Source organism: Gambusia affinis, linkage group LG10 (assembly GCF_019740435.1).
Source record: "Gambusia affinis linkage group LG10, SWU_Gaff_1.0, whole genome shotgun sequence".
Taxonomy (NCBI): Eukaryota; Metazoa; Chordata; class Actinopteri; order Cyprinodontiformes; family Poeciliidae; genus Gambusia; species Gambusia affinis.
In genome coordinates, this window is record NC_057877.1 from 20,048,716 (window position 1) to 20,323,805 (window position 275,090).

The following is a 275,090-nucleotide window of genomic DNA, read 5'->3' on the forward strand; positions in this document are numbered from 1 at the left end:
AAGATATAGACTTCCATATAAAATGACAACTAGAAAGGAAAGAGATGCACAGCTAAGGTAAAGGAGTCTGTTGATAGAACTGTTAGCCATTCACTCCTCTAATCTGTCAAAGAAAACCATTGTTTTTTTGTTGGGTTTTTTTTATCAAGTCATACACAGGTGATTTGGTCTGGACAATGAAAACCAAAGCTGTTGTACGGTGAAACAGATGTGAAATGAGAGAAAGTTCACCTTCCAGTAGGACACCAGCCCTTAACATAAGTCCAGATCTACACAGGAATCTGTAATGTTTTGCTTTGTAAACCATTCTACAAAGAAGAATATCACCTGCACATCCAGGCAGTTTCTGGATGTGCAAAGTTAATAATTGTATCTGCAGTAAAAGGTGGTTACACTCAGTATGATCCCTCGGGGTGGGGGGCTACTTCAGAGACAAAGTTCGGGCCGGTGGAGTCAGACTGAACTCACAACCAACTCAAAGATTTGTTTTTTCCCTTCAAAATGTTGTTAGTGCTGATTTCTTGCTCAGCCGTTTCCCTTGTTTCATAGCAGCCTCCTGTCTCTGCATAAACTCACGCTGAGAGCAAAATTGGCTCCACATTGAGTCTGAAGTCTAGTCTCCAATCAGGTGGGAAGGTTTTGCTGATTAAAAAACAAGTTGTCATGATGTTGTTTTGTATCTGAGTTTACTCTAGTAAGTGTTTCTATGAAAAAAGAAAAAAAAGGCATAAAAGGAGGGTTAGCACTTCTTCAATCATTTAGATTACCGCTAGGATGTAAAATATCTGCCACAATTATAGTACAACAAAATGCTGCTGTTTTGGCTTTGAAGTGTCAAATCTGCTACAACGTGACACGATTAGAATACAAAAAAAGCTTTTTCTCCCCCATTAAAGTGCAGAAGTCGGCTGGCTCCAGCTCCCTCTGCCTCATCTTTCTTTCAAACGCTGCCTGCCTGGATATTTGTCTTCGATCTGGATGCCTTTGATCCTGCTGTCTCCCTTTGTCTCGCTGTGATCAGGTCTCTGAGTGACCTCTAACACTAGCTTAAGGAGTGCTGAGCTGTGCTGTGCCGCCCTGATGAGTCGGGCTCTTTAATACACTCGAGGGCACGGACTGCAATGAAGGAAGCAGCCTTGAGTCGTGAAACGAAGCCCTGCAACTTTATAAAACAGCCGTCCTTTCATCCAACACCCTCAGCATATTCACCAATATGCAAAAAAATTCACTGACCCTGCATGTGTGTGTTTACATAAGGGGGGAGAGTTGTGTTTGTCAAAGCAGTAAAGTTGGTCTACTGCTGGGGTTGTTGAAAGAAGATAATGTTCCCTTTTTCTTTAAGAAACAAACAGCCTGATCCTTAACAAAGACTGTTAAAGATTATCCAGTGTTTAGGAATTTATCGCAGATTTTTATTCTAATAAAATTCTGACCTTCCGATCCTTCATCTTTAAAGGGACAGGAAGTATTGTTGTGATGACAATGGTGAATCATTCTCATCACAACAATGCCTCTCCATTATGCCGTTTACAACCGTTCTTAGGAGTATTGGACTGAGAAGTGGTTCATATGATGTGCTCAGCACACTCATAGTTTCACCAGGTATTTGCTAATTGCTGCTGCTGCTATTCTGAAGAAGCGTAGTGGGGAAGATGGGTGGTGGAGGCAGAAACTCGACTGGAGACTGTAGCTAAGGAATCCTCAAACATGCATGAAAGAATTAAAGCAACACTCCAGGTATACTTTTGATGAGGGAATGGCATTATAACATTACATAAGGCTAATAAAAGACGATTTTACATAATACCTCCCCTTTAAATGCAACATCATGGCAGAATGTTCATGTACAAAGTGAAAAATCTTTATTGTAATCTTTTGTGTTACAAGAAGCACTTGCCTTTTACAATCTTGTGTATCTTGCTCTGGATGTAATCTACAGAAATACACACAAATATGGTTAGATTATCATCTAATCCACCCACCCACTCTTTGATGACTGTGGAAGACATCAGGACACTAAAACAGGAGTAAAGTCGCACATTAAAAGTTTTTATAGCAGCCACGGCCCAGCAGCATTTTGAATTACAGTTTTAACATCATCACAATATCACCTTGAGGGTATTAAGGCTGGCTTTGTATTCTTTTCACTTTTTTATTATCTTTGTTATGAAAATGTTTCATTTTATAAGTTGTTCCTTTTTCAATTTCAAGGATACAATGCCAACGAGGATGATCAGCATTCTGAAGTGTACTGAGAGAGCTATCGCCTTCTCCTCAGTTAACATTCAAAGGAAAAATAAACATTTTTTTCTCCTTTGAAGTTAAATAGTAAAGATCTTTTAGAATAAATTCAACTCTGGCTGATTAGAAATTTTCTCTACTGGCTACAGTAGAGTAAATCCAAACAGCCTGCATTGATCACCAGTAAATAAACCCTGGCGGCCTATATACTATCTGTGTCATTTGATCTGAACACCTTGTTCCTCGCAGCGTTTCGTCACAAAGCTTCCAAGCAGGAAGGTCATCAAATATCATCAGCCTTCACCGACTGGAAGTCAGAGCGACGTCCTGCTGATGAGGCCTGTGGCGACAGATTCTGAGAAATGAGTGTGATCATTTCTGCCCTGTTTGACTTTTGATTTATATTGTGAGTATTTAAAGTCCTCCCTGATCATTTTTTTCAGAAATTCGTGAAGATGTTTTCTTTCTGCCTAGTCATAACTTTTCACAGTTTTTTAATGGTAAATTTATAAGCTTCAGTGTTTTTTTTCAAGGATGAAAATGCATGTTCTACATTTGTATTTTCTTTAACTTTGGTCTCTTCTCACCAGATTTTTCTCTTCCATGCGTTTGCTGTGTTCCCTATATAACCTGTGACAAACTTTAAGCAGGACTTCTTTCTGTAACGTCAGCTTTCTTCTTGACAAATTTTCATTAAAGGCTATATTTGTGGAGCACTGGATTACTAGTTGTCCTGTGGAAAGCATATAGTCCTACATTAACTGAGATTGTGCTAACCCTCTGCGGAGTTAGCACAATCCTTGAGGCTGCTGCTCTGATTAAAGTTTTCCTTCCCTGCCCTGTAAGGTCAGGTGAATGGCCATTTCTTAGCAGATTTGCAATTTTGGAATACTCTTGCCATGTTCAGAAGACAGTTTACAGATTTATGCAGGATGTTCAGAGCATTATTCTACTTTAATCCCTGACCTGTCAGTTGCATTCCTTTGTTTTCATGATTCTGTGACTTCTGACAGCAATCAATTGAGTTTTATTTAGGTATAACAATAAAAACTGAATAGGTACACACAGGCCAGCCCACTCAAGGTTTTTTTCTTTTATCTTTTTCAAAAAAGATGTGAAAGCAATGTACCAGGTTTCTTTTTTTTTCTTCATGGCATTCTTTGCATATAGATTCCCAGTAAAATAAATTTGTACAAGTCCGTAGTTCTAAAGTGACAACATCTGGAAATGTTCACAGGGTCTGAAGATTTTTGGAAAATGAAATGCAATAAAGTTTTTATGGGGATCGTTGTTAGTTTTGCTGCACTTTCCATCAAGCCAGTTTCACCAAAGCTTCCTCTTCTCCCATGAGAAGTAAAGTTTTTATTGCCCCTTCCTCTCCACAAGAGTTATGACTTTCCTCACCATATGGTCTTTCAGTTACTTAGCACCATTAGCAATCATAAATGTGTCATTAAAGCAGACATGTTGGCCTAATACAGCAGAGTTTAGGAGGGATTGCTATCGCTTATGTCCCCAGAACGGGACATTAATTTGCAGCAGTAGATGTGATCTTTAGATATTAGTACGTCAGCACATGAGGGATCATAACCCACATCCATCATCAGCATGCAAACACTATTAGTTGGGCAGTGCTACAGCTGCATAATTAAGTGCTGGAAAGGTTATCGTTTTGTCATTTGCAGTTTCAGAAATTCAGCTGGGGGGGTTTAAATGCCTCTGTTCGCCACACGTCAGACAGCACCCACGCCAGCAGGAACATGTGACGAGAGTGAAGCTGGCTCATAAATGGAAAAGTATCAGATGTGACAAAGTAAAGACGTAGCGAAGGAAGTGAAGCACAATGATAAGAGACAATAATAAAAGCTGGGAATCTGTTTGCACAGTGAGAAGCTGCTCAGAGACTCTGCCCCTGATTTATCCATTCCAATAACCAGAGAGATGAGTTTACTCTTAATGGGCCTGGAGTCGTGGCTATTAGTGACAAATAGCGGATCAATTCCCTGCAGGATGCAGGTTTTCAGTGCAGCTGGTGGAGTTCTCTTAATCTCCTACTTAATGTGTTGTATGGAGGCTGCACTCTGATTTGCAACCTTAATACAGAAACTTTGATGGACCTACAGCTTCCACAAAATATAATAAACTGATTAAACATTGTAATATTAACATTAAATAAACTTCTAATAAAAGTGAGCATACTGTGAATAATTATTTTATTCCACAGCCGCATTTCCAGTGAAGAATCATAGATGCAATAAACTTCTCTCCAAATTAACTGAAATAATAATGGCTCTCAGTTGTGACATCTTCCAATTGTTTAATTTTCACATTGTAACACAAACATTTCCAAAGAACTCAAACACTCTGGGTGGGTTTGGCATAGATTTCAGGAAACTAGTCCTCACTTCACTAATTTGGTTCTAATGACATAAACCAGAAGAACATTATTTCCTCTATCAGCATTAGGAAGTGTATGAATTTTTCATTAATGTCATCTGTACATTAGACCCTTTCTATTATTTTTGACTGCAATTTTAAATGTCACTTAACTGTGTTTTAATCAATTTTATTCCTCTTCATTTTATTCCACCACAGTCCGAACTGGAATTTAATTAAATTTCAAAGAGTTCAGTTTCATCCAATTATAAAATAATCAGTTTCAGTTGATTATAAAATGCCAATAAATAAATATGTTTATGGTATTGCTGGATAATCTGGATAAATAAACCACAAATTGTAACTTTCAAGTCTTTGGCCATAGGACTTTGTTTGCCTATGTTCAATATATCACCACAAAACAGCAGTGATTCAGTCATTTTTGAATGTAGGATGTTTGGTTTGACGAACAATGGAATTACCACTTTGAATTGCGATTCTGAGGTGTACCAGTTAGCAGATATCAAACAATTTCTCAAAACCACTGCATACTGTGTTGGCCGATTATAGAAGCTGTTTTCTTTTATTAAAAAGCTGATTTTTTTTTTTTTATTGTTATGCATCACTAGATTAGTCTTACCCAAAGCTAACAACATATAGCCTACCCCTCCTCTATGTGACAGCTCACACTGTATAATTATATCCTGTCCTTTTCTCTAATTGCTGAGGGAATGCATTTTGTTTCATTTACTTCTCAACTTGTTTACCTCTTGTGGAGCACTGAAGCAAATCATTTCATCCTTGGAATTAAAATTGTGTATCTGGATCTAAATCTGATCACTTCTTTAAACTCATCTGGTGCCTTAAAGTCCTGAATTGACTCCCATGGGAGTGGAAGAACAGCAGGTCTGCTTTGGGCTCATTACAACTTCCTGAAGTTCTTTTGCAGAAGCCAAGTGCAAATCCCTGTAGCCTCCTGTAGAGAAAATCTATTCAAGCCTCTTGGATTCATTCTTATTCTTTCAGTCATTATCCAAACTGCATGGATCTGCTCCATCTTTAATAGAAGTATAACTCAATGTAAGGCAGACCTCATCATCCAGTTCCCTTTCAATCTCCAAACATTACATTCCCCACTTCCCCTATGAATAAAGACAAGCAACTTTATATTTCATACTAGGACACCTTTGATGTTTGGATTGATATCTATTCCACAAGCATTACATTTGGATATAAACTGCTTATGAATAAGCTGGACATCCTTTTGTTACATTAATAAATAACAACATAATCAGCAAAGATCACTTTTCTAATCCCTGCACAATCTTCTTGGTTATACTTCCATAGTTCTAATTGTAAAAAATAACAAACTGACATAGACAAGAAGTGTTTTTGTTGTTTTTTATTTAAATTTTTTATGATGCAGCCACAAGCCTCAGTGTTTTATTATGAGTTTATACAATACAATGTAGTGGAAGGAAAATGTGTGATTTTCAAAGGATTTGTCTCCTCCAAGTCTAAGCAACTATATACTGAAACATTCAGCAGTTTTTCTTTGCAAATGAACGCGGGTCAGATTGGGTTGAAAGGGTATGTAGACATGAAAATACAGGCCACAAATTCTAACCTGGATTCACACACATTATAATTTTAGGGCCCTTGTCCTCCTGGGAGGTGAACATGTGCATCCAGGTTTTTTTTTGGTTTTTTGGGGGGGTTTTTTCAGGATTTCTCTGCATTCAGTACCTTCTCATCATCTCAGAGCAGTTTTCCTGTCTCTTCTTAAAAACATGGTTTCACCACCATATTGCATTGTGTGTATGGTGCGTTTAGTCATGTACCACTGTGTATGTGCGATGAAAGCTTGGTGTTGATCTCATATGGTCAGATTTCCTCTTTCTAAATGGCTTGTTACATTTAGGAAGGGACCAACAGAGAGGACTTCTTATTGATTTGTGTTAACAGTGGCTTTTATTTAATCACTTTACCATGAATGTCAGATGTGGCACTATTCATTTTCCAGTCAAGAAATACTCCTACCTGGAAGTTAATCTCTGCAGCTCATCCAGAGTTTCCATTAATATCTTAGCAACATCACTGAGATATTAATGGATGTTGCTCACTGCTTAATCAGTGATGTAGTTGTACCCCACTGTTTATATTTTGGATGATGGAGTACACATTTTCTCTATAAACATAAAAGTGATAAAAAATAGCAACTGATTATTCACTTTATATTACTTAAAACTTCAACAAGTTCAGTATACACAAAATTTAACAGATTTTGTTATTGAATGTGTTGTAATACTAATGCATTTCATTGTGTGGTGCTTTAAAAGGCCATGTAAAGTAAAAATATCCAGCAAGGTCAAACAATAAAGAGCTTTGTTCCATCTCATTGTCTAAGTATTCTCTCTAAATATCCACATTTGCTGAGAAATAATTGGAATCCTCAATAATTTCCTATTGGAAATCTGGGATAAAAAGTAAAGGAGTTATTGCCGTCCGTTGTAGCACTGACCCAGTTAAAATTTTTACATTAACATTTCTTAATGTTCTAGCTGCTACTGGGTCTGTTCTGGCACCTGGGACTCTCTACCTCCAGGCTGGCCTCTGGGCTCATCTACATTTTGGAATTAGTTATTCCTCAATCTCATCCTATTCTCCAAATTTAATATCTGACTCTGTCTTAATTCATGAACTTCTTCCTCTGCGTCATCATTAAGAGGCCTTTTCTATCGGGAAAATCAATTTCAAAGTCTTCTAGACAATCTTTAGTCTGTCTTGGGGAGGATGAACCAAAGTTTGTGGTCAAAATAAGACAAAAAGTGACATTTAGGTCATATGAACACTTTTGTAAAGCCTTTGGTCTGGTCTTGTTAAGGTAATGATGATAAATATGAGGCTTTTAGAGTTCAAGTAGAAGAACACCATTAGACAGAGAGGAAATGCAAAGCAATATCTTTGAACTATCCAATTAAATTAGCACTTCTGTAACCCTAGAAGTTGCTCACACTGTTGAAAAAACTCCATTCTTGCATGCAAACAAACAGATTATTGCAGCCTTTGTAAATGTAACAGTTTAGATCGCATATTTTCAAGTCTTCTACCCTTTTACTTGCATAGTTCTTGGGGCTCATGTTCTGCTTCATTTCATTGGATCGCAGTTTAAGAAAAGACAGAACTTAATGTTAACCAACATTAGGCATTCCACAATTCCACAAATTTGAAGTGAATTTTGTTTCCTGTTCTTGTAGGAACATCCAGCTGTTTCTATGTGTCTACAAAAAATGAAAGCAAGCGGGCAAAGGATGGAGGAATTCTAAGGTGGGATCCTCTGTTATGTTGAACATAATACAGATGTCCTACAGGAAACTACAGCAGATAAACATAACATGCTGTATAGACCCAGATCGTGATTATTGACTGTTGCTGCTACATGTTGGGTGAATACATCCTCAGACGGGTCTGCTCAGGCACAAATCTTGCTGCAAGTGGACCTGAACTCCCACAGACAGATGCAGCAGTTGATGGAAGCAGGTTGGAGCAGTAATTGCGACTGTTACCTTGGGATCAGTGCAGCTGTGAAGCATCGCTATATAATGTCTGAATGTGGATGTGGCTGTGCAGTGAAGCTACTTTGACTGTATTTGAGCTGCTACTAGACTGATATAATGCGCGAACCCTGGACAAAGGAAAGCATTTAAAGTCACATGGCCATAAAGAAAACGCAGTATAGGCCCTCACTGTGCTGCACCTGTTTTGCTTATAATAAGAGCAAAAAACACTAAGCATCAGACATTTGTAATGAAAACTTAAAATGATTGCCTCATTAAACATAAAAAAAAATTAAGACCACGTCAAAATCTCTATTTATAAAAGACTTTGAATGTGAGCACACAGCTTCCTAATTTATTTACTTTCTATGTTGAAAGTGTTTTTTTGATAATATGTAGTGGAATGCAGTGATTCGATTTAAAAATTATAGAAAGCATAAATTTAACTTATTTTATTTCTTCTGTAAAATAAAGAAAGTTGAACACATAAGGCCTGCTTTGACCTCAAAGAAAGTGTCTGCCTGTGTGCTTCTAATGAAAGTGCTTAGTTGCTTCTCACAGTTTATTTATCTTTTTAGTCAGAACCAGCTTATGGAGTCGGAAAACATTTTTCTCGATGTGACATCTGATGTCCAGACTCCTTTCATAATCATCATATGAACACATCTCCTCTGGATCATTTCCTGCAAATCTGCCTTTTGACCGGTTTACCAGCAGTACTGCCCACGACACCCATTAGTATCCAGATCAGATGAGAAAACATGAAAAGATAGACGCTAGACACTTCTCTCGGCAACACAATTAAATCTGACCTTCAGAGGACAGTGTCCAGAATACAGCGACTCACATTTAAGTTGACCATCTTCGTTCGGCTTAGGACGAGCGCTACAGAGACTGTTGCATGAATTCAGATGTAAAATGGATCTAAGAAGGTTGCCTCTGCTGTGAAAATGCCAAAGTTTGGTGATGCAATAAATGGTTCCATGATTAACAATTTCATACGTTTTCCACTATAGAAATGTCAAATCTGCTGTACTCTTCAAAAAACAAACTTTTTTGATATAGGAATCTGTCAGAATTGCATGTAAACTTGATAATAATTGTTCCTTCTACCTCATCTTCAGCTTCAATTCAAATCAACAACTAGAGGCTTAAAAAGGCAGTGCAAACAGTGTGTTACCACCTTGTAGCTGTGCTAAACAATGTTAGCTTTGGGATCCCATGCAAAGGCATAGTGAAGATGCTGAGATCTACAGAGAGGATGATTCAAGGAGCTTCAACAAAGCAGCCCCCAACTCAAATATACAACTGTTTACAATTTGCATATGAGAACATGTCAGGTGCATTTTCTTAAGCTAAAATGATCTATATTCAGTCACACAAAGGGAAAGAAAGGCACGTCCTGAAAAGGTTTTGAACTCCATCTGCATTCTGCTGCTCTGGTGAATGTATTATGATGAATGTTGTAATTTACTCTAGCTTTCCTGAGCTCATGAGTTGTTCAAAGGTGGTTCCAGACAAGTCTTCGTCTCTGCAGAAAAACATTTAAGAAACCGTGTTTGACCAAATGACACATCTGTCAGGCTCAAACTATGATTTCTACAATGGACTGAGCGTAATTTCGCTCTGTGATTGGTAATTTGGATTCAAATGTCATTGCTCTACTTCAAATTGTTTCATTTTTTGTTCATAAAGCTTCAAAATAGCCAAAAATTACTTCAAATAGTCCAGTCTTTGGAGTTCCAGACTATATATTTACTTTAGATAACCAGTTTTGAAAAAAGGGTTCTTTGTCATGTGGTGCTATAGTTGGAGATCTATGTGCTGAGATTATCAACTAGAAAGCATTATTGTTTTTCCTTTTTTATCTTGGGCAGAAACACAAAATATTCCTACGCAAACCGTTCCATGCTACAGCAATCACGGCCCAGTGATCCCTTTTTCCATTTTGTTCTGTTACAACTGCAAACTTCAATATATGGGTATTGGGAATTTGTTTTATGGACTAACACAAAATAGTACATAAATGTGAGTTCATGTAAAGTAGTAGAGACTTTTCAGCATTTTCTTTTTGGATGAATATCTGAAAAGTGTGTCAAGAGTTGTATTCAGCTGTTAATTTCTAAAGACTCACAATTCACTGCAGTTGCATCTCTGGTCTCATTTGTCATAAAATGGTGTACCTAACTGTGATGACTGGAAATGTCTATCTTTTACTGCTTTTTTATTTATAACTTTAGACATAATTTTTCAGAGGTAATTTTTTTTGCTTCATTCCACAGTAATGCTTTCAAGATATGTTAAAATGTATAGATTTAATGTGGTAAAACGCAAAAAAATTTAATAAATTCTTTATGCAGTAAAATTACAACCCACAAAATTATTCTTCCACTGAAATAAACATTGTGGGTGTGCATGTGAAAGAACCCTCTACTTGTTCAGTTTGACTTCCAGAAGGGAAAGTACAGTATGACAACATGAAATCCAAGCAAACAAACTACTCACTATAAAATAAAGAAAACAATTTGTTTCTGTTTTTGCAGAATACTGTGATGCCTCAGTATTTCAGATCCCACAAATTGTAAGACTGTGATTACCTGAGTAAACATAGCATTCACTTTCCAAATGATCATTTTATTTATTAAGGTGCTCTCCAAACCAACCAGACCCAAAGTAAAAAAAACAATATTTCACATTGTTAAATCCTGAATTAAGAAATCATAGATTAACTGCAACTTTTAGTTAAATTCTACAACTCATTACTTCCAGCTTTGTACAATCAACTAATTGCCAAAAATTAACCTGTTTGAAAACATGTAGTAGACTTGAAGATCCCTAAAAGCAAGATGCTACGTCTCAATGTATCACCTTCACCAAAGGCACAAATTGGCACATATACAGAAATAAGATAAAGTATCCAAATTCCAGTAGCTAAAATAGAAAATAATAATTACAAATAGTCATTTCAAATTTACTAAACGGCTAAAATGTCAGTGGTTCCACATTTTGAACTTTGCTTCTTGTATTTTTAACTTTTAACATCACTGCCAGTCTTTTTACTGACAAAGTCACAACAAGTAAATGATACGTGACAAATTGGCCTCAGACATTTCCTCTGCAGATTCAGATCATCTCTTGGAGCTGTGAGTGGATGTGCAGCTGCAAACAGCAGGTGTCCAAAAATGACAAAAAGCAAACACACAGAGTAAGCTGGAATGTTGTTCAAGGCTCAGATGGGCCAACCCAAAAAGAGCAAATCTGGATAAACAGAAAGGATATAAACTGTAGGTTAAAAGTTAAGAGACTCACAAAATTCTTTAAATCTGCAGACATAACATCATCACAAAGAGCATTTGGCTGATACAAGAGCTCTTGGGATAATTTTTTGACTTTGTATGTTGCAAATAATGCTAATAATAAAAATACATAAAACACGTTGTATCATACATACAATTGTTGCTATTAGAAGGAATTAATTTGTGGCCGATAAATTAGAATAAAGCATATTTATTTCAGTAAACTTTAAATAAATTAAATGCTAAATAATGATTAATTACAAACAAGCTGATACTTTCAAAGCTTTATCAATAGTTTATTATTGCACTAATTTTTTGAATTTTCCTGTTTACAGTGAAAGAAAACACAACATTTAGATTTTTTTAGAAGATTTAAATATTAGATCATACAAGGAAAAACAAAACATTTTTAATACAAATGTATGGGTTTCATGAGATGTATATTTACTACTTGCTTAAAGGTTAATTTTAAAAAGTACTTGTAATCAAATGAATGAAATGCATATTGGAACTTGTTGAACATGACTGTGTGTGCACCATATCTGTATTAGAATGCTTATTCTTTCACACAATAAAGTATCTTTCACTAAACACACACCTAGAAAAGATGTGTAAAAACAATTCACTTTCTTTACAGCAGAAGAAACTAAAAACTCTAAAAATGTAGAAAAATTTCCTATTTTGTTTGAGTTTATTTATTTTGTGTTGAAAAAAAAAAATCCTACATTAAGATATAATTGTCATGGATGCCACACCTTATATGGGCAGTTATGTAATGTGTGTATGTCAATCTTGATAAGTAATTGTTAACTACCAGAACTTGTGGATAGTTATAAATTAGAGTAATAATGAAAAAGCTGAATACTGAAGCCAACCAAGATGGACAAAGACCCGAGTCAATGTTTCACCATGCAGATTAAGCACTAAATGTCTATGTACCTATCAAACAACCTGCTGTTATGGAAATACCTACCAACCTAATGTGGGTCTCAAAGAATAAACTGCCTCCTACACTCCTGGAAAAAAAACTTATCTGCTGTCTTTAACAAAGTTATCCTGCAGCAACTTTTTTGTAATCATACTACCTTTATTGCTCTGATCATGGATAACGAACGTAAACATAACTTCAAACAAAAATGAATGCACAATTTTAAATCTTATTCTATCGGTGGGCTTCTGCAATGCAGTGTTCATGAATGCAAAAAAAAACTGTATAAAGTGCCTCCAAACCTCTTCTGCTTTCTACAGGTGCAGTTGTCTGCAAGATGTTCAGTGCCGTGGTCTGGTGAATCTGCCAGTAGTGCAGCAAATCATCAATCATGCCTCTAACACATGTACATGCACACACACGCACACCCACACACACACAGACAGTGTTGCTCTGTGGGCAGCTGTCCATTGTTTAGGTATATTCTGTTTATTTAAACTGTCCTGAGTAGTGGAGCAATTCTCCAGAAGAGTGTACCCAATAGCACAACATAGACACATCAGGCATCGTCTGCTTTGATAAAATATAATCTTGCGTCTAAGCAGTGAAAAACGTATTTAACATAACACATCTCTTTTTCTATCAAAGAAGGAATTTTTTTGACAGAAAAAGACTAAGAGCTACATTGTGGTTTTAGTTTTTAATATGTTTTGATTATGAGGTAGGGATAGTTTGTTTAAAATCAATTTCCCTGCCTAAAAATATACAATGAACTTATGATGGTTACTGCAGAGGCATTTCTAGTGATTTTTTCATTTCACAGTTTGGTGCATTCTGGATAAATGCCAGATATCAAACAAAACTATTTTCCAAAGTTCCTAATTTTCTGGATTTGATTTGGCAGTGTTTGGACTTTAAGTGTCCAAACTGTGAATCACTGTTAGAAAAAAAAAATCTAAGTTCATTTACTTATGAATTTATTTGAAAGGTTATGTATTCATATCATTATTTTGTGTGTTGTTTACTTGACTTTCTTTTGTGGTACATTATTAACTGTTCTTGATTAAACTGATTTGTAACGGTCAGCCTCGTGCCCTTGTAAGGGCATGTCCACAGAAGGTTCCAGAACATCCTGAAGTAGAGATCACTGATTAATTGTTTGTGGCACTGTGTGAAAAAGCCCAACCTCTTTCCTGGTAATCATAATAAAAGGCAGTTGGGGACTGAGAGCCGACAGAGTTGACCCCAGACAGCGTTTGATGGCAGTTCTCCACGTCTGGCTCGGCTCCCCTCTTCTGCAGAAAAGTAACTTGTGTTTTTGGTTGATTCCTTGCAGGTTAAGAACTAAAATAGACCCAAGACACTCCCTGACATTTGTCTGAAAGGTCCTTCAATGTTATTGGAAATTTGATAATTTCTTTCCTGATTATGTTCAGGGTGAAATGGTTTCCCAGTCTTCAATCCAGACTTCTCCATTGATCCTGTCTGAGTTTCTAGTCTGAACTCTAAAGTGTTGACATAACTTGTTTGTTTACCATTTTTTGTTTATTTTCCATCACTTCTATCCTCTAGCTTTTTCTTAAAGCACAGCTTTAGCAGCATTCATTGTATTTTTCTAAATATACTCCTCATTTATCATGATTTGCTTTATGTTATTTAATTAAGAATGTTCTTTAGGTATGCTTTCCAGCCTCTGCATTGGGAACATTGCATCTCGCATCACATTCTCATCCTCTGCAGTTAAGTTTAATAATGGTGCTCAAGTCTACTTAGATGAACTACCAAATGTCACTGAAAAGTAAAACTGGTAAATTAAGACATATACCCTTTGTTGTACCAAACATTTTCCATTTCAGGAAGATTTTAGTTTACTGCATATTTGTAAATTGTAGCAACACAAAATTATTCAGAGGGCTGAAGATGCCTATTTGGACACCCCATGTAGAGAACCTTGGGTTGTTACTTTATGACTAGAGATTTATTTAAAATTCTATTGTAAAAGTAACCAAAGTAAATATATATATATAACGGTATATATATATACCAGTATATATACTGGTTTCCACTGCAGAAGGAGACCTTCTTCAGGTCTGCAGTCTGAAGACAAAAAGTACTTTAAAAGCAAAATATAAGTACTTTGGGACTTTCGCACAGTATACTCAACAGCTAAGACGTAACTCTTTCAGCTGAGTATCCTCCCACCCTCCACCTCCTCCTCATTTGTTTCTGTCACCGCCTTTGAGGAGGAGAGCGGCGGAGCTCAGCTCATTGCAGCGCCGGCTCTCCTCCGCGCGTCATGCGGACATCCTCTTCCTCACCCCTCGGACATTGTAGCGCCACCCGGACCTCCCACACACCTCCCAGTGAACCGCTCACTTCTTGCTCGCCTCCAACACTTGCCAGGGAAACACATAAATGTGTTCCTTCTTGAAGAGTTATTTAATACAGATTTATTTATTAATTTGCTTCTTGAGACTACTTTGGGAAGCGTAATTCCTTTCCCGGGTCAGTTTGCTGGTTTCTGGACACTCAAGTATGGACAGCTTCCTTCAACTGGCTCTGCTTCTGCAGCTGGCACTCTGGGAAACGGTGAGTGAAGGCGATAGTTTCCGATTTACCGAACTTATAAATTAGTTTATACATATGCCGATGGATGTACCTACTGTTTTGAAAAAAAAAAAAAAAAAAAAAAAAAAAAAAAACTAGCTTAATTAAAGTTCATTTCCACTACCAAATAAAATAAAGCACTGAGCTTTACATGAAAATTGACAATTCAATATAGTAGACCCCAATGTATATTTGTAAAACAAGAAAGTAAAATTTTTAATGTTGGCCTTTGTAATATAAGCAGTTAATTATCTATATTTATTTCAACATTTTAGAGAACTCATGAATGAATTGCTGATTAAAATCAACGTGAACTGATAATGAGTTAATTCATAAAGTTTCTTGAACTCCTCAGACATTTATGTGAATTTATGACCTGACTTTACTCACCTGCTGTCCCTACTGTTTGTTGTGTCAACTGTGAATTAGTGTCATAATTCCCTCAATGGTCATCTCACTATATCTCTAGAGCTCTTACTTCCTCTGGGATATGAATGCCCAATAAAAAGTTTATGTTTTCAAACTATTTGACATATTTTTTACCATTTGCATTGTTTTTCCACAAACAAAAAGAATCAATCATTTCAAAAAGCCAGGCACTTTAAGAATATCTAATGTAATGGATTAAAGAAAAGAACGAACATCTCTTGTGACTCCATTAACGTCGGACTCTACAGACTGACAGCTATAAAGGAAAATCATGAATTTTTTCCTCCACTCGTGAAAGTACACATATTCTTGTTTGAATTTCCAACAATGCAGGTGATTTAAGGAGAAGATTATTCCGCTCTTATTCCATTTCATCTCAACTTCACAGCATTTCATCTCCACCAGCTGCGTCCACACTTGAGTGTTTTTGCATCTTGAAGGATTTCAGATGTTATATTTTATCACTTTTTTCATTCACCCACAAACCTGAAACACCTTATTTTGACATTTACGTATTTTTTGTGGTAGTATAATTTACAAAAGTAATCAGAACTGTTGGCATTTTGACAATACCTAAACAGTTTAACATTGAACTGGATTGGTGATAAGGAACAGAAATTAAGCAGAAATGAAAACAGCCAAAGTAAAAGTAACTCAAACAACAAATGAAACTGTGTTAACCTGTCACAGACTTAATGAGGTTCCTCTTCTTATATTCTGCAAGAAATTCTTACCTACTGCCTCAGGCACGTCTCTTCTTGCAGATCAAGTAGCAAAATCTTAAAATCAATTCTAAAGGCCATAAGTAGTTGGAGTATGGAGGCCAAAATGAGGAAACAAGCTGTCATCTTTTTTTCCTCTTCATCCTGTCAGTGCCCTGCCGGTTGACAGTGTGTTTTTCTTTCCCACATACAAGGAAATCAATAGATTTTTGTGGCCAGATAGTGAATGCCAGCTGCCCAATTCTAGGAAACAGATGCAGGAAAGAATTTGGAGTTGGAAAAGAATAAAAATGCTAGTTTTCTATTTGAAAGAAAAGAAAAACAAGTGCGGAGAGAGTTGGAGGGAAATGCAATGCATTACATCTTTCCCCAAGGACACTCCAACATGGTGTTGACCCCCAAGGTCAGACTGTGCAAAACCAAAGAGCTCCATCTATGGCTCCACCGGTCTAAGTTATCTTAAATGTTAAAGTACAACCAAAACACTTGGGAAAAAAAAGAAAAAAGGATGGTTTCTATGGAAAAGTTGAAAAAGAAAGTATCCGCTCTGCTGAAAATTTAGTTTAGGAAAGTGTCATTGTCAGGATCCTTTATCCCTCTGGAATAATCTGTTTTGGACATATGAGGGTGAAATACAGGTGTTTGACCAAAAATGCAAAACGAAATGTTTTGGAAAACAAACAGCATACCAACCCAAAGAACACATACCAAATGTTGAGCATGGCGGTGGAAATATGGTGATTTTGGCTTTTGTGCAGCCACCCCACTTCGGCACCTTGTGGTCGCTGATTGGATGCTGAACTCCTCTGTAAACTCCAGTTTTCTTGAGCCAAGGACAATGACACTCTCAGTCAGAGGGAGGCGCCAAATACACAGCAGGTGATGAAAATGATAAGCCAGAATCTAACAAGATGTAAATAACAAAGATGCTTTTCAAAAGAAGCGCAATGAAGAGAGATCTGCTATTTTTTCAGGGTATGTAATTTTTCTCTCAGGGACAAAAAGAATTGATGTTTTGGTAAGAAGTGACTTATTCTGTATTTTCTTCTTCTCCTCTTCTTCAGAGCATTAATTCCTGGTAAGAGCAATCTGTATTTGAGGGGAGCATGGCTTTTCAGATGAGTTAGGAATAGTATGAATGATAGTATAAATCAGATTCTTTACATGGACATGAAGAGGTTTACCAAGCCCTTAAGAAAACAGAAACCAATTTGAGCAACCCCAAATGAACTTCTGCCACATTGGGGAGCAAATTCCTTCATGAAATTCTGAGATAAAGAAAGAACTACTGAGAATAAGTACTGCTAAAGCTTTTTTTATTACTTTTTCCCCCAGACTTCAATTATAGGATATTATTTTCTTGGTTTTTCATGCTTCTGTGTTTGGTATTTAGTGGTTTGGAAGTTAAACATTTGAAAATTGCTGTTTTATTATTAGCAAAAATATAAAAAAGAAAGCAGTTCTCAGAGAGGGCAAATAAAAAAAAAATCACAAGGAAATAAAACATACAGCATTCTGTCTGAGAGCAATTCTCTTTTAGATCAAATTATTAACCGCCATATATAAAAATGTCAAAGATTTTCTAAAGAGCAAGAGAAAACTCAACTGCTTCAAAATCTCTTTATATTTATATTCACAAATATATCTCAAAAGCTGTTTAAAAATAGGCAAGTAAATATTGTTGTAAATAATTTATGGTATTAAAACCAGGTCAGACTGTATTGTTTATGTGCCCATGTGAGGGAACACCTGCCTCACACTTATTAAATACATAGTTAAAAGGATCAGATTCATTTGTGTTTAATCACACATCAGTGTTACTGATATTCTGTTGATACCTAATTTTGATTCAAATTTCATCTGTTTTATATAAACACATGTTGATATAAAACATGTTTATATAGGTTTTATATCAACATGTATCTACCCAGAGTCAGAAACTCTGAGCTTCCTTACAGAGGAAGGGCTGCATGATATCAGAAATGTTTTTAATTGTGATCTTATTGCTAAATATTACAATTATGATATTGATTGTGATTAACTTACAGTTTCCTGACCGCATAATTTACAATAATGATGCAGTCAAATGGTCTTTGAGAGTTTGAGCATCTTTTCCACTGTACATCCATTTTAGGCATCAAGGGCAGTGAAATTCTGTCCATCAGGCCAACACATTATTGGAGTGCAGAATGAGCACTTCTGCAATTATACTAAATATGATCCAAATTGAAGCATTCAGATAGGAATATAGAAATGACGTTAAACCCAGACTAAACAAAAACATTTACCAAAATTGGAAGTGATTTAACATGGTGGTTTAAATTCACGATACACATGCAACCAAAATTAAACTGAACATAACAGGGAACTTCCTCCGTCTTTAAATGTCAACTAAAATTATTCATGCCACAGTCAGGATGTCAAATACCGCACAATAATCTACCCTCTGCATTGCTGTGAAACTCTGACTGTAAATGATGGCGCCTTATTTAAGAATGGCCATCGGCATCGGGCGCCCTGCGATAATGACCTCATTACGACAATGATTGAATTTAAATGATGATGTTGGGAAAATAGCTGCCATTTAGGATGAAAGGTAACAATAATTAAAGTTCACTCTGAGGGCATCCTTTAGTCTCTCACACACAATTGGGTTTCTTTCACCTGCATCTGATGATTTCATGAAAACATCTGTCAGAGTCTATGCGAGGTGCTCCAGATCCTATTCATACTGATAAACTGTAAAATTACTCTTTGTGTGGCCTCAGGAGGAAAGGTCTTCTGCCACCATCATGTTTGTATAAAGTAGATTTGTTCCATAAACTTACAGGACAGATATGATAGGACTATGCCGTCACAATGAGACTCTACTTGTGGCTGTGACCTTTAAATAATCAGGGAGTTTTTTTAGACCACCGAAGTAAGTTAGATTGTGGAAATATTTTACTTTTTTACCCCATATTGAGTTTTATGTTTGAAGAAAAGACCAGTGGAACTAAAACAAAACCAGTTTCCTGAGATGCTGTGTTTATTCATTATCTCTCAGTCGTGTATTTTAAGTGCAACTGGATTTTTTCTTCTTGTCAGGCGGAGGCCATGCACCCAGACTGTGCTGTGGTGTTGCAGCACATGAAGGCTCAAGAAGAATGCTACAATATTCTTGAACAGGAGGAAAACAACTATTCATCCAAGACAAGTTAGTATGTTGTTATTCTGCTGTAGAGAAACTCAGAGTCTTTGCAAAAGTAATTAGAAAACTCTTTGAAACTTTTTTTTTATTTTGTCAAGTGGTATATAAGAAGTAAAGAAGTAATACCAGTTCTAAAATTGAAGAGAAAATGATACTAGTTTTTATTTTCATTTCATTCTCTGTAATATTTTTGAAAATAACCTGAAAGAGTAGCCCCCATTTGTATTCAACCTTTTTTTCATGTGTGTTATGAATTCAAATTTATGGCGAGGGAACATACTAGCCATACCTGCCTTCATTTTTGAGTGGCTCATGCTTTTAGTTCTTCACCTTTCAAAGCCAAACATGCCAATCTTCTTCACAAATGTGCTCACCCACGTAGCTACCACAGTATGAGTTACTTATCCTCAAGCTAAATATTGTTTGCAGAGAGAATGGAAAAACCAATATCTCAAGGTGAGAGGATGGGCTTCAGAAGATTTCAAGGATGACAAATTTAAACACTAATATAAAGATATGGTAAAAGAATTACAAAAAGAGGGGAAAGAGATTATCTATCTAATATGAGGGAAAGCATGGAGTAAATTCTCATCAGTCAGGACGAATGCATTGTAATTATGTTATTTGCTAATATTTATTACAGTATAAGCAGGTCTTGCTATTTTGATACTGTGTACGGAGATATTAAATCAATGCTAGATTTCATATTGTAAAGCCTCTATGCTAGAGTTTTAAATTAAATCATCAAAATGAATCTTCTTCATGATATCTGAAATTAAAACATTGTGTTTGTAACCTCTAGGTCTCTTTGTCTTTATAATAAAATGTATCCTTTTATTTGCTTTTTCAACTGAATCAAAAGGTCTTCATGTGTTGGAGCAGAATGAAACAGGTCAGAATGTGGGCGAGCATCTGCAGGTCTGTCATTGCTGTGGAAAGCTCCAATGAATGGGAATACAATGGGAATTAGCCAATCTGTAATTCTCCTATTGGCTGACAGGCCTCCCTTTTTAATAGTTCAGGCTTTCCAATTAAAAAATAAAGACAGTCTGTATTTATAGGGTTTTGATGCTTTTTTGAGTTCTCTAAAAGTGATTCAAAAGTGTCCTGATATGAGGAGGCCTCAGCTCACAGCTACAACTCCTAGAAGAAATTGTATGTCGAGTCTCGAGTGGAAATATCTCTGTTTTCCCCAAAGAACCAGAAAACAAATTTATACAAGTCTGTGATGAGTCCTTCAACTGTCTTTCAGCCTCATTTAACTTGTAAAAGAAAATATGTGTTGAGGGAATTAGTTGAAACTTTGGGTAACTTTATATACCAGTCAGTTTGTGTGGTAGGGTGTTTGTCCGACTTTCCTGTCTGACATTTGATGATAGATGTACAAAGTAGTCCAGCTGGATACCTTTCTGTAAATAATGACTGATTTTTTTTTTACCAAATGCAAAGTATGCTATCTTTATCTGGCTTGACAGATTACAATCAAAGTTAAAGAGAAATGCCTCTAACCTTTTCAAGGTTTGCTACCTACGTTTTTAGAAGGTGAACTATCTGAATCTGATAAGATTCTTCTTTCATTGGTTTTTCCACATCTCAAAACAAAACAAAACAAAACACTCGAACAGCTTGTGCACAAGGGGGTGGAGGGCTTCATTTTCCTTCTGTGATGTTGTCTGAAGGCAGATTTATTACACCTGAAATGCTCTGTTTTGAAGTGTTTTCAGTTATGTGACATGATCATTCCAAGCAGTTAAGCTTTGTTCTCGCTTGATGAGCGTCATCTGCTCACCAGTGGGGTTTCCAGTCTACACCGCAGCTGCTATTGCTCATAATTAATTGTATCATTTGCGTTCAAGCAAAGAGAAGATGTGACAATCAGATTCTGAGGCGGCAAAACAGAGGGTCTTTGTGTCTGAACAGATGAGCTACTGCAGTAATTTGAGAAATAGTTTTAACTCTTTACGTGTACGAAGATATTTATCTGAGTTTGGAAAGAAGTGTTTCACCGGAAATTTAACATGCTAAACTGTCGACTCAGATATAAACCACACAGCTCCTGAGGTTTACCTTTATCTCCTCTTGACATCAATAAACCCAGATGGATTTAAACATTCTCAACCCAACAAGAATTGGTTGGACAACTTAGAACTTACTGTCAATTTTCCCAGTTTTTACAGGACTTGACATAAAAAAAAAATATTCACCTACATACATTTAGCTAAATTTTTTTTTTAAAAAGTAGAGATTTACTGGAATGCTCTTTATACAGTTTGACATTGCAGAGGCAGGGTAAAGTCTGGACAAAGGCAACACAGAGATATACATGACAAACAGCCATGCACACACACACCCATACTTAAGAGCAAATTACAGACCAATAAACATAACAATTATATTTTTGGATAGTTTGAGGAAGCCAGAGAACTTCCTCAAACTAAACATGGAGTTTATGTTCTTCCATGAACAGGAAGAACATAAACTCCATGCAGAAAGACCCCAAATTAGGATTAAGTTCAATGCAGCAAGGCATCCCAGTTTGTAGGAAGGTTGAGTGTTTGCATTACTCCAGATGGAGCCCTCATCCACCCCCCCATTCATCCATCCATCCATCAATCAATCAATCCGTCACTGGATTAAGGTGTTACAATTATTTCCCACTCCACTTGTATCTAAATTTAAGGACTTAGGCAAACAGACTACAAAAAGTTGTGTAACAGTGACTCACTGTGGAAGTCTGCTCATGAAATTTCCTCATTACTAAAAGTTTCATAGTCAATTGTGATATTATAACAAAGTGGAAGCAACTAAGAACTATATTCAAGTTGGTCATGAAATGGCAAATCATACAAAATCACCAGAGCTAAGGGAGTTTCTATGGTTGCCAAAAATCTTCATTCAGTAGCTGCAGACCCCCATCTGGCCTTCAGATTAGCTCAAGAACAGCATAGATATTCATGGAATGGATTTTATCCCCAATCAGCTGCATCCAAGTCTTACATCTCCAAAACAAAGCTAAGAATCAGAAACAGTGGTGTAAAGGACACTGCAACTGGACCTGCTGGCTGGACAGATAAATCATGACTCTCAGTAGGACAATCCAAAGGGCAAGTTTTGATTTGACAGATACCAGAACGACACTCGTCTGATTTCATTAAGCATAGGGGTGTTTCTGAGGAGATGGGCATGGCTCCTTGGTTTGGACTTTTTGGATAATTTCATGGTGCCATCCTTCTGGAAACAGTTTGGAAATGCCCCATCATGTTCCAACGTAAAGAAAGTAAGAAAGTAATGTTTTTTATTATTATTATTATTATTATTATTATTATTATTATTATTATTATTATTATTATTATTATTATTATTATTATTATTATTATTATTATTATTATTATTATTATTATTATTATTATTATTTCTCCATCCTCATTATTACACTCACCCTGAACATCAGCCACCCATGTGAATGTTTGTGTGTTACTGCCAGGTTCCATGTGGCTGTCACTTTCTGCTGCTGACCTTTTCACAGATCATTACACAGCTCGGCTGCTCTGCCCTCTTTATATTCTTAGGGCAGTTGCAGCTGCCATATTGACAATTAATTAACAGTGGAAAGTGTCACTGTTTACTGCAGCAATAAAAGTAATGTGGATGTTGGTATTTTCAGTTTTCCTCCCTCTTCATGTTATGTTGGGTTTTATATAACATGTATCAACAAACTCAGAAAACAAACGTTTTGTTCCAATATGTCTTTGGTTTCTGATAAAGTCTGTTTTCCAAAAGACACAACCAAAGACCATAAAAACCAACATGATTTGTTAATATTTTCAAATCACCAGCACTTTCCATGACAGTCAATAACACTCACAGGATAAACAACATATATGAAACATCAATGGCATATGTAATTGCTGTTTACTCTGTGACTTTACATTGAATTTTTTTTTTTTTGCAGAACCTAATTTTTCCACAGCTCTCTTTAGGTCTTACCACAGCATTTCAATGAGGTCATGACCTGGACTGTATCATTGTAACACCTTAATTTATTTCTTTTTCAGCTATTCTGTTGTTGATTTACACTCAAGATCATTGATCTGTTGATTATCCACTCTAGACTGAGCTTCAGCAGAAAGACAAATGGTCTCACATATAACTCTAAAATAATTGACTATACAGAGGACTGAAAATAATTTCAAGGTTCCCAAGGCCTGTGGCAGCAAAAACAAAAAAAATCAGTTCATTACTCCTCCACAATTGTGCTGGGCAGTTGGTTTGATGTGTTTGTGTTGAAGTGGGACGATCGGCAGGTTGTTTTCCTTTTTGTGAAAAATATTTGTCAGTGTAGCATCCATCCATCCATCCCTCTGCCCGTCCATCCATCCATCCATCTTTGCGATTGTTCCCCACATGATGGGCAGCAACAATTGCTCTCCAAGGCCTTTTCTGTTTTTTTCACCTTTGCATTGGACCGAAGCCTACATGCTGAAAAAACTCACAAACATACACAACTCCTGCTCTTACAAAGGTAGTCACACTGGTAATGAGTAATTAATGATTTGCTTTTGTGGAATAAAATGTTAGCAACAAAGTTGGACTATTTTGACAGTCATGGAAACTTTCTTTTCTCCAGGACTGTGTATTGTACTGTATTTCTCAAGAAAAATGCTGTAATTTTTTGCCTTTAGCTTTTAAAGAGTAATCCACCAATAAATGTACTGTTGACATATTATTTTTATCTGATTAATGTTGTGTCCTGTGGAAGATTTTACTGCTTTGGTTTACTGCTTTGGTTTGCAAGGCAGGAAAATGATAGGAATTCAAGGGACAAAATTTAAAAACAGTTTTTTCAGAACAAAACCTTAGAAGCCTTGTATTAGGCACATGGTGTCCTTTTATAGCACAAAAAGGTAACTATGCTACCTTTAGTTGTTACAGAAATGCTTCATGCAGCAAAAATAACTTAAAAGAAATTTTACTTTGCAATTTGATGCTTTGAAATTGCCATCTGTTTCTTTAAGAAGTTATACTCTTTCTGATACTCTTTTGGATGTCACTACAACAATGTCCCTTTACCATTTCCAATTGTTCTTAGGGCTTTTGGACTGAGAAGTAGTTTATATGCTGAGGCGGAGTCTCCTGGCCCTAGGAGGAGCTTTGTGAAAGTAGGCAGCACCTTGTGAGAGCAAGAGCACAGAATAGCTGCCAGGGGAGATTCAAGGATTTCTCAAAAATGTGTGAGATAATCAAAGCAATTCTAATGATGTGTTTTTGATGAAGGGATAACATGATAACATGGAGTAAAGCTCAAAAAGTTGGTTTTATATAATACTCCCCTCATAAAAATATAACAGCTTGATTAAACAAGCGACAAGCTACAGGTTTTTTCTTCAATATCTTCAGATTATCTCTTGATATACAGTTCTTCTATCTGCATCTCATAACAAAGGTTATAAAGAGATTTCACAGTTTTATCCATCCCAGGGCGGTTTCACTACTCTAATATTTGAAACACTATTATAGCCGTTAGTGTACTTGTGCCTTATTGAATCCAGAATAGACTGAGAAATGAAGCATCGAGGGATAAAATGGCCAGACCTTGAGGAGGAAATAAAGGCCTTCCATTTAGGCTGACATTTGATCGATATAATACTCCTTCCCCCGTCATGTCTGTCCTCAAGAATGACAAATCTTTCTTCATAAGTTGTTGCAGATGTTTTTTTTTCCTTCCTTTTTTTAATCGGATACAGAAATGTCAGACAGGTGAATCCTTGAATGTCGCAGTAAAGAAGGTGAGACAGAGAAATTACTTTAATACTGTTCAGCCAGATTTGACCTTTCACAGCCCTCACCAAGAAAAACAAACCAGTAAGTCACTTTAGATGCCCTGTGGGCTTTAAATAGACGAGGATACATTTTGTTTTCTAAGACTACAAGTTGGTTGTTATGTGTTTGCACGATTGTAAATTTAAATTTTACTAATGTGTTTAGTTTTCTAATCTTACATATCAAAATATATTTGTGGTTTGTTGTGTTATTGGATAATTTATTAGATCCACTTCCTCAACTGCTTATGAATGCAAAATATCAAATCCGACATTTAGTGTATTTAAGAATATGCTGATGATGACTTGTTGTTTAAACAAAAAATCCAGATGAAGAATTTTAAATGGATTTAAACATGGCATGACAAACTAGTCTGTCTGTGCCAAACAGACTAGTTTGGGTAGTTCAGACACAATGAGAGCAACAGTTGTGTGGATGAAAATATCTTGTTTATCAGTGAAAAATTTAAAACCTTTTCTGAGATGATAGGAGGCAACAGTTGCTCATTACAACTAAAGTATGGGGAATACCATTTCTGATTGTAGTGCACACTGCGCCTTGAAGAAAAGGGGCCACTGAAACCGAAGGGTCAAGTCAGGCATTGTGCCTGTGAATTAAGTCGCGGTAAAATTTGACCATGATCGATCGGGAAATGTTTCTGGTTCATTGAATCTGAACTCGGGGTAGAAAATGTGGACTTCTTGGCAACAGTTGAAAAATGTCCATCCTTTTATGACCACAGTGTAAAGATCTTATATTTCCAAAAGGAAAATGCAGCATGTCACAAAACTCAGTTTGTCCCAAACTGGTTTCTTGAAAAAGAAAGAGAGTTCATTGTGCTCAAATGGCTCAAGTTCTTATGTTTCTAATTCTCATCCACAGACCACTGATCCTTCAGCATTTTGTCTCTGGCACTGATGTTTACTAGCATTTTACTCATGTTTATTCATTGTAAACAAGACCAAAAGACAACCATGACTATATAATAAGATGCACAAGTCCGTTTATCCATTGCTAAATCTCACTATAATGCTGTTTGCTTTGCTTTAGTGAGCATCTGAAGTAGGAACTGTTTCCCATCACCTCTTGAAACCATAATAAAGCCATAGCCACTATGTCCATTTAAATGAAGTCCAAGTTTAAAGGGGATATCTGTCAATATTACAGTATTTAACAATATAAAGGCCTTGAGTTATTGCAGAACATAATAAATGAAGATGTCATCTGTAGCTATGATGGAGTGGAAAATATAAATGAAAAACGAGTTCAAAGCCTCGTTTATCCTGCGAGATGTCTTCTTCTTCACAGCTTTGGCAGGAAAACCTGCAGCAGCAGCCAAACGCTGTGTTTCATTATGAATGAGTGCTGCTGCATCTCTCCGTGCGGCCGTTTTAATTGACGCAAGGCCGAGGAGCTTTGATGTATGAGACGATGAGATGGCGGATTGAGTCCGGCGCCTCATTACCACCGTCTCTTATCACAAACACACTCTCCTCCAGAGCGCTAGGGTCCGCAGGGAGAGACTTCGTCGGCCATGTGATATGAGCGGCATTGGAGAGGAAGCGTGGGCAGAGAGGAGGGCTGAGAACGTCACAAAATCAAACACCCTTCGCCTTTTCCAGACTGAGGGAAACCCCTTGAAAACTAACATCAGAGAACTAAGTTTCTGTTACAGAAAAATGATTAATTAGCTGGTTCTGCAGGATTTAGATGCATTCAAGGTCAAAAAAGTCTGCTGCTTATAGAATCTTAAGTGTGTTGTATAAGAAAAGTTGTTAAAATGACCAGGTGCTAGCTTTTTACGGGACTACAAAGAAGGTCAGAAAGTGTATTAATGAAACATCAAACAGCATTTTTTCAGTCAAACATGCTATACCTCAACATTTTATTAATGGGAGAGTAAGTTTAAAGGCTTCAGTGTGTCATCCAATAAAGAAACCTTTAGTATCAACAATATAATTAGACACATGCTGTTATTATGACCGTTGAAGGTATTAATATCTCTTTGTGCTATATGTTTAAGTTGTGCATGTGATGCTTCAGTTACTCTAAGCAAGTAAAGTAAAATGGTAAATTAATGAAATATATTAAGTGCAAGTAAGTTTAATATTTTAACAAGTAAGTGTAAGTAAGTGAAAGCAAAATAGGAGCGATGGTATGCAAAGTAAGTATGTAGAACTAAATTTAACTTAAGGGTAAGTGCTTAAGACTAGAGAAGTAAAAGGACTCTAGAAATTCAAGAAAAATAATTTCTAGTAGCAGATAGGTTTAACTAAATACTCCAAAGTAATGGTAATTATTTTTAAACAAACAATTAAAGTTTAAGTAGGTTAAAGTAAGTATAAAAGTGCAAGTTGGAAAGTATATAATGAAGTGTAAGCAAACATTTGAAAGTAAAAGCAAGCAACTGCAATTTAGTTTTGCTAAGTATAGGTATGTAAAGGTACCAAAAGTGTATGTTTAAAAGAACAAGTATAAGTAAGTAACTGTACGTAAGTAGATAAAAGTAATATAAGTGTAAACAGCAGAAGGTTAGTGAGTAGGTAAAAGTGTAAGTAAAATTGTTGACAATTGTGAGTTAAAACTAACCAAAGAAAGAACATTTCTGGTTGCGTTGCATCCATAGGTTGTTGTTTCATCACTTCCCCCAACAAGGACAATTTGAGAAATTAAGTAAAGAAGCTAAATCAGGACCTTAAAATGCTTCGGATATGTTTTAAGAATATAGTAGAAAATATATTAAAAAAATGAAGTGAAGTCCTGGTAAATACATTCCTCTTTAACATTATTAATACTTCAATAAAAATGCAGTCATGTGCAAAGTTTGATCTGGTCTCATGTTGCAGGTACATTACATGCTATTTTATCATTAAATATCTTTACATATTTCAGTACAACTATTTCGAAAACCTTTGTTTTTGATTATACATTTAAAATTCACACCCTATTCTTAATGACCATAAACGTCTTATTTTAAACCAGTACTATACAATTTTCTCCAATACAACATTCCACAAACTAATATTTCTTATTTATAATGAAGTTTTTTAATTTGAGTATTTACATATTTTGAGGCTTTTTGAAAAAAAGTTTTTAAAGATAAAGTAAGGGCTGTGGCACATAAAATTCCCTTTTCCCTTGTTTGGCCTTTTAATGACAGTACATAGCTGTGGATTGAGATCAAAATGTCCTGCTCTTAAGGTCCAGTTTATTTTGAGAAGAGAAACATTAACTCTTAGGTTAAGCAAACACATTCAAGAAAGTCAACTAACTATAGCTGTCTATTAATCTAATGTTTGATTAGTGCGTATAATTTTATTAAATGTGTTACATTGGTGCAGTAACATTGCTAAATGTTACATTCTGATTGTCTTCCCAGGTTGCCCAACACAATGGGATAATATTTACTGCTGGCACCGGGCCAGTGTGGGACAGGTGGTCAGGGTTTCATGTACGAATGTCTCTCAGCTGTTTGCCGACAACCAAGGTAAATACATTTTTCAAATCACTGTCAGTGACATAAATACCACAACTAAAATTCTGAGATGTGTGTGGGTGTGTCTGTGTTTTTTTACTTCTTTTATTTGTGCTGTTGCACGTTGCATTCTGAGCAACGTTACATTTTCACGTGCGGTGAGGTTCATGGTTGGTAAAGCACTGATCATCAAAATTATAAGACCCCCTACTTATACAGCTGGAACACTGACTTCCTTTGAATCTCGACTAAAAACTCACCTGTTTAGGATTGTATTTGAAACGTAGTCAATTACAAATTTATTGATGGTACTGGACTTAATGTGTTTGTGTTCTGTGTTTGTTATGATGTAAAGCACTTTGAAATGCCTTGCTGCTGAAATGGATGGACTGAGTTAAAAATAGGAGGACTCACAGGACATATTAGAAAAATAGGGTTTTCTTTTATTTTAACCCAAAAAATTACAAACACCAAGATAAACTGAGCTCATAAAAGAGGTCAAAAAAACAAAACTGAACTCAGGCAAAAATGTAAACAAACCAGTTGCACAAACAAACATAACAGACCTAACAAAGAAATGACACACAGGGGTTTAAATACTGGCTGATCAGACCAATTAAGACACAATAGGGGTAACTAAACAAAATACAATTACAAACAACACAAAACAAATAACAGTACAGCTAAGTTTGACTAAACTAAAGACCTAAATGAAAATCAAAATTAATAAACTTTAAATACAAATATTTACTTAAATACAAACTTATCTAAACAAAAGAAACTACAAATTCCCTCCGCCAGCAGGAACTAGTGGTTCAGTCCAATCAGTATTTCAGCCTGCTGAGCCCTGGCCCCCATCCTTTGTCTGGCACTCCAAGGCAGGTAAGTACCAATGGGAAAACAAACAGAGTTAATCTTAAGTAAACAAAATTAACTTTAAGTTGACATAAATACTAGTGATGGGCAAATGAAGCCTCATGAAGCAATGAAGCTTCCGGCCCATTGCTTTGCCCAAAAGTTCATTACTCGATGCTTCATTCATTTCTCACTAGTGACATCTGCTGGTGAAGCTGTGGCCTTGTTACTCAGACAGATATATTTAAAAACAATTAGTAAATGCAATATTGTCACAAAGTTTTTGTCAAACTCACATTTAGTAACAGGAGAGTCAATTAAATCCTATTTAACTAATCTTTTTTAGTTATTAAAATTATTTGTTGCCAATCCTAATGGCTGTTTTCTTCTGTCATTGACTGATTTAACAGTAGACATTTGTTTTGGTGTACTCGGAGTCCAGTGCTTGTTGGGGCAGACAGTTTTCTTTGAGTTTTGATTTGCCTCCTGAAAAACTTTCTATTGGCTCTCTGATCTGATCCCTTATATTTTTACTCATAAGCCAGAATTTTACTCGTCCAACAGCTTTAAGTCTGTTTCTGCTGTGCAAGACTGATATATTTTTGCTGAACAAAGAAATGGTGAAAATTTCAAGAAGGTGAAAATTTTAGAGGTGAAGGGTTTAATTATTGTTATTTAAGAATCTTGTGAGTGAATCATCTCAAAGTATTCCCTGATGTCAGATTTTTTCTTCTTGCTGGCTCCATTTCAATCAAGTTTATTTGTGTAGCACATTTCAGCAACGATGCAGTGTCAAAATGTTTTACTTAATAAAAACACATAAATATAAAGTCATAAAATATGCCACAATAAACCATTGAGAAAACTGGTAACAAACATTACATTTTGATGAGTGTCATCATCAAAATCATTAATACACATGAACTATAAAAGGTTCCTTTTATTTCGGCCACTTATGAAGACAAATGCTCCACTCATGCGATCAAGCAGCGGCTCATCACGCTTTTATTTTGAAAACCGACACGCAAAATGAAGCAGTCACGTGACCCATGCAATGCGAGGCCTCGTTTGTTGCCAGTCACGTGGTTTTCAGCAAGACGACACAAGCCTCGAAGCGGGGCTTCATCGGACACGCCCCCTTATTACTCGGTACAAGCCTCGAAGCCTGGCTTCAGATAGCCCATCACTAATAAATACATATGTTAACTAAATGTGCACGCTAACAAATAGAACAAATGTATCCAAATCAACTAATAAATGTTTTTATTGAAACTAAAGTGTTGTGTTTGTATGAAAAAAAATAAACTGTGCATAAAAAGAGTTACCGAAAGAGGGTGGCCATGGATTTGGCCATCACACTACACAAATAAAATTTGAGTTTGAATTTGCAAAGAATTTCCTGCTTATTCATTTCCGACAAACCGAATGCACTTAAAAATAGCTTTGAAAAGCTAAAATTGATATTGTCAAAGCATTTTCAACATGAAAGTTGTGCATTGCATAAGGGTGGCAAAACCGAATTTATGTTAAAACGCCTTGCCATATAGGTGCAGCTTCCCTTATTTACTGTATCACCTCGCTGTCTCTTACTCTGCAGACGCGGATTTAGATAAGCTAAATGATTGAAAATCAGTTCATATATTAAATGTTTTTTAACCATTTTATTAGCGATGTACAAACAGGCGGAGCATGCTCTCATAGAATGGCAGTGCAGTTAGCGAGAGGTTTCGCAATCCCAGGTGAGACTCAGCTCGCTGCTGCCTCACCGGTTTCGCTTCAGAGCATTAGAATACAAAAATGCGAAAATTCAGCGATTTTGAAGAAAAAAAAATATTCAAAATTGGTAAAGCTAAATGAAAAATAAATACTTCACAGTACAAACCACAGGCTGAAAATAGCAGTATAAATTATGTTATTATATTATCCTTCCATGGATAATATGGAAGGACATGTGTGCCTTCCCTGACTACATGTCACTGATTCTGAGAGTGTCCCTGCTCTAAAGAGACTAATCTACTCTGAAATATATGTATATAAATATATATTGTTTATGTTTATAATTTGAGTCCCACACAAATGCTCTGGTCAGCAAGAAATTAATGTTCCTGCCAGCAGCTGTGCTGACCTTTACATCCTCTTGCTTTTTTCTCTCCTTGATTATTTTCAGTTTCTAATTTGTCTTAAAGAAACAATGATTTAACATTCTGCAGCTGAATTTTTTTTTTTTTTTTTCTTAAACAAAATAAAGAATCCTGTTTAAATCTTTTAAATCTAATATTATGATCAGTTCTGATCATCCATCATAACACAGCCCAGAAAAAGTACCATGTTATTTTGGAGGTCCCCTGGGACGGTGTTGTGTTTTTGTTGGGTGGTTTATGAAGACTGTTTAGTTTTCAGTGTGCACTGCTGCCTGTCTGTGTGCACAGACTGTTTAGATTACTCCTCCTGTCTCTTCCAGAACCCTGTCAGAACCAGCTGGTCTTTTTGTTTTTTAATATCAAAACATTAAATGCAAAAAAGCAGAAAGGAAAGCTGGTCAAGATGAAGTTTAAAATTAATGCAGGCAGGAATAAACAGCAAAAATAGATGAAACGATGGAAAAATTAATGAAAGTCAGAGCAAATTAGAAAATGAATGCATTCAGAGCATTCATTTGCTCCAAATGAATGTCAGAGCAAATGAGGATTCAGCAAAGAAAGACAAATCCTAATTGACAAAAATACTGCAAACAATGAAGGAGAAATGTTCTTGTCAAATGAAACCATGTGTAACATTTTAGTCTACAAAGTGCAAGAAACAAGGAGAGTTGGTCAAAGCTGATAAAAAAATAGATGCATCTAAACACAGAAAGAAAACCTGTTAGAGGTTGGAAATGGTTTGAGACTAGTACGGAGTTCGGTCTTGACTATGAACCTACAACCAGAGCAACAATAGGATGATTTACAGCATATTCAAATGTAACAATAAATGTCTGTCAAAAACAGTTGTTGGATTTAGTAATAGTGCATTGTGTGCATAAAAACATAGAAAAGAGTGTAAAATATAGCAGAAAACAAAAACTTTCTTAAAGCCTGATGATACTTTGATTGAAATATTATGGGAAAGTCAGGCTGCTAGGATGAAAGATGCACAAGAATGTTGAATGACTCAAGACCTATGCAGATCAACAATGTGCTTGATTTTGCACCTTTTGATTGCACTGGAACAAACAAAGAAAATTCTGTCATGTCACATAATGGTTATCAGCAGATAACCAAACTAGTATCAGCAGAGTGGTTAAATAAATTGTGGATGCTGATAATACACTTGCATATTTCCTGTTGTGAAATTCTTAGTGCAAGAAAAAAAAAATGACTATGAGTGAAAGTTAACTGAAAGCTTTGCTTTTATGCATCAGGAGACAAAGGTTGTTATGAATGACTTCATAACTCAGTGTTAGTCATTCCCTGGACCTTGTGGATTTCCTCCTCCACAGGTTGGTCCAGAGTTTCCAATGAGACTCTGCAAAAATAAAAAAATAAAAAAAATGAATTGGAAAATCAAACAGTTCAGTCAAGAGCCAGGAGCATGAGTTTGGAGCTGACACTGCTTGTTAAAAGAGGCAATATGAGTTTTAGCATTGTCCCCAGAGCCGTAACCTTCAAACCTTAAATCGCATCCAACCATTTGCTGTAGCTGCAGGCTCTACATGCTATGGTGTTCTGCTGCTGGATATCGGTAAATCCACCCACGACTCAAACCCCCACACTCTGCTGTACCAAGAAGCAGGTTCGCATTTTCACTTCATGAAACCTAGCATTTCACTGTAAACCTTGTCACTTCTGCTGAAAGGGTGAATTCAGTTTTGGTATCGGAAAACCTCTTTATGCATCATAAAACTTCAGGAACTCACGATTTGAGCTCCTCCATTCTATCTCTAAACCATGGTAGAAGAACAGAGAACAAAATTCAGCTCATTTAAATTCAGTTGAGCTGGTGCAGATACAGTTTAAAATTCAAGAATTTCTGTGCATACATATATATGTATATATTGATCTCATATAGGAAGGCATTTTTTCAGAAGTATCAGTCTACACAAAAATAAAGAAGCAACCAATGAGCAGATAATTCATTCACTGAAACCTTGCTCGTTCTCATCACCAGACTTTCACTTACTGTCTGTCTTTTGCTTTGATATTCATCAGTTCTGCTTTGATTTTGTGAAACACAATGCAAAAGTGAATAAAGGGCACCATATAAATTAATGCAACTTTTTTTCAACATTGACACAGATGTCACTCATGTTGGAGTTCATAGATATGGATGGATTTTCTAGTCTGTTCCAGGTTTACTAATTGTCACACCTGCTTCTTGTTAATCATCCCACCTGTACCCTGTTGACTAATCACCACAAAGGTTTCTTGTTTACAAACAATAAACACTTGTTCCCTATTTACCTATTAATATACTTGCATCATTAATGTGAGTCTTCTTATTTATTTTGTAATTTAGTTTTAACTGTTGTAAATTGTTTTGTGACTGTATTTGAGAAAATCATCTTAGAAATAAACTTTGACAGTTAATTATCACATCTGCTTCTCATGCTTCTTTCAGATTTTCTTTATATACGCTTCACTAATTCTCAGAATTGTTTAGCATCCTCCACCAACTCACTTTGGTCACCAATCATTCCCTCTATACTTTATGAATGGATTATTAAAGCTGTACATTGTTTTTTGCAATTAGGGACACCTGGTTCTAATTGTGTCTCCAAGTGTAAAAATAAGGAAGACTGTGTACTGTAGACATTAACTTCTGCAGTAGTGCTATGATGGTTATCACTGTCCATGTGTTTTAGGGTATTTGATGTGTGAACTGCTACTACAGGCAGTCATTGGCATTTTTAGAAGGTGTCTAGAGTATTTGCTGATTTTAGCTATGAGTGGCTGTTCCCTTGTGAATATCACATGATCCACAACCACACATAGGCCCATTTCTTCCCTGTTTAAATGACTTTACATATGATACTGGTTTTCCAACTATTGTACATTGTTTGCCAAGGAGTGTTTACACACCATATTCTGAAGGTTTGCAGAGGTTACTTTTTTTAAATTGACTGCACTTAGGAGGTGATTCAGCTATTGGATTCAAATGTGTTTGATCAGGGAGATATCTAAGAGTTGCAGGACACTGGCCCTCGAGGACCAGGATTGCCCACCCCTGCTCTAGAAAGTCTATTCACCGTAGTCCATTTCCAAACTCTTCAATTGTCCTAGTTTATATCAGAGATCAGAGTTGGTTTTAAGTCCTTCCTTTGCTACACCTCCAGCACATTTCCACTCTTTTCTGTCTTTATCTTTTTTAGCTTATGTTTCAAGGAACTGCACAGAAAAGGGCTGGTCCGAACATCTGAACTACTATGAGGCCTGTGTGTTTAAAGATGTTGAAGAGCCAGAGCCAGAGGTAAGTGAGACTTTATTATTATGTTGGTGGAGTTATAATATTCATTCTGAACCTTTTTTGTTTTATTGATTGTGCTGGGCTTCTATTCTCTGGGTCATATTTTCTATAATTTCTGTTGGGCTAGGGTTTGTTTAAATATTGCCCATTTTTATTTTTACATTTATTTTCACCTTTGAGACAAAACTGTTGTGTTGCTGTGGTATAGTGAGAACTTTTGGTTGACAGCACTTTTAAAATAAGAACCTACTATTACAGATTTAATTACTAGCTATAGACTTCTGCTCTTATTATGCTCATAATTAGACAGAGTAGATGACAGATGTCTGCACCAATATGAACCCTTACAGAAAAAATAGAAAATGTTATTGTTTTTATTGCAATAAATCCCCTGCTGTCGACTTTGTTGCACTTGGACACACAGAAAAATACATTATAAGAGTTGAGAATATATTCATCTATACAGGTTAAGTTGTGTTTTAAAAGCACATGAATATTCAACTTAGGGATTTCAGATGTGCACTGTTTAAAAGCAAGATTTTGATCATGTTAGATAATTCAAAAATAACTTTCTTAGTGATATAAACCCTATAATTAACTGAATAACAAACAGATCAAGTAGGGAAAAAACAGGCTTGTGTGGAAGGGTCCACACTTTCTTTAGTGTGGACACTTCAACTGATAGTTGCTGAATCATCTGTTCATTCAACTTCATCTGTCAGCATGCATATATTCACTTGCTATCTGACCATCCTGTTTTACCAAGTTCTTCGGCTCAGTTGTAAAGGCTTCTCTTATTCACAGTCCCCACAGATTTTCTGTTCCAGCAGAGCTGAATCAAATGGCTGAATTTCCCAGGCAATTCAATTATTTGTTTCAAGTGTTTTAGAGCAGAGACACATTGCACTAACATGCAACCAGATTAGGGTTAATAGTAATGTTCTTTATTAACCCAAATATATTTGTGCTTCAAAATTGAAATCACATTAAAGATAAAAAAAATTATGTACTAAAGTTATTTTTCTTTTGCATACCCAGAACTTTTATTTGAACAGACTCTCACTCAATTTGCTTTCCTCAGAATTTCAAAAATCATTGTTGAATCTCACTAACATACCTAAGTTATTCATTCACTAGGTTTCAGCAAACTCAAAATGATTTGATGATTGAACAACTTGTTGGAAAACACTTTAATGAAATGTCCTAACTTTTTTTGTTTGTCTCTTTCAGACAACATATTTTTCCAACTTTAAACAGGTGTACACCGCTGGCTATGCTACCTCACTCATCTCACTTATATCAGCTATTTTTGTCTTCACTGTTTTTAGGTAACAATTTCAAATCTTCAGCTACCTTTATTTGTGTAGACACATACAGTGGGGAAACACAAGGTAATTCAAATATATTTGTTCTCTCTCTGCAGGAAATTTCACTGCACTAGAAACTACATCCATATTAACCTGTTCTTCTCCTTCATCCTGAGAGCCACTGCTGTCTTCATCAAAGACATGGTTCTTTTTTCTGATGCAGATCAGGATCACTGCTTCATGTCAACTGTGAGTGCCCCCGTTTTATCACCAACTCACCAGTAGAAAAAGCATAAATTGTTGTACATCTAACATCTGAAAATGCTTCTGAACCTCCTCTGAGCATCTTGGACAGGTTTACACAAATTGTTTTCTTGAAAAGAAAGAAATAGAAGGATAAAAATACAGGGAATGTCTCAGAGCATTAATGATGAGGTTTTCACTTCCTGCTTTACTGCTGATACAGCTGCTGTGAGAGGTGTGAGTGTCCCTATTATTTGTTTGTGAGGCCTCAGCATAAGCACATTCTGTGACTCATTTTGATATAAAGTCAGGCTGAAATAGGAAGGGTAAGAGTACTACAGTTTTCCTCTGCAGTACTAACAAAACGTGTACCACGATTGACATCTTTCCAAGTCTGAATATGAATGGAAATACAAATAAGATGTAAGTTAAACGCAGGTGTTTTTGGATTTTATACGCCAATGTATAGAAGATGATAATTTTACTTTCTTAAATTTAGTTAATCAAACTATTAAAATGGAATAACACATTTTCGACAATAACATTTGTATTTTTAAATTATATACTGAGAATTAATGGATTATAAACATAGATGGTGCTGTACAAATGCCAAGGATGGCTGCTGTCATTATCATACTCTTCTAAATTAGAAAGAAAAAAAAAAGTTTGAAGCTTACTGTTAGAGAACCATTCCAAAGACTGGCATATTGTTACCTCTAAATAACAACCATTAGATACTATTTACAAGCCAACTGATTGTATGGGAAGCCACCTAAATAACAGCATTTTTGTGTGACAATCACAAAGGTAGACATACAAAGTTGGACCAAAATTTTTGTTGTCAAAAATACATACATACATATATATGTATGGTAAATCAAATTCATGTGGGTTCGATGTGAATCAGCACTTATTATCACTCTAGTGCTTGTCTTCAGTTCAAATTCATAAAACAAAAATTACCTTATCCAATAATACTAATTGAATTTAGTCATTAGGACGGAATGTTTAGTTCAAAACTAACTTTATTAATAGTTGTAAAGAAAAAGCTGTTAAGAAATGTTAAAGTATGAGTTTTGATGGATCTGTTTTTCCCAAAGGCACCAATTCATCCAGGTGGTGGGCAGGATAGAGGGAGTCTGTCAGAATATTGTATGTTCTCTACAGGCAACATCAGTTGATGAATTGTCCAGAGTAGGTAGCTGTTGGTCGATGATGTTCCTGGCAGTATTTATAAATCACTGTAGAGAATTCTATTTTTCTACAGAGCCATACCACACCGAGATGCTGTGAGAGAAGGAGTTATAGAAGGATGTTCTGAGATGTTGTAACAGGTTTATTATCCTGAGTTTTCTAAGAAAATACAGCCACTGCTGTGCATTCTCAGCCAGGACTGTGGTATTTATTTGTCCATAACAAATCAGTAGCCACATGGCCTCCAGCTTAACATGGATGTTCTACTTCTCTGTACCCATCTTAAAGAACAAGCTGGATTTATTTATAATCTCAATTCAGACAGTGACCTCTGGGCACTTCTTAATATACAGGATCTACACCAAATAATTTATCATATACTTTATTGCCATATTCATTCACTAAGGAATCTTTCATGTCCACCTTGAGATTAAGTTTTTTATGACTGCTGCTTAGTTCTGACCCTTCAGCATCATGGGCCAGTGGCTGCAGCAGTTGTTGCCGTCAAGTAAACACAGTCTTTTAGATGCTGGCACAGTGGTCGTTTTAAATATAAAGCAGGAAAACAGGCAAGCTGTCGATAACACAACTGGAGCAAACCACAGAGAAATCATGCCATTACCATGACAACTACACTGCTGTGAAAAAGTGTTTTTCCTCTTACAGATTTCTTCAATTTTGGCCTTTTTTCACCCTGAAATGTTTTAGAACATAAAACTAAATTTTAATATTGGATACAATTGACTTGCGTAAATAAAATAAACAGTTTTCAAAGTTATTCAAACCAACCTGGCCCTCTGGAATAAAGTAAATGTCCCTTAAACGTAATAACTAGTTGCACGATCTGAACAGTAACAACTCTCATCAAAAGTTTGTAATAACGGTTAGGTCAACATCATCAATTATGGCAAGCTTCTCAGGTCTTGAGGAAGCGAAGCAGTTCCAAAGCGTCAAATTAGACTGTCAGTATGATGGTCTGATTTGGAAATGTGCTAATTTTGGAACAAATGTGACATCATGCACAATTTCCAAAATTGTTCCACTTTTGTCTCATCATTCCCAAAACTCTCATCATCATAAACTTTATGATGATGATAATTATAAAGAATGTCTTGTCAAATGTGAGATTGGTCTTTATGTGCTTTGGGGTTCCTTGGATCTCTGCCATAGATGCCAATTTACCCACGTTGGTATATATAAACCTCAAATCACAGAAAAAGGCAAAGGTCTGCAGTATATCAGAGCTGTCATCTAAACTCCAAGAACACATTGAAAAGATGGACCCAAGGGATGTAATGCTCAGTGAAAATCTCAGACAATAGAAGAGAAGGATCTGAAGGAATCATGATGGGAGGAAAAGAACATGCATTGGATGTACCACCAACAGTTAGCTGAAGTGGCTGATATGACCAAATCCTACCAATGGCTGGAGAGGACTGTACAGCACAGAAGGTAATGTCCTGGCAGCACATGAGCAGCCCTTGATCACCAGAGCATTAAAGGCACAGATGTACCACACGAGGCGAGGCCCCAGCTGCAACAGGGAGTAAGATACCAACAGGAAAGGAATACATGGAACACCATAACCAAGGGGATGATATACAGAAACATCTGTACAGATTAAAAGGTGGTAACCCTAGGATTATCTGTCTGTCTATTTATCTGCAAATAAAAAAAACTTTTAAATTTGCAAATGTTTCAGTTTCTCTTCAGTAAAAAATGTTAATGCCTCAAACTGAATAATTTCTGTCACTCAAAGTTTCAGGTATGTAAAGAAAATGAAAAATAAATAAATCATTTCCATTCTCAACAAGAACAAAAACTCCATGAACAACGTTGTTATAAACTTTGGTACTGTAACCTGCCAGGTTAAGTGGTCTTGACAATCTTGTCTGATGTTTGTCTTTGCCTTGTCCGGCAGACAGCCTGCAAGTCCGCTGTGGCCTTTTTCCAGTTTAGTATCCTGGCCAACTACTTCTGGCTACTGGTGGAGGGAATGTATCTACAGACGCTGCTAGCACTCACCTTCGTCTTTCAAAAGAAATACTTCTGGTGGTATATACTAATTGGTTGGGGTGGGTTTTTCTGGTACTTTCTCAAAGTTTCTTGTTAGAGCGGTAACAAGTTTCTTTTGCGTAATGATTTGGTTTCTGTGTTTTGTTTTGTTTTTTTCCCCCAGGTATACCAACGATAATCATTGCAACCTGGATTCTCAGTAGAAACTTCTACAATAATAAGGGGTGAGCAAATGCTGTGGCTGCTGGTGAAAATCAGATTTGTTTTTTCTTGTAAGAATAAGCAGACACATATTTTATTTAAACAACAATGCTCTCACCTATATGCTTCATGTTAAAAGGGACACAAACAGATTTAACTAAGTGGGGGCTGGAACAAATATTTTTTTTTTAATTTCAAATTTATTCCATTTTTCAAGACTTCCTGCTTAGAGTTGTAATCTAGCATGTCAAGCCAGTTTTCTAATTATGGTTTCAGTTTGAGAAGAAATAAAACTCCCTGTCCAGAATTTATGGAAAATGTATTTGTTGACGGGCTAGCAGTTAAAGAAGTTTAGATGCTTTATAAGGAAGCATTATTATTCTTTATTCTTTATTGCAGAATAAAAAGCAATGTGCTTGGATACAAGTGAAGATGGAGCTCATAAAAGCTGCTTGAACATAGAGTAATTTCTAAGTAAATGAAAACTAGTTTGGAGAGATGACAATCAGAAGTATTACCTTTATTTCTGATTTGCAGTGATTATAAAGCTTGGAGGTATTTATATCTATGTCATCCCTTTCAGATCACTCTTGAAAAGTAGCACCTGGTAGCAGTGTTAAAAATAGATATTTTAAATCGTATTCCAAGGGAGTGATTATTAGGTTCACCTATATTTTAAAACATAGTTGATATTTTAAGTAGCTTTATCATTTGTATGGTTAGCATGCCAAACAATATTCTGCATTGATCTGTCACCAAAAACTTATTTTTCCAGATGGACTCAGCCAATAAACAGGCAATTCTGCGAAGATGTTAAATCTAATATGATATGGTCCCTTTAGAAAATTGGTAAAATTACGATGGGAAGGTGTTTCAGAGAAAGATTTACAGTTTAATTACTAACATTCTGGCTCGAGAAAATGTTGCATATTTCATGATGAGACTTAAAAGTGTGTGGCCTCATATTGCTCAGTTTATTGCAAATCTGGCTTTTATGCCTCCCAGGTGCTGGGATGACACAGATGTGGCCTTCATCTGGTGGATCATTAAGGGTCCAATAACTGCCTCCCTACTGGTGAGTACACTGCAGATAAAGTGGGAGCTCTTGACGGATCAAAAGTATAGGATCTGTGCTGACGTTTGACTCTTATCTTGTTTTTATCTGATTGGCAATAATCCGTAGTTACAAGAAAGCAACTTATTGTTTGAGGCTTGATCATATGATAGACAAAAATAACTGAATATGTTTACACGTCTTTCTATTTGTTTTAAAAAGTGTTGGTTGTTGGTGGGATTTGACGTATAAGTAGATCCTAAAAACGATCAAATTGTTAAATTAATCACAATACAAACACACAACAAATTTCACATTTTCTTTAGTTGTTATAGATTATATTTGAATGGAACTGCTGTGTGTGTGAAACAACACCTTTGCTGTTATAAAGGAAATAAAAGGAAGAGTTGAAGCCAAGTGCGTTAAAATAAAGTATTTGGTTCATTGATTATCGCCTGTGGGATCAGCTCTTTGTTAGCACAATGCCAGGGTGGAAAGGCATCAACAATCTGTAGAAAAGCAAACAATACTCCCAGTCAATCTGGGAAGAGTTGCAAGGTCATTTTCAAACTATTTAAAGCCAATTATTCTACAATGAGAACATTTTTTTTTTATAAGTGGAAAACATTTAAGGCAGTGTCCAGCATTTCCGAGAATGTAGCACATTCCTCCCTGGGTCACTTTGGGTATTTCTCAGTGAAAGAACAAATCCCAAGAGCTCCATCTCAGACTCCACAGACCTTATCCATGTATCATATTTTACATGGATAGTTACTATGAGAAAGCTTTTTTTATTTTTTATTTTTTTAAGAAAGAATGCTAGGACTACTTAGGTGTGCAAAGCTCCATGTGAACAAAGCTTGCTTGTCTTAATGACGGATAAGACCAAAACAAAGATTTTTGGTCAATTTGCAAAGCGCCATGTTTTTAAAAAACAAACATTGTAACTGTTGAGCATAGTGAAGGAAAGTTGATGAATTAGATTTGCTTTCCCAAGACAAAACCTGATCACCTCACAGTCATTGCGTTGACCATAAAGTCCTCTTTATGATTATGTTTTATATAGTCAAATGGCCCAGTCAAAGTTCATATCCTAACCTGTTTGAAATGATGTGATGCAACCATAAAGAGGGGTTATTACGTAGTTTTCAGCCACTTAATGCCATTTTATATCGCAATCAAGTAATTATGTTATCTTAAGTTGTACAAATGCTGTATATATCAAACCTAAAATAACTTGGAATCCTAAAAATTGGCCTCTGTCTCTTTACAAAGCTCCTACTCTTTCCAACGCTCCGCCTTTAGTACGTCATCACAACAATGGACTGAGAAGTGAGATGTGAAGCTCACCAGACATGCAGCTCCACCAAGTGTTTGTTAATTGCTGCTAGAGGAGTTGAGGACCAAAATATTAAATAAACAATGTAACGTTTTTCTTCTATGTAGGTGAACTTCATCATCTTTCTAAACGTGATCCGTATTCTGGTTCAGAAGCTGACGTCTCCTGGAGTTGGTGGCAACAATACAAGTCACTTTAAGTGAGAGAGCATAAATACTTCTGTATGAGCATCCATGCTGATACATGGCTGTAGACCCATGTAATCATTATGTCTCTGCTGTTTGTTTTTCCAGGCGATTGGCCAAATCCACACTGCTGCTCATCCCACTTTTTGGGATGCATTATATGGTGTTCGCCTTCCTACCGGAAAATACAGGAGCAGAAGCTCGGATCATCATCGAGGTTGGCATGGGATCCTTCCAGGTACGACTAGAAACACATTTTTACAAATAAAGCAATATAAAGTTTCACAACTTTTATCACATGTTCATCTTTTAAAGGGATTTGTTGTAGCCTTGCTGTACTGTTTCCTAAATGGAGAGGTGAGTACATGTTATGCATTGATCTGTCCATTCAGAGAACTGAATCTCACATAGTCTATAACTACAGATAAATGTTGAAAATATTTTATGATGTCAGGACAAGTTTGATTATGCCATTGAATAGGTCATTACCACCACCTGGTGGATAAAATTGTTGATTTGCCTGGTATCTTTCTTCCTTTATTTAGCTTCGTACGTATAAATATTTAAATGATCTCTTTGTTCTTTATGTTTCCCTTCCCAGTTTTCAAATTGCCTTACAATCTTTCAAAACAGATTTCTCTAGCTTTTGTCAATGTATTTCAGAATATAAACAATATAATGTCTGAGCAAATTTTTGTGTAATCACTGGACACATAACAAAAATAAGCTAAAACAAGAAACCTTAAGTGCTGAACCTTTTCATCAAAGCTGTATTTGATTTTTAGGTGCAGGCTGAACTGAAGAAGCGATTTTGGAAGTGGCAGACTGAGAGTTACCTGAGCTACAGTAAACGACGGCGTACGCTGTTCAACGAAAGCAGCATGGTCACACAGATATCTGTTCTGGACAAATCCAGTCCCAAAGAGCAGCAGAGCTCCGAATCACAAGCCCTTACACTCAATAACGTGTCTGCAGTCTGAAAACCATGAGACGGGTCCCGCAGATGAGTTGTTGTTTTTTGTATTGCACAGCTCATGCTGTGCACAGACTACACCTCAGAGCCTGGTTGTTGGCGGGACTGTTTATCTTGAACTGTGAGACCTCTGAACTTGCTGTGCAAGAAGTCAGCATCATCCCACACACATTTACAGCATATTCAGATTTCCCCCCAGACACCAGAGTTTACAGTGTTGCTGGAAAACTACGTCATTTGCTTTGGGGCAACTCCTCCACATTTTTCTTTCCAAACACTGAATTCTTTCTGCTATGTAAAGAAGAAATAATAAAAAAATCAAAAGGTGAACTGGAGCCTTGTTCAAAAGTGAAGTAAATCAAGGTGGAACATAAATGAAAAGAAGTACATTCTCATTCAACACAGTCCCAAAACTTTGGTTCACCAGTCGTATTATAAAGTTAAATTAGAATATTTTCACACTTGCAAGCAACTCAACTAAAAGCAACAAAATACACTACATCAGAAAACAAAAGATTTTGTACAGTGAACCAAGAGAGTTTTTGTTATGTCAAACGTTCACATTTTCCCAACAGACACAAATGCCACACTGGCAAACTAAAATGGCTTTGTGGTACTATAAGTACAAAATACTTGATAAAAGATTAAGGTGTAAATTTTCTTTCTCAGTCAATGCTGAACCTGCAACCGCAATACTAACCTGAACCCTGAACATAAGTAGCCATTTCTTTTGCCTGTATTCTGTTTCATTATGTGTAATAATTTAAATCTGGCCGATACCTTTATGAGGAACTCTTGGGTGCAGTGAGAGGAAATCATACCTGTACACAAAGATGATCAATTCTTTTCATCAGTTGCTACTCTGACATAAAATTATATGACTAACAAATGAGATACTGTTCCTTTTCAGTAGGTAAAGCATATTTTACGTTTAAACTTTTAGCCTGTAGCTGAATAACTGAAGGTTTCCTACAATCCCTTAGATGTAGTGTAATATAAACACCCAATTTCACAACAATTCTGCCGGCTCTCAGGAAGAATTCAGATTCAAACATATTTATAAGCTTTTCTCAATCTTAATGTTTTACTTTTGAAGTCAAGGAATCCAAGGGGTTCCATGTTTGTTTTCATCAGCTTCATAGCTTAGCCATCTTTTTCTTTGGACCTATGACATTAGATTGCAAAAAGAGATATAACTAGAAGCCTCTTTTTCAAGGATGTCAACAATTTGTGTGTTACCAGCCTGGCACGACCATGAAGAAGATATACTCCAGCCACGAGGCCACTATAAAATTCCTTGATGACCATTGCACATAGATACTCTATCATTTTTTGCTACCAGGATCCACCCATACTCCAACAAATTTTATCAGAACCGACAAAGGCTGAAAAAGGTTTGCAGGGTTCCATACCACACCTTATCAGCTCAACACCATCCGTTAATCCACTCATGTGCATTGTCCTTCATACTCTAATATCCATAGATGTACTTTTCATGAAGACCTTCCTGTAATTACTTCGAGAAACTATCAACCCAATAGTTACCTGGTATTACTGCTTATTTGTCACCAGTTTCTTTACATTTGTCCAACGATCCATATAAAAAAAAAAATAAAAAAAAAAGCTTTGATACTTGTGATTTTGAAAGATCCTCCGTTTCCTTTTTTCTTTAAACTTTGGTCATTCCTGTGTTACATTTAGGAGATGAAAATCCATAACGCCATCTGTGGCTATGTCTGCAACATGTTGCACAGTGCATTAGCGCACATCTGGAGCACTAGACTGTAAAAGCCTTTCGATTTGTTTTTGTGAATGAACAGTGTCTTGTGACTGTTGCAGTTGACTCAAATGATTTATACACTGACCATAATGAATTTGTTAAATTTGTTTGGCTATGGAATCCTTACGGTATCAAGTTGGTGTTTGCAGGCAATATATATATTTTATTTTTTTTTCTGTAGGGCATTTAATGACACAGTTCTTTTGTAAAACCATATAAGAAGACCACATTTTAGGCATAAATTAGGTTGTTGTCTTTATACTGACTGAATAGGCTGCTTTGACACTACTAATGTATCAATGTAGTTTTTTCTCCTTTGTGACACTGTAGGTAATTTGCACAAATGTACAACATTGTGTATATATATATATACATTTATATATATATATATATATATATATATATATATATATATATATATATATATATATATATATATATATATATATATATATATATATATATATATATATATATATATATATATATATATATATATATATATACATATATATACACATATATACATACAATGCCTGGCCAGAAAAAAGTTGCCACCAAAACAAAAAGTGGTCACAGAATACCATGACTTTGACTTTAGCACACATTTGTAGTTGCATTGGTTTTATAATCTTCTGCAATGTCACAAGATTTATTTCCATCTAGTGTTGAATTACTTTTTCACCAAGATCTTAAATTGATGATGACAACTGTGCAAAGCCTCCTCCAGAACATTGCTTAGATTTTCTGTGGGATTAAGCGCTGGACTCTCATGCTCCCTGAACGACTCGTTCACAATTTGAGCCCATTGAAGCTTGGCATTGTCATCTTCGAATATCTATTGATGGAATACAATGATTATTCAGTATATTCAGGTAGACAGCTGACCTCATAATGTTGCTGAACATAAACCTGAGCAACTACAGCTGCCACCACAACTTGTACAGTAGACGCTAGGCATGATGGGTGTGTCCCTTCATCTGGCTCTTTTCTTACCCTGATGTGCCAGTCACTCTGAGAGGAAGTAAATCTGGACTCATCAGATCACATGACCTCCTTTCATCGCTCCAGAGTCCAATCTATATGCTCCCTTACAAATTGTAGCCTTTTTCTCCAGTTAGGCTCACTAATTAATTGTTTTCTTATGGCTACACAACAACTGTTTAGCCACAATTGGCTGAAATCGCTTCACATAATGCATGTGGAACCACTTTTAATTTCATTATTAAACATAGCAGACATCTTCCATTTATCTTCCATTTATTTCACCAAACACTTCGGTGATCACAAATTATGGTCATTCACAGGTTTTTCCCAAGCATTTTTCTCAAGACAGGTTTAATAGTTTTTGCAATCTCAGTAAATTTTCTCTCTTCCTGATGCCAATGCATTCTTAAACAGAGTAACATCTTTCCCACGACCACAGGATTTGTTGCTCAACATGTTCAGTTATATTCAGGTGGCAACTCTTATTTTCACCAGGCAATGTATACATATAATGTGTTTATATAGGTGTATATTTAACTGTTTGTATGACGGAGATATAGGCCTCTGCTACTGACCAATTCCGTGCCTTTTTCCACACCGTTTTTCACAGTGTTTATCATCAGCGCAGGTGGGTTACATTTATTGATTTTGCGCAACTGTATCTTGTACATCATAGACATATTTTTATGCTGAACAAATTTGCCTCTGTGTTCTTTTGTAATTTTAGAAAGGGTGATTTAGTGTGATTAATATGAAGTTAAGTTGCCCACGTCGAGTGTGCATACTCTTCTCTTACCGTATGATCATAAACTGAGTACATATGTAATAATTCACTGCTCAAATGTCAGGAAGTATTGAGCCTTGGTAAACTAATTTATGGACTTTTACTTAATTTGTCATGTTACAGCCAGAAACTTACTATATTTCATAAGCTTTTGTGTGGTGGACCAATACAAGGGATTGCATAATTGTGAAGGGAAAATGACACATGGTTTTTAAAAGTGTTTTTTACAAATAAAATGCTAAAAATGTGGGATGAGTTTCTCTTCTGTCTCTTTATACACCTAAATATAATTCAGTGAAGCCATTCATCTTGAGAAATCATCTAATTAGTAAAGAATCCAAAATGTAATTTATTTAGTTTATCTTTACAATTCTGAATGCAATACAAAAATAATTTTTAAGGTGTCACTTATCTGTTTGGGAAAACAGATAAAAAATAGATTTTTGTCACTTAAAAAAAAAAAAAGAGTAGATTTTAAAGTATAAACATAGATCTGGTGCATGACACTAATCTATACACTGGCATGAAGTCCTAATCAAATACATCAAAGTTTATGGTTACAAAGTGATAAAAAAATTAAACCAGTAAAGAAAATTTACTGGTGTGAACATTTTGGGACAGCATGAAAAATTTGTGCCAACAAGTGAGCCAACAAGTTAAACATTTATTTTTATACACTTTTTTTCATAATATACAAAAACACTTGATATTCACAAAAAAAATGATACAATAAAAACAATTGAAAAGGAGCAATTAAAAGAAGCTCACATTATACATTCAGCAACCTAGAAACAAAATGCTGAGCCCAATGTCATTATTTCAGCAGATTCAAGCAATATAGTTAAGCATATCATTTTAAAACAACCACTATTAAAAAAAATATAAAAAACCTGGCCATGCTTCACAGTAAAAACGAAAAGTCTTGCAGCTTTTATGGCACTGTACTTTCCCTCATGTCTGTTAACATTCAAAGGAAAAGATTTTTACAGAGTGAGAACTAAGATCCACAAAACAGTTCACAGTTAACCCCGCAAAACACACCTTTTAGCTTATTTGCTGCCTCATGCAGTCATTATAGTAGTTTCAGCACAAGAGAATATCCTCTCTTATAACCTTGTCTCACGAAAATGCATGCATCGGCCTTTCAGAGTACAGGGGAATTACGTGAGGCTTTATTTAATATCCCTATTTAAGAAAATATTAAAAACATGAGAACAATCAGCATAAAATCTTTAGATGGCAGCTATTCACATAAAACTCCATTTACATTTACAAAGTACAACATTTGCAGCTTGTTTCTGTTTTGCACATTTAAACTGCAGTTTAAGTCACAACTGTTGGCTACAGAAGACTTCACCTAACTACTTCATACTTCAGAACAAGTTCAAATAATAGATGCAGTATAATAATAGCAACTCCTTTGTCTGACATCAACATAGTACTGGCAATATAAGGCTCCAACTCCTTTATTCAACAACCAAAGAAAATAAAGCAGTTGAGATTGTCTTTAATGTCTGTGATGGATGCCTAAATGAGCCAGAGCAGAGATGATGTGTGATTGTCCAGCCCTTTCCCCAGATTGAACAGGGCCCTCTTATGGCTGCAGCTGGATCTGCGCTGCTATTACTGCAGCTCAGGGTGAACGCACAGCACAGCACAGCACAGCAGGACGGCACAGTTTCTGATCAGCCCTTCCCTCAATGCATGGGTGAGATGTGTGTGGGAATTACACTAATATGTGCTCGAAGTTTCTGTGTAAGAAGGAATGGTTAAGAGATGCAATGAAGCTTAAATACATCAATTTTGGTCCATTTTGTCATTTTTTTAGGCTCCAAAGGAAAATACCGTTCAGTCTGAAAATGAACCAAATTATGTATAATGAATACATAAAACAATACAATCCTGTCATTATCTGGCATAAATAAATAATCAGTATTTAATCAAAATGTCACAATCTACATATTTTTAAAAATATCTGGAGTCCATTACAGCTCCTGAAAAGCATAAAACTTCACTGAATTGTATACATATGATGTAGGGAACAGTGCGATTGTGTAATTGTAAGACAAAACACGGTTTCAGTGAAAACAATTAAATAGTCATATTTTTAACTCGTCCTTGAAAATGATTAAAGTACTCTCAGGGCTTCCATGCTTTAAGTACAAGATTTTTACCACAAGCAAGGAAAAACTGTGCATTAACCTCTTGTTTTTACTTTGCATTTTTGTTTTTAAAAGCTAATAAAACTCTATTAAACAGAAGTCAGAATACTGGTTTTGTGCTTGAAGGCACTTCTGGAGACACAAAGCAGTGTGGAGCATTGAGATGCAGAGGACAGACGGACACATCTGCAAAAATAACCTCTCCAAAACAAACTCAGTGTGTAATCAAATAAGTCATATTTGGAATGAGAGGATTATACCACATTAACACAAAAATCTTCTTCTGGCATCACTGTAAAATTAAAGTACACCCTCTTTCATTTTGGAGAGTTTTATGTATCAGGCAACAATAAACATTAACTTTTTTTAACCAGGTAATAAAAATTATTTTTGATCCAACATCAGGCATCCAGAACACAACAGATTTACCTTATAGTTATTTCTCAAAGATGGAAAAGTCAAGTAGACTCTTTTAGATTGACTATGACAAAAGTTGGAATGTCAAAGCCAGGTTCTGCTTATTAAAGGATCTGATCAAATAAACAAGTGTGGCCACCTCTTTGAAGGTAGGATCTTTTCAGTTTGCTGGTGAACATTTAACAGATGAAAAGTCATCAGCAATAATCTTGGAAAAACAATTGTTGTGGTCCAACCATCTGGAATAGACTGATAGGGTCATTTACAAAGTGATCAGATTAAAAGATTGAATAGATGTGGCTTATGTGAAGTGAGTTCAAGGAAAAAACATGGCGAGTCAACTTAGTTTTGCAGAGCTGCAGATGAACTGTCCCATACAGTAATGGAGGTATAAAGTTTTAAAGGACGATGATAAACACAGCAGCCAATCTACAATGATTGAAAAAGCAAAAAAATAAAATAAAATGAAGATGTTTAATGTTCAAAGTCTAGACATCAATCTGATTGAAAGTCTGTGCAAAAACAAACATCTGCAAATGTTCATGGATCTATGAATGGTTGAAAAGAAAAAAAGAAAAAATCTGAACTGTGTGAAAGGCTGATCCAGTCGGACAACAAGAAAATGACTATTGAGAGCTTCTGCTACTAAAATCTGTCCCACAAGTAGATGATTTACAGTATGAGGTGAATTTAGATTTTCATACACAGCATCTTCATTTTTGCTTCATCTTCATTTCCTAAGTACTGTCTGGACTTTTCTGACACTTGAAGGTAGATCTAAATTATTTTACAACCTGGTAAAAGCCTGATCATTTTATCCTTGTGATATGTAAACAGTTAAAACAGGGTGTACATTTTTGTAAAAATATAATCCTTCCTCTTGGGTTCTCAAGCAACAAGACACCAAATACCTCAAGAAACAGAAACTGGAACGTGATTGAGGTTTCTGAGGATGTAGACCTTTCATTGAAGACCTTTACATTATCTCTGCTAAAGAGACAGTAGATGTGACAGAATAATTAACATTACAATGCTCTGTCTCCACAGCATCCCATTCAACACTAAAATAAACCTTGCATCCAGTTAAAGCACTGACTTCTCAGAAAGAAGAGAGAGAGAAAGACAAAGACAACTGCATAACAACAGTCACTTCTACTTCATGCAAGTAAATGAACTCACAATGTTTTCATTGACATTTTTTGTACTGGTGGCTGTCCACTAAGCAGCGCTGAAGTTTTCAAAAGAGGTGTTTGTGGTCGTATTAGACAAACCTCAGCACGTCTCAAACATTAAAGTTAGAATCCAAACCCTGCGTCTGTTTTGGCTTTTCACATAACGGTAGAAAACATTTCTTTCATTTATTTTTCTTCCTGACATTCTTTTGTCTGCTTGGATTCATCACACATGTTTGCTATAGAGCAGTCACAGCTTGACAGTAGGTAATAATATTAATAAATCAGTTGTAGTCACTTTATATTATATTGGCTGCAGATGTTTGTCTAAATAATTTTGTTGTAGGTAAAACCAGACACAAACACCAGCAGGTACTCTCTGGTTCTTCGTCCTTTAAAAGGTCACTACATGAATTTAGTCTTGCAGCTTTAAGTTGCTTTAGACACCAGTGTTGGAAATCAGTGCAAGGCAGGCAGATTTATCCTGAATGTCAGCAAGGAATTTGGAGTAAGCTCTTTAAGCCACAGTTACATTTCGCTTGATGCAACACAAATTATTGTTTTTACTCTCCACTAACGTTTCAGTCATCTTTGCGACAGGATTAATCCGATTCAAAATATACAAGATATGATGACAGTCACCACAACAGCTCCTGCAAAGCCACTGAAGCTGTCACACAAGTATTTTTTGCAGAGTAAATAAAACCCAGTGTAAAATAAAAAGCAATCTCTCACTCTTCTAATGTATTTACAGCTCTATGATTAGTGTCATTTTGCAGCTACGAGCTAAATAGGAATGCTGAGAAACATTTGGACGGAATCAACAGTTTGAGGACGTCCCTAATTAACGGACTGGTCCCGTCACGTTGCTCAGCAGCACCAGACAACTTTTAAAACTATCACAACATGTAGAGACAGATGGCGATACTTCTTAATGTTTCATCCAGGAGACAGCAGAGTGCAGTGAGTCCCTATTTGGCACATTCAGGTTCACACAAGAGGCTGTTTGGGGTCGCTGGAGTTCAGCTGTGTCTCCATGGTGGATTCTTCAAGGTCCGTGTTGAAGAACGGGTCGGTGAGGTTGGTCATTGGGACGATGGTGGGCGGGTTGGGGTTGGCGTTGGCGGCAGGTCCGGTAGAGACATCCCCACAGGGGCCACTCAGGTGGCCGGGGTCTCGGCCTGCAGGCTGGACATTCGGATCTGCGAGCTGCTCTTGCTGAGGATGGACAGCTGCGTCCCCCCGTTCACCCCACTGCTCGCCAGCGAAGGATGCCGGTGCTTCAGGTCCACAGCAAAGTACCTGTTCACCGTCCAGCTGCGCCATTTCCTCTTGATCTCCGATTGCACCTTGAGGGATATACTTCACAAGGTCATTATTAATGGACCGCGCTGGATAGAGACGAGCTCGCTGCCCTTCATTCTCTACAACTGACCTGAAGTAATCTGTGCTGAATCAAAATCAGCTGGAAAAAAAGCTCCAAAAGCATCCGCATGTCAAACGGATAAACTACAAACATAAAGACTAAAGGAAAACACAGGATAAAGCAAATAATTTCTACCAAAAGATTAGGAGATAAAATACATTAACAAGATATTTTCCTTAATATTTTCTTAATGAGTCACCAGGTGCAGTATGCTACATTAACAAAATTTGCATTTTAAAAACTTAACTATGAAAAAGCATGTAATGAATTATTGCAATTATTTATTAACAAAAAATCTGACTAATAGGAAATTAAAAATCAAGAATAAATACAGATATTTAAAAACTGCAACGAGAAAACAAAACATTTTGAGTGAATTTTGATCTAGAAAATATGGCATTACTTAATATTTCATTTACAATATATGACTTTAGGATTTCACTGTTAGAAGTTTGACTAGTTTTTGTTATTTTTATTTCATATACAAATTTAATTAATCAACTGAGATATTTTTTTTATTTTATGTTGTTTGTTTAAAGGTTTTTGATAATTTTTTAAATTATAAAATTTTTTGTATTTTCTACATTTTAGAAATCAATTTCTCTGTATTGTTTTCTTTCTCTCCATCATTATCTATTACTTTCATAGAAATATTTTCTTATCCATCATACTTCTGTGTTACAAATATTATTACTCATCAGTTTATTTACTTCACAATTTTTTTTTATTTCATTTCGACAGTCTTTTTATTTTTACACGCACATGGAAAAAACCCACCAATTTAAATTAATGGGTAAATTGTTATTATTGACATCACTTAATGCTACAAACGTAGCTTAGATTTTATTTTCATTTTTGTTATGTAACTGCAAATGAAATACCTCTAAAATGTTTTAGCGCTAGCATTATGAGGTCATTCTTTCTGTGTAATGAGCTGCTTATTACAGATTTCAGTAAAATGACCACATTGAAAAAAAAATATTTTTTTAACAATACATTAGTAAAAATAAATTCAAGGAGTAAAATCATAAATATATATATATATATATATATATATATATATATATATATATATATATATATATATATATATATATATATATATATATATATATATATATATATATATAACCAGCCAATTTAGGTTTTGTAAGTTAAATATCTGGGATCCGGAACTAATTATTTCTTGAATCTTGCATTGATACACTTTCTTGAATGAGATGATTTGAAATGTTTAAGTTGAGACTTACCTCTCCGTTCAGAAAGCAGTAGAGAACAGCAACAACAAAGCCCTGGAGGAAAATAAAACACAACTGAACATCGAACCACATCTGCTGGAAAACATGCCTCTACATTTCAGCCATTAAATCAAGTTTGGATTTTTATAAGTTTTTTGATTAAACTTTAAGCCTCTGCAATAAAAGTTGTAACACAAATGTCTAAGCAATATGAAACTGTAATTATGCAGAATGATGTAAGTTCATTCTAAAAGGAGATGCAACCCTACATATAATATGCCAGATGGTAACATTGTTGCATAGTGTGATTGATTTAGAAAGCCACCTTACTGACCTGCAAAAATGGTTAGCATTTGTAAAACCATGTAGAATTAAACTTTATAGAACTGAGTGAAAATTAAATCCAAGTCAGTTTGGGCACAAAGTCTTTCTGACTTCTCATCAAGACAAAATCTATTTTTGAAGTACAGGACGTAATTATATTCAAATACAAGCAGATATTTTAGTTTTGAAAAACATTTAGTTTTGTATGTATTTTCGGTTCTGATGTTTTATCTCGCCTCTTGCTTAACAAGTTTAAACAATAATAAAGGAAAAGAAGGAAGAATAAGACAAAGATAAATAAGAACAAAGTTTCTTTTGGTACATTAGAAAATGGATTCCAACAGACTTTAAATAATTATTCAGAAAGATGAACAAGTGAATGTGTATTTATTCTTTCTGTCAGTAGGGGGAAACCAAGGTAAACGCTTTAAATGTTTCAATCAAATTAGTCCAAATTTGTAGGTTCAGTCTGACACAGGTTCAAGTCATACATTTCTCTATGTAAAAGTTCTATGAGCAAATAAGCTAAACAGGTTATTTAGGAAGTGGACGGAGTCACCTGAAAGGATCCCAGACCGAGCTCAAAGACAAGACGTTCCCTCTTGCTGACGTTTTCCGGGGAGAAGGCGAACACAGTGTAGTGGATCCCAAACAGGGGGATCAGCAGCAGAGTAGAACGGGCCAGTCTCCTGCAACACAGCCAATATTTGAGTGATTTTGCCAGTGTTTTATTACGATTGTTAATAACAGCAAACCTAAGCACACTTATAGAAGTCAAAGTACTGATAAAGCTTCACTCGTTAGTCTTAAATGTTTTTGATACAGACATAAAATATGAAATAAGATTTACTCACAGGTAAATACTGGACTCATTCCCACCGATGTCTGGAGACTGCAGCTTCTGAACGAGGATGACGATGATACCAATGAAGAGTACAAAATTGATCTGCAAACACACACACACAGGAAAATGTCACTAATCTGTGTCAGTAATAGAAAAACTGTGGAAGAATTTCCCTTAATATTAGACCTAACTGTGTAAATCATCCAACAATAGAAAATCTTTTATTAAAGTAGTTTCACCAGTAACTTGTACCCATTTCCTTTTACCAGATTTTTACTTTAAATATTCTAAAACAAATAGGTTTTATTTTCTGTCATTTACAAAAAACCACCAAACATGAAATTGGTAATATTTTTTTGTTAATTTTTACAGCATGTAAACATTTAAACATCATATGTACACATCTATTCCTATTCCACTCAAAACAGCTCGGGTGCGTCTGCTTTCCACCAATCATCCTTGAGAACCTTCAGCAACTTTATTATGGTCAAGTTGGATAAATTCAATTGATTAAACACTATTTTGAATGGTGCATATACACTACACCACCATTCAGGAATTTGTGGATATTAGTCCTTAAAGACACAGGAAAACCTCCTTTAATTTAAAGAAAACTGTACTAAAATTGGCTTTGGAAAAAGTCTGTAAAGGAACAAAATGTATATTATCGAGACAATGTATGTAGTGTTTATATCATTGTTTCTCACCATAATTGAAGCCAGTACAGGTCCCTTTATCACCCACCAGATGGCAGCGTTGTCATTCATGTCCCAACACCTGAGAGAGCAAAAAATATTCACAACATGCACACACACAAACCTCAGCACAAGATTTCTTTCATCATTTATTTAGAACCAACCCTATGTCATCATAATGCAGCCTCAGGACCGCCCAGATGGTCACACACACTGTTGGCGTTCCTGTTGAAAATCACAAACACTGATGTAATCAATGCATCAAATGTTTGACCATCTCATTCAGACTAGGTTTAAAGATCTCACCCCAGCCGATGACAATGTACCAGTAGAAGTATCTCTTCTCAGGGAAGAAAGTCTCCACCAGTAAAGTGAAGAGGTACAGACCCTCGATGAAAAGCCAGAAGTAGTTGGAGAGGACGCAGTAGTGGAAGAATATCATCACGGCTCGACACTCCAGCTTCAGGAACGATGAAAAGGAGAGAGTTAAGAATCACCATGAGAAAGAAAAGATCTGGGTGTGCATGTGTGAGTGTGTTTATGTAACTTACAGTGTGTATGAAGCAGTGGTCACTGTCTTCCTCTGCGTAAAGCACACTGTCTTTGATGAAGACAGAAATTGCTCTCAGGATGAATGACACGAAAAGGTTCATGTGGATGAAGTTCCTGGTGCAGTGCAGCTTCCTGTGAGGACAACAAACAAGAGCTTTGCATGCTGAAGATGTTCATATTCAAGTATTTACTTTGTCTGCTGATAAACATTATCAACTGGTAGTAAAACGAAATAGAAATAAAATGGGTGAGAAAATGCTAATGTTGGGACACAAACATAAACAGATCTCTGTTTTAGGATGTTGCGATTTTTATTTATTTATTTTTTACATTTTTGAACTCCCTTGTATAAAGTATTCATAGCATACAAACCTTTTCACATTACCACCAAAAACCATGGTGTATTTTAGTTGTATATCAAAGACCAACATAAAATGATACATAATTAAGTGGAAATAATTTCTGTTTAAGGTTTTTAAGCCTTAAACAGAACAAAGTTGATGAGAAACTAGTCAGAGACCATGCTAAACCCACTCTGCCTGCACTGTTTGATCATCAAAGAAAATATTATGCAAAAATCATCAGAGGCGAAGAAACTGAACCAAAATGCTAATGAACTCATTTGCATGACTGGCATTTGGGAAGCTGGTTTCCAACAACTTGTTTATCACCTGAATCCATTTATCATAATGGATGTTAGCATATCTACTGGTTTGCTATACCAGATGATGTTTCTTTATATCTAAATGGCAGATAATCTTCCACTCATTGGTTTTGCAGTAATTGTAACATTATAATCATAATTTTGGCAGAATTTTCATTTTGCTGGGCAGCGTACAGCACACTGGGCAGCTGCTTCCTCACATGGGCCACAAAAGTCCTGCGGGACCCCCACATCCCTGAATAACCGAACCACCTCTTCATCACACTCCCCTCAGGCAGATTCAGACGCCAAAGATCCATACAGACAGTTTGTGAAACTGTCCCCCCCCCCGAGCCTTGAACACTCTGCAGTCACACCAACACGAATGATAGCACAGAATCAAACTGGACCTTTTTTACATGATTCTTGCCATCTTCAAACAGCTACTGGATCACTCCAAACACACCACTGTTGTATATTGTGCAATGACAAAAAACACATCTAGGTATCAAGTATTGTCCTTGTTATCTTTTCTTTTTGACTTTTGATTAGATGAAAGATTTTTAGTAGCTTAATTTCTTCTGGATTTCAATCTGATTTTTTTTAGCTTTAGTCACATTAAACTATTTAAGTATTGCTTTATGTTTTTATTTGTGCAAATGTGCAACACATCAATAACACAATTCTTCCTTCTTCTGAAAGTATCACCTGAATCTGCACAGGATGACCATAGCTGTGGTGAGGGACACCAGAGAGGTGCTGTAGCCCACTGTGTACAGAGCCTTCACTGACACATAATACATGTCCTGAAAAAAACAAAATATGAATACAATAAGAACTGAATGCAGAGGCTGCAATATGAAGGTCTGAACCTGACAGCCGGTGGTAAACTCACAGGGTGGCTGCTGTTTCCTTCCTCATACAGGCAAGCTTCAATATAATGAGGAAAGAGCTCTGACCAGCCAAACTCTGTGCAGTTACGACTCACCTTCCCCAATTCTGTTCGCACAGAAAAAGACAGTTATTTTCTAGATGAAATAACTGTAGAATAAATGTACAGAAAATCAATTGATCATGCATAAATGTGAAAAGTTTTGAATGAATCAGTAAAGAGCGTATTACATCCAAATAAGAAAAATAAACAAACAAAATGGAGATAAAACAAACATTACAAAGAAACTGATCCAGTTAAATTTTTTAAATAAAGTTTTGAAATGTAAATACTTGAAACAAAGGCTTTTATGCTACCAGAATATGTAAATGCAGCTTTTAGTAAATATTATAATATGAAAGGACTGACCGTAGTCTTCCTCGCTCATGAACTGAGAGAAAAGTTCTGGACAGTTCATCTGGATCACGTCCCCGACCTTGGCCGGCTGCCAACATGTAAGATTGTCCCATAACCACGGACAGTCTGAGGACGCAGTGTGAACACAATCACCTCGTTTTAGTTTTAAAAGGCCACCGCACATTCACAAAAACACCAAAATACCACTTTATAAGATCAGCGCCCAGCTGGTTGGCTAGCAGTAAATTACAGAATCACACATATATTCCTTATGACATAAGATACATTTTTTAATAAACTAAATAACTGCTACAGAAATGTTTTTATATAAGTTATTTGGATCACTGGTATCTTAAAACATCTTGGCACATCTTTAAGTGTCAAGATGTTTTAAGCATGGTCCAGTTTCAAAAACAACTGGGTTAGCCAGTCAAGCTACTTCCTTCACATCAAGGAAGGTCATACAAATATATTTAAAAACATAATTTCTTTCTGTTTTTTAAATTACTTTTTATATATAATGATACATAATTTATGTTTTTTCCAGAAAAAACACATAGCAAGCAGACATTTTTTTATGTTTTTTCAGAGCAAGATAGGCTGTTTCTAGCATAATCAGCTAATATCTTGTTGCATCACTTGCTTTAATGCTCAAATCAACCAAAACATGAAAAAGGATGAAACACTATGCTTATTATTTCTGACCATGTAAATCAGAGAACACGGGGAAGAAAAACGTCTCAGTCTAATCTCCCCCTCATCCTCCACGCTTACTGCCGGAGAGATGCCCATCAGTCACTAATCCAATTGAATTTTCATCGTGATCATGAGAAAACCTTGTAGTCCAAAAACCATCAAGATCTCTGTATAAAAACTGGAGACACAGACTGAAAAAAATATATTTCTCTTTGTTTTTATGCAGCTAATAAGGCGGATTTACACACACAGGGGAGCCTTTTATCATCTCCCAGCAGACAAAGCAGGTCAGAGTTAACCACAGCTGGTAGAACTATCTACTGCTCATTAGTATGACGACCCTCAAGATGTTCTAATTATTAATCTCAGTATTACTTTATTTTAATTAGTTCCTCATTGAAAACTGTTAAAAGAACAATTACCACGTCGGTAAGGAATTAAAAACCTACCAAATTCTGAGTCTGAATCTTCCAGAGCCATCATCTCCATACATTTCTCCTGCTCCCTCTTGATGACGCAGTTAGAGGGGACCTGTTGCCTTGAACCCTAGACAATAGGATAGAAAAACCCACACACAAATAGCAGAGGTCATTGCTCGGGGAACTGTTTAAGCACAGTTAAACAAATCATTGCACTGCAGCTGGCAGCTATCCCAATGCGAATTGACCCTGGAATAACCGCATTAGTCTGGTGAAAACAAAAGCTTTCAGGCATGCACTTTTTTCATACTGGTCCAGGCCAGGACTTGCTCCTAATCACTAAAACACTCAGACAAGGACAGAAAGAGGTGTTTGCTGCCGTGATGACTTCACAATCGGGGATAGAGATCATAAAGGCGGCCACAGCTCTGAGATACGACCACAGAGATGGAGGTCAAGTCCACGTACACCATTTATACAGCTCCTCTGAGAGGTGACGGCAGGAGTGAGGCAGGCTGAACGGGATATTAAATTGGTCTTTTTATGTGAATTTTGTGTCTCAGTGCAGGCGCCGGTCAAGAATACGTCACATCAAAGCTATAGAGTGTGTCAGGAGAGCATTTAAACATTGAGTTTTAGCAGGGAAACGAGATCTAGTCAAGTCAAAGCTTATTTATAGAGCAATTTAAAAACAACTGAATTTCACCAAAGTGCTGAACAAGTCAAACGTGGTTATGAACAAAATAGCAAATTGACTCAAGCAGACTGACATATTAATGCACAAAATACAAAACAATGTAAATATGATGAGCTTAATGTGAGAAAAAAAGAGAAGCATAAAATATAGAACCTCTACACAGATAAAAAGTATATAAATAAAGAGATTAATTATGTGAATCCTGTTGAGACATTGACATTGACTATTTAAGAAAAATTGTCTATTTATTTTTCTTAAATAGAAGACTAAGAAAAATTATCTTCTATTTTTCTTAAATTTGCAAAAATCTCAAAATGTTTTTTCTTCTAAAGGGGGTATGAGTGTGTAGAACTTCAAGGGAAGAGATTAATTTCTGTAATTAACTGTAATTAATAAATATTTTGGGCAAAAACCTGTATAATGATGTCTGATCCCTTAAATTTAGTCTTATTTTACTGCCAGGTGGGAAGACTCATGCTCAGAGCTGTCCACTTGTAACTGAATCCTACAACTGCAAAATCTAAACAAGATCTTTTAGTGAAGTTACTGTATATGTACTTCACCCAGTTGCACATTTAGAAACTGATTCATCCCAATGAAGAGAAAGGGCTTGTGATATCTCCTGTCCATAATAATAACACACAATCATTGAAAATTTTCATGACTGATCAGGACTGTTGAACTTTTAGCAGTTAACAGCCCAGAATAACGATGAACAAACACTGAATAAATGATGAGAGAAGATCTTTATCCATTGTTCCTGTCACATGCTGATTAATGAATTATTGATGCAGACACTCCATATGGTTACTTTAAGTGTGTGAAAATCAATCCTTGTTTACTGAATTTATTCAGATGATGTCAACACCTACAGCTGACTCGGTTGGTTTACTTTATTAAGTTAGTTTGTATCACCATAAACTAAGTGGGTGCTGACCACAAAAGAAGTCCTTGTTCTGAAATTAAAAAATTGACCATGAATGAAATGTGTAGTTTCATTCCTGCTTGAGGATTTATGTAGGGATTGTTCATCACGTGAACAAATCCTATGAGGAGCTACACATTTCATTCTTCGAGAGAGGAATTTTGTGGCTAGGCAAGAAATTTTTTTTAACCATTTGGCCACAATGACCATGTCTGTGGGAGTCACAGGGATGCTTTCAATCCAGAGATGGTAGCATCATGCTGCATGAATGCCTTAGCACCAGTGGTTCTGCTGCCTCACACAATGGAATAATAACAAACAGGATTATTTCCAACACACCTCAAATTATTTACCAGATGGTTCAAACTTGTACACAGTTGGATTGGATTGGTTTGAGCAATACAATGATCCCAAATATAAATAATAAATGGTTTTGCAATAAATTGAACTGGCCAGCATTTAGGCTAATGAAATTAGCCTCTGTACTGAAAATTTATGAACTGGGCATAAAAGATGAGTCTGTTTCAAAAATAGGATCTAGCCATATTGCCCAGAGGAAAAATTACATTTCCATTCATAACCATTTCATTAGAGAAAATTCACAACATTTCCTAACTTGTCCACCCAATTCTTAGTTTATATCCAATCCACTTTGAAAAAAATTATTGAAACTTTGAAACAAATAATTAATTTTAAATTAATTTTATTGTTTAAAAAGAATTCCACACGTTCAAATCAGAAAAAAAAACCTTTTCAGTGTTCTGCTGTGAACATAAACAGAGTGAAGCCCTGTTTTGATCCCACTACTTTGGTAATTTGTGAACTGTCAAACAGAATCCGAGTTAGATTTAGATCTTAAGCTGGCTTCTGATCCTGATGATTTTACACCGTCAACTGAAGCATGAATCACAAAAATGTAGAACTTACCAAAGGCAAAATTAGAAGAAGGGCGAGGGTTAGGAAGTTGATTTTAACAGCAAACATTTTGTTCTTTAGTAGTTTCCAGAGTTTCTGCAGCTGCACAGACGCCACACAGCGGGATGCCAGTTCACCTCGGGATCTGAAACCAGCATGGGAAAGAAAGATGTTACGTCCTTTCTCATCACACGGCCCTTTTGCACTGCAACCTTCAAGCTGTATTTTAAAAGTACACACCTGAATAAAAAATCCAGTTCAGAGTTTTTGCGTTTGAACAAAACTCTATTAAACTAAGTTCAACTTCGAATCTGTTTCATTGAAATAATACTAAAAATGAGTGATTGCCTGTTGGTGCTTTCTATGCAGAAATATACAAATTTTTTAAACATCCCTACTCAGTTGCAAATTTATTTAGATGCAGATTTTACTAACTCTACAGTGTTATTTCTCTTGAGTTGTAAAATTGCCCTCACTGCTTAGCTTCTAATTCTTTTTGTTTTTTCAATCTGCTGCTGGTCCATCTGAATGTCCAGATAGTTGGGCAATAAGGCTATTATTGTTGCATTTTATTCATGCTATGCATTCAAAGTCTTTCTTTTTAAAAGTCTTCTCACAAAACAAGACTCATCTCCTAATAGATACAGATGGGTTCCGAGCAAAGAAAACAAAGTGTAAAGCTTTTCAAAGACATTTATGCATATTGAAAATGGTTTTGCTACCAAAAAACACTGTAAAGATTAGATTTTTCAGACATATTGTTTATCAACAGGATTAACCAATTATGTAAACTGTACTCTGTTTTTTGTGCAGTTGATGCTTTCTGATGAAAATGGTCCAATTACAAGCTTCTGAATGTGAGTGTTTAATAGGCTTGGGTGCATGCAGCATGAGTCAAGCCAGCAGGGTTTTGCTGAACAAAGCCAAGTAGCAGGACCAGGCACTCGGGCCTCGTCCCGCAGGGAGATCATGGCAGCTTGGCATTCCTACTCCACCAAAACCTGCCAGCAGCAAGCGTTGTCAATGGCAACGACTGGGAGAGCTGCTGAGTTTGGATCTTAACTTGAGCACGTGGACCTGCAGCCTCCTCCTGCTTCTTCTTCTGCTCAACTGGAAATAGACTCTCTTGGATTTGACTATGTTTCCTTTTACGGGAGCAACAGAAAATATTTCAAATTGAATGTAGAAAAAAGTTTGGGGAGAAGACATTAAGCCCAATTGCTGGAGTTATCTAACATTACAAACTGAAGCAACAAGATTACATACAATAAAAATGTACTTAAACAGGTGATCACATTTGCATGTAGCATCACAGACAGTTTTAGTTTTCATGTGTTTCCAAAGAAAAGTTCTCATTCCAAAAGTTTTAGGTTATAATTTAACAAATATCAAATAAAGATGTTCTATAAATTCTTCACATCTTTATTAGAAACATTAGCAAACAAACAAAATTATGAAGACCAAATAAAAAAGAACACCAGATAAGTCAGTTAACAGTATGTTAACCTTTGAACATTTCATTGTTAAAATCACCATGTGAACAAGTGACCACATGGCACTAATTCAAATCTACCAAGATATGGCTGTGGCATGCTGGTCAAGGAGAAACTGAATCAAAGGAGCAGCAAAGAGACTGATTGTAAGTCATGTACTTTGCAAATTTGGCCGCCAGAGTAGAGTAGTAAGAAAAAATTCATGAGAAATATTGTTTAAAGTTTGCTGCAACCACAACCTACAAGGAAACAAGAAACTGAAAATGGCCAACATTCATAATCCATGTGTGGTGAATACCTAATTCACATAATGAAACATGATAGGGGCAGGATCATTCTGGAGGAGTTCCTTTCTTGAGGAAAGTCTTAAACATATAGGCAGAGCTTTAATGGAAGGATTTAAAAGCCCTTTTTGGATTTTTATTTGTGAAAATTACAAAAAAATAACAAAAGAAAAACAGCTCTCTTCTAGTTCCCACTGTGCTTTTTAAAACTTTTACTAGGCCATAACATAAAAAGGGACTCGCGTTTATAGTGGCAATTTTTGAAATTATAATGTCTGTTCCTGCATACTCCAAGATACAAATTACCATATTACTCCCCTAGGCCAATTTGAATATTATATGTTTCACTTAAACTCAAAGAGACACCAACACCATGTTGGAAACAGCTGTGTAAGCAGCTCAACAAAACACACACAATGTTTAAAGTTGGTCAAAAATGAAAATCAGAGTGTGTGGGCGTGTTTTTTTTTTTTTTGTTTGTTTCTTTGTCCATGACTGTGAACGCAGCAGCTGCTCACAACCGTCCTCTCTGAGCTGTAATCAGCTGTTTAATGAGTCTGAGGAGCTTTCATGTTCAACTCAGTCAGCCTGAGTGTGTGTAATGTCTGAAACTCTGTTTAAAAAGTACTTGATTAAAACAACACACAAACAGGCACGTCCATCCTCCAGATTAATTACAAGCACATATTTCACGCTGGTTTCCACTCACGTGTGAGGAAAGCAGCACCAAAAAGGAGGAGAAAAAAGTTTGAGAATGTGAGTGGGTGTTTGTCTTCGCCGTGATGAATCCTCTCAGGGAGAGGATATATTTCCTTCAGGAATAAACAGGAAACACAGTGATGATCAATTACCTTCTCTGCAGAAACGTTTTGATGAAATGCAGCATTGGATAGACAAGGAAGATGGAAAGGAGAGAGCAGCGTAACCCACTTTGGTTTCAAGTGAGAACAGTTTTGCCCTTTGGGACACGGTTTGTCAGGATTTGAAAGCCACCCTGACTTCATCCTCTGAAATTCTTCTCTTTATCTGTCATTGAGAGAACTAAATCGACTCTCTGCTTCAGGATTTATCATCTAATGTGTTAATCCATCTTCAGACGATCTAATTCCCTCTGAATATCTCTGCAAGTCACTCAAGTCCATGTCGCTAAATTTAGCTCAAAGAATTATGTGAGGAATTAATACACCAAGACATGACTTGGTTAATTTGTGGACTGAGAGGAATGGACAGAGAAGGGATATGAAAACTGGCCTGGTTTCTCAGTCCCATTAGGTTCCGTCTTTCCCACAATTCATTTGGGAACTGGGCCATCACAAGTCTGAGGAGAAAACACTTTGAAGCAAAAAAATAAAAATAAAGGATCCATTAAAATAATATCACATCATCCTGAGAGACACGTAAACGGGCAGGGTCCCAAAACACTAAACCAGTAATTAAATACATTTTGTTAAATAAGTAAAACATCCCAACCACAAAATTACTTTTATGATTTTACATATTTTACATCTGTAATTTGACATTGCTGTTTGATTTTTTCAGAGTCCTTCCTTGAACTTATTTTAGAATTTTGAACTAAACCCCAGTTTTTTTCGGTAGACATTTCTTGGGCTCTAGTGATGTGGGAGTTAACCCTCATGTGATCTTAACATTCTTTTTACTCCCCTTGTCCTACGGCTCAAAAATGACCTTCCCTAATAAAATCCCCAAAGTAAAGCAGCTTATTTGAATTTTAAATCCAAAATTTATTTTGCATAATGAAACAATCTGTTATTTATCAATTCAACTCAATTTAATTCATTTTTATAATATATTTTTTTGTTACACAGCACAAAAATATGATTCTTTTTACAACAACCCAACTGTGATAAGTTTTCTTTTACACAGTAAAAGTTCATTATTGTAATTTTATAAATGTGAAGTAATTACTTCTGAATTAACTACACTGAAAGGGAAAAAAGTTAACAATCAGTAACTTTTTTGTCAACAGTTAATTCTTTTATACTATTCAGGATGTCAATTATGAAAATACTCCTATCATACAACATCCTTCAACATAAAATGTTGAAGATGTTCAACATAAGAACAACTTCAACATGTTGACCGTAAGATGTTCAGAATCTTATGTTTAGCATCCTGCAAAATAATTTTGTAGGATTTATGTTCATCTTGCAGATCAAGATGTTCAATATTTTCTGTTTAACATCCTGCAAATTTATATAAGATGTTCAACATCTTGTGTTGGACAGTATGTGTGAACGTACAACCTATGACCTGTTGGACGGTAAAACATCTACTCATGGCTTCAGCAAGGAATCAAGTAGGAGTACTTTAATTTAGGACACCTTTATGTCCTCTAAACTGAATTTGTTTTTATTATGTCTGAGATTGTTTTATGTTGTGTTTGGGAGCTTGTGGGATGTGAGGGGTTAACTGTAGGTGCAGGTGCAGGTCAAATACAAATTCAATTATATATCAATCCAGTTTATTTGTTGTGTGTGTGTGACTTTTTTCTGCTGTTTAAATGGTTTTATAATTCACGGGTCAAAAATGACCCCGAAGACAATCGTTGTACCCTAGTGGTATACAACCTAAATGAGAACATAAATAAAAACAAAGTATCACTTTTTCTGATAATAGGGTCAATTTAGAAAAAAACATAAAATTTCAAAATGGAAAAAGAATGTTTAAGGTATTTTGTCTTCAGCTAAACAAGTTTGTGGGTCACTTTGGACCTGCAAGACAACACAAGGTTTGTGTTATTGGGATTATATAATTTAATTTTAGAGCTGGTATTCTTAACTCCAATCCTAGTCACTAGCTGCATTTCCACTACAAATCTTTGTCTGTGTACTCCTAATGTTGAAAAAATATAATTTTGCACTTGCTGTGTTTTTATTAAATGGAGTCATGGCAGTGACGGATGTAAACAGTTATATGAAATATATTCATAAATCAGCCTTGGTGCTAGCGATTATCAGTCATTACAGGAGAATTTGACGTCTTATCCAGGCGTTGGAGCAGCAAGCTCTTTAAAATGTGAAGCAGCCATATATGCAGCGCTTCAGGGAAATTGCACTTGGCAATTTTAAAGAAGAGCCATGTATTCAACGGGTTCAAATGACACAACTTTTTATGAACTGTACAATGCTGTGAGAGATATCTTGGATCCAGCTACACATTATCTGAACAAAAAACAAAACAAATCATCATCCTCCTACTACTTACTGTCGTCTTCTTCATTGTTTTTGCTAGTAGTAACATCAGGCTGTTGATCATGTGACTCATGAAAAACTGTTTTGTGAAATACATCTTAGGGGGAATCTTATTTTTTTAAATGTGAGGATTTTTTTTTCTTTAGTTTTGACATGTTACCATTGATGGAATTTATTTTCATAATTTCAATTTGCGCAATTCTGTGGTAAATGGAAACGCAGCTACTGTCTTGGAACTTTTAGATGCATCCCTGCTCCAACACACCTAAACCAAAACAATAAATAATGTCCTTGGCATGTCAGTAAGTTCTGCAACGGCTTTGTCAATAAGCATTCATTTGATTAAATTGTACTGGAGCGTGGATTCAGAATAAAGTTCATTTTCAATTTGTAAAATTCCAGCTTCTGTATTTAGATCTCATTCAGCGTCATTAGTGATTAACAGGTATTACAATAGGAGATCACGCCTTGTTAAGAATTAGGGAAAAGGTAACACTGAAACATAAACTGTCAATAAACAGAGACAGAGGTTTTAGTGACAGAGGAAAGACATTTTGCAACAACCAAAATAAACAAAAGGAAGCGATACAATTTCTGTTATTGCTGGTGAAGAGATTGAGGCGAAATATGATACAGTTTGCTTTAAAAGTAGTTTTTATGGCTTGAGGTTGAAAGACTTTATTAGACCAAAGTTTCTAAGGTTTACACACAAGATATTTGTTAAATACACCCAAATGGAGACATACATGCAACTTAAAATGCATTTAATTAATAAACAAGGAAAGTTGTTTTCTGTAATTGCTTGACTCTGAGGACCCAAAATGACAATCACAACAGGAAATGCTTAAGGAGTTTATTAAACAACAATTTTGGTGGGAGTATAGAACTGGCAGAGGAACACTAATTAGCAGCTCCAAAGGATGACACTGGTGCTCAGATCCAGATTGTGGAGATCTGAGAGAGGCAACAATAACTTTTGGGGAAAGCCAGCTTGCCAAGTGACGTCACAACACATAAAATCCACAAAACAGACAAATCTAATCTAGCAAGAGCTCGGTTAGGGGACAGGAAGAGGTTGTTACTAGAAATGCAGATTTTAGGATGATTAAAAAGGGAGCAGGATGAAGGCGAGAGTCAGTGATCAAAATCAGAATGGAAAACCAGGAAGAGTATGCCCAGACGGGCAAGGAGAGAGATCAAATCCAGGGAACAAAGGATAGACAGAAAATGATGAATCAAAATAGGCAAGACCACTGGATATACTTTCACACACTATGACTTTTGACATTCTGGCAGGGACTACATGGCACAATGGAGTTTACACTAGAAAAAGAGCAGGTAGAACTCACAGAGTTAATCCAGCGACAGGTGAGGTGATACGCCACCTCAACTATTAACACATTCTGTGGATAATTTCAAAGTAATTTGGCTCAGTGGTTGTGTGCATTTAGGTTGTATTATTACAAAATAAAAAAATTCCTTCTCACCCACATGGTGGTGATTCTTCTTCCTCTTAGCTCGGGTCCTCTACCAGAGGCCTGGGAGCTTGAGGGTTCTGCGCAGTATCTTGGCTGTGCCTAGGACTGCACATTTCTGGACTGAGATGTCTGATGTTGTTCCTGGGATCTGTTGTAGCCACTGTTCCAGTTTGGGGGTGACTGCCCGAGGGTGACCACAGGCACCACTGTGGTCTTCACCTTCCAGGCCCTCTCCAGTTCCTCCCTTAGGCCCTGGTATTTCTCTAGTTTTTCATGCTCCTTATTGATGTTGCAGTCACTTGGTATTGCCACATCCACCACAACGGCTTTCCTCTGTTTATCCACCACGACTATGTCTGGTTGGTTCGCCCTCACCATTTTGTCTGTCTGGATCTGGAAGTCCCACAGGATCTTAGCTCAGTCATTCTCCACTACCTTCGGGGGTGTTTCCCACTTTGATCTTGGGGGTTCCAGTCCATATTCTGCACAGATGTTTCTGTACACTATGCCTGCCACTTGGTTGTGTCGTTCCATGTATTCTTTTCCTGCCAGTATCTTGCACCCTGCTGTTATGTGTTGGACTGTCTCAGGGGCCTCCTTGCACAACCTACACCTTGGGTCTTGTCTGGGGGGTCTGGGTCTTGGACCCATATATATAGACCCATATATATATATATATATATATATATATATATATATATATATATATATATATATATATATAGTATTTCATACAATCACTTTGCTCTCCTGAAAATGAGATACCCCACCTCAACTATTAACACATTCTGTGGATAATTTCAAAGTAATTTGGCTCAGTGGTTGTGTGCATTTAGGTTGTATTATTACATAAAAGAGATGTGGCTTCCTGAGACCAATGGAGAACGAGTTTCATCCTGTTGTAGTTTTTCAGCATCCAAGCATCACCTCTCCACAGATTGTTGTGTTTTAACAGTTTGTGGTTTAAATAATTTGCTCTCTATTGACACTTTTCAAACTTTGCGCATGTGAATTTTAGAATATTGTGTTTAGAATATTTTTATTCAGGACATCCTTAGAATGATTCACTAAGTGTTCTCTTTCTTTGGGCTGCAAAGACTTTTTATCTTGTCCCATAAACTGATGCTTTGTCCCAGATTTTGACTAGCTCCAGTTTTCAAAACCCAACCCCAGAGGATGCAAAAGAAGTGTTCTATTATCTTTGACCTTTACTCCTTTATATACACACATATTATTACTCTGTTCTGTTTGGAAGGATAGAACAGGAAAGTGAAAAGAGAAGAGAAATACTATATCAAGCTAATATCGACGAGGTCAAAGGCACACTTTTAAGGTTTATTTTATATGTTGAAATTGTTTTGAAGTCACATTGTGGTGAGTAATTCCATTTAAATTTGTGCAAGCTTAAGATAAGGATCAAATCCATTGCCAAGGGAAGCTTGTGTTAAAATAATATCTCTTCTGATTACCAGCGACTTAGTCCAGCCTCAGGTCACACTAAAATTGCTTTAAAATAACAAGGACTCACCATAAATTTTATTTTCTACACAAAATTGCCTCAAAGAGAAGACATAAAAAGTTGCCTTCCATTTAAAGAATAAAGTTAAAGCTAATTTGACACCAGCATAAAGATGTTTGTTTATGTTAGATTTGGACAGGACATGTTCACAGTTCCAACTTAGTTTTCTGAATGAATCAAAGACAATGAATGATTGGCCAACTGAAAAAAATAAACTTGTTAATTTTTAAAGGAAAAATGTTTTTTTGGAGGCTGAAGTGTTAAACCCAACACTGAGGTAAATTATTGCTTTTTAGAAACAAAAATCCATTTTGGTATTAAAGAACCAGCAGCATTCACAGGGACAGCATAAGTAAAAGCTCCTTCCCAGAATGTCTTTATCCAGAGACACTTGCAGGCTTGTTGCCTGCATGACTGCACCATAATACATAACAATGGGAGCATCTTTATAGTCCCAGGTTCTAGTCTGCAGCACAAGTAAAAAATCCACTCTCTTTCAGGCTTATTAATGTAAATTTGAATAATTATCTGTCATCTCTTTCTTCATGGCCACACTCAAACATTTCAGCTGTAAAAAGCAAGTATCTTCACAATCTCCCCATTTGCCAGATGGGTCAAAATGGTTACCACAGCGATAAAATTTAATGTACAGTAAACATCAGAAAATGAGATATAATGACAATTAAAAATGAGGGTCTCTTCACCCTGTTAAAGATGATCTCATAATAAAAACAAGCGAGCATGAGAAGACATGGAAAAGGCCGCTGGTCTTCACAGCTTTAACACCAAATGTTGGATCACTTTCAAAAATATTGCTTTGTTTGGTTAGCCACTTAACACTGACCTTAAAATCAGAGCAACATTTTCACACCCATTGCACTTTCTCACAATTTGCCACATTAAAACCACAGATGACAATGTATTTCATTATGGTTTTATGTAGTAAACCAAAATACGATGCTTTATTCCGACGTGGAAAGCAATTGATTTGAGTTTCAAATTTTTCTTTTCCTAAATAAAATCTGAAAATTTATTCAAAGATGTATTCTGCCATTTTTAATCTGATATCCCCAAAATAAAATCAAGTGCAAGCAATTGCTTTCAGAAGTCATCTAATTAGGAAACAGGGTTTGCGTGTAATTTAATGTCAGCTCTTCTGTATTAGCTAGAGGACACAAGTGGACAACCAGCATCATGAAGACCAGAAAACACAGCAGAGAGAAGGATCATAAAGCAAAGTCGTAAGTTTTAAACATCTGGCAGAGCACAGGTCCATATCTTAAAAATTAAAAATGGAAAAATCACAAACCAACAAAGTCATTACTTTCAGCATAAGCATAAAGTTTGGGTAAAAGAAGCAATAATCAGAAAGTTATTCATGAAATCAATGGATATTCTGGGGTGATGCAGAGATTAGTTTGTTCGATCCATGAACTGGACAACTTTAACCCTACACAAATCAGATTTTTGTAGGAAGGTGGAAATGGCAAAGTAGTTACTAAAAGAGAGTTATAAAGAATGATTGCAGTTGAGTGATGTAAGATACACTGCACAATGAAACACGGTGGAGTTGCACTGTGGTGATGATTTTCTTTAGCGGAGACAAGAACAATACCCAGATACAATGGAAGATGGATGGATCTGAATACAAGGCAATCCTAGAAGACAATCAGGGTTGAGATGCAGAAGATTTCAGGTTGAGGCGAAGGTTCACCTTTCAGCAAAACAACGGCTCAAATCAACCAGTGCAATAGTTCAGATTAAAGCATTTTTTCTCTTGGAAAACAAAAATATTATATGCAGCTGTAAGCACTAAAGTTGCAACCTTATGTGCACTGTGTACACTTTAAAATGAGAGACACCTGTGTTTTGGTTTTTCACTTTACATCAGTGTTGCTATTGATTTCTGGGAAAATGTGTGCAAAGCTCATCGATACGTTCCCTGCTTATTTTCAGTCTTGCAACATTAAAGGTATTCTGTCAAGCCAGAGGCAACCGTACCCCTTAAAGACGCTCATGCTTTATCTCTTGCAGCTGTTTGCATCAGCATCCACTTCTTCTTGATCGCCACTGTTTGTTCACATACTGGGTCCGACATCTTTCTGTCCTCCACTCCTTCATTTTCTTTTGGACTGAAAGCCGGCCAACACCAGGCTAATTGGATGATTTAAATGTCAGCCTTTTTCATTCGCAGCTGTGTCCTTGTTCTCCAAATATTTGAACATCAGTGTCCAAGTTATGCATTTGGATGTATTTCCCTGCCATAATTTCAAAAAAAAAAAAAAAAAAAATCTAAACAAGACTCTGTGGTTTCTGTACCCAGATGTGAACAACATATTTAAACAAAGAGGAACTGCACATGCTGTGTTGGCTTTTGGGATAAATAAGTGATCTGTTCAACATTTCTCACAGATGAATCCCTGCTGTTTGTTGTGTTTTGGGTTCGTATTTTGGACATAGGTGAACAAGTATCACCTGTTTGGCACCGAACAAGGATTCAGGGTGGACGTAAAACTCATTCATCACTCTTTATGAATGAGGCTGCAGCTGAGCACTCAGTAATGTAAACAAATAGCTCAGCAATGTTTAATTTTTTTAACTGTGTAACCAAACCAGACGGATGTGGGCTATTACAAACAAACTGGAATACACCCACACTCTTTCTCTTTTTAACCAAACAGTTAGGGGCGTTGAGGCACTGAAAGAAAGCAGACAGAAGGAAGCAGCAGAGGGAGGATATTTCATGTATATCCACCCATGTTATCCATAAAAACGAGAAAAAGCTGCAAGTGGATTTCAATGAAAGCATTGCAAGGTCACGCACAGCCTCTATATGCAAAGAGCTTTGTTTCATGCAATGGATATAACCAGATATGTATGTGTGAATGTCATTTAGAACAGAATTCCTGCAGGAATCTTGATCTGTAATAATAACTGCATAAAAAGGATAAATACTGCACTACAATGTTGATATTCCAATCCCGCTATTATTAGTTGTATTGGCTAACCAACTTGACCCAACTGCACCTTCATAGTTGTTTTATGATCCCGTGTCCAGCGCTCTACCGCGCAAACTGCGCTCAGTATCCAGCCACTAATGGGAAACCTCCTTAGCTGCATGAGCCGACACATGCCGCAAGATCCCAGCAGACCCATTTCCATCAATCCCGTACATGCACCACCTCCTACCCGCAGAACTGCCGTGTTCAGTTCTATGTGATGTAGCTCTAATTCATAATTTTCTGATGTAGCTTACCATTTTCTCCACATCTTCCCAGTGCAGCTCCTGCACGCTGGTGACGAATCCACCCTCTCCGGGTTGAGACTGAGAAGGATTCCTCGGTGCTTCAGGGCGACACAACTTACGGAAGGAAATAAAAAAATGTAAAAATATTTGTTGCAGGCCGAGTAACAATGCAGCAATATTTTTTAGTCTGTTTCTCCAGCACAGGTTTTAAAAAGCAGAATCAGATCTGTGATTATTTGGAGGGATGCCGCTGACCCGCGGATCGCTTCGCCCTCCACGCAAGAATGCGCTGCGCATTTCAACTAAGCTCCCCGTCTTCTTCTCTCAGCTTCCCTCTCCCCCTCCCTTCACCCTAACTCACACACAGACACTCATATGTGCGGGCAAAATGAATCACAGAGCAATACTGGGAGATGACGGTATGACTCAAACGGAGCGGGTTCAGCCATTTACTGTCACCCTATTTGACATAAAAAGACCATATGGATGCGCGACAAAGTGGAGCAAATGGCCAGTGTGTGTGTGACCCTGGGGTGACCATGAAGGATCACGCAGTCCAAACAACAGACGCCGGGACCATGGACAGCCATCATAATTATTTTACGGATGCCAGAAGGAAAAAATCAAAGCAAGGAGAAGACCTGATGTGTTAGAGGGTTGCTGCATTATCTGATCACAACACAGCCAGATCCAGCTCAATAAAGTTAAATATAATCGAAAAGTTTATTATTGTCTGTGGGACAATTCAGAATGAAACTCATATTACAGCGATTCACTGCAGACAGATAGATGCCAGCTTTGGTGACTGTCACTTCAATTTCAATTTCAATTTAATTTTGATTTAGTTTATCTGGAAATCAGAAAGACGCATTTTTACTGTGATTTTTCATCCAGAATTGTAATGCCAACGGTCCAACAGCTCCCACATCCACTACAAACGGGCTGTTCACACAGAGCAATGTTGGATAGTCGAGTGGAAGAAAAAAGTGTGGCAATAAGTTGCAGAACATTCCATACTCACTTGGGTAGAGGTTCTGTAATGTTGTTTACAGAACCTCACTAACATCCCCAGGGCTTGTTTGGCCTTAGGTACATTTACTAAAAAAAAAGAAAATTTGTTGACCTTTGGCAGTAAACTGAAAATGGGCCGTTACTGTGATGAACAGGCTATTAATTCATGATAATTGCCAAAATCAATATAAAAATAATTTACAAGACAATAAATGAACCTTCTCTTAAGGCAAATTCCTCCCCAGACCTAAATCCTGTAGAAAAGGGGTGAGCTGTAAGAGAAGAGCGCAGAAAAAACTCTAAATGATTTTAAGACACTTTTTTTTCTATGACAAACAAACATATTAAACATAGATTTTTAAAAATGTTTTTAACATGACATTTTGCTTCTGTGCTGAATGACGAATTAATTTTTTCACATCTTTGAGGATAGAAATGTGTGGATTGAATGCATTTAGGAGATTTCATGGTGGAGAATTTTGCAGCTGAAAAATTAGTTCTAATCTATTTGCTACATCTTTCAAATGAGGTATGATGTTCAGATTTGTCATAGCCTCTGAGAATTTCAACTATTTTTAGTGGAGGATCAACATTTGGCGAGATATTCATCAATATTTACTTTGACCACCAAGTCAGTGCTTAGTTATGTGTTTGTTTCTACATGTGAACAAAGAGGAGAAAGCCTGCAGATGTATAACTTGAAATAACTCCTGACATCTTCTTTGTTTGCTTTGACTGTTATTGAACTCTGGTTTCTCTGCAGGAGAATGAAAGACAAAAAACAGATGAAATGCCAGTAGATCAAGATGTGTGAATCCAACTCCAACACTGAGTTCATTTGAAAGCAGCACTTGGCACTGATGTGATCAAGCCTTTGTAACCTCTTTGCTCCTTCATCTTCCTTTTAGAGGGTTGAAAGGAACAGACTTCTTCTCAGCAGTGTAAGATGGGTTATTTTGCCAACTTATATATTGCAACAAGAAAAGGCAGTGTGAAGTCTGCATTTCATGTGTAGCACCTTTGCTTTGAGATAGTTTGCATTGTACCGAACTTTTCCACTTCCAGTTTCTCTCTCCTGGTACCAAAAAAAAAACATCTGTGTTTTTCTTTCCACGGTGAAAGCTATGAATTTAATTCTACTTTTAATCCCCATCCTACAACCATTGAGTCCTCCCACACAGCGTGAAGTGGTGACTCAAGCACCTCAGGTCTGCCTTTATCTCCCATCCTGAGCTGCAGAGAAAAAGAACAAATCTTCACTTTTTTTCCCCAAACATGCAAAGACAAACACACAGCTGCGACTGACTGCTTTTGATGCCATCGTGATCAGGATCTCAGCTTTTTGACGCAGTGACATCATCGCTAATTTATCCATGTTTCATGTCTGAAAGAGGAATAATATGCGGCTGTATGGGGTTGCCATGGCAACTGGCCCGTTTCAGTGCAAGGGAATGGAGAGTGCTGCTTGAGGCTTGGGGTGATTGGAGATGCTGCACAAGAGAAGAAAATAAAAAATAAAACAATAAAAACAAGGTAGTGGGTGTTGCGATGTGTCTGCGTGTGCGTCCATGTTAAGGAGGAAGAGTGTTAGCTGGCCAACAGATAGGAAAAAAAAAAGAGTAAGAAACTGAACAATAGGAGTCAAACACCCACACAGCAGCATTAATAAATGCAAAAACTCCCTCTGTTTGCATCATCCATGAAAATATAAAGAAGAGAGGAAGGCCAATCTGAAAAATATAACAAATCCAACATCTATAATCTTGACCAAAGTAAGATTTAAGCAGCTAAGCTATTTAAATTTTGATCAATCAGAATGGTTGTTGAAGCTATTGACAAGGTGCAAATACACTGATCCATAACCACAGGAGGGTGGAGGGAGGCAAAAACACCAGGAAAGAACAAGAAAATTAGTTGTAAAATAAGTGAAAAACATAATGGTTTGTTATTTACAGAATGGATAATCTCAAAGAGAAGAAGGGCTGTTATGCTGAGCAAAAACAAATTTTAATAATTAATAGGATACACAAACAACAGCTTTGGACTGAGCAATTAAAACAGTTCATGAAAATAGTTGAAATGCAACAGAATTGTAGCAAAAGTGCCAATGAAATGCATCTTTTTCATTTTCCTGACAGGTTTACAAAAAAAGGATGAAATTGTCTCTTTGGCAAAAGCCACTTATTGTATTTGAATGTATTCTCAAGATTAATTATTACAGGTTTTGGATACTGTCTTTGTTCCAGCATTGTGGCCACTGACAGCCCATCCCAACAGTACAGACACCACCGTGGTCCCACAGTCAAACATCTGTAACTGTGAGTATTTTCCCAACTCTTTCCGGGAAATACTCTTTCCAACTCTTTCTTTGTCTAAGATTCTGACTTTGATATCAAAGAAAGGGTTATGTCCAATCCTACCATATTTAAATGTATAATTTAGCAATACAACAGTTTAATATCAACACATGTTTTTTGATTGGTCAGTCACTGCATCTTGTATTTGAATATCATTTTACATGTTCTATTCAAACAGAATTATGAATGAATAAGAAAAAGAGATGAAAATGTTCATTATGAAGTAAGAGAAAACAAAGTAGTGCTGCATTACATGTGCAAAAAAAACCTGAGTCGAACCTAAGGATACACCGGATCCACTTTGGCATCCAATCAATTGAAGGTTGGCTCCAGATGATGTAAGATCACATGAAACAATATTTCTTTTTTTCACTCAAATCACAGAGTTTATGTGGTTAAAATATGTAATGTGGTCAGAAAGTGTCTGCTACCCTTTTAAAAGCATAGGGGGGTATTAAGTAAAAAAAGGAGTAAAAAATAACCTTAGTGTCCACCCAAGTGCACAACCAATTCTGAGCTTTTCTTTAGGTTTCATGCTCTTCATCAAACCTGCAGTGATGGTGGTTAGCCAACCAGATCAAATCTGAGAGAACTGCAGGGGCTCATGACATTGCTGTAAAGGACCTGTGCAGGTTGGATGAGCTTGGATTCTCAACAAACACACAGAAAGATGGAGAACATTTATAAATCTTTCAATAAGACTCAATTTGCTTCAGCATTCAGATGTAACATGTCATTTACTGAATTTTTAAATATGTCCAAAGGACAACAGCTTGGACTTCTCTGCCAGAGTAGCACTTAAAGCATTCTGCACTTTTATTCCTTTAATTACGGTGAGAGACTCTGAAATATTTTTTTTTTTTTTACATGCCTTCATTTTATAAAAAAACCAAAAAAAGTAGGACCAGCAATACCAGTGTCCACCCAAGGATATTGTAATCCTTGACAAAATGACAGCTGTGCAGCAGGAAATTCGCATTGAGTTACAAGTTATCTAGCTATTTACCCTGGCTCATTCTCATCAGTCAATACTGCACCACAAGGAGGAGACCACAGACACATTAGAGGGTGTTAATACTTTAGCTCCAGTAAGCAACTAATATGACTAATATGCAAATCTTTCATCCTACACTGTTGATTACAAGGTGTATAAGACTGAATCATAGTGGATCTGGATATACATCCTGTCAGGGCGATAAAACCTGCCACAAATTTCCACAGGAAATATAAATATATCTTTTTTTCATTAAAACATGCTGTAGCAATCAGTAATTGAAAATACCATGAACAACTGCAGAGATGCTGCAGAGATGTTGGAGAGAGTGTGAGACAATGCAAAATGATTAATGAAATATTTGCATCTTCTTGACAGACAAAAGGATGTGACTCATCAAAGGCCAGACTGACATTTAGAAATTACAGTTGCGAGTCACTTTTAAACACAATTCCCATTTTTTGTCTGAACATAATCACTTCAGCAGTGATGTCGGCTAAGTCATTCCAGATGGTTTCTTTAAATCTGGTTTCTCCTTTTGTGTTTTATGGAAGCGTGTTTTTTTGTTTTTTTTATTTGTTTTTTTATTTTATTTACATTTTAAGATACTTTATAAAACCCAAAACAAAGTAATAATTTTTCTAATTTTTACACTTATCTAACAGTGTAAAAAGGCCACAACATGATTTAAAAACTGAACTGCAGCTGAGCTAACCACTAGCTGTTAGCAAAGTTTATATTTAAACTGGACAGTGAAAGCAAATGAGATCTGACTCAGAAACAGGTCATTCAAAAAAATGCAAAAAATTCCATAATTTGAGCTTCAAAAGTCTAAACCTTAATATATAGTTCACATGAAGCATTGCTAATGAATTTATGCAAAAGCCATTCAAATGTGGCAGTGACAACCCAATAAAAATGTAAAAACTCCTATTGGACTTTAAGTAGGAAAGTATTTGTTATTGGCTATATGCTTTTTATTTCCTCATTTAACAGATTTTTTTTTATATGACAACATATATGACAAAATAGAGATTAGTGTGCAAGCAACTTTGTGTTGATGTTGGTGCTGTCACATTATTTGTGCTATTTGCTTAGTGCAGTGTTTCCCAACCCTGGTCCTCAAGGCACACTGCCCTGCATGTTTTAGGTATTTCCTTGCTTCAGTGCAGCTGATTTCAATTGATGACTGATTAACAGGCGTTTGTTGAACTGCAATCAGTTGAATCAGGCACATTAAAGCAGGGAAACCTCTAAAACATGTAGGACAGTGTGCCTTGAGGACCTGCTCCTATAATCTTACATACACAAAAGACAAATGTAATTACTAAATGGCTTTTCAATCTGAACAGAAAATTCTGCAATTTTTTGTTGGGTTTGCTGGTGAGAGTGATTTCAGAGTTTCTCTTTAAAAAGCCTCATATGTCCTCATGTTCTCACTTCTCTGTGTTCTTGTTTTCTCAGCTGAGTGAGTGAATCATCCTCTCCAGCTACTGTCTCGTCCAAATCAATGAAAATCTCCACATGGGTCCTCACAACACTCCTCGCTCTTGTGGTTGCTTTGCCATTGCCATGGAGACTCGAGCTTGTGGCCTTGCGACAACTTGTCATAGACACACAGAGGTTTGTACAGAAAACCCATGCAACAATACTGCCTCAGCTGTTAAAAAAAACAAAAAACGGACTGACCTCCTCATGGGCTCACTGCCCTTCTCCTTCTTCCAAATCAACGCTTCTCAAAGCCAAACCGCGGTATTTGTGCAGGGTAACAGGCTTCTAAGTAGATCACAAAGTGACAGAAAAAGTTCAGAAGGACAATGGGGTGACTGACCACAGACAGTAAGCTGAGCAACTCAGTGAGTGTCAACAAGGCTCGGGACATGTAAAACAAGCAAAGTGAGTAATTCAAAGACTTTGAGTAATTAATGTTAAGTTATGTAATCAAGCATTTGGGAATTCTTACAATAAAACTTCAAAATGTGCTAAACTTGTGAAATCTAATCTAAAAAGCTAGTGAGTAAATATTAACCCTGTTTTCAATAGGATTGAAGTAAAAGTCTTGGCAAAATCATCCCAGACTCTTAATGTTGGCCCTGTTTATCTGTCCCAATACTAGTTTGTAGGTGTTTGTGATTGTTATACAGTTGCATCACCTGCAGGACTGAAGTGGCTTGCTTTGTCAAAAATACTGACACACTGTCAGAAAAAGAACATAATGGGAGTCAAGCATCGGTGGTGTAATGGTTTGTGGCTTCTTTGCTGCTTAACGTTGATGACATGCTGTAAGTGATGGAGCAGTGAATTCTTCTCTCAACTAGAAAATCAACAGATGTCCAACCATCAGTTTGTGACCTTCCTCGTAAGTCCACCTAGGTAATAATGACCCAAAGAACACCAGCAGGTCCACCTCCGAATGGCTTAACACACAGGCTTTAAATTTACCTAGCCATAGTTCAGTTTTAAATCAAAGTGAGAGGCTGTGACACAGCCTGTGTCTTTGAATTAAAACTATTCTGCAACGAATTTCATTCAGCAATCAGAAAAAGCATAATGGACATGAAAGGAGACATGAGACAGATAAGTGTAGAAGAAAAAAAAACATGAGAGAATTTTGTTGTCAAGTCCCACATCTATTGTGACAGTAGTTACTGGAAGCTCCTTCATGTATTCAGACAGAACAAAGCAGAGCTAACTGGTGCATCTACATTATGTACAGAACATCTGCCCGACATGCTGCTCAGGCATGATCCGACCTGAGAGAAAAAGCTTGAAGGCAAATAGCAATCACCATGAAGAAAGAGTAGTTTTATACAGAGACAAGCGTAACATTAGCAGTCCTCACAGCATAAGCACCATTTCCACCACTATAAATAAAACATACCGCAGTTTCATTCAAGCTCATCAGCAGAGGCTCGACAGCCCCAGATGAGAAATGAAGACTGGAAGAGTGAGTTTCTCTGTCACTGCATGCATTGTGTTTGTGTCAGCTTTTTCTTCCTGAAGGAAAGTAATTTAGTTATTCTCAGAGGATGGGGTTATGAACTCTTTTTAATGACAGTCACAAGCCTCTTGCAAATAAAATTGTGGGCGGGGGGGGGGGTTCTCTGACTTGATTGAAGCCTTGAAGCGCTGCATGGAAAATGTCTCAACTGTCACTCAGTCAGGATAAACTGCATTTTTAGATCCAGAGCACGCTCCTAAAAATATAAACGGTTAAAGGAAATGAGAAGCTCCAGAGATTATTCAAGCCTATCAAGTTGAGCTGCGTTTTTTTTTTATTTTCAAATGCTTTAGATTTTAAATAGAAAATATATCCTTGCAATCTGTTGAAAACACCATGACCATTAAAAAATACAGCATTTGTGCATGCTCAGCCATAATATAATAACTTCATTAATATTGGGTTGGCCATTTTCTGCCTCCAACACAGCTCTCACTGGGCATGGACACTTGGCCTTTGTGGGTGTCCTGTGGTGACTGCTTCAGAGACATTGACCATGCATACTTTGTGTGAGTTTTAAAGCCTGAGAGGATCACGTTTGCTCCAATGCTGAGCTGATGGTTAAACAGCCTGGGATCTGGGAGTGTTGGACCGAATCATGGGGAAGATTGCTTTCTGTGCTTTTCACAATGTGGCCAACCTGTTCTTGTTCCCAGGGTGTCAAGTACCGCTGTTGCTGAAATATGCAAAGGTACCATTTGGAGTGTTATCACACTTCATTAAACACAAGAGATGCCCTTTAAGGTCCCAAACAAGACGTTCAAATCACCTTAGAACAGCTGGATTGATTTTTTTTTCTCCACTTTTCACTTCTGACTTAACTATATGCATGTTTCATTAAATGTAACACCTTTCACACTCTGGTCAACACTGTCGGACGGTTTAAAAAATTAATTTTTTGTTGGATCTTTATTTCAATTGGCTCCTACTTAGTATTCGGCTGTAATATTTCAAAGTGTTGCAGCATATAGGGAGAGGGATCCTTCATCATTCATCTTTGCAAAATCTCTCTTTATGCTTTCTAAATGTTTTGGAAAGGTCCGTCTTAAAAAAGAAGTTCAATCAAAATAAGATATGTTTTTTTTTTGTTTGTTTGTTTTTGGGGGGTTTTTTTATCTGTAAAAATATCTCAAATAAATTGCTGTTGGGTTGCATAAGTTGGAACTTGCCCCAACAACCATTCAAGCAAGAACTGGTATCAGTGTCAAGAAAAATCTATTATTCATTGAGAAATGAGTCACCATTTGGCACATTTATACACCTTTTCCTATACGTTATTGAATCAATAAATTTTTTTATTAAACTTGTTTGACCTCTTTGCTTCTGCAAACAAGCCACCAATATTATTCCTTTCACCAACTCACCTCATTTCCCATAACTTGTTTCTCTATAACAAATAACAGGTAGTTTGTGAACTTTCTTGGAGTAATTGGTTACCTCACCAAATAATCTGAGCTCTAAATCATTCAAATTCATATTTAAATTGATCAATAATTTTTAAGGTTTCTACCTTGAAATAGGTGCAGAACTGAATAACTGGTCACAGTCCGTCTCTCCGAGTAGAAACATGCCACTACACAAAGACAGCTGGTGGTTGTGAAACACTGGAGTCTTTGCCTGACAAAACTCCATCAGCTCCTGCCTACTGCAATGAAATTACTGCCTTTATCAGTGTGTAATCACTGGTATTGTGCAGTCTCCTCTTTCACTGTCACACAGCCAGGGCAAATGGCTGCAAGTCTATTTTCAGGCTCCCTGCAGATGGCAGCTAGCAGTTAGGTCCTTCTGTTTGAACAACTTTACATGTAACATGCCTCAGACATGCACGCTAACTCAAAGAACTACACTGAGTGATTGTTGATATATGAAATTTCAACTTTTATTTCCCTTAAGGTTTTGGGATCATAGTTTTAGCCATTTTCCACGGTAAACTGAATGGTTTATACATTGATAAAAATTTCTCAGGCTGAATTCCCACTTTGGGCAAAATCCCAAAAGCAGTAGCCTTAAAGTAGGAATTGTCATGCTTTCTTTACAGATTTGCCATTCATTAAGATTACTGTCCGCTCTCAAGCAGCAGAACTGCGAGTGATGAGTTCATTTTCAGAGCCAAAGGTTTTATTGGGAAGGACGTGGCCCTCGGTTTATTTAAATGTAGATTCTGAGCCGAGTCTGTTGCGCTTTCATCCTGTCCATAAAAAATGCATGCTGTGGTCTCATTATCCTCCTCTCCTTTTGGAACACTACAAAAAAATCAATCCAGGGCAGAGGAAGGGTGAGAACTCTGCAGATTCCTCTTCTCCTTTCACAATGCGTGAGAAGAGGCCCTTCAAGTGGGGGATAAGTGTGTAGCTGCACTAAAGTGGTGATTTGGGTTATTAAACATATCAACTGTGAGCTTCTCCTTTCGATTTTACACAGTCTCACTGAAGACATGCATTATGCTGAAATGAACTAAAATAAAAATGTAGATGAATCTGACCGTTTTAAATTGTGAACAATGCGACTAAGCAGGTCTGTAAATTAAACATATTGAGTCAAATTAGACTTTATATGATGTAGTTTGAATTGGATGTAGTTAGTTGGTTAAAAGTGTCCTGGGAAAGACATTTGCTGCCAGTTGGGTATTGGGATGGGCAGGAAGGTATGAAAAAAAAAAAAATTACTGAAAAGCAGCTGGGTGTTTGTCAGTTTGTTACCAAGCAGAGAAAACTTCGCTCTAAAGGAGAACATGAACGACTGAAATTGCTTTTGGATGATTCCTGGGAGGGAAATTATTTCATGCAAGAGTGAAAAGGTAAAATGCAAAGTATACAGAAAAGAAATGGTTTGATTGGTGATTTGGGCTTTCTGGGATGAAAATGATTAACAAAAAAAAAGCTCTAGCAATTTATTAGTAGATATAAAACTTGTGAGAAAATTTAACTTCATAGTTTCTACTTTGTCATGATGCTCCTGCTCCCAATACACCCAGGTCAGAAGGTTGGACTTATTTTTCCAGCTTCAATGCAGGACAAATATGTAAATGCCAGATAAAAGTCCTGTATCAGCCTGACTGATATTAATGAAGAGAAAGGAAAACAAAGCAGCAGCCAAGAATGATGCATATTCATAATATCCTCAGGGCCAAACAGGAGTTTGCTGCACCCACACAGCGGCTGCTTCCAGGTATTTTTCATGATGACTGGAAAGAAATCTGATAGGCTGTCTTTGAGTAAGTTTCTAAACAACACCACACTAAACAACCCCCCACATCCCTGACCCCTGAAGATTAGTTGTTTTCATTTCTGTACTGCACAACAAAGTAACTGACAAGAAAAGGCAGACTTTGTTCTAAAACAGATCAAGAGGTTACAAAAGTTCCTAATTCGCTAAAAGTCAAAATGTTTTTTAAATCCAAAATGCACCAGAGGATTTTTACTCCTAAAACCAGCATAATGGTAAATGTTTCTTAAACATAAAAATTCAAATTCAGAAACTGCTTCACTCAGAAATCGCCATTTTAAATATATTCCGATCTGGATATTTTTATTGGTAAATTTGCAACAGGTGGGGAGCAATATATGAAGCTGATGTTTAACCAATTATAGGGAGGATGGTTGAGGGCTGAGTATCATTTTCTACTGTAATGGGCTTAAATGAGCACACTTTACCAAACACTCAGCATACTGATGGTACACCTGAGAATAAGCCTTGTGTTTACGTGAGTGCAGAGTAAGGGCTGAATATATATGCATAAAGTGTTTTGAAGGGAATCCCTGTTTATTGAGCTATGAACTTAGAGGTTAATCACCTCTTCAGTCTGCCTGCCTTGGGTTAATATCTCTTTCTCATTAACATCAGTGGATAAAAAGCTTTATTTAGCCATCTTTACAGAGTGACTGATGAATTGGCAAAAGCAATTTGCTACACTACTGCCAGATGTGAATGACTTTCAATGGCTTCAAGGAAAATAAAAATAAAAACTACAGGCTAAAAAAAATAAAGGTGATGAAAAATCCAACAAAGACCTATTTACCGTCACACTCAAGGTCAAGACATCTAACACATTTGTGGAAACTTGCAACATGATTCCTATCAAACTATGTTGCTCTGGCAACTCCATGACAACACAATCCAACTGTTTATAATAGACTATTTCTTTTTTCTGCATCTTAATGCTCTCACCCACAGCAGAAAGTGTACAGAAACTTTTATAATTTCCAGCAAAGTATTTTTCCACAAAATGGCAAGCAGCTCATAATGAATCACATGCCATCAGTTTCCTGAGTTGCTCAAGCTGTTTCGTATTGATTTAGTGTCTGCTGTAATCTCATTGAAATAATATAATCAGAAGAAAATACTGAGTCTATTTTCAACATGAGACGTATTCAATCATTCTTCCCTGGAACTCAGTTTGCAAAGATTTATTACCATTATTGTTAGGAGTCATTTCAATTGAATACCCAAAAGCTGAAAATGTACAAACTAATTCAAGAAAAGACGGAAGGACGGTTTTGTAAAAACATATTAATGTGTCAGAAAATTGATTTCTGGCACAATGGGTGGTGGAAAGTTGTCTTCATGTGCAGGTGCAGAAAATTGTTCCAAATTCGACCTTTTCTCCAGATGTCAATCGAGGCTTCCTCCGAAAGCAGAGACCACTGTCTTGCATTCAGACTACTGAGGTAGTCTGAATGCAGTGCAAGCTGGAAAAAATTAAGAGACCACTGCGCTGAACCCCATTGAAAACCTTATAGTTAATCCACCAAATATTGATTTCTGAATTCTTCCTGGTTTAAAACATTAGTATTGCTATTTCTGAATGAACACGAGCTTGTTTTCTTTGCATTATTTGAGTTGTCAAAACACTGCATCTTTTTTTGTTATTTGACCATTTCTCATTGTCTCATTTCTCATTTTCTGCAAATAAAATATTTTCTTGGAATTTTAGAGACATGTCAGTAGTTCAAAGAGCAATGTTTATTTTACTCAAACATATACCTATAAAAAGCAAAATGAGAGAAACTGATAATTTTATGTGGTCTCTTGCTATTTTCCAGAGCTGTATAAATGGAACTGGTGAATCTTCGACTGCTGCTGCTCATCTGCAGCTTCTGTTACTGTATGTTATCTTCCAGGAGAAACTGTAACAGCAGCAAAAATAAGAAATTCATTAGGTGATTTTTTTTTTTTCAGTAGCCCTACATTTACACCTTCAGGACTGTGCAGAGCTCATCTCCCCTCAGGAATACATGACAAAACATTTGACACTGTTATTACTGGAGTGCATAAATATTACCAGCAATGCTAAAAGGTTTGGATTATAACAAAAGCAATTTGGATGTTGTTTCAGGTAAAGCTGAGCAGGCTAGATTAGTATACGTTTTTTGATTGGACTTTTTAAAGACAGCAAAGGCCTACATCTTTGCTGCTTGAGGAAAAAATGGTGGATAGAAGCAAACTGTGAATGGTGAACGCCATATAATTACAGTCATGGCTTTGGACCAAATTTTGAAAAATACCCTGATATAAGTTTCTTTTTGATGATTCAATTGGTGTTAAAAGGCTTTTCAATGTCAACTAATGTGTTGTCACCAATCGTGTTCATATACTTTACATATCTTTTATACTTGTTATATTATATTGCTTGCTGGATACAGTTGATTTGAATGAGATGCAAACATTTAGATCTGTTTTGAAAAGCTATCCACCGTTTGCTGGCGAACATCAGTATGAAACCCTTGGGAAATCTTAAGCTGTCAGTCATTCTCTCCTTTTCCTCTGTCTGCTGATCTTCATTAATCTGATGAGGCGTGAAGATGGGCACCAGCTCCAGGGAGTTAATTTCTTCACTAATCCTAAACATGTATTCAGAAATTATAAATGTAATTGTTTTAAGTGTTAGATCTTATCATTCACATGCATGGCAGTCATGACTGGATTTAGTTAAAAAGGATGTTAATGTGGACATGGCGCAGGCAGAAGACCCAGCTGATAATTAGGTATTTCAATACCATAAACACCAAACATTATATGCAGCAGAACCAGCAGAAGAATTCCTCGTACTTTGGTTGATCCTATTCTCAGCTACAACGAGGTTCTTATTTGTTGGCTCCTCTTTATACTGAAGGTGCTTTCACAGTGGAGTTCAGGAAGGACTCTGATGATCCCATAATCGAAAAGGTACCTGGAAGGATCTGCTGTCTTGGTGACTGAAGATCCCACTGTTTGATGAGAGTTCATCTATTACAGCGAGTCTGTGCAACCATGACTGGTTCTGGCTCTACCTGAATCTATCTAATGAGATTTTCTTCCACCCAAATTTCAATGCTAAACTGTGCTTGTTTGGTACCAGCTCTGAAACTTATAAGCTGATCCTTTCTTAACACAAACTCTGGCCCTGAATAGAAAAAAAATATCACTTTGATCAGGAGGTGGTGAGGGCATGAAATGTCAAAAAAAAAAAAAAAAGAAACCAGAGACAGTCAGGGCTAAACAAAATGACAGAAGTATGAACATGATTGTAGAAATGTGGGATTTTCATGGGCTGGATCTAAAGATGACTCAATGCCACAGCATTGTTTGCAAGGCTCCAGGAGTTTTTACAGGTGGCTAAATTAACTGTGATCGCAGCAGAAAATAGTTCATACTTGTAACACTGTAAATGACAAGTCATCTGAAGCATTACATCATGTGGAGCTACACATAGCTAAAGCAGGATAAACCCCACAAATAGTGAAATATGTAACTGGAACATCAAGTACAACAGTTTATAAACGTAATAGCAATAATTGAGGATAGGGGCACAGTTCTCTATTTGCTCCCTGAAACCCCTGAATTAAAATATCATAAAAGCTATTTAAAACTACCAAGTTAGTTTCTGTTTTGATTTGCTAATTTTGTTTGGTTATTTCAGAGAACCATTTAAGAACAGTTTTTTGTTTTGTTTTTTTCAAACCAGACTTGAATATAAACCTGCTTTGGTGGAAAAACTATCTTTACATCCTTCAACACCTCTAAATCAAAGTGCTTTTGGTTGCCATGGAGTGGTTGCCACTTTTCACATACATTTCTTATACAAAGAAAACCAACCAACTAACATGTAGTTCCTTTTCAGATAAATAAATACACTCTTTACTGCCTTAATCAGATATTTTAAGATACTCAGTACAGGAAGCAAGTACTGGCTTTACAAAAACCTACAAATTGTAAAAATGTGCCACATTTATGGAGAAACCCTCGGCCTTGAAGAAATTTGCCTCTCAAATACATTAGGAAATATTACAACATCAGCCACAAAAAGACAAAAATGACCTGCTAGAATCTGTGATTAAAATACTTTGTTAAACATTCTGGGAGTAACAGCTCAAAATGTTGACATTACGTTATTGGTAAACCTTAATCTGCCACAATGACTGGGGTTAAATTTACTTGGACTCATTCTCTGGACTAGGACTCAATAGCAGCTGAATTGTGTTCAGTAGCTATACAGCAGTCTTGTGAGCTGCTCTTTCTCCTTTTAATATCTCCTAAATCAAAAGTGCTATCTGTGAATGAAGAAAAAGTGCCGTACAAACTGCTCGGCCAATTTTATGAGCACACATTTCTAAAGGGATTGAGACTTAGCTTTGTTCCCATGACAGCCGGAGGGACGGGACCCTGGGGGGGGTGAGGTGGATGACGTGGACCCGTCTGCAGCGAAACTCTTCTGATGAGGCTGATATGCACCAATTGTGCCACATGGCTCATTACATAACTACAGTGAGCATATGTGTGGTGTTAAAACAACGATGTAGTCTGATATATTTTCAAGTTTATCTTGAAAAATGTATCTACAGGATTAGCTATATGTGACAGAATTACTATATTACAGATGAAGAGGGTAGGGGTAACTTTGGATGGGGGACACTGGGAGAAAAATCCAGAAATCTGGGCGGTGACATCCCAGGAATGAGTTTGGTAGACAGACAGTGTGTGTTAAAATTCAGATCACACACACAGTCCTGCAAGCCTTGGTCTTGACAGAGAGGGTAAGGAGAAAGAGATGAGGTGGATTAGGAGAAAAACAGGGACATGAATGAGTAACAATCTAGAGATTCCAGTTTCAAATGTCTTACTTAAGTTAAAAAGCTTGTGCGGAAACAATGGAAATTCAATGGGAGTCACCTACAACTTCACAGCAAGAATATGTTGTATAATATGTAATCTTTCTGGGGTTTGTAGCAGACTTTCCAGAAACTCCAGAGAAGATGTAGAGACGATGAAATCAACTTCCAGCTGATGACAGAATTGGGGAAATTTCAACTTACATGTGTGAAGCTTTGCTTCAATTTCACAGCAGGAAGTGTGTTGAATTTGTTAGGGCGAATTTGTCAAGGAATAATATTAGAACATTTTTAATATTTCATGTAAAAGGTTTTTATTCCACCCGTATGATTAAACAACTCATATATTGTATTTTAAATAAAAAGTTAAGTTAAATATCACTGTCTACTGAGGCCACAGATCGATCATCCAGTGATCAAGCTGTTCTTTCTTGATTTTTGTTGCGCAAAGATTAGTTTGGGTTTATGTGTGCTAGATTTAATGAGCAATATTTCTGTTGTTTTATATATAAATTATATTTTAACGTGCCTACTTTTTCTTACTTCAGGTGTTATCTACCATTGAAGAGTGTAGAAACCCTTCTACTCTGTTTTGTTACAACAAATATTTCTTGATGTGGAATTTAATTTCACGTCACCCTGATGATTTAAAAGGTTGGTTTTATATGTGTGTCTATAATGTCTAACACGTGCTGTGGCTCAAGTGAAAAATGATAAATAAATAAATCTTTGCCGTTTGTTTTTCTCTAAGACGAACAGAGTTTTGAACATTGTTTTCTCCGCATCACCTAGAGTTCATAAATCACTATGGCAACCGAAAATCTTTCAGCTTCCTTTTATTTTGAATATCAGTAATGTCACAGCATCACTTCATCTCTACTACATATACTCCTAAGTAAACATCTTGCAGCATTCGGAATGGCCCACATGTCCTGGTTTTGTGATGCTGTTCTCTACTCCATGTCTGTCATCCAGCAAAGTGTTGCTATTCATAGAGCCAGTCAATGCCAGCCAGCAGGAAGATTGACAAAACAAAGCTCAGTGACGTCTAAGGCATCTTTTGATAGCATTTATAACAGAACAGCACACTGCAGCTCACCGGTGAGCCTGTCCTAAACAATTAAGGAGTGATCAGATAAAGGAAAGCTTCTTTAAAAGGATGGCTGTCTCTCCATGAACATCCTCCTGCAGTTTATTTATTGATTCCCAACAAACAACTTTGAGTGCTTAAATGAGCTGGATATGTTTTATTTATTAGTACATTTTTTTAAAACATATTAACAATTGTCCAGTGACAACAAATAACAGATAAAAATTTATTTGCATAAATATTTATTTGTTATTGCTTATTCAGTAAGCATTTGTGGTCTGGCTTTTACTCATCTAAAAACTCAGTGAGCACATTCACATGTGGTCAGAGGATGTTGGAACAGAACCGTCTGTTTTCCAATCACAACACCAGTAATCTTCCCACTGAGTCACTGTCGCCCACAGATGATACAAATCAAACAAAAAAACCCTAGAGATCAGGTTACTGTTGCATACTCTGAGTGTGTCACGGCACCACTAGTTGACATTTTGCGAAATGTTTCTTCTGCTTCTTCTTCATTTTCTTCTTCTCCTTCTCCTTCCTATTTTACTAATTAAAATTATCAAAGCCCAGGACACTGAATAAAAAGGTGAAGATGAAGGTTAATTACTTTTTTTTTACTATACTATAAATTATGATCTAAGATTTTTTTTTTGCATTGATGTGAAACTGTTTTAAGTTGTAATTGTGTACATTGTTTGGCTGGAAAAATTTCCTGAACTAAATCTTATTCCAGCATGAAAAGTAAATCTTTTCTTTCTATCCTTTGGGATTTTTGCCACTTAAAATTTCTTGGTGGTAACATGCTGATAAAGGTCTGTGTAGTGTGAGGAAAATTGCCACTGTAATCCCCTCGACAGTCTCTTTTCCACAACCAATTAAATAAAATACAGAAGGGAAATAATGGCTGCATGTTCTTCCAGTGCTACCCAAAAAAGACTGCTGAATTGATGAGTCAGTCGCTGTTCTGGATTTGTGGGGGTGTGTGTGGTTTTTTTTAGATGCAGCAGGTAAAAAGAACCATCTGCCAGCATCATTCTGGCTCTATGAAGCTCTGTTCTCTGTGCATCTTATTTGAAACAGTCATTTTGTATTACTGCATTCATTCAAGACGTCATTTCTTAATCCTGTACAATGTCAACACAACACATTTACACAGAACAGCAAAAACAAAGCCCAAAGGAGAATAATTTTGCAGCCAAACTCTCTCAACCCCACAGTGAGCAGTTAGTCAGTCTGTAGCCTCTGGGCTGCTAAGGTAATGAGGTGGAAATATATGAAGCCTAAAACATCCCAAGGGAGACATTAGGGGAAAGAGACACCATTTTAAATGAGGACAGAGGGCATACAGGCTGAGAAAAGCAACAATCAGACACAATGAACACAAGCTGGGAATTCAACTTGTACACAAATCATATTAGGATTATTAGACAAAAGACAAGCATAAAACATCATCTGACAAAGACAAAAAGCAAGTTAAGCTTCAAGAAGTAATGCTGCACTTTAGTCATAATGTGGTCAAAATGTTGATAATTTGATTTAAAAGGATCTGGCATGTCAAAAACTAGAGGGAATGAATGGTGTCTTCATGAGTTGGGACATGTCACAGCTTGTCAAACAGAAACTGAGACAGCTTTTAGAAAACATTAGACAGCTTTAATAACACTTGCTGGAGACTGATAGGGGTCAGGTTTTGGGCCTGCATGAAGCCAGGGGAGTTATACGGTGCAATTGACCAGCTTATGGGTTGCACTCTTTACAACAGAGCCCTGTCATTTCCAATATCGATCCACTTTGACTGTGTAGTTGCACCTGAATTCTACAGAGTTCACAGTGTTGACATACAACAAATATTTTTTTAAAAATCACACAAAGCTTACCACCAGTGTGAAAAATCCAAATGAAATCCTTACTGATTTGTTTTCCAAAAGACATTAGAATCAATGAGCTCTGCAAAGGACTTCACTTCAGATTTTTATTTTTTATTTTCCCCCCACCAGGGGGTCTTTTTGTGGGCTCTAGTGTCCCTTATACAACAGTAGGCTGACGGCAAAGGGGGAAGGAGAGGGAGGAAGACATGCAGCAAATGTCGTCGGGTCCGGGAATCCAACCCGCGACGGCCGCGTCGAGGACTGAAGGCCTCCAAACGTGGGGCGCGCTACCCTCTACGCCACCGGAGCACGCCCCCACTTCAGATTTTTTATCATTATTGTTTTGGTCTTTGTTGCAGTCATTATCTAAGAAGTTACAGTTATTTTCTATGGCTGTGTATTATATTTGGTCAAGAGGTGAAGGTTCAGGATGCAGGCTACGGTTGCTATGATTACATTATTTTTCACTTTGCTTTAGTCAGATGGGAACCTATAACAATTCAAAATATCCTTTAAATGTCTAAGATTGTTGGTAAACATTAACTGCTGTAGTTAATTGTTGCTGTTGATAATTTTATTTATAAAAATAGGATTTTATAGAAAAAATACCCATGTTTTGCTTACATGTTTTTCATAGCTGTAAAACTGTAGGCTCAAACCTCTTCTCTCTGTTAAGTCTTTTGTCATTTCTCTCTTTCAGTCTAATTCAACACAAATTCATTAAATGCACCTAAACTACAACCTGCTAAACAAGTTATGCAATAGCAAATTTGATGTGGTGTACAAATCCACAGAAGTGGTTCCTAATATATATATATAAGTGTACTTCATTGCTAATCTTCTTTTTGTCAAGAATTGCATTAAAATGTTTTGAAACCAAAATATTTGGTTTGAGAAAGTATGCAGAGATTGTTTTCTAGAAATATTCAGAAGTTGAAAATGCTAATGTTTCATTCAGATGAGTTGCAGAAGTTTTTCAGTAAGGTCATAGTTTCAAAGCAAACAGAGGACAGTGCTTACTGAGTGAGAGTATTTCCTGATGACTTTTATCCTCTGGCTTTTATAAAATATGGCTAAAGTTTTGATGAAAATTACAGCTCTTCTTGATTGCTTAGATGTAGTTGTCAACTCAGACTCCTCATTTTCACAACAGTTCACACACAAGCCTAAGTAGTGGCCCTCATTGCCAAAATGACAGATTTTGTTTGTAAAAGGCACTAGCGGTGCCAAAACATTTACAGTTTTTTGCCAGTCACATTGGTGCATCTCTCAAATCCTTTTTGACATTTGCAAAACTGTAAGTACATTTCTCAAGACAACTTGTACAAACAGCGAAACACCGTGGATTAAAAACAGTCTTTCTCAAAAATCCCTAGTCTTCATAATTTTCCTTCTCTCTTTCTGCCTGTCTGTGATATATGATTTGTCATGTGAGACACGCGCACACAGTTTTTGGTAGACGAGAAAGAAACACTTCTCAGTCAGTTTAGTGCAAAATGAAGTACTATGTTTATAAAGTTGGACAACAATTATTTTTGGACCGTTTGTTTCTGCTGACACCGAAGCAATATCACAAGCAGAATTATCAGAGATTCATCAAAGTAAACATGTTAACGCTTCAGTAAATTTAACTTAGTTCATTTATACACTTATATGATTTATAAAAATGACATCTTTAGACACTTCACAAGACAAACATCCAATATGTAAACAGAAATATGAAATAAAATCCATCAAATATTTAGGACAGATTCAAATTAAATATAATCTAATTTGATGAGCGTAGTCTGGGGAAACTGAGACAACAAAACAGACACACAGAAAAAGCCCATACCCACTATTCCAGGAGTACTTTTTATTTTATAGAGAAATAAGCAGTTAATTGAAGAAGTAGCTCTAATGTTGCCCTCATACCTCTGAGACATTAGAACAATATTTAGGATAAAAAACAGAGAACAAAGAACAGTAATCTATGTTGCATGAAAGCAGCAGGAGCAAAAGGAGAGTTTACTGAGGACTGTGTCTGTGTGTGACAAGTTGACACACACGTTTTAACTGAGTTAAACTCCCTGTTGCAGCAGCAAATAAAGGCTGACCTGCTAAAACCTCTAAAGGCACAAAATATCTGTCGCTGTCAACAAAAATGGATAGAAGAAACTCCAACGTCCGGAACATTAGTGGTGAGTCATAGAAATCATTGAATCTTTGTGGGCTTTTTTTTTTTTTACTGCATGTCAAAGCAACCAAGTTATGAAATAAAATAGTACACCATGTATCACTCTGTGTTTATTAAACATAGTGTGATATATATCAAACCCTTATTGTTTGAAATTTTGATATTTTTTTCTGAGGTGTAACAGAAGCCCAGGTTGCTTTGATAGTATACTTCAGTTTATCTGCATTGTTGGGTCTGGCATCTCACATATTCCTTTGGACAAGACTTAGACTCTGGGGTTCAGGTCTGGTCAGTTTGCTTGCAAGTCAAACACAGCAACACAGTAACACAACGGTCGTTGGATCAACATTTGGTACCTTTGGCAATGTGACTAGGTACCAAGTCAACTTGGCAACAGTTCCTTCACCCAGGTAACATAATTCTGATACTCTCATGTCTGCACTCCTTGTGAAAGTCCTCCAAATTCATGAATTGATTTTGTTAGACAATCCTTGCAAGTCTACTTGCTCTCGATAAACCTTTTCCTACCACAATTTTCCTTCCACTCAATTTAATAAATATGCTTGGATAATTTTGTGAATAGCCATCTTCTTTGGCAATTATCTTTTGTGGCTTATCCGTCTTATGGAGGATTTTAATGACCGTCTTCTGGACATGATTGTGTAGGCCCTATATAGCTCAAAGCATTTATATAATAAAAAGGCTTTTTTCAAAATTGGTGTTATGCAACATTTTAATCTTCTGAGCTAACTAATTTTGGATTTTCATTGTTTGCAAACCATTATAATCAAAATTACACAAAATAAAGGACTGAAATACTTTTACTCTATTTGTAATCAATCGATATAATACATGAGTTTAACTTTCTTAAATGGTTGAGAAAATCATTTAAATTTCTCACAATGTAGCAGTGATTTCATTAATTTTGTTGAAGTATTAACTATAATTTATGAATAAATGATGTCTATTATATCACAATTCAGACCAACAAATAAGAAAAAGATCTAGATTGGGACATTAATTCTAACATACCGTACATCAATGTAGAATAAAATCGTTCTTCTTGTTTGTGTGTACTAGCTAGAAAATTATAAAACAAACTCTTTTAGTTAATTTATGAAAAACCTGAACCTCAAATAAGACCAGGGTTTGACTTTGCATCCATCTGAACATGTTTTCCTCTCTTCTCTGACAATAATGAGACTACAGAGCCCTGCAGGCTTTGGGAACAGCATGCTAACTGTCCGACCCCTGACCCAGGCCTGCAATGTGCTCTTTTTGTATTGTCGCTCATCCCAGTGGAGGCCACCGGGGGCAGCTGTACCTGCCAAAGTTCCACCAATTCCCCTGCTGCCCTTCAGCCGGCTCTCCTCACCCCCCCAGCAGCAAAGGAAGCGAGTTTACAGCAGACAGAGCTGAGCCTGATCCACAAGGAAAAACAGACACACACAGCAAGCCTCAGACAAATGGGTGTATGCTGAAGTCTCATATTGGGAGAAAAAAAAAAAACTTGCTGTAGAGCAGGAAGAGATTGCAGAAGCACACGGAGGGTGGGTATCCATGGCAGCGCTTATTGTCAAGCAACACTTCTGAGAAGCAGTGCATAACACTCAGCTGAACTGGAGTGACAGCTCTGCAGTTCTATGGCATTTCAAAGCTTCCCCCGTCATCTGTCCTCAACGTGAATCCATAAAGAGCCAATTATGTCTCAGAGAGATATTAACAAACAACACAGAATGACTCACGTTGCTGCTGCAGATGGATTTCTTTGGCCTCAGAGCCATGCTAATGTTTCCTGCTCATCATCCTTATGGTATTAAATTATAGATTGTCCAACAGAAAGCCACATAAAGAGTTGATTAGTGCAGTGTTTTGTGAGGAATAGTCTAATGATCCTGCTGCAGAGTCAGAGTCAGAGAGAAAAAGGCAGCGAAATGTCAAGTTTGGTCAATCAAGATCTCTTATTCTTTCTTTCTTGCTAAGTTCATGATTTTTTTCCTGTTTTGCAAATCTTAAATTCTCAATTTCTTTATTACGGATCCTTCATCCACTGCTCTGCTCCAAGGATTGTCTGTGATTTCACCCTGTGACAAACTGTTAGTACAATCTGTTCTTGTCTGTGTCACATTTTGACATGAACCAGCCTGGTGCTGATTCTATCCAAACACCATTTCCTGCACTGTTTTTATCTCTTAAGAGTAAAGTGTTTTTATTGTGTTTACAATAGTTTTACTTCATTGTGGCCATCATACAGCATTCAGATGGGATTTTATTGTGAACTTCATCATTAAAATATTTTTGATTTTATATTGCTCTGAAGATGGTTAATTTCTGACCTGCATTCTTTTGTGGCAACAAACACTGGAGATCTGTCTGGATGTGGTGAAGTGATTCGGACAATGGATGTTCCTTCCTTCCATCCATCTATCCACCATGGAGTCAACAAGACCTGGAGGGAAACACAAACATCCCTCTCCCTAGCAACACTCATTCTGGGGGATCCCAAGGGATTTCTAGGCCATGAGCAACACATCGTCTTTCCAATAAATTCTATGTGTGCCCCAGGGTAAATACCTTATAAGCACAGGTGAGGATAGGAAAGCAAATGATCCATTAAATAGAGAGCTTTTTGGCTGAGCTCCTTCATCACCACAACAGACCAAACCGACACTAACATCCTTGATCTACTCTAGACCTTATTCCAGCTGTTTATCTCACTCTTTATCCTACATAAGCAATTTCTCTAACTCATTTATTCATTACTGGTTATTTGCATAGGGACAAGTGTAAACCACAGACAATGTTGCTTGTGAAGGGAGGATAATTGTTACTCAGAGCAAAATGCTACAGGTTTGTAAAGCTTGAACAATTGTTTGTGTAATCTGTTAAGTGTGGAGGTGCTAAGACGGAGTGACTCACCTGTCTTTTCCATGTTCTCTCCAGGGTGTTTGAACAAATACTTCCGAGGGGCTTCAGACGCCATTTATATAGGTTCTGGCAGAAGCCTTGGAATAATGTGTGGGGGGGAATTGTTTATGGGTTGTTTTTGTTTCTTTTTTTGTGGTGTTTCATAATGGTGTTATAGTGTAAGGATAAAACATAAAATATTTATAAAAAAATAAATACAAATGTGCTTGTATTTGGTAAAAGGTATTTTATTTATATAGGTGGAAATTGGTAAATTGAGATCCCCTGTGATTTAAAAGTGGTTTGGTCCTTCACGCCTGGAAGTATTTAAGGATGCAATTCCACTTGTGGTTTTGTTCCTGATGCTTTGTTTGAAGAATAAACCTTTGCTGTTTCCATTTTATTCTGCCTCAACTTTCATCCTCACTGTTAATCCAGCTACAAAAGGCTGTGTTGTTACACACCTGCAGGACAGCTTTTACCAATTTTTGCTTTCTCATCTTTCTGCAACAAATTGTGATCAAACTGGTGCAAATCTATGACTCTAAGGATCAAAACTCCTTTCATCTGTCTGCTTTTGTGAGATTGATTAAAAAAAAATTGAAGGAGTTTATCCTGCTGGGTCTCCTCAGTAAACATCCTGACAGATTGTGTGCTGAAGGACAAAAATATATCCCCGATTTAGGTTTGATCCTTGTCACCTTCAGCACATCATGTTTACATTAAGGTGAACAATAAGAGCTGTAGTACATGAATTTCTCTCTGCTGTGGAAATAAAAGCAGCCTAATTAGCAGGCAGATGGCCAAATAAACAGGCAGGCAGTTGTGATGGAGATTGGATTAGCATGAGGATCGAATTGCATTTATGAAACCAGACGAAGCACATATGGCAAAATTAAGTGGAATCCAGATGATGGTTGTTTCATAGCAACAATGGTACACAAAGAAGAAGTCTGCAACAATGTATCAGTTTCTTTTGGACACTGGCTCTAAAACACAATAATTACTAAAGATAAAATATGAGTAAAACCGATAATAATTTTCATCATTGATCACCAATTCCTATTCTTTATGAATGATTGTGCAAAATTGATGCTGTCATGCTCTTTCATTTTCATTGTTTCTTTTCCTGTCTGAGATCTATTCTGTTCAGAAGTCCTTTTCATGTTAAGCTCAAAGAAACACAGATGTTCTTGTATCAAGCCAAATTATCCCACTGTCTCCATGCTGCTAATTGTTACCTCAGTCTGAGTTTCCTCTGTGCGCCTACAGACAGTCCAAATGTAATTAAATGCTAAGTGCAAGTCATCTCTGCTTTATAGAGTTTTAATAGCTTTGTATACTTATTGTTGAAGATTTTGAGATTGCTCCATTAATATTAGATGCTGCCACACTTGACCACACTTGCCACTTATTTATTATTTATGTTTATTATTTTTATCCACCGAGCCTTTGTTAATAATTGTGCCTTTGAGAGGAGATAAGCAGTTTTCCTTTCTTCTTTATGGATTTGAGAAAAGCTGATTCTGTTATCTAATAAAAACGATAATTGAATTTCTGCCATATTCTCTTATTATTGTGGCACTTAGCAAATAGAAATAACTGGTAATTTTAACTATACAAAACGGAGAGAAGTTTAGTCTGATTTAATGAAGAAAAACATGTGTCTTTTTGTTCAGAGTATGTAAAAGCCTGGTTACAATTGTACATCATCAGTCAGAATTGCTGGTTATCTTTCTTCATTTTATTTTTTTTATTTCTGTAATTCTTAGTTATGGACTCCATGGTGGTGAAGTTGATAGCACTGTTTCCTAGTGACAGAAAGTTGCTCATTCAAATCCCAGCTTCAGTCTTTTTCCATGGAGTTTGCATGTTGGTCCTTTCCATGCATCAGGTTTCTCCTGGCTTTCTCCCATACTGCATAAACATCAGGGTTAGGTTAAATGGCTTCTCCAAGTTGCTCTTAGGTTCAAGTGTGAGTTCATTTTTAATCATGTGTGTCTTTCCTGTGTGTCTCTGTGTTACCCTGGGATGTACTGGTGAGCTGCCCAACATGTACCTGGCTTTTTGCCAGAAGGCTGCTTTAGATGGAACCCCGTATGCTATTGCAGAAAGCTCAATGAGACAGTGAAAAGGGCTCTTAGCCCCAGATTGAAGTGTTTTGTGAAAGAACCTAATTATTTAATGACAGAAGGGCAGACATTTATTAAACTCATAATTTATTCATAATAACAGCTCTCTGCAATGAGAAGATATGGAAATGTAAGCTGTTTATTTAGTACCTTGTTTGTCTGTTGTGCAAATGTGCTGATTGTGCGTAAACGTAGAACCTCTGAGGTTTTGCTGCGGTTTCCTCCTGCCTCGTCTGTGGCTGCCTTAGCTCAGGCGGTGTGGAAAAAGGTGGGGGAAGTGGGAATTGTTGGGCTTTGCTTTTGAGGAATGATTACCCCTCTCACTCATTTTCCCAGAGCTACTGGAGTGGAATAATTAGGTAGCATTTGCAAATCTGAACTCCATTCACAGTGAGAGGATAGTGATGAATGATAAAGAGGAGCAAGAGAAAGAAAGGACCCTACTTCCTGTGGATTGCCCTGAGTCCTGCACAGCAGCGGTCACATTATTTACAGCTGAGGATTTAATGCATCGTTCAATAATGAGCAAGCAGCCGATGGCCTGTGGTCTGAAATTCACTTATTCACTCACTGGGCTGGGCTCCAGGACTCCAGACCCTCCGGATTGAAACAAAGCCAACTCCACCTTCTAATTCAGCCACTTTAGCTTTTTGCATTGTTGAGCATTGCATGCATGCCTAGTAATTAAAACATAATTCAAAAATACATGCATTTGAGGTTTTTAATAGAACAAAGTCATATAAACTTGCATAATAAAACACCCATGAAGTAGACACACGTCTCACTAGCAAAACTCCAGCTTCTGTGAAATCTGCTTGGCGAAAATCCAAGTTTACAGTGACATCTGGTGGTGAATATGACATATAACACCACATTCAATTTCTAGGCCAGAAACTATAACTTTTTTTGCATTACTGGGCTGTATGCATTGAAGCCATTGCCTGCAGAGATGTTCTGTCCAACCAACAATTCACTGTTTTTTTGCATATCCAATATTGGGTCAGAAGAGTAAGAGGTTCTGGGGGGGAATCCCAAACATTTTCCTGGCAACACTCTGGGGCTCATCCTGGGTGACTCTGGGATGTTTCCAAGTGAGAAGGGATAAAATGTTCCTCAAGCGTAAGCAGGACTTGCCCTGGAGTCTCCTCCCAGAGGAGAACAATATGTTGTTGTTATTTATTTTGCCTTTACATTGAGTGTTTCTTTAAAATAAAACAATTATGATTCTACAATTTAAAATTTAAGTTGTGTTTATTTATTCTTTAAAAGTAAATCTTAGTGGACAATTTTATTTGTTCCCCAAGACAAATGCCTCACAGTGACAAAAGGGCTGATTTTATTGTATGAGATAATTACCTCATTAATATAACATGTGCATCTGAAAATATTGATAGCAGGGTTTTCATGTTTTCCATAGTTTTGGAACCCTTTTTTAATGAAAGTTTTAAAAGATTATTTTTCTCTTGGTATCCTTCAAATTTCATCAGTCAGGTCTGTTGAGGAGATGACGGTGAAAAGAACAAAGACGTGTCAGGACATCCTCCAGGACAGCAGGAGGCGCTAAAACACAAAGTCTGAGAGGAAAAACAAATTGAGACATTTAGAAATATACAGACATGCATGAGGAACAAACTACTTTAGTCATGTCTGACTCATTAATTATCAAAAGAACAAAAACAAATTACACGTTTTAATTTTACCTCTTCCACTAAAATTTATCACAATGGGATTTAGTCATTGCAATATTTATAAAGTATGCAATATTTGTAATATATGAACAAACAGTAGATCTCTATCTCTTCTTACCTGATGTGAAAGTTTTCATCATTGTGTCCGTTTTCACAGCCAGGCCCCAAACAAATACCTTCTTCCTCCAGTAACCTCTGACAGTACAGAACATCTGCTGACAGTTGTAACTTCTGAAAACACAAGTCATAAAGCTTGATAGGCTTCCAGTATGTCATTGTTATTCCTTTAGTCGGTTTCAGCTGACCTTAGCCTCTTCAATGATTTCAGCAGGTAAATGCAGACGAGGATAAAGGAAAACTCCTCCCATCGCCGGCTGGCAGCTCATTCCTGGTAAGGCATTCAGAAGCTTGCATGCTCGTCCTGCATTCTGGGAGAGTGTTTCTGCTCTCAGAAGAACCTCCTGTGTAAGAAAAAAATTATTCTACATATGCTAGAAAACAAGAAAAAGAGGAAAGTCCAAATTTATCTGCTCCTGGTGCTTAGTGATTCACAAATTTGCAGTTAGAAAGGTGTTGTGGTACTTTAATCTCGCTATGCTTTGACCACAGCCTGTCAATAATATTTCATTAACACCCCAAAATATGATTATAAATGGTAGAAAACATTTAACATGGCAAAACTGGAGTCCTCAATAATAACTCAGAGCATAAGTTTTGAGAAACTTGTTTTATGCTCATAAAAAATCTAATTATTAAGAGAATATGATCATACTTTCACTGAATGTGGATGCAATTTATTTTTCAAGACAATTTTATAGGGAGCAGTAAATTTGCTTTTGTCTTTGTACCTGTGTGAATTTTTCATACGAAGCATCTCCAGGTGCAGGAGGATTGGCCATGATCTCCATAGCCAGCTGTGGTAAAATGGAAGGACTGCATGAAGGATGGAATAAAAACTTTTTCACTGCCGGATCCAAGTTGATTAACTCCATATAGCCTCCTCTCAGACCACACCTACACAGTACAGGATTAGCAATGTCAGAACCAACAATATCTCAAGAAGCAGTAAAAATATGAGGAAAGATGACAGCAATAATAATTAGAAAAACAGGTAGAAAAGTCATTCTATAAAACATAAATCAATATAAATAAAACCCAGAGTTAACAGTTAAACAAAGTCTTCAAATGTTAATACTGTTTAGTTTTTATAAAAATGTATGTGTTTAAAGAAATCTTGTGCTGTATGTTTTCTAAAATGGAAACACAAAAGCTACTTTTTTGTGATAACAATAGTGAAGTTGCACTGAAACCTTTTTTGAACTGCAGAAATCCAGTCAGTTGTTTTTGTTTTACTATCTAAACAATATTGCTATTGTTCTCTTAATTTATGTAAAACTGTTTTTTTGTGTCTCGCATAATTTTTGCAATATAAAGGGTTTTGAGACTGTTTTGAAGAGCCTTTTTCACACTTCAAAGACTACTTAAATCGACACTTCTTTTAACAGAAATGCACCTTGTTTCTTTAAAACTGTCATAAAAAGCATCATATTTTGTGTAAGTCATCACAAAACAGAAGTTTAGTTATAGTCCAGACCCCTGAAATAACAGTTGTAATGCTCACTCTCCCATTATGGCTGTCGATATTGAGTGGAATGACGCCATCTCCACTTTCTCTGAGTAGGAAACTCCCATCTCAAACAGGACCTTTTTATATGAGAGAAACTCTTTGTCCTGTCCAAACACACTGTCCTGGTAAACCTAAAATGGTGCAATAATTCAGAAAGAAAGCAAAAATTTTAATTAAAAAAACTAATAAACACAGAAATTTGTCTGTGCAGAATGTATTTACCTCTTCAACAAGCAAAACAAGTCGCTCCGATGCTGCAAAATGAATAATTTTTTCTATTGTTTCTCTGTCTTGCACATGACCTGACAAAACAATGAAAGACATTTACTTAGTCTTTGATGACAGATTAGATTTCTACCCTCAAATCAGGATTCTGATTTTAGATTGCCTCAACTTGTTTGACTACGTGTCAGTGTTATTTTGAATTAAAGACATACAGTACAGACCAAAAGTCTGGACACACTTTCTAATTGAATTCAGTGAGAAGGTGTATCCAAACCTTTGGTCTGTACTGTACTTTATAATGTTACATAACTTAGTTCAGAGTTGATGTCTAATTTAACCAAAAGAAACACTTGGATATGAGAAACATATTAAACATTATGCATCCAGTGACTGAACCAAAAGCAATAAGTGCTACATAGAACCAACAAATAGAACCTGGTGGAGCTTTGCTTGAAGGACTTTCTATTTTGAATGGAGAAGAGTCAGGTTTTTCTGTGGATAATGTCTACATTTCTAAAATCTGCAAATTTACACATCGCATTTTATGCTCTTTAATTAAAAAAAAAAATAATAAAGCTTTAGTAATTCTATTCATTTTGCTGTCACTACACTATATGTGTGTTTTGCACCTGTTGGGTTTCCCGGGTTGCTGATGTAAATGGCTCTGGGATCACACTGCCTCCTAGCTGTCATTAGGGCTCGGTGCAGCTCTTCCAGGTCTAAGGCCCATCCTCGGTTCTCCAACAGCCTGTAGGGCACCAGTTTCACCCCCCTTTCATCCAGCAGCATGGGTAATGTGTGTGGACATGGCAGGGGGGCCAACACACCAGTCTGAGTCTGTCCATCCTCATGTGACAGCAAACGTATCATCATCTAAATAAAACATTTTAAAAAATTCAGCATAGCATGTCATCAGATGAGGTAACCTCTCATCTCTAGCTCTAGTTATCATACCGCCAAAGTCTTCTGTGAGCCACTGGAGAAGATGATGTCCTCTGGATTAGAATTTATCCCACCATCTCTTCTTGTGAGAAACTCAGCAACAGATCTTCGGATTGGCGGTAACCCAGCAGTAGAGGAAGAATATGAACCTATTGTAGGAAAATTGGCAAACCATTTGAGCAAAGAAGTCTAAAGGTTTCATAGATATATGCTGCTTTAATAAGACTGTTTTGTCGATTTATTCTAGGCATTGCCGTCAATTTAATTTGAGGGATTCATTATTTACGCATTTCCATTTTATTTTTCCAATTAAATGACAAAAAATTTTATTTACTTAATTTTGCCAATGTAGGAAGCTTTGACAGCACTCATTAAACTAACTAATACTTAGATCAGGGGGAAAATCCAATGTACTTAGGAAAATAGTAGATTTGCATAATGTGGCAAAAACGTTTTGAGTTGTTTCTTAACAAAAACATCTGAAACAGTAGACTATAGGGAGAAATTTGGATGTGAAAACATCCAAATAACTAAGATTCAACCCTTTTGTGAACTGGAATATACACTGTATGTTATACAGGGACATATTTTGTCACTGTCCGCAATGATATGAGTTTTCTGTCACAACGGAAAGCTGTGGTCAAAACCACCTAATCCAAGACCGAGTCAATACCAAACCTAGACCAGGATTTTAAGGTTGGAGAGACAAAGCTCAAAACCAAACCAATTAGAGATCATTTTCAAGAGAATTGCTGTAATCCTAATAATTTAGTTGTTAAACATTTATTTTTTGAAGCCCATTACAGTTGTAAGTTATCTACCCTTCACTCTGAGGAAAAAACCCTGTCAATAAAAGTAGGATTGTGTGTAAAACTCCAACCTCATCTGGAATGCTGTTCTCACCAATGCTGCCTCCATTACAGGCTTCCAGAAGCTTCTGTGTCTTCTGTTTGACGTCCAGAGGAAAGCTTTCTTCTTTGAGGAGCTCCGGATAACAACACATTGATAAGACCTGAGAAAGAAAGCAGGAGGCAGCAGTGTCGGGCATGCTCCATGAGTCAGTGCAGAGAAGAAAATCGGCAAGAAGAGAATGTTTAAAACTAACCTGTCGAACAAATGAGATGGGTTGCATCCCTGTCCGGTGGGGATCACAGGAGCTAAGATCAATCACCTTTGTAAAAGCTTTCTGCTCGCCCTGAGAGGGAAGAAGGGGGAAAACAATATATAACTGTATGTAAAATTTTAGCAACTGAAATCCTATTTGAGTGATGTAAGTCTTGGCTTACAGTCTGGCAAACTTCTGCTAGTAAGATTGCAGAAGTCCCAATCATTTCTCAAGCGATCAAGAATTTGAAGAAGTCAGGTTTAGCTGTGAAGAAATGTTTGAGCTACCTAAGAAAACAGGGTTGGGGATCACCTCTTTACTTCCAGAGGTCACCAGGAACCAAAGGACGTCTCAGAAGAGGAAAGATAAATAGTATAAGTCACCCTTCTAAAATTAAAACATCCAAGGGTCATTTATATGTTCAACTGCCTTAGCCATAAAGCTTCTGCATTCGTGCAGTGTCTTCTAGTTATAGTTAAAATAAAGAACAAACTTCAAGCCAAAGACTTGATTTAAAGATTAACCAGGAAGCTGCTTAACAAACGGCTTTTCGGACTGCGCCAGGTCACAGCTCAATTTCAACCACTTTCTACAATCAACTACTGAACCCTGACTAAGGTGGTATTTGAAATATGAAGGGAAACTGATTATTTTTTCAACTTTGCGCAAATCCTATGAAACATAAGCTTCTGAAGTTATGTTTCAGAAGCTAAATATAAGTTGACCTCTAAACAGCTGCTAAATATATTCGAAATCTAAAGTCAGTAATTTGATGCTAAACATTTTTATTACAAGGAAACAAATAAGACATCAATCCAAAAAATAATTTTTAAATGTAAGTAAGATTTTAGAATTTTTTGATTATTTTGCTAAACAGGAAATGAGAAGTTTAAGGCAGTTTTAGTTTATGTTGTAGCCTAACTTATGATGACTCACCTGTGCAATCTGCTGTGAGATCTGTGCAGCTAGACTCTGCAGGTTCACTGGGTCTCTGATCCCCCGGACCCTTCGGTTTACCTCCAGCACAGATCTCATCTCTGTCGTCTGTTCTTCTTCTTCTTCTTTTCTATTATGGCGGATCACAAGCAACTTTAAGGTGCATACCGCCACCTACTGTAAATGAGTGTGTAGCAGCGTTACTTCACATCTATTAGATTCTATTTTTTAATTCTCTGTCGTCTGACTGGCGATCAGGGCGACGATCCCAGCACCACTCTCAGGGGGCGGGTGTTCAGGAAGTATAAGTTGAGCATTTCACTGCTATTTTAAACCTACTTCATAAAAAAAACTTGACACCTTCATTCATTGGCTTACTTTTCGATGCTTCTGTTGAAAAATTTAAATAGTAAATTACTGCAAAAAAATGCTATATAAAATAATGTTAGATCTATTTATACACAGGTAAATTAAACTGTCAGATTAAAATATTTTTCTATTTTTTTTTTGTAATAAACAAATTGCTCAACAATAACTGATACCAATTTATTTCCAAAAATTCTTATAAAACGAGTTCACTATACAGGGCAAATCAAGGCTTTTCACTGTTTTTTTTTTTTTTTTGCAATTTGTCAAACCCAAGACATTCATGTTAAGATTAAAATAATAAATGTTAAACACAGTCTGACTCGACAACTCTTTGTTAACATAATAAAACATTCTATAGATGCTTTATTATGTTACATGAGCATCTGGCTGCTGCGACTGGATGGAGGCTGAGAGAGACAAAGAAGAGAGAAAGACAGATACTGAAGCAGTGATCTTTAACCGCAGGACCTGCAGTACAGCACGCTTTAATTAAAATTAGGTTTTCTTCACTCTGTTCAAGTATTGTTTATCAGGTTTAAAATTCAAAGCGATTTTAGGATGTTTTTTGTTTAGCTGTTTTTTCTCTGCGGAGTTTGTATCCTTTGGATCTCTGTCAGTGATGTCTGTCCTGGATCCGCAGGTGAAAAGACCGAAGACGTTTCAGGACGTCTTCGAGAACTGCAGCTGGAGCTGAAATACAGAGTCTAAAAAACAAACAGAAATAATATTTAGAAAATGTTAGCAGATAGACAAACTCCACATGACTGAAATCTACATGTTTTATGTTTATTAGTTCAAAAATAAAACTTAAAAGGAAAAATACACTTTGGAAGATCAGAAACCAGATTTAACAAGGTCTTTGAAAACTGGAGTTAATTAAAAATGCAAGTCATGTAAGTCTAACATAAACAAGCTAATGATCCGAAATATTTTGTCCTCACCTAATGTGATAGTTTTCATCGTCATGTCCGTTCTCAGAGCCTGGACCCAAACAAACACCTTCCTCCTCCAGTAACTTCTTACAGTACAGAACATCAGCCCGCAGCCCTGATCTCTGTCATATAGCAAAGAGACTTAACAATTATTAATGTATTGCTAGAAAAAAAAAGTATGGAAGGCTGGGTCTATTGAGTTTTTGGTAACATATTTAACTTTTTTTGTTTGTTTGAAGCTGACCTTAGCTTCTTGTATTATTTCAGCAGGTAAATGCAGACGAGGATAAAGGAAGATTCCACCCATCACCTGCTGGCAGCTCATCCCTGGAACGCCGTTTAGAAACTCACATGCTCGTTGAGCGTTTTGGGTGAGAGTTTCCACTTTCTGAAGAATTTCCTTTAATGAATAAAGACATCAAGAAACATAGATACATATAGAAGAGAAATTACACCCATATTTTAGACGTATCCCATTCATTTCTCAGTAGTCTATGGATGATGTTGAGTCCACTCAATCTATTCCAAACCCAGTTGTGATGAATGAGCATCTTATATGTCTTATGTGTCCAAACACTGCATACCCTCAAAAATATGTATTTTAAAATATTTTCAAGTGTTCTCCTTACCTTGGTAAATACTTCATATGAAGCATCACCAGGTGATGGTGGATTGACCATGATTTCCAGTGCCAACTTTGGTAACACTGGTGGGCTGAAAGGACCCTGCATGCTCGTTAAAAAGTTTTTGACCAGCAGGTCCATGTTGATGACCTCCATATAGCCTCCTCTCAAACCACACCTAAACAGAAGAATTGCAAGTCAGAAAAGGTTCACCTTTTATATTATATTAATATATATATTATATTAATAGTCATAAATATAATTTACTAAACAACTAACCATAAAAAAGAATAACAACAAAAAAACTCAGGTTTCAAGTCCAGGGCACAGGCACATACAGGACCACACATACACACTTAGATGTTTTAAAGGTATTTATCCTTCCAGAAACCCAATTTTGACACTTTAATAGCAAAAAAACTCACTATTTCTCCATACACTGGAACTTTACTGACTAATCAACTAAAAATACTAAAACAAAACATAGGAGAACACATAGAGTGTTATTATCTGATTAAAGGAAAAACTTTCTCAATAACCATAAAGTCACTTAAGCAGAAATGCATTCGTGTTCTTGTTGAACTACTGGTCACACTCACTCTCCTATTGTGCCTGCCGATATTGAATGGAACGACACCATCTCCACTCTCTCTGAGTAGGATGCTCCCATCTCAAACAGGACTTTTTTGTATGAAAGAAACTTCTTGTCCTGTCCAAACACACTGTCCTGATACACCTACAATAATGCGAGAGGATGAAAGAAAAGAGCCAAAATTTTATTAGTAAGACAAATAATTTGCCTGTTCGGGTGTACTTACCTCTTCTACTAACAGAACGAGTCGCTCTGATGCAGCAAAACGAATCACTTCTTCTATGGTTTTTAGGTCTTGTACATGACCTAACAGAACAAAATACTTTTCATTTGCTTCAATGAAATAAAATTAGGGAAAATAGTTAATTAAAATTTTAAAAGTGAATCTCCCAGCATGAAAATAACTTTGGTTCTAGCTAAACCAAAAGTTATTTGGTGCTGCTATTTTATCTGTCTAAAACGTGTACCTGTGGGGTTTCCTGGGTTACTGATGTAAATAGCTCTGGGCTCACAGTGCCTCCTGGCGGCCTTCAGGGCTCGGTGCAGCTCCTCCAGGTCTAGGGCCCAACCTCCCTCTTCCAGCAGTCTGTATGGCACCAGTTTGACCCCCACCTCGTCCAGCAGCATTGGCAGGGTGTGTGGACATGGGAGTGGGGTCAGCATACCTGTCTGAGTGGGCCCCTGTCCACTGGACAGCAAGTGCAGAACCAGCTAAACGCAGCCATAAATAACAGAATAAAACATCTAAAGTTGCATCATGAGGTATCTTGCCTATTCCAGTTCCAACTGTCATACCTTTAAGGTCCTCTGGGAACCACTGGAGAAGATGATGTCCTCTGGATCTGAAGCCACACCACCATCTCTCCTTGTGATGAACTCAGCTACAGATTTCTGTATTTGGGGTAGCCCACAGGAGGAGGCAGAGTAGGAGCCTGCCATGGTCAAATCGATCAGCTTTTAAAGCAGAAACTGCTAGAAATATATCACATGAGATAAATATATTTTACCCTACCAACAGTGCCTCCATTACAGGCACCCAGCAGCTTCTCTGCCCTCTGATGAACATCCACAGGAAAACTGCTTTCCTTCAGGAGCTCGGGGTACAAACAGGCTGCCAAGACCTGATAAAGCAAACAGAAGGTGACAGGCTGTAAAGACAAGCTCAGGAAAACTGTGAAATACATTATAAAACTAAATGCTGAGTACCAACCTGGCGAGCAAATGAAAGGGGCGGCATCCCGGCCCTGTGGGGATCCCCAGAGCTGACATCGATCACCCTCTGAAAAGGTTTCTGCTCCCCCTGAGAGGAAACGTGCCAAACTTTTCACAAACTCTATGACAGTGTATGCTGCTCCCTACCCTCCAACTCCATGTGATTAAGCTGGATTGTATCAAAATAAAACATGCAGGTAGAAAGTATCTAGGTTAAATATGAAGGAAAGAAACTAAGTTGCACAACTCCACAACTCATTAAACATCACAATCAGTAACATCTCATCTCACCTGTCTTTGAACTCTGATAATATTATGGTTTTGTGCCAGACCATAAACTAACAAGATTCATATCTTAATTGCTGTCCTTGAAGAATTATGACTTTCCACTTTAGTGTTTCGAAAGGACTTCAAATGCTAGGCTAAACTTTCTATATACATGTCCTGTCCACTATACAATCCTATAGACTATATATACACACCCCTATGTAAAACTTTAATTAATGGAGTGATTTATGACCTTAATAATTAATTGCCATTAATTTTCAGTGACCAGATAGAAGATATATATCTAAGTCTCTGTGAGAAAGGGTAGTTAAGAAATAAACACAGATTCACTGATTGAATTTGTGTTTGATTTTTAGCATATATTTTAATTTGTGCAACAAAAACACCAATAGAAAAAAAAAACTATACAAAACCTGAATGGTCATTCAATTTGATAAATAGGAATACATTTCAAAATGAAAACTCCTATTATTCAGTAATATGCAGGTTAATGGTTTCACTTAACTCCATTTACTATTTCCAGAACAAAGTTAAAGGCATTTAAAATTTTTATAGATGAAAATCCATGAAGATCTAATAGCTTACAAAATAACACTGACTAATATGCTATGTTTACTTTTCTTCAAAGAAAAAAAAAAAAGCTCTGCATTATGACCAAACATGTAACTGAATAAATAACTGAATGTGCTTTGCTCCTCTAAAAAGTGTTAATGTTAAACATGAACCTCCAAGAAGGTGGTTTGATTAAAATTTAACCATGGAGCTATCAGACAAAGAACTGTTTTAAACAGTTATGGCTTCAGTTTAACTTTCACCTCTCTTTAAACTTCAGTCAATGAATGATGAACCCACATATTCAGTTTTTACCTCATATGCCTAGAGCTGTCTTACATTTGTTCTACAGTGTTCAATATTTTATTCTTTTGTAGGGTACATAGATATTTTTTCTGTGCTTGAACAAGTCATTAAGTCAGGGTTAGAGCTGACTTAATGTTGGAGCTGTTGGAGCTGCTAATGACTCACCTGTGCGATCTGCTCAGTGATTCGTGCAGCCAGGCTCTGCAGGCTCACAGGGTCTCTAATCCCAAGGACCCTCGGGTTCACCTCCTTCATGGAGCTCATCTTGGTTCATCTGACTGAGGAACAGGGCGACGCGCCCAGCTGGACTGGAAGGAGGCGGGTGTTCAGGAAGGCAGAACCTCTTGTTGTTTGTAAAACCCATAATTGGAAGAATTTTATTTAGTTGTATATTTTAGTACAACTTCATGAAATAGATTTTTATCGAGCTTATGTAAAACCTTAAAGTTTTATTTCCTTGTTGAATTTTATTAATCAGTTGTTTACTTTCTCACAAATTTTACAGATTCATACAGAGGCTCCTAGCAAATCCTACAGTTCTTTACTCTGGCTTTTTCATGTCTTGCAGTTTCTCCACAATAATAGACAAAGTATCTTCAATTTTGCAATTAAGTACTTTTTACTGTATCACACAGTGTGAATCCAAGTGTTTTTCTTTAACTCTTTGCTGATGTTTCAGCCATTTATTAGATATGTGTTAGATATATTTCAGCCACTTTGTTCAATGTATGTCCAAAAATAATTACAATAACTTTTGTCTTTTTGTAGTACGAGACAATAAAAGCACCAAACAAATAATTTTAAAACTTACAAATAAAAGCTGTAAGCCCAATATTTTTCATGTACTTACTGTTTAAAACTTAGCAAATTTTGATTTTCAACCTGTTTAGAAAATATCAGTGCATCATACAACAAAATACTTGAGTGGATGTCAGTAGAATGGAATAGACATTTTGAAAATTACAAAAACAACCAACTACCAAATTTACTTATCAGGTGAATAGAAAGTTTAGGGGCAGTAAAAACTACATAAATATTTGCATTTTCTCCTGTTGTGTTTTTATTCACATAAGCGTTATTTTATTTCAATCTGTAGAGACTCAGACAGACAAAGGGTAACCATTAGAAAAGTTTAATGACAATATGATTTAAATCTTTGGCGCCTGGGCCCCGGCTAAGGACATTGATCATCGCAAACTTTGCGATGGGCTTGGATGAGCATTCCGTATGCTGAGAGGAACGTCATCCCCCCGGGACCCGGCACTGGTGGTGGAGGCGATGAAGGATGTGGCCTGATGCTGAGCGAGTGGAGGTGAAGGGGTGGAGGTGGGTTGAGCTCTGCTGGAAAGCGCACGACGCCATGGATGGCTGTCCTTATCAGCTGGGGCTTGGACGGTGATTGGACGTGACGAGTCTTGGACCGGCGTTGAGCAATCAACGGTGATGAGCCGGAAGTTCCGGCTGGATGATGCAGGTGGGGCTAAAAGAGTCTTCCACATTGAATTTACGCCTAGGCTTCATAACAGTGAAATTCTTAAAACAGCTACTGTTCTTGTTATCACAATTCAAGCAAGTCTGAAAAGCAATTCACGTATGCATTGAGTTTTGACATGGAAGCTAAACCCAAGAGTAATTTTAAAAAGGATCCAGATTTTTCTGACTGATAAAATGGTAAATACATTTCTCCTTCAATAAAAGCTTTTTCTAGTATCATTCTAAAATGTCAGAAAAGAAAACAAATATCATTTAAATATGATCTTTCTGCTTGTCTGATGTGGCTTTGGTGTATTTCCTCTACTGGTGACAGCCTGTTGCTTCTCAGCTTTGTCCTATGCAATTCTGTTAAGTTTTTTGTCATAAAGGCGAAGGTGGAAGGAAGAGAGGCGAGACAAAACCTCCTCCAACGTGTCAGGCGGAACCAGAATACATAATCTAAAGGAAACAGAGAGATTATAAATCATAGTATTTTGCACACATTATCTGGTTCCAGATCAGCAGGGTTTTGTCTCATCTTCTTTCCTACCTGAGATGATGGCTGCCACTTGTTCCATCATCTCCTACACCTATGATCAAATCCTCCTCCTCCAGTAACATCTGGCAGTACAACACATCTGCTTCCAGTCCCAACGTCTGAAAACAAAATTACAACAAAAAGTTAAGTTTGCAACATAAGACAAAGACAGCATCTACAAGGAAAACCACAGCATGTTTTTAAAATTTTCAACTAAAGTGTCTGCAGTCAATTTATAGATGGCTATTTTGTGTGAAATACTGTTTAATCATATTCTTCTGTGTTGTTGTTTTTTTTATATCAGTTATGAATTCTACACCTTATTTTCTCTTTATTAGTGGGATTAGCAAAATGTAATGAAATTAAATGTCATTAAATTTATTTAACAACATTGGCTTGCTCCTTGATCTCAGCTGGTAGATCCAGATGTGGGTAGAGATAGATTCCCCCCATCGCTGGGCGGCAGCTCATTCCCGGTAGATCATTCAGCAGCTTCAGAGCCCGCTGAGAATTTTGGGCCAGAGTGACTCGAGTCAGGAGAGTGTCCTTCCAAGAAAACATCATCCAATATAAGAATATAAGAAAATGAAAAACACTAGTTGCTGTTGAGGCTTTGGTTTTGCTCTTACATGAACGAATGTGTTATATGAAGGGTCACCCGGACTGGGTGGGCTGAGCATGAGATCCAGTGCAAGCTGTCCTGTGACTGGTGCATTGATGTCAGTACAGAGCAGGGTATCAACAAAATGCATCACTCCTGGGTCCATGTTGACCACCTCCATGTATCCTGCTCTGAGGCCACACCTACACACAGATCGCCAGGAGGATGATTAATGGAAATTAGAGCTCAGAAAACATGAAAATCCTCCAGGAACTCATTTAATTCTCAACTTGTGCATACAAAAAAACTGTCACATTATCAATTTCTAAAACGAAATTAAATCAGCATGAACTTGTGATTTCTTAGCCAGTAAAGGTAGAATTGTTAAAAGAAAACAACTTTGTTAATGAAGGCTATTTTGGCCAATTTAGATTATCAAATTATAAAATATTGAATTTCATTTCATTTCAATTTAATGTCATTACTGCTTATTTCTCATGTATCCTCTAAAAGAAAAGAAATCAAATAGATAACTGAAATAGCATTGTTTGAAGATTATATCATTATTTTCCATTACCAGTGTTAACATAATATGCAGTTTTCAAAACCATGAAACATAAAAAACAAATAAAAAAATTTAACAAAATATTACAACTATTTATTTCTCAATTTTTAAAAGGTAAAACTAAAGTAAAAATTAAAACACAGTGACATTATAAGATTTGAATAAAGCTTTTGTCCATAAGCCATAATCATGTCATTCCATTTTATAGGCTTTTTTTATTTTTAAATTGTGGCACCTGTACTTATGAAACTGCATTATGCATAATATTTTCATTTTGTCACCAATATTAATATTTTTAAAGGAGAAGTATTCAAATTTATTTTCAGATCTGAATAAGAAAAATCTTTTCTTTTCGTAATAATAATAATCCATAAATTACTGTTTGTTTATGACAATACTATACTTCTTCATTAATATATTTTTCATTCAATCCCATAAAATAAAGATTTTAAAAATAACTATCAAATATAAATTAAAAGAAACCATTTGTGTAAAAAGAAAGATGGATTGAGTTTGTCTCAAAACTCCATACCAGTTTTTAAGTCAATTCTGATCATTCCCAATATTTTACTGAGATCTGACTTCAACTAATGAGGAAAGGAAGAGAAACTCACTCTGCTACACAGGCGCAGGATAAAGAGTGGAAGGAGACCATCTCCACAGTGTCTCTCAGATGTTCGTCCATCTCAAACAGAACCTTCTTATACGAAATAAACTCTCTGTTCGGTGCATAAACACTGTCTTGGTAGACCTAGAAGGAAGAACAGAACAGCTCAAAATATTCTCCTGATTCTGAGGAGACATTTTATCATCACCTCATCAATCAGCAGAAGGAGTCTCTCAGCTGCTACAAACTCAATCACTTTCTCCATGGACTTCCTGTCCTGCAAATGTCCTGAAAACAGAAAACAGCAGCTTCATCCGGGTTGATAACGAGCTGAATTTGGCTTACATGCAGTGAAGTGTGCAGGCCTGCCTGTGGGGTTTCCTGGGTTGCTTATGTAGAGTGCTCTGGGCTTGCAGCGCCCTCTGGAGGTTGTTAGAGCTCTTTCCAGCTCATTCATGTCGACAGCCCAGTTTTCCTCCTCTATCAGCCGGTAAGGCACGGCCAGCACCCCGGCCTCATCTAGCAGAGGAAGCAGTGTGTGTGGACAGGGCTGAGGGATCAACACGCCAGTCTGAAATCGCCCTTCCCCTCCGGACAGCAGCTTTACTATTACCTTAAAACACAAAGACAAACTTTATTCTCCCATCTGAATTTAATCTAAATGCTATTTTGTTACTTCGATTTTAATAACTCGGGATTGGTCAGGTACTTTTAATTTCCTTCATAGAGAAGCAGAAGTTTCTGACTTGGAAATAGGAAAGTTTGACTGATATATATTATAGCCTGATCTTTTTACTTTGTTTTTCTTCATAATAATTAAATTCCTTTTGAGGTAGTTTCCATTCCTCATTTCTGGAACCACACTAGTAGAATTTGCAAATGTACCATTTTTCAGATGTGGGCAAATATTAATAAAATTGCAGAAGCTCAGCTCTTCTTCAACCAAGGGTTTGGTTGTTACAATATCATTTTAAAGTTCTTTAAAAAACAATCTTTGTCTTACCATCAGGGCTCTCTGAGCTCCAGAGGATATAAAAATGTTTTTAGCATAAGCAGGAACACCTTTGTCTCTTTTCATGATGAACTCGGCAATAGTTTGTCTGATGTGAGGCAGTCCAGAGGAGGCAGTGTAGGAGCCTAAAGATCATAATAAACAATCAGTTAACTCATTAAACAGAATATTAGAGAAATGTTTAAAACTTTATCCATATTCTGTGTAATAATGAGGCTTTTTTGCGGCTACTGAAGATTGATAATACTGCAAACAGTTTTTGTTTTGTTGTTTTATACATGTACAATTTATTTACATGTATGTACTTATACTGTATATATGTAAAAAGTATGACATTTTTTATTGTTCGGTAGTTGCATCTGATCATGTATTAGAAGTTGCAATAGCTGCAATATGGTGAAAATAAAACTAATTGTTATTTGATCTCTGGCAGCTAAGAGAGATGGAGACACAAAGACAATCAAAAGCAACAAAAATAAATCTGCCTTTATAAACTTGCTGAATTGATTATTTTTTTCTTAATATGGAGTACATTAAAAGTCTAATTTAAGTAGTTTTCTTTATTTTTCTGTGTTTTAACTTTTAGATATTTAGTTGCAGCACTTAGAGCTTTTAAAGCCTGCTTTAGATAGTTACTGTAAATGATGGGCAAATCAGTTTCACTTCAAAAGCACAAGGAAGGAAGCTCAGTAAAATTTGGGTTTAATAAATGTGAAGTAAAATGGTTTTGTTTTTCAAATCCTCACCCACACTTTCACCATCACAAGCCTCCAGGAGCTTCTGGGCTCTTAGCCTGACATCCAGAGGAAAATGTTCATCACTCAGCAGTTCAGGGCACAAACACACCGCCAGGACCTAGAAAATGGCATCAGACTCAAAGAGGAACTCAAGCAGGAAAATATTCCATATGCATGATGTTGATGTTGATATTGATGTTGATGTTGTTTAAAAAAAGAATTATTTTCTTATTGTCACACATTCCATTATTCTCAATTAGGAATGCCGAAATTAATTTTGTTTGATTAATACCAAAGTAAGAAGATTGTTTTTCAAACAATATTTTGCTTCTTTCATCAAAGTCAAGAGTAAATCTTCTCTTTTTTTCTCTTCTACACTACATGACTCTAGGTGTCCTTCCAGAAGCTTCTCATGATCGTTTTGCTGGACTTTTGGTCCATTCCTCCTGACAAACTGATGTGACTGAGTCAGCTTGTCTTATTCAAGCACACTTTTTCAGCTGTGCCTAATTTCTATGGCACTAAGATCAGGGCTTGTGATGGCCAAGTGATATTTATCATTAGAGCTCCTAAATATGTTATAAGATATATGCTTTTGGGATTGTTCACATTAGGAGTGAATTTAAAAGGGATTTTTATCTGAATCAATTTAAGGAATATGAAAAAACTCACCTGGCGAACAAATGAGATGGGTTTCAGTCCTGTTCTCTGGGGATCACCTGAACTGACGTCAATCACCTCTTTGAACGATTGTGGCGCCCCCTATATGAGAACATGATATAAGGCAGCACATCAGTTTTAAAAAACATCTCTTTCCTCAAAGTTTCAACAGTCCATTATTGGCTTAAGTGCATTTAGAGGGATATTTATATTCAAAGTTTCACTTCTACTACATTTGGGAGCAAATATTAGGTTGAAAAACACACTATTATTGATTATATTTGTTCCAATCTTCTTTACAATGTGTCTCATTTAAATTTTCAAACATGACTTTCTGCTCAGGACTCTCTTCACTTTCAACCACAATGCTTTATTCAGGTTAAGTCTGGACTTTAACTAGACCATTGCAATACATTAATTCTTTTTGTTTTCAGAGACTCTTCTTAGGATTTGATGCAATGATTTAACATTTGTGTTTTCTTTTTGTGAAAAATTTTCAGTTGTTGGAGACCCATTTTTATCTCCTTATTTAGAAAGATTTTTTTAGAAAGTTTTTTTTTTACTTTGTCTTCATACATTAAGACTTTGGCTGGAAAAACTGGTTTTCTGTATTTGTCGTACCTATCAGTAATTCTTACTAAATGAAGAAAGATGGCTGGGCTTACCTTGATGACGTCTCTGGTGATGTTCTCAGTCAGACCATGCAGCCCACTTTGAGATGAGAGTCTGATCCCTCTCACTCTGGGATTCACGTCTTGCAGGGTCGTCATCAGCTTTTGCATCAGATTGTTTTTAGTCAACACTTCTAAGATAAACAGCCTTTGTATCGCAAGTTTCTTACAAGGTTTGCAGTCTTTGCAATAACTGATCTAAATTACATTTAACAAGAGCTTACATTCCCAGATTCCTTCATTTAATGTTTGTTTAATAATTTTTTATTGCTGAAAATATTAGTTCCGGCTTAAACTGTGTTTCTGTTTGTTCAGCCAATTACAATGGGAAACATTATTGCAGCTTATCCTCTTAAAAGAGCGTACATCCAACCAGGTTTGATTTAAACAGACATCCGATAGTTGGCTAAAACTTATCAAACTTAACAGTTGTTCACTTTATACTATAAAATTTGTTAAAGTAAGCCAACTTAAATCCATCCATCCATTTTCTGTTCCCCCTTGTCCCTAATGGGGTTAGGAGGGTTGCTGGTGCCTATCTCCAGCTGCGTTCCGGGCGAGAGGTGGGCTTCACCCTGGACAGGTCGCCAGTCTGTCGCAGGGCAACACAGAAAACAGACAGGACAAACAACCATTCACACACACACTCACACCTAGGGAGAATTTTAGAAAGACCAATTAACCTGACATGTTTTTGGACTGTGGGAGGAAGCCGGAGAACCCAGAGAAGGAAGAACATACAAACTCCATGCAGAAAGACCCCGGGCTGGGAATCGAACCCAGGACCTTTTTGCTGCAAGGCAACAGCTCTACCAACTGCGCCACTGTGCAGCCTGCCAACTTCAATGTAAAAGCAAAAAACTTGAACGGCAGAATTATAAAAGAGAAAAACATGCGACTATGCAAAACTTCCGCAGGTTACAGGATTAAATATACACTGTTGTCAATCATGATGGATTATACTTTTTAAACCAGTCTAATGAAATTTATATAATTTGACTTATTCTTGATTTTTAAAAAAATGTATATATATATCTAAACATTTTACTGTTTTATCTCAAAACATTGACAACTTTAAATCTAATTTTAATTAGCCATGTGGGTCTTGAATTTAAATATCAATATTAAAAATGTCTTTAAAAAACAAAACAAAAAAAAACTTAAATTTAACTTACTGAGATTTCCAGAAACTGCTTTCTTTACTCGATGTATTTTGTCTGATGGTTGCTATTGAGTTCTTGGTGAAGGTGTCTGGACTGAAGTTCTCAGAATATTGAATGAATGTTTAGCTTATATATAGTTATAAGTTCATCCAACCGATAACTTGTTTGATGTGTAACTCTCCCAATTATTTTAGTTGGACTTACAACTGAAGTCTGAGCTGGACTTTGGACAAACTGTTTCATCTAATTCTTTTCCCTTTTTTGGAAGCCAACAGTAGGCCTATGTACTGCAGGGACATATTGAGGTAGCAAAATTTACACAAGTCACAAACAGAAAAGCATCAGGTTTTCATATTGTCAAGAAATTAAGAGTCAAAACTTTAGCTGTTAATTTTTAGGAGAATTGGGAGTTAGAGATTTAACAATCTGATCTCTTTGCCAGACTATTTGCAGCATCTATAAAGGCCATTTTTCTGATTTGATGAATTGGAGGTGAGTCCAGTTTTAGAGAACATGTTGGTTTCTGAATGCTAAAAAGTCACCAGAAGCTGAAATGTTATCAATTGCATAAATGAATGTGGTTTTAATAAATCACTCAGCTGCTTTACATCCATCGTATGTTTTTAAGTATTACCTTAAAGCTCCAGCGCAGCCTTCTGACAGGTAAATATTATATATATTATATTTCCATCTGTGTGATGAAATCTTCAGACCACATAGTCAAATAATTAAGCAAATTTCTTAAATCAATAGTTGACTCAATAAATAATCATTCTCACTTTTATTTCATAGCTGTAATTGCTTTACTAAATAAAGGCTCTTCTGGATTTAATTTATTCAGCTTTGTCTTTATTTGGCATTGTTCATTTTTTAACTTGACCAAAGCTTATTTAGGAGTCAGACTGTTGTCATATACAAGTCATTCTCACCTCCCAAGTAGCATGATATGGTCCAGATCATGACCTTTGAGAGTTGAGACACATATGGGCCCCATAGGTAAACATTGGTAAAAATCAGTTCATTTTCACATAGGTAGTAATTTTCTCTTTAAGACAAAAACTCACTATAAAAATATACATAAAGAGCTTTATTAACTGTAAACTTGCACAGAATTTGTAACACAGAGTATTAATACTGGACAGTAAGCATAGGTACAGAGAGAGAAAACACAACTGGAGTCAGGTTTTCTAAAACACAAAGGCTGTAGGCCAAGAAGATGATTTTTGCATAGAAGTCCCAGCACAGTATAGTGTACTGCAGGGAGGAAAGAGAAGATTTTATCTAAGGAAACATTTTTTAAAGGGAGCTCCAGTTACACAATATTAATTTTACCATAAAGTTACAGAGAGCATCCTTCTTGTAATATGTTCTTTTATCTAAAATAAGTTATGTACACAATGATCAGTTAGTCGAGGATAAAGTAGCTCCTGATCAGTGGGTCAGACAGGAAGCCATGCAGTAATCAAACCTGCTTTTTGCAGATCCAGGACCAGTTCATCCACATCTTTTGATTAGAGTCAGATGATGGAGGCTGATCCCAACCGGGTTTATTAGATGTGCTGAGAAAAACGGGGAAAAAACCCCTAGAACAAATCAAAAGCAAGTGCTCATCTAGTTTTCTGTCATAGCCCTTATTTGACTTGTGTGTAATGGTTGACATCCAGGGGGCGCCTTTTCTGTGAAGGTAGTATGAATTAGTATAGAGCCCTTACATGTACTAGAAGACGACCTAGGTGTTTTGGTGAGGATTTGTTTGACATTTTGTGCTCTTCTGAGGGCCTTGTTCATGTTATTGCCCCAAAAAGACTCGATAAGGAGACTTCAGTCTTTAGATTCCTTCCTGATTAGTGGTCTGAGCCAAAAGAGTGCATTCCTTCTTCAGTTTTTTATGTTTCCCATATAGGAAAAATTTCCAGTTCTACCTAAAAGCATTTCTTTTTTTTTGTCTTTATAGCCAACTTTACAAAGTTTGACAACAAGGCACAGACAGGATATTTTATCTTTGCTACATGTGCCCACCGCTCCCTTTGTACATCCAGATATAATCATTTTATCCGCTTTTTGTGTGTAACCTGAGTTTTCTTCTCCCTTTCATCTGGTTTTTAATTACTGATACACAGTAAGAGCAAATGTAATATTTCATTTTCACTTAGTTGAAAACTAAAACCTTTTATGTGAGTCAAACTCTTCAAAAATCATTATATGTTCAGTTTTAGAAATTTTCTACAGCAATAAAACACCCACTTCTATCCATATATTACCTTACCGTTTCAGCTGTTTTCATCAAACCTTTAGAAGTAGCTCCCACAGTTTGCTCTTAATGTGTTTCAGCTTAAATCCTGATTGTTTTATAGCTTAGTTTTATGTCTTTAGTCCATGAGATGTTTCTGTTTGTAATCTTTTCACTATAAGTGCTTTAATATGTCCCACTTTGCTTTTCTCTTCCAGTTTCAGATTGCTGGTCGCTGCTGCAGAGGCAGCTGCTGCACAGCGAGCCAGGCACTGTGTCTGTAGGCTAGCGCTCTCTGGTGGTCGGAGTGGTTAAATGCGCTTGGCTGAAAACTGCTGCCTCAGTTTCTCCCTCCTCTTCTTCTCCATTAACCTGGAAAACAAGGAGAAGTTTAAGATATAGACAAGTTTAAGATATAGACAAGATACCTTCTTGTTAACTCAAACAAGAAGGTAAATATAAAAATAATAAGAAAAAAGGTGATGTGGACAGAATAAAAATTAATCCTTGGTTTCTTTTTTCATACCACTTCTGAGTTTAAAGTTCTATTTATCTGAACATGACCACTAAAAACAGTAACAATAGAGAAGCGGTGTTAAAAACCTTTGCTTTCTTATAACAGCAACAGATCATTTATATGAACTTATTAGCTCCATATAGAATTTTAGAGAAATTTTATGACGTTGCTTCAGTTCACTAAAGTTCCACTCTAGTAGAGTCATTGCCACACCCTGATTCCTTTCTTTCAGCTTTTTGTGCTCAGAGGCAAACACAGAGGCTCATTTTTAAAAAAGAAAATTGGCATTTATTTTAATCCTGCAAAATAAGTCATTATTGTTCAGTCTATTATATCTATATTTAATTGTTCTGTGATCTGCTTTAACATTGCTAACTGAGGGCAATGTAAAAGCAGTCCTTTTACATTGCCCTCAGTTGCAGCTCCAGTCTGATATGGAGCTTCTTATTTGGTAATTTTTTTTAAGAACTTCATGGTCTCAGGTTAAGTAAGAATGATGCTACAGAAACAGATATCTTATGGTTTTGGCCGCTCCACTAAGCCTTCAGAGCTCAGAGTTATTGTGGACAAGAGGACAGTTCTGAGAACAAATGGTTTGCGGCTGCTCTCCATCGCGGGGGCGTTGTGATCTGACAGGTTTGGAAGTTCAAACATCTTGTTTTCCTAATGACACGGCAGAATGTTGTGTCGACAGAGAGCATCAAAATGTCAGTGCTACTTTAGCATTTCAAGGAAGTGTCAGTTTTTAAATATTTACACGTCATGCAATTTATATCTTACTCACATTTTCAACAAGTATTTCTGCATTCTACTCTATTAAATTTTTCTTGACATTAGAGCTACAAAAAGAATATGTTATCTGATTTCATGTCATTCATTATTTCTGTATGTTTCTGTCCCTTCTGATGATGCGCCATCCGTTACCGGTGGTTACGAGCTTCCACCAGCTCACTCAGCTGGTCCTGAGTGGCCCTGAGCTCCTCCACACTCTGCTGGTAGCTCAGATCTGCGGATCCCGACCTCTCCAGGAGAGAAACCCTGGTGGACAACTCACTCGTCCGATCCCTCAGCCGCTCGATGGATGTGTACATGTTCTCGTCGTCTTCTTCCTGTGGTCGCAGACAGGGTGAGGAGAGCAGCACATGAGAGGTCAAGTAAGGTCAGTGTGGGTCACAGCAGTGATGTGCAGTCAGAGGAGGCAGGGCCTCACAGATCAGCATGACAAGTGAAATACTAACAATGATAGGAAAAAATTGATTTCTCCAACTGAGCATTGTATTATTTTTTTCTGTGCGATTTAAAAAGAATCTGTGGTCAAAAATCACTGAAGTTACGTATTGTGTGCGCTTTTTATCTACCAGTTTCCATATATGAGATGTAAAAAATCCACAATTGGAATACTTCTTAGTGACTTTCCACAAAAACATAAAATTGAATATAATAAAGAAGATAATTACTAATGGATATTTCTATAGTAGGCAAGCTTTAAATCTGAAATCTGAAATAACAATGAACAAAACACTCAGTGGTAATCTGTCAGATACAATCCCCAAAAATAAAAAACTGACCTTAAATAACTAAAATTTGAATTTTTATACATTGTCTTTTAAAGCTTTAAAGAAGCATTTGTTGTGTTTAAGGGGCATAGGAGCAGCACAAAATGAAGAGAACCTCAAGAATGAACCAATAACATGTTGCGTCAGTTATGACAGAAGAATGCTTATGTCTCAAATGAAGTAGGCAAGAGAGACTTCTTGCGCAGATATTTAATTGTTTCAATCATTTAATAAAAATAACGCTGCTGGAGTGATGTGGTTGGTTTAGATCCACCTTCAAACCTCACCCAGGTAAAAACCTGCGCCCACCTTTGCATTGTAGATCTCAATGTGAACCAGAAGTGAGGCCAGCTCCAGCTCCTCACTGTAGTTGTTCTTCAGAGGAACACTCCTGTAGCCTAGGAGACAGAAACGTAACATGGAGTGGGATGTTTATTAAAAACATATTTTCCATCTGACACGACGAGGAGGGAGCGGTTCACCTGTCCGCAGCAGACGGACCGGATATGTGGCTTGTGCCAAGAAGTTGGGATCACTGAACATGTCCTCTTCAAAAACGGTGAAGCGCAGGAAGGAGAAGGTGGGGTTGTGGATGTCGAACACAAACTGCCTCTGCACCCACACAGGATTCAGACCGTTATCAGCTGGGAGGGCCGAGAGGAGGAGACGGTTAACATGCCGAGTCAGTGCACCGAGACAAAACGCTTCAGATGCAACGCAGCAGCCGCCTCACCTACGACGTCAGTCTTGCATTTAAAGCCGTCGTAGTCGGCTCCACAGATCTCCACCTCCACGAAGGGACAAACGATGCTGCGGCCATTTTTCGGCAGATGCCGTGCTCCCAGAACCTGATTGAAACAAAAGTTGAAATATTAGATATTTTCTGGGGGGTTTTCCTGCTTCTCATCAAACATCTTCTTGAATGGCTCCAACTACAAGTCAGGCTGACCTGTAGCTGGAGGGTGATCGGCTCAACATGCAGCGTGTCCTTGTCAAAAGGATCAAAGGTATCGTCTCTCATGATGTCAGGTTGGGGGACAAAACCACTGCTGCCTCCAAGCAGGAACAAGGCCTGGTTCAGCTGCATGGGTTTATCTGCAAACAAGCATTTTAAAGAACTCTCTGGTTTTGTGATTGTGTGATGTGAGATTTGCTCCTGAAACATAAAAAAGACGCCAACCTGGAGTTTGAAAATTGAGAGCAACCAGCTGGGAGCCGCAGAGCCACATGGGCAACGGGTCGTAGTTGGAGGAGTCCAGTCTCTGGCCTCTGGGATAAACTCTGGACAGCTGCCGGAGGTTGTACTGCAGGAAGCGCTTTCCTCTGGCGCGAGTCGCAAACTTCTCCGCTTTTGTCTCCGGGAAGGAAGACATGTCCCTGTAACAGGCACGCTCAGTCCCGATTTCTGCAAACGCAAAGATCACAGAGAAACTTAAACATGGAACATTTAACACAATTTTTTTTTAAAGTGAGGATGTTAATTTTGAAGCTCACTGTCTTCGTTGAACGGTACCGGCCGGCAGTAAACCACAAGATCAGACAGTTCAACAGCAATCTTCTTCCTCCTCTCCATTTGTTTCTCCTCCTGCATCTGTTGCCGTAAAGATCAACCTAATTTAACATCTTCTCATGACTTCTACAATGTAGATTTTGAACCATGTATTGTTTTCTTTCCATTAGTCAGGTCCCTAAATGACTTGATCAATTAAATACACAGAGGTATGTAGTTGTAATGTGACAAGACTTCATGGGGCATTAACAGTTTAGCAAAGCAGATAGTTGCACAGAAACATCAGTATGGATGGTGTTTGTAGGTGTTTTCTGTGTTGCTCCGCAGCGTTGCACTGACCCGTGCATCAGCATTCTGTGCAGCTTCTCTGATTTTGCTGACCCAGCAGGTGAGATCTTCCAGACTCTCCGCTGCCACGTCCAGACTCTGGACCGGGTGAGAGCTCAGGTGCTGAGAGTGGATGGTAAACACATAGGGCCGGGAGTTCTTCCCGTCTTTATGCACGGCTGGAGGGAAGGAAAGAAACAGGAGGAGGACGGAAGAGCATTCGGTGGGTTTCATGTTAAGAAATTGTTTTTGGAGAGAATCTGGGAGCCAAAACACTAACATAAGAAAATCATCTGCACGGTGCTACTGTAACAGTGAATTCAAGGTGTGGGATATTTGCAAAAAAGTAATGTTTGGAGCCTCTTTAATAAAGTTTAAGATAAGCTTTAAATCTTAACTAAAAGAAATACATAATGCTAACCAAGATTTACTCACCAACATGGCAGGTGGGTACATCGATGAACCCTTTCAGGAGATTACCCAGAGGACTGTTCTCTGTAGACTGAAGCAACAAAAAAATAGGAGAAAAAAACTGTTGTATTTCCAACAGTTAAATGATAGCATGAAGATCTTCAAATGTCAGGTTCAAATCTTGACTCACTGCTTCATCAATTTCTCTGGTAGGAGAGCTGGACACCTCCTCCACGTAGTTTGCAGGAAACCACAGCTGCTTCTTTCCTCCGTAGTCGCCTCTCCACCTGAATGCAGCACACAGCATGTCGCTGACTGACTTTTACATAAAAACAATATAAATAAATATAAATGTATATTTATATAAACTCACCAGCCGCCCTCCTGCTTGTCCACATTCAGGATAAGTGCTTGTTTGGGGAAACAAAGCTCATCTTCTCTCTGCGCTCGGTAGTCATACAGAGCTTTGACTGTACACTGAAATGTATGATAAAGAGAAATGTCTGCAGTTAGACTATGAGCAGAATATGTCTCTACAAAAAAAAAAAAAAAACGGCATTTCTTTTCTCTTTAAATGTCTTTAGGGACTTTTACAGATGTTCAGATGAAGGTACTGCGTTGCTTCAGAGATGCGTGTTATAGTGTGTAGGATTATCTTTTCCTGGTAATAGAAACTGTGTCATACTTTTAGTGTTTGCAACTAATTCTTTTACTAAAGATGCAAATTATTAAAACTACCAATCCTGGTTCTCCAGGGTCACGGTTTTGTATGTTTACCTGCTGCAGCACCTAAAACATGCAGTACCATAGGCTCTACAGGGTCAGTGTAGAGGATTAATGATCCAGCTCACCCGTGCTGTGGGCATCTTGTTGGCCTCTACATAAAAATGAGGAGTTCTGGCCTCATACAGCGCTCCATAGTCAAGCTCCTGAGAAGACAAATTAAACAGATTATAACACATCCTCTAACCATGTGGGGCTCTGGCCTACCAGGATTCTGGTTTGGTGTTTATATGGTTTCTCCTCTTTAAATAAGCAGATTGACATTTATGAGAGTTTTACTCCACTTTCATTTGGAAACGTGATTTGTTCCAAGAAAACAAAAACAGATTTTGCTTGTAGATTCGTGCCAAGCTGAGATGTCTTTGTAAAAAAACAACGCTAAACATAATAGGACTGAACTAATCCAATAGCTAGACAGCATTTCTAATCTCGAAGGCTCTAAATGATACAACAAAATGTTGTATTTGACTAAAAGTGTTGATTCAAACATTTTTAACAATGAATATATCATATAAACTAGGTCTCAAATTGTAAAAAAATTATAGATAAATAAAATATTGATGACAAATTAATGTTTTATTTTTTTTTATTTTGAGGAATTTCTTACCACGGTGCCCATTCGGTCCAAAGTGTCTTCATTTATTGGGTAGCGGAGCTTCATCTTACGGTACAGAGGATGTTTCTCATAATAACAGACTAGATCCACCAAACTTTCAAACTCTGCCGAACCCCCCAACATGAATAGACGACCATCCTGCTGGATGCGACAGTGTTTGATTTTACCCTCTGCCCTGCAAGCCAATAGAGAGTTACTTATAAAAAATAAAAAAACCCACACAGAATAACTCAACAGAATTTCATGAGCAGTACTGTCCATAAGACTATTGAGTTCAAATTTAGGGTTACGTTGGTCAGTTACCTAAAGGAGATGGCATAGGAGTTGTGCTCACTGCGTTTTCGCACCAAGAAAGCTCCGTCTCGGGGAACGCGCATCAGCATGTGTTCAGCTTGAACACGGGACAGGTTGGAGTGGTACCATCTGGACAACAAGAGATGTTCCCATCAATTTTGTTTTCAAAAATTTTAAGCTATTATTTTCAAGCTATTCTGCATTTCCACCTTTCTACTGTTTGGCTTCTTTTAAAAAGGGAATGGTTTGAACTGGTTAAGATATTGAGGATGTCCTATTAATCAATCAATTTTACTTGCATAGTACAATTCAGCAACGTGCCTTATGTTTTTAGAATTATTATTTTTAGTCTAACAAGGACAAAGTAAAGTATTGTTTACTTTTTTTTAAAAATAGGAAGAATGTCAAATGTGACTGAATTTAAATGTTTGATTCCACCTTAAACTCTAATGTCCTCCCCTGATGGCAGATGTTATGCATTGCATTTTTAAACTATTGCTTCATGAAGAAGTTAGTAACTACATATTAATAGTCTTGAAATAATGACTAATTTTAGTGAACAAATTTGGGAAGGGAGAGGGTGGGACTAAAAAAAGAAAATATATTTTATGTATTTTTTCTATAGACAAATCTCCTCCTACATTATACAATACAAAGAAGATAATATATGTATTTTAAGGATGTAATAAGTAGGAAAAATACACATATTTTCTCCACAGGTGACGTTTTCCTAGTCTGAGCCACTCACTCTCTGCTCTCGTGTGCATTGGGTTGCGGCACGGGATTTTCCAGCCTCATTTCAAACTCATTGCAGCGCAGAGGCACCTCTCTGTAGTGGCAGATGAGATGGTAGAGGCTGTCAAACACAAGGTTGTCTGTCAGGTAGAATCGGGTGGACCCAGACTCCTGACGTGAGTGGATCCTGCAGTGCTGCACCCGACCAGAACGCCTGGAGGATGAGGAAAAGTAAATTTCCTACTGTGATTTGTTGGATGAGAATTTGAGAGCTGTAATTGTAACCTAATATGCACCGCTTCAGTTGCCATTGTACGAAGTTAAAAGAGAAATGACTCTAACCAGAAGGACAGGGTGTAGTCTCCGACAAACGTCTCGCTCTCTCGCACCAGGAAGGTCCCGTCTTTACCCCCGCCTTCACAGTACTCCTGGAGCAGCTTCTCTGCCACCTGCCGACCGTCGCGACCTCCTCCCAGCTTCCCATGAAACCAGCGCTCTGCACAGTGCTGCTCGTTGTTGTTACACTCCTGACAAAGCCCAGGAGGGGGAAAAAGCTTGAAGGTTTAACATTAAAGATATCAAACAAAATAGACTTTTTACTCTGTTAGTAAGACCAGATTATCTCCTTACCTCCTTTAACATATCTTCTTCTTCTTCATCAGCTGTTTGGTAGCGAGATGTCTCCTCTGAGTAGTAAATCTTATTGCTGGTCAAGACAAAATAATGTGGTGTCCAGGTCTGGAAAGTACACAAAAATATTTCAGCAAAGATAATTTCAGGTATACAGAGTTCTTTAGGAATGACTGCAGTGTCAAAAGGAAAATACTATTAATATTGAAAAATTGTAAAATATCTTTTGTATTTGTATTTTTTTAAGAAATTTCCCTTGAAATATGTCATATTCATTCTAACTGTATTTTTGTGTCATGCCTTTTTATTTTCCATTTTATCTTGTATTTCATAATAATGTTCTTTGTGCTCTGAGCCAATCAGGCGTAAGCTACAGCGAGCTTCTGCCTCTTTTGTGGTAAAAGTCAGTTGAATTTGAGGTTTAATGTCTTTGCTACAACTGCTGTCCGTACGTCCACCTGTAAATGGTTTCTTATCCTATGTAAGGCGAGAAATTTCATCAATAAAACAAGAATAGCAATAGATGGGAAAACATTAAAATGAATGAAATTAAATTTAAAATGCTTATGTTTTGTCATTTGATTTTTTTTTTCATTAAAATGGATTTAGTTTTTATATTTTTGTATTTCAAAAGTTATTCAGTTTTCAGTACATTTTCTGACATTCATTATTTATTTTGTGATGCTTCAATCATTGTGGTAACTTTAGTGTTTCTTGAATAAAAACATAAATACTCACATGGTCGATGGGGTCCTCGAGGTAAAGGATGCCATTCTTCAGTGAGTTGCTGATGTCGTTTTCAGAGTAGCTAGCTGAAGTCACCTCTTCATACAGGGTCCCTTCCACCAGCTTTTTGTGCTGCAGTGAAATAATTAAAGAAGAGATTCAGTTAGCAATTTTTCTCTTATCTGTTTAGAGATTTCAAGGAATAAGATTCTTCATAATGAAGAATTAATGTAAAATTAACAGGCTCATTACAGATTTCCAAACCGTCTCATGAATATGGAGGGCTCCATTTGACTCGTCAGATTTTCAGCATTCAAAGATGTTTTGGTCTCAAATGGGCATCAAGAAGTCACCTTGATGAGGATCTTCCTGCGGAGCTGGTAGGGTGAAGGAAGCTCGTCCGCGTTATTGTCAACTGGCTTTGTGAGCAGCAGCTCTCCAAACACCTTCTTGAAGTGCGTTGCCATGTTCCTCTGCTGGACTACACTGCAGTGGTCCTCAATGGATAAGATCACAGGATACCTGCACAGGTATAACAACGGGAAGGTGAGCTGAGCTGTTGGAGAGGGTCTGGGTATAAAAATGTTGTTTCACTCGAATTTTGAAGGTGGTTATAGCAAAAACATAACAGCTGAAGAAGGTTGGCTGAACTCACTCGGATGTGACAAAGGCGTGTTCTTTGATGGTGTGCAGCACATCCAGGAATTTGATCTTGGAGGTTAAAGTGTGGCCATGGTAGATGATTGGCAGATCATCTGGTCCATCCCAGCAGTCCACTGAGAGCACAAAGCAGAGAATCAACATCGGCTCTTAAAGACAGAATCAATCTTCCAACCCCAACAATTACTAGAAGCTTAAAAATGCCTTCCGTACGTTCAACGCAGCGGCAGCCCATCCTAAGACAACGAGCGTAGGCTTCTAGAGACGACTCACTCGAAAACTGATCACCTGTCAGGTACCTGAAAGACCAGGTAACACATGCTCATACAATGTGTACAGGAATAAAAATGAACAAAAAATACCAGTAAAAAAATCCAAGAAATTATTGTCTAAAAGTCTCGAAGTAAAGCAGCTTCTTCTGAAACAGTGGTAATTGGTAGTTTTAGATTAATGCACATTATTTTCCTTGAAAATAATTTAATTTTAAAAATACAATTGATAAGAATGGGTTTTTTTCTATTATTGTAAATTATTTTAAACTACATGTTGCCAAAGAATACAAAGCAAGCTGAATGTTGCAAATTTTAAACATCTTTTTGGTTCAACAATCACAGCTAAAATCCCTGTTGAAAACTTTGAGAATAGGGGCCACATTAAAAGATAATAAATAAATAGATAAATAAATAAATAAATAATAAATCTGAAAGTAACTCTTCACAATGAAAATACAACTGTTGAAGTCAATGAAAACTTTCCCATAGTCTTAACATAGAAAAATTTTCTTTTTTATTTTCTTTTTGGAAGTTCAGTCTTTCAGCTTTTGAATAAACAGAGATAAATCTACTCAGAAAATCAAAATGGGTATCTCTATTACATAGAAATTAGCCATGAAAATATGTAACCTTATCCATTTTCTTTTATTCTTCATTTTCTTTTGAGTTATGGACTTGGTTATCTTACGTGTTGTGTGAAGAGGAGATCCAGTACTGTGACAGCGGCCTTTTCATATCTTCAGGGACAACTGGTGAAAGTCGAGGGTCTGCCACAGTGTTTTCTTTTGAGAACAGGAAAGTAAGGAACTAAAAAACAGAAATAAATGTACAGTAAGATGGCACAGTCCTTCTAATATTTCTTTCTTGTGTCTCAGAGGTTTTGTCACCTCATCCAGCTGCAGCATTGGTTCAGGCTGAGGTCCTTCTCTCATGTAGGTCATGAGAAACTCCCTGACTCGACTCAAATCTGATGCCCAGGACTCCTGAAATAAACACAAAAAAGAAAGCTGATGCAAAGCAGGCTTCAGGAATTTTTGTCTGTGTATGTGTGGTGCAGATGAGCACTCTTTACCCTCTGGTCCATCTGTAAAAACTTCTGGAAGTCGTAGAGTGAGATCTGACAAAGCTCTGGCCGATCCACATTTCTATGAATACACCAAACTTAAGATGTTAGACCACAGATGTGTGAAAGCTGAACAAGAGTAAAGGTCAGCTTTCAGAGAAAAGAAATGTGATACATTAGCAGACTTTTTCCTTTGGTTGGGCCAAATGTAATTACACCACTTTTAGGGTAATGCCTCTTAACATTAGGGAAAAGTTTCTTGTGCACCAAGCAGAAAATGAAACATTTTAGTGCCATTAAGACAGCACAAACACATGGAAACATTTTCTGAAATACAAGACTGCTGTAATAAAGACTGATTGGACAAATACACTGGTAACATTGGGGTGTGAAGGAGGAGAAAACGGAGGTGAAGGTGGAGGAACTCACCGCAGGGGAAAGGAGAGATCCAGCTGCTCAATAATCTGAGGAGGTAGAGGGGAGGACCCAGGTGAAAAGCAGGTGGGAGGGGGTCAGGTGAGGCATAAACAGCAGAGTGCAAAGGTGGGAATTGTCAAAGTATCAGTGTAAAACTCACTAAAGAGGGATTCAAAACCTTTTAACCTATTTGTTTCACTTTACATCATAATTAAGTCGTTGAAAATCAGTGGCCTTTCATGCTTTTCATGCAACTTTTTTCTAAAACTGCTTGCCAGGCTTTTTTATGAAATGTGACTATTAAAGGAAAATTGTATCTGAATTAGTCCGAGACTTACACTCCTCTGAGCATCAAACATAAGTGTCCTGTAGAGCTGTGCAAAGTTGGGGAACAACAGTTCATTCTTTGCCTCCACCTCCTGGAGAAACACAGAAAACAGGAGTTATGACACAAACTGGTGCTAGGCTCAATTTCAAAGAGATCAAAAACACGAAATCATAAAGCATCTGGCCTGCAGTTTGTCTTTGAGAAAGCGCATGTTGGGGACTCTGTAGTTGATCTGAGGCAGAAGAGCTTTGACATCTTTCAATGCGATGCTGTAGAGGAAAGATAAGTATCAGTCATACTATCACACTGTCATTAATGAGTCAGCAAGAACAATTTAAAAGACAACAGACTTTTGTTGTAGAACCTTTTACAGTAAATATCCTAAGCAGTTGCTATAGGTGTGGCCTCTTTTGCCTCTGACACTGTATTCTGATCAAATCTTATTTTTAATGGTGCTTCAGGTCATTGAGAGTCACAGAGATTTTGTGCTGTTCAGCTTCTTTATGCATATCAATCAGGTTGAGGTGTTGATCATGTCTAAACATGGTCAAGTTGATTCACTTCTGGTTTGGGGTCATTGTCCTAGCAATGATCCAGTTTCTTGTATTGGCCAATTCAACAGATTTGGGAATGCTTCAATAGGGCTGAACCTAAAAACAGCAGTACCCACACTACAAAATATCTGGACAGAACAAATACGAGAAATGGAGGATGCCAGTAGGTGCATATGCTTCAGTTAGTCACACAGTTTGTTTTATGAAAGAACAGCACATGGATAATCATTTAGTAATTAAGTAATCACATGATACAGCCAGAACCAGAAAGAGGAAGGAAGTTCAAAAAGCAGGTGGAGAGAAAAAATTCAGTTCAGTCCTCTGAACCAGAGAGGGTTTTTCAAGGTCTTCAACCTGGATCTCTGCTCTCTTTGAGTCCGGTCGCCTCCCAGGGCTCCAACTGGCTACTGTTTCTATTTTCACAGAGGACAGGAAGTTGCCCTCTCCCTATTCTTTCATCACTTCCTGCTTCTTATCAAGCAGTGACAGGTTGTTTGTCCTGGAGAAGCCAACACCAAAATAGAATCATGAAGTCTTAACAAGTTCTCTGATGACGCCTAGGTCATCAGGTGTCATCAGAGACCTGATGATCTCTTGCCAAAGGTAACAGTTGGCAAGTTACCTTCACTTGCCAACTGTTGCAAAGCTGCAGCATTCCTCACTGGCTTCTGCTGTTAAAACTGTGATTGGGTGTTGACATGTTTGCAGTGAGTCACTCACCAGCCTTCGTGGTTCCTGTCCATGACTTCAAACTGTTTCCTCAACCACCTGCAGAGACAGAGGAAAAGGATTCTGACTGAAAACTGGTCTGAGCTCATATGTTTACAGGAAAATAAGCAGTACTGAAAAAGAAAAACAATCAGACTTACAGCTAGTTTTTAATGCACTTTTTGTTTTCAATTAAAAATTATTTTGTCTGACTCAATGGCAGAAGAGAAAGAATTTGATTAATGCTAAAATAAAACTAACTAAGTGTCACCTTCACAGTACAACTCACAACTCACAGTAACATTTGTTGAGTGTTAATTAACTACATGTATTATTTATGAGTTTGTCTGGTTAAAGTTTTGCTTTTGGATGTTTTAAGCACAATTAATTATACTTAGAATCGCAATAAATCAGTTGTAAAACTGATTACACATTAATGAATCGACCATGGGCCCAGATTACTGGCAGACAGATGTCATGTCTTTCATCATTCAGCAGCTTGAAAAACACTTTAAATGTCTTTATCTCTCCTGGCTCATCAGCTGCCCTTTTGTGTTTTTACTAGCAAGGCTCAACATGCATGGGGCCTGTACTGCTGAAGCCGGTGCTGGTGTAATGGTGTGGGACATGTTTTCCTGGCACACCCTGAGCATCTTACTTCCAAGATAGAGCACAAAAATATACTGCAAATCATCTCAAACTGGTTCCTCAAGTATGTCAAGGAGTTTACTGTAATCCAGCTGTCTCAGGGTAGCACCTTTGAAATGTGGCAGAACAGGAGACTCTAAATGAAGTAATGAAGTAAAAAAAAAAAAATGCAGGTAGTACAGAGGTCAGCAAGGCATTTGATAAGAAGCCAAATGGGTGGACACCATAGTACACCAAGTATGACAAAGTATTTACCCTGAGCCTTAAAATTCGGGCATTATGTCTAAAATGTGTGTTCATGAGGTAACAAGATGTCTGTCAGAGTTACAAGCACATGAAGCGTTTAAGATTTATTGGAATTCAGGTTCATCTGCTCTGTCACAGGTCTTTCTCTGTTTTTCTCAAGTGTAGCTCATCCTGCACTTACTCTAACAGATTTAAAAAAAATAAATCAATATTGTAGCTATAGGTTATGTAAATGCAAATACATATTTCAAGTAAGTACATAAGTAACATTGAACTGGAAGAAATGCTTTAATGGAGATGACTCATTCACACCTTATTTTCCATTGAATAAAATTCTATTAAATAAAAAATCAAGAAAAAGGCTTAAAAATGCTAACTTAACAAGAACCAGAAAACTTGACTCCAGACACAACAGTAATTAAAACATTGGTACAAAAAATATATACATATTTTTTTGTACTTGAAACAACTCAACTTAAAGATGATCCGAATGAAATCTGTTAAACATCATTCAAATCAGCTGATGGGCCCTTCCTAAAAACAACTTCAGAAAAACAGACAAAATTAGCCTTTTCATTTCCTCCCAATGATCCCACTAAGCTGTTTGTCTGCTTCAGAGCCTCGTGGTGTTTTCCTGCTTTCACCCCTGATGCCAAAAACAGCCTCTGAACATTCACCGGCAATAAATATTTTTATAGCTAACTAAATATTTGTCTTCTCCGAGTCCAAGTCCAGGCTGCCTCTTCTGTGCCGGAGCCAGACGTCACTAAATGGCATCCAGAATAGGGAGCACTGATAAGTGCATGTAATTTTATGACACTGTAAAACCTACCAGTCTGTCAGCTCCAGACTGAAAGGTTTATTTAGCTCATTAATGCCAGCACCCTCCGCATTTATTGGTGCCTCTGCAAAAGATGTGCCTTAAATTTAATTAATCTTAATTAATCTAGGTTTAATGGAAAATTCGGTCTTTAAGTGGGGATGTATTCTATTATTCTTCAGGCATGGAGAGTCCAATACTAATGTTTCTATTATAGATAACCACTGGTCTTAAAGTTAAAAATATATTCAAAGCCAAAATGACAACAGCGCAAAGCTTCATCAAGTAGTTTTCAGAGAAACTGTTATGGCATATTTTTGAAAATTGAATGGTTTACAGACCTTTCTATTTGCTGTGGTGCCGGTGCTCTCTGGGTATCGACCATCAGCCAGTTCAGACCCGCAATCCACATGTTGACTTCCTCTTCACTGTAGGCTGCCGTCACACAGAAGAAAAGATAGAACTAATCAGTAATATCCATCACTAAATTTTTTGGAACAAAATATTAGTATCATTAATAAGCTAAGCAAATTATAACTTCCTTTATATGTTACAGAAATCCCTGATACACAAAATAAACTATTTTGGCCCAAATACGAAGCCATGTGGCACCTCACAGGTCATCTTCAATAAATCTCAATTCTCATTACTTAGCTGTGCAAAAATAGTTTCTAAGATAAGTGTGAATAAAATAAACCCAAAACCTTTATTTTTCTACACTTTGTAGAAAGGAAAAACTGTTGTCATTTTTGATGAGTCAAAGTTCAACATCAGAGGAAATACTCAACCTTTGGTAAACAAACACAAACATAGACACACATACACACACAAAAACACATTTCATATAATATTGCTGTTAATTTTGATAATCACTTGATTAGTGTGTGATTTTTTTTAAAAGATGAAATCAAGAAATCAGACCTGCAACATAAACCCATGTGAACAACTGTTAAGTGTCAAACCTATGCTATCTTTGTCTAAAACCAGTAAAGTCATTAGTGATAAATTCTTATTAGATTTCAGGATACAAGCAGGGAGAGGGTTTATTCAGCCAAAGCCTTAAAGTGGGGAAACTGAAAACATACTGTTGGCTTTAGACCAAACAAAATATACAGACTCTGATGCATACCTGATTTTTAAAGATTTCTTAGGTCAAGAAATAAATCTACAAAATAAAAGCAGGAAGTTTTGGGACCTTTAATCTATCCAAATTTATGCAGACCTGCCAAGCTGAGCGTCCGCAGGCGAAACTCGAGGCCATACAACACGATGAAGCAGTGGGCCGAGTCCAGTTTACGAGCCTCCTCCGGGTACCGCTCAAAGTCACGCGAGCCTTTTCCCAACCGCAGCTCCCGGATCTCCCGTATGTCAACTGGGGGAGGAAGAAGAGGAGGAGGAGAGAGGAAGGATAGAGTTGCATGAACACAAATATGTTCAACCATTAATCACTCTTTGGCACGTTGTTCATTTCCGTGCCAAACACACAGAAACCTGTTGCTGGAAAGCTGCACAAATGGTCACTTTGAGAGCAGGAGACCAGAAACGGATACACAAACATCTCAACCATGGGCTGCAGGAAGAGTAAAATATCTGTGGACATCTTTAACTGCAAGAACACTTGTCAGACTCACAAAAAGACCTGAAGTTTTTATTGTACTTTAAAGTTATTTTAAAAAGATAAATTATTCTGGTCAAGTTGACCGGTAAAAGCTGTATCAGTGGGAGGGAAAGGGAAAAAAAGGCAATTTGTTTTTTAGTTTTTTGGTTGGGTTGTTAGTTGTTTTCAAAATGATAATGTAAGTTGCTGCAAAATAAAACAATTCTCTATATTGCTTGTTTAAATTTAAAAGAAAACTACAACATGTTAATTTAGGGACCTTAAGGACATTTTAATAAGAAAATATTCCTAAAACAAAAAGATGAAGCCAATTTTAAGTTTGGAAAACATTCTGATTTGTTCATGTTGATGCATCTTCATGAACCAAACCTATGAAGTATCACATAGTTTGGTTTTTTGACCAATTTTATTTACCATATGCATGTTTTCAACATTTCTATTCTGCTGATCATACTCAACCATGTCAATGACTGATGAAGATAGTCAAGCATAAACTCTGCTTTCATGCATGAATACACAAGTACAGGCAAAAGCTGGATACATGGATATCATCAAAATAATCACGGTAGGATGCTGATGATATTCCCTTAAGCCTGATAAATACAATTTATTTGTTTAGACTACTGAACTGAATTGCTTAATAACAAAGAAAGGCTTCTATGTATTTATGCATTAAAGACATAAAAGTCTGATTCACTTAGTCTTCAGCTTTTAAACTGAGATTGTAATGTTTGCACCAGAGTGTCTGAGAAACAAACTGCTTATAGTCAGTCAATAACTCTGGATAGAGTCCTTGATCTCATCTTTGGTGTCAAATTTGATCAAGACAAGCCATTTAAATCCCCAAATAAACAGATTGAAACATTTGAATGCATTAATGATTTCCATCTTGAAGTTGCACACAGACAGATTGTACCAAATTGTGGTATCCGTGTAGGCCAAGCAACGACCTTGGGTAAATCCTGTGTCAGCAGTGTGGGTTTGCTCTTAGCCAGATATACCGTAAATGTCGATGTCTAAACCAACTTTCATAACATAGTAGTCTATCTTCTTTTTTTTCTTGCCAAAATATGTAATGTGTTGTAATTTAAGTCATAGAAATAACCGTATAATTGTGTCAGTTGTCAAAGAGTCAAAGTCAGACAGCGTGTTAACAGTGAGTGAAGCTGACTCTGAAGGGTTAAGGTTCAGGGAGCAACCGCAGAATGTGATGTAAACTCTGGACTCTATTTTCACACTTGCAGCAGTTGACACACCCACAAAGAAAACCTCCAGCTTATTGACATAGCAAATGTCCAGTGCAAACACACATAAACACACTCTCATAGACACTCAGCACATTCACACACGGCTGAACGGCTTTTCCACAAATGGAACTTTTTGTGCATGAAATCAGCAACTTTATACATTTTGGCCACTGAAAAATACGTCTTTATGACATGAGTAGTTTATCCAGCAAATAGCAGAGAAGCAACAGAAGAAACAAATCATGTTCAAATCAATGTGGGTTGCCTTCAGGAGGTTGTAAATAATCCTGAATCAAAGAGACAAGAGTAGATCTGGTTCTGATCTGAATGGTATCCATGTGCAGATGGCAGGGAGAATGTTTGGCATGGGATTAATTGAGAGCATCGACTTTCTCACATGGTGGCTGGATTTTAGTTGGTCGTTTTAAGAAATAATTATTTGATCTCCATTCAAGTGTTCAAAAGCAGAAATATAATTTCATATTCTTAAAGGTAAAAAAACACATCTACCACTTTGTTAAAGATAAACATCACCATGCACTGTAAAAACAATGGTTGATGTTTGCCAAATAATTCTGGCTCGTATTTCTCTTTGAAAAGGTTTTCAAATTAATTCAAACTACACAAAGGTTTCAGCTGTCTGTCCTCACTTCCTGTGTAGTTTAATAACTAGTCATCTCTCTTGTGATGGCACTAACGACAGATTGTATTGCTCCATATATGGGCATAAAACAGGTAAGGCAGTTGAGCAGACTATTATTGCTACAACTACACAGAGAAGAATCACAGTGCAGAAACCATGGATGGTTATCATGAAAAAGGGAAGATTCTTGCAGGTCAGTGTACAATGTTCATGTTAGAGAGCCTGAGTCAAAAGATGCATACTTCTGTAGCATCATCAATTTATTTAACCTTTTGACAAATTTGGTACTGTACTAGAAAGCATACAGTGTTGTGCTATGAAAATCTCTCACTATTAAAGAAAATACAGGAAGAAATACCAATATTACCTTATATTCAAGATTTAGTTCTAAAAAAACATAAATTAATTTAGTTTCCTACCAGATTAAAACTAACCTAAATTCATACATTGCAACTGAGCTACCAACTGTCTTCCTCAGAGTAGAGTCAACTGTAAAGTCTGGTAATGTAAAGCATGGAGTTATCTGCATACAGGTGTGCTTCACTTGTAGGTCCCTGACCACATGCAAGATAAGCTCATGGACAACTCTAATATTTTCTCCAACTTAATAAAGTAGCTTGTTATTGTTGAAAAATTGCTAACTTTGTGCTTGGCAGAAAGATATTAACAATGAGTATCTTGCATATGCTGCACTGTATATACTAAAATCTTAGGTTCCCAAAGAGAAGTCTGGTAACCTCTACAAACTTGCAAGTTGATTTGCATGCAAATCAACATATAAGTTATGTATGCAAATGGAGGCACATTTATTAAATATACACAATAATTAAATTGTTAATGTTGTCTAAAAAGAAAGGTCTTACTTTTTAAAACAAATCTGACGTGTCAATTAGAGCCCTCAGATCACAAAGGTGTTTAAGTGAAAGCAGAGTCACTTCAAAGCAGCAAAGCACCAACCAAGACATGCGTTTTCTTTTTTGCCTTCCTTTTATCATTTCCTGCCACTGAGTTTGGGCGTTGGACATTGAGGAAAACCGGCTCTCAGCTCACAACCCCTCCACTTCACAGAAACACACCACAACCTTTAATCCTGGCCTTTGCTGTAAACACGACTGTGATAAGGACGCAGTACTGCTTCAGCTTTCAGGCTGACATCAACTTTAATGAGCATGAAGGGTCAGAACATGAGAAACATACGGATGACTCAGATCTGATGTTCTACACTAGTATGTTTCATTATCATCGCTCTTTCATAGGCAGCTGTTTCTCCCTTCTCAGTTAGCTCTCAGTGCTAGAGTGAAATATAGCTTACGAAAACAGCTGCATGTTCTGTTGACCTGAAATTGCCAGCTGCTCATAATTGCAGAGTATTTCCAGTGAAATAAAGTAGTCTGTGGTACAGTTGGCCACGTCGTTCCCTGCCAGATGGCACCCCGAGTTTAGATGAAGTCCAGGAAATTTGATCAAACTAAAAAATTACAGAAATTCTGGTGGAAATGAACCCTTCAAAAAGTCTCCAGTGATCACAATGATGGACTTACATTTGAAAGACAGTCCTTACATCTTTTATGCTTATATTTTTGATTAACCACAGCTATCTTCACAAAGCCTTAAAAGAAATTAAGCTTTTGCTTCAGTAGCAGAATGTCAGTTCTATTATTATGTGGACAAAAACTTCTTTGGGTCATAGTCCATATGGCTTGGGGCGGAACAGGCTGGTAAATCAAGTGCTTTGCTTATTGGCTTTGCTCTTTTACCATAACAGACTGGAGCAAGGTCCTAATTACTGCAGCCGAGGCCCCTGTCTGTCTATCCATCCCACTCTATTCCACAAGATACCAAGCTACTTGAAGTTCTCTGTTTGAGGGAGATGGCACTGATTTTATTCAAATTGTCATATAAAGACATTATCAGCAATTCTTTAATCTATTGAGCTTATTCACAAACTAATAATATATTTTACCCTGTGGGACTAATTTGATGATATATAAATCACCAGAAGTGGAAGGCATTGTGTTACTGGAGCCATGAAGTATAGTTAAATATGCAGCAGCCATATTGGATTTTGTACAGAAGGTTGCTAAAAAACACTCCAACTTTTCATGTCAAAAATCCCATTTCAGGAGTGTTCCAGTTCCTTTGTCAGATGTACAGCTCAGGAAATTTAACTTCCACAAACAAGTATAACACAATAACACGCCAGCATATTTTTTACAGAATATAACATAAACTACTCATCAAAGGAGTTGTGTGTTGCACTTTTACAAGGCATATAAAGCTCTGCTACTATTAATACATCTGTCTTCAAACTGATTTAGAATAAAAGAAATATTCCCATGAGCATGAGGACACAATCTTGGACTACCACAAAATAAATTGAGCAAGTCAAAAACTGGATTTCAAGGTTGTTTTCCAATGTGCAAAATAAAGTACTTAATTTAACTAAATTTCTCTGATGTTAGTTTAATTTCTGTTTTTAAGGGGTTATTCTGTAGTGTGTTTAACCGTTTTAACTTTAAATTTCATATGAACAAAGAGCTTACATTAACTGTGTACAAAAATACTCATTTCATGAGTCAAACCACTCTTAGTACCAGAGGCGCCTCAGCTGTGTTCAATGTCCCTCCTTCCTGCAGAAGATTCAGACCTTTTGTTTTCAGTCCTTCAATCTGAGACGGGAAGGGAGACACTCCCTGATAACCCAACACTTCCTGTGCCTCAGGATTTTATACATCCACTGCTTGGCAAGGCACTCATCTAAACACAAAATACAGAATCAGAGTGTGTGTTCTTGCTTTTTCTTTTTTTTAGCTTATTTTAGCATTTTTCCTGGTGTAGTACCCAACTCTACTGAAGCTAAATCCTACTGAAACTCGTAGGTCCTGGTTGGAGCTGAGGTGAGAGTCAATCCAAGTTTGGAAAAAAAATATATCTGCAGAGACTTGTGTGTGCTAGGATAAAACAAATATTAAAGCAAACCACAGGAAACAGAAAAACAAAGAGCTGGCAGAGGTGGGGAGTTAGGAGGTCAAACAGAACCGACATGAATAACGACCTCAAAACGCAAAAGAAAAGTGAAAGAAAACAGAGTGAGAAGGGCATATCTGAAAACAAGCAGGGTGTTTAGGTAAACGTGTGGGGGCCGGAAATTTGGAAATTATAGCTGGGAGGAAAAGAATGGAGAGATGAGAGCAGGAGGAAGCAATGTAGGAGATAAAGTGAACGAGAGACCCGCTGAGTTTCTGGAATCTGCTGGAGGCTTCGTCCGGTGGGAGGTTGTTTGTAAAGGGCCGATTTGGGGTTACAAAAACATGTGTGCGTGTGTGTGTGAAAAAGGAACATTTTCATTAGTCTGCATGAGAACGTGTGGATGAATAAACCTGATTGGGAAATATAGTGGGGTTTGAAAACAAAGACAGAATCCTGACAATGCTAAATTAGAGAAACCAGAAATGAGACAGGAATCTTAGGAAAACCACAACTTCATAATATAAGCAGACAAAAATATTAATCTTTCAAATAATGAGGAGATGTGTGCAGTAGCTCTGATCAGTCAATATGCTACATGCAGATTCAAATCAGATTCACTAGAACTGCTGGTAATTCTGAACACAAGAGTGAACGAACAAAAGGAGCCAAAGGCTGCTCAAAGTAAATCTGGAAGAAGTTTTGAATTTGTTTTCTCTGTTTTTGCTTCATGAAAAGTTTCTAATTTAAAATGGGAGTGGACACTTTTCATATCCACTCTATATTCAGACAAAATGTTGGTGTATTCATGTTGCGCCTGTTCATACTTTTACTATTCCTTCCTTGTCTTGAGTTACCTACGTCTGTCAGATGTGAAAAATATCGCGCCTGTTCTTCTGAGGCCGAGGGATTATTTTCTTTACAGAGTTCTGCCATAAAGTTAGAAAGACACATGGCACACAAAAAGAAACTCTATCATGCCAGTTGAGAATGCTTTATGTCTTTTTCTTTTATGTGCGCCAACTTTAACTGCAACAAATCCGTCTTCAGACCACAAAATCCGGGTTGCAGACAATAGCCTCCACGCCCTAGACAGGGCGGACGGACCGCGCGACAAGAGTCTGGTGTTTGGGCCCACATCCAGCCAGGAAGCCTGAGGCCAGTCGAGGATCCATGCGGCAACAGCATGCCGGCGTGCCTGGAGAGTTACTGAGAGGTCGAAGTGGAGGAAGCAGAGGTTCACAGGGTTGTACTCTGTCTGTCAGCTGAAGAGGCCGTGACAGCGTGTCAGATGAGTGGGAACGCGACCGGACTTTCCACGACAGAATGTCACATTTTGACACGAGGAGGGAGAAGAGACAACTCTGCAAATGTGTGGCTTTGGAAAGTTTAGATACTAAAGACTGAATGGAAATCAGTATTTATTATTTTAAGTTATTTTCTACATCATCAGTTAAAAAGTCTATGAATTGGAGGAAGAAAAAACAATTTTGAATATTGTATTAAGTTTTCTTGTCTTTGTGTGTGTATTTTTAGGGGCCAGTTTAGAAAAGCTTTAGAAAACTAAAATTGTGAAATAATTTTTGCTTTTCTGCAGGCTTAAATAAAGGTTAAGAACAGCAGCTCTCTCAAACAACTCAAAAGCAGCAGAGCAGCTTTCTGACGCAGCAGCAACCTGCAAACAACTCTTGTATCTGCTCTGTTTGGCTGATAAAATCCTGAGGCAGGTCATCAATGCCTGATTTAAGACAAACACAAACCAAGCCGTCACCTCTTTCCAGAAAGAATGCAGCAGGAGAAAACACTTACTGGTGTTGAGTTTCTGTCTCCCTCAGCATAATTTCTGACACATTTGAGTAAACGTGACCTGGGGAAAATCTAAACAATGCACAGGAGCTTTGTGATATGCAGTGGCTGGGACGTTATGAACTCTTGAGAACTGATATGGAAAGCATCCAACCTCCCCGACACAGGAGCAGAACGCCTCATCTCTACTGATACACTGCTGTATTTCAGTCTGTAGCATCATCTTGTTTACATAGCCTGAGCCTCTTCATTGACTGGGCCCCGCTGTCTGACCAGGAAACTGAACTTAGCAAAAATATTTTACAGGATGTATCGTTCCTAAGACAGAAGGCCTGCAGGAGGAGTCACTAATGAGAAAACTAAAGCACATTTAGGGTGTATACGTTTTGGTTGTTTAATTTCGTTGCACCGCCACTGTCCAACCCAACCCTGTATCACTCAAAGCCTAAAACTAACAAGCATCCTCGCTGAGTTACAAGTGAACAGATGTCAGCGTGAACACTCACAACCCATGCTGTGTGATCAGCCAACATCTGTCTGATGTCAAGAGATTCTCCAACTTGAGCCGCTGACCTATGCAGCTCCTCCCATATCTGTGTTTCCATTGACCATATAACGGGCCAAATTAGAATTACAAAAAATAAAACACTTGGAACACAACAATTTAAAAAAAACTAAATTTTTGATAACAAGGTTTTGGGCAAGATTGTATTTCACAAAACTGCAATAGAAACACATTTTTTTTCACATCACACAAATAATGTGAGCAACAACCAGATGTTACCACATGGAGAGTCACATATATGTAAAAAATTAGTAAGAGTAAAAAAATAGAGCAAGGGCAAAGTTGCAGCATGAGAAAATACTATGCTCTAATTCAAAATACTCCAAAACAAAGAAATTGCTTGTTGTTGAATGCTCTCCAGCAACCCTTTGAGGCCTTCACATAACATCTGTGGTTACACTGAAATTGAATTGCTCTCATTGGGCTTTAATAGATGACTACGTAAGTTAGGACAGGATTTTATTTAGATGTATCAGATTTGAAACGAGCTAACTGCTTATCCTGCCAGATTTTAGATCTTTCTTAGTAAAAAATTTTGAAAATGGTTTACCGTTTCCTTGTATTTTCAGGGTTACAGGGAGAGAGGATAGTGGCTGTCTCTAGCGGTCATTGGGCAAGAGGTGGGGTACAAACTGGACAGCTTGCCAGTCTATCCAGCCATGCACACACACACATACACACACGCATACAATTTATAAATCTAATTAATGTAACAGTTGTGTTTTTTAGACTGTGGGAGGAAGCTGAAGTACCTGGAGAGAATCCATGCATGCATAGGGAGAACATGCAAACAAACTCCTTGCAGTAAGACTCCAGACTGGGATTCAGACCCAGGCCCTTCTTCCTGCATGACATCAGTGCTACCAACTATTGCCACTGTTTTTTTTCCTCCTTCCCATAATAATGTGTTACCAACCCAAATTAAATATGTTAGTTTGTGTATGTAATATGAAAACAAATGTGACTACAAAAAAATGTGGCTCATAAACTATATGTTTATAAGCCACATGTTGAGCTAATTTTGGTTTTGCAGCCAATTCATTTGCACCATCTTAGATCAAATAATTTTCTTACTGTTTTCTGTCTGTATTTTATGTTATATACTGCTTCATTGTAGTCACTCTGCTGTTTCATAAACATCTGGATTTGGACTGAACCTATTTTCTTCCACTTCCACACGGACAGTCCTCGGTGCACACCGCACAAACAGTTTAATGCCTATAATTCAAATTGTTTCCTAGATAAGACATGCATGGTCGCCCTTAGAGACATTATAACAGTGTAAAGGGCGAAGAAGGTCCTCTGAGCTGCTAACACTCACCTTCTCCTTCCATTTTATCCGGACTCTTGCCCCACACTATCTGCCTGGTGTCCTCCCTGATCTGGAATGTCTTCCTCTCGGGCCTCTGGGACTTTTTCTGGTGGAAGATGGTCATCACTGTGCCCATCTCCAGGCTTTCGAGGATGCGGGGCCCGACCTCGGTCCAGTCCAGCATCCTGGAGGCCATGGCCGGAGAGACGGCACCGCAGGCGGCCTCCTCTGCGCAGCCATTGAGGCAGCCGCTGAACCTGGCTGCGCACATCCTCACTGCATAGCTGGGATCAGGATCACTGATCTGCTGAGGGGGCTTTAATTATGAGCAGGATCCAGGTCCTTCAGCCAATGCACAGAGGAGCACCGCTATCTAGCATATCCAAACCCACTGGTGCGAGGAGGGAATCTGGGAATCTTAGGACAGCCAGCGTGATTACAACGATAATTTCTTAGGGAAAAAACAAGCTAAAAGACATCCCTCAGCAGCAGCCGCAAAGCTGACACGCCAAAATGTCTGAGATGTGAATTATGCTCTGGTCCTCCAGAGGGGGAGTGGATCCCTGTGTTATCCTTTCCAGATGCTTCTGGCAGCACACCAGTGAAATCCACTCAGGGTTAGTTCTCATCACCGCTGGGCTCAGGTTTCCACCCAGTTCGCATTTTCCTTCTGGTCCTCCCGTGTCCACGACAGCAGAGAAAGGAGCAGCACAGTCCGGCTGTAAATACTCCCTGGTACCGCTGTCGCCGCCGCTGGGGTGATGGACAGAAATGTCCCACTGCTGTTTTCAGGAGAACTCAGTCAGAACGAGGTGACAGAAACACAGACTTATGTAATGAAGCGTCTACAAACACGCCAAGGCGGGAGCAGCAGCTTGGAGTAACCGTGACTGGTTTAAAGTCCCCGGCTCCTCCTCGGCCGGGACTCGATTCTGCGCCTCCCTCAGTTCCAGCGGCACAGGGCTGAAAGGAGACCGGGGCAGGCAGACCGGAAAGGCTCGATCAGATTTTTTTTTTCTCCCCTCCTTTTTGTTGCTGCTGGAAGGATCAGACAAGTACACCTCGCTGTAGCAAACAGAAAGGGGCGGGGACGGACCACTGTCAGTCTCATACCTTATTTGGAAAAGGGACCATAGCACTCTGGAAGTGAAGGGGGCGCCATTTCCTATATTCCTATACTGCAGGTAAATACTAGTGAAGCCAAAAACAACTCTGTCTCAACTGTTTGCTGAAAGAACATGGAAGATGGCAAGGAATATTTTAGTAGAGAGCATCCACCCTCCTTTTTCATCAGGTTGAACCTCTGAGCTCATGAAGGCATTATTGTGTTCCTCTGGCAACTATGTAGAACATCTATTAGAAGTACCGGTAATTTATTAAAAGTGCAATAATTATTCTTAACCAAACTTAATAACATTTGCCCATAGCAAAAACTCGATGATATTGTTATTCTATGAATGAGTTTTATTTTATCGTTTTAGAGTTTTAAGAAAATGCCCACCTTGATATATTAAATAGTTTCATCTTATTTCTTCCTATATGTAAGACTCTACCAACAAAAAGTCTCTCAGAATAACGTAGAGCACTGTAAAAGCAAAAATGTGAAAAATGATGCAAGCCCGAAAAGATGCGACTAAGAAGCAGATTTAGAAGTACACTAAAAGTTATGTTATCACCATGAGAAGTAAATTATAGGTTACCTTCCTCAAAATAACTGGATAAAGCAATGAACTGGAAGTTTAAATTGTAAATTTATTACTGATCAGCAAATATCCATTATAATTTGACATTTACACAATGCATTTTTGTCCCTCTACCACATTTAGTTTATGACTATAAAGCCACTTTTTCCACTACTGGTACTTAACTTTAAAATGGATATGTCTCCAAACATTTGCACAATTGTGAGAAGGCTGTAAAACTGCACACATGTGAAATATGTGAGCGCCAACTGATCCACCTCTGGGGTACGAGTCGGTCATGGATGATATCACGTCCTCTCCATGTCTAATAGGCACCATATGTCCACTGGGTGTATCTGGGCTCTAATGCTGCTGGACAAGAAGGCGACCAATCAGAACTGAAACAAAATTTCTTTACACAAGGGGGTGGGGAACCTTTGTTGGAGTTAAGAGAGATGAAGGACCTCCAATCTTGGAAGCCTGGTTCAAAGACACACGTAAAATCGCTATGAAAAGAGTACTGTTCTCATATTTAAAACACATTTTAAGAAACAGTATTTTTCTGCTACCACCAGAGGGCAAGAAAGTCCACAAACTGGAGGAAGGAGGGAGGATATGGGCAAAAGAGAAAACCTTTGAAGCTGTAACTGAATTTATTAGACAAAATAGAAACATATCAAAATAAACAATACTGTCATGTCTACTTGGCTTAAGCTTACAAACATGGTTTTAGAGCTTGGGGGTAGTGATGCTAGACTTAATCAAAAGACCTCACATGGTCTTAATTTGCTAAAATTTAATTTGCTAAATTCCTCAGCAGATTTAGATTAATGGAGCTTTAACTGAAAGCGCTCTTATGTTTTGCTGTCTTGTGTCCTTCAGTGGAGCTTTTTGAGGACGCAATTGATCTAAACAGTTGAAGAAGTCTGGACCAAACTCATATCTTTGCAGGATCTTCATGAAAAATGTTTGAAAGCTTTCCCTAAAGATGTCACAAAAAAATAAATTTTTCTGCCTCTCACTTTCTAAGTTGGTTCAGTTAGAAACAGGATTTGATGCAAACTCTGCAAAGAGATGGTTTATATGACGCATGAAGTTATTATGATGAACATAAATATACTGCATTTAAACAACACCAAGTTGCATGGCGGGATGGTGCATGTAAACTGCAAAACATTCCTCTGAGTCATGGCACACCATCACAGTTCATCTTAGTGTTTTTTAAACCTTCTTTTCTATCAATTGTCAGCTTTTACATTTGGTAAGAAAATATTTTTTCTTCCATTTCTTAAGTTGTAAGCACTACTTTACTATCACTTGAAAAGAAACTGCTGTATTTACATAAGAATTTGAAGAGAAAATGGTGTTGGACAGGTAATAATATCCAATATTAACAATGTTATGTAATATTCAAGTCTTAAATGATGTGCTTTCATTAGCTGTATGTAGAAAAATCCTCATAATTGACAAAATAAAACATCTGTTTATTTACTGTTTTTTTAACCTTGTGTATTTAGTTACTGGAAAAAAATAGAGTTTTCAATAATATTCAGACTTATTGAATATGACTTTACCCAAGGCCACAAACACACTTAAGGCTATAAGTCTTTAAATTAGACTCAGGCTAATTTCATATGTGCTCCAAGCCGCCTGTCTGATCTTCTTTAAATTAACAGGTTCCCAGATTTTGCATCGGAGCAGGTGGGAAGTGACACAATCAAAAGACAAACTGTCACATCTACCAGACTTGGTAGATTTGACAGATGCTCAATTTACTTTTACAAATTCCTGTCAAAGTATTTAGAAACATTACAGCAGAAAGTCATGGATTTCATCAGCTCAGATTGCAGAACTGCTCCAGAGTAGATACACACATGATGACATGAGTGGCACCTATATTTCCTTTTACAAACACAGCATGGTGCATGTAACATCATGTCTTGTGAGCATGCAGGTCAATTCAGGACCACAAACGTTTTATACTGCAGTGAAAGTCAGATGATCCACATTAATAATCAAAACAATGCTACCACTAAAAAATGGGAATGTTAAAACCTGCAATATGAGCATAACCCAAGTTACACTGCCCACTTTGCATTTACCAGATTTTTTTTATAAAACATTGTAACAGCTAGCAAAAACATGTTGAGTAACATTTACTGAAATGATTTGTTTATCCCCACAAACCCTGTTCAATCGAGTTTGTGATAATCAGTGCTAGAGACTGAAGTCAACTTCAGCTGGTGCACATTGGACTGTGAGGCACTTTGGAAACAAACAAACAAACAAAAGAACATTCTTAGTTGGCTAACAGAAAGTTGCTGTTGCTATTGCTGCCTTTTTGGAGCTCTGTAACCAAGTTGCGGAGTTTCTCTGAGAGCGCCACCTAGCGGGAAAGAAAACCATCTGCTTAAAGTCCTTCGAATGAAGAAAGCACAATGAAGTATTTCTATTTGTCTGTTCAGTGAGAGTGAGAAAATCTAAGTAGGTTTACATTGGATGCAGACCAGATTTAAACTCACTGTGTAAGAGTCAGGCTCCTGCAGCCTCTTGTGTCGAGGGTGCAGAGTCTGCAGGGAGCTCTGGACCTTTGCTCTAGTTTCTGCAGCACTGCACAGAGGCTCTGTAACCTAGAAAAAATGGGACACAGCTTAAGTAAGACAAAAGTACTTTTTCAGTCTGGATTTGAAAAAAAGCAAAATCTTGTTTGGTACTGATTAATAGTGTCCAGAAGATGGAAGACTGAATAACTTGAATATTAAGATAAGATGTTAGATGCCATGTCGGTTTTTGTATGATCTGTTAGTTAAGAGTGTTAATGAAATGATAGTTATGTCAAAGTTCCTCAAGGAATTTCCTTTGTACATTGTGACTCAAACTTAAACTCTACATCTTACAATAAACAACAACAAAAAACAACAACATTTGGATAATTAAGTCTCATTGTTTACAAAAATCTGTTGTAATAACATGTTGCTTGGTTTGCATGTGCAGATGATTTTCTAAACCCTGCAAAATATAAAACCAGGGTTGCATGATGAACAAAGAGGACGGGGTGTGGCTTCAGAGGACACCTGAAACTTTTCATCTTTTCCTCGATGCATAAACTGATTTTAAGTGTTTGGAAAAAATATTTTTAAAAACTGGATGTAGAGACTAACCTCCCCTTTAAGGAAGACTTCCTTTTGCAGACAGGTCACCTGAGCTGGCGTGACTGAAACTGCTGAGTTATCGCCTCCTAGAGGATAACAGGTCAATGTACACCCTGCCTCAGGAGGAGGCTCGACCATTAGACACAACAAGTCTAGGAAGGAATAACCTGCAGGTGGAAACAAACAGGAAGTCATGTTTGCAGCAAGATCAGGAGCAGTACAAGGTTCCACAAAACAAAACTACAGAGCTACAACAGGAGAGCAGGATGAGTATGCTCACAGGTGAAAAGTGGAGTAAACATGCTGAATCTCACCGTCAGCATCTAACAGTCGATAGATGGCTTTCCTCCCTGCAACAGTGCTTTTCTTTGGGTCCTCGCTGATCTTCATCCTTGGTCTTCCTCTCACCTCCACTAGCTTGGAACACAAACATCACAACACAGAGCTCAACACGATGGAGCCATCTAAGCATGGTCAACCCTGGTTGAGAAATTACCTTATAGACGCAGCCCAGAGACGGCTGCTTGGTGCAGGTGACCAGATGTGTTCCGACGCCAATCACATCGATCTCATTCTCCTGAAGCAAAACATAGAAAAAAAAATTAGAAACTTTCAATAAAAGATTGTGTTAACAATAATGATACTTCAGTCACCTTCTTGTTGAGTTCAGCCATGCTTTCCTCTGAGATGTTGTTGGTCCCTACGATGATCAGAGAGTTAAATGTTGACACGGAGAACCTGCAGATGAGAGAGGCAATAGATTCTCCAAAATAGCCAAGCCAAACTTAAGAAAACCTGCACGAGTGTGCATCATGCACCTGACTCACTGCTCACTGCAGAGTCGAAACACCCGACGGACTTCAATGGACTGCCTGCAGAGGTCTCCGCTGTCCAGGCGGACCCCCACAGGCTTGTAACCCAGTTCACACAACGCCAAGGCCACGGCGCAGAAGTTCAACAGTCCACTACTACAACACATAAAAGAAATACTTGATTAACCAGGTCTCATTAAATATTCTCAGACAGACAAACTGTTACTAGTGAACATCAATAAGGAAGAAGCTGTTTTGGGTGGGTAATTAAAGAAGTCAGTAAATAAGTAAGGTTCCTTTTGGTATCAATATTTTTTGCATTGAATTAAAATGAACTGCCAATATAAATAAATATTTACATAATAAATCATTGTCTTATATCATTTTTCCACACTTATCATAACCTGAAAAACTATCTTAGCATTTTAAATAAAACATTTTTATTAAGGAAATATTCAACACTTCTTCCCAGTTTGGTTTCTCCATATTCTCAATTTTCCTGTGTAGGAACCCTGTTTGACCTGGGTTGATCAAATCCTCAAGGAAGTGACCACTATAGGTCTTAGGTAAGTTTTTTGACTCTATGGAGTCAGAGTGAGGGGCTGAGGGAGTTGATGACATCAAATCATCCAATAACTCCAAAACAATAGAATAAAACCCCAGATAAGAGTGTCAGGAGTTACCATCCCACGCTGTAGCTGTCAATCACAGGCAGGAAGTTCTGAGGGTAGGCGATGGCATAGGAGAGGAAAGCTGCCAGCTCGCCCTCACGGATTTTCCCAGGCTCTGCTCCCAGCAGCTCACAGACTCTCCTCAACCAGCCTTTAGTCAGAGAAATGATGTTGACTGGATCGGGGTCTCCATTCGCTGTCACAAGTGTCTGAGTGGGAACAAATACAGCAAGTACACAAAACAGTCAACACATAAAAAAAAGCTAAATCAGAGCTAAATCAGAACTCAGGGTGCTAAGGAACTCTTTAAACAATATGTTACTCAAATCACAGAAAGCTTTTCTGACAGGTATCTGATTTAAGTATTATGCCCCAAATTCTTTCTTTTTTATGTTGACAAAGTAGTTAAAAAACCAAGAAGTTGTTACTTTGGCTTAAAAGTTTCTGTCTAACATGACAAGTTTTATGTCACTTCAAACAACTCTACCAAGCTATAGCAATGCATTATTATTATTGTACTGATTGTGGTATCAACCAAGAAAGTCAAACACTTGTCACAAATTTGTAAAATAAGGTACAAGCACAACAATACTCCCACTTCCATTTCAAAATGACTGTTTGGACAATCAGTCCTGACACTTTAAAGATAAAAACTGCTAACATGAGGCCACTGAGATGGTGTTACCTGTGGCCAGACCTCCTCCAAGGAGTTGAAGGAAGTGACATAAGAGTGTGCTATTGTCCCCGCAACAGGAATCCCAAACAGGAAACCAGCCTGAACGTTACTGGTGAGATCAAATCCTGGAAGACAGATTGCTGGTGAGTCTCTGAAGGTGTTAGTTTTGGAAGGACCAGGCTTGTCCACTCACCTCCGATGTGTGTGTATCGTGAGGCTGTCAGCCCTCCGTCTGGTCCCTGTGCCCGTCGGAGGCCCATCTCCAGCAGCCTCCTCTGGTATCCGGCCGCCAGGCGGAAACGAGCTGCGTTACTGCAAACCAGACTGATAGGAGGAAAGACATAGAGCATGGGAGACTGAAACAGGGCAAATCAAGAAAGTTAAACAGGAAGCAGAGGCTAAAATATCCTGTGCATAAACTATTTTGGCAGAAAAATTAAAAAGTTAAACCTTCGTTTGCATGTGTAAGCTAAAAAATGTTTTGTTATTCCAGCTTACTTCCTGCTTAAGGATGGATTTCATACAATAGAGTGCAACAAATATTATGTAAAGATACTGAAGCAACATTTGAAGTCATCAGAGAAGAAGCAAAAGCTTTTATATCAACAATGATCCTAATAGCTCACTTCCACTGAGTGGTACGAACCAAGTCGGTTCAATAAAATATTTTATTTGTTTCATAAAAGTGGCTTTTACAACCAAAACGTGCAGTACCATTCCTGGGCTCACAAGGTCAGTAGGACAACACCATGGTTAAAGTGCAGCTACTAGCATCACACATCACCGCCAGTTGACTAGTAGAGACACAGTTGTCGTTGCACTAACTCCATTTGGGTTTAACTCCCCAGCTCAATGAGAGTCCAACTAGGAATGCAAACACTTACCTGAAAAAAGCTGAACCATAAAATAGCATATTAAACCGCACTAACCTGTGCTGTACCGCTAAGTGGAAATGAGGCACAAGTATTTCCCAAATTAGTTACCAAGTTTTGGATAGGTTATGGATAGCAACAAGGTCAATGAATGAATGAATGAATGAATGAATGAATGAATGAATGAATGAATGAATGAATGAATGAATGTATGTCTATCTGTCTGTCTGTGTGTATGCATGCATGCAAACCAAAACAATGCCACTACTGACAAAGACATAAAAGTGAACATAAGGCTAGATGATTTTAGATGCAAGTAAAAGCAGTTCCTTTATCTGCTAACCTAAACCTGAAGCTTTTACCTTGCATAATTGACCAGACACAGTAAACTGGTCTCCAGCAGCTGAACCACAGCCAGTGGACCCTCCACCTCCATTAAAGGCACCTGTAGGTGTGAGAAACTTGTCAGTTTGTTATATTTCCTCCACCCCGACTGCAGCAGTTACACCACAGGACCTCACCCTGGCGAACACCACAGAACCCTCCGGGAGAGAGCGTATCGTCACAGCCGAACAGTCGAGGCCTCGCAGGAAGTCAAAAAAGGCAGGGTCAGAGTTGGGAGGCAGGACGGAGCGCAGGAACTGCACATCTGTATCCACAAAGACAGCTGGAGCTTGACCAGGACCTTCTTATTAGGAGTCATGTGCTCTAATACGCAACATGGATGACCTCTAAGGTCATAGAACTGAATCTAATGAGCAGCTAATCTAAATCAGCAGACATCAGTGGTGTGACTTGAATCAACCTGTCAGCAGCTGTAGTAAACTATCTTTGAAAAATGTTCATCTCCTTTGATTGATTTCACACAAGCATAAACTTCATTGCATTTAATTGGGATCTGATGTAATACACCAACACAACATAGTGCATGCATCATATTGCAAAGTCAAATTTCTTTAAGTTGATTGATACATTTTTATAACAGCTGAAGGTAACAGTTTGTTCATGTGCTATAGAATGGTAATGTGTCTGGAAAATACATAACAGCACCTCTTTAAATCAAGCTAAACCCCACTTGTTTGGAGTTGATTGTTATTCCAACTTTTCATTACGTTTCTTTATTTTGTCACTAAAATATAAATATTTTTAATCATGCGAAATACATTGAATTGTCTTGTTAAAATGAGCTTTACAAATTAACGTATTACAGTTTAAGTCATTTTTTAAAAGCCTCCATCAGTAGTTTTTATGCGCGCAGTCTAATCTGTTGTTTGTGTCCTGTTTCTTCATGTGGGCCTCTTAATCTGTGCAACACAGCAGTCTGTAGATTCTTCTCGGTGTTCGTGTTAAAGGGCAGAGTTAAAGGTCAAAATCAGCAGAGATGCTGCACTGGAGCTCACGTTTTCTCACGCTGGGTGAGTTGCACAACCAACTCGGTGTGTGTTAAGCAGAGCGTAAAAGCATAGAAAAGTCCCGCTTTCTGATACGTAACCAGAATGTAGCTGCTTCAGTGGGGTTATTAAGGTTTATGATGACAAGCGCGACGGCAATACTAGAAAAAAGGCTGAACCCTCACCTTGATCTGTCAGGCGAAAGCTCCGCAGAAACAGTAGGCAGTCATTCAGCCCAACGAACAGCGAGAAGCCGCCGCCGAACGGGTTGTCCCTGAAGAACATCTCGAACACGGCGGGCTCCTGGTGCCGGCCGGCCCGCCAGTACGCGTAGGCCATAGTGAACTGGTACAGGTCGGTGAGCAGAGGCGGGACCCGCTCCCGGACCGAGCGCTCCATGAGCCCGCATGTGTCTGTGGACAGAGCTGCCATGTTCCCCGGGCAGAGGCTGAGCAAAGGATCCTTGTCTCTGATACTGCTTGGGTCTCTGGGACTTGCAGTTCCACAAACATCCACATGAGCCCAGCACCAACTGTGGCAAGGAACAGTTCTCCTTGTAAAGATACCAGATGCTGCACAGCTTGTTTTGGCATCAAATTGGATAAATCCAAAATCTTGACGTAGGACGCCATATTGAAATGCACTTATAAAATATAATAAACTAGGGTGAAGCTCTGATAAAACTTCGAATTATCCTTAATTATAATGTTCATGTCATTTTTTTTTATCAACTTCCAGAGTTGTTTTTTTGTTTTTGTTTGTTTGTTTGTTTTGTTCTTTGGTCTAGCTCGGCGGTTTTCAAAGTGTGAGGCGCGCCTCCCCTGGGGGGCGCCAGAGCACTTTAGGGGAGGCGCGGTGCGAGGGAAAAAATAAACCGGAAAAGCTATCTGCTTGCTGTCTACTGATGTGAGAGAAACGTCTTTTACGCACACGATCAACTCTGTGGATTTAGGAAAAAGTTGGTACTGTGGGGTGGAGTGGGGATCAGTGGAAATGTTTCCCCCCTTAGAGGATGTTTAGGCCAGTGATGTCAGTAACGTTACTGACGTCGGACCACTTTTTTCAGTAACCAGTAATCTAACGCGTTGCTATTTAAAATCCAGTAGTCAGACTACAGTTACTTATCAAAATCACTTTTGCGTTACTGCGTTACTATCTTCTTTTGTTATTGAATCGTATTTCCTCTACTCGGTGACCGACGTCTCTATGCAACAGAAATGTAAACAATGGAGGGAGATGCGCATTTTGTTGGAGGAAAAACTGGAACTATTTTGAGTTTCTGTCGCCAAGTCCTTTTATTATAAGCGGCTTTGGGCTTCATTTTTTTTTTTAAGTCGCTTGAAAATTTAATGAGCGGCCGGTTGCGCCTTTTTGGGCTCGTTTTTGAACGTGAAGTTACTCATTTGGGCTTGGGAATAAGCAGAGACTCATAATAAATCCCAGAATTTGTCCGTCATTAAGGTAGTTTTACTCAGTCTCTCCCTGTCCATCATTTCCCGGATGATCCGTCCCGCTGTGTCTTTGTTAATGTCAAGTTAATGTATTACCTCTGAAAGACGTCGAGCTTCGCGTTGCGCTCCAGAAAACTGCAAACATCGAGACCGATATGAACAGCGCAATAAACGTGAAAACAGCCACGAATGAACGTGTCCGGAGTTTCCAATAGTTATAATGGCAACTTAACGCCATTATGATTATTAATATTACGGTAAGTGTCACAAATCTGTGCAACCATCTGAGCTGTGGAGCTGCAGGAGGAGCTCTGTGCGCTGCGCTGACACCAAACGCAGGGCCGTAACGCAGAATCTGGGGGAGGGGGGGCTTTAAAATCCTTCTTAGAGTTTTCCAGACAACAGAGGACCACACAAATTACTCACGTTTTTTATTTTTTGTACTGTTTTTTGTACAATCTCCTCTTCAGTTCAACCTTATCAGTGGAGACACATTGTTGATGTTACCATTATAAAATAGCTTACAATTAAGTATTAGCAAAGATCAATGTGATTTTCACAAGAGGCGGAGCGTTGTTGTTAGCAGCTGCTGAAAGTAACTAAAAAGTTACTTTTAATGTAACTTGGTTAGTAACCCTACTTTCCAAGTCAAGTAGTCAGTAATCTAACTAAGTTACTTTTTCAAGGAGTAATCAGTAGTCCGATTAAAGTTACTTTTTCAAAGTAACTATGCCATCACTGGTTTTGGCCAGAGCGGGGCTGAAGGTGGAGTTTTTATAACTCCACCTTCAGCAGGCATTGTGCTCCTTGGAGGGGGGCTCACCCTTTCATACTTTGAAAACCCCTGGTCTAGCTAACAATGACTTATGAATTCTTCAAAGATGAATAATTTCTAAATCCCAAAGATGCTTTTAACACATCTTATTAAAAAGAACCGGTTTTAGGTATTCAGTTCTTTAGGCTCTCAATAACTAGCAGTCTGTTAAAGACGCGATTCAAAAGATAACACACAGTTTAAAGAACCACCAATGAAAACGTCCAGTAGATGATATACTAAACTATCCATATCATAGGTCCTGGATTAGGATGTTATTTGATATTCTTGTAATCTTTGTTAGTTTTGTTTAGTTGTGAGCCTGGCTAATTGTGAGACTACACCTGAATATAAACCAATGATGTAGTCAGTCACAATTAACCTTTACCTTCCTGACTTTTTTCTTTCATTTCCACCATTGCAGTTACTGTTAGTTCTTTTATCTCAGCTACTACATTTCCCATCACATTCTGCAAGCATCTGGAAAGATGTACGATTGGCATGTAGACTGAATGCAAGATATTTGAAGTATAACATTGTAATGCTTGGGTTGTACTCAATGGAGGAGAGGAGGCAGCAGGCTCATCAGGATGACCAAAAGCTCACAACCACACTGGTACTGGGAATTCCAGTGTTGTCCTTTAATAAACACATTCTTCACCAACCTTACAAAGCCCAGTTGAATGGCTGCTATATTATCATGAAAATTAGCAGAGTCCAAACAACCCATAACGTTACTAAAGTTAGGGAACTAACTTCATAGACATGAATAAGGTTAACATGTCCATCTCAGTCCATGTGTTGATCTGTAGCATGTTTCACACTCTCTACAGAGAAGCAGTGGCGCATACTCGTGACATCTTTAGCGATACCAGAGTTATTTTATTCATATGTTATTACATTTAACAGTAATTAATATAGTACTTGAATCTTCTTTTGTTATACTCTAGTCTACACTTCAGTGCAAGTCACCCTTGTTTGGCAACCTTTGCAACATTAAGCAGTAATTTTGTTATACTACAACAATGTGAGTACCGGTACATAAAATAAGCAAGATAAAAGAGAAAATACAACCTTCATTTTTCAAATTTCCACTTGGAGATTGTTATTTATTAAAATTAAATTCAAAGCAGAACGACGCAACATGAGATGCAATCTCATCAGACTGTACTGTTCTCTCATGAATAAATAGAGCAGCAGTTTTTAGCTTGCCAGGGATGAAAACTGACACTTTAGATTTTATGAACTATTTTGAAAATTATCCCAGCCTCCCCTGCTGTCAACTGCCCTCCTGTACTGCTGGGAAGCATCCTGCCAGCTCATTGGTCAGTCTGTGCTTCTGTTCTTTCCACAGAAAGTGTGTGGGCTGTCCCGACTGGCCACTCTCTGGTGGATAAACAAAGCTGGGACTGAGCTCCATGGCCAGGGATGACCTGACCAGTCCGACCCCGCCCGAGCGCTCTAGTCCCGGATGATAAACCCGACCGCTGACTGGATGCATGTACAGCGCCTCTGGTTGGAAAGGAACAGAGAGCTTCTCTGCGCCGCCACAATACGAGAGCAGCTCCTGGTCTCCTGCTGGGTTCGGCAGCAGGTGCGTGAAAACCACTGGCTTGTCGTCGCAGCGCAGGAAGTTCCTCTCTCTACCACACAGAGACAGGAAAGGAAAATCCTCCTCGTAACGCCCGCTCTGATTTATCCGCAGGCGACTGAAGAAGAAAACCAAGAACTGTTTATCTGGAAAAATGAGACAAGATGCATCAGATGCTAAAAATATGAACAAAAAATGTATTTAAAGTAGCAGAGAGCTCAGTGTTAAACTGTGCTTAAAATAATAAATAAATAAAATAAAATTGCACTAAAAGATTATCTTCAAAAACTTATACATATACATATACAGGAACTAACATAACATACATATACATATTATGTAATATACATGCCTAACATATAATGAATTTCAAAAATTATATTCCATCTGCAGAATTAAGCAAGGTTTTCAAATAATACCGCACATCTTCTACTTAAGCATTTTATTCACGTGACATCTGGACAGATGACTGGGTTTATATGGTCAACCTCTAGGTTGACCATATAATCTTCAAGATAAATCATTCAAAATTGATTCAGCAAACCTGTTACTACAGAGCAAGTATTAATTTAGATTTTATTAATTCACTATACAAAATTTTGATTTCCCAGTTGTTTCTTGTCTGATTGCTATTAACTCTGACATTATATCTGTTCTGTTATCTGCCACTGGGACTGCAAAGAAAATTAGCTGGTAAACATGCTGTAATCTGGTGCACCAAATATTTCCTCTCTGAGATAAAGGTTTTCTGTAAAGGATTTTATATAAATAAATAAACAAAGGTAAATTCGAGTAGACTAGGGTCCCTGGGTACCATTTTGCAAAACATTAAGAGACAAATAAACTGTTCCATTTATTCAGAATAACCGTCACTGGCTGCAAACTGTACACAGTTTTGAGTCTGAACATAATGTCTAATTATGTTTCACATTAATGAACATATAATATTGATGACGTTCACCTTGGTTTCAGTGTCATTAGGGATATATTTAACCACACACACCTTATTCTGAGAAAACTACTAAAACATCACTGCATTAATATATTTACTTTTAAAAGATCCCCAGACAAAACAAACAAACAAACAAAAAAACACAACATATTTAAACATCACTTACTCAGCAGACAAAATAAAACATGCAGTCATATTAATGGAGCCCTGAGTGATACTGGTAAACACTCCAAATATTTCCACAGTTCAGTCCATCCCACTGCTTTAGTGGTACTTAAATAAGAAGCTCAAACCTTTAAAGCAGGTGACAAAGTTCTTCACTTTAGTGTCATCGAGAAAAAGCTGCAAACGTCACAGAAAACACAGTAAACAACTGGAATACAGTTTGTTTGAAACGTTTTGTTTTTGGCTAAGTTAGATGCTACCTGTCCTTGATGGTCGATGTAGTAGAAATACTCCCTGATGCGGGGTTCGGGACTCTGGCCCTGGATGTATGAAGCGGTGCTTCTGCAGGTAATGAAGCTGCCAGGCGGAAAACGAAGATCGGTCAGAGTTCTGCAGCTTCGAGCCGCTAACCGAAGGAATGTCATGACCGGTTTGACAGGCAAATGTCCTGTGTTAAGAAGCGGAAAATAGAAGATACAGCATTCAAATGATGACTGGTTTGTTTTTGTCTTCAGGGAAGGTTATAACGCTAAACTTGTGTCCTCATGGTTGTTATATTGTTTATAGAAGAGATCGTGTACCGGCCGACCGGAAGTGCTCATATTTGTGTCGCTGCCCCTTGCTGGAGAAAATGCTTTATAGATTTCAGTAATACAAGCTGCCCTCTACTGGAAGGAGTGTGTACTACAGTCAAAATCTGCGGATAATAATAGGTCATAAGTAATATAAACATGAAATGGTATTAAATACACAATATGTCAAATGTTTGTTTTTAGTTTTCATAAAATGAATCAAACACCAAAATGATTTAAATCAAACTATTAAAATGTTTAGACAGACCATTAACTTCAGTGTTTAGTTTATTTTGAAGAGTTTTTTTCCCCCCAGGTATTTTTAAGGTTCTTTTTCTTGCTGGATGATTTGTGAACCGTAGCTGTACAGGACCTAAATATATACACCAGAGCTATTTAAGTTTTAAAAAGATATTCTACATTTAGCCTTTATTATCATATTTTCTTTACTCTTGTATTACCCATAAAACTTTGGATGTAAGCATTTCTTTTTAATGTAAACTTTGGTGTAGAGGAGATTATGTTGGGGACATATTTTTCAGGAGTTAGCGTTAGTTCCCTAGTCCCGCTTAAAGGAACTTTTGTTTTAACACTCCAAGTAATTTTGGTTACATGAATGCACCAACATTCTGAGGACAGCTTAAGGATGACCACTTGATATTAAAAGACTGAACACAAAGGCAATCAAATTTTGCTTAAATACTTTTACATAAATGGGGGGGAAAAAGTAGGATATAGCAGTCATTTTGAGTAGCAAATACACATAGGAATTAATCAGATGGAGAAACATAAACGGATATATAAGCAGATTTATGCTAGCTTTGAAATTGATTGCGAACAGCTTCACAGTCACCTTCTGCATATATTCTGCATATGCCTTGGGTGTCATCATGCCCAAAGTCTGGTCCAGACAGGCAAGATAAAACCCCTTGCAAAAGTCAAGTTCAGAATTTAAGGAGAAATATGTCAAAAGTCACTCATCCACCATAGCACTAAAGCAAACTTTACAGCCCCATCCTTATGCCTTTTGTAATGTCACCAACCAAAATTTAGAACATAATTAGGTGTTTCATGTGCTTTTTAAACTTCACATTTTGTGAAATTCAGCAGTTGAAATCCATACCTAATGTGTTTTCATTTTCAGTCTACACTGACAAATGAAAAATAAATAAACAAACAAACAAACAAATAAATACACCAGTGCATAGTATCTTAAAGAAAACCTCGAGGTGGTGTGAAAAAGCAGAGAAGGGCTCTTTAGGGAGATTTCAATCACATAAACAACAAGATAGCTGAGACTCTGAGACAGTGCTGCTGCTGTTGTTAAAAGGTCAACTCCTCCTTGAATCAGGGGAAAACAGAGGCTTCTTTTGGCTTCACAATAAGGACTGACAGCACCAAACAAAGCGGCTGATTCATAAAATTTTTAGAATTTCATCCAGAAGGCTCTCAGTCCGTGCTGAAGCTCCACCTGAAACCAACCTGACCTGATCACCTGCAGACTTTCCTCTTCCTCCTCCTCTTCCAGGTTAGGGCGGAGCTGTCTCTGCGTGAAACTCTGACAACACTGTAGGTGTCAGAAATAATAGTAGAGTTGGATTAAAAACGGCATCTGTCAACTTCACAGTAAGTTAAAATTCAATAAATCAAAGTTGGTCCGAACTGTTCGCTAAGCTTTTGAAGCTAACGCCAAAAAATATCGTAAACAAACGTAAAACGCTACTGGATTTTAGAAATCAAAAGTGTATTTAGTTGACGATTACAAGATTAGTTTCGGGTGTTGTATGTAGTCACTGGTCATCGGTCGTCTATTAAATAGTTACACTATCTACCTTGTTAACTTTTAAATGTGACACTGAAGTTGGCTTCCGATTCGGTGCTGCTCCTGTACTTTCAGGTTAAACCCTGTTTTTACTAAGTATTAGTCTAAAGGCTCGACAAATCAAAAAGTGTTCTCTTATTGTTCTTACATAAGTACAGAAATATTCAGTGTAGGTTTGATTAGTCACATTTTTAAATTAATTGTATCTCAGATAATGCTTGCAAAACATTGATATTGTTTTTATTTTAATAAAGTAATAATTTAAATAAATCACTTTTTAAAAAATATAGCCTATATGTATTCTTCTATCAGGACCTTGTCTAAAGTGGTTTTAATATCCATCAGAGCATTGGAGTAGTTATTTTGGATTTATAGTGATAGCATAAAAGTTTAACAAATCACATACTGTGTTTTGTTTTTGCTATTAATTCAGAATAGGATATTTCCACTCAGATGTGACCAGTTTCATTGCCACAGTTTTGGACATGGTTACCATCTAAAATGGTTTTAATGTCCAAATTAAGTGTTACTATTTCTCTTTTTAGAAATTACAAATAAATAAAAGGCTTTTGGCCAAACTGATTGCGATTATATTCTGTATGCACGCAAAATAAATTAATTGTCCAAAACTTGAAAGTTACATTTTATAGTTTATTTATCCTGTTTGAGAAAACAAAAATCAACTTTCGAGGGTTTCCCGTAGCTTCACCCACTCTTGTTAAACCCCCCCCGCCTAAGACCAACCCCAGATGGTGCTGACCCCATACTTGTAGAAATTGTCCCACAATTCTGCTTGGTTGACTTACAAAAGCAAACAAACTAATAATTCTAATAAATTATTGGTGTCACTGTTATTATAATTAAACATAAGTACATCAAAAATATATGGCAACCCAAAAACTAAATTTACCAAAAATAAATAGCCCTGAGTTTAATTTGTCTTCCTAAATTATCATGAGTGAGTGAGTTTTGGATGGCTAGAGATGGCCACCAGCCCTGATGAGACCGGGCTCGAATAAACGGGCAAAGAAGATGGATGGATGTTTTCACAAAGCAGAACTATGTGGTGCATTTCCGTTTTTTGTAGTTTGGATTTTTACTAGCATAATTAAGGTTTTACAAAACACAAAGTACATTTTAAAGATTAAATTAGTCTTCAATAATTTAGTCCAGATGTGAATAGTCTTAATGTGACCAGCCAAGGGGTTGATATTTTAAACAAGACGCACCAGAACACGGAATAGTCCACAATGCTTTATTAAACAATTTCATTAAAACATCTCTCTTTTAAAAACATGGCTTCACCACATTAAGTTCCAACGTTTTTCATGAAGACCCAGAGTTGCCCTAATGCCTGAAACAGCATTGATTTTACAGTTTAATAACTAAAGTAAAAATATTCACATATTTGTTACAGGATCTATAAACAGTGTCGAATAACTATATCAACGTCAGATCATTCTAAGTATTTTGCATTTTGAAGTAAATTTGTTCAAAAGTCGTGAAGACTCTTTAAAATATTGGAAATATATTTTTTGTAGTCCCAAGCAAGAGCTACGAATCATATGCGAGCTTTAGCGTGGTTTACGTCAACCTTGAGTTACTTCCTTCAATGGTAACCTTTGAATTTAAATGATTAAAAAACGAAGACAATTTTCTAAAGCGCATTTAATATAAACATGTTACTTTTACAAGTATGCAGAATAATTTTCTTGTAATTTAAAGGTCTTTTCTGTGTAATTTACACTCGACAGGTATGAGTCAACCGCCCCGTTCCAACCGGGGACACCGGGAGAGGAACGGAGAGCAGAGGCGGCCCCGGGATAACAGGCAGTCCACTCCGGACAGGTGAGGCACTGCTAAGAGCAACTGCGGTTGTCCCTCTCTCTGGGCTTGGTTTTTTTTTTAACAACTTTTGCCTTTTGTGGCATCTTATGAAGTAAATATATTTGTAACTGTTTGGACTAAATTTTACGTTTAGGTTTTTGGGTCAAATCTTAAAATGACAATTATCCCTGATACTGACCAAATGTAGGTACTATTAAATTTAGGAAAAGCTACCAAAGATTTTCTAAAAAATGTTCTTTCTTGCCAGATTTTACGGAAGAGGATTAGGGCCATCGAAAAAAAAAAAAAAGAATTCTGAATTTAAAGTCAGAATTCTGACTTTCTGACTTTATTCTCGGAATTCTGACTTTAATCTCAGAATTCTAGAATTCAACGTTTGGTGAATTCTAGAATTCACCAAACGCCTTTAATCTCAGAATTCTAGAATTCTGAGATTAAAGTCAGAATTCCGAGAATAAAGTCAGAAACTCAGAATTATTTTTATTATTATTTTTTTTTTTGGTGGCCCTAATCCTCTTTGTAAGATTTTCTGGTATTTAACAAATAAGGCAGAATTTTTGGAATTCTAACTAAGTTAAACCAAGAAACGTTTGGTCTGATTTAGCGTCAGACAGTAATAAAAAATGTGTCTTTTTATTTAGCGTTTAAATATCTGGTTTCAACTGTATGTTGAAGTAATCATGTCCTTAATTTCAACATGATAAAAAATAAATACTGATGTGTTTGACTATTTGTGCTTTGCTTGCCCAATATTACACAGGTCCTTTAGAGCTGCATGATATTAAAATAACCTTACAAGTTTTTTCATCTATTACCTTTATTTAATGGCTTTCTTAAGTAGCCATTTAAAAATGGCTATTTCTTAAATGCTATAGTCTACAGAATGTAAAGCTTAATAAGCAACAAATTGTATAGATAATGCTGGTTTATCTCATTTTAAACATCCAAGTGAAATAAATCCTACAGTCTCACCAGCAGCAAGACTGGTTAAATGAGCTTTTAATTAAACAGTGTCTTTGCTGTATGGGGTGAAGTAGTTTCTCTTGGGGGTCCTGAAGGAGCTACAAACATCCCTTATAGCAACTCAAATGTGCAAATATGTTTTGTTTTAATTTTACTTTAGATATAAAATAATTTTTGTTAGATGGCCTTATGAATATATAAGGCCATCTAACAAAAATTATTTTTGACAAAAATTATTTAATTTTGCTGCAATAGTCTAAACAGAAGACTATTATTTCCCTAAGGACAGGTTTTTCTTCAGTAAAGAGGAGCTGTCTAAAAGAATAGTGTCATGGTTAATTTGCTATGATCTTCTAACCTAACGACATATTGTCGTGTGCTATTAATCTGGTATAGAGCAGTAAATGTTGGACATTTATGTTTTATCTGCATTGTCCCTCTTTAAACAAAGTGCATTGGTATTATTGTCTTGATCCTAAATTATATGTTGTTCTCAATGGATTAAAACAAGAAAAAATACTTGTATTCACCTAGACAAACTGTATGGGAAAGTAATTAGTAATGTATATGTGTTCCAGCTCCTTTGCTGCCTCCCATTACAGCCCCCGAGAATCCGAGCCCCCTACCAGGTATTTGAGGAAAGATCCCCGGATGGAGCACCAGGCATCCAGTTGTACCAACATCTGTTCACGGAGAGGTATGCAGACTCTCAGAAGAAATATGTGGATCAAATAAACCAAAAGCTGCTCTGAAGGCAGCTGCAGTGTTAGAGTGTGGACTTGGGATTCATGAAGCTTCATTATTTTCTCCTGTGAGGACCGGTCTGACCGGTTTGCAGCTGTGCTCTGTTCTCAGAGTTTCAGCAGACAAAGGTTGTTGCTGATTCTGGGAAGAAGCCAAACTACTCTTGAGTATTGGAGGGGGGAGGGGGAAGGGGGGGACGTTCCCCAACCGATTTACAATGCTGAGAGTTTTTTTGTTTTTTTTCCTTTTTATGAAACTAACTGTATTAACAAAATACAATAATAAACACAAGTTGTTTTTCAAGTTACAACTTTGTGAAGTTAGAACAAGTATTCAGACTAACTTGGATACTCTTAAACCCAAGAAGTGATAGTACCAACCTTAGCAGCAACAAGCATATTAGAAAATTTTGACCCATATTTCTTTGCATAACTGTTCTAATTCAGCCACATTGGCAGATTTCCAGCCTGTTTGAGGTCATATCATAGTTTTTTAATTCAACTTTAAGCCCAGACTTTAACAAGGCCACTTTAATTTAGCCATCCAGAAGTGGATCTCCAAGTTTCTTTATACTTAATTGTTTTTGCTTTAATGATGGAACCAGTTTACCTTCATCTTTCTTGTCCTGGCCAGGCATCGTGCTGATCTGCTCCGTCCTGACTAATGCCCTCGTCCTGATCTGCGTAGTCGCAGCCCAGATGGTGACGTCAGGCTTGTCGTCGATGGGTGGCATGGGCGGCATCAGCATCAACAGCAACTTCAACTTACAGGGCACCGAGCTGCAGCAGGTGCGAGACCTGGACATGCAGTACAGTCAGATGAGGGCGCCCAGTATCTATGGCGGCATTCCCTTCAGCCTGACCTTCGGGGTCGTCTCACTGCTGTTCGTGGTCGCCGGGAACAAGCTCGCCCACCACATGAATCAGAAGCTGCTGGTGGGGGCGTTGGTGTTCCAGGCAGTGGGTGCCGTGGGCTACGTGGTCGCCGTGGGCCTCTACCTGCACTTTGTCATCAAGATCAACTCCACGGAGGTGTGCAAGCTGCGACAGGCTCTATACTCACGCAACGGCTACACCTGGATGAACTGCGACGTGAGTGGGGGTGACGCAGCCGTGGCGCTGTTCGGGCTGATCACCGCCATCCTGTACACCGCCGGGACCGTGCTCACGGTCCAGACAATCAGGGGAGTGAAGCGCTACCAACAGGAGAAGAAGAGGCGGCATGCAGAGAAACAGGAGGGCCTGGGGAACCACCACAGGGCCCCGTTGAGGGCAGACACAACGTCAGTGTGAGGTTGTTCAGCCAGCTGGGTTCAGATCGGAGCGATCCAGAGAGGACCAATTTATAACGAGATCTGAAACTGATCACCAAAAATGACTCCTGACATGGATGTGTTCACAGTAAGATGACCTAGTTCATCATCCAGTAGAAACCGATGAGTCACATTGCTGACATTCCAACACTGATCATAGTTGCAGCCGACTCCTTTTTTCTGATTAAGGAATCCAATCGTTCAGGATAAGTGTCTAATTTTAAGATTATTAACACCATCAGAGTTTTCAGCTTATTTAACTTCATAGAATCAGCTGCAGAATGACGTGCTGTTTTTTTTTTACTAATCACAGTAAAGTAATATAATGTAAACTCTCAGAGCCATGCGATTTACAATAAATACAAAGAACAAGCAGGAATCAATCGTGAAGCATGTTTACTTTAACTGCTTGTTTTTCACCCGTTGCCGCTTTTAACTTTCAGATTCTTTATCAAACTCAGGAAATAGTGTAGATAAGTTTTTATATTCTGTAAATATCTCTAGTAATTGTAAATCATGTTTCTTATTTTTATGGTGCACATGTTTGTTTCTCAGTGCTTGAAATTCTTACAGTTGTGGTTTTTGACATTTTTTTAAATCACTGTAACCAAATAATGACTTCAAGAATCACTGAACTTGTTTTCAATGTGGTGGCAGTTATATAATTTGTTTTTACATTACAGATTTATTCTTTTGTGTTTCTCTGTAAACTAAAACTATCAGGTGAAATTAAAATTGATTTGATTTAAAGACTCGTGATGTTTGCTGTAACCCGTGCTCCTGCAGGGGGCGTCATGACTACCACAAACAGGACAGTGAAGCAACTGTTCAAAGGCTCGATTACAAACATAACAAACTCCCACTTCAGAGGATTTTAGAAAACAGAGCAGTGATTGTCAGAGCAGAGAAAATGCCAGATATTGTGTCTTGCAGAAGTATTCACACCTCTTAAATTTTATTTTTTCTTATGATACAACAAACTTAATATATATTTAACATGTCAGACCAACTCAAATTAGTCCCTAATAATGAAGTGGATACAAATGCTTTTAAAGTCAATCTACAAATAAAAATCTGAAAATTGCCACATGAACATGGATCAACCATGTCACCTTAATGAGTTTAGTTTTTAGAAGTTGTTTTTAGGTGTGTGCAGTCACAGGAAAGAAATTATTTTAAAGCTTCTGTTTGTCCCGTTTACATTTTTGCCACAAGACAGAGAACACCAAACCTGTGCAAGAAGTGTTCTAGTGAAATTCTTCAGGTTATTGTTGAAACTAAAAATTGCTGGATGATTTAACTTCAGAGAAAGAAGGCACAAAGTAAACATGTTGCAGTTATCTGAAAACTTTATTGTTTAGCAAAAGTAGGTCTCTTGTGCTGCTTGCTGTAACGCTGCTTTGAGCTGTTAGTAACTAGAAATGTCGCAGCACCACTTACGGAACATGGACCTGGAACGTCGTCAGCCTTCAGGAATAATCATCTTTTCTCTCAGAGAATATTAGTTAAGCCTCAGTGACTAAATAAAGTATTAAACTCCTAGGAGTTAGTTAAACAGTTCCTAACTCCGACACCTGTAAGGCCATGAGCTGCGATCCGAACGCTGGTCCGGTTCTTAAAGTACCGTTTAATGTAGAACTGATCTGAAAAGCTACTACAACACAAAGTGCTTCTTCATATCATAGATATGGTAATAATCATTTACATTTGAAGATTTAAATCAACATAAAGTTACAAAAATTGCATCGTGTTTCAGGGTTTGTTAACAGTACAAAACAAAGTGGGTCAGGAAACCTCAAAAAAAGTTTCTGGTCCAAATTGAACTCTGAGTCCACTAAATCAGAGACTCCTCCCTCAGTGATGCTGGGTGATGATGATGATGATGATGGCGATGATTCGAACAGCAGCAGTCACAGCGGCGTGACAAAATAGTCAGCAGGTCTCTGATAGGTGTGTGTCTGCATCTGTTCCTGCTGCTGCTGGATGATCTGCCGGACCTCCTCCTCCAGCTCTGGCGGGATTATTAGCTGGTCGTCGGGGTCAGGCTGGGTGGGGGCATTGAAGTAGCCCCCCTGCTTCCTGATGGGGGCGTCTGCCGCTTCCTCAATCAGATCCTGGCTGCGGCCCTGGCAGGCGACGGAGCCGTTGGCCCGCGCCCGGCGGCCCAACGTGGCTGAGCGGGCCTCCTGGTTCGGGGAGGGTGGAGGGACTGGTGAGGGAGACGGGGATGTGAGGTTGGGAGGTAAGAGTTCGTTACCGGGGGTGACGGGTTTGTATGTGCTTGTGGTGTTGGAGTGAGTGGAGCCGTGCCGAAGCAGGCAGTGGACATCTGCCTCCACCTCCACCCGGCTGCCGTTGGAGAACACGCCGGCGATGGGCTCCTCGTCCTCACTGTCCAGCCCGTTATCCGACAGCGCACCGGAGAACTGCCTCTGGAAGCCGCCGCCCCCAGCAGCAGGTCGCCGCGCACCGATCCGGCCCTGAGCGTTCAGATGGGAGCTCAGTGGCTCCGTGGGCGGTGCCGGTGGCTCCTCGGAGGACGCCGTGGAACCCACCTCGCTGCTCATCTCAGAGGTACTAAACTCGCTACTCAACTCACTCACGGTTCCAGAGGAGGTGGGCGGCAATGGAATCCCCCCATCACTGCCGGAGGTAAAGGGATGCAGAGTGGGCTGGGTGGCGGGCCCAGGGCTGGGTGGCGGAGGGGGCGGCTCGCAGAAGCAGCAGCAGTCCTCGGTGATGTTGAGCTGGACGACGACGGCGCTGAGGCTGTCGGAGCAGCCGTAGCTCTGGGCCAGCGTCGCCAGCTTCTTAGCCGCGGTGAGAGCGTCTGGAACGTTCCGCACGGCCTCGATCGCCTCGTTGGGAGACAACAAGTCCCACAATCCTCGGCTGCCCAGGAGGAAGAACTCATCCTGAGGAGTGAGCGTCACCGTGGAGATGTGTGGGCGGGGTGTCACAGAGGGACTGAGGAAGGAGTATCCCATCATCCTGGTAGAGTCGGTCACACCACTGACCTTGTTATCCTGCAGAGACAGAAACAGACATGATAAAAACACAGCGTCCGATCACACGTAATAAGAATAATAATTATTATTGTAAACTATGTTTAATGTACCAAATAAGGGCGTAATGTTTGAGCAATGGAAGAAAAATATTTTGAATGAAAGCAAAAATTATGGAGTTTTAACCTCACTCAGCAAGTTCATAGTTTGGAAAAACTATGAACTACCTTAGATTTCAACCAAGAGTTTAAGAACAAATCATGGATGCTTCCCTCGTTACCTCTGTGATGACGGCGTTGTGCTGTCGGACCCTCTCGTACTCTGTCTCCTCTCGGACGGAGTGGACGTTGGACAGCAGCAGCGCTCTCCCTCCTCGGCACAGTACGGCTTGGCAGCGGCCCACGTTGGCCGCCTTCAGGGTGAAGCAGCTGCCGGGCTCGCCGGGTGCCACGGAGTCGTGTCTGATGTGACATAATGCTGCCGAGCCACCCATCCTCTGACCGGCCGTGCCGAGCTTCCTGTAGAAACCACAAAAAAAAAAAAAAAACAGCGTCAACAACCAACCGTTTTCTTCTTTAATGAGGAATCTGGTGAGGTTTACCGCTGCATGGTGAGAAAAGTATTGGTCATGTAGTCTTCCTGCTTCGGCCCTCGGTGCAGCTCCTCAGCCAGAACATCTCCCATAGTGCACTGCAGCAGGTAAGGCACCTCGACGTTCTTGTCTCCATCAAAGACGCCATAAAGAGCTTCTCGCATCCCACAGAAGGTGTCCTGGGCCAGAGCGGCCACACACAGTCTGAGGACAACAACGGCTCATCAACAGAGATAAGAGGATAGAAACACTTCTAACTCTAGACATTCTAAACAAATGGGTGTAAAATAGAGCCAGTAATTAAAGACTGACTTGTTTTTGACTCCGGAAGCCTCTGTAAAGCCGTGACTCCACACCGCAGGGACGCCGTGGCTTTCGCTTGCAGCAGAAGCAGACGGAGACGGATCCACCCGAAAACAGCGGATGTTGCTGCAAAAAGGAGAAAAAAAAATAATTTAAAGACAGTTCTGTGTTTGAAGGTTTCTGCTGAAGATTTTCTGCCCATACTTGAGGAGTTCCAGGCTCTTGTGGTCAAGGTTGAGTCGAGGGTTTCCGGTGAGGTCGAGCTCCAGGAGTTTTGGGGGAAGAACCTCAGGCAGCGTGACCTCGGTCAGCTCGTTGCAGCTCAGATCGACGCACTGAGAACGGCATGGAGAGAGCTCAACATGAACGTCGTTCTTAACAGATTCTCCAATTTTAAATTCCTGCCTTTGTTTGGATGTTTAAGGACTTGGACAACAATCTAACTACAGCAGTTAACTGCTTTAATTTTATCCAAAGCTTTGGGTAATGTGAATGAGTGGAACATATAACATGTTTGAAAACAAAAACATTCAGTATTTAATGCTTCTGTAAATTTCATTGCTAAATGAAAGTTATTTTATGGATATAAAAATTAATATTTTCAGCATTTTTGAAGCACGATGCCAGGATTCCTCTGACGAACCTTAATTTCGGGCAGCTGGAGCACCTCTGGGAAGGTGTTGATGCAGTTGGAGTGGGCGGACAGCGTGTGCAGCCGCCGGCAGCTGAGGATGGTGGTGGGAATGGCTCTCAGTCGGTTGCCACTCAAGTCCAGCTCTTCCAGCAGCTCCAGCCGAGCCAGTTTGCTGCAGAAGGAGGAGAAAATTCAGAAACTCAAACTCAAAGAGTGACCTGCATGATAACTGACCTGCTGAAACTCTAAATGAATAATTTGATATATTTACAGAGACATTTTTATTGCGTTGTACCTGGCAGTAAAGGTTTGCAGCTGGTTGTAAGCGAGGTGCAACACCCTGAGGCGGCCGTGTCCTGTCAGCAGAGGGATGCATTTGTCTGTCAGGCTGTTATTGGTCACATACAGCTCCTCCAGGCTGCTGCAGGAGTCATCTGACAAGCTGGCTGCAGGCAGATCCTCCAGCTTATTGGCCGATGCATTTAGGTAGCGCAAGCTAGGATGAAATCCGGAACACAGAGTAATTACTACACTTGAAATTTTTAACAAAACAATGAAGAAAGCAAGAGAAATGCGAGAAGAGATCCACCTCTGGGCTCTGAAGAACAGGCTGTGGGGGAGCTCCGTTAGGTGGTTGTGTTGGAGATCCAGGACCTCCAGCTGGGAACTCTCCAGCCTATCAGGGAGCGTGCTCACGTCATTCCAGCCTGCCAGGAGCTTCCTCAGACTCCCACTAGAGAGCAGCCTGTCACACAAACACAGTCGGATCAGGCTGTGGACTGTAAAGCTGTGAGTGGAACTCCAGTTTGTTGCTAAAGTTCAATGAGTTTAAACACTCAAGCGGGACCAGCAGAGAACAGAGACATGTTTAACACAGCTGGACCCAGATTCATGTTTCCATGTCTGAAATGAATCATGTAGATTGTGGCCAAACAGACAAACTGTAAGACTGTAAGAGCCTGTTATTCTTTTCTAGGACAGAACAAATGTGCAACTGTGCTGATTTTTGACAAGAAGGTAAATTTATTGTTGACTTTTTGCTTACCTACACAAGTATACAGAATAAAATATCCACAATAGTGTTAAAATTCCTTAATTATGGTTCAAATCAGTAGCTAGATGGTTGAAACTTGGACACAAACAGGAAAACGTCTTTAAAAAACAAGTGAAAAGTGGTTTAGTGGGGTTTGTATAAAAACCAACCAATTTAAATGAACTCAACCAGTTCAGCCATAAAATTTGGTCAAATGTTCAGCCAGAAATATACCAGAAGCTTGTTCATTGCTACAAACTGTGCTGAATGTGCAGGTTCCAACTAAGAGACATTTAACCAAACATTAGTTAGGATTTATGTTTCTATTTCAGTCTCTATGCATAATTTTAATCCTGAGTGGATTAAAGAGAAAAAAACAACTAGTTTCTGCAAAGAGGTCATTTGGTTTTTTTTCTTGACAGCTGAAAGTTTTCCAGGAACCACTACGGTTTTAGGAATCTTTAACTCAACCTTTCATCTTATTCTGTTCATTAGACCTTCTTTGGTCGCTGTGTGTGTGGTGTGTTTTCGTGGCACTCACCATACGGGCAGCTCGGTGACGCAGTTATGGTTAATGTCCAACACCTCCAGTCTGCTGCTCTGACACAGCCAGTCTGGGACACCTCCCAGCTTGTTCCTTTAGGAAAACAAACCCAGTCAGCGCGCAGTATTTACACACCGTGAATAAGAAAGCGAGGTGCTGACATTTTCCCTACCTGCAGAGATCCAGAACTGTGAGATTCTCTGGCACGGGCTGCACCTCCAGCTGCATCAGCTCTGTAAACACAGGCACAGCAGTGTGTGAAGGCGATGAGTCAGGCCTCGTCAGTTTAAGGTCTTGTGGTGATATAAGTGTCGGTACCATTATGACTGGCGTGCAAGATCTTGAGGGCGTGGCCGCTGACTCTGAGAAGGGAGAGAGCGTTTCTGTCGCAGCGCAGCAGCTCCAGCTTCCCCAAGCAGCTGATGTCCAGCTCCCGTAGGCCTGCGTCCCGCACGTCCAGCTGGATGATGTGCAGCAGCTGCTCCCAATCAGCCACCGTCACTTTGTCAAGCCTGTTCAGCCTGAATTACAGCCATAGGGAGAAGAAATTATACTGTTCAATTTTGTTCAACTGCAGTTGTAAGGTCAAGCACTTTTACAAACTTTATACAGAAATCAGGCACTTTGGAAACCTTGAAACAGCTAATTGACAGAATTTCTAGTATCATAAAATGTAATTATTAAGAAATGAGTACCGTAACTCTTTTAGTCATATTTTCATTTATATGTTAAATAAGGATTCCTCATCTTCCAAGCACTGTTTTAAACAGTGATTGATCTTCTTACCTGACATCTACACATCGAGTGTGCAGCCATTGCAGCCCAGCCACGTCCAGGACAGACAGCCGGTTCCCTGCCAGGCAGAGCTTTTCCAAGCCTCGGAGCTTCTCCAGGACAGGAGGGACACTGCTGAAACAGTTGAAGGACAAGCCGAGGTAGGTGAGGTTCTCCAGAGAGCCCAGCTCTGCAGGCAGCGAGCTTATAATGTTCCCATCAAGGAGGAGAGTCTGCAAGCTGGCCACAGGACGAGAGGTAACAGTTAACACAGAGAGCACTGAAGACCCAGATCAAAACAGTCAGGACTTGTTTTCCTATCGAATCCAAATATATACTTATGATGAGCTTAGAACAAATATAACTGACATAATGTCTCACTTCAGCCTGATTCACGATGATAGAAGCAAAAGTTGATCAATTGCAGCACTGATAACTCTAACCATCTGCTCCAACTCTTTGCACATAAAGAATCTGAGAGCATGTTAGTTTTGCACAAATTGAAAACGTAACAATCTTTAAAAAATTTCAAATTTCTAAATGTCAGTTACAGAGCAGTTTCTTCCTGTGCCTCACAGGAAATTTACTAACAAAGTCAAATTTCCCATTTTGTGGAACCCAGCCATCTGTATAAATAAAATCTAACTAAAGAGGACTGCAGTACATTTCCTTTACAAGACAAGTTACAGCTCCCTTTTTCTCTCTCTGTTTTCCACCACTGAAAACATATACATAAGATATTTTTTTCCTACAAGATCCATTAAAAATAAAATGATGGTTTTGTTCAATGTAATAACAAAGGGAAAGGGTTTGATCTACTGTTGGCTACAATGTTTATTTCATAATTAAAGTAATCTAATGTAACTATAAGGGAGTCTTTCTGTAATTGGTCATGTTTTACACATAAGAAGCAGAGGTAATAGACTCATTCTTCAAATTAGATTCCAGAAAGGCTTCATATATTTCTTGATCTGGCATAAAGCATCAAGTTGCATCCTGGATGTAACTGGACCCAGTGACCCAAAAGGACTAAAAAGAGCAGCTGTGCCATAATCTAACAGCATCTTCTTCATTCAGTAACAACTTCCACACCAAAGAGTGTGGTTACCCTAGCTTGGTGTAAAGTGTGGTGCATTCCCTGACAGAAGAAAAGTTCTGAATTTTGCATTCTGGCAGAGTGATAGTTGATAGGGACGGTCACCCCTAAAATTGTTCCCGATCAGTTTTTTGTTTTTATATTTGTGATGTAACACCACGTTTGTCTCACTCATCCAAGTGTGTTTGTGCAGACTAATTTTTTTTTATTTAGCATATCACATATTAACTTATTAAAATCTAAGACTTTATAATTTAAAATTACTTGTAATAAAACAAATTCCACTGTGGCAGTCGTGGTGCTTTCATGTTCCGCCGTCCCGACCTTGGTGTGTTGTTAAATATTAACTCTTCTGAGAATATCTACAATATCTGACAAACGGGCCTCTGGAGATCAAGTTGGTTAAATTCCTAATGCAGCGACAGAATCAGCATGACTCTGCACTGAAGCTGGAATCTCTGCACTGTCAGGACACATGTTTGGTTTTCAGCCAAATGCTTGTCTAATGGACAGAGGGATTATTCTGGACTGATGCCTCAGCATCAAAGTCTCTGTCAGCCGCATGCAGGTCAGTGAGGAAACATTCTGCGCATGTGCAAAACGGCGCTTCAATGCTCACTGCGGCCCTCACTTACTTGTTCATGGTCGCAACTTCTGCAGGCAGACAGGAGAGACGGTTTCCAGACAGGTTGAGCTCTGAGAGCGAAGTGATGTCGCAGAGGACCAGAGGAAATTCAGACAGAGCGTTATTTGACAGACTCAGGCTTCTCAGTTTACAGAACCTAAAGTGCAAAAGAGAAAGAGATAAGTGAAAGAGGGGAGGAAAAACAGACACAGAGTTACACAGATATTCATTTTTGCTATCATAAGACTCTATGACCTTCTTCTAAATTATTAATAAAAAATTGTTTTGTTTCTAATTTAATAATTATAATTTCATTAAATTTCTTTGATAAACAAATTCACCACGCATTTTGGCTTAAACCTGATTGGCTCAAACAATCAGCTTGAAAAAAATTTAGAATTTCTAATTGTTTCAAATGTTTTTTTCATTATATATCCATATCTATTCAGTATTTTTGATGAAAATTGGCTAATTTTTTCAGTTTATTCTTGTGTTGGTTCTTTTATTCCATGCAAATTGTGCCTCCCTTACAAGCCTAATCTGATCCAGCTTTATGGTCAGACTGAGGCTGAAAGACCTTCAAAGGGGAAAGTTACTAGCAATCCATAGTAAAAAAAAAAAAAAAGAAACTGGTGGAAAACCCTTCGTGGGAAGTTTGTATTTATCCAGAAACAATAGTGGTGTACATGTGAATTTGAATCAAGTAAATGTCAGCCTTCAGTGTGGAGCTCATTTGACATTAAGTTATAATAAAGAGAGATGGAATTTGAACACTGATTGGAAAATATCTGCTTACAGCAACGTTTTACCAAAATTCTGATACTGGCTGTGGATAAGCTAGCTATTAGCGGATTAACTGTGGCTAGTTTCCTCTATGTGAACAATTCTGAGAACACACACCAGTATAGATCTGTAAAAATGTCTTCGGCTGAGTTGTTTTTATTCAAAACAAGTAGTCAGCACCCCCCACCAAATCGACAGCTGTGTACACAAACTGTAAGATGAGCCCCGAAGCTCATCTGAGGAAGAACATCTTTGATGGAATCCAACCGACACGCTGCTTTCAGCACTTGCATGGTGGATGACAACGTCTGGAAACGCTGTATTATTTAGAGCAGGCTGGAGTTGTTTCTTACATTACAATTATACTTTCTGTTCAAGTTTCAGTTTCTATTCTGACCAAAAGCGAACAATCAACTTGTGGTTTGAAGAGGGAATTTTCCAAGAGTGCCAGGTTCAGTTTTACCAAGTGTTTATGTGGTTTCCCCAAAAGTAGGATTTTTCATGGAAAAACTGAAGATCTAGGTTTTGAAATGACATTTTTTCCCAGCTTGGATTTTAGGGTTAAAGGGCAAAAGGATTCCTAAACCTCACAGGAGCTGAACATCGGTAACTAATTCAGAATGTTGACCTAAATACAAAGAGATGCCCCCAGCCCCAAGAGGTCACATGATGTCATGTCTGTATGTCATCTCTACTGCAGCATATTAAGAACCACAAGAGCATTGTCTGTAATTTTAGCAAAATTGCTTCCTCTTTCAGGCATGTGGCATCTCCCCCAAAAAGAAACAGAAAACTGCAAACAGTTTCGTTAGAGTGTTGTGTGTGAGCTGAACAGTCTCACCTGGTGAGTGCAGGAACACCTTTATGCAGGGACATGAAGTTGTTCTTGAGGTTGAGGTGTGTTAGGTCCTGGCTGTAGAAGAGCTGAGCGGGTAATTCCTCCAGGCTGCAGCAGGACAGGTCCACAGAGTTCACCCTCTGGGAGGCGATCTGGGTAGAGACGGGTCGAGAAACGCGACTTAAAGGCCACGAGAGAAGCTTGTGACATCCAGCTGAAAGATCAATCTTTAAAAATTAAAACCAGTTTTTGTGAGCAGAGAACAGAAAATCGTTGGTTTAAGATGACCCCGAAACATTATGAGGGAAGTTTGACAAAAATTGAAACATTTCAAATTGTGAAGCAGTTCAGTGTTTGGAGTTTGTACCTTGGAGGCCATCCTGTGCCAGCGCAGGTGCTCGGCGTACGAGTCGTAGCTGACGTAGTAGATCTGACTCTGGGGACCGGCAGAGCTAAAGGCCAGACAGTGGCTGTGCCTCTTCACTTCTTCCACCTGAAACAAAGGAGGCATTTCAGTTCCCACTGTAAACAAGAAACGCAACTCTCCACCTGATCGAGGGATGAACCAGGGTTGTTTATGTACACAAGCTATCTTGATGCTTAAAGGCAACCAAAGTCCAAAGAAACAATAATATTTGTCCAGAAAATATTGAGAGCTGTTACTCAAGAATTTGAACAATTAGAAAAAAAAAATCTAACTTTCGAAGGAAAAATATGCAACTCCCTCTCACCCCCCAAAAAACAAAAGGTGAATTAAGTTGACAAATTGAAAGGGAAAGTGGGTGATAAGCACCTAGGCAAATCTAATTAAACAGGGTGCAATCACACCAGCCCTGTTTATTCCACTGGAATACAAATGTGGATGCATTCAAGGCGGCGCTCAGAATCTTCTGAGGTTTTTGTGTTATTTCCATTTTTGTGCAGTGCCACCACAGGCATAGAGGAGTAACAGGCTTTTCAATGAGTTTATTTAATTTGGCACAGTGCAGTGCGAAAGCAAACTACACCACCTGAAAATGTAACAAAAGTTGCAGCTTTGGTCCTCAATTGAACTGAGTCTACCAGACCACCAGGTGTGAAAACACCCTTACACTCATGCCACAGGTTAGATACTCCTGAATAAAAATCAGCAGAAAAGATCTCACCTTTCCTCCGATGAGGGGCAGGATGTGCATCTTGCCCGTATGGGCGTGTTTCACCGACGACACTATGAGGCAGGTTCCACTCAGTGTGACCTGACGCTTTGACCAGCGGTTCACTGGCAGTGCCAGCTTCCCTTTCCGCACGTTGAACACCCCAGAGAGCTGCACACGCTCAGAACCCCCCACGCTGCGAGGCTTACCTGTTAGGACAGAGACAGGAGGGTTAAATGACACTGAACAGGATCATTAATGATCAGACTTACCAGCAGTTGAGAGCTTTTATTTATTTTTTTAGTTCTTTGGGATGTTGTGAATTATCTCCCTCTCTATGGGCATCACTTTGATGAAAAGCAGAGTTGTTATGCAAGAGAACTAAAGCTCAATAGGCTGCCACAATGAGCAGTCACTCAGATGAGATTTGTTTGGTTTTTAAGCATTCATAAACACAAAACCAGAGTGCAAAAAACTTCTAGGCTAGCAACAGTTCCTGCAGTCCATTTTACCCTGCGTGTTCAAATTTCTCTGCACTCACATCCACTATGTACCCTCTACTAAAACTGTCAGATCAAATTCACCAGGGAACAAGAGAAAGTGAGACCCATGAAGGGCCTGAACCACAAAGAGGCTTGAAATCAGATTAGCTTGTTACGTAACGTCTTACAACAGCAGAACCTCCGTTCTCCTGGCTGCTCTGTCCACCGACAGCGGCCCTGCCTCGACACAGAGGGAGGGCAGCCACAAGAAGGACCCCACTCAATGAGCTGCACTTCCTTTTCTTTAGAGAAAATCGTGTGAAGCGTGAGTATTTCAGGGTGCTGAGTAAGAGGCAGAAAGCAGAGGCAACAGTAAACACGAGCTTATGTGTCAAAGTACTTTTTCTGTTAAGATTTTTTTTTTTTTTTTTGCCCATTGAGCAACAAATTAGGTGGATATGAAGATATTTTTTTACACACAATGTAAATATCTCTCCCCCTTCTTTGTAGACACATACAAAGGTTTAGATCATGGATGTGGACATAAAGGAAATTAAAGAAGTTACATGAAAAAGCTTTGCAAAAAACATATTGAGCCAAAAGCAAGATCTTTGTCTGATTTGGTCTTTAACAAGTCCATTCAGGGAACACTGACTATCACACAATCAAACAACTTGCTTTGCCATAAAGGCATTGTTGTAAATACAAAAAAAATTATCATGTTTGTTCCAATCTCACAGAGTATACATGATTTACTTGGAGCATTTTTAAAATAAACTCTTGCTTTCCACCTAAAAGCAAGAGTTTCTTGAATTTGAATTAATGTTCAGATTTTCAGAAATCTACTAAGGACACACACATTAACTGTTTCACTGGACTAGTTGAAAACTTAATAATAAAACATATTGTAAGCCACCAGTGTTGCAGGGTGGGTACACACAGGAACAGAAACACTCTAAACTCTGCTGATGCAAGACAACTTTTGAAGCAGTTTGCTTTAAATAGACAAAGCCTGATGGTTGAGTCCAGAAAACCTAAAAGATGCGCTTTTACTGCATATTTCAAAGCACAATGGGGTTAAAAGTATCTGCTTTCTTTCAGATGAACATTTGAGGTTTATTCTATTGTGATTGACAGGAGTATTCTAGCTGCTGTCATCCTGTTTCTATTTGAACAATACAGTGAATTATGTGTTGCGTGGATCCACCCTTCCCAGGGCGGTGTACACATGATATGTTTTGTTGTTACATGCCCTTTCCTTCCTTCTATTTTTCTGTTTAGAGGAAATTCTGCCTCTCATCAAGCAATTGCTAATTTTTCAACTGAACCTTTATTCCAATTCCACCAAGTATTCAACGTCCTTCTTCCCTTTTGCGACAGAACGGCCAGAAACAACTTTGCCTCCAGATAGCGTTCAATTCCGAGTTCAGAATAACCTGCGATAGGAATAACCTTGTGGATTATAGCAGCATCCTCTGGATGGAGGAGGAGCCATCACCTCCAGCTGTCTCAGAGAGATCCGAAACACTGAGGAGGTGAAATCCGAGTTCCCCTAAGGTCACTTTTCTCTTACTGTCAGCACTCTGCGAGTTGGTATGACAGAAAGCGATGTGTGCACATGGCGCTTTGCTGGTGGAATTTGTGCTGCATCAAAATCCTTTAGTAGGTGTGGTTTGATTCATTCTGGGATGTTGATTTCTGGCTAACAGTACATAAAGATTATAATCTTCCAAAGAACTTTACTTCTTAGTTCTTCCCAAAAACGAAAGAGGCATAAATTACTCAGGAGGATGGTTGATTACTCAGCAGGATGGTTGATCACAGTGAATCATTGTCACCTGATATCATCTCTGAGCTGTTTATCATGTCAGTCACACATGTCGACCTCTCCCGGTTGCCTCACACAACTGCTGTATCTGTAAGGTTCCACCAGCACAACTGTAATTCAGGTTGCTGCAGATGTCCAAGACTGTTGTGAGAAGCTGGCTTCAAAGTCTGACAGCTATTTAAATCACTGATGAAACCAAAACACAGGGCCCCCGGTATAGCTGAACAAATGCTTGAGACCCCTCTAAAAATGCTTATAACTGTCTGTCTTAATAATTCAAACACAACCACTGTGGAAACCATGTTGGCACTAACACAGAAGGTAAGGTTCACGATCTTTCTTGTCTTCCTTCTAAAAGAACTGGCTGTACAGATTTATACAGCCAATCAGTATCAAGCCAAATGAATGGTGCACCTGGAATGGTGCACATAAGAGTACGCAAAAGAAGCAAGCAAAAGAAAAAAACTGAATCAAGGTGTTAGGATATAACAAAATATTAATATCAATATTACAATCATCATGCTAATGAATGAATATATTGAAATTAAATTCATAATAGTGCTGTCTTACAGGTATTTATTAGTGTGATTTTGAGAGATAGGCATGCATATATGATGAGTGAAATAATAGGAGAATGTTGGCAAAAAATCTGGTTTAAAGTAAGAATTCTAAGTTTAACTCACTAGAATACATATCTAAAAAAACGTAGGTAAACATGATTATTACATTCCTATTCTATTTCTAACAGTAAAAATATTTACTAAATCTAACATAAAATAAAAAAAATTCAACTTTGCATTCAATTATTCATCAAAGCAACTGTCTCTAATTTAATATGAATACTATATATAGAAATATATCTGTATCTATCTATCTATCTATCTATCTATATATATAAACTCTTATGCAATAACTTTAGCTGTCAAAATAACATGTACATATTTTTAAATACCCAACTATTATTTTGATGACTGCATCTTAATGCTCTTCATATGAGAACATTGCCATATTTACAGTAGAAAGGAAGATATTTTCTAAAGACAGATCAGTGCAACCTGCTTTATTTATTGAACACCTCTGAGTGGAAAACATGACAATATTAGTTGCAATCAGGCACTTAGCCCCTGATTATATAGCTCCCTGTTCTTTGTTGATAGTGTAGAAAACAAGGTCAAAAAAACAGTATCCAGTTGTGCTAATCCCAAAGGAGATCATGGATGTTTTTCCCTATCCTCTTACCCGGATTATCTGCAAAACAGGTTTGTTATCAATAACAAAAACAACAGAGGGGCTTTAAGAAGAGAAGCCTGCTGTGTAAAGACTGAACATCGGTCTTCAGCGCATTGAGGGACGACACCTGTTACTTTCTGATGTGTCATCTTACTGGGCCACAGACAGAGGGGCTGGAGCTGGTTTAAAGGCACAACACTGGGTATTGTGCGGGCAGGACAATTGCATACACTCATTTCACAGTTTCAATGACCAAACACAAAGACGGTACTCACAGTACACTGAGAATGGATAAACAATGACTGAGTGGAGACAAACCAAGCACTGCTCAAGTGGTCTGCAACAGCTTGGGTCTCTCAGTGCTTAACATGTAAACATCGAATCAGCCCTTTAGTTACTGCAACAGATTGCAATCAACCCGTTTCTGTGATACACAAAACATTTCTTACCAAAGTAGAAGCGTATAAGGCAGCCGACTTCAGGATTCATCCCCTCCTCCTGCACCCTCCACTCGTCTTCGAACCCCAGATTGGTGAGGTACTTGTTGAGGATCTGCAGAGGCCGCTCATCATCCCCCAGCCGCCGCACGACTCCCCCATGCAGCTGGATGAAGAGGGTCGGGGTTGGACAGGTACAGAGGGGCTCGGGCCAGTCTCTGCCGCTCCCAGGGATCTCCTGGTCAGGCCGGACAGATGGTTGGCTGGTGAGAGGCCGAGATAGAGAACTGCTGGAGCATTTGGAGGGAGCTTTGATTAATTCGGGGTTATCTACAGTGTCACTTTTAGTATCATCATCCTGGTTATGGGCTTCTGAGGGCAGCTGGTCTGCTGCAGAATTGTCTGTCGAGTGTGTTGGGGAGGAGGTGAGCTCCAGCTCATCTGAGGAGCTCTCAAATGGGTCAGGTCCCTCTGTAGCACTGTCACAGCTGGGACTCGGCACTGAGGAGTCGACACCCACACCCAGGCTCTCACTGAGGGAGTCTTGGTGCTCTGTGCTCCTGGGGCCACCTGGGCTGAAGTCCTCACAGGTGCTGCTCTCCATATCTGAACCAGAATATGCCCCAAAACAGTCTGCAGCACTCTGGCTCAAATCAATGCCAATATCATTCAAGCAGATCTCAGATGAAGAGTTACTGTCAGTTTTGTCATCAATAAAAAAATTTGAGGGCATTTTAGATTCAGGACAATTTTTTGCGTTTTCGTTCTCCTCTAATTTAGGAGTTTTCACATCCACAGTGTCCATATGTCCATTACTATCTTTACAAAGATCATTTAGGTCAGAAGATACAGCAGCGGGTTTGCAGTTTATTCTCAGGACTGCCCCAGATTTACTTCCCTCCAGCTTAATGGCCACCTCTATTGCTGTTGTGTCAACGGTGCAGAGCACTGGGCGCGGAATGGAGGGCGTGAGCCAGTCGTGGACGTGGATACAGCCTCGCCGGAGGTCCGATCTCACCCATGACTTGTCAGAGGCCTGGAGCTGCTTCGACTGCTTCTGTCGGAGGAAAGTCTTCCTGTCCAGGCTGAGGGTGCTCAGCGGAGAGGCTGAGGGAGTGGGGTTGGGTGCCTCGACTGAGGACGCCCCAGGCGGAGCCCCCAGAGACAAATTCCTCTTGTGTCTGTGTCGCCGCCTGTTCAGCAGGGAGTTTACCGAAGTGCTGCTGTTCACCGACGTCAAGCTGTACATGTTGGCGGTTTTGACGACGGGGATGTTGCTACCTTTTCCCGTAGCGTTGGCAACTTGGTTCTGGTAGATCCCGTTTCTTATCGCAATTTGGAGAAGGGAGGTGGCTGCAAGTCCCTTCCCAAAGAGTTTTGCCTCGGCGCCCCCACCCTCATCCTCCACGATGGAGGGTCTCTTTCCAGGGGGAAGAGAAGATAATCCGCACGGCTTTACGAAGTCCCCGCTATACTCTAGTGTCCCCTGTAGTGCTGATGAAGCCGAAAGCGTTCCAGAGTCGTTGTCCTTCCCACTTTCCATTCTGTTAGCAAACCACGTCAGTGGCAGACGAACAGCCCGCAGGTGAACGCTAGGGTGGGTTAGCTTCCAGCAGCTGGCTCGGTCTACTTACTGGCTTTGCGTTAGCTTAGCATGCTAAGGTACTGCGTAGTTGTTCCAGAGAGTTATCCTGCTACATCATCCCATTTCATCAGGCGGCCGTTAGCTCTCCAACAGGAGCTAACGGACTGACGCGGAGAAGAAAACTGGTCTCTAGCTGTTTGACATTAGAGCTATGGCGACGAAAAGAAGCAGCAGTTACTGATAGAACCCGGGAGATTGACGGTCAGCGGCTGAGCATGGACAGGGCGGGGTCTCATTGGATATGAATTATGATGCATTCAAATACGAGCAAAAGGCTCGGGAATTTCATACACACATAAATAAGCACATGACCCCGTACACTGTGGGAAGTACCTCTGGGTGTTTATTATACCGTAATTTAGTGAAAGCAACAAGATCCCCAATTTGTCAAGAAATTGCACTTAGCTTACACTAAATTTAATTATAAAATAAGTATATATTTTCTTATGTTTCACAGTATATCATAAAGTTAAAATTATATTAAGTACGCAAACAATTGTACATCTATTTATGTTGTAATAATACTCTGACAAAAATATATATTGTATGACTGACAACTGCAGCAACCATAATTTTTGCATTTTCTTTATATAAGATCATAACACCAACTTTAAGAAAATTTCCACTTAATTAAGGATTTCTGCTACAGAAATAAGACAGTGATGGTACCATGGCTTGAAGTTACAGTGGTTTGTCAAATGATAATATATAAAGTTATATGAAGAGAAATAAAATCGACAGAAACAGTACACAAACTCTTTAATTCACAGACACGTTTATTAAGACACTTGTCCTTATCTTAAAGAAGTCGCATTTAAATCATATTTTAACGCCATCTAGTGGAATAAATGTTAAATTATTACAGGTATACTAGCAGTGGTTTTTAAGTGAAATAAGAATTGATTTATTGAAAAATTATCACCGTAATTTTATTTTTTTTCCTTTCCTACCTACAATTACTGTAGGTATTGTAACTTATACAATAAAAGTGTATAAGATTTTATTGTTTTTATGATTGTTTTTAATTCTATATATTTAAAGCTGTTTTAATACTTTTAAGTATTTTAAAACTATTATTATTATTATTATTATTATTATTATTATTATTATTATTATTATTATTAGTAGTAGTAGTAGTAGTAGTAGTAGTAGTAGTAGTAGTAACAGTAGTTGTAGTTTACAAAATATATTTATCACAGTTTTTAAAACATGTTAGTAGCCATTTAACATGACAAATTGGTTTCATTGTGTGACCTCCTCAATCATTTGCAAAGTATTTTGTTTTGAAATTTATCTGTAAATAAAGTTTGACATATATTCATATAGTCAACACGATTTTTTTTAAGACTACAAGTTCCAAAACATCATGACATTGATGATTAAAATATGTTTTCACAATTCATAACACCATAAAAAGGCATGGTTAGTTTGACAGATCCTCTTCGACTCTAAGACGATCAAAAGGTTGGTTGAGTGTCATTTTTAAATTTTAATGTTATCATCTGGCACCCCAGACAACACGGAGATAAAACTGTTTAATCAGCTCCTATTTGTTTTCAGAGAGGTGTTGCTGGATTGCTATGGGCGTCCATGCAGACGTGAGTGAACTGCTGTCACACTGCAGTCCAACAGAGGGCAAAGTGCAAGCAAAGCTGTCACAGTATACTTTATCAAGCTCTTTTTCCTCTTCCTTCCTCCTCCCACCTAATGTCAAGTCTCCACCTCATTTCTCTTTAATACCATTCACTCAGACTTTCACTCATCTTGCAGTGCTGTGCTGTGAATATAACACATTGTTTGTTGCAGCAAAGGTAAGCCTTTTTTGTTGTTGTTTTCTGACAGGTTACAGAAAAGTTTGAACTAGTGTTGACCTGGTCATTGTTCCATGAAGTTTGTCTTTCTCCTGAATGTAAACGGCCACTGAGCATGTGATAACTGGCAAGTCTCACTGAAGAATGGATCTACTGTAAATGCAAAGATTTATTCACTGAAACATTAAGGCAGAGAGTATACACAGATGTGTTTGCTGTGGGATTCAAATGCTGTTTAATCTTTGGCTCTGTGTTAAAGGACTCGGAAAGAGTGAAATCCCTGCCAGTAGGAGTCCTATAATTCAGCTGATAACATAAGCTTGATGCTAATATAATTTCTAAAAGAAATTCTATTTTGAGCTCTGATGAAAACTGGAGGTTAATTTGGAAACCTTTAAAAAGTGCTTGGGGAAATAAAAAGCATTTGAATAAAACAGAATGAGAATTTGCAGTCATGAACCCTAAACCGAACCCTGTTAATTTTATTTCTGTTTTTTTAATGTACTTTCAGTTTCAAATGATCTCTTTGTTAAAGTAACAATCAAACTCTGCATCCAACAAAGCAATGGTGTTCTTCTGTAAGATCATAAGCCCAACATAAAATAAACAAAGGTGGGTGATCCACTTGGGAATTCCATTCTATAAAAATGGGAAATAGAAACTGTAATTATATGTGGCCCACTTAGTACTCAAGGATTTTTCAGCGTAGCATGAGCGTGGTTGAGACATACACTTCTTGTTTTGGTTTTTCAGGCGGAGCACTGACAAATTTAGATGTGCAGCAGTAAAAAATGTTGGAAAAACAGCCCAGAAATACATCATTGCAGAGAAGTCACTCTTTAAGATTGTTTGCCCAGCCCTGTTAGCTACTTCTGCACGGATTCTCTAGAAAGAAGGGATGCAGCAGAAAATGGGAAGTAAGGAAACATGCCAGGACTGAAGAGTCACATTTTTCATACAAAGAATTAAAATTTAAAGTCACTGACTTGAGAGGAAAAGCAATACAAGGGTGGAAATTCCCCAAATAGTCCAAAACAGAGGTTGTTTTGGTTATGTTCTTGTAGTCATTCATCAAATCATTTTTCACTTTTTTGTGTTCTCTTCAAATTACTTAGTAGGCTATCTCATACTCATTGGTGTTTGTATTGCTGTTATTTTGTCATAAGTATTTTTCTGAATGTGAATTCACTTTATTTGTTCTGAAAGTGTGCTCTCTAATCCCCAGTAAATAAGGAGGAATTTCTCAAAAATCTTTCTGACAGTGTGAATTTTGTTTGACACGTTTTATAGACATGAGATGAACATTTTCCCATTGTGCAGTTTTAATTCTTTCGATAAGACAGAGCTAGAGGTTATTATTGTGTGCAGCTGGTGAAAAGGGTTGCATCACTGTTTACTCTGCTGTGGTCATAAGGCTTGAGTGAACACGAGTTTAAGCACGGCTCTTTGTGTTTTCCTTGCAGCCCAGCTGTGTGTCAGTCTCAGTCCCAAACCAGAATTTTTTTTATCCAAATACTGAGATGTAGCCCAGTGGATGGGTTACTCAAGAATGAGGGAGAAAATTGCACTCTTTAGAATGCATTTTTATTCAGATAAAACAATTTGAAAATAACACTTGACATATTAAGAAAGAAAAAAACTGATGCCAGATTGAAAACCCTTCTTTTGAACATTGTCAGAGTGCATGTGTTGATCATTTCGGTATGGGTTAATAGTCATATTCTGCTTTATAAAATTTAAATATACAAGCACAGAAACAATTGTACATATGAGAATGCATTAATTTCGTAATTCTGGGTTTCTGATCAGTTGAATAATGTCCTGTTGTCAGCTGTTACATTTCTGTTTGCCATTTTTTTCAGTTTCAGTTTGAGAGCAGTTTAAATTATTTGTAAATAGCAGCATTGCTTAGTGAATTTACAGGTTTTCTTTTGTTGTTCTATGCATGTCAAATACAAAATAGATTAAATTAGCTATAGTAAGATGGAAAAATAAACACTGTAAAACAGTTTACCTAAAAAGCTGACAAAGCTGAGTAAAATTAGACAGAAAATCTGTAGTTCCTACAGAAATTGAGGTGCTGTTACTGAAAATAAAGTAGGTTTCTAAAGACAAAATTTATTTTCTTTGTCTCTGTTAATTGTTTTAAATTTGTAATCTGCTGAGTACTAAGTTCATGAACTCTCATTTTTTGCTCATGTGCTTTTTTCCCAAGTCTTAATGTCAGGGAGAGTTTAAGGTGACTAAGCATTTGCTCGGTCATGACCCTACTTTGTGAAGCAACATGTTCAAAAAAGGAGTGCATAAAACTGATGAAATAAGAAATTTCTTGAGTGAAATCCTAATGTGGCTCATGCAAAATCTGCAAAATGCTGAGTTCACAGCTTAAAAATCTCACTTCAACAAAGTTTTAATAACTTTCTTTTAAAGTATGTCCTGCATCGCTACCTGAATGTTTTCAGAGGCCAATGTAACTGAAAGCTGTCATGGAAGAACTACGACAAATTGATCTGACATACATCACAGAGTGCATCATCAGCATCATCTGCCCTTCTACGTGTCCAGAGGATCTCTACCTGCAGAATCTGAGGAAGATTATCCCTATGCTAGAGTCTAAGCATGGGCACAACTATATGGTGAGAAAATATTGTTTTTAAACAACTGTTTTCTTTTCATGATTCTTTTTATTTATGTATAAATCCAAAGATCTACTCTGAAGGTCTTTTTAAGGAAAATAACTATTAACATTAAACAAGACAACATTAAAAGATTTTTAAAAATGCTGCTTGTTATAAAGAGAAACAATTAATCCCCCAATTAATTGTAATTAATTGGGGAAAATCTACAATTTTTAAAAAGACAATTCAATTTCACTGATAGTACAATAGCATAATTAAAAGAGCATCTGTAGAATTAAGAAAGCCTTTAAATATACCTCTTGCTACTGCAAGATTAAACAGAAATAGAACTTATCTGTTTAATCCGATGATGATAATTATGTTAATAGTTGTGATTATTAACATAATTTTAATTATGTTAATAATTAAAATTATGGACTTATGGAAATGGACATGAGGATGACATGCATGAGAGGGTTAATTATGATGATTTTCCACTTACGGGTAATAAAAACATGACATTTAAAATTAGAATAAAAATCAATAAAAACAATATTTCTAAAAGCCAAAATATAAACTTATTAAGGATTATTGTTTTCCATCTAACAAACGGCCCTCATCTGAGTGGTTATTCTGATGTATTTAATATGACTGTAATTTCTAAACGTTCACTTTTCTCTTCTAATACAGCTCATTAACCTTTCCCAGAAGCATGACGTTCTTACAAAAATAACCCACAAGGTAATTAAACACTCATAGATATTTGGCTTCAAGGTTTCAGTTCTGTGTGAATGTGATGCACTGGTTCGGTTTCCTGTCAGATTTTCAACACAGGTTGGCTGGATCTCTTAGCTCCCAAATTGGATCAAATCTTTAATGTGTGCACAGCAATGGAGAACTGGCTCCAAGGTTATCCAAAACACATCCTGGTGTTACACTGCAGGGTAAGCATGGAGGCACTGCCCAATCAAGGCAACATTAAGATGTGTTTGAGGTGATCTGTGTGGTACATGGGTGGACATAATATTTACACTTAAATCTGTGAACATCTTCAACAGGGAGATATGGGAAGGCTTGGAGTACTCTTGGCATCATACATCCACTTCAGCAATATGTCTGCCAGGTAACACGTTTAAGAACAGATTTTTCTTAAAATAGAGGTGAACTGCAGTACATCAGTGAATAAACTTTTGAAGACACTATGAGACAAGCCTATTCTTTAGCCTGCGTCGTCACACTATGTAGCCAGAAGATGGATGGTCTTTGAAGGGTCTTGGAGACATTTTTGACATCTAATATGCATGTCAAAATGCATATTAGGCACATAACAAGATTACCCTGTTTGAGAGACCATAAATCTCTCATGTTGAGAGCATGTTGGTTCATTATCATTGTAGGAGCAAAAGTGGAGTGCTGTGTAGGTGAGCTTCCTGGCAGCAATGGGAACTAATCAATGAAGTGTCTCCTGCATAGACAGGTTGGCTTTGTTATCTGAGAATTTCAACCTGGCTACAATGTGATTAAACAACCACTAGTCTGTAGTGACCATGCAATTTTTTGTAAGGTTCTTTGTGCTGCAAAGAGCCTTACTATAAAAGCTGCTACATCCATCAGGTAGTTGCACCACTCTGCTTAACAAGCAGTTGAAACAAACTATTCAAGCTCTGAAAGGCAGTGGATACAGTGCAATGATCAGATCCTGTACAAAGGAATCAGACTTTGCTGTGCTACCTAGTGAACTGGGGCTTGTACCCGGAGAGTTGGATATATCTCTAAATTGTGCATGTGGGTTGTTTACGAAGAAGCCGAAGGAAGTTGTGAGCTTTGAAGCTGAAATGTAGAATGGTTGTCAAGGTCTTAAAAAGAAGTCTGGTATTATATTTAGTAATGATAAAAAGGAGGAAAAGTAAAATCAGTAGTATATGGTGTTTCTGATTCCATGGCTCAGGAATTGCAGCACAATTAATACATCTTTAAGCTTCTGGACTTTGGGGTTGTGTGCTCACAACAGTGCAAAACATGCACATTCTGGATGTAGTTTGCATGATTGCTTCTGTTGGTAATTATGGTGCTACAGCAGATGCCTGTCTAAAAACTTCATTAATGTTCACTAAATTTGCTGTGATCCAGGCACTGATTGAGCTAATAGAGGATTTCAGCACCATCCTTATCTCCTTCTTATGACAGGAATAAACAGGAATTGTCCAATAAGATCAAAGCTTTTTAACACCACATCATCAAGAAATTAGTAGAAACAATGTAGTGATTGTAGAATGTTAACTTTGTTTTTGTGGAGTAGATATAAGAAGTGTTCTATGAGAACACTTTAGTTGACATGGTTTTTAGTTTTTAACCATGTAATATTCTGAGAGAAATCATGCAAAGTAGGGGGCTTCTTGAGAGAATTTTAAGGTTGTTATTTTAAAGTTTTGTTTTAAAGAGTTTCCTGTTGAAAAGATCTAAATAGACATTTTCAGCCTGAGGCACTGAACGTTGTTTGATTTTGTCAAATCTTGAAGAGCTTTTCTGGGTGGTTGTTAAGATCAAAGAACAATTGACACAACAAAACACAGAGGCTGAACTCTTGACAAGCCACAGAACAGCTTGGATGATTAAAGAGACTTTAAACTCAGAGTTGTTTGATTTTTAGCCAAAGATCTGGTTGTTGTGCATGTAGGCAAGTCATTATAGAGCAAAAAATATAGCTTTTAGAGAGCAGAGCTTCTATTTTTTAACAAGGAAGTCATATTAGAAATATTAGTTTAGGTTGAGTTAATCTTCAGATGTCAGAAAAGTTCAGCTGGATTCTAATCAAATTCCTGGTCTCTGGACGTGTGTAGACATGCTAATCATGACTGAACAGTTGGGAAATATCTGATTGTGACCATTGTCCCTGTGTGCACAATCCATGAGCTTGTGATCGCAGGCATGCTAAGTCTTGTGAAAGACGCCTGGTTTGGCATAACATTATACTTCCTGCAGAGCCTAACATACATAAATAATTTTGTGATAAAAAGACAGTCAAGACAGTAAGGGCATTCAGTTACTTTGTGTATAAATCAAATCAGGTACATCTAAGCAGGCTTTGAGACAGAAATCTCTGCAGGATACCAAAATGTTTCAAGCCATCTACAGCTCAGCTAGTAGCTGCAACTTTATCTGAACATGTGCATTTCTCTCAGTGCAGACCTCTCTCTGGACCACTTTGCCATGAGAAAATTCTACAATGACAAGCTATCTGCTCAGATGATCCCCTCACAGAAACGGTAACAGCCCACTGGCCAAATGACTCACACTTAGCCTTCATCTGTCATGATCTGACTTATCCCTAGGTTGTCATTCAGTGGTATTTTTATTGGTATGCTTGCCAGAAACATACTCACTGTGTCTTTTTAGGTATGTTTGGATGGTGGGCAGCATGTTAAAAGGAGGACTGAGGATGAACCCATCTCCGTCTTTTCTGCTCTGTGTAGTTCTTTATGGTCTTCCCAACCCAAGACCAGATGAAAGTAAGCATCAAAAGAAAAATGGCAGCTACACATTTGTAAAGGGTCTTTGCAAATTGAAGTTGGTGCACTTAGAACAGCACAGTCAACACATCTTAAAAAGTTCCAAAAATTTTCAAACATGGTTTTCTGGGTGCTTTGCCATTTTGTGCTCTTGCTGTTTTCCTGAATTTTTAATAATAAAAGGAGCAAAAAGGAGCTTTGTGCCAATGGGAATTTCATGCTGGGTCATATTTACATGGTGTACTGTACTGCATCTTCATACAGTTTTGTAAAAAGACTCTTAAAAACTGCCTTTATGAGTAATGATTTGAAGTAATTTTCTACTATCTACTCCTTATCAGTCACGAGGTAGCTAGTTTATATTACTCAAATAAGTTCAGAGTTATTTTGGTTTGATCAATGAGCCTAATGTCTTCCTTGATTTCCAAATAAAATGCAGAAATAAGTCAATATTTTTATCACAGAGTAATGATCCAACTAGCTTTCTTCTTAGCCCATTAAGGTGTCTGAAAGTTGTAGCCCATATTCTGGACACAGATGTACAAACGTAGACTAGAATATTATTTAAGTGTTGTATGTGTTTCAGTTAGTCATTTCAAGTAAAACATATTACATGGATCAATTGCACACAGGCTGATGTTTTCTAGCCTTCATTTTATTAGCTAAGATGACTTTATGCTTACAGCTAATGAAAACTATTGTGCATTCTTTAAATCCCACAGGATGCTCCCTTTTCCTTAGAGTCTACCAAAGTCTGCAAGCAGTTTGCACATCACCAGTCTAGTAAGGCTCATCATTTAGACACTGTAAACACAGTACATAGAGGGCAGCGACTAATATGTATTTACTTTCACTTCAGTCACGTTAATGTTGCTCAGACGGATCGGCTGTACATCGTGCTTCAGCCAGCTCAGCTCCTCAAAGGGGACATCATGGTGAGAAAGTCATAGTACTTCTCTATATGCTTGTTTTCCACGTACAGTAACACATTTCTTTCACCTTCTAGTTGACAAAATAACATGGGTAGAGTTCATGTTATTTGACTATCAAGTCAATTGCAATAATACTTCCTCCCATTTAGAATGAATTGTTTTGTTTTTTAAGAGTATGGTAAAAAAAAGTTGCTGGCACAAGTTCTAATTATTTAATTTGATTTGTTGAGATCTTCTTAGCAGAGGGTTATGTTTTTGCATAAAACTTATGCAAAAAAAAGTTAAGAAATGCATCTAATTTCTTAACTTTTCTAGAATTATCCATTGTTCAAAGTAGCTACTTTCAAGTTTTAAAAGTCATCAGATTCCCTTCAAGCAGACATTGGGGTGCAATTGGGGTAGACTGAATTAGATGGAACAGTAAACAGGATGTGTTGTCACCCAAATTTTTCAAATTTTTAGGTTGTGTGTTATGAAAAAAACCTTCAATCAGCGAGTCGCCAAGTCGTTTTCCGCCTACAGTTTCACATGGGCCTGGTGTTTGGACACTCCCTCTCTTTCTGCAAGGCGGACCTTGACTGTGCTGCTGCTGAAGGTATTTATAACCTGCTTTGTTCCAGCTCCGCTTAGGGGCTCTGTCAGACTTTAATCTGTAACTGATAAAACTGCTGGCTCTCCGCACACCTGAACTAACGCTGGCACCTAACGCTCTAACTAACGCTGGCAAGGACAAATGGAAACACATGCAGCTGTCTCATTTTTGCTCTCGATATTCCAGATTCCTGTTTCCCAGATGATGGAAAAGTGGAGCTGCTGTTCTCAGAGAGCCCTGAAAAGATCGCAGGTAGAATTACTTTGCAAAACATTCATGTTGTGGGAAAAAAATAATGTGTTTTATAAGAATGCATGATAAGTCAACAAATTTTTTAAATGTTTTTCTCTGCAAATTAAAAAAAAACAACAACATTTCATTGCATTAATATTGCTCTCCAGAGACATAAAAATCAGTTTTTATTGTTGTTCTTTTTTTTTTTTTTTTTTTTTTTTTTACAGATACTTTTACTTAATAAAAAGACACCTTGGAGGATTTACAAACTCTTTACGAAGTCTTTAGATCCTGCAAGCAAACTGTTCCCCTGAATGAATGTTATGCCATCTGAATGCACCACATTCATGATAGCTTTTTGCAAAAAAAAAAAAAAAAAAAAGAGTTTTAAATAATGACCTCATAGACTGAAATGCTTCTAGAATTTGATAGGTAGCTAAATTTGTAAGTCATATGTACGCTTTTTGATCAGCAGTTCAGCAAAATAATTTGATTGATTTGCTTTTCTAAACAATCTTAACACCCCAATTCATTGTCAAAATGTGCAATAGCTAAATTCCACCTCCGAGCCAAGCAAGCACATAATATCTTCACCACTCAATGTTCTCAAATAAATCAACTTTAAATAAATCAGTAAAAAAAAAAAAAATGAAATCAAGCTCAAAACAGTCCTCTTACTGCATGTAAGGTTCCTACTGTATCAACTGTAATAAAAAATGACTCTTGCTTTAACTGACAGTTTAGTAAAGTCTGTAAACACAGGGCGGGGTCATGTGGGACAGAAAAGCACATAAAATACACATAATGTAGTAGTTGGTAACAATATTTATGCCAGTGGTGGTTTTGTTCACAAAAGAAACAAGGTAATGAAGTGTTAGGAGTACTTTCTGATAGAAAAAAGGTACAAGAAACTAAGAAGACATGGGAAAGAATAACAAAGAGCACTCTGTCTCCAATTCCATTCAGGAAAAGAAACACAGCTAAACACAAACTTGGTGGGTCAAGTGAACCTTCTACAGGAGAAAAAAAATGGAGCATGACAAGTTAATATCTTACTGCATTCTAAGGTTATTACAACCCAACTATGAAACCTCAGGATAATTTAAGCGAAAATTTGTATATCATGTAGTTTCACTTAAAAATAAGCATCACATGGTAAATAAGATAAAGATTTAAATTAACTATTAGTCTAACATTTTTGACTCCTCATTATAAGGGATATTTATTAATTTTCCTTTGTGAAAGAAAACGTTTTGCATCCAGAAGGGGGCAGTGTTGGACAGCACGCCAAAAAACGTCCCGCTCAATAGTAGCAACCAGGCTCTTCATTTCTCAACAGGAAGCAATGTGAGGGATTTATCGGACACGCATATCAGTGAGGAATTTAAATCAGTAGATAGTAACACAGGAGGAAAAACAAAGACAAACAAAATGTGAGGATATCAAAATGCAACATCTCACGTTTTGATTTTTATGAGGAATTAAACGAGGGGATGAGTTTTATTCACTAAGTGAATGGTGTTTGTTATTTTTTATGTCTAGGTAGAGAGCAGTGGTTGAATGGGCGCTGTGTGACGGTGGACTATGACACGATGGACCCATTAGTCAGACGAGATTCTTTCCAGGACTGGGCTCGTCATGAAAGAAGTAAAGTACCTTTTATTCTTATTTACCTTCCCTGATTTGTCATTTTGTCTGGATTAGGATGGAATCCGCTAATATTGTTTTAAGTGAGGGGAAACTATGGAAACATGAAAATTACGCTGTTGTGACTTATTAAAAAATTACATAAAGCAAACAGACATTATGAAAGTAGAGAAATATTTCACTTTATAAAACTAAAATAAAACTACTTAGACTGTAGACAAAGGTATTTTATATGTACATATAAAAATGATTTCATTAATGAGACAAAAAGAGCAACATGCTTGACAACATTATCTCTTCAGCTGTTTTTTGTTTTCTACATTGTTCTTGATTTGTAACACATAATTTTAATAACTGCTTAGTTTTCTATGTTTATTACTTAAAAATTTTGCATTCAGTTTACATTTATTAATGTTTTTATATTTTTCTAGTTTATATTTATGTTTTGCTTTTACTTCTATCTTAATAACTCAAAGAAATATGGGCCAATATTGTTCCAGGAGGAGCTCAAATACATTCAAGATGTAGGAGAATGATTTAAGAAATGATGCTTGTTTAATGTGAAGCATGCTAGAGGGGCAGAAAGTCAAATTTAAGATTTTATTTTAATCAAAGCTGTTTATTGCAGTAACAGTGAATTGTCAACAGGTCTTCATCTTTATGATGAAGACCTGTTGACAATTGTGCAATTCCAGTTTTGATTAGATTCCCTCTTTTTTCAGTATTGGTTTAAAAACAGGTGTATATGTCTAAGAAATAATTTGTTCACAAAAGAGAGCCATTCTCTGGTGGCGTACAAACTGGAATGACAGAGGAGGGATTTCAAAACTTTCACAAAATTTATTTCAAAAGAAACAGTCAAATTTCCAGCTTTCTTTGGATTGCTTTGCTGTGGTGTCTTTCTTGGCCTCCCCACAAAATATCTCATAATTGTAGAAGATTAGTGATAAAGACTTTCCTCTTGATGTTTCTGGGAATTCTCGTGAAAGCAACCAAGACAGCGAACAGACTGGAGGCTGCAGATTTTTCCCCCAAGAATTTTCCAGCTCCTCGGAATAAAAACACCTACACAAAATCACAAAATCCCACAGCAGACAGCTGAAACAATGGCTTTAAGCTGTGGCTGAGGTTTCAGCTCCAGCTGTTTTATGCCATGGCTAAATCTGCCCCCACCAGCCGTGTAATTTGGATTTAAAGACGTGAAAAAGTGGCACGTAAACACGGAAAACACACACAGATCTGCAAACAGGAATGTGGAACTCAGCTGCTCCTGCGACTGTTGTTTTGGAGCTCTGGTTGTTCAACTTGAACGTCTAACATTTCTCTCCTGTGCTGTTTCTATCACTCCATCCCCTCATCTGCCTTCCCTTTCTATCTGCACTGCTCTCAGGTTCAAGTTGCAGGTTGCAATTTGTCCAGTAAATTCCCTTCCCCCTTCTCCCCTAGAATGCGCCCCCATGTTTACATTCTCCTCACCAAATTTGGGCAGCTCAAGGTCCTTGTGGAGTTTTTTTTTTTTCCTTGAAAGTGCATTATGTGTATAACACACACTTCCACCTATGCATATGTGTGTGTATGTGAGGCTAGTGAATGATCCACCCTTTAGTTTCCTTCCTTTCCTGAGATGAAAACGCATGAGTGCACCCTCAGCTACCTGTGTCGGCTGGGACAGGATGCAAGGGGGTGGGGGAGAGGGACAGAAACAGAAAAAAAACTAAAGGGTTGAAGGCGGGGATTTGAAGTGCAGCAACATGAGAGAGGGAAAGGAGAGAGCAGAGGGGGCACACCAGAGAGCTGTTAGCACCTTAGGAAAAAGAATGTACTTCACATGTCTTCTTGCTGCTGAGAAGATGAAAAAACAGGAGCAGAATCAGGAGCTGCTATGAAACTTTTCAGTCTGCTTTCACTGTCATCCTTCTCTTTCCTTTTCTGGCTGTCATTCGTTTTGCTTCCTCCTTCTCTGAGTCCGGAGGGAGGCTTCGGCAAAGTATTTCCATCCTGTTTCCAGTCAGCAAAGCGGACAGTGAAAGTTTCCTGCTGGCTGTGGGTAAAGTAAGCTTTCTTACTTTTATTTCTGTTGGGCTGGTTGAAGCTTTGGATCTCTGTTTATCAGTTTGTGAACATCAGTGTGTGAAAAGCCTCTCAGAACCACTGGGAACTTTTATCATGCATCTCTGGCATTTCGTTTTTATTGCCTCTCTTGCACTCTAGAGGCTGTACTCATACAGCTGTGGCATTCACTGTGTGTTATCCAGTAGTTACTGTATATTGTTTTTTACTTTATCAAAATTAAACAAGCTTAACATGGAACAGATCCTACATTTAAGTGACTTATTTGTGCCCAAATCTATATACTTTAGAAGGTCAACCACAAATTAGAAAACACTGAACAAGCTTATATGCTTAAAGTTTCATATGTATAAATGAGAACATCAATACCTTAACAGTAATTCAGTTAAAGAAGTGACACTCTTGTATTTTACTGATTATTTATACAGAGAGTGACATATTGCAAGCATTTATTTGCAATAATTTGAATGTTTGACTTAGCTCACACAATGTAACAAGAAAAGGAAAACAAGGAAAAATATCAGTGGTTACTTAATTTGAAAGAAAAAAGTTTCAAAGTCTTCTATTCAAAACTAAAAGTAAATTGTGCTTTACATTTGGAACCAATCTTCCAGAGTCTGAAGGTAGAGTGGAGGGCAACCAAATCAGTCGCCTACCACTCAGTTTTGGAACACTTTATGTTTCCTTCTGCTGATAAGTTTTATGGAGATGCTGGTTTGATTTTTCAGTGAGACCAAGACCAATTTGGTCCTAATTGCTAGAAGAGCTGTTAATTAGATCTCTTCTTTTTCTATATGTGAATCAGTCGTCTGACCTCAGGTGATGGACACATCCTTTTTCTCGTGACACGTAGACTCACGCATCGTTCTGTCGCCTATACAAAAAGGTTATTGTGTTTTCTTCACCAAGTGTGTCTGAAGTCATGATTCATGGGCTGTGGTGATGCAGGTGCACACTCCATTGTATACAATCAGACAAGTTTTGACTGTAAATTGGAGTTTTCCAGTGGAATGTAAGTGATTCAGAGACAAATCGCAAGAGCCGGTAAACAACAATCGGAAAACATAATTACAGCAAATTGCTAGTGGGTCCTTTCTTTCTCTTGTTTAAATTTATTTATTTACCATTAAATCTCAGTTCGAGATTATTGTTATGAGAAACACTTTACAATTGAGCCTGGGGAAAAAAACCCAATTACTTAGTAAGCAATAATTTTAGAAAGAAAAACAGTGAAACATTCACCCAAAGGGAGAGCTGTCAGTGCAAACAATCAAAAAGATTATGAAAATCATCTAGAAGGTAAATCAACACAGAGTATTTAAAAAAAAATAAAAAATTGGCTGTGTCCCATCAGCTCAAAGCAAATACAAACAAAATGTTCCAGAAAATAATCAGACAGATCTGAGAAGACAAAAGCATCAGCACAGAGAAATCATTGTAATTTCTGCATTTTATCTTCATCATCAAAACATAAGTAATGTTGATCATTCTCCACCAGATCCAGCCATCTCCTATGATCAGCTTCACTTCCTCTAGTCACAACATCCTCTTCTCCCTTTCAGTTACAAACCTCAGAGTTAACTAACCCTGACCTTTCAATGTCATGTAGACCAACTCTGAAAGATCTATTTCCATTAACTTTTTAACATTACCAAACTTTGCTCCTCTCTCACTCTACCAGATTCAGGAAAATGGATCTATGCCATTGTCTCTGGATTGATGTGGAGCTGTACTCCTTGGGATATCTTGCTGGAATCTTCAGAGGCTCCAGCTAGGATCTTGACAAGAATATGAACACATTATACCTATTCTTCATTCGTTTCACTAGCTTCATGATTGGAAAAGAAATGACAAAAGAAAAACCATGATTAACACATAAACACAAAAAAGCAAGACTAAGATTAAAGTGTATGGAGGACTTGATGCTAGAGCAATCGATGATGTGGGACTGCATGTTGGGTAATAGAGATAGATCAGTCTCGGTCATTATTTTGAAGGAATTGTATTAATTCAAAGCAAGTTTGCTGTTGATGAAGTCTTGATGATGAAGCAAAGTCTTCAAAGAATTAAAGTTGATAGAAAAACTAGAAGAGTTGCAACAAAGTACTGATTATGGGGTTTTTCATCTTGTCATCACATTCATTTTTATCTCTGCCTGATCTGTTACTCATGTTTTTGAGATGTTTGCAAAGCCTGTGTCTGTGTTTTAGCTAAAATGCTTCCTGTCATTTAAGTTTAGTAAAAACAAAACCAAACCTCTTTGAAAAGCGGTGATTCTCTATTTTTTTAAAACCAGATTTAAATTGACCAGAGTGATTTCTGTCTCCTTCCAGGCCCTCCTCATGTGTCTGAATCTGGAAATAGAGATTTGTATTCCAAAGTGAGGAAGAAGAGCACTGAGGAAGGAGTTCTGTACCCTCTGCTGTCTATCAGCCCGAGCCTCAGCGACAGAGCGCCATCAGCCAGCAGTGACTCGGGCCTCTCCGTTGCCTCACAGGGGCGGACCGGAGTCGGACCCAGAAGAGGAGCCACGCAGGACAATTGTAGCCAGGCTGAGAAGCTGATTTTTGGGGCTGAGTCAGAACCAATCCAGGCTCTTCTGGAGGTCATGACCGAACTGAGTTCTTCTGGTGTTGGAGATGGAAAGGTGAGTGGAGATGAGTCCAGACTGGGAGCCACCATCAATGGCGATGTTTCATCAAGCGAAAGGGAGACGGATATTCTTGATGATGAGGATGAAGGTTCTTCTTCACAGGCTCCAGACTCGAGCAGTGTTTTCTCACTTCCTTCTGAAAATGTACCTGCAACTCAGAGACAAGCCCGAACAGAGTACTCCACTCACTCCTGGGTTCGACAGCAGCAGATGGTGGATCCCATCCCTGAGCAGGGAACCAGCAAGTCGAATAAAGAGAGACCAGCACCTCTGGAACTTCCTGAAACACCAACACGAGGATTAAGCAGCAGGGAAGCAGTGAAGAGAGGCCTCTTAGACCAGGACAACAGACAGCCTGAAAATACTACTTCATCCTGTCAGGAAGATGAGCTGGCCTCCTTATCTACAGACATCGACGAGTCAATTGAGCAGCTGAACAAGCTGATTCTGGATTTAGACCCCACTTTTGTTCCGGTTCCCACTCGATGTTCTCCTCTGTCCCGCTCAGCCTCTCTGCACACCAACGGCCTAAGCCACAAAGGCTTAGGCCAGACCCATCAGTCAGGTAACGTTAAACAAAATGCTTGATGTAAAATGTATCAGAGTTGTTAGAAAATATCTGTCCTCCCAAAGCCCATGAGAAATCACAGAAGCGTCATTTTATAGTTTTGCAGAAGGGTTATCTGCCAGTTAGGGCTGAAAAACATCACATTAAACATTTTATACCAGTCAAAATAGATCATTACTGATAGTTTTTTGATTTACGTATCTGAAATACTGCCAAATCTGTGGTGTGTGACATTTACTTTATTAACCACAGCTTTTCCTCGTGTCATTGTCTATCTTAAAGCAGTTTTGAGGCAAATAGTGATGAAACATGAAACTGCTGTTACTCAAGTTACTCAACAGGTCGTTGTGAGGTAACCAAAGAGTGAGTGAGTTAGTTGATGCCACCAACATTGTTTCAGAGGCCTTAGTCTACATTAAAACCAAAAAAAAGTCAGTTTTAAAAAAAGTAGCTGCATGAGCATTTAAATTTCTGCTCCAGTTCTGGCCACTACTGCTATGCCAGTGTGCTGAGGTATCTGCATCCCTTTTCTTTCGCACACTTTCTAAAATGCACAATTTTCAGCATGTTCAGGTGAGGTGAATGAGGATCTTAAGACTGAATTTTATGTTTTCATTTTGCTGATTCAAACTATTTGTTTTTTTTAATTAATCAATCAGTCAAGTTTATTTGTGTATTACATTTCAGCAGCAAGGCAGTTGAAAATACTTTACATAACAAAAAACACACAATTACAAAGTTTTAAAGAAAGATACCATACAGTTAACAATTGAACAAACATTACATTTTGATGAGTGCTATCATTAAAATCAGACAAATCAAATATGTTGGTCAATGTTTCATTTATTATGGTTCAAAATCAATTCTAAACAGGTGGGTTTAAATTCTTTATCTAAAGGAAGTCAGTGTTTGAAGTGTCTTTCAGTTTTCTGGAAGTTTGTTTGGTGCATAGAAGCTGAATGCTGCTTCTCCATGTTCGGTTCTGGTTTTGGGAATGCAGAGCTCTGGAAGGTTGATAGAACAACAACAGATCTTTAATGTATTGTGGTGCCAAGCCGTTCAGTGGTTTGTAAACTAACAGTATTTTAAAGTTTTTATTCTCTGAGCTACAGGGAGCCAGTGTAAGGACTTTAGAACTGGGGTGATGTGCTCTATCTTCCTGGTTTTTTTCCGGTACAAATCACCAAAAAATGGTGGAGATCTCCACTTATGACAGAAGTATGTATGTTTGCTGTAGGACAGAGGTTTGTAAATGTGGGTTCTTGCTGAAGTTTGGAAGAGTTTAGTCAAACAAGTAGTGGAGGACTCTGATGTGGACGCAGTGATAACCAAGACCTCTCTGTATGTGACACACAAGGATGTGTTTACTCTACTACTTGCTTTGTTATCACGGGAAATATACAGACCCTGAGGTTACATTATGCAACCACACATAACGTGAAGTGGGTAACATGACTAAGAAAGATACAATGATTATGGGTACAAATCACAGATGAAGGCAGATTAGCCCTAACCTGAAGTTTCATGTGTTCACACCAAGAGATGAGAGGGATTTCTGTGATGCAGGGGAGAAAAACACTTAAAAAAAAACAACAAAAAAAACCACCACTTGAGAACTAAGCTAAACTGGAAACTCTAAAAACAAATAGCACTGAATGTTTATTTTGAATATTTTCTTGATCTCATTTTTTGTTCCTTAATAAGGGGAAGAAATAACAGGTGTTTATGTTTCCTTTAGGTGTGACATGTGTATACATAACCTCTCAGAGCATTTTGGCGTCATGGCGGTTTACATACAAGGAATGAGCAATATCTCATGGTGACTTGGCTTCTTAAAGGATTATCTCATTTCAGAGTGGATCAGTTTAAACTGAGCATGGGTGTAGGAATATGATTGACACTTGGAAACCATTTGTACATTGAATGCTGAAGCCTTTCTCTGCTTCTGTAATGCTTGTAACAGTCCAGGCCCCGTGTGAGCATATTTATGAAATATTGATTTAACATACTTGGTTATTTTGCAAGGCAGTCCAAAATGTGATTGCATCTGGACAAAGATTGAGATTCAAGAAAATCAACGTGCCACCATTTAACTCCAGTTAACTCTGCATGGTAATGTAGTGTGTGTGGAAAGCTTTAATTTAATTTTTGTAAATTAATTCAGGAAAAATCATGACTATTTCACAAATTCTAAAAAAATATAATGCATGATTTTGTAATTTTATCCTTGAATCTTAAAGTTCAGGACTGCTAGCCTACTGTATCAGACTTTAAAACAGAAAACAGAAAACAACAGAAATCTTTTCAAATAGTTATTGCTCAAAAATAACATTTTATATTTTTGTACCAGCAAAGATGTAAAGATATGACACAATATAAAAGTACTGCTTTTCAGAAAGCAAGAGAAACTCAACAAATCATTGATGATACTGTTTTGGAAACTCCTTTAACTCTCCATATTGTCTCTCCTTGCCTGGTTCTCCACAACCTGATGGCACATGCTGTATGGTGATTTTATTACATCATATCCACTGGGACGGCGCCTATAAGAACAGTAATTCTTATTCTGTGACCTCTGTCACTTGTTTCATTTATGGCATCATATGAGGAATGTCTCCACTTTCATGCCATTTGCTTGAGAAACAGTCCAAACTGAGCTCAGACTAGTGAGAATTTGGTTTATCTGAGACATAGCAGAACAGGAATGTCCTTTGCAGCAACTCAGAGAATTCTTGATAGTGTCTTTGCTTCAATATCTACCTCTCATCCTTTACTTATTAGTTTTTGCTGTAACCTAGAATTTATGTTCTGGAAACAGGTTTGTAGATCAGCAGATTGACATGTCAAAGCATTGAAAGCTGATATTTCCTCCTCGGCGCATTTTAAGCCATAACTAACACTTGTCTTGATTCATTATTATAGTGAGTGTTTTCAGTAGACTGTTTGAAGGAGGAACTTGTAAGCATTCAGGAATGCTTTTGAAGTTTTGACATAATGACTTCACCCTCTCATCTTCCTGAAAAGACTACTGTCTTGTAACAAGTGTGGTGGACATTAGTTGATACTTGAGACTTCCTTGGAAGCTTTTTTGACAGGCCCACTGTAGGGACAGTAGCTGGTTTAGTTGCAGTGGCTCATTCCAGCTTTTGTTTAATGAGACGTTTTGGGTGGCTAAAATTGAGTCCTTAAAATTTTAGCCTATTCCCAGGTTTTGACCCTCTAAAAACCAACAGCAGAGACTTTAAAGCAAGCATAACAGGTTGAAGTGTCTGAAAATCTGTGGTACATCAATAAAACGACAAACCCAACAGCCTCTGTGGTCATCAAAGCACGTTTTATCCACAAATGGCTACTTTTTAGAAATCCTGTGAGCACTGCTTGTACTATGCTCCCTTCTCCCCCTTCCTCTTGATTGCTAGATTTAGTGTCAGTATTTTGACAGTGTCACTAATGCTTTTGTTATTTGAACTGAAGACTAACAAAGATTCAGAATTTCTTCTGTGTTAATGAAATCAGCCTGTTTAGAATTTGGTTTCTCAAAATAATTTATTTCAGCTTGGAAGCATGCATATTTAGAACAGAGTTCAGCATAATTCTGAACTCAGAGGACACTATTGTATCAATAAAAAAATAAAAATAAGTGATTGTTATAGCAGATGTTTTTCAGACGAGACACCATCTGTTTCTGGTGCATGCTCTCTTACTCACACTAGCTGTACCTCCACTGATAAAACACATGGAGAGAAGCTTTTGTTGAAAGCAAACACGACAAACACTAATTACTGTCATCACCCTTTATTGGCAAGTCGGCATGTGTTTACAACAAAGTGTCAATTTAGTTTAATGTCACGCTTTTTTAAAAACATAACTAGACTATTTGTGGTGTAAATGTGTGTAGCAACAAAACAGATGACTGAGTTTGATTTTCAAGCGGATTGCGTGTCAGATTATAATCTGTTTTACTGTCTGGCTCCCTCCCTCCTCTGCCTCTATTCTCCTGATCAGGGTGGAAACAGCAGAAACATGTTAGCGATGTGGTGGACTATGGTGACCCTCAGAGTCCAGGATGGAAAAGAGGTGGAGCTCAAAGCTTTAAAGGCTCCCCAGCCAACAGCCCCTCCTTCTCAAGCTCCCAGGTAAACTCAGCTTCACCTCATCTGACATACTGGCAGATAGAAAGAAAAGGAAGATGATTAAATCATTTTGGATTTAGAGCTTTTGTGCTGCATTGAATAATCTATAAAATGTGACATTTTCAATGTCTTTTTGCTGCCATAACACATACAAAGCTATACAAATTATTTTATCAGGTAACATTTGGAGCTCATGAATAAATTAGACTTCATTTTAACAGCATCTGAAGCAATGTAGGGTGCGAAGAGCATAAAAGGTTTTATTGTTACATATTAGTAACAATAAAACCGCGGACAAGAAAGTACCTATAGCTTCAAAATGTTGAAGAAAAATTAAGGATTTTTTGAAGAGATTTCCACCTGATTTTTGCATATACAAATATATAGAATTTTCTGAGAATAGGTCCAAAATCTCAGCGCTATAATGTTTTAGCTTCTTCATAATCACTTTTACAGCATGACAAAATGCCCCATCCGGCCAGAAAATAAATCACCACCAAATGTTTACTGGATTTTTGGATAAAGTTGCTGCTGCAGAATGTTTTGATCCCAGGCTTTAATCATTTCAGTGCTCTTGGGTCCGTATTGTAGGAGAAGCATCCCGACACCTGGATTTTATCAGGATGCTTAACTGTTGGCACCACACCAAGCTCAGGGAAGCTCTTGCCTTTTCTTCTCGAGATGTTAGGAACATATGAACTTCTTGTTGAGTTCTGATGTGTCCTTCAATTTTTTACTCATTGGACTAAATTGACCTTGTTACTTTCCTTCGTGTCCAATTCTCTTTACTTGATTGTGCAGATATTTGCTCTCACACCCACCTGATGCCAGTGATGAGCAAACTCTACACTTGTGACAATCTGATCTTAGTTTTACTGTTTTTGAAGGAGGAGACAGTTATACACCTTGCTGGACTCTCAGGGATGTCTTGATTTTTTCCACCTTGATAAACCAGCAAAATTTCAGAAGCAAAAATATTAGCAGTAGTTTTTAGCACGTGAGGCTATTTTGATGAAAAGTATCAATGATTTTATGCTTTTTCTTAAAAAACTGATTGGCACAACAAGAAGATGACTTAAAGAGCTTCTGTCATTCTTTTATTATTAGATTAATAGAGTGATTTTTACTCAGAATTCCGATTGAAATAAAGTTAGTCGATCTTTCTGGGAAAATACAATAGAAAATCTGTTTTTGTTGAAAAAGTTTTTAAGTTATTAAGAGCTTGAATAAATGTGAAGCAGCTTCATTGGAGAGGAGTCTTAAAACTATCTTAACAGTCATCATTGAAACCTAAAGAAACAAAACATTTATGCACTTCCAAAACATTTAGGTGTCACTCTATGTTTGGCATTTTTGTTTTGGAAAATCTGGATTTTTCTTTCACCACCCTTTTGCCTGTGTTGCATGAATGGCCTGAGTGTTTACACCAAAACACACGTTGCAGCCACACACAGATCACAAGACTGATGTCTGCTGCTGTGTGTTTATGTGTGTGAGGGGGGAGGTTGTCACCTCTTAGCACTTCATAAAAAACATTTCCAATGTTCTCTTGGTTTTCTCCTCACCTCATTCTCCTTGCTGATCTTTTTAAAGCATGGTCATCTCTACAAAACTAACAGTGTGGATTACCGCGGACAAATGGACAACTCTGACTTCATCCCAATGACTCCAGCATTCCCAGTGTCTCCTCCAACGCCCTATGGTAAGAGATGATGTCAAAAAATTTAGCCCCTGTGGCCATGGGTGTGTCTGCATTTGGAAATCTTATCAGTTTTGTTTCCACTTTTCTTTCTAGTGAAACATTTCTCTGAGATTTCCCAATTCAGTGCTGGCAGACAGTGGGACCAACACAGCTGGACACAAGGTAGTGTTTTTTCCTAAAGTGAATACTTGGCAAGATGCAGCACTTTGCAAAAAAAATACTCATATCCCCTGAACTTTTTCACTTTGTTGTGGTTTTGATACCATCTTCCTCAAATTTGCATGTCTATGTGCCTTTGGCTTTTTATGTAAAGTTGCCTTCCAATCTGCTTCCATTCATCCATGGAACAGGCTCTGCAGTAAATATGACAGAATTACAACCAATTAACATGAGTTGTCATCATGCTGAAAACGTGACTTGTCACCTATGTAATGCCACTCACCATGACACAAGAAGAAAGCAAATCTAAATTTTTACAAAGGAAAGAGTCAAAAATTGTACTGCACAATGACTTGGATGCATTATATTAATCTGATTACTTGTTTGAAAATAGTAATCCATTAAATAGAAAGTGGTCATATTAGAGTAACATGTTACTGTCATCATTGTTGTGTCTCTTTCATGTAATGTGACACTTTAAATGTGGGATATCAATAATGTGTTTCTTCATGCCGCTCTTCTGTAAAGATCATATTTATAGTGCCTGATAAGTAGCTGACATCACATGCAAACAGATTTTCCCACCTGAGCTATGGACCTCTGCAGATACCCCAAAGCTCACATGATGCTGTTTACAAATGTTTTCTCTCAAGCCACTAAAGCCAACTCAAAGGAGGAGAAGGTTGATAGCAGCAGAGAGGCGACACAGTGAAGCCAAGCAAATCTACTTGTATTATTTTATTTTGAACCCAACCCCTCCAAAATATTTAAAGCCTTTTTTCCCACCTGATAATGATGCACCATTTTGTCTTGGTCTGTCACGTTAAAACCAAATAAAATACATCATAGCTTGTCCAGTTGGGACAAAAAATGAAAAATGTTCGCTTCTGTAAAGCACCGTATATGAGGGTGTGTGTCTGATTAAGAGTTAACTCTTGATTTCAGATGAACAAGGTTCAGGAGAGGGTTGGAATGTCCTTATGGCTTAATACACTAAAGACACACACCTGGTCTGGAGTTTGCTTGTGTTGGCTGGACATGTTAACATGGCTTTTTGTTTTTGGTGATTCAGAAGCAGACTTATTTCTAATTAATTAGGATTAGACATTTCAATAATTTCAGAGATGGGATTGGATAGCCCACTAAGGCCCTGTGGGATAAGCTGAGACTGGATTCCTGCTAATAATAGCTAACAGAGGAAAGGAGCTTTGCTGACAGGATGTCCACTTGTGTCCTGTTCAGGGAGGGTACAGGAGAAGAGGGGAGGGTCTGTTGTTGTTTGAACATCCTGCCTGAGCAGATATTCAGCACACAGCTGCAGCAGGAATTTACTGTAGTGTCAAAAACATGATTGTCTTTCAGAGGTTGGAACTTATATCTGATTTGAGACACTGTTGATATGCACTAAAGTTAGGTTGAATGTTTTGCTGATATTAATGGTCATGCTATTCCTAGTGCCCTTTTCTATGTGTTTTGAGCAGTTTGCCCCCTTAAAGGGTAGTTCTGCTTTGTTGTAAACATGTTCGGCAGAGCAGGGGGTGATAGGATGGAGGGAGAGTTGCTGAAAGACAGAACAGAAAAGCACCTGATTTTCTCTCCTTGTGAAACTGAAAAGGGCACAAAATGTCTTTTGGTTGCTGACATTTTGTGACTCAGACAACAGTTTCCTGTTTCCCACATTAAATGCAAACAGCTGTCTGGGAAATAATTTGCTGTGTCTAGCCAGGAGCAGCAATATTATCCATCTAAATAATTGTCATTTTATTTTAAGTCATTATAAATTGTGCCAAGACTGCATGTCTATGAACTAAAGACAAAGAGCTCTTTTATTTGAGCTTACAGTTAACCCTTTCTTTGAGTTTTGCTCAATCTAAGCCTTACATTGAAAAACACTATTTTTGAACAAAGGTTAAAGCCATTTCAGTTGTATAAGCCAAAAATATTTTAACTATTGCAATAACTATTAATGCAACTAATGATACTATTAAACACATTAGTTTCTTTTTTGCTGACATATAGAGATAAGTAGATTAGTGTAATGTTTTGCATTTCTGGTAGTAGTTAGAGGGCAGTTCAGTCAGTCAGGCCTAAATTTCACATGATTTAAAATCTATAAACATTTTCAGTCCTATTATATATATTACAGTTAGGAATGTGCATTTCAACAAAATACAACCATATAACATGAAACAATAATAAGGGAACAAAAGTGAAAAAAAAGTATAAGTTAATTACACTGTTAAACCACCACTTTTTTGTGTATGAATGAATACACTCAAAGAAATTATTCTTGTCATACTGTAATATAATGTAATGTAACATATCGTAATACAAACAAAACATAAATAAAATGTTTAATTTGTACCATGCTGAAGAAAAGCAGCTATTTTTAAATATATCCATCCATCCTTCCATTTTCTGTTCACTTTTGTCCCCGATGGGGTCGGGAGGGTTGCTGGTGTCTATCTCCAGCTACGTTCTGTTTTAAATCTAACTTTTTATTATATCATTTCAAAGTGGTCTATTTGGTCTGGAATGATCTTACATCAATTTCAGAAGTTGATAGAGGTCCCTATTTTATTAACACCATCTTCATTACAAAGTAGATTTTTTCGTAGTTTTATGGTATCATTTTTTTTTAAAACAGACAGGGATGCCATTAAAGGCAAATGTTGCAGACAGTTTGGTTAGCAATTTTTTTTTCTTTCTCATGTTTGTAATGTTTTGTTTTGCATTTTTGCTTGTTTTGGTGAGGCTAAAGTGGAGAATTCAATGTTAAACATAATTTATATTATATCTATTACCTCTAAATGTTAACCTTCATAAGCAGCTGTTGCTGTGCAGCAAGACTCTGGATCTGATTCTTGGTCTGGGGTCTTTCTGAATGGAGTTTGCATGTTCTCCCTGTGCAGATGTGGGTTCTCTCTGGGTACTACAGTCTTAAAGCCTGACTACCAGATCAATTGGTTTCTCTAATTGTCCTTAGTTATAAAGTGTGTGTGCATGGTTGTTTGTCTTGTGTATTTCTGTTGCTCTATAATGGGCTGATGACCTGTTCAGGGTGAACCTCGCTTCTCTCCCAATGACCGCTGGAAATGCAAAAATGTATAGCTAAAAATTGTCATCAATTTGATTCACATTTGACGGCCACAGTGCCATCAAATGTGAATCAAACCAAAACCCTGCTTCTCTTGTGTTATTCCCTGTGTACATGACAGCAAAAATGCAACTCTGAACCGTTACATAACTCAATTTCCATTGTGTACTTATGGTCACATCAAAATAAAGAGTGATATGCAGAAGTGGTCAGCCTGAGGAAGCAGAGTGCAGTGGAAGGAATGTAGATGAGGTTTAGCAAAAGGCAGATGGCTCTCTCAGGCAAATACTTGACTGTCTGAACTTAACTGGTCAAAGGTCAGGTGGAAGTCTCAGCGCAGACTTCTTCAGATGGTTTGAATTGTTGTCTGTAATGAATGAGAGGTAGCTCAAGGGCCCTAAAAGCTTCAAGGGCCAATCTGTAGGGATATTTTATGTTGCAGTAATTGTGCCACCCCTGTGAAATCCATATGTCAACCAAAGATGCTTTTTTCTGAGATTAAAAAGGCAAAATATACAATAAATAATAATGTTAACCCAATAAATTGTAATGTTAATCCAGAAAATACTTTGCTGCCAAGTTATCTTTTAAACAGCTATGATGAATTAGTAGCTGGAGGTAAAAGATTGTGCTTTCTTCTCATAAGAATGATGGGATTCTTTTTACTTGGAAAGCAAAACTAGGAAAGAAACAATACAGTGCGCTTTTCTGTATTTTCTACCTTCAACCATACGTAAATGCTATATATTAAAACACTTTAAAATCATGCAGTTACTGCTAGTTGATTACCGTTTTACTGTAACGTCATAACGACAGAAGTAGTTCTCCAGATGACCTGAAAGTCCTGAATTTAAGGGTTTTCTAAGAAGAAATTATTATTTTTTTTTTATTATGTGTCCATACTATTTGTTCATCCAATAGCTTCTTTCAATTTAATGATTGAGACTTAAGGAAAGCTGCTCTTGAAGTTTTAAGATCTTTCAGGTGCACTTTGTGTTTGCTTACGGATATATTTATAGTCAGCTGAGTTATGAGGTTACTCCAGTAGTCTCATTCATCCAGTGTCTTTCACCTCTTTTTGGTTAAGGTGGAAAGAAAACAAACATACCAAAGAGGGACATCCCCTAGTTCAGTCTTGGGAATTCCTATGACATAAGGGTTATTTAATCTCTCCAGCATGCTCTTTGTTTGTCTTAGGGTCTTCTTTAAGTGGGGCATGCATGGAAAGCTTTATACCGTATCTTTAAGGGTCCCAGGATACTTGAATACGTCATCTCTTCTACTGGAAACAAAGGCTGAATGATAGAGTTCCAGCAAAGGTGGAGGATTAAAAATGTTAATTCTCTGAGTCATAATCTGGTACCAGAATTGCATATGGTTCCTTTCTTTGTTCATGGCTTGGCATGTCTTAGTAGGTAAAGCTCCCAGGTTGAGTAGAGAAGAGGGAAGGTGGTAGGGCAATCTTAATAAAGCAAGAATCTTCTCTGAATTGTTATGGGAAAATGAATTAATCATAAATAAAAGCATTCCAAAACTTGACCTCTTACAGCTAATCATTTTGCTCCAAAGAACAACTTTAAATGTCATTCAAACTTTTTATATTCTTAATTTCCTGACAGAATCAGGCAGGCAATTCTGCTTGTAACCTGGATTTGAGTGTCGTAGGGTAATCAAAACATTAAAGGTAACCTCAGGAAACATATTTAGGCTACTGCTGCTCTATTACTCCAACTTTGTGTGTTTTCCCACTGATTGCAGTTTCTTTCCAGAAATGTAAACATACTGGTATCTGCTTTTATAACTTTAAGAACAGATGCAAAATGTTGACACCCATGTCAGCTCTTTTCCTGTGACACCAAGGTTAAAAGGAGGCACATGCTTTCACTAAAAACTAAACTAAACACAACATAACTCAATTCATCGCCAGCTCCTCTCTTTAATTTATGACATGCGAAGACAAGACGCATGGCAGGAGTCAGTGTCAAAGTGTCTGCATGCCTTTGTCCTCCGTGTCTGTGGTGAGCAGATGGTGGGAGTGGGCACACATGCCTGGACAGAGAGGCCTTTTTGAAGCCCTACAAACCCCACCACCTCCTGCCGCTGTTGCTGCTCCATAAAAGGCCACATGTCACCCTGACCCCGCTGGAATCCGCTCTGATTGGGGGAAAACTCTTGCAGTGACCCAGCAGGAACAATGCTAGTGGTCAGTAAAACAGAGGGAGGGATGGAAGGAGAGAGGAGGAGGAAGAAATTCCATACACCTCCTCCCCGCCTTCCTATTTCTGTCCCTCCCTCCATACAAACCCAGAAGTCGAGTGGCGTCACAACACGGCAAGAACAAATGGGGGGCTTATTTTTCCATCTGGGGGATGAAAGGAGTTGTGGATGGAAGAAAAAACTATCCCAGCTTCAAAAACTTTAGATCTCTCCTGCGAGTGGAGTTCAGGCTGGTTTTTAAAAGGCAGTGCTGAATAAGAAGGAGGACATTCCAGGCAAAAAGGAAGAATTAATTCCCAGTGGGTGGTAGCAGAAAGAGCAACAGGAAGGTGAGAGACCCTGGACGTTTTGACATAACCGGCCAATAACGGAATAACTTCTGGGGCTGTCACCATCATGACTGCATCTCTTGGTATGTACACGCCCACATGAGTGGCAAAAATCTTAAAAGTTTATTGGGCTGCCTGTTAAAGCTATGATTTCTCAGTGAAATTGGTATTTTCAGACATGTATCTGCTTATTGTATTTATTTATTTGAGCTGTACTGTTTGTCCTTGAGAAACTGCATGGAGAAGTAGGTACACAAGCCTCTGGCATTTTCAAACAGCTGTAATTTTTCACCTTTTCCTAGCATTTTACAATATTTTTAAGAACTTGTTTTTTGCATCTGTTCTGTGCACATAAAAAAAACCCCACTTACCTCAGTCTGCATTCTCCTGGATAGCACCGTCTGCATTCTGTCTGGCATCTCATATTTGCTGGTAGGATGAGGTGGTTTGTTCCACTGATCTCATCCTGTTAAGGGCTTATTTTGGCCTCCATCGAGTGCTGATGTATTAGTGGTTAACAAAGAGGGGCCATTTCCCCCCTTTTTTATTTCTGCTCTACTGACCTTGATTGCTTTGAAAAAGCCTTTCTTGTTTTCTTTGGGGTGCTTACTGTGGTGAAGGCTACCGACAGAGATGTCACAACCAATCAAAGGCACAATGTTGTCATGCAGATATTCATAGTTTAGCTGTTCTTACAGAAGAAGAAGTAAAAACACATCTTGCTTTAATTTTGGATTTAATGTTACTTTTAAATAGTTAAAGCCATTTATAGTGAGGAATCCAGGCCAATAGAAATGTATTTTCCTGATGAATCAGTGCAATCAATGCCCAATATTCCAAGTTGGTTATTTTTATATGGTGAATGTTTTTCTCAGCTGCAATTTTGAGACCTGGAATCAGGTTTTCATTTTCTTCAGGCATGGGCATCTATGGCCTCACTAGCTAAAGTGATCCAGCTGAAGCAGCTTCTTTCTCCTTTTGAGCCTCTATACATCTGGTGATGGAGAGATTTCAGGTGACTCGGGTAGCTTACAGACCTATTTTGCTTGTTCTTGTTACTAGTATTTTATATGTAATGCTGCAGGTTGCTTCAACATTTGAAGCAACCTGCAGCATTACATATAAAGCAAATTATTGCTTTCAATTTTATGGAAAACAAAATTAGACCATGAAAAGAATTTTTATTTCCAGATTTTCTTCTGCATTTTGTTATCTAAATGTTGTGTTCTTCTTTGAGTCTTTCCTTCTATTTTCCTTTATTCTGTCCTCCCTTCTTCAATTGTTCCTTATACCCTCAATACCTTTGCTTTCATCATTCTGTCCTTTGCGCCTTTCTTCAGTGTCTCATCTCCCTTCATTTCTTTAATTTACTCTCTGGTAACATTTGTTCCTTCCTTCCTTCCTTTTTTTCTTCCTTCTTTCCTTTTTTCCGTCCTTCCTTACATTCTTCTTTCTAACAGAAGAAAATCCTGGATTATAGATGCTGTTCATCTTGAGTCTTCAGTCTTAAAAATTGCAATGACAACTCAGATCAACTTCTTAATGGAGAAAATCCACAAATCAAAGCTTTCAAAAGCAGGTAAGCTTGAAGTGTTGCTGATAAATAAAAGGGTCTCTCACAGGTGGTTCAGCATGTGGTCAAAGTTAGAGCAGAGACAGAGCAGCTGCTTAATCTCTGTGAGATCACGCACAGCATTGGTCTTGGCACATTTAATGGCTTAATGGGTGAAGACCTTAAGGCAGACTGAGGGAACTGAACTGGAGGAAGAAGGGGATCCTTCAGACGTATATGGGGAGAATTTCCAGAGAAAGAGGATCTGGGAAATGTACTTCCTGTGTTTGGTTGAACGATATGGACAACAGCAGAATCAAATGTATTACAATTGTAAGATAACTGTAAATAACTGTATCACTGTGACGTCTTTGTGTTGTTGAGTCTTAAGAGCGCTAGAGAAATTATTATGTTCTCTTTCTAGAGAAGATAATACATTTTTTTCTTGTCTTAAGCTGCTTCTCCTGTTTATACCACTCTGATAAGTCAATATTTTCTTCCTGGAGCCGCATAAAACAACACGCTATTGAATGACTGGAATTCCTGAATAAATCAGGAATGTGTAGGAGAGTTGTGAAAATTCAACACTGTGGTCTGTTGTTAAACAACAAATCATGAACTACAAGCAGATGCTTTTTCAGGACAGACTATTCAAAACCAGGAGATAAATTGATATTTGGTTCTTAACTTACCAACTTACTCCTCTCTCTAAACGCAGTTTCCTTTATGTCTTCATTATGTTGAATGTATTATGCAACTTTATTTTCAGTGTTGCTTTTGTTTGCTCCCTCTTTTAGTGGATAAACCTCCCATTTTGTACATCACAGAGCTTATAGCTGACATTAAATAGACACCAGTATAACCACCTTGTCCTTCTAAAGCAGACCTCATTCAAATGGTTGAAGTGTGCCCTCAACATGCCTCCAGGTTCTGCAGGTGCTTACTACTGACTAATTCATTCTAAATCAAGCAAGGAAACAAGATAGTTGTGGCCCTTCAGGTCTGGAACTGAAGGGCCTCAGATTTTTTGTCATGGACATTTTATTACTTCTAAGCAGCTTTTGCAGCTTTTTCTTTTTTTGCTAAGATCAGGAGTTTAGATATTGTATAAGTGTGTTTGGGAAGCAGTAGCTGATTTCCTCCTCTTTTGTTTTGATTCTCTTCTTTAAACATTCACTTTTTTTAATGTGACAGATATAAACAGCTGTAAGATGGTCATGCGGGCTCAGTTTTAGCTTCAGTGCAAGTGCAAGTGCTTGTACACATTCCTGTGGTCTGTGGGCTGTTTGCCCAGCATAGCTGCTCATGTATTATTGGCTTATTGTGTGCCATTATTTAATTCTCTTCTTTTTGTTCAACAAGATCAGGTGTGGATCAGATGTGAAGATCCCCAGATAACCTTCTCTTTTGATAAATAGTAACTATCTTCATGGCGAGCATGAAGGTATGCCCCTTTTGTAGTCAGAGCCATGGTACCATCACTCTGCGATGCAGAAAGTATGTGCATGTGTTGTGGGCTGGGGCTGTTGCTGGTGGTGGTTGGCAGACGAGCCCACATGGGTCAGTGCCATCTGGAAAAGGTTTTTCATAAGTTGACCGTAAACTGAAGAGAGGCTTTGTGCTCACTCAGAGCGAAGAGAAATCTGTGCAGTTTCGATACTGGGGTTCTTGTTGTGGATGTGAAACGGTCTTAATTCTGGACACTGCAATGCATTTACTGTGAAGTTAAAATAACTAAATCAGATGATTTGGAAGAAATAGAACTTTTGCACATTTTCATCTTACTCCATTTAAAAAAAGTAAATGTAGAATGGTTTACAAAAGTTTTCATTCAGTGAGAAACTTGTATTATACTTTATGTGATCAACCAACACAAAGCATTGCGTAATTGTCAAGTGGACTAAAAACAATGTGAGGCTTTTTAACAATAAAGACTAAAAAGTTTGGGCTCCATATGTATTCAAACCCCCAAAACTGCTGCGGACATGTGTCTACCAGTCTTCTTTTAAAAACATCTTTAGATCGATCAGATTGGAGAGTGTCTGTGAGCATCAAATCTTAAGCCGTTCTACAGATTACCCAATTCATTTAGAAAAAGAAAATAATACATGGTCTATGCTGCAAGATGGCACCAACACCTTGTCTTATGAGTTATTTGCTCATCACTGAGGCAGCAGGTTTGGTAGATATGTCATCTGGCAAGGTAAACAGCAGATGTGACAAACACCAGTGAGGAAAATGATCCATGGGAACTCAGAGAAAAGAAGAAGCTCAGCTGCTTTCCAGGAGCAACCCCAAGGGAGAGAAAAGTGACATAGACTGTGGGAATGTTTGAGGACTTGTGAGGCTCTCCTCCCCTTTGGTTTAATATGTTTCCTACGAGCATCAACAGCAACAAGTTTCCAAGCTGCATGTAAGCCCTATGCCATGTGATGTATCTGGGGATTTATATAAAATCCAGTCTTTATTTTAATTTACATTATTCTAATGAATAATAAAAGACTAATTACCCATTAATTAAATAATTCAGGTATTCATTAATTTGTTAAGATATCTTTTTTATTTCACTTAAACTAGATCATCAATTTGAAGGCATAGTTGAGTTGCAATTTGTGGTTAGATCTTTTACAAATAGAAAAATCAAATACAAAATGTAACTACGGTAAATGTAGTTTCAAAAAATCCCCCCAAAAGCAATGAACTGCTAAAACAGACAGTTTATGCAAATAACCTCAAAATGCTTCACTTGAATGAAACGTCTGATTTGCCGTCATATCACACTGTTCTGCTGAAGGACTGGAGTTTGACAACCAAAGGATCCTAACACTAAAATCTGAAGCACAAAGTGTTTGAATCTACTTTATACAATTGCTTTTCATGTGTGCATGCGATGTTTATACTGACTAAGTATACAAGAGCATTATTTGTTTTACATTATGTGCATTCAGTGTTAGTGTTATGAAATCCCCTCGAAATGATGTTGCCTGATCAGTTAACACAGCTGGCAGCGAGCTAACTCCTGCACTGCAGTAGAGACACAGAAGTCGGGAGGAAGGAGGAGGTGAAGTGAGGAGGCTCAGCAGGCCAAACAACGAGCCCTTTATAATGAATGACTGTTTTCCCCGTGACTCATGGTGCTTCACAATCCTGTTCTTTAGCTTGAGGAGGCTCGTCTGTGTGTTTGCAGAATGACACAATCAGGACTTCATGTTTGCATGTATGTCCTGACAGCCGCACACCAGTTCAGCTTCTGCTTCGCACAAAAGCACATCTTGCATTGCAGGATCTGCTGAATTCAACGGCAGTTCTGAAAAATGAAGCTATTCATTGCTGCTTATATCCCTTATAGAATAATCCTTAAGTACAAGAAGTTTGTACTGTAAAACATGACAAATGTGTTTCTATTCTCTCCAGCTATAATCTAAAAGTAAACTAGGTTTTTGTTTTGATGTCTAAAGTATTAAATTGATTCTGCTTTCTCTTTGTCCTTTGCTCAGAACCCAGAGGTTTCCTAGATGGCATGAACCACTCTGGTGGTTCCACAGACGGAGATCTGTTCCGATCGGACGTGCCCGTCACACAGAGGATCTTTGACTCCATGAGCTCAGTGTCAACTAGCAGCCCCCTCCAACATACAGACAGGTGAAGGTCTTCAAAATAAAAAGACGTTTCTGAGTCATAAAGTTAATATTTATTTTGGGATTTATCCAGAAAGGAGATGCAGATCGATAAGGGTTGGAAAATAGTAAATAATCCAGAATGCGGTGATCCATATACTCTGTTGCAGCGTTCACATGCACCAAGGGCTAGAATTTAAAACAGGAATAGTCACATTTTGACAGTAGCCTCTCGCAACAATGGGGATCTTATGGTGCTTAGATGCACCTGCCTAATTAGATTGAAAAAAAAAAAAAACACTTAGTAAATGAAGTATAAGAGGGAAAAACTAAAATACACGTAAGGTTGACAAAGAGAGACATAGCCAGTTTTAAGGACTGTTTATAAATGTAACATTTTAGTCTTTGTTAAATAGTTTATTTAGCAACTTGTTTTTATTTAATACTGCACAATAATGACTGTCATTGCATTATCTACTAAAACACTTTCCTCTCTCTTCGCTGTGTCGTTTTGATGTTCTCACCACTCTCTGTGCGCTTCAATATCTAAGTCAATAAAATTTACATCAAGCGTGGGCCTAGAGTTCAGACAAAGTTCATTTGACTGAGCAAATATGTTACCGGCATGCACAGATACAATCCATGACATGATGTAAATGCATTTGAAACATAATAGCTTACCACATATTTTGTCCAAGCATTCCATTGCAATTGGAGTTCAGCACACTCTGATGCAGCGATGACCTTTATTCTTTGATATCTTTCATATTGATATTGATTGTTCCTCTCTCATGCCTCAAAGTAGAATCCAGCTCAAACAAAAGACGTATTCTTATAGCTACTTCAACTTTTATTGAAATGAAAAAATGTATATATAAGTGTTATTACCCCTACATTGCAAAATAAAACCATGACTTATGGTTATAAACAGGCTTCACCATCCCTAGACCAGCAGTAGTCCAGGTTGTTGACACAGAGCTCGTTGGCCCCGTTGATTCATGCAGCTGATTATGATCTGCAGCTTCAATGAAAATTCTAAATCATCAGGTTGTTTTCAGATGTGTCTGTGAACCTTTGGCCTCTGCTGCTTCACATGCCTTACCTGAGACAAAGTGGTTGTTTCCATGTATAGGTCATTCAACTCAAACGGATTTGACACGATACTTTTTTACTGTGCACAGTCATAAGAGAAGGCTTAAAATGTAAAATAAAGTCCTGACATTAAAAACAGCTTAAATATTATTTGAATCTTTACTGGCAATACAGACTATAGCTATAACACTTCTGCATGCATTGATTATTTGTATGTGTTTTAAATTCATATCACGTAAAGCCTGAATATTTGTGTCGGAGAATTGCACCCACAACCCAGCTCAGTTTGTTTTTTTCTACAGCCCTCATAAACAGAGAATCTGTGTCAAGGGTCTCTCCAATTCTAGATATCTTCTTAAATTATTATGTGAAAAAATATTTTGAATATTCGGACATGTTGTATCTTTATCTTTACTTGTAGCTCCACTCCGCCTCCTGTGTGGCACAACCGGACACCAAACTCCTTGAACTCGCCGTATCCTCCCCAATCTACACCCCCGCTACTTCTCAGCTCTCCTAATGCTCACAGTTCCCCGCGGGGCGATCAGAGGGGATGGGGAGGGAGCTCAGGGGACCGCAGTGGAACCGATAGCACAGACTTGTCCTCGTTGTTGTTATTGGGAAACGGCGGCCTGGAGCACAGCCTGCTGGAAGCCGTGGAGGGACTCGGGAATCTGAATCTTGCAGGAGATGCAGGGATTGCTCCCCTACTGCCGGAGAAGAGAAGAACAGGTGAGGTGGGAGAGCTGGGCTCACAATCCCCCTCTCTGAGCGGGTTCTCCAGCCCGCGCAGCGGCAGCAGCCTCAGTATCCCTCTGTCGTCGTCCCTGACCTCAGATCCGTTCAGAGGACTCAGTGGGGCCTCGTCACCCGGAGCAGGTACTATTAAGTCTTATTTGGTCTCAATTCAGCATCACGTTTGATTTGTTTTCTTCGGATCCGTGTTTATTAAACCCAAATTATATTAAAACTCTACTTAAGGTCCTGTATTTATGTTCTCCAAAAATATCATGCTGTGTACTTGTAGGTAAAACTTTTAGCAGCATAAGTTTTCCAATAAAGTATGTAAGGTGAACAAAGCACAATAAGTTAAGGGAAGAGGGAATCCTGGCACTTCTTTTCTTGTCTTTTACTTGTCTAAGAGATAAATCATCCATCTTTATCCCCTAGTTTTGCTGACTTGTTTAATCCCTTAAATCTTACCTAAAAAAAAATTCTGGTTTTGTTGACTTTATCTGACTGTAATCTCCAGCTTTCACTGGAGCAGTTCACAGCCGAGTGTGAAGGGGCTGGGATTAGGCTCAGTGCCTCCAAATCCGATACCACGGTCTTTAGCCAGATGTAGAGGTATTTTCAGTATCTTGGTATATTGTTCACGAATAAGGGAAAAATGGAAAGGGGGATCAATTGTTGGATTGGTGCAGCATTTGCAGTGATGCAAGCTCTGCACCAATCTGTTGTGGTGAAGAGAGAGCTGAGCAGAAAGGCGAGAGGCTCTTCTTTTACTGGTCGATTTAAGTCCCTACCTTCGTCTGTGGTCACAAACTTTGGGTAGTGACTGAAAGAAGGAGATCGCAGACACACGTGACTGAATGAGATTCCTCTCTAGGGTGTTTGGGCTATTGATTATTTGGTATTGGTTGTTGATTATTTAGAAGACAAGTATTTTGGCAGCTGTTTAAAATGTAATCTGAAAAATGCCAAGCACCTGGGTGTTGGCTTGGTCTTGATTTGGACTCTTTTTAATCAGTAAAAATGCATATTAATTAAAACAAAAAATTCTATAAATGAGTTGTAAAACTGCAGACAAATGAGGCAAAATAGCTTTATAAGAAATTCTTGTATCTATTTAATAATAAATTGCTTTTTTGAAAAGTGCCAAATTTAATTTGATTTTATTCAGAGTGGGACACAAATATACAGAAACATCCAGAAACCATGGTCTTCTTACAATGGAGATGAAATGATTTTATCTTTAGTGGTCAAAGGACTAGAAAACCCACAACTTCATTATTATTAGTTTTTTAAGAAGAATGTCCCAAATAAAAACGTTTGGTGCAGTTCCTCATATAAAAGACAGTGAAACTTAAAGTCAAGTGAAATAAAATTAAAAAGAAGAATAAAGTCTGCCCAGATAGAGCATAAAATATATTTTCTGTAAATTTCTAAAGGGTGTCATTGACAATGAATGCCATCAGTTTAACATGTTTGATCATTTGTGTTAAACTGAAAATGATCCCAATTCACCACCTGTCCAGACTTTGAGAATCTGTCTGATCTTTCCTCCTCATTTTACCCATCATCACCATCCTGAAACTTAATGCCAAGCTCTGATTTGTGCCCCACAGATTCTGGCAATAAGCATGACACTGTGAAGTTTGTTCAGGACACGTCCAAGTTCTGGTACAAGCCCGACATTTCCAGAGACCAAGGTAAATATTGGCCTTGGAGCAGAAAACTAGGCGGCCTCCAGTGAGCGTATAATACACCTCTGTGTAAAGTTTTTTTTTTTTTCTTCCTCTTTCAGTATGAATGTAATTTTAACTTTAGCCTTTCATTGCTTCCTCCCCATGTTGACCTTCTGATTAGCCATCGCAGTGCTGAAGGACAAAGAGCCCGGTTCGTTCATCGTCAGAGACAGCCATTCATTTCGCGGGGCGTATGGACTGGCCATGAAGGTGGCCACGCCTCCTCCCTCTGTGGTACACCACAGTAAAAAAGGTGATTGGATTACCTTAGATTAGAATGCATGGTTTTGTAATTTTATAGTGGACCTTGGATGTGAAAAATCATAATACGGAACCATTTAAAATCTTTTTTTCACTTTTAAAATGATTCATGTCCTTGTATGACTAACATCTGTTCAGGGGAAAATATATGTTTAAATAATGCTGCTGCATTATCAACACCTTACCTAGCACTTTGTTGAAGTAGCTTTTGGTTAAATTTTAACATTAACAGTTTGTGATCCTGACTTGTCGACATTTACCCACTTTCAATTTGAAACTCCATCAGATTTGGAGTAAATCTCTTTTTTAAATGGTGCAGAAGATTTTCTGTAAGGTCTAGTTCTGGACTCTAGCTTCGATTTTCTTCTAGTTAATTTTATTCTATAACTTTTAGAACTTAAATCCATCTTTCTCTTGAGCTTGTTTGACAACAGCTTCTAGTTTTGGAATAAAACTTGTTCATATTTGAAGCTGTCTGCAATTTCATCCTTCTTGACAAAAAGAAAAACAACAAAAATACTGTTGTAAATATTTACTAATGGAAATCCACAGCATGATGCTGCCTCCTCCATGTTTGAGTGTGGCTAGGGTGATCTTTTGTGGTTTGTACAACAAGGTACCAGTAGAAATTGTGACCCAAACATTAAAGTTTGTCTTCATCAGAATATGACACATCTTTCTACTCAGTTTTTATTGAACATTTAAAAACTATCTGCCCCATTACTCCAGAAATGTGGCAAATAAAGAAAACTCATCCCGGAAATTCCAGCAGCTCCCACTTTTCATAGCTTCTTAGTGTAATGAGAATCTTTATTTTAAGCATTGAAAAAATATGTTCTAAGATTTCAAAGTTAATAGAACAGTTTTACTTGTAAATGTAGTTTTCTTTTTCTTCTTAAATTCTTTGTTTTTGTTTTCAGTGGGAGATCTGTCCAGCGAGCTAGTGAGGCACTTCCTGATTGAGTGTACACCTAAAGGAGTTCGTCTTAAAGGCTGCCCCAATGAGCCGTACTTTGGTGAAAATAATTTTCCAAGATTTTCTTTTTCACTATATACTTGATTAAATAAAAAAAAAAAAAATAGCTATAGATAAAACCCAATGTTTTGAAATGGTTTTCTACCCCCCTCTACTGGTGGTAAAGACAAATTGCAGCTGTCCTCATGTGTTTTAATAGCATTGAATTTTTCACTCCTGTGACAGGAAGCCTCACAGCTCTGGTGTGTCAGCACTCCATCACCCCTCTGGCTCTGCCCTGTAAACTCATCCTACCTGATAGAGGTAAACAGTCACAATTTACCCTGAAGGGAGAGCTGAGAGTTTACCTTCTCTGTCTCAGTCAAAAACTTAGATTACATTTTAGTCTGTTTTGTTGTTGTAGAGTGCTTCCGTATTTTATTGTTATTTTTGAATTTAACAATAACTTCTTTGCTCTACTTTTAATTTAACACATTTTAACAAACATACTAAAGATTTGTTTGCTGACAGAAACCAGAAATAATTGTAGTAATTCTATCACACATTAAACATGTTAGATTTCCTGCCAGACAGGAAAATTTCCTAAAACACTTTTCAGAATAAAATGTATCAGTTTCCATGATGTTTATTTTATTTCTTATTGACCTTTATGCTTTATTGTGACTCATGTCTGACATCATTGCTGTTTATGTCCAATAGATCCTTTAGAGGAGCTGAACGACGCATCGACACAGACAACAACAAACTCAGCAGCTGAACTTCTCAAACAGGGTGCAGGTAAAACATTTACCGATAATAAAATAGTATTTTAAAGTAACAGACATCTGTGCCTATTTTTGGTGAAATACTCATTCAATGTGTTTTCGGGCGTTAGCGTGTAACGTGTGGTTCCTGGGTTCTGTGGAGCTGGAGTCTCTGACGGGTCAGCAAGCGGTCCAGAAGGCAACTACACTGACACTCTCCATGGACCCTCCACCTCCCTCCACCGTGGTCCACTTCAAAGTGTCGGCTCAGGGAATAACGCTCACAGACAACCAGAGGAAGTGAGCATTTGATTGGCAACATTTTGACAATAGAATTGTCACAGTTAGGAATAAGTAAATAGCTTGGTTGCTGAAAGGTTTTGCCATGTTTTGTCCCAAAGTTAACTATTTCTCGATTTTATTTGGTGATTTACAACTTTTATTTGAATCTTTCAGTGGTCTTCAATAAGACAACTGAAAGAATATTGAATATTCATTCAATATTTATTCACACATATTCATGTTGAATGGCACACAATTGTAAATATGGGTAAAAATCAGAGCAACACTTAAAAATACTAAACTGTCATGGTTGGAAATGATAATTCTGAATGGTTTATTTATTAATTAATTATTTTTTGCTGAGTAAGACTACAATATTTAAAATATATATAGTATAATATAATATGGCACACTTTACAGTGTTATATGTGTTATGCAATAACATATTGAGCTATTTTGTTGTTGTTTTTTGACAGTTGTACTTAATTTTCATAGTTTTGGGTTTTCATAAAGGATGCACAGAAACTCAGATCAAGGGAACTGCAAAAGAAATCTGATGTGTTGCTGTGTTTGACTCTGTAGGCTGTTCTTCAGGAGACACTACACTGTGAACACAGTTATCTTCTGTTCTCTGGACCCGCAGGGAAGGAAGTGAGTAATTTCACCAGTCTGACAGCAGCCATGACCTCCAAATGATATGTAAAATCTGCACCAGTTAGTAAAGTTAATAACAGTCACTCATAATTAATAAATAGCTGCAAATCAATTCAGTGATTTGAAGCACACCTGGCTAAAAAAAATTCAACAAAGAAATTATTTGAAGCCATCATGTTGAACATACATGTTTTTGCTCCTTTACATGCTCAATAAAGTAAGAGTTTTTAGCTATTGTCAGAAACAGTTGATAGCATTTGTTACCTCAAAGTTTGCCAAAAGGAGATATTATGTTCAGGTGGCAGTTATAGTCTCACATAAGATCAGGTTGGGTTAGTTATCTTTCTACCTATAATCAATCATCATTTAAAAAGTTGCATTAATTTGTCTGATATTAAAATTTGCAAAAACAGAACTTCTAAAGGGACAAATAGTTTTATTTATGGCACAGTAAGCTTGTTTGGATTTTAATGACATCCTCCTTGCTAGACTACTTGTAACAGAGCTACGCAGGCACAAATACATCATTATCCCAAAAATGATGTGGCAGCGTTTTATTCTGGTGTGAAGGAATTTTAAGGGTTCAACTCTGGCATGCAAATAATCTTATAAAAATATTTTATTACAGAAGTGATAATATAAGTGATAGAGAATAAAATAAATCCTTGCTCATAAAAAGCATTTCCCTCCCTCAACATTTACCATAAATTAGATTGTGCTGCAATTTATTTTAACCTGACTTGGTAAAGACTTCAATTAATGTAACAATTTAGTTATTTCAATAGTACACAATGCTAGATGCTTTATTAATTTCATTGTAATCCTTCTCTATGATTCCTGATGTCAATTGTGGTTTCTGTCCTAAATAGGTGGACAAGAGACAGCGTCTCCACAGCCAAGTAAGTTTACTCTTGACAAGTCTTTGTGATGAGCATGTGCCATGTTGTTTTTAGCCTTCATGCAGAATTTTCTTATTTCTCATTTTTGAGCTTGATGTACTTTAGCCACTCTTAAATGATTTTAATGTATTATGCCAGGAAAAGCAATAATTCAAATGAAAGCAAAGATTCATTTTCAGTAGCCAAAGGTTTCTTAAACAGCATGATTCAATCCCAGTATTTGACACCAGTGCTTTACAATTAAGGCAGACATTTAGAAATAAGATTCTTAATGTGATTTAACACACTAATTCTTTTGAATTATTATTCAAAGAAATCGTTTTCAAACTACTTTTTGGTACTTTATCCAAGTTGTAGATTTACCTAAATGTTAAATCCTTTTAGACAGCTGTAGTTGTCATCAGATCTCCAATAAAGAAAATGTTAGCATGAAATTCATGTATAAAACAAGAAACTAATATAAATATGACTCGAATGTGGTGCCACGTAGCTCAGTTGTATATTCCTGTGCAAATTGTTTCAGAGTAGTTAGTTTTTCTATGTCATCAGGCAGGTAGACGAGTATTTTTTTTTGTTTTAAATTTTGCAAACATTGCAGGCTTATTTATATTATACTGCACAATGCTGAAAAAAACAAAGCAAACAAAAAAAACAACAACATATTTTAAGTTAATAATTTGTTTTCCTCCTTCCAGGATTTTTGGATTTGTTGCCAGAAAATCTCAAAGTGAGACTGAAAATGTTTGCCATCTGTTTGCTGAGCATGACCCTGAGCAGCCGGCAAGTGCCATCGTTAACTTTGTCTCAAAAGTCATGATTGGATCTCACAAAAAGTGATGGGACAAAGAGATGATCTGCTGCATAAAGAGAATTTGGGACAAGGATCAAATCCTTGTTGTTGAGTCATTTCACAATTATGGCTAAGTTGAAAAGCCAAAACAACTTTTATCCCCGAGACTCCACGCTGGATTTTGTTGGTTCTTTCTGCAAAATGATTTGCGCCTGCACTGCAGATTGCTTCCAGAGGAGGGAGCCAAGACTCTGATATCATTGTTCTTATGTTGTTGGATGGACTCTTTGCAAAGTAAAGTGTTGACGTGCCTTTCAGCTTTGAAAAAAACACTGAATATAAAAGTATAGGCAAGATTCTCCAGACTTTTAAACTATTATAATTTAAAGGAATAAAATTATATTTCTTAAAACTAACTTACTAAAATTATATTAGTTTTTACATTAATGGCATAATATAAGTGGGTGTAGTCATTTTTGCCTCATCAGATCCTTGGTTTTACATTTTCTGCCGTATTGTGTATTTTTTCTACAATTTCTTGAATAATCTTTGGTTTCCTCAAAAGATTTGTCATTCCTAGCTACACATATTTTTGTTAATGGTTGTTGTGTCCAAAACATATTTTCCCAGGCGTATGAAACTGCCACTCAGGAAAAACAAAGAAGATAAAACTGATCTGAGCTATCATTTATTTTAATTATATGTGAAATTAATTTTTATGTTTTAACAATAATAATAATGCTCCTTCCTATTGATACATACATATATATATATATATATATATATATATATATATATATATATATATATATATATATATATAGTTATAACATGATGGTAAAAACATGAAAATAAGTGATAGCTCCATGTTTCTTTTACCTGAGTGGCAGCTCCCCACTTCTGTCCAAATTATCAGTGAATATTTAGACAACAATGACATAAATATCTAAGATGAAAGATTTTAATCTGAATTTGAATTGCCAGGTTTCTCTGTTGAGCTTTTGTAAAATTAAAAACAACGGTCTCTTAACCAAAATTGATTTTTATTACACTGACATTAATTCTATACAGTAGTGAAAACATTAAAACATAATTTGTACCTCAGTTTGAGAGTTTTTGGCACATAAACAGATCTGCAGCTCTAACCATAGCTTTCTGGTAACCAGAGGACAATTCATTTCAATCAAAATGAATAACAACCAACATCAGAAAAGCAACGGTGTGTTTGTACTTAAGATGTTTTCTGTATTACAATAGTCATCCTTCATTAAAGATGTTTAAAAATCTTTTTGCCATGCTATTTTGTGTATTAACACATACTGTACATTAGGGTTTCATATAACGGTCACTTTTTTATTGTTCTACTATATGTTTGTACTAAATGTTCCTAATATCTAAATACAAGTTTGTTTTATTCCCTTTTCTAGTCTGATTCTCATTATTTTTCTTTAATTTATAATTGTGTTGAACTACACGTTTATCATCTGCAGCATTATATATAGCAACATAGCTGAGTAAGTGGGCTATGCAAACGGTCTTTGCAAATTTTTCCTGCCAATTCCAAACTGCTTTTGGTGGAGGCAGTGTCGTGATGTGGGACAGCATCTCTCCTCATGGAAATATAAGGCCAGTCATCAATGGCTATGACCTCAATGCAGAAAATATTGAGACTGTATTCTGCCACCAGTGACAACATTGGATCTCTACTCTTCAGTGCCAAACTCCGTCTTTCAAGTTAGCAATGCTCACCTCAACAGAATAACATTTGGCAGAAACTGTGCCTTCACAACTTGGGAGTGAAGAGGATACAATGCACTGTCAGCCATCCTCAACACAACCCCACTGAACACTTATGGTTTTAGCCTGCGTGTGTGCTTCATGCCAAAGGGACCAACACAGCCACATTGGTCGACTTATGTGACAAAAGTTGGTTGAGGAATGTTACTCCATTCCACAGAAATGTGTGACCAAGCTGATGACCAGCACTGGGAGGAGGTGCCAAGCTGCAGTGAACCCCATGATTGGGGTGGCAGAGATGTAGGGATTCATCTTGTAATTGGTAGGTTACCGGTTCGAACCCCCACTCTGATCTTCTCAGTCCTCGTGTCCTTGGCAGCATTTTCTTCTGTCTGCTTGCTCTATTCAGTGTGTGAATGTCTGTAGGAGTTATATGAGTGATATGACTGCAGTGTATAGTGCTTTGGAGTCCTTGGACTTGATAAAGCACTGTACAAGTACAGGACATTTATATGGTTTTCATGTGTGGTTCTCCTATAAACCAAGGCCGACCAATTAGTTATTCAATCCAATAAATGATGCGGAATGAGCCAGTTGGCATTAGCAGGGAATATTTGACAAGTTTATCTTAGAGTTTTATGGTTTAATGTCGTAATAAATTCAAAAGAAACATGTAAATGCGTTAAGGGCTAAAGGAGCATTCTAATTTAAACTACCAAAGAACAAAAATCAAGGAAAATCTTTATATTTGAGTCCAAAAAAGCATGGGATCTTGGAGAGGAAAATGTGGAGGAACCATAAAATATGGATATGATTTATTTTATTATTTTTTTTTTAGAAATAAAATGCATTAAAATTGCTGTTTGGTTAGTTTTGTGTGAACTCTTTTTTTTTAATAGAGTGCTGTAATTTACAATTTTACCAATAGATGGCAGTCAGAAGCCACTATTTGCATACACTGAAACAACTATAATGTATTTAACTTTTTTCTTGGTTTGTAGTTTGCAGCCACTATGGATTCATAGCAAGGACCAGTATGAGGAGAATCAGGACGAATCTGCTCATGCGTAGAGAACCACAGGCTTCCTAAGCAAAACCAGAAAGACTGTCTCCATGTTTGTGTGTGAGTGATAACGAGAATGTTCTGGAGTGCACATGACAGATGATGGGGGTTGGGAGTTTAATGCCTGATGCATCCTGCAGGTGCCTTGCGGATTGAGTGATGGGACATCTGTCCCCAAATCAGTAGATAGCAGTTCTGAATGAGGCTTTTTTTTTTTTTTTTTCCAGGATCCTGGTCTCTGCAGGGGAGCCCGGGGGATCTGGAAATGGGACAGAGATGTGGAGATGTATTGGTATCCTCCAGTCCTGCCTGGCCTTCGGGGGACAGCATGGACAAGGGGGGTGTGCAGTGATGGTGTATGCGTGTGTGCGTGTGTGTGTGCGCGAATGAGGGGTGGGGGTAGCTTTCGTTGGTGGATGACCTCACCATTACGGAAAACTTTCCCACAGCCTGAACACAAAGAAGGCCGTCAAAAGGTAAAAAGAATGAGAAAGAATAGAAATTTAACACAGTGTGTAAAAGAAGGAAGAGCAGTTAGAGGATGGGAAAGAGGTTGTTTCGGAGGGGGAGTCGTGTTGCCTTTACAGGGTTCAGAGATTCTCTGGGTTGATAGAGGCTCTGCCTTCCCCCCTCACACAGCCTGAGTCTGTCCTCAATCTGCTGAGTCACCTATCGCCATTTTCTGCCCCTCCATTTGCACTTCCTGCTGCACTTCCTGTCAGACAGCACACCAGCACCTGGTGGCAAGGTGGTTTTCACAGCCGCTGGCCAGAGCTTCTGGACAACATCACATTCCTGGCATTACTTGCTGCGAATGGTGTTTGGAAATCCAAAGGCTGGCTTCCGTTTGGGAATGCCTCCCTCACAGAGTCCCTCTCAGCCTCTGATCCCTGGTCTCCTCTCATTTTATTTGAGTTAGCTATTTAAAGCCCAAGCTAAGTACGCTGCTGGCTGTAAGGGGGGTGGGGGAGCAAACACACACACACTCCGTCTCACACGCTAAAACCACAACGACCCACAAATAATCCCACTCCTATTTTTAAGTTAGTGGGCTGAGGGGGGGATAGTGCCTGCAGGGCTGCCTGAAGAAAATTACAGATTTTCTTTTAGTTTTCATGTTATGCTTAAAATAAAAGCTGATCAGAGCAAAACTAAAGCAACATTACTAAATATTTACTTTTGGACAATTCTATAGTGAATCAATGATTTAAAAAAGAACTTCAGAGGGCCAGCTTCATTTACCAGCTAGAAGAGGAGCAGTGATGATTTAGTAAGCTTTTGACACTTAAAACAGTTGCCTATTTTTACACAGTAATTTCTGAATGTATTTGACAAAGAAGCACAGTTTGAAGGTAAGTTTATTGAAAAACGCATTTTTACTGCTCAAGCAATTTTTCTTTTTTACGAACAAGAGTAGTTTCCCAGAACTTTTTTCATTACCTTGGCTGGTTTTTAAATGAATTTCCATTCAGGGGTACAAAACAGAACCTTTTAACCAGAATACTAAAGGCATCACCAAAACAATTTATTAACAGACTCGAAACCTAATCATATAATCATCTACCCACAATGAGCCACTTTATCTATTAAGTGGGCAGTGTAATGTATTTTCCAGGCACATAGGGGCATTTATGGCACTTTTAGCATAAAATCTTTCTCAGATAATCAAATTTAACCTACTCAGTTCTGCCTAATTTGAGCCTCTTTCAGACTAAGCAGTTTCAGAGCCTCTTGTCACTTTAAATCCAAACAAGCTGCTGCTGTTCAACCCCCTCCCCTCCCAACATTTACACTGGCATTTATATCTGTGAAAATGGCAGCAGACAGATGCACAATTGTACAATGGTCCATCTTCAAAACCTCAGTGAGACCCAGAAGCAGAAAAAGTGGAGTCTCCTGCACAACCATCAAGGATCCAGGAGCAGTTTCTGAATGGTAAGTAAAAAACAAAACACTTGTCTTTTCCAGCAGACATTGTACAATGTATACAACAATAAAACCAGCTGACCAAAAGTGCTTGACCACAGGTTGGGTTGCTAGGTGAGTTGGACTGGGTTTAATATTTGGAAAGTTGTCAAAACAGCTTGTTCTCCTACCCAAAAAGACAACTTTCATATTGCCATAAAACAGAAAAATGCTTTTACTTAGGACTAGAAACAGTAGCGTTCCACATGAACAAAAACAAACATGCACAAAATAACTTTTCTATAATAGGTCTCCTTTAAGGTTTGCAATAGCACCAGGCCTTTATAAAATAAAATAAAGGTCTTATCCTTCCAAGATGTGCCATTTTGGAAGAATAACTTCACACTCATGCTGAATCAGTGTTTTTGCACCAATTAAAATCTTTGAAAGAACAACAATAGCGGGCAGTTGCGGTTCTTTTAATCTGTATTTCAGAACATAAATAATTTCAAATACTTTAACTTTGCTGGTTACATTTTGTTCTAAAAGCTGAGATGAAACTCTACTCTCTGTGTGTCCAACGTCATGGAGTTGTGAAAGTGGAAATCTGTATTTTCCTTCATAAAATGTTTCCACCAACGTTGGTGTATTTTATAAAAGTCTTTGTATGCAAACCATGTAAAACACTGTGATTTGAACCATTGGGTCTAATTGTTTTGTTGGCAAAAAAGAATAAAGAGCCTCTCTTGTGTAATTTATAGTTAACAGAAACTATGAATAGCAGAGGATTATATTAACTGGTGACAAGCAAAATGCTGAGGGGTTTCTGTATAGCAACTACATACAAGTAAGCTCCACTTTCGGTTCAGCGTCTATCCAAATTATCCTACGCACTGTTTGCTAGGGTAAATTTCCAGTTTTCTGATTTGGTTCTGGTTTCTGTAGTGGAAATGACAAAAACGAGCCTAGAAAAAAATCACCCCAAAGAAAGTTCATGCAGTTTTTCCCACCCCGTCCTTTTTGTTCTTTCAACGAGTTTCATAAAAAGCTTTTTTTTTTTTTTTTTTTTCAAACATGGTTAGTCTTGTTTCCACTAGTATCAACAAATCATGACAGTTTTATAAACTTCTTTGGGGCTGAAGGTTAATCTAGCTCCAACAAAAAGCTAAAACAACCATGCAGGGTGCAGCCTATCCCAGCTGTCATTGGAAGAGGGGTGAGGTACACACTTGGACCTGTCGCCAGTCCGTCACAGGCACAGCACACACATACACACTTCAATGGAAATCACCAATTAACTTAAAACAAATGATTCTGGTCGCAGCTGCGGGAACAAAAATAAAAAAGATCTGTTGAGGTGGAGATTTTTTTTCTTTGAAGCAACTAACTACCTGATCTTGCAGTTTACTTCATTAGCTGAAGATGCTTTACGTCAGATTATGTCCCCCAAAAGCATAAACTGAGTTTTAAGTTTACCTGTACCGGCAGGAGCTCAGTTACTCAATCTCACAAAGACCATCTTAGATTTATGTGCTGAACAAAAACAGCTAAGACAAATATGGCTCCAGTGCACAGAGGCATCAAAAACTCAGATTAAGTGAGTAAGCATGGCATGCTTTTACAGATATGTTTCACCTTTCTCTCTCTCACACACACACACAAAGACATGTTGATGCACACACCTCCACTTGTCAGTCAAGCTTTGAGGCCTACGTGAGCTCAGGCACATGCCCAAGAAAACTGCTCCTTTATTGCCTCTGCTCTGCATTGCCTCAGCTACAGCTGACTGACAACACACTGTTTCGCTCACACACAAAGGCTCTGAGTACTTGGGTATCAACGTCAGTCTTAATGAACCTGTCTCCAGGGGGCGGGGCCAGGGTAATGTCCCACACAAAGAATCCCCCACTGGGCCACAGAGCCAACCAGAGGCCAACAGATTAACTTGCATTACATCAGCATCTCCACAATACACATAATGAGGGGGGATTATGTCCGTGTGTGTGTGGATCTGTGTGTTTGTGTGGCTCTCAAGGCATTGCATCACTAATAAGATGCCCTGATTCACTTTTGCTGAATCAGTTTGCACTCAGCTGACAAAACCCCCCAACATTTATAGAGCCATACATTAGAGTGGTAACTATTATTGTGAGAAATAAAACTGTAGCATCCAGTCGTTTTAATTACTTTGGAGATTTTAGCTCATAAACTGACTTTTTTGGTTATAAAAAAAGTTAACCAATGCTTTCCACCTGCCTGACTAGGATCCAAATAAGGCATCCCTGGTAAGAAGCTGAATCATAAGCTTAGAGTAAATACCTCCTTAGTGCAACAACTTGATGTCCACAGGAAACTAATTAGAAAATCAAGTGACTTTGTGAAAGATATAAGGAAATATTTGCGTTTCTAAAATTGCATTGTTCCAAGAGCTTTTCGCCATCTCAGCACAGGCAGCAGCTAAGCTGTCTTTAAAAGTAATGATCAGTTTAACAGTCCAGCTTGTCAGGGTTAGGATTCCTCTTAGGATTCAAACACATGACCTTCTTTGGTGTTATCTTTGAGGCAAAGCCTGTCCACTCAGAGGAAGTTTACTTCAGCTGTGTGGGTGGAAAGTCTTAGTTTTGCACTAGATCTATATCTCATGACCATAAAGGAGATAAGAAACACTCCAACTGTAAATTAACATGAACATGAGTCAGCTGCTGCATTTTTCTCCCACCCAACCTGCTCTGATATGATGATGTAAAGCAGAACCAAATGTTGGGAGGACGCGGGAGGCAGGTAGGTAAAAATAATGGGTAACATTTTATTTGACAGGTTGTGAATAAGACTGTCATGACACTGTCAAAAATATGATATAACACCTGTCATGAACATGAGTAAGTCTTCATGAATATTTATGACACTCATGACACTTAATACAAATTTGACATTATTCAAAATATTCAAAATTCAAAACTTGTCATTAACCAAAAAATCATGATCTGATATAAATTTGTTCTAAAAGTATTACTGATTAAACTTTTTAAAGTTTAATCAGTAAAAACTAAAATATACTCAGTCAAAATATTAATGTGTAAAAGTATTTATGCTCAATTGTGCATAAGTGCCTTTAGACTCCATCATTTGGGTGAGCGCCATTCAGATGTGTGCAGACTGTTTCAAAAATGAGGATGTACAGGACTAGCCAGAGCGATAGAATGAGCCCCCTCCCAATAGCACTAGCACATGCACCTCTGTTGGGAGATGCTTTTAGTGAGAAAAGAAACAGCAAATATAACCCAGATGTCAGAAACCAGGGAAATGGTCCAGCTTGAATCCGATGTAAGTGGCATCTCAAGATAAAGTAAATTCTGATATTTTACTCAGCTCAAACTCAGATTTGGGAGTGTTATGATACATACCATTTTCATGCAGAGCAAACTAACAGTCTTGACCAACTGTGTTGAACTTGAAAAGGTTAGAAACAATTAAAAATAAACACAAACCTGGACTTAAACTTTAGAGTTTTATTTTATTATCTCCATGTCCCGTTTTCTATATTTCTTTCATAAATACTTAGCAATTGTTGTTAGTAGAAATAAGGCTCAAAATTAGAGTATGAACTGCCAAAAACAGTAACTTTATCTCATCACTTTAGAAAACAGTTTGTTGTCTCAGTTTACTTTTTGTGAAAACACCATGTGTATGGGGTCTCATTGTTAACATATTCTGCTTCTGTCCACAGTGTTTTATTGGAGCTGACATACCTCTGGTTCAAGTTTCAAGTGTTTTTTTCCATCTTCAGTTTCAGGCACTGTCTCTTCTCTTTTTTATTTCCTGTCCACGTTGGAACTTTACAGAATGTAGGGACAAAGTGGTAAGTGTATGTCAGTCTCCTGCAGAGAAAGACCAAAGCTGCCAGTGCTATTTGGCTCTCTTCATCCATCTTTTTCTTCCTCTTCCTTCCTTTCTTTTTTATTTGGCTCCATCAGCATTCTCATTTGGCACTTTAACCTCTTGTGTTCTTTGGCAGCCATGACCCAGATTTTTCTCTTTCACAAAAGGAAAAAAATAAAGCAGAAGGAAAATAAGAAAAGGAGGTCAGCATCGAAAATCTAGTCACTAATTAGCAATCAATGAACTAATTAATTTGAGTAAGTTAGCTAGAAGAATAAAGAACCAGCTTTGAGTGGAGCAAATGATTGTGAGGCTGACAGATGAAAAGAGAATGATGGATGAAAATAGAAATATAGGGATCGGTTCACAACGGGCTGCAGTGAAGACACTCCAGTGTCTGTCCCACATCCTTTCCCCACACTAACGTGGCCCCAGGGTCATATGGGGTAAACATTGCAACAAAGAGACGGAGGGCATCCAGTGCTACTGTCTGCTCATTACACAACCCAGGAGCACTCATGTGGCTGTAATTTGTGAACAATGTTCCTCCACTCACTCGGTTGCAGAAGTTATGATGTGATTGGACCAACGGATATAAACCTGATAATCACATTGAGTTGCAACAAGACCTATCAGTCACACAGCTGCCATAAGGAGAGAAAATGAAAATTGTAATATTTTTCTATTAGAAAATTAAATAGTGCATGTAAAAGCTCAGGGTCTCTGTGTTACAAATGGAATATTGAATCATGTTTTTTCACTCACAAACCAACAGTTTTTTTTTTCAACATTAACTCACCATAAGAGGTAAAAGTGCAGAGCCCATGCATGTAATGGCATTGTTACATTTTTAGGATTCTAAAGTATTTAGAGTTCATCTATCACATCCGAGCTCAATAAAAGTCCTCAATAGTTTGTGGCTGATTTTTTAATTTTGTTTGTAAGTACTGTCCTACCTACTGACTTGATTGCACAATGGAGGAAAATGGGACCAATATAATGAAACAATGGAACTTTATGTGCCACATAAAAAAAACACTTTTTCAACAATCAAACCTGTGTGCGTGTGTGGGTGTGTGTGTGTATATTTAATAACAAAATGAAAACTAAAAACCAGTCAATTAAAGTTTATTAAGCAAACAGCTGATAAAAAAAAAAAAAAGGGCTACCAAAACAAAACAAAAAAACTCCAAAACTACACCTACCTATTACAGCATGAAGAAAAACGAACACATTTTCGACTAATGTCAAAAGTTGAGGTTTTGACCATTAGGAATCCATGATCATTTGTAATATTAGACTTGTTTTTGTAAAATATTTATTTCAGCAGGAAAAATAACATAGTAAAGGTACTAAAGGCTGTGTCATTTTTATAGATTTAAATAAAATATTCTTACACTGCGATGCATTCTGGATATATGACATATGCAAGGTGCTATGAAGCTATGTCAGTCAAGCCACAACTTTCTGCAGTAAGTAACATTCAGCCCTTTCAATTTGAACTGGAGTGCATTGAAATGGAAGACAATGCATAAATGACAAGGCAAAACGAAAATGAGGAGGAGCATGTTGCCCCAAAAAGCTAGTGTGAGTGCCACTTGGAAATGCTAACCAGAAAATGCTACCGGCTTCTGTTTCAAACACAAGCGGTAAACATCAGAATCAAAAGATGTTTTCAAATGTATTAGAATTTTAGAGTGCAAAAAGCTGAAAGTATGCTTCACCTCTCTTTTAAATAGTTCCTCATTTTCCTTCAATTTGTTTTGGTTTTGTGTTTGTCCATAGTGTTATCCATCCATCCATCCATTTTCTGAACACCCTTCGTCCCTAATGGGGTCGGGAGGGTTGCTGGTGCCCTTCTCCAGCTGCGTCCCGGGCGAGAGGCGGGGTTCACCCTGGACAGGTCGCCAGTCTGTCACAGGGCAACACAGAGACATACAAGACAAACAACCATGCATGCACAGGCACACTCACACCTAAGGAGAATTTAGAGAAACCAATTAACCTAACAGTCATGTTTTTGGACTGTTGTTAGGAAGCCGGAGAACCTGGAGAGAACCCACGCATGCACAGGGAGAACATGCAAACTCCATGCAGAAAGACCCCGGGCCGGGAATCGAACCCAGGACCTTCTTGCTGCAAGGCAACAGCTCTACCAACTGCGCCACTGTGCAGCCCCCATAGTGTTATCTCTAGTTAATTTAGAAAACAGAAGATCACAATCATGGCACAAGCTGATCATGTTTATTTCAACCGACACCTTGTGCACAGGAAAACTTTGAGACAGTTTGCCTCAATCCAGAAGTTTTTTGGCTGCTCTGGCAATATCCTGTCTCCCTTTTACAACTCCTCCACCACAAGAAACATAGTCGTTGTCTGCTACTTAAAAGTAACAATGATAAACTTTATAGCATTTTTCCAAAGAATTAATAGTGGTAGAACACAAATACAATATAAAAAACAACTTTAAAAAGCTCTAAACAAAGAAACTTCCAACTTTATTTGCATTTTTTTTGAGCTGGTAAAGAAACAAAGCAAACAAGCAAAATAAACTTTATAATGAAATAAACAGAATAAGATAACCAGATGCATGGTCTGCATTTTCAGATTGCTTTTTTATGTTGAACACAGACTTTCTGCTAAAAATATTTTCTTTAGCAATAACAAAATATGTGCCTTTTCTGGTCACTTAGTATAGATTGATTTCAATTGATCAAGCAGAAATTTTTTTTATGTGGCTATGGTGTAACGTTGCTGACACATAAAAACCCCCAAAACAAAACAAACACATTAGATGCCAAGTCTCAGATGATATGATAGAGCCATTTAGGCTAACCTGGTGTACTTCTGTTGCTTCCTTGTTGTCACTAACCTTGGCCTCTCCAGGACAGAAAATATCTCATTATTTGTCACATGTGGCTGCACCCTGTACTAACTCTTTCATTAGTTCCTCCCTGAAGTTTTCTTCAGCCATCCCTTTCTATATTTTTGGTATGTTGGTTGATTTAAATTGCTCCCCTTTTTTCCTTTCTTTGCTTTTTCAAATTGGAAAAAGCAAAATGCAAAATATCAGACTGACCCAGTCCCTGACATTGCGCACCTGTGGCAACAAGGGTGGCAGCAATGCTGCACTTCATGGAGTCAAATATATATATATATATATATATATATATATATATATATATATATATATATATATATATATATATATATATATATATATATATATATATATATATATATATATATATATATATATATATATATATATATATATATATATATGGCCACCAGCTGGTTTGTTTGGGAAACCTCCAGAACCTCCTGATCTGATGATCAATCTGTCCCATACTACTGATAACATTTACTTAAATTGAGCTCCAAAAATCCAAACTTTTCGTTAGACTCAGTGGTGGGTAAGTACAATTTTCATGTATCTGTACTTTACTTAACTAGATTTTATCTTATGTACTTTCATGCCACTACATTTTACAGTAAGTATCTCCACTTTCTACTTCACTACATTTCTACAAAACGTTGCGTTACTCGTTACATCAAAGTCGCATTGTGCTTTTTTTGTTCGATAAAACCCTTTCACTGTCACCCCAAATACAGTCACATGCAGGTCACTGGGGTCACCGGCGTCATCGTGGCAGTTAAAGGGTTATCTTCTTAGGGATGGCGTGAGACCACCACAGTTTGTAGCACAGAGATGGAAGCAAAGCAGAATGAAGAAGAGTTTGAATTGATGATATTGGTTAAACTTATTTCAGTTCTAAGTATTTAATATCTATGTGTTTGTATGGGAATGTGGATCTTTCAGAACAATTTGAGAAGCAATTTTGATCATATTTCACATTTTTTTGTGTCATATAGCGCAGGATGTTGTCTTGAGGTCTTGGGTTAGGTGGTCTTGACTATGTCCTTGGTTGCATGTAAATCTAGATTTAAATTGTGTCACAGAGAGTAAACACAATAAAAACATGCTTTATCTCTGGCATTGTTCATTAAATGTATTGCTGATGTATTGAAATTAAATACAATAGGTACACTTAATGACATTTTATTAGCGATTAGGTATTACATTCAGCAAGTACTTTTACTTTTAATACTTAAGTATTTTTAAAAGCAGTACTTTTACTTAAGTACAAATGTTAATGTGGTACTTTCACTTTTACTAGAGTACATTTTTGTCTGTTTATTTGTACTTTAATTTAAGTACATTGTTTGAGTACTTTCTCCACCACTGGTTTGACCTAGGCAAAAATCATTATTAGGTGCTTCAAAAACAGAATCTCAAAGTGGTAAAATATCTTCTCCACAAAATGGTAAGGAGCATTATGCCTTAAAATAGATTTTATAATTGACTATCAAGAAAGAAATACCAGGAATTGAGGAGTGGCTCAGTGCTTTTGGGCAGTTCAGGTGAGGCAGATCTTGGAGTGTAAAGGCTGAGCTAATCTTGAGGTTTCTCCTGCCATGTCGTGTTAATTCCTTTTACCAGGGTCACAGGAAGTCGGTCACTAAAATAGTCTAAAGATAATCAAATTAGTGGCTTTCTTATCTGTCTTTCTGGCTTTTAGAGCTACCTTTCAGACTGGAACTTTTCTCTCAAAAGTAGTAGTACTGAAATATGGATAATTTGCATGTGTTACTTATTTTGTAAAAATAGCTCCTCTGGATTTGATTCTTGCTGATTAAATATCCAAGGCTTGTGAGACAGGCCCACGGCATAACTAAGATCAAAGAAAATAAACTACAAGGGTGAGCATGTCCTTTATCTCCTGTCAACTGCTTTGGAGCAACCGGATGACTGAAGTTTCCGTGATAATTACCAGATGTTTTCCTAAAGAGGGTAATTTGTGTAACAAAGTTCTAAACAGGCCGCTTGGATTAGAGCTGATTTCTCTCTCATTTGTACTGCAAGCCTAGCTTCTGCATTTTCAGATAGAACTGACAAAATCTGACAAAATAGTCATCATGCTCATCTCATTACTGCACAGTCATGCTGATCTCAAGCAGAGTCAGCTGTCAGAGGCACCAGACTCCTTCACTGTGTGATGTCATGCAGCACCAGGCTGTGTGCAGGGTGTTGCGGGGTGGGGTGCGGGATAACAGTTAAGCCTGAACCCTTGACCTCATGTTATGAACTTCCAAAATAGAGTCACCAGTCTGAAGGAGCTTCTTCATTGAAGGGTCCAAGAGAGGGTAACAGCTGGCTCTTAGCATTAGCATGGGCTAATGAGCCCTGCAGTCTTGACCTGCAGGTCAGAGGGTCGAGGGAACACCCTGAGCCGACACCTTCTTTTTCTGTGTGCTCACGTATCTGCATACAACGGCCATCTACTGGCGTTCCACCCAAAAATCCATCAGAAAAAAAACCAACAAGGAAATAACAGGTAATCTGATGCACATTCATGCACTCTTTCAGCCATCAATGCTGAGCGGATGCATGCACACACAATCCCATAAAGGTAGGGTTACCTCCAACATAAACATCTACACCCAAAGAAAACAACACACCCCCTTGGGGACGCAGGGCTGTATCCTGAGCCCTCCCGCTGATAATCGTCATGTGTGACTGGGACACTCTAGGCTGAGCTTGGGCTAATTCAGCACCTGGGAACCCCTCCACACTCTTCGTCCAGCCCTGTCTAACTCACTCTTTGGGAACAAACCCACCCTTGTACGATTCCCAACAATGTCAGTGACACTCTACACTGCCCCATTGCCACTAATTGTTAGTTCACAATGCTTCCTGGTATTGTGTTCAACAATGACCACTCTGAATGGAGAGTCTAACCTACTTGTATTGTCACTAATTGGTTTCTTGAGAGGAGTAGAAAATGGGGAGAGAAAGGGAGAGAGGAGATGTTGGTAATGGACTGCAGTTTCATTGGAGTCATCAGTAAATAGAGTTCACAAAAGGCTTTGTGGGGTCGAGGGCTGAGGGTCGGAGGTGAAAAAGAAGAGGCGCACCTGCACTCTCCACAGTCCGACAATGAGCTTATTCAGCTGGTCTGCCCAGCAGGGCGATGGAGGATGGAGGCAGTGGCTGTCCCAGACACACACCAAGCCCCAGTTAAACAGTCAGGAGGTGAAATGAAAGCCAGAATGAGGGATATTTGGGAGGACTGGCCTGGTGTTTATGGAAGGAATACCCTTACAGATTCACTGATATGTAAAGCAACACTTATAGATTAAAGTCCACATTTTTCTTTTTATGCACAATTTAGAATTTTATATGTGGGCAATCCGGCAAAGGAACAACAAAATCTCTGATAAGCCATACTGTAGGAGAATAATTATGTTGCTTGTGCAGTTTTAGTTGGGAAATGGATTAACTCTAGATTGGATTGATACCAATGTACAGTTTAATCATTCAAGAAAATGATAAGAGTAGGAAGTGTTTAACAAAATCTATCATTTTATCCAGTATCTCTATCATTATCTGCATTTGTCCTGTTGTTAAATCTGTTCAATAGCTGAAGCTTGGCCCAAACTGGACAAAAAATCCCCAAAACAGCATAAACTTGAACAGAATGGCTAAAAAAGAAAAGAAAGAAACTGCTGTAATCACCCAGTCAAAGTTTATAAGTTTATAAGGTTATGGGGTCTGTCGTCTGTCTTTGAAAAGTTAGAGTGGGGTTTAAAAATTGTTACAACTTTGTACTAAATTATACAATATCATTCACCAAGCCAGTAGTCCTGGGATTTTTATGTACTTTGTGTACACATCTGTTCAAATGTTCCAAAAGACAATTACGTTTTCATAAGCTTTTTCTACTGACTAGCTCAACCTTTCACAGGTCTGAGCTTGTGTGAGAAAATGTGCAGAAATACATACCTAAATATTTATACTGTTGAGTTGGTTCCACCTGAAGCAACAGTGATTTATATTGCACCAATATAAACTAAGATTAAATAGATAAACTCCTGTACCGGGAGGAAGTGCTTTCATGCCTTTCACACCAACTATAAATATGTAATCCAAACATATATGTAAAGTTAAATACACATCTCAAATGCAACTCTGGTTCATATAAACTGAAATAAAACAAGTTCAGTGCAGCTGGTGGCCCACGCTCTCAATTTTGTAATTTTGAATATACGGCTATAACCATAAAATTTTACAGCACATACTTAAAAAACATTCCTCACTGGTTACATAAATATTTAGTTCTGGAGACACAAGAAGATTCAAGATATTTGGAGTGTTTTCAATCGCTTCCAGCCATATCAACCCACATAAAGGATGATAGTCTACTCTTGAGGGAAAAATGCTGTCAAAAACACCCTGGCCCTATGTGAAAAAGTAATTTTCCCTAATTATTGGTTGATGCACCATTGGCAACAACGACTGCCATTAAACATTTGCAATGGATAAGGAGTTTTTTGCATAGGCTTAAGGGGGGTAATTTTATTCAGCAACTCTGGAGACTTTTTATGCAAGAACAGCATCTTTAAGATCATGCTATAGAATATCAACTTAATTTAAGTTCAGACTTTGAGTAGGCCACACCAAAGCCTTTATTTTTATGTACCATTTAGAGGTGGACTTGCTTGTATGCTTCATGTTAAGTCACAGTCTTGAGCAAAACCCCAAGGAAGGTTTGGCTTGTGGTTGTGAACTGATGGTTGGACATTTTCATGAGGATTTCCTGTTAATGGTTAGAGTTGCCCTGTGATAGTGATGATGTATTCTGCCTCTTGTTTAGTGACCACTGGAGATGGGCACCAGCACCCCTGCATCCCTGGGTTTCAGCTAATGGATGAATGGATAGTGCAAAGTTCAACATTCTGAAGCAGCAAGTGAAGCCAATCCATCATATCACCAACATCTTGTTTTATTGTCAGGATGCTGTGATAGTTTTACACCAAATGTGACAAAAACACACACCTCCCAACCAGAAACCAGAAAGGGTAGTGTTACTAATAAATATGATTCAAGTCAAAGTAAAAAATCACAGTACAATCAATTCTCAGAACTTCAAAAATGTACTCAAGGAAATGTTGCTTTGAATATGTTTTACCCACCTCTGATCACTCATGCTCTCTTGGAGTAATTTTGGTAGGTTCCATTTCTAGAGATTGGCCAGTACAGTTCCATGTTTTCTCCATTTGTTGGTGATGCTCTCACTGTGGTTTGATTTTGGCCAAAAACCTTAAAAATTGCTTCCAGATTGATAATGCTACTGACCTTGTTATCTATTTTTAAATTCCTCTAGATCAGATCAAGGCATGAAATGGTGTCTTTTGAAACCTTTTACCTTTCTTCGTGTTGCTTGATCGGTTCTATTTATATAGTTAAGTTATTTGTCTGGCATTAATTGGGTGTTCCTAGTGAAACTGAACTAAAACAGGCTGGACTATCATGATTTATTTTGATTCTGGATTGGGTCTACACCCACTTAGGAGACGTGACTCTCTTGTTTTAAGTGGAACCTAATTCTATCAAATTCTTCTAATGGTTTTGTGAGCAAACAACATCTAGAGTGAAGGTCTATAATATGAAACTGACCTGACTGTGTCTACAGTGCATGAGCACCTTCCCTCTTTAGCTTTGTGGAGTGTATCATGCATTTCAAATAATAAAACTTGTATAGGAGGGTTTTTGTAAAGTGTTGTGTGTTATGAAATTTAGGACTAAAGCTGAATGGTGAATGTGAAATACAAAGCTGATAAATCTGTACACTGTCTACTACCATCCACGTTGTACCTTATAAGGACATAGTGCTTGAATGCCTTTGTTGAAACAAACAGTTGATGAATGGGTGAGATTATTAGGTGTATCTTATATAAATATTAAAACCTCAAGGGGACTTTGAATGGACCAATAAGTATCAATCATTCTCTGATGGTTTATGTTGTTATAACTTTTCTTTTTGACTGATCACCTCACTTCTAATTTTCCCTCGTGTTTTTTGTCCATCTATGGTATCTGCTTTGATTCCCTCTCTCCATTTTCTCTCTCAAATTAATCAGTTTATCTTTTACATGTAACAGATAAGTCTTAATACTTTTATGTAAATTCTCTCCCTTATCACAGACATACTCCGTTGCACACATGCATGCAGTGAGCACACATCAGCACACTCTCATGTGCATTATATATTGCTATGAACTCACAAGGCCATGTCTTTGTTACCATTGAAAATATAATAGGGTAAGTTCAGCCACTGCTGACAGAGGAGTCTAGGCTATGGAGACACTCCCTGAATGTAAAGCCTGTAGTATTACATGGTTACACTGAGAATGGTGTGTGTTACAGTTCCAATGATATATCTATATCCTTGTGTGTGCGTGCATGAACTGTTTGTGTGCAATGTAAAGCATTACTTTTTTATGTAGGAAAGAAAAATATCAGAAACCCATAATGATTTCATTTTTGCAAGAAATACTGAAAAATGTGACTACATCATGTTCAAAATTATTTCCAGTTTTACTGTGATGACATCTCTATAATTTAAATAAAAAACTAACAAATCAAAGCAATATTGACAACCTGAAAAGTTGCGATAAACTAGTTGTATAAGTGTGAGTTAGCATTTTAAAATATGCTACAACATATTTATGAAGTTCTTATAGGTTTGGAGAATTGAAAGCAAACTTGAACTTTGAGACCAATATTCCAAAAGCTATACTGGGTCTAAAACTAGCTATAGCTACACCTACCGCAAGTAAGACATGGCGACAGCACTATGATTTGGAGCTACTTTTGGTTCTTCATTACATGAGAGAAACTATGGATGGTTTTGACAGGACACACCAGAGTTCATTGAGTGCAACACATGCACAATTATTTGAACGACAACCATCATGTTACATCTTGTGTCTGTGTAATTATTTGCATCTTTGCAGTTACAAAGAAGGAAATAAATTTTTTATGATGCTGTCAGACCAAAAATACATAGCTCTAAGGTAGAACTTTGGAGGGCTTGTTGATGCAAGCACATACAAGGAAATTTCAATGAAGATGACGGAAGATCTCAGGGACCCAGTTGGCTCAGGGACAAGGAAACAGATTAGCTGCCAGTGGAGCCAGTTACAGCATCAGCCCAAGAGAGCTGTGGCTACCTTCGAGCCAGTGCATGCTCAGAGCCTGGGGGTTGAAACTCCAAGAAAGAAAGACAAAAAGCTTATAAATCTCTAAATTTTAGTGACAGGGCTACTTTGTTACCAAGGTGAATCACAATTCTGAGGATTACAACAGCCCTATTAATTTTGATTTTCCAAAGTCATAAGAGTTTGGAAAATCCAGAATAGTGGCAGGGACCATCAAACAACTATTACCTCTCATCATGTTGGATAATATATCTGGTTATCCACAAAGCATCCACTATTACCATAAAATCAGTGTCTGTGTTTACAGTCAATTAGCTGTACAGTCTTTTCTGGGTCATTATTCATTTTAGAAAAGGTTTTATTGAAAAGAGGGATCTTAAAATGATTTTAATTTTGGAAGTTTATGTAGTAATGGTAAACAACAGCTGTAACATCTTGAGTACTTTTGAAAGTTCCCTTGTTGTCACAGATATTAAACTTATATATGATGATCAGTCTTTCTCAAAAGGACTTCTTTGCCTTCATTTAAAAAATGTGTTTCTTTTTTAGTCACTAACATAATAGATTTTGAGTAGCTGATGTTCCATTTCTTAATATGATCTAAGTATGTTTACTTCCATCTCTTAGTCAATTGTGTTCATAGGTAGCTAAAGCAGACAAAAAAGTGCAGTAAAGGTAAAATATTAGATAAAAGAATTTATAAATCTCTAAATATTTTAAATCAAACATTCCCATCTATGAGAAATAGTATATAAGTGGAGATAACTCAAAACAGCTGCCAACATGACCAGTACTGTCTGTTCAAGCATGTTTACCCTTGGAACAGACTGCAAAATGCCAAAAGACATCTCCAACACTCTTGCTACTGTTTATATGCAAGTGCAAACTTCACAGAGGTGTGCCAGGAGGAAGCCTTTATATCTCAAAGAAAATTAAGAAAGGCCAGAGACAGTAGACAAAAGCAAGACCTCTGGGATAATACCCTTTGAAACAAAGTAGTCCACAATTTAATAATTTGGACACCAGAACAGAAGACATGCTTGATATTAAATACCAAATACGCTATTCCATAAAAACGTGTCACAGTTTGGGGTTGTTTGGTTGCAGTAAGATCATTTAAATATGACAGTATCCCAAAACATCCTGAGATACCTGAGAACTTAAGGGACATTTTTGTATATTTTCCAGAAACATAGTGCCATTTTATGGCACAATCAATCAATTATGTGGCCTTGAGATTTTATAAAAATTCTGTATAAAACATAACTTTAAAGAAATTTGACATCTTTAAATTAGCCTGTTCTTAGAAGTTTGTATGATAAATTCAGCAGACATGTGGATCCAGCAAGTGTTTGGTAACTGCAGCTGACACTGGTCTGGTGGAGCTTGATGGACGCTGCAGTTCCAATCAGAAGCTTTGTAGAAAAAGGTGGTGCTTTGTTTGAGCAAGCGCTTAGGCACCCTGCAAATGGCTGCCACGGGAGTGGGACACATCAACTAATCAAAAATAATTTAATGTCCATATAACGTTCATTTATCGGCTTTGCTCCCTCATCATTATAATTCTAATGATGTTCTTCAAATAGCTTAGTTACATCTGACCACTGCGGGAAAACAGAGAAACTCAGAATGTTCACTCGCAAAGTCCCTGTCTAAGAAGTTGTTTATCCCGGGTTTAAAAAAAGATGTAGAGTCAAGGACTACTTGGACATTTATGGAACCAACTTTTCCAACTTTCGAAACTTAGATAGTTAACAGACAGTAAGAATATATTGTCACATGGAGATATCGGAAGAGGTATTAAAACTGAAAATGGGTGTAAAAGCAGATGGGCAGAGGGTAAAAAGGCAGAGGAAAATGGAAGGATTTATGAAGGGAGCACAGAAAGCGAGATAGTCTGTTTGGGTTTGGGGGTGTTGTGAGGTCGCAAGTGAAGCAGTGCATTAGATAGCGAAAAAGCGAAGGAGTGGAAAAAAGCAAGAGAGAGAGAGAGCAAGAGAGGGGATGGGGGTAACTTTTAAAATAGCCTACATGGAACACCAAATCCCCTCAGCAGAACAAATCAGCTGACTAACCACCACTTGCCAAGGAGTAGGTGTTGGAGGGGGAGCAGTGCTTATAACTCTCCTCACTGACACATTCACCCTGCAAAGACTCGTACAACAGCTTTATCCATGTTGGCCCAGGAGAACTCTATCCCATCTAAACATAGACTGTGCATTGAGTTGAGACGAAAGAGACTGGCATGAACAGAAAGGACAAGGAAATGTCGTTATCTTTCTAGATCCCAGCCATACTTTTAGTCACACATTCAGGGTGTTTTCAAGGTGCACCTTACAACTTTTCTTTTTCAGTACTGTCTCAAAGGGCTGTATTATTATGAATACTTTTTGTTGTTAAAAATTCTTTTAGTTCAGATACATGAGCCATCTCTTAAACCACTTTTACAAAAACAACACATTGTCCAAGATTTTAAAACATTTGGCCATCATAAACTTGTGGACACAAACTCCCTATTTTACTTGTTACTAATAGTTTTCAGACAAATTTTGGCCAAGGGAACCTTTTCCATCCATTTGGAGCAATTTGTATGAAAAAGTGTTCATTACTGCCAATACAGTTATAAAAACACTAGGTTTACTTAATGATTCAACATCTTTGGCAGCAGTTTCTCTCAGTAGTAATTTTCTGTTTGACTTCATCAGTCTCTCCAATCACTGTGGAAGAATTTTGGCCAATTTTTCTTTCTAACGTTTAGTCAGACATTTTGTTTCTGCAAAGCTCTCTTTTGATCCCACCCCAGTATTTTAGAGAGGCTAAGGACTGGACATCGACTGAGTAATTGCCGAATGGCAGAACGAAAATGGCGTAAAACTCAACTTCACATTCATTATGACATCTATAAAGAAAAACTGCGTAATGATCATTTAACACTAAAACATGCAATAGAGGCTTTCTTTGCAGATGTCATAAACAAAAACATTAACAATGCTCAAGCTTTATTTGCAACAGTTGACAGGCACACAAACCCTCCTATAACCTCACCACCTGAATTTCAATCTATTGCTGCCTGCAACCAGTTTTCCACCTTCTTTTCAGAGAAAATTCAAAAAAATCAGAAGATTAATCTGCACACCCACCCACTATAAAGTCAGGACCAATGCTGTGCCAAAACCAAACAACTACACGAAAAATGACCCAATTTCAACTGCTTAATTATAAAGCCCTACAGGAAATTATAAGTCAACTAAGCTCAAGTTCTGGCTGTCTGGATGTCCTACCCACACATTTGTTTAAGAAAGTCCTGCCTGTAGTTGCTACTGATCTGATCCAAATAGTAAATTCATCACTCTCATCAGGTGTTTTCCCCCAGGCTTTGAAAACAGCAGTAATCAAACCAATGATAAAAAAGAACAATCTAGACAATTCACTAATTCAGAATTACAGGCCGATCTCCAACCTCCCATTCATCAGCAAAGTTATTGAAAAAGCTGTGTTTAAACAGTTAAAAAGCTTCCTAACAATAACCAACTGCTTTGACTCCTTCCAGTCTGGTTTTCATGCTCACCACAGCACAGAGACTGCCCTCGTAAAAGTGTTCAATGACATCCATATAAATACAGACTGTGGGAGAACCACAGGGCTGGTTCTGTTGGACCTCAGTGCAGCTTTTGACACTGTTGACCATGACACATTACTGAATCGACTGGAGAGTTGGGTCGGACTCTCCGGTCCAGTGCTTAACTGGTTTGAATCTTACATAAAGAACAGGGATTTCTTTGTATCAATGGGAAACTTCTCATCGAAGTGATCAAAGGTCACATGTGGGGTACCCCAAGGTTCAATCCTAGGACCCCTCTTATTCAATATTTATATGCTCCCACTGGCTCAGGTTATAACAGGAAATAATATCAGCTACCATAACTATGCAGATGACACACAGCTCTACATTACGATGTCACCAGGTGACTCTGAACCCATCCAATCACTGAACAGATGCTCAGAACATATAAGTGTGTGGATGTGCCAAAACTTTCTCCAGCTGAACAGAAACAAAACTGAGGTTATTATTTTTGGACCTAAAGAGGAATAATCTAGAGTCAATGCACAGCTTCAGTTATTACAACTAAAAACCAGTGATCAGGCCCGGAACCTGAGTGTAGTGATGGACTCTGACCTTGACATCCAGAGCCACATAAAGATAATTACAAAGTCGGCCTTCTATCACCTGAAGAACATTTCCAGGATTACAGGGCTAATGTCTCAGCCAGATCTAGAGAAACTCATCCATGCGTTTATCTTCAGTTGCATTGATTACTGCAATAGCATCTTCACAGGTCTGTGCAACAAATCAATCAAACAGCTGCAGCTGATCCAGAATGCTGCTGCTCATGTCCTCACTAAAACCAGGAAGATAGAGCACATAACACCAGTTTTATAGTCCCTACACTGGCTCCCTATAGTTCAAAGACTAGACTTTAAAATACTGTTATTAGTTTATGAATCACTGAACGGCTTAACACCACAATATATTAAAGATCTGCTGTTGTTGTACCAGCCTTCTAGATCCCTCAGGTCTTCTGGTTCTGGTCTGCTCTGCATCCCCAGAACCAAAACCAAATGAGGAGAAGCAGCATTCAGCATCTATGCACCACAAATTTGGAACACACTTCCAGAAAACTGTAAAACAGCTGAAACACAAACTTCCTTTAAATCTCGACTAAAAACTCACCTGTTTAGGATTGTATTTGAAACATAGTCAATTTCAAATTTAATGATGGTACTGGACTTAATGTTGTGTTTTGATTGTTGATTCTATGTTGCAATTGCACATAAATCCATGAAGGATGGCAGAGTCCCAGAGCAAAATTCGGTGATAGAGGTGTATGGAGCCTCATGCCGGAAGCCCTTAGAAAGGCTGTTTACATCGTTTTAAAAAGTGTGATTGTGAGCGTGAGTGGGAATAAAAATAGCAATAGGTATTTTGCTCCATATAACACAGTAGAAGTGTAACAGGTAAACCTTTTATGGATGCAAGCTCGACTAAAAACCAACCTGTTTAGGATTGTATTTAAAACGTAATCAATTACAAATTTATCGATGGAACTTGACTCATTGTCGTGTTTTGATTGTTGATTATATGTTGCATTGTGTTTCTGTGTTTGATATGATGTAGAGCACTTTGAAATGTCTTGATGCTGAAATGTGCTATACAAATAAAATTTGATTTGATTTTGATTTTGCAACGTTTTGATTTTTGTTTATTTTTCAACCTTTCTCTCATGAACTGATCAACTTTTCTTACCCATTGATGGCTGCAGATAGGCAATAGCTACCTTGCGACCATCCAAGGATTAAGTCGGTATAAAATATGGACAAACATTTGTTGCTGTGTTTGGGATCATTATCCTGTTGGTGTCTCATTTTGAGCCAAACATTCAATGTCAGGCAAATGGCCTCGCATCTGAGTCTTGAACACTTGGGAATGCCGAAAACTTCATAACCAACTCAGAGCTGCGAAAGAAAAAAAGCTCTGACCTTCAAAACCATGCGTAACAGTTGGTGTAAGTTGTTTTGAGGTACTTTGTTTGGTTTTCTTCAAATATGGTCAAACATCTTTAATCAAAGGGAGACATATGCTATTGTGTTGATTGTTGCTTCTGCTGCCAAAAGATCTAAAGTTTAGCAAAGTCTGCTGAACAGGTGTTATAAGATCCTAATTGTTGGTGCAGAATACAACAAACATTTCTTTATTTATTTAGATTAATCTTAGGGAGCATGACGTCTACACAATTAGGATGGGTCATCTAACATACCTGTTACTTCCAGTAAGCCAATTATACTAGACAGTTACAGAAAATGACCAAATAGTCAGATACAAAACCATAATCAAACCTCTTTCAAACAGCATCAAGTGGTTGTACTGCTGTCTAATGCATTTATGATGAATTCTTTCAGACTGGTGAACTTAGTATTGTACTGACTGTCAGATGTTGAGCCCATTCATGATCTCTTATGCCTATTTGAGATGTCACAGCTCCTTAGAAATTACAATCATTGCTTTTCATATTGACCAAATAACAAATTTGATATAATACTTTTTGGGTACATTTTTTAAAGAACGCTTTCAAACATGAAGAAGCAGAAACAGCTGCTACGTAGCTGCTGCTGCTGAAGCCAAGTGTAATGTAAGTAAAGCCAAATTATTTAATCAACTGATGGTGCAAAGCCAATGTTTAAAACCTGCATGAATCTCATACACATAAATCAATAAAAGTAACATTTACGTGGCATTTTCAGAAGATATTGAGTCTCAAAGGTGTTATTTCAATGTCTTAGTAAATAATTGTGAGCAAAGGTTGCCTTCCAGGGCACAAGACACCTAAACATTAAACACAATAGAAACATTTACCCTAATTTGCTGAATTCAGGGCCGTAATCTCTTTTACTATACTGGTACCACCCAAGTTTTGCCATTTTATGTCCTTTCTCCTACTCTGGGTGTCTTCTCCTTGGTTGAATGACTAACTTCTTGGAAGTTGAGGATGGAAAATATGCCTAATGTTTCCTAATGAATATCAGATATGGGTGTGTCATGCGTTTCTGATTCATATCCACTGTTATCTCCAAAGCCCCATAAGTCCAACCACTATTTCCACACAGGACAAAGAAGAATAGGAGTAGAATGATCTGAGCTTTGGCCAAAACTTTAGCTTTTAGTTGGACTAATCTGAGCAAAAACAGATTCAGCCTATACAGTGTCAAACTGATTCTGTCTTGTTGCAAATCAGAAAGTTAATTTCATCTGGCCTGATTTAAAACAGACCACATGTGATCTTTCATACCTATGCTTTCACAAATTATAGCCAATATACTGGCATTATGGTTTTTATTTGAAATTAAGCAATTTTTCTACTGCTTTCAAGTTACTTTTTTCAACATTTACCAATGGTTTACATTTTACAGTGTAAGTCATGGTTGTGGACACTGTATCTTCAGGGTGTAACTCCACAGCTGGCAAAACACCCAGGATCTAAAATCTGTTGCCAGAGACCAATAAAATAAACATGACATGAAGTTAAAAAGAATGCTGTGAATTATTTTTCATAATAAAATATTACATCTTCCAACACATAAAAGCTAGTTACATTTAAAAGCTATAAATTTTCTGTTTTTTTTTTGTTTTGTTTTTTTTTTAAATGCAATTTCTCAATATCCACTGACAGCATAATAATTTACTCTTGTTGGCTGGCCATTTAAAAAGGATTGGAAATGTTCCTTCAGGTGTTTGAACTAAAAAGACAGCTTGTACATTTTTCCGTTGGTTTCAGCAATTCAGCAAAGTCTGCAGAAGTGAATGTTTTCTTTGTCAAATTATGGTATCTTATGTAACAAATTATGAAGTTTTACCCCAGATAGATCAAGCAGCAAAACTGACAGTTAATGAATGAATGAGCTTTATTTTGTCAGTTATTAAATGTTTCCATAAAAGTTAAGTCTGTGAATGTCAGAAAAAGCAGCTTAAGTGGAAAACAATTCCTGACAAAGTGTGTACTGCCAACTAACTTATATGCAAGCCAAATACAGCAGCAACTCTAGCCAGAAACCCATTTAGTAAATTTGAGAGAACATTAGAGTAACCATTCAATCTTATAACGTTTTATATGAAACAAGAGAAACAATTGTCCACTGCCATACAGTCACCCACCACTTTATTAGGTACTTTAACTGTTATCAAGATGTGAAGGGATTTAGGACAAGTTGATGAAATTCAACCTGAGCATTAGAACGGGGAAAAATGGCAATGGTTACACTTTGTGCGAGGCCATGATTATCAACCGGAAAAACAGAGGATACTGAACCCAAGGTCACAGATCACGAAGGTAAAAACGGGATAGACACATTGGGTCTTCATTTGGAGAAGGAACAATTAGACTGTCACGATGAAGAAAAAGCTGAGCCAAAAAGCAAAGCTCTCAGTTTCACAGTCTTCCCAAACCCGGACGTTTGGACATGCTTGCACATTCATCCAAATATGACAGACGACAGTCCAGACAGTCTCTCTCTTAAACATTTTCAAGAGCAAGAAGGCATGCAGTAAAGCTATGCAACAAATAAGAGGAATGGGCACACACTCATCACAGACTAACCTTAATCTCTCAGAAGGCATGCATGACAAATACAGTAAGTGAGTGGAATGACGTGTGAGTCTTGTGTCCCTGCTGTGACACACAATAAAAAGCACTTTGATTACATTCTTCTGTGACCAGTTATATCCTACTTTCCAATCTCACTGCCGCCAGCTAGTGTTTTATGCCCAGATGCCTTGTTTTCATGATGCAGAGCAGTAATCTGGATCCTGTGGGGGGTGACTCAGCCATTATGCATCCTTTTGATTTCCTCAGTTTTAGACTATGTTTCTCTATTCTTTATGTTGCAGATGAATAAGTAGTGGGAGTGGAAAGAGGTACTAAAGAAGTTCTAAAATTATGACAAAGACTGAGGTACAGCTCAAATTCAGACCTAAGTTTAAATTAGCTCAATTACAATTGTGGAGATTTGTTTAATATACTTGTAACTATAACATTTTTGTAATCTAAACAATTTTAAAGGGGATACAGGTTAAATAAAATTTTTGTTTTGATCTATGGGCTCCCGTTTTCCTTGTTGCAAAAATACATAACAGCTGGTTGCTGCTTCTCCATGTTTGATTCTGGTTCTGGGGATGCAGAGCAGACCAGAACAAGAAGACTTGAGAGATCTGGAAGGTTGATGCAACAACAGCAACTCTTTAATGTATTGTAGTGCTAAGCTGTTCAGTGATTTATAAACTAACAACAGTATTTTAAAGTATATTCTCTGAGTCACAAGGAGCCAGTGGGCAGTCTTTAAAACTGCCGTGATGTGCTCTAACTTCCTGGTTTTAGTGAGAACGTGAGCAGCAGCATTCTGTATCAGCTGGAGCTCTGACTGATTTTTTAATCAGACCTGTGAAGACACTGTTGCAGTAGTCAATGTAACTAAAGATAAACACATGGTTGAATTTTTCTAGATCTTGCTGCGACATCAGTCCTTTAGTCCTGGAAATGTTCCTCAGGTGATATCAGGTTGACTTTGTAACTGTCTCTATATGTCTCCGAAGAAAGTAGCTGCTGTCCTCAACCAGCCTGTATCTGCAATCAGAGCAGCAATTCAGAACTTAAGCTGTGACCAACAAGGTTAGACGAGAGCCCTAGATTATATGGCTCCATGCACAGTGAATTCAAAAGTAGAAAGTATCTCAAGGCTCACTGTGAGGCTTCAACAAAGAAAAGCATCCTATAGGTCACTAAATCTCCATAACAACCAAGGAAAATCTGTTAGTATCTTGGGTTGTTTGAGTTTCTTTTAGCTTTGTTATTTGTGTTCCTTTGGTTCTTATCTCTATTTATTCTGCCTTATTTCCAATTTCATCTCAGTTCCTTTTTAGTGATTCTAAATACGTTTGTCCCTATTCCAGTTTGAGAATTCTGTGTTCATCAGTCTTTATTAGAACCGCCTCATTTCTCTTTTGTTTCTGTTTGGTTTCTATTCAGTTCTTAGTGTTTCTACTCATGTTTACTTTCTTATTTCTAGTTATATTTCTTTAGCCTATCTATTCTTTAGTGTCAGAATTATTTCATGTTCCCTTGTGTACTCTTCTCTCCCCTGTGCCTCACTCTGCCTCGTACTCTCTTCACTCACACCTGCAGTCAGTTAGCTCATCATCCTAGGTCTTTTGTTCATTCAATCTCCCCGGTATTTAAATCCCATGGATTTTTGGTTTTGTGTTTTTGCTCTGCACAAACAGGGCTCTGTAGACTGCATGACATCATACAGTCTTAAACATGGACATTCTAAAGGAAGATGTTAATTTTTTGAGAAACGGATCATTGCTTGCCCAAATATCAGAAAAAATAGCTAATAGCCATATCAACACAGCCATGATTCAACAGAAAAATCAACTTTCTTCCTTATCCATCTTAGTTACTAATCCAAAATCCTGAACAAAAAAATAACAAAAAGACACACACATACACACACAGTTGGGCTACGCTACAAAATAGAGAAGGCTTAGTACTCTGGGTAATCTGAAAAGATTATAGCAAGCGAAATGATCAACAATTCATCTTTCTTTAAGCCCATGCTTTATGAAATGTTACCAGTATTGAAAACAGTATTTTTCTCTCTGACTAAATGTACTCTATGTACTCTATTGAAGGCTGGATTTTTTTAAGGATGACGCTGTCGTAAGAAAATATGTGTTTTAGCTGTTTTTATTAATTTAATATTTACCAGTCAATATTTTATGTCCAAACAAAAATGTAGCTATGTTAAGAACTGACAAACTAGTCTAGAGTTATGTTTTTTTTTCTTTTGCACTTGCATATTTAAAATTACCTGTGGCAAAAGAATAATACAAACTTTCAATTCCCAACATGAAATGCTGTACTTACAGTTTGTGTGTTGTCTGATACTAAAGCGACTGTCAGCTCACTGAGTAATTTCTGATTGAGGTCCTCACATTGTGAAAGTTGCGTTTGATCTTCCACTTGTGGGAAAATAGGGGATTTCTGATGACTGGAGTTAAGATTGGAGAGCCAAAAGAAGCTGAGTCATTTTTACCCAGATGACAAGTACTTTCTCATAAACAAGAAACTCCTATTGCATGTAGACCACAAAGGTTTTATCATTTTAACCTCTCTCCTTCCTTATGTTGTTTTGCGTTCCTTTGTGTAACTAAAAGTCACTATTGAAAGCTGTACTGAAAATGTCTAGCCTGTTTCATTGCAACGTAAAATTGTCGTTAAGCAAAATTCCTCCAAGTGGTCCAATTCAAACTCCACAAGACAACAGAAGACTAGATTCTATTGGCTGTTCTTGTTGAAGACGTTTCTATGGCTTTCCACTGATTAGATTGAAAGTAGAACAAAAACAATCTGAACATACACTGACCAAAAGGCAAGAAAATAGAGTAATCTGTAGGTAAGTAAACTAAGACAGGTTTATAGCCTCTACATTTGCTTGAACTCCCAGAAGTTTTCACAAATTGCCTTGAAATTTGGCGATTGTTCTCTTAAGGAATGATGGATCAAAAGTTATTATAATTCTGATACTACATGCATGTTAAAGATTTTATTCACATGCTGCAACACTTCACCAAAATTGTGCATTTCCTTTTAAGGTCCCACCACAGCATTTCAAACAGGTGTGAGCTTTGACTTGGTGATTATAATATACTTTTCTTATTGTTCAATCATTCTGCTTTAAATTTGTTTCTGCATTAAAGATTATTGTTCTGTTGATAATTAAGTTTGGCCTTGGCTCCAGCTGATAGACAGATTGCCTCACATTTTACAGTCAAATTAACCTTTATCCAGAATGTAGTCTAATCCTCAAAATGAAAGCAATTGCCAAGCAGAAATGAACAAATATGTAAACTCTTTGTGGTAAGCTATGTTAAGAATAATATTGGAAATGTCTAAAAAGCCTATCAAGTGAAAAAAAAATTAAAGGATGGAAGTGTCTGTGCTCAAATGATTCAATCAAATGAATGTCTAGTTAACCCTTTAACTGAGCTGCTTGGGGGGGAAGATCCTTACGTCTGCATTGGAACAAGTGATTGGTTGAGAGAAGATGACTGACAGGGCTGGCTGCCAGGACCGATAGGCTGCTGAAACCTCCTGATCTGTCTCCACCAGTCCTTACCAATCAGGTGACACAGCTTCAGAAAATCAATGCGATCAATCTGTCCCCACAATCAGCTGGAGCAGCTCTAACAAAAACTGTAATTTATCAATTCACATCTTTTTTTTCCTTCAGGAAAAACATGGTTTTGTCTGTTTTGAATGGTTTCTGGTTTAAAGCTAATATATTGTATTATGTGGATAAGTGGAGGCTGCTGTAAAACTGCTGTACAGTGTTCTTGAGAGAAAGATAGCTTTCATCTTACAATTGGAATCATGTGATCAATGTTAAAACATATAATGAAGCTTTTAGTGAAGATAAAAAACATAAATTTGCAATTTATTAAATTACAATTGTACATCTCCGGAGTTGGAATTCATTCCCATTTCTGCTTCAGTAAAGCAAATTCTTAAAATGTTGTGTGCTTGCTTGTAGGGGTCTCAAACTCCAGGCCTCGAGGGCCGCAGTCCTGCAACTTTTAGATGTGCCTCTGCTGCACCACACCTGAATAGAATAATTAAGGCTCTAGAGAACTGATCTACACAAGGTGGAGGTAATTAAGCCATTTCATTCCAGCGTTTCGTACCTGTGGCAGATCTAAAAACTGCAGGACTGCGGCCCTCGAGGACTGGAGATTGAGACCCCTGCTTTAGAGTAATGTCTGCCAGCTACTGAAGGGACATTAATATCACAGGTAAAGAAAGACCAAGTTGACTTCAATGACTTACAGAAATTATTAGAAATCTGAACAGCTAATCTTTGTTTTGGTGCCCAGAAAATTGAACTTCAATATTTACACACATAATAACCAGAAATTTTTATACACTGTATAATACAACACATTACAGCTTTTTCTTGCTGTCAGAATAGATTTTGATTTGTTTGTTTTAGATCATCAAGTGTAATCCCTTTTTTTCTTACTTGCTAGATGCTAAATTAATAGAATTATGAATTTGGCATCTAGTCTTTTTTGAAATTATGTTTGCCTACATGCTAGTTGTATTTGGTGATAAGAAAACTACTGGGGGTCCTGATATATGCTTGTTTGCCTACTCATGGGGGCCAACAGGAGTCTCTCCATGCAGGTATGCATCCATAAATTCATCCAAGGTCAAGGTCAGTTTTCATACACATTTCTACTAGTTTTTTTTTATTAAGGATCGAAGTAGAAATTGGAGTATTTGCTACAACCGCATAGTTTCCATCAATGTTGAAATTCTCTGTGTCTTTCACATGCACATTTAATTTTTCTGTTTTAACAAAAAAATAAAAAATAAATAAAATTCTTCTTGCAAAAAGGAGGAGAGAAATAAAAAATCAATATGCTACTCATTTTTGGTTCCAGAATCAAGACATTTTGAGACAAAAAACCCCTTTTTTGGTTAATTATTTGGCTATAAAAAGTTCCCTAAATTTGATGGATGGGTAAGTGAATGAATACAAATTCAAATCTAAAAATGAAATAAACTACATTATTTATAAGTAGTAGCATATGGTGTTAAATTGAATCTTTAGTAACTACCTCTTATTTTTAATTTTCTTTGTTTTGCAGTCTGTATATACTGCCATGGGCAGGTACAAAACCTTAACTGTGCGTTTAGAAATCAACGAAGAAGCCAAAAGACAAGTCCCATAAAACGTTTAAAAATCTTTAGAACTTTCAAATAAATCAAGAGAACAATTTGTGAAGGAAAGTGTATTTCTTTTTCTTGTTTAGCTATCTTTCAGTTCTTCAAAGGACCACAAATGAAGTGTGAACCAGTTTAATTTGTCAGCTTCAGTGTACAATTTGCATGATAAAACAGTTACAACATGGCTACGGCACTAAGAGCAGTTTGCTTAGTTTAGCTTTGTCTTGTTGTTTATGGAAAAATAAATGGTGATGTGATGAAAAAAAACTAAAACCACACAAAACACGCAAACCCTCTGCAACATCATCAGTCATGCAGTGGTGAGCACCAAGTAGACCAAGAAGCTTCAGAGACACCACAAAAAAAAACGTTTATTGTCTTTGGCAGGACAACATGAAACAACAGTTCCCCCAACTACTTAAAGGCTGCAATTCTTGTTTTGAGGGAAATATTTCCATACACAAAACAACTGTGGGGGAATGTAAGCATGTTTCACACATGTGTAGTAGTAAACAAACAGGCAAGTAGTGTGTGCTGTGCGTTTGCAATACAGCCAGCAACATAAGGAAGTTGTGTGGAGACTGGACAGAGAGGCCAGTGAACATCTGTTATTCAAAAGCTGTAAAACAGATTATAAGTAGAGAGAATTGAAATATTTCCTGAGGTAATTTTATTGTCTGCAAAACATAATCTTGGGTTTTAAGGCGTTTAAAAACATTGATTACAATGCCTATGAAGCAATTAGGAGGTTGAACATCCAAAGAAATTGGAGAAGTACAAGCTTATTGTTATCATGGTTTGTGGGGTTTGTTGTGTTTTGGATTTAATTTTTGTTCTTTATTTTTCTTTTTTTTTTTTTGCATAATTGGTTGTGTTCCATCTATAGTCATTCATTTTGGTTTCCATCTATTATTTCTGGGAAGGTCACATTCAGTTTGTAGAGTTCATTTCACAATCGTAATGTGTAGTTCTAAAGGTTGCGTCTTTTCTGGTAGGATGTTTCTTGATTATCTATATTAACTTTTTTTCTTTGCATTTTTTTAAGTTATTATACATGTGCATGTTGAGCTGCAGGAATTGATCTCAGCAATTTGTTACACATGAAGGGCTATTTTCATGTTAAAATTTATGCCTAAGTAGATCATTGTGAAAGTTATAAAGCTATTTAAATGGACATTAACATTAGATCAGTTTTTTTCATGCATATCATTATTCAGTGTTAAATAATATTCATTTTGAATTAAAATAAAGAAACATCACATTTTAGTGTCTAGTTTAATAAACCTTTCCAAGTTATAGTTATATTTTGACAGTTGTGTTCTGTTTTTAACAAAAACAAATGTTTTTTAATCTTTTGGAGGATTTTATGTTTCTTAACACATTTAAGAAGTGGCCCTTTTAAAGACATCAGCAGTTGTACATCAGGTTAAAGCAAAAAAATAGAAAATAATATAAAAAATCTGTAAGTATATTATTTGCTTATCTTCGTGACTTGTAGTTCTCTCTGACAAGCAGGAAACCAACCCATGGTTCAGATTCTCACTGATGGAGTCACTTAATTGTTATAATGGTGCTTGGAGTCGATCCCAGATTCTTTGCTTCTGTTTTTCCATCCTCTTTCTGAGAACTGACCACAAGATCTCAATGGGTTTAAGGTCTGTGGATTTTCTTGACCAAAATGTTCTGTCCTCAACTTTGACTCACTTCATTATCACTTTTGCCTTAAGACAGTGCTTCATCATGCTACACAATACAGAGGTCACCAAGCCGTATAAGATTTATTTGAATCAGTTGATTGTAGTGAATGATTCAAATTCTTCATTTATTGCCAGAGATTTTTAACATAAAAACGTTGAAGTCTACTTGCTTGGATAAAAAGCACACAATAAATTTATCGCAATACACAGAAGCCATGGTAGCCCTCTTTCTTGGTGCTTTTCTTTGACAAAATTTGCTACTATGCTGTACTTCTCAAAATCTCTTCATGCGTTCACACAAAGTTGCTGCTAAAATTAATATTTTGTAGTTTGTGAGTTTTCTTTTTTTTCTCTCTCTATTTCACTTAGTAATGGAATTTTACTAGCTTAGTAAATTCATTGAATTCTCTAAAGGTTAAAGTATTTTTTTCAAACTATAAATTCTTATATTTAGAAGAGAAGTTATCCGTTTTTTATTTTTGTATAAAATCAGAATAGGTAATCAACGATCGGCGAGAAGACTGCAGTAGTTGCACCCCTAATACTGTATGTTGTCATGTTGTCATGTTGGGAAGCTGCTTTGTTAGGGGTCTTACATACTCTGGCTTACTGTATGTATTTTGTGAGCCACATAGACTCTGTAGATACTAATGGGAGCTGATTACTCTATAGTCAAGCGTACCAATTTTCTACAGTTCTCATGACAAATTCCTTCATTTCTGACAATTCACCTTACCTCCTTGACACCATGCCTCACCCCTACACAGGGTCTGAACTGTTTCCTTCCACCTATCCTTGTTCTCTGAAAGTTCTTATATTCCCTCATTAACTGCTTTTTGCCAAACATGCTAAATTTAGCTGTGAAAACTAAAGAATTAGCAATGTTCTGTTTGTCCAACTCAGAGTGCAGTTGGACAAACTGTTCTATTCGAAGGCAATTTGACCTACAGTTCAGACAGAGAATTGATTGCAGGCCAGTGGTACAAATCACATTATTGGAGCTCTTAAAAGGGCTCCTGTAGGCAAAAATCAGAAATATTTTTTACATTATCTTTCATGTTAATTAGCAGTGAAACACAATTTTTTTTAAGCCCCCTACTTCAAACCCACTGAATGCATGCAGAGTATTCCCACTGCTCTGATTTGATGCAGGACTTGCAGTGCTGCCTCTCATTGAAGCAACATGTACTTTTGTGGCAAAGAACGGCACTTTTATCTTAATGAGGCCATGTACCGCCTGATTCATTTACTCCAAAATACATGTTGTATGGACAAGAGCAGTATGTCATTAGAAATCACTTGACGGGGACCCAAAACAGAAACAGAGGAGGGAAAGAGATGGCAAACAAAGGCAAAAGAAACGGGAACAAGAGAAGTTAGGAGGAGGACCGTGAATGGGTGTGAGGAAAAGTGGGAACTCCTGCTCTTTTGTGACCTGTTAAAATGACTCGATGAGCATTAAGGGTCATTCAGGACGGAGGAGGGAGGCGAATCCTCTCTTTCTCTGCTACGCAGGGAACAGCTCATGCTTGACTAAATCTTTGGATCCCCATCAAACCAATCTATATGCGCTTTCTTCTTCCCTTCTATCTGATTCTGAAAGTGTGTCAATGCCAATCACTGTGTTTGTTTCAGATATCACTGACCTCTGTGTTTGGAAGGGAACCCTCGAGGCATTTTTCTCATGTACTAACTGTTCAGCATCAAGCCAAACCACACAACAGAGGCTCTCTGGTAAGGACTGCGACTCTGTCAAATGCGTTTTGCGATGCATGCTGCTCCAGAGGTCTAATTATGCTTGGTTTGGAAGTACAGACACCCCCATGTCAAAGACAGACTATAAATTACACACAGTCATTAGTGGGTGAAATATGCCTTAAACTCTATTCTTTTGAGTGCTTGGCAATACTACATAAAGCCTTAACAAATAAAAGCAATAAACTATTTATTGTTTCAGGGTTAGAATTGGTTACATCTCCACACAGTCAGAAACAGCATTTACGTAAAAGAATTGGCTGTAAACGCTTTTTATTTGAAACCCAGGATATAATTAGAAACTTGTGGCTGGAATACGTATAGATGTGCATGTGTGTGTATGACTTAGTGGTTCGGTGTGTTTTTCTTTTTCCCACATTAACTTTCTCCTTTTCATTATGTCAAGTAGCTCTCAAATATTTTGTCAGAAACAAAGTTTGTATGAGGAATTTCACAGTCAGCTGTTGCAAAAATACATTAGACTATATGGCCAGAAAATATTAAACTGACAAGCTTGCTTGCTCTGAAGACAAACTCAATATTAGAAAAATAAACATAACTTGCATTGCAGTTTTAATGGAAATATTTACTTTTGGTCTCTAAAAACCTTTTAAGTTTCTTGAAGCAGTTTATATATTTCCAGGTCATGTTAATTTCCATTTTACTTACAATTATGGCAGCAAAATCAAAGCTAGTACAATTGACTTTCAGAAGACAATATTCTGTTGATTCCATGAGCTTTGATTTTTTTCACTGTACCAAACCAAAGCTGTCAGAATGAAGTCTACATATAACAACCATGAAGTTAATTAGAATGGACAGGACTGTCTCTGACTCCTCCCAGCATTTAGTGGGGGATGCTGCAGGAATATGGGGCTTTGGGGTAAACTTCCATACTCGACCCGGTCTCTGTATCACCAAAGCAAGAGTTGTGTCCAAATTGTGGGCACAAACTCTATGTTTTGTCAAGTGCAGGTTGGGCTACACAAGAACTGTTTCATGTTTTTCGCATTCATGAATAGGATCTTTTGTCAAAATATCTTGTTTACATTTTTGTTTTTGTGATTGCAATAATTCTATTCAACACTGGAATTAGTCATGTTCTCTAAGTCTCATGCCATGGTTAAACCCTGGTTAAACCCTACAGGTCACAGAAAGTCTTTGTCTCAAGCTTAGAAATTAACTAGGGTCAGAGATGGATAGATTGAAATCTTACCTTCAGTAATGAAAGTGCTGCTCCACTGTGCTATGTTGAAAATAGTAAATAAGCAAATCTCTAAATTGACCTCTCCATCTGTCTTTAATCTTTTGCTGATTGTTATATTTGAACTGATATTTAGTTATTTCGTATCTCTCTGTGAACTAGATTTTATGCGTTGAAGTCTCCTCTAGAATTATTAAAACTTCTCTAAAAGCTCTCTCCACTCATTGGCTGTTTCCTATGACAAAACCCACCAGTACTATACCATAGGAAAAAAAAAAAAACAAGCCTCAAACATGATAAAAGATGGGGTAAGGAATACGAGTATCCAGTGGAGTTCAGAGTAGAGTTAGTCTTTCTCTCTAACAAAGAGAATGATTTCAGTTTGTTCAGATAGTCAATCAGAATTACTCCTGGATCTGTCCGTTGTGAATGTTTCAGGCATAACTCAATATAAGATAACTGAAAAACAGTAAATATACATTTGGTAGTGGAACATTTATTTACGGTAAAATACTGATTTTACATTCAAATTTAAGCTTTACAACTTGACTAAAACTATGTTATTTATGTTGTGTTACCCCAAAACTGAGAGTCAACTTGCTTTTTATACTAGCTATATTCCTAGACCAACTCCCTCTCCCTATCTTTCATGCTACGGTCTTTATTATGGGTCTAAATGGAGCCAACATATTTGTCTCATTACTGCTTGGAGTTGATCCCAGTCTATTGGCTTCTGTTTTTCTTTCGTGCCTTTTGAAAACTGACCACAGGATCTTTAAGCAGTTAAGGTCTTGGAGGTTTTTCTTACCACAAGTTCCGCATGTCAGTGTTCTGACCTTTGAGTTTCTTCATTGTCTCTGTTGCCTTGTGATACAGTTCTCCATTTTGCAGGAGTACCCTGTAAAATGGGTACTCCTCATAAAATTGTTCCTAAATTACTTGAAGAATTTGCTCTTGTGTAACCTTTGATCCCATTATTTGTTTATTGCCAATGTTCTTGGACAGTACTGGGAGGAAGTACTGTCCAAGAACAGTACTTCCTGTTCTTGGACAGGAAGTCCAAGAAGTCTGATCTATACCACAATGAGTATAGTGAGCAGCATGTGACCATGCATGGGTTGCACAAGATTTATCCATGGATTGATGGGGATAACTTGTGTTCTCTATGATATATGGCAATTAAAAAGTTTATTTAGAATAGAAGAAGCCAAACAATATACAAAGCATATAGTCAACAGCAAATCAATACATGGATGATAAAAAGACTTTTTAATGTTGGCACTTGGCACCGCAACAGACTCTCTTCTCCAATTGTCCTAAACAATCAGAAGGTGAATGCCACAGACTTTGCAATCTCACCTCACCTCTTCTGTCCATTTCTGCAGAACCATAGTCAGTCCTTGGTTTTCTTGGACAGACTTGGCTCTTTTCCTTTCCTTCTTGTCCACAAATCATTTCTTTGTGCATACTGATGGAAACAAAACTAATGTTTCCAGGTGGCAAGGCATTAATTTAGCTTACTTCTTCTGGGAAATTAATTTCCGTTGAGTAATTTTCTATTTGTCAATTCCACGCAAGACTATTTTTATGCAAACCAATGATGGCTGTGCATTAATACCATTGTTAACATAAGAAGACAATGATGAACATCTGCCTTTTTTACAGCAATAAGTCTGCATATAATTACCTTAATGATAAAGGACCTGTTGACCCACTCCAGCAACTGGGAAATCCAGTTATTCACACCCCTAGCAGATTTAGACCTAAAGTTATGCTGTTTTAAAGAAACCAATAGGTTTTTCTCTGAATGGTACAAATATAACTGACCTTCTATTTTTTCATATGCTAGGAACCACCACTAAACCTGCAATCTGAGAGTGACTCAAACTAAGTCTGAGATCTTAGATCAAACTTCATTACAAAATCCATAACAGACTTGTACAATACTGATTGGATCATCGCATAAAGACCTAAGCAACTGTTTCAGTTTCAGAATCACATATATAATACTCATCCACAGGGGTCTAGATGGCTTCACCCATTCATTCATCCATTATCTGACATATTTATCCTAGTGAGGTTGCGAGGGGGACTAGTAAACAAAGTAAACTTACTATAGAAACTGCCTTTAGACATGTTTGTCTAAAAGATCAGATCATCTTGCTTCTTTCAGCAGAAAGTCTCAGTTACAATTTAACATAAACTCAGCAAGCTGTTGAATTTATGTTTTATCAAATTATTGTCAGTAAGAATAAATATAGTCTATAATGACAGTAGTGTTTAGACAGCACAGTCAGAAGCTCTGCAGTCTTTTAATACCACAGAGGTGGCATGAAAGCTACAGAAGGCTGCTGACAGCGATACTATTTTCACTCCTAGCATCTTTGTTGTTGCTCACCCCCCATGGAAATCAGGTGATATGATGCACACATTAAGTCTGTTCTGACTCCCACCACAATGAGTATAGTGAGCAGCATGTGACCATGCATGGGTTGCACAAGATTTATCCATGGATTGATGGGGAGCATACTCAATGTCTTCCAAAGAAGACAGATTTAAAAGGCGACAGTGGGATAACATTTTCATTCTTTTCTCTTTTTCCACTGCTGACATAGTGGCATGGTCTGTTTATTTTACCAGCCTTTTACTGCCACTCTGCCTCCCCACCTCACTGCCACTCAACACAACTGCCTCATCAAGCATGCATGTCAAGAGATAAGCTGAGGGGAATCATTAATTTCTGCCCCAGCACACTCAGTCTTTCCATTCACTTAAGCAATCTGAGAGCTCAACATCTTTACAGAGTCACTGAAGTGAGGAGCAGTTTTCTGTCTGACAGTGTGTTACCATAGAAATCACACACACAAACACAAAAATATTCTGTAAACTTGTGTTCTCTATGATATATGGCAATTAAAAAGTTTATTTAGAATAGAAGAAGCCAAACAATATACAAAGCATATAGTCAACAGTAGTTTGCAGCATTACTAAAATCTGTCTTTGTCTTTACATTTGGGGAAAGTCTGTTGGATGAGCTACATCTGGGAAAATGAGAAACTATATGAAATGTTTCCCACTTGTCAATAATCTTTCCCAACATAATCTAATGAACTTCAGATACTTCAAAAATGTGTATATAATCTTTCCCTGTTTGACAGGCAGCAATTGCGGCTTCTTTGAGGTTATTGATAATTTATTTAATCCAGTCCTGCTAACTTCCAAAACAACTACTTTTTATACAGATGATTCAACTTCTTGATGAAAGTAAACGGGTATTAATTTAATTTGATCTGTACCAATAGGTTTTCACCAAACGTTTTCCACATTTTTTTATATGAATATGTTCACCAGGATTATGCTGAAAAGTTTAACTGCTTTAGAACTTTATTTACATTTACATTAAACAATACTCCTTCTCAGCAGGATTTTGAAAGCTGCACATACATATTATACCATGTAGTTGCCTGCAAAGCTTCTCTTGGCTTAGATCATTTTCTCTTACTGCTTACATCAAATAATAAGCTTAAGCCTTTCAGCTATGCAAGGTCTTGGTTATGGTATGTTTACTTAAAGACTTTTTTCCCCTTTCAAAGCTCAGCTCAGTGCACTGTTTTTTGCTTTAATCTCAGTTGAGTGTTATGTATTAAAAGTCACTTAAATCTAAAGCTTAGATCCCTGTTATTATGTCTAGAGTTATGTCTAAGATTTTACCACTAATGCATTTTGTGACTACCTGGCAAGTATCATATCCAACATTTGCACTCATTTAAGCCTTGTCTTAAATGAGTGCAAATGTGTGGTGTTTCTGTAGCTAATAATCTGTTAACTAGTGCTTCATTGTGTCTGTGGGTGCTTGAGACAATGTGGTATAATGGTACTTTATTATGAGCCATTTAGCTGAAACAATTGCTTGCTTTAGTGTAAACACAACAGGGACAGAGAGTTGCAAAGTGTAAACCACTAAATATGCCGAAATATTTGAGAGTATGAAATAAATCACACAAAAATTAGACATGTAACATTATTACAAAATACAGCACAAACGTTTCTGAAACGTAAACATTTATGTTTGAAAGGAGGAAGCTATTGTTTGGAAAGTAAAAGTCATCATGTGGAGTATAAATGTTGCTTTCTGGTGGAAGCATTTATTTTACAAGACACACATATGCATCTAAAGTCAATGCTATGTGACGTGGCTGCAACTCTGAACTGAACAAATTAAGAGTATTGTTTGTTTGTGGGAAGTAAAGCTTAACATGACATTTGTAAGTGTTACTGTGAATGATGTCTATAGGTGTAGTTATTTTGAAATCCTGACTTCTAAACAGGAATGTTGCTACCTAGGGTCTGACGTTAAACCATGCTTCGAGTTCTCAGGCAACTCGAACGCAGCATTATAGTATACTGTTCCTTAACTTACAGGTTATTTTTTTATTTAGAGGTGAGTAAAGGTAAGACAAAAAGGTACCCTGTAAGCTAAGGAAAGTATCATTTCTGTTCCAGAAATATAGAATTCACCTGATTTCACAAAAAAAAAAAAAAAAAAACATCTCTGAGTTCTAGAAAATGTTCAGTGTAAATATCTTAAATAAACCTGAACATTTCTGAAAGTAACCTCTATAAAAAAAAACTTACTCAAGTAAATGTAGTTGAGTAAATGTAACTAGTCACCTCCCACCTCAGGTCTGAGATTAATACACAAATTCCCCTACTTCAACTACCTCTGTGTGTTGGCCTGCTGTTCTTTCTTTAGTCCAATCACAAAAGATCTACAGAGAATTCTATTGAGCTTGTCAGTAACCCGTTTGAATCATCCTATGAGTAAGTTGTACGTGCTTCCATGCAGGTCTTTAGCTCCCTGCAACTGGTCACGGTTTCACTCCAAGAGTTAAAGTTAAGATCACAATCCTCTTAGTGACGACTTTGTATTTCCAATGTCACATGGTGTGATCCCATTTCTGCTGCAGGAAAGCCTTTTTTCACAAAGTGAGAAAGTGTATTTTAGGTTATAAGCAGTGGGACTAAAGGGAACTGAGTGGGTCTAGCTGGGTAACTGTGTCAGGCAGGAAAGGGAAACTGATCCTCTTAGAAGGCTAGAATTGGCCTACTCTCAGAAAAGACCCATTTGATTTGATCAGTCTGAAAATACCAGGAGTCGCCTTCTTTTCATCTTCTTTTCATCTTAAGTCTGGTTTGCTGCACATATAAAATATTTCCGAGTCTTACATGTAGTTTAAGTTATTGTAACTCCTTGTAGTATTAAGAAGGGTTCCTTTGTTCTTTTGAAAACTGTTCTTACTCAAAAATATTGGAGTTAATTTCCTTGTTTAATAGACAGCTTAATATTCAATCTACTTGGTGGCAAAGTGGTTAGCGCTGTTGTCTTGCAGCAAGAAGATCCTGGGCTTGAAAACCAGATTGAGATTTTTCTGCATGGAGTTTGCATATTGTTCCAGTCCATGCTGGTCCTCTCCAGGGACACCATCATCCTCCCAGGTCCAAAATATATTTGATGGATTGCTAATCTCTCCAGGGTGGACCTGGCTTCTCACCCTATGACCACTAGAGCTTAAATCTTCATGAGTCTAACTGTAGTTCAGCGTGTCTTTACTTAATCAAACGTGCCTCACTGCCCCTGCTGCTCAGATTGTCAAGCCTCCCTGACATTATCACCAGCTACTCTGTAATCCCCTTTTACTCAATTACACCAAAAGACCAATATAAGATTTGCTGGCAAAGCTGAGAAGGCATGTACAAGTAAGATCTGATCCAGTCATACCAGTTTATCTGAGGGAATGGGCCAAAATTCTGGCTTACTATTATGAGGAGCTTGTGCAAAGATACCCCAAATGTTTGACCAAGGTCAGACATTTTAAAAAATAACATTCCAGAAATACTAAGGAAACATATAAAAACTTCTGAATTTCAAAAATGTGTAATAAAATTATTCTTTTTTTTTTTTTTTGCATATGTGAAAGCAAAAAGTAAATCCTGAAACACCATTACAGGGAAATGTTTAGAAGATGTTGTGCCTTTTATAACAGTGTATTTAAACATCTGGTTTTAACTGTATGTCTGAACCTTAATGTCTGTCTTTGGTCTCACATGCAGTTACCTTTATTAGCAAACCCTACAAACTTGATGGCATGTATTCGGTCCCATATTCACCTCTGTAGCTGTGCACATTCCTCAGCTCGTCTTTCTTCTCTTGTCTCCAGATGTTTCTCTAACCATGTCATGCAGACAGTTTTGGATTGCAATGAGACCATTCCATTAACTTATTGAAAACAGATACAAGAGGAACAGTTCATTCCCGAGCAAGCAACACCCCTATTACAACAATCAATAAAAATTGCCTTGTTTTAAAAAACATGCCTGGCATTTATTAGATTTCAATAAACGCTCCAAGCATTGTCCCTGGAAAAAGAGGGGTATTGTTTTACAGCAGTAAAACCTGCATCATAAAACTCAAAAAGTTAATGTCTATTAAAAGAAAATCTGTTTCTTACTTTAAGGAATGTACATAGTATAAAGAAGACATAACTATGTAGCATCGAGGTCATCATATACATGTTTTTTTGTAAATACAAGAAACTCATGCTGATTTAGATTCCATCCAACAACCTACGGTCTCTAACTTTCTGCAAAACCATTCAACTGTTGCTCCTAACCTCAGAACAGCCAAATTAATAGGGTCTGAGGATGGTGGTTAACAAAGGCAGATGTCTGCCACCCAAGTTGGCATCCTACTATGAAAATATTCCTTCTTTTTTGCTGTCCTGAAATTAAAAGAGGGTTAAACATACTAAGTGGTGATGTTAGATGTCGAGTCTGATTATGATCAAAGTGGCAAGTCCCGCATATCTAGTGCTTAATCCTCACTTTTTTTTTACGATTATCAAATTTTCTGTATCCTGTGGAGTATTTTGTTATTTAAGGGCCTGGAAGACAGGCGAGACACCACTATCTCCCTGCAAATATGCCAGTCTTTATTATGCAATCTTATTTCATCCTTGATGTATGAGGCCTGTCTTTGCTGATGGCATACCGACTGAGTTAAAGAGTGCCATATGATTTTCCTCTGTGGGATGCTGGCAATGCATATTATTTATGATTTTTTTTTTTTTGCTTGCAAGCCACAGTCAACATCATTCAGCAAAATTATGTGTTAATCATTTTGCTGATGGGAAAGCAAAGAAAAAAACTTGGGACCGAAGGCAGTTGAGCTGCACAGTGTAAGCCAGCAACACTACAGACAATCTTAAAATATTTGGGCTGCCCCTTGTGGTTGTTTATGAGTTTGGAAGAGATTCTCATTTGATAAGAAAGATTTTCATTTGGCTGCTTGAAGGAATAATCGATCTCAGGCAAGATATCCCCATTGGAATTTGCTGAATGCTATCAAAAATGTTGGGAACTAATTTGCCTGTGATGAAGTGTCTATTGCAAAAAAAGGGTTTGGTTGGATTTTTGTGGCTTGTAATGTTTTTCCCTGAGAATAAGATGATTTAACAAAGTCAAACATTTTTGGGATGTTGATTTCATTTCTGGTTTGTTGCAGTTTTCATCTTTTTTCAGTTTTAATCAATTCAGTTAGTAAGGTTAAAATTACATCAGTGTTGGCAATAAAGTACATATTTGCACTCACTCATTTCTATAATGAAATTGAGGAGTTGTTTGAAAGTTTCTGTTTATAGTATGGTGAATTATGTTATACAATTTTAGATTGCTTTTTGTCTTGATCAGAGCTGATGACATGGTGTAGCAGAGGACAGACAAATTGTGGTTTTGTCTGCAAAAAATTGGCTTTTTTCCTTCTTGAATAAGTTCCAGAGCCTTTATGAAATAAAAACGAATAAAATCTTGAATCCAGGCAGTTAAAATAAACTCACTGTCATAGAAGTACTGGGCTGTGTCTAGTTCAATCTGGAGAGACTCAGACGGAGAAAGACAGCGTTTAAACAGGTTTATTGATATGCATGAATTAAAGTTCTTTGGCACTCAGGCCCCGGCTGAGGACAACGAGCTGTGATTTGCAATAAGCTCTGATGAGCATTCCCAATGCTGATTAGGAATGTCATCCCCCCAGGACCCGACACTGGTGGAGGAGGTCGGTGAAGGATACAAGCCTGAAGAGCCGGGAGAGTGGAGGTGGAGAAGGGGCGTAGGTAGGTTGAGCACTGCTGGAAAGCGAAAGATGCTATGGATGGAGGTCCTTATCAACTGGGGCTTGGTCGGTGATTGGATGTGACTTGGCTTGGTCCAGCGTTGATAGGTCGTCTATGATGAGCGGGACAAACCGATTGGATGATGTGGGTGGGGCTAAATAGTCTTCCAGTTTGAATTTACGCCTAGGCTTCATCTCAATAAGATTAGGCATTTTGTCACCATCATTAGAACACTGTGGTTAAAACCTAGTACAAACCCCTTGAACTTACATGAGAGTACTAGATCATTCTCCTACAAAAATACCCTTTTCTCAGTTTTCTGACAGACTCCATAATGTCATTACTTGAGGCTGCCCAATTTCAGGATGGACTACAATTTTTTAATTTCTCTCTCTTCCAAAACACCTGAATCAAATAGATGCATGGTGGTAGCTCTTAAGTTCTGTATCTGGGCACTCCTGCATAAAGGTTAGTAATGTCCCGAGGGTCTTAGTTAAGCCATGCCATGATTATTTGTATAGCCCTATAACCAATTATAAAACAAGTAACAAACATTACATATTCAAATGTCATCATCAGCATCGTGAAAAATAATCATCAGCTATACATCACATATATGAATAAATGTTCCAGTTATTAATAATACAAGGCAGCTCTTAACAAGAAGATTTCTAACCTTGATTTAAAGGAGCTCAATGTTTCAGCTGTTTTGTAATATTGTGGAGGTTTGTTTCATATTTGTGGTACATAAACACTGCTGTTTCTCCATGTTTGGTTCTGACTCTGGGGACACAGATTAGACTTAAGCCAGAAGACTTGAGAGATTATTGTATGAATGACAGCAGATCTTCAGTATATTGTGGTGCAAAGCTATTGAGTGATTTATAAGCTAAAATAAGTATTTTAAAAGTCTATTCTCTGCATTACAGTGAGCCAGGCATTCAGATTTTAGGCCTTCTCACTAGTTTCTGCCGGTAATAGCTGAACCTGCATGATGACTCTTGATTATTCCTCTTTAGGTAAAAAGATACATTCAGTTTTATTTCTGTTCAGCTGGAGAAGGTTTTGATATATCCACAAATTGATTTACTCAAAGCTTCTGTTCAGTGCTTGGATAGGTTTGGAATCACCTGGTGACATTGTAATGCAGAGCTGTGTAGTGGGTGCCCCAGGGTTCAATCTTGGGATACTTATGCCCACCCACATAAAAGATTACCTACTGACACAAAGAAGTCCCTGTCCTTTAGGTAAGATTTGAACCAGTCAAGTACTGGACCAGAGAGTCCAATCCAGCTCTCCAGTTGCTTTAATAATATGTCATGGTCAATAGTGTCAAATGCTGCACTGAGGTCCAACAGAACCAGCACTGTGGTTCTTTCGTAGTCTGTATTTATGTAGATGTCATTGAACACTTCGACAAGGGCAGTCTCAGTACTGTAGTGAGCTTGGAAACCGGATAGAAAGACGTCTAAGTACTTGGTCATTGTCAAGAAGCCTTTAAAGCAGGGGTCCCCAAAGTCGGTGCTCGAGGGCCGGCATTTTGCTTGTTTTAGTTCTCTACCTTGTGGTAGTAACAACCTTTTCAGTATGTCAATGTTCTTCTTAGGCCTCCTAACGAGCCATCATTGGATTCAGGTGCATTAAACCAGGAAGAGGACTAAAACATGCAGGATGCCGGCCCTCGAGGACCAACTTTGGGGACCCCTGCTTTAAAGTGTTGAAATACAGCTTTTGGGTGCGTGTTGTGGTGGCATAGGGGACAGTGTGACTCACATTTCGAGGCCTTGAGTCCTCGACCCGGATGTCGTGGGTTTGATTCCCGGACCTGTTGACCTGGTGCATGTCTTCCCCCCTCTCTTTCCCCCTTTCCTGTCAGCCTACTTTCATATAAGGGACACTAGAGCCCACAAAAGACCCCCTGGAGGGAAAAAAAAAAGAAATACAGCTTTTGGACTCCGCAGATTGGCAAATAATTCTGCTGTAGTGACTCGTCCAGACTGTTCAGCAGTTTGAGAACTTGACAGTTCAAGTCATTTATTGGTACAATGATTCTGCCAGCTTTTATAGGGCTTGCCCTCATTACCTACAGCAACCCATGAGATACATACAAAAAAAACATTACAAAGTGCAAATATTAAACCAAACAGAATAAAAACCACCAATAGTGCTAATCAAAACAAACATAAAAAAAATAAACAATCTGCAACATGCTTAATTTGGAAAATTCACTCTGAATAATTTACTTTAAATAGTCTACAAATTTAAATTATTTGGACAATTTGTTTTAAATAGTTCACTATTCCTTTACAACAACCTTGAATTTTCTCTGTAATGAAGTAGCAAATTCATTACAGGCCCTAGAGTTTAGTTTAAATGTTACAATCTCAGAAACATTTCTCAATCTGTCAACTGTGGCAAACATGACACAAGGGCTGTTGGTCTGTTTGTTAATGAAAGAATGTTTCCCTTGCGTGTTTATTGTTAAATTATATCTTTGATCTTGCCTCATACCTTGCTTCATACCTCTTGTTGATGTTTAAAATTGAGGTTTCTGGAGGAGGCACTAGGGAGAGTCGAGGAGGGAGCACAAGGAGCACAAGAAGGTGGGGACTTGGAGGGAACACAAGGATCACTACTGGGGGACATGGAGGGAGCACTAGGGGACTCGGAGGGAGCACTAGGGGACTCGGAGGGAGCACTAGGGGACTCGGAGGGAGCACTAGGGGACTCGGAGGGAGCACTAGGGGACTCGGAGGGAGCACTAGGGGACTCGGAGGGAGCACTAGGGGACTCGGAGGGAGCACTAGGGGACTCGGAGGGAGCACTAGGGGACTCGGAGGGAGCACTAGGGGACTCGGAGGGAGCACTAGGGGACTCAGAGGGAGCACTAGGGGACTCAGAGGGAGCACTAGGGGACTCAGAGGGAGCACTAGGAGATACACAGGAGATGCACCCATTAACTGGGGCAGGAGACCCACTAATTGGGCAGGGTTAAGGAGGCACGGAGACATCAGCGGCTGGAGGCGGAGAGGCTGCAGCAGGCGCAATAGCTGGAGCCGGAGGCAGCGCCGGCTCCGGAGACGCAGGAGCTGGAGCCGGACTGTTCTTGTTTGAATGAATTCATTGTAAAGCTAGAAAACTATTTCTAATAAAAATGAGTCCCTTTTGAATTGCTTGAACAGGTAACAAAAATAATTATTCAAAAAATGTTTTGCGGGAGTGACGAGAAAGTGTTGGTGGTGGCTCTTGGGGTGCGAGTCTGGTTCTTCAAATGATCATAGGCCGACTCCAAACCCATCTCCTCCAGCAGCAGCGGAGAAGGCAGGATCTCTACGTCCTTGTAAAGATCCCTTGGTGCCAACTCCAGCTGCTGCTGGATCCATTGCTTGTGCTCCATCTGGGCCATGATAGCAGCAACCTCACCTTGTTGTTTGTGATCGGGTCCTTCTGACATGAAATGAGGCGTGAGGTGATGAGGCAGCAGGCAGTAGACCCAAGATGAGATGAATAAAGGAGGTTTAATGAAGGAAAAATACAAGTCCAAAGTCCAAAATCAGGCAGCACAGCTGAGCGGAAGGCTGTGGCTCAACATTGGTAGCACTGGTATACGAATGGACAGCAAAACCAAAACCGACAGACTGGAACGATGATTGACAAGGATCCGACAGAGACGCAGAGACACAGCTGACATTAAATACACAGGAGGTAATCAGGGAACGAGACACACCTGGGAACAATCAAGGGGAAGACAGGACAACACAGAGACTCAGAAAAGACACGGAAACTCAAAATAAACACACAGAAAAACAGATCACAACAATTCTCTTGTAAATTCCTTTTGAAGTTCAGCAAACTTGTTTTTCAGTTGAATTGTAGTTTCACAGATGACAAGGTTTGTTTCGGTTGCAGTTCACTGTTATGTTCTCAGTGCTGGGGTCAAAGAGGGGACATCTCAGTTGCTTGTCAAGGTGCTGTCTGTCAGTTTCTTTATCATTTTGAATCATTGGTAAGGTTGTATAATTCCAAAATCTCATGTTGACATCTACCTCTAGTTGATGTATCTTCATTTCTATTGCTTCAGTTCTCTGGTGAAGCTTGTCAAAGTTCTCTGTGGTCAGCTTGAAAGTCATAAAAGAAAAGTATAAATCTCAGTCCTTCAATTTGGAATTATCTAGTTATGAGGGTAGAATGTGTAAGAGTAACCACACTTCATTATATCAAATAATGAAGGACAAAAAAACAGGAGAAGCAGCATCCCCAAAGAATTAACAGTAAGCACTGGAGTACTGTTCCACAAATTAATCCTGTGTTTCACCCAGGGCACACCAGAGGTATTTGCTTCCGAAAAGCTCAATCTTAGTCTCATCAGATCAAATAATGCTGTTCCAGTTCAAGTTCCTACAGGGTTCAGACGACATTTAATATTTATGTTTGTGAAGGTAGGGGAGTTTTTTCTTGACATGCCTGAAAACTCCCTGAAAACTGCTTGCCCATGTAGAAAGAATTTAACTGGTGTATGGCATGAGGACTATGGATATTGGTCAAGTCTGTTATTGCTCTTATGGTTATATTATAAATATAGATAAGTAGTCACCATTTGTTACCATTTCTTGTCCTACATAAGTCACATACACATACACAATTAAGACTCCCACATCCTCTGGCATACTGTGCATTTTGTGATAAATGGTTGAACATAATTGAGATTTCATAGTCAAGTCTGCATACATTTCTCCGGACAAATTCCTTCATTTTCCACAATCAAATAGATAAAAGTGAATTTGATGAGCTTGTTGTGGACCTAGCTCCATTTTTTCTTAGCTAGTTCAACCATTACATCCCTTTTAATGCAGCACAGAGTGGCAGTCAAGCTAGAAGCTGCATGTTTGTGTTTGTGTTTGTGGAAGGATACCCAAAGTGAGTTTTAGTTCATTATATCAAATACACAGTAAAGGAATGGAAACTTCTAAAATTGAAAGGTTAAAAATGTCCAAAAAAAAGGTTCTCATTCTACATTCTGGTATTTCAAAAAAATACAAATGAATATCCTTAGTGAGCTAAAAACAGATTAGGTTCAGATACATTTAACGTCAGTCATGGAGAAAAAATGAAGAGTTGTTTATTTTTCATGTGTATATCAATATCTGTCTGTCATTACATTTAATGACATTGGCCATTATGCTGTTCTTTAATGAGAGCGGATTTTATATCGAAGGAAATGTCAGAGGAACATCTTCAAGAGGTGAAGACAAGAATGTGAAGGTTCAACTTTGAAAAAGAATGTTAAGTAAGAAAAGGAAAATGTATTCCTGTGGTTTTTCTGCTGCCTACTAATTGTCATAAAGCTAGAGGGCAAAACATTGGCATCATACTTCCTTCACCATCTCCCTCTCCCGCAGTAAATCTTATTGTATCAATTAAAGCAAGAGCAAACATTAGTTACTCAATACTTAAACAGCATGCATAACATTTTCTTCTGAATTAGTTAAACCTCCCAGGCTGTTCAAGTAAACTAGACTCTGGCTGAAGTGCAGACAATAAACAAGCCAAACGTGAGACTCTAAATATTCAAGAAACTAAAATATCCAGAAACAGAAAAAAATAAATAAATAATCATACTAAGAAAACTAAGCATTGAGTTTTCTCACTTTTCTTGGGGTGTTTCCTTACTCTCTGCTTACTTTTTTTGCAATGTAGTCTTAACACTTTTTCTGCTTCTGTGGTAGAAATCATACAATGGTCAGTACTGATTGCTTTATTTTCTCAGCATGTACCCCCCTCTTGTGTTTGTTATTGCAGCACTGGGGATATATCAGACTAGAAGGGGCACGCAGTGCTTAGCCTGCACAGTCTACACATTTTTCTGTTCAAAAATTTGGAATCATGTTGGGTCGGTTATGTTGTAGAAGGTGAAAGGGTGGAGGTCTGGACGCTTTGAGCTGTACAGTATGTGGTGGCAGTCAGGATGAGGGAAAATGCCATATCACCAGGTCTGCTCAGGGTATATGAACGGTGAGCGGACTGAATCGGACATGCATGGCTGGCTGGTTATGGCTGGTGTTCTGACTCAGAGTTCAAATGTTATTATTTGAAGACGAAATAATAACATTTATTATTTAATTCAAATTAGTTCAAATGTTATTATTTGAACTCTGAGGCTTTTATAGTCCAAGAGTAAAACAGCATTTATTTTGTTGTAGACATGACTGGTGCCTTGTAAACTGATCATTAGCAAAACTATTTCACTTTTTCCGTTATGTCACATAACAACCACAAAGTTCAACCAGATTGAGATTT

General features: G+C 37.8%; 11 protein-coding genes across 25 annotated transcripts; 3 read left to right on the plus strand and 8 right to left on the minus strand.

Moving 5' to 3' along the window:
• Positions 1–14,665: 14,665 nt before the first annotated feature.
• Positions 14,666–45,570, plus strand: ghrhrb (growth hormone releasing hormone receptor b). Its single transcript, XM_044128892.1, has 13 exons — positions 14,666–14,987; positions 19,244–19,352; positions 28,546–28,653; positions 34,844–34,941; positions 36,169–36,266; positions 36,362–36,494; positions 39,604–39,757; positions 39,862–39,922; positions 40,905–40,974; positions 42,400–42,491; positions 42,586–42,715; positions 42,793–42,834; positions 43,263–45,570. The coding sequence occupies exons 1-13, from the start codon at positions 14,934–14,936 to the stop codon at positions 43,455–43,457; spliced, it is 1,344 nt and encodes a 447-aa protein (XP_043984827.1). The 5' UTR covers positions 14,666–14,933; the 3' UTR covers positions 43,458–45,570.
• A 2,075-nt stretch (positions 45,571–47,645) lies between these two features.
• adcyap1r1b (adenylate cyclase activating polypeptide 1b (pituitary) receptor type I) lies at positions 47,646–95,873 on the minus strand. Of its 3 annotated transcripts, XM_044128894.1 has the most exons (16): positions 95,809–95,873; positions 95,571–95,683; positions 72,657–72,761; positions 61,427–61,559; positions 58,908–59,004; positions 57,775–57,888; positions 57,370–57,473; positions 57,183–57,280; positions 55,831–55,963; positions 55,586–55,739; positions 55,444–55,504; positions 55,292–55,361; positions 54,595–54,686; positions 54,300–54,429; positions 53,429–53,470; positions 47,646–52,114 (listed from the first exon to the last, which is right to left on the minus strand). In XM_044128894.1, the coding sequence occupies exons 4-16, from the start codon at positions 61,481–61,483 to the stop codon at positions 51,743–51,745; spliced, it is 1,524 nt and encodes a 507-aa protein (XP_043984829.1). In that variant the 5' UTR covers positions 61,484–61,559; positions 72,657–72,761; positions 95,571–95,683; positions 95,809–95,873; the 3' UTR covers positions 47,646–51,742. The 3 variants fall into 3 exon arrangements, with proteins under 3 accessions (XP_043984829.1, XP_043984830.1, XP_043984828.1); XM_044128895.1 differs by lacking the exons at positions 95,571–95,683; positions 95,809–95,873 and having other exon boundaries at positions 47,646–52,101; positions 72,657–72,954; XM_044128893.1 differs by lacking the exons at positions 95,571–95,683; positions 95,809–95,873 and having other exon boundaries at positions 72,657–72,954.
• Positions 95,874–98,976: 3,103 nt separating this feature from the next.
• On the minus strand, positions 98,977–104,919 carry LOC122838254 (alanine aminotransferase 2-like). The gene is made up of 11 exons (XM_044128760.1): positions 104,797–104,919; positions 103,861–103,950; positions 103,659–103,767; positions 102,768–102,904; positions 102,443–102,686; positions 101,811–101,890; positions 101,583–101,719; positions 100,810–100,975; positions 100,267–100,422; positions 100,080–100,192; positions 98,977–99,847 (listed from the first exon to the last, which is right to left on the minus strand). Exons 1-11 carry the CDS (start codon positions 104,893–104,895, stop codon positions 99,757–99,759), a joined length of 1,422 nt encoding a protein of 473 aa, XP_043984695.1. The 5' UTR covers positions 104,896–104,919; the 3' UTR covers positions 98,977–99,756.
• A 695-nt stretch (positions 104,920–105,614) lies between these two features.
• On the minus strand, positions 105,615–110,748 carry LOC122838253 (alanine aminotransferase 2-like). Of its 2 annotated transcripts, XM_044128757.1 has the most exons (11): positions 109,836–110,748; positions 108,523–108,612; positions 108,325–108,433; positions 108,108–108,244; positions 107,780–108,023; positions 107,539–107,618; positions 107,320–107,456; positions 106,727–106,898; positions 106,342–106,497; positions 106,107–106,219; positions 105,615–105,869 (listed from the first exon to the last, which is right to left on the minus strand). In XM_044128757.1, the coding sequence occupies exons 1-11, from the start codon at positions 109,932–109,934 to the stop codon at positions 105,779–105,781; spliced, it is 1,428 nt and encodes a 475-aa protein (XP_043984692.1). In that variant the 5' UTR covers positions 109,935–110,748; the 3' UTR covers positions 105,615–105,778. The 2 variants fall into 2 exon arrangements, with proteins under 2 accessions (XP_043984692.1, XP_043984693.1); XM_044128758.1 differs by lacking the exons at positions 108,523–108,612; positions 109,836–110,748 and having other exon boundaries at positions 108,108–108,203; positions 108,325–108,413.
• A 444-nt stretch (positions 110,749–111,192) lies between these two features.
• On the minus strand, positions 111,193–116,645 carry LOC122838255 (alanine aminotransferase 2-like). The gene is made up of 11 exons (XM_044128761.1): positions 116,529–116,645; positions 115,876–115,965; positions 115,213–115,321; positions 114,458–114,591; positions 113,824–114,067; positions 113,663–113,742; positions 113,462–113,598; positions 112,311–112,485; positions 112,072–112,227; positions 111,694–111,800; positions 111,193–111,602 (listed from the first exon to the last, which is right to left on the minus strand). The coding sequence occupies exons 1-11, from the start codon at positions 116,643–116,645 to the stop codon at positions 111,500–111,502; spliced, it is 1,452 nt and encodes a 483-aa protein (XP_043984696.1). The 3' UTR covers positions 111,193–111,499.
• A 2,124-nt stretch (positions 116,646–118,769) lies between these two features.
• LOC122838256 (1-phosphatidylinositol 4,5-bisphosphate phosphodiesterase gamma-1-like) lies at positions 118,770–144,842 on the minus strand. 2 transcript variants are annotated; one of them, XM_044128762.1, is made up of 32 exons: positions 143,916–144,842; positions 134,971–135,120; positions 134,090–134,183; positions 132,047–132,094; positions 130,957–131,041; positions 130,783–130,863; positions 130,457–130,491; positions 130,037–130,109; positions 129,852–129,947; positions 129,653–129,771; positions 128,906–128,991; positions 128,688–128,808; positions 128,386–128,554; positions 128,045–128,164; positions 127,307–127,414; positions 127,019–127,203; positions 126,690–126,890; positions 125,951–126,070; positions 125,639–125,822; positions 125,100–125,177; positions 124,622–124,725; positions 124,439–124,535; positions 124,273–124,339; positions 123,850–124,016; positions 123,495–123,591; positions 123,181–123,405; positions 122,950–123,095; positions 122,734–122,848; positions 122,483–122,644; positions 122,310–122,398; positions 121,369–121,553; positions 118,770–120,299 (listed from the first exon to the last, which is right to left on the minus strand). In XM_044128762.1, exons 1-32 carry the CDS (start codon positions 144,175–144,177, stop codon positions 120,239–120,241), a joined length of 3,930 nt encoding a protein of 1,309 aa, XP_043984697.1. In that variant the 5' UTR covers positions 144,178–144,842; the 3' UTR covers positions 118,770–120,238. The 2 variants fall into 2 exon arrangements, 1 of the variants encoding a protein (XP_043984697.1); XR_006371862.1 differs by lacking the exons at positions 118,770–120,299; positions 121,369–121,553 and having other exon boundaries at positions 122,483–122,612.
• A 217-nt stretch (positions 144,843–145,059) lies between these two features.
• Positions 145,060–153,755, minus strand: naprt (nicotinate phosphoribosyltransferase). The gene is given in 14 exon segments (XM_044128763.1): positions 145,060–147,974; positions 148,111–148,218; positions 148,750–148,907; positions 149,055–149,157; positions 149,237–149,317; positions 149,394–149,478; positions 149,568–149,708; positions 150,236–150,432; positions 150,909–151,024; positions 151,093–151,223; positions 152,134–152,216; positions 152,293–152,420; positions 153,348–153,731; positions 153,734–153,755. Coding segments are annotated over 14 exon segments (1,824 nt in total). The 3' UTR covers positions 145,060–147,887.
• A 2,747-nt stretch (positions 153,756–156,502) lies between these two features.
• On the minus strand, positions 156,503–160,523 carry lg10h8orf82 (linkage group 10 C8orf82 homolog). 5 transcript variants are annotated; one of them, XM_044128190.1, is made up of 5 exons: positions 160,471–160,523; positions 160,203–160,274; positions 158,396–158,492; positions 158,264–158,312; positions 156,503–157,164 (listed from the first exon to the last, which is right to left on the minus strand). In XM_044128190.1, exons 1-5 carry the CDS (start codon positions 160,506–160,508, stop codon positions 156,707–156,709), a joined length of 714 nt encoding a protein of 237 aa, XP_043984125.1. In that variant the 5' UTR covers positions 160,509–160,523; the 3' UTR covers positions 156,503–156,706. The 5 variants fall into 5 exon arrangements, with proteins under 5 accessions (XP_043984125.1, XP_043984128.1, XP_043984127.1 ...); XM_044128193.1 differs by lacking the exon at positions 160,471–160,523 and having other exon boundaries at positions 158,396–158,583; positions 160,203–160,299; XM_044128192.1 differs by lacking the exon at positions 160,471–160,523 and having other exon boundaries at positions 158,396–158,583; positions 160,195–160,272.
• si:ch211-191a24.4 (uncharacterized protein LOC100150331 homolog) lies at positions 159,954–166,146 on the plus strand. 3 transcript variants are annotated; one of them, XM_044128189.1, is made up of 4 exons: positions 159,954–160,235; positions 162,255–162,377; positions 163,919–164,037; positions 164,718–166,116. In XM_044128189.1, exons 2-4 carry the CDS (start codon positions 162,286–162,288, stop codon positions 165,374–165,376), a joined length of 870 nt encoding a protein of 289 aa, XP_043984124.1. In that variant the 5' UTR covers positions 159,954–160,235; positions 162,255–162,285; the 3' UTR covers positions 165,377–166,116. The 3 variants fall into 3 exon arrangements, with proteins under 3 accessions (XP_043984124.1, XP_043984122.1, XP_043984123.1); XM_044128187.1 differs by having other exon boundaries at positions 160,198–160,333; XM_044128188.1 differs by lacking the exon at positions 159,954–160,235 and adding an exon at positions 160,243–160,333 and having other exon boundaries at positions 162,284–162,377; positions 164,718–166,146.
• A 581-nt stretch (positions 166,147–166,727) lies between these two features.
• On the minus strand, positions 166,728–182,615 carry LOC122837971 (PH domain leucine-rich repeat-containing protein phosphatase 1-like). Its single transcript, XM_044128195.1, has 17 exons — positions 180,746–182,615; positions 176,769–176,965; positions 175,991–176,116; positions 175,627–175,775; positions 174,013–174,159; positions 172,294–172,521; positions 171,826–172,028; positions 171,680–171,740; positions 171,505–171,600; positions 170,520–170,675; positions 170,226–170,426; positions 169,940–170,102; positions 169,501–169,631; positions 169,306–169,422; positions 169,003–169,197; positions 168,682–168,919; positions 166,728–168,422 (listed from the first exon to the last, which is right to left on the minus strand). Exons 1-17 carry the CDS (start codon positions 182,274–182,276, stop codon positions 167,307–167,309), a joined length of 5,055 nt encoding a protein of 1,684 aa, XP_043984130.1. The 5' UTR covers positions 182,277–182,615; the 3' UTR covers positions 166,728–167,306.
• Positions 182,616–184,106: 1,491 nt separating this feature from the next.
• Positions 184,107–224,763, plus strand: si:ch211-191a24.3 (tensin-3). 5 transcript variants are annotated; one of them, XM_044128199.1, is made up of 28 exons: positions 184,107–184,189; positions 186,652–186,825; positions 187,498–187,548; positions 187,629–187,751; positions 187,866–187,930; positions 189,990–190,073; positions 190,204–190,316; positions 191,039–191,099; positions 191,176–191,251; positions 191,711–191,843; positions 192,027–192,092; positions 193,617–193,721; positions 198,125–198,438; positions 198,547–199,009; positions 203,018–203,148; positions 204,739–204,847; positions 204,941–205,009; positions 215,699–215,843; positions 217,332–217,789; positions 219,259–219,342; positions 219,500–219,631; positions 220,560–220,655; positions 220,841–220,918; positions 221,315–221,392; positions 221,490–221,658; positions 222,223–222,291; positions 223,164–223,193; positions 223,889–224,756. In XM_044128199.1, the coding sequence occupies exons 2-28, from the start codon at positions 186,676–186,678 to the stop codon at positions 224,028–224,030; spliced, it is 3,594 nt and encodes a 1,197-aa protein (XP_043984134.1). In that variant the 5' UTR covers positions 184,107–184,189; positions 186,652–186,675; the 3' UTR covers positions 224,031–224,756. The 5 variants fall into 5 exon arrangements, with proteins under 5 accessions (XP_043984134.1, XP_043984132.1, XP_043984133.1 ...); XM_044128197.1 differs by having other exon boundaries at positions 198,125–199,009; positions 223,889–224,763; XM_044128198.1 differs by having other exon boundaries at positions 191,771–191,843; positions 198,125–199,009.
• Positions 224,764–275,090: the final 50,327 nt, after the last annotated feature.

Excerpts from the sequence above, each read along its gene's own strand:
- ghrhrb (XM_044128892.1), top strand. The coding sequence starts at position 14,934 with ATGGACAGCTTCCTTCAACTGGCTCTGCTTCTGCAGCTGGCACTCTGG. Across the intron at positions 14,988-19,243 it reads AGCTGGCACTCTGGGAAACG|GCGGAGGCCATGCACCCAGA; the intron begins GTGAGTGAAGGC and ends TCTTCTTGTCAG. Across the intron at positions 42,716-42,792 it reads TTGGCATGGGATCCTTCCAG|GGATTTGTTGTAGCCTTGCT; the intron begins GTACGACTAGAA and ends CATCTTTTAAAG.
- adcyap1r1b (XM_044128894.1), bottom strand. The coding sequence starts at position 61,483 with ATGTTTGCTGTTAAAATCAACTTCCTAACCCTCGCCCTTCTTCTAATT. Across the intron at positions 57,281-57,369 it reads AAGGAAACAGCAGCCACCCT|GACATGTATTATGTGTCAGT; the intron begins GTGAGTTTACCA and ends TGTTTTTTTCAG. Across the intron at positions 55,964-57,182 it reads GTCATCCTGTGCAGATTCAG|GAAGCTGCACTGCACCAGGA; the intron begins GTGATACTTTCA and ends TTGTCCTCACAG.
- LOC122838254 (XM_044128760.1), bottom strand. The coding sequence starts at position 104,895 with ATGAGATCTGTGCTGGAGGTAAACCGAAGGGTCCGGGGGATCAGAGAC. Across the intron at positions 102,905-103,658 it reads CTGTAATGGAGGCAGCATTG|GTTCATATTCTTCCTCTACT; the intron begins GTGAGAACAGCA and ends TTCCTACAATAG. Across the intron at positions 100,193-100,266 it reads AAATCATTGAAGAGGCTAAG|AAGTTACAACTGTCAGCAGA; the intron begins GTCAGCTGAAAC and ends TTGTGTTTTCAG.
- LOC122838253 (XM_044128757.1), bottom strand. The coding sequence starts at position 109,934 with ATGAGCTCCATGAAGGAGGTGAACCCGAGGGTCCTTGGGATTAGAGAC. Across the intron at positions 106,220-106,341 it reads AAATAATACAAGAAGCTAAG|AGATCAGGGCTGCGGGCTGA; the intron begins GTCAGCTTCAAA and ends GCTATATGACAG. Across the intron at positions 105,870-106,106 it reads GATGAAAACTATCACATTAG|ACTCTGTATTTCAGCTCCAG; the intron begins GTGAGGACAAAA and ends TTTGTTTTTTAG.
- LOC122838255 (XM_044128761.1), bottom strand. The coding sequence starts at position 116,645 with ATGCAAAAGCTGATGACGACCCTGCAAGACGTGAATCCCAGAGTGAGA. Across the intron at positions 113,599-113,662 it reads TCCTTCTGCTGATTGATGAG|GTCTACCAAGACAGTGTTTA; the intron begins GTGATGATAAAA and ends TCTTCCTTCTAG. Across the intron at positions 112,486-113,461 it reads TCCTGCGCCTGTGTAGCAGA|GTGTGGCCTCAGAGCAGGAT; the intron begins GTGAGTTTCTCT and ends ATCTGTGTGTAG.
- LOC122838256 (XM_044128762.1), bottom strand. The coding sequence starts at position 144,177 with ATGTGCGCAGCCAGGTTCAGCGGCTGCCTCAATGGCTGCGCAGAGGAG. Across the intron at positions 130,492-130,782 it reads TGTTTGATGCTCAGAGGAGT|ATTATTGAGCAGCTGGATCT; the intron begins GTAAGTCTCGGA and ends CTACCTCCTCAG. Across the intron at positions 127,415-128,044 it reads TCGAGGACCCCATCGACCAT|ACCTGGACACCACATTATTT; the intron begins GTGAGTATTTAT and ends TGTACTTTCCAG.
- lg10h8orf82 (XM_044128190.1), bottom strand. The coding sequence starts at position 160,508 with ATGACCAGTGACTACATACAACACCCGAAACTAATCTT. Across the intron at positions 160,275-160,470 it reads CAACACCCGAAACTAATCTT|TGTTGTCAGAGTTTCACGCA; the intron begins GTAATCGTCAAC and ends TGACACCTACAG. Across the intron at positions 158,493-160,202 it reads AGGAAGAGGAAAGTCTGCAG|CTTCATTACCTGCAGAAGCA; the intron begins GTGATCAGGTCA and ends TCCGCCTGGCAG.
- si:ch211-191a24.4 (XM_044128189.1), top strand. The coding sequence starts at position 162,286 with ATGAGTCAACCGCCCCGTTCCAACCGGGGACACCGGGAGAGGAACGGA. Across the intron at positions 162,378-163,918 it reads AGGCAGTCCACTCCGGACAG|CTCCTTTGCTGCCTCCCATT; the intron begins GTGAGGCACTGC and ends TATGTGTTCCAG. Across the intron at positions 164,038-164,717 it reads CAACATCTGTTCACGGAGAG|GCATCGTGCTGATCTGCTCC; the intron begins GTATGCAGACTC and ends TGTCCTGGCCAG.
- LOC122837971 (XM_044128195.1), bottom strand. The coding sequence starts at position 182,276 with ATGGAAAGTGGGAAGGACAACGACTCTGGAACGCTTTCGGCTTCATCA. Across the intron at positions 176,117-176,768 it reads TGCCCCTCATCGGAGGAAAG|GTGGAAGAAGTGAAGAGGCA; the intron begins GTGAGATCTTTT and ends CCTTTGTTTCAG. Across the intron at positions 171,741-171,825 it reads CTTGCACGCCAGTCATAATG|AGCTGATGCAGCTGGAGGTG; the intron begins GTACCGACACTT and ends CTGTGTTTACAG.
- si:ch211-191a24.3 (XM_044128197.1), top strand. The coding sequence starts at position 186,676 with ATGGAAGAACTACGACAAATTGATCTGACATACATCACAGAGTGCATC. Across the intron at positions 187,752-187,865 it reads TCCTGGTGTTACACTGCAGG|GGAGATATGGGAAGGCTTGG; the intron begins GTAAGCATGGAG and ends CATCTTCAACAG. Across the intron at positions 222,292-223,163 it reads CTGGACCCGCAGGGAAGGAA|GTGGACAAGAGACAGCGTCT; the intron begins GTGAGTAATTTC and ends TGTCCTAAATAG.